Source organism: Osmia lignaria, chromosome 10, assembly GCF_051020975.1.
Source record: "Osmia lignaria lignaria isolate PbOS001 chromosome 10, iyOsmLign1, whole genome shotgun sequence".
Lineage (NCBI taxonomy): Eukaryota > Metazoa > Arthropoda > Insecta > Hymenoptera > Megachilidae > Osmia > Osmia lignaria.
The window spans coordinates 14,735,768-14,978,755 of NC_135041.1; the positions used below are offsets into that span (position 1 = coordinate 14,735,768).

A 242,988-nucleotide genomic window follows, 5' to 3' on the forward strand; every position below is an offset into this window, starting at 1 on the left:
GAGCATTTTTGGAATCTATCGATCTACGCGGATAAAGAAGGATTCGATTATTATATAGGTGTCACTTCAGTCGGAATGCTTATGGCGGTTCGAAAAGTGCGGTGTTTCGCGATTGTTTTTTCTTATAACGTTTTCGTTGTTCTCCTGTGTTTAATTATCGTCCTCCTAATTATCGTCACGTGTCACCTGGCTTCGCGGCTTCTTCACGGCTTCGATCGTAGGAGTATCATGTAAGTTTGAATCTAATTCTTCTTTTCATTCGATTAAAGGGTGCCACGCTAATAAAGATGGTGGCAATGTTTATTCCAATTTCCATGCTAACGATTACTCGATATTTCAAACACGATAGACCGTGTAACAAGAAATAAATTTAATAGGCCATTTTATTTGATGAGTTTGTTCTAACTTAATTACTTGCCAAGCGTTGTTGTGTTAACGGAAAGGAACATGGAGCGTAAGAGGTTAAAGAACACTCCCATTCCATTAAAGTATCATTAATATATGGCAAATAGCGTTCGCAAGAAGAAACTTTGCGATTTATACTAAAGAAACGAATAGTGCTTTGCTTCAAACGTCATTTATTCGTCGTTCGGGCGCGAACGTGATCGCGTTTAAAAATAACGTTCCAGCGATTGTTCGAAGCGAGTAGTCGATAAAGAAAGTACCTGCAGTTGTGCCACGTAAAAGGGGAGATTTATCATTTCTGATTCTGCGTTACCCTTCGCGTAGCCACGGTTACGATGAGAACCACCGTTTGCGATTCTGTGTGCGCCGTTACACGATATATCAGATTACATATCCGTTGCGTCATGTAAATTGATACTTGTACATGACTGAACACCACGAGCGAACATTTATTCGAGTGATAAATTATCGTAATGTCGAACAGTCACGCTTTCAATTCCAATTTCGCTAACTAGATCACCGGGCATCGTTCGAGTCTAGTGGATGGGAGCTTAACTCGAGTTAAGTAGCCGCTAAGAACATAGTATATTACATAACGAAATGCTCTTTTAGTGTTATTTCCGCGAGTAAATGAATCACTGAAAATGATCTATTTTTGACAAAACTAAATAAACACAAAATGGATCTCCGCCATGTTCATCGGTCCTTGAAAAAGAAGGGCGTTTTTGGACCGCCATACATTGTTGGCAAGTAAGCTACGCGCATCTACCTGTGCTCCGGTTTCGAGACAAAAGGGACAGAACCCTCGAACTCCCTTTTCTCTGGACGTCGATAGTCGGAGGCGAGAGGGGCGCAGCGCGGCGCGGCGCGGATTGAACGCGTATATATGTACGTGTATGCACTTTCGCAGCGGGATGACTAGTGAGAGAATTCAATTTTCATCGTCGTTATCGTGGCTGCATCTTCCACTCAGCTCTCGTCCCTCGTTTTTTCTCGGCCGGACATCGAATCTTGTGCCACGCGGTACGAAAGGGATGACGATGGCCTGTCGTTCCGTCGAGCACCCTTTTGTTCTTGAAATCTTTGCGTCGAACCTGAGAGCACGTTGGTTGGTTACTTTACGACAAAAAACTTAATGGAGCTGATCACACTGTTCGGGGAATCGATTACCCACGGCAAGTTACGCTGCACTTTATGAAACCTTGAAAAATTGCATCTCTACTTAATTACTTGTATGCTTACTTTGTGACTCTAATGAACGCTACGGTGCATTTTTATCTAGCAACTTTGAACAATCATCTCAAGTTCTTTCATAAGCATCCTGGCACAAGATACTACCTACGCTTAATACCCGCAACGTAATAAATTATCAAAATCGTTTAATAGAACAGAAGCACGCTGTTCGTTTCAAACTTATCGCATGTCATCCAGTTAAAAATCCGTCGCGATACAACCGAAAAACGTCAGAATCCTGATAACAGTTTGACAGTGACGTATCGAGACGAAAAAATCCGGAACGAGATTGGCCGCGACCTTTAAGCGTGCACATCGATTTTTCGGCCCCGTTTCTGCACCCGTCTTTACGATAACGCGGTTTCCCGCGCGATAAACACGCCTCGAGCGTAACGATTATATATTTTACCAGTCGAACAGTGTACGGACGGGCCCTCGTTACGCAATCGTGCCACGCTTCCCAGCTGTCCGATCAGTGGTTTCCGAAGGGAGCCAAGGGGTCATGGTATCGTAGGGCAAAGAAAAACAAGCCTACGTCAATCGTGTACATCGATTACTAGCTTGTTTGGGTTACACGATGATACACGTACGTCATCGTAACCGGGGGATTCTCGAAAAATTAGCCCCCTGTCGCTCTATCACTTAATAAGATAAAGCGAGCAGGATTACAATCGTTCTTTATGAAAACTCAATATAGCTACTAACCTAGGTATATGGACATAGTATAAGCATTCGGTCAAGAGCCGTCTGGGTATGATAGAAGCAAAGTCAGTAGCCAGTGATGCTATTCACAGAAAGGCGAACTCTCGAGCCCACGGCTTTCAATCTCGTGGACGATACCCAGAAGAGCAGTCTCACGCTTTGCGAGCTATGTACAGTCGGTTCTTGCGAGCAATCTAATTTCCAATTTCTACCCGAAGGACTCGGATCAAATTCCAACCTGCTACTACCTGCTAGATCCCGCGAACCTGGTGAAAGCTTGTAATTACCAAGCCGGTCAAAGCGAATGTCCGATGGTATGCCCGCCGATGAAGAAGAAGAATTTTCTGCGCGAACAGAGTCGATTCTGCGAGCGTTTCCTGGAGAACGAATCGCGAATGGGCGTGTGTCACCAGAGTCCGGGGACAGATCGAACCAATGGGAAGGTGGGAAGGCGTGGATCCGTGTGGCAGAGGACAGCAACCGGACGACACGGGAAAGAAGGGGACTCTCGAGCGACACGAGCCGTCCCTCCGTCCCTCTCGACTCCTCCGCCGCGTTTGTATTTGTGATCACGGTCACAGAATCGTCCGGTCGAGTAGTGGGGTAACGGCGTAAGGGGTCGAAGGGGAATGGAAAGCGTAGGGGGGACGACTAGGTCCGCCCATCGGACCGATGGTAGGGGACAAGCGTTGGGTGCGCGAACTACGGCGCATGTGGCACCCGCTCCTACGCGTACGAACGACGTGTAGCAGAAGCGAACTTCGAGACGAACGGATCTCGAACTGTTAGCTATTTTCGAGACTGAATCGAGAACCGAATAGAAAGGAATTTCTTTATTTGTTTGGTTTAGAGAGGTTCAAAGGGAAGACGGGTTCGAGCTTCTTGGATTAATATTTATGTTTTTGCGTTTAGTACTATACGGTGCACCGTTCGCCGGTAAGAGCTCTTCTTACTTACGTGTTGCTTACTGTGTCGTATTGGGTAGGTATACAGGGTTTTAGCGAAAATAATAAAATCAAATTCTTATTTTTCAATTAGAGTGAATTTGAATCTATGATAACTTGCGTGTTGCTATCGTAACAACACCTCCCTCGCAATCTATAGGCTTCTCGCAAACTTCTCTTCACAGAACATCGTAAGACTTTTACCTGGTACAAGATAAATGAGGAAAGTTACTCCTTTCTGCTTGAAAAGCGATTCAGTTAACAGGTCAAGCGTTGAATTTTAATCGTGCGCGTAGTAAAAGGAACGTAAACAAAATTTGATTCGACACGAACGATCGCAAAGGAATTTTCTCATTGCAATGGTAGAAAGAAAAAGCCGGTTGGCCGGCGATGCAAGGCGGTGGAAAGATCGTTGGACGATTAGGAGATTTTTCCAATGGAAACTGCGAGCGATTCGCAGTGATCTCCTTTCGTGCGTCAAAAGCAACATCGGCTTTGTAACGAGTGGGGCGAGCAGGTTACGGAATATCTGTCGGTGGGCACACACGTAGACCATATTCTACTCGGTAGCTCGAGTACCTACCTACCTCTCTGGCTATGCGCATAAATTTCCTTACGGGGCTTCTTCGTCATGGATCGTGACCACGGACGTCTGCTCGAACAAAATGACCGCTCGCTGAAAGAAAACTGCACGTTGAAATAAGAAAGAAGGAGTAACAACGAAACAGGCAGAAAGAGAGGGAGCGTTGAAATTGCCTTTTAAAAATGCACAGGTTCTCGTAAAACTTGGACTGGAAAAATTATGCATAGCTGCGCTTTTTTTATGCAAACCGAGAGTCGCCCGTTTCTTTTTCCTTTTTACTTGTCTTTGAAATTGCGAACATTCGATTCGTATAGACGGAAAATCAGCGTCCACGAGGGTTGTTGGTTTGACGAGGCTTAGACGGTTAACGTGTCTCGAACGATTGACGTCTCTTAATTGTGGCTTTTCTCTTATCTACTGTCACCCTATCCCCTTGTTCGCGTTAAGTCTTAGGATTAGTCTCTCTATCACTGACGGCCCACGTCGAGCTCCTAATCTTTCCCTCGATAGCCACTCGTATCGGGAGCTTATTGTATCGACCGTTTGGTTTAGCGCTCCATACATTCCTCTAAACTTTTCTATTTTCTCTCTATAACAATTAACGCTTTACCGGCAAAAAAGTCATATAATCGACGCGACGGTATTGCCGTCGAGTTTCTTTTGACACTTGACATTAAAAGTCACGGTATTCGTGCAACTACGTCTCCGTCACGTCAGGTTGACGGATCGGCGTGCGCACTCAGGAAATTAGGCAATTTCCGGGCCGTGCTCGCTCGTGTCTGCATTTAATAGCAGCAGCAGTTACCAGGTTCGGTGGAGGCAAGCCAAGACGACGAGCGGTATCGTTAGAAGCGAGTATAGGTACTCTTTCGTCTACCTACTTACTTACTTACACTCTTCTACGCCAGACGGTCGTCCTTTGCTGGATCGATCGCGCCTCTTGCCTTCTGCTCGTCGCAACTTTTTAGAAAACAGCCGCGAACATTTTCTTATTAAAATGAACTTGATAGTTGATGCGTAATCATCGCTATATCGCATAGTATGTGTACGTCCTCGTAAGTCGAGTAAATTATATAACGAACGTGACCAAAGTTAGTAGCTGTTAAACAAGCGTCTTCGACACGGCAAGAAGTTGAGCCTCGATACAGAGTGCAAGAAACAATTCTGCAGCAACATATCCTGCCATTAACCGTGCAACACGTGATAAAACGTAAGGGAAAGCTCGAACTACTCGCGTCCGAGGCGAGCAACTATAATCTGCGACAGTGTCGTGCAGGCAGGATCGTTAGAAAAGGCGTAATGGAGCCCTGTGCACACGGTGGTCGGTGTTGATAGCCCGGTATGGTGAGAGCGAATCCTGGGGTCACCCTCGGGGTCACTAATGACATACGCAGCTCCGTACACGCAGGCTCGCTCTCCTCACATACTTACTGTAGGTACGAGTCTTGAAGAAACCAGTCTCGTGGTTCGTCGATTCGCTACTTTTCCATCGGCTCTGTTATGAATCAGGATCGAATATCCCTCGTTATTATAATTTACTGCTCTTATCAAGAGTCTTCAAAATATTCTTGGAAGTTGACAAATTACCACGATCCGACACGAATGTTTAATCAACGATCCTGAAAGGGGGATAAAAACGTCTAGTCTGCCGTGGCGGATAGCGCTGACCGTCCCTTTTTCCGGGTCATTTAGCCTCGTTTAGACGAGCAACGCGAATGAAAACTGCGTTACACGATGCCAGCTAGAATTTCTGAACAATGGTATGGCGTCGGGACGCACACCGATATCCGGCATGGATAGGCGCGCAAATAAATGCCGTGGCAGAGGAATCATGCGCGCATCCCATACGAAACGCAAACGCAAAAGCGAAACGCGAATTGGCCTCATCAAAGCGAGCAAACAATGCTGGATGCCGCCGATGGCTCAACAACGTGTGGTTAGCCAAATCACCGTACGGCACGTAGCACACCGACGCACCTTCGATGCTGAACAATGCTCGATGCACCGACCAGGCACCGATCTGCCTCATTTCTCTCCATTTCTCTCCATTTCTCTCCATTTCTCTCCATTTCTTTCCATTTTTCTCGTTTTCCTCCTTCCTCTCACAGTCAGTCTCTTCGTCTCTACGCGTGCGTGTAAGACGATTACGTCCGTTTCAGAGATTTTCTAACGCCTCAATCCTTTCATATTATTTTCATCTTTTAAGCAACCGTAGAAAGGGCTTAACACTTGACGCGGATAATTATAATCCGAGGCGTGAAAGAGTATCGAGAAGATATTTCGATGAGATTCACATGTAGTCGAAGCCAGTGAACCGTGACTCTTCCGGAGTCGTAACACGTGTTTGCCTGGTGTTCGAGGCGCGAGCCGATAATCTTCCTTTTGTTTGTTTCGTTAAGCGTTTTATGGGATCCGATCGATAGTCAAACGCCGAGGGAAAGAAGATGCATTTGACCCTTTGCAGACTAGCCGTGCGAATCTTACTTTTCCAACGCGATTGCTCTTATCTAACTAGCATAATTTCCTTTCGTTGCAAGAGTTTTCGTTGTTCGACACACGATACATATCGATCATCGAAACGTACTCCAGATCATCCACATTTATCAAGCAACGAGCAAGTCTCGAACGATCTCATTAAGTCTGAGTTTCCATCGATCTAGGAAGCGGACGAGTATAATCCAGATTCTGCTCGTGGTTGAACGGGTCCGACGATACATATATAATCGAACGAAAGGATGGATTTGAAGAAAGCAAAAAACGAAGGATAAAAAGTACCTAAAGGCAAATACTCGCAGACTCCCCGCGAGGCGACCCCGGCTGACTTCTAGCAGACATTGCGGGGGGTCTTCTAACGAGCCGTGCAATTAACATTTTTATTAGACGGTTCTTCTGCGCTGATCTCGACCTGCTCCACATGCGAACGTCGATACTCTTCGACGACACGAAACGACTTCCTTCCATCTGCGAAATTAATTGAACACGTTCAAATTGTGCTTCCAAGAAGAATGACTAATATCTACAAGTCGTTAAAACCGAACGACTTGAAGAATTAGATCACTTTGACTAGTTAAAAGGATACCTTATTTTTGAGAATTTATTTGCAGCAACGTTAGCTTCGAAATCTTGAATATTTCCACAACGATCCGTGCTTAACAAACTACCCTTTTAAATCTACGAAGCTTCTCGAAAGCCAGATTATTCATTCAACACCTTTAGACGGGTACAAAGATGAAATATTCTGTACTCAAACACTTTTGCGCACTATCTCCGTGAAATTCGTTCTTCTCTGACTTCGAAAAACGGCTAGGAAAGCTGAAAGAGCAGACAAGCCGCTGATGTCGATTTTTAGAAAAAACGCCTCTTTTCCTGGCAAAAAAAGTTTCGTTTCGTTTCGTTTCGTTTCCTTCGAAGTTTTTCCCGAAATTTTTTTCCTCCAGTGGTTGCATCATGAAAACTCCGTAACTAGGTGTATCTCTGTACGCAGAAGAATCTGGTTTCTTCTTTTTGCCACACACGAAGAGTCAACGGAGCGGACGAAAGGATGGTCGGTGGTAGTGGTGGTTGTTCGATCGCGAGGGGTTGGCGAGAGGGTGTCTTTCAGACGAATCGACTCGGGCCGCCGGAAACGGGCATGGATGCAACTGTTACTTTTGTTTTTAAGCATTCAGAGGCCGACTTAGGCGGTGGTAACGGGTACTACACGCACGGGTTCGCGGCGAATTGAACGAAGAGGATACGAGACACGAGATACGAGATACGAGATACGAGATACGAGGCGTAGTAGGTAGGACGCGCGCGGGTTGAAACGTAAACGTAGAAAGAGGTCCATTCAGGCATTGAGGCAGTTGAACCCTCGAGCAGAGGCCCTTCCTTTTATACATGTTATATTCGTCGGGGGGTTTTAGGCAGAGAAAACTAAAAAGCTAATTTACTTTAAAAGTATCCGAGAGGAGCGAGCCGAGAGGAGCGGTTCATCAAACGGGGCTTGCCTTTTGAAAAGGCAAAACCCAACCCCCTGGGCTAATGCAGCCAGCGACAGATTGGCGGTGGCCGATTCTCTGCTACGTTTCCCTTCTCTATCTCGGACGCGATACACCGGCGAATGGTCATTTCGCTGATAGCTGAAACCGATAGCGAAAATGTCCAAACGTATCGGCCGTGCCGCACGCACGCATAAAGACGTTTCGCGTGTCTGTTCGTTCGCTGTGACCGGCTACGATGAGACACAACGGATATGCTCCCCCTCTGCTTGATTTTAAACCAAAGCCCTCTCTATCCCTGTCCGGCTCTGTTTCAACTTTGGGAATTCGTTAATTAATGGACTACCGGATTGGCTGAACTATGGTAGCCTGTATTTCGTGATAGATTCGTTGCTCTTTTAGGCGCTTTGTAATTTTCTAATTATTTTATGAGCTGTTTGACGTTGATTTTAAGGGCTATTAGGTAAATTATTAATTTCTGTCGAGGAGCTCTGACGAGAATTGCAGTTGCCCGTAGGATGACAAGACGGGACGGGACGGGACGGGACGGTATGGGACTGTTTCGGTCTCACTGTAGTCACGGCCGTTACATAGTCGACGCGTTAAACGCGCCATTATACTTGTAAATTCCGAACAATTAGCCGTAATCAAGCACAGGAAACCATCGCAACTGGGTACGCAATTATTTTTAAATAAGATTCCGCCGGACTGACTGTTTCGTAGGACTCGGAACGACCATGATTATTAATCCGAGCTGGAGAGAGATCGTTAGGTAGATTACACACCGGACGTTGCGCGGCTCGTCGCCTCGTCGCCTCGTCGCCTCGTCGCTTCGTCTTCCCTCTGCCGCACCGCGCCGGTTTCGCCTCGCAGCTGCATCTCTTTTGCTTTGACATCGCGATCATCCTCGATCCTGTTCCGTTTCCCGCTCGTTAACGTGCCCCTACTCCACGAATAATTCATGGATTCGCTTACTAAGAAAGTGCCAAGTAATTGCATCCTACAGAGATCACCTCGACGCCGCTGAAACGCTGAATTCGTTCACGAATATTGATGCTAATTACTATGTAATTCACCACCATCGACGCGATTTCGTCCGGTTCAATCCGTTCTGGACCGTTCGTGATTTTTACGACACTCGATTCCCCTCATTTTCGAACTTTTCTCCTTTTACAATCACTTGCTTTTCACTTTGAAGCAAAATGTCGCAAACGTGCCAAAGTAATTGGCAAAGTAAAGTGTTACAAGTACCATTTATCTTGTCGCGAAGAATCGTGAGAAGAAGTATTAGGTATCTCGATCTTAGAAGGATAGAAGAAATTGAATTCAGTGGCTAAAGTAATTCCACTATTGGCTTAGCGTAGAATTACGTAAAAAAGCGAAGAACAAGGGAAAAAGTCGCGAACGGATGTCTGTCACTGTTGTTTCCCAGGGTGGCCGATCAACCAGATCGTCGAAGGATTCGCGAAAGTTTTAATCGACGCCCGGCGCGGCGTCTCGGAGTCTTCTTTTCCCTTCGATGACGAAGTGGCCCCATCCGCTCCATGGCCGAACAACTTTGATCCTCCAATCGGCCCTAATTTAACAAAAACGCTGGCCGAGCTGACGGGCGTCGTTTCGTGAAATTGAAATCACCAAGGATGAGAGAGCTTTTTGATCTTTCTTCTTGAGGCTGAAAAGGGCAGAAAAGCAGCGTATAAGGCTGATTATCGAGGAATCGCTTACTCTAATTTCTATTCAACAGAAATATATTTTACGGAAATGAATCTATTGATATCAGAATATCGGTAATTTTTGCTTGATAGTCTCTTCTCTTTAACGTCGACAAACCCCATGGACCAGAATATCGATCCCACCGCAGAGTATACCCCACAGTTCTGAATTACCCCTACGTAGGAAAGCAGAATGACGTCACACCATGTACGTATCCCTTTTATAGGTCAGTATGTCGATTTTCCAAGCGTAATTTCTGTTATTCTCTTCATTTTTCAATGTTCCATGATTTGACGAAATTCGTGGCAAGCTATTGATCATCGATAACAACTATATCGTGCCGATGAATTCGGTACTGACGATGAAAAACATTCAACGCTATCTGTTTGTTGTATCAGCGATCGTAAGACGGGCTGTGTATTGAAAGGATAATCAGAAAATAGGGTCTGTCAGCGTGAAACAGTTGGCATTGTATCGTCAAATAATCGGAGTCCGATAGCCGGGAAAGGCTGGTCCGTGCTAGCAGACATTTCTTATCCCGGATATCGATTGCTCGCTTCCCAGCGGGAACCCTCTAGCGTCGAGCACTATAAGAAGGGCAAAGACGAGGGTGAAGGGTGAGAAGAAGGGTGTTCTTTAGCTGGGGCGGTGTGTATCGCGGGGCATTACTTTTATTCCGTGTCATTTGAGCCCACACTCGCCCTTCGACGAACACGAGCCACGGATGCAATAGATTTCTTTTCAAGTGCTTGTTGGCCCTCGAACCGCCACGACGACGCACCACCGAGCACCACCGTCTCGTCTCGTCTCTATCTTTTACTTCTCTCCATCGCGTCGTCCACTTCCTTTTGTCGTCGTAAATTCGAAATGGGTTGTTCCATGCTTTTCTTCCCTCGGATCTGTAATTAGTTGTCTGGGAAAAATGTATTGGAATTCAAGCCTGATGGTTGGAATCACATGGCAAGTTATCGCGATGCCGCTTGACAAACGGTAGGTATCCCATAAACAGTCGTTTTCCAGGCTCTGCTCTCGCCCGGCTGCGGTATAATCGTACATTGGAGCGTGTTGCATATTTGATGGTCTCGCATGCTCCACGATCGCCAGAATTTTCCCCGGTGGATCGTGGCGGGCTGGTCATAAGAGGCCTCAGTGATTGAGGGTTAGGGCAGAAGCCGATATGCTCGACTCCGAGCCGAGCCTCGACTCCCGTACCGCCATTAACTTTTCATCTTTATATAATTCCACGGTCATAGCGGCTCGGCAGCTCGTGCTCCTTGCAGCTTTTTCCGGAACGCGCGCCGGAACCGGCCGTAATTGCCGGCTATAAAGATCCGCCGAGATACGAGCCCTCGTTACGAGATTTGCCACCGCTGGGACCGATTCACGGGACGACCGTCTTGCTTCCTTCCCGTTTCCTCTTTCCTCTTTCCTCTTTCCGTGTCCTACCATTTGCGTATTCAACGTTGAAAACTTTTACGAGCGACGTCTCTGCGTAACGCTAAATTCTTCTGGTAAATCATTCGCCAAGCCATCGCGTCGATTAAACCTTCGTTTATTCGCACGACGTCTTTTCCGTCTATCACCTTCCTGTATGTATTCAGTAATATTATTAGGTAATAATATCGACATAAGGAGAGAGTTTGACACGTTTGTATCAAATTCAATTATGTCACGAATGCATGGCAGTCTCGTTAAAGGCAATCAGGTTCGATGTTTTCAGACCTTACCCATTTTGATGTCAATTTACAAAGAAAAAGAATCGAATAAATGATTACAGAAAAGCTGTAATCTTCTCTTCCAATAAGCCTTTCGGACAAGTATACTTTCATGCTGCAAAATGTCTCGTCCGCAAAGGGTTAATAAGACGCGTGACGGGCCAGAGTTCCAAGTACCAACCGCCACGACAGCTAACCTATCGGAGAGTTGAATAATAAATGCACGGGACACGGCTGGTCACGCTACCAAGGAACACTAGCTTGTCACTCGAAATGTCAGACGGAGACGTCCATTGGGCCTGCGGACTACGGAGCCTATTAATTAATGAACTATCCGCCATTGTTGCCAGATAGCAAACATCTGGCCGACGTGCACGACCAACGGACATTTTCTGCGAAGACGTACCGCACGGCGCGCCGTGCTACCGGTGGCATCCTTGCTAATTATTACCCGCGAGATTAGCCTTTCAACCCTTGGGAAGCGAAATCGCCGGGAAAATCATCGGTGATTTCAATTACCCGCTTGATTCGTTGGCATATGATTGCCACGATCCTTCTCTCCAATTCTCGAATCCTGGGTCAAAGGACTCGCTATCGCTAATATTTCTGCAACGATGTTGCCAACTCGAGGATGCAACGTACATAAACGGTTGAATGGAAAAAAAAAAAAAGGGAACGATAGATATAAAGGGAGGTCTGGAGGCGCAACAAAACGCTTCGCGATTTCAATTACCCTTTCGCGACTAGCGCGGTTGGTAGATCGCATCTAATGTCGACGGTGCAGGGTAAACGACACCGGAAACCGGATGGCCCCCGGTGCAATTCCTAGGGCGGTTTTGCGATACGTAGGATAGGTAACCACGAGGCCGATTCTTCGGTCGGCTTATTCAATGAGACCTTGGGACCGTCATGCGTCTCGAGTCAGCTTCCGTGAGAAACACCGAGGACAAAGTGTTTGCGCTACCTCTGTGCTGTGCGACTGATGTGTTGCGTGTACGTACACGGCTATAATGTATGCAGATTGCCAAAGCGGCATTGTGTGGCTGCGATACGCTGGTAATCACTTTAAATCGCTTCGAACGTACAGGCTGACTCACAGAAGAGATACGCATCGTGAAACACGTGAAGAATTTTTTCTATCAACTATCTAGCCCAAGATTCAAAGAGATGGCGAATTGTAGGACATCGTTCGTCGTTTAAACTGCAGGCAAGCCGTAATGTCTCGCGTTTGTCAGAGGTGAGGCCGAAGTAAGTAGAGGGTAGGGCTCGCCGTGGGCTAGTTAAACTTGGCAAGGGACTCGGATACCGTTGCGTTGAAGGAGTGCTGCGGCAAGTCGTGAGGCTGGTCGCCGCAGATTACTTAGGTAATTGGTAAATACGAGGGTTACCTTCTAGTTTTCACCAAGGGGTTGCCGTATGGTATACGGAGGCTGAAGTAAGATGCCTCGCGGCTTCCCTCTACCCCACATTTCTCTTTCTCTTTTCGTCTCTCCTCCGTACCTTCTCTCGCAGGATATTCGCTTTAAGGGGGGAAATGAGCCTTAAAATTGTTTAAAGCGGTCGGAAGAAGGGTCCTGCTGAATCCCCTTCGCCTCGCACAAGCCTTGGGGAAACCTCGACACTTGCCGCGACGCGACGCGGAGATCTTTCCGATCCAGCGTAGCATGCGCCGATAAAACTCATTCGACCGATCAACGCGATTCTGACCATCTCTTGCATTTGCAAGTATATTTTCGTGTATCACAAGTATCAGTTTCGTTCAGTATCAGTATAAAAATTGCACGGTAAATTAAATATCGGTTCATGCATTTTTACGAAGCATTTCGGTTACCAGAGTAGGTATAACCAGAGGGTAGCCATTTATCAACTATTATACATAGGTGCTATTTCGATCGATTGAATTATATTATAGTATGGAAATTTTTTGCATTAAAATTGATACCGTTGGGAAAGGGAAGAATTTCAAGACGTGTTCGCAGTTTTCATCGCGTCGCGAGGAACGTCAACACTTTGAAGCGTTATCGTCTCGGTGGAAACGGAAAGGATTACGAAGGAAGACGGCCGGCTTGTAATTTTGTTTTCCTCGTCGAGGCTTCCGGCTCGGCCTCTTAATGAATAGTGATTAATTGCCGGTGCTCTGAGACCGACTCGCTTCCATTAAGCCCGTCAGAGCCGATTCCGTCGAAATAATTACCGGCACTCGGCGTGCGCTCACGCACGCACGCGCTCGCTCGCGCCTTCTCGCACACAGCCGGACAAGAAATCGCGGCAACCACCATTCTTCCTATTCGTTCCCGAGCGTGGCTAATTTTTTAATTGCCCCACCGCACCGCGGCGGATAGAGGGAACACGCTCGTGTGAACACAGGTTCCGATCACTCGTCAACAATGTATCGCTCTTTAAGCACACGCGATCGTCATTGTACTCGCGCCATCTCCACGATTACTCTCAGTTCGCCCGCGATTACTTCCGCCTCTTTCCGTCTTAACTCGTTCGAGTGTCACACGAGCCATCGTTAGTTTGCCCAGCAATTCATTCGATAAGATGATCCTCTTAAAGCACAGCAGGCCGGATATTTCGGCGCACGAGAGGGTAGAACCGGAAGTAACTCTGGATAAGAGTGTCCCTCTGGCGTATATTTATACACGTTTCACTAGAACTTGGTGCCATAGTCAAGTGTAACATTATCCTAAGTTATTATATTCTACGCAATTAAATAGCAAGGCATGACTGTAACTGGCTAGTGTCAGGCAGTAGTAACAGCAGTAGTCGGTGGTCAGACTACTCGGTCATACTACTTGGAGAAAGAAAGGTATGTACGCGTGTCGATAGAGATAGAGGATCGAGAGCAAAGCAGAAACATGGAAAGCAGTATGGTAGAAGGTTGGTGGTGCACGATCGAACGGTATTTTATTTACGAGATGCAGCTACGGCTTGCAACGATGATGCAGCGGGCCCGTATGGGTCGTTTTCCAGTCGAGCGATCGGGCCGCGAGTAGGAACGCTCCCAAGGATCGGCTCTCTAAATAACGCGCACCGGTAATAAAAGGATAATGACCAAAGAGAGCGAGAGACCGGCACACGATCCTCTCTACCCACCAGCAGAGAGAAGGCACCGAGCAGAACCGATATCGCAACACGCCCGACAAATTTATATTACACTCGGACGGAGTTCGTGGCTTTCGGTAAAACTGCGCTGTTTTATGGCTGATCCTTGGAAGTCGTTACCCTCGCAGACGTGGAATTATTCTCGACGTCCTCGCCACTTTCTCATCCCTTGATTCTTCACGGAGTTCGTCGAGATGCCCTTCGTCGAAACTTGGATGCCTCCACTTATGACCCATCCTTTCGATCGACTCGATGAAATCGAACTTTCTCTAAGCTCGAAAGTAAAGTCTCGCCTGTACGAACGTGTTTCTGGGTGTACAATCTGTTCTGATCCCTTTTTTCGTTTGCGTATGCGCATACATACATGTCTATGTATCTTATAATCGGTATAACGCTCTTCAGCATTAATCTTGAAATAACTATTATTATGTCTTAACAAACAAGATAACGTTGTCAAATAGCAGTACGTTTAGGTGAATCCACGTGCGCTCCATAAGAGCAGAAATCGATGAAGTAAATAAAAGGATATCAGTCGTTTTTCTAGCTAGACCCGTATTAATTATTAGCCGTATCTGCCGCATGCTACGAATGCAATTTTCTCGTTAAAAATAATAAATACCTGTTGCGCAGCAGCAAAAAGCGCAGCTGTTAAGTGTGCGCTCTTCGTGGCCGGCTCTCCTTTAGAGGTTGCCACGGAAAAATAGTCATCGTCGACATGGATAACGGGATCCGCCGCGTTTTCTCATTATCGCCCGGTATTACGAGGCTATTCATTCAAATTTACTCCGATTCCGAGCGGGAATAAACTCGGGACACGCATACCAGTCTCGTGACTCATGAAATTATGGCGACTCAATTAACTTTAGCTCGCATAAATTTTCTACGACTCGGTAGGTGCAGGTGGATACGTTGTCTGGCAAGAATTTAATCCACTGTTCGATCTGAACCATAACAAAATAGGTAGTATCATTGATTAGGACGTGGAAAATCTAATAAGGTTACTAATACTCAGGCAATATCATTTTTCTTTTCACTCTTTGAAACGACATTTTTTCGCTTCAGACGTTATTGCTTCGGAAGCAATTATAAGTACGGTAGCCCCGAAGAGAATTGAATAGCTCGCGCACATCCCGTTCATCGGTTCGCTCTATAATTGTTTCGACGATTCGTTAGGGCTTGCAAGAGCCAAGCAATTGCACCTGCTTCGATTCTACTCGCTTTTTCTGGCCTTATTCCAATCAATCTCCGTGACCCGAAGCACGCAACCTCGAGCTTCGATTGATATGACCCACTCCCTTCTCCCCCTCGCCTCGGTTCAATCATTTCATCCTCGACCCTGAATCTTTCACGCCTAGCTAGCTTTTTTCGCGGCTCGAGATATTAGTCGACTGTAGCTGGTAGTTTGGTCGATCGTGGGTGGAGATCGTTCTATATGTATCTCGTTGAATTTTACGACGTGTGCTCTCATTAGGGATGAAATTACGTCGTGTAGATTGGAATCGAATTGATAGAGGTTGTTGAGGAAATAGAAACATCTTGTTAATTCGTTGTTACACATCCTGGTGAATTCTCATATGCAGAAACAGTTGATGCTTTATCTGTCGGAAAACTCCGAACTCAGCCTTACGCTTTTCTTTCGCTACTGTTTTCCTCGTCGATTTGTAAAGACCATTCCTCTCTCTTCCCACGCGTTCAGTCTCACAGTTTTTCACTTATTTTCACACGCATACATCAATTATCCATTTGTCACGCACTTCTCAAGTATCTGATAAACAAACGTAACAGTAGACTAAACTAAGGTTTGAATTACGTTCACGATGAGCCCTGTATTATATTAACCTTGTGCATGTTTTCAATTTCATAAGAGAGCATCACAGCCAAAGGGTAAATTCGCAATACCGCAATACCTTTTCTTGCTAATTTGAAATCGTATCCGAAGGAATAGCAATGTCCCACGCGGCAACATGTTTCTCCCTAGAATGACATCTCGTCCGCGCGGATACCACGATCGCGCTCGAAGCAATCACCATAGAATTGCCAGAAAAGAAGCAACGCGAGCGAAGAAACCGACCGCGTCCTTACAATGTAGCAGCAGGGTGCATCGTGTAGCGGTGCAATTACCTCAGGCCCGTTTGCTTTTATTCTCGCGATCGCTGGCGTTCGTCTCGTCTCGTCTCGTCTCGTCTCGTCTCGTCTCAGCTCAGCTCGATCGTGCAGCGTGCGAAAAAATCCAGGACGGTCGGCCGCTACCGATCTGAAAATCGTTCCTGTAATCGCAGGTTGCACGGCGATGGCCGTGCTTCAAGAGAAACGGACAGTTTGAGAGAGAGAAAGAGAAGGAAAGAGTGCGTGCTCTTCGAAGCACAGGCACAAGCGACAATCGCTGGTTCCCAGCGGGTCTGGACGACCTCTCGGCCTTTGGAGAACGGCCGCGCCCACCGCCTCGCCGACGATTGCACCGACCGTTGCATCCACTGCACCGACTGCACCGACTACACCGACTACACCGACCGCACCGCCACCGTACGCTTCTCCACCGACTCCGCTCGTCCAGCCACCGAGACCAGATCGCGGCCTTCCTTTAACGTCCTGCCCGTGACCTCTGCTTGCCTTCCAACACGGCCGTACACTTTCGGCCAATGCTTTACGAGCTATGGTGTCGATACGTTGTTGGGAATGCATGGATCGTGTCGAACGGCTATTCTTTCTGCGGATCAGCGGCACTAGAGTATCGGCATTGAACCGAGTTCGTCTGTTTTACAATTATTAGGTATTTTAATAGTATCGATGAATAATTCATCGTTTTCAGGCAATTTTAAAATCATTTTGGGAGGCTGGAGTATGGTATACACGTTTAAACACAACGCGGTAATAAAATCATAGGTGGTCAAATAATTATCAACACGGAAGCTTTTAATTTTATCGATGTTCAAGGATATGTTATGTGCAACCTTCTTAGTTACACTGTTGTTGTAACAACGATGCAGCGATCGATTCTAAGCATCTACGCGATGCAATTTTCCAGATCTCCGTGGACTTGTCGAACAAGGTACCCGCGATTCATTATCGATACTTGCTCGTCCTTTTTCTCTGTTTCGCTGCTAATGATCGTAACTTGAGATTAAGTATGGGAAAATATATGTTTCTTTGGAAACGATGCAATTTCGATCGCGAAAAATTTCTATGAATCACTGGCCAAGCGTTCGCTGATGTAGTTCCACAAAACATTGTAATCTTATAGAAATTACAATTATTTAACGAAGCATCAGTGATCATTAAAGGCAACTCTTTGAATTACTTTGTTCGTTTTCACTGAAGATGTTTTAATTTTAATTGAAAACATAGGGGTGGTAATCGTAATGGAATGGTTGAAAAATTCCATGACTATTATGGTATTGAAAAAAATGTAACGAAACTCGTTTCTGTGGGAACATTGTCTTTCTCCCGGCGAAACGTACCGAACAATTCAGCGATTGAAATTACAATTTCGAAATCCCGACGATTCTGATCGATTGATGCTTTGCTACAGCGCCGCGAGAAATAAAGCAATTTTAAAACCATATTTATTGAACGTTCCTTGCAACAATCGTTTACAAATTGCGTAGAAACGATCGTCGGAATTGCTATGCATTTGGTGGGTCTCTATTTCGCAATCTCTCGACAATTTTCGCAACGTGATTGACACTCATCGGAAAGGCAGTCTTTGGAGCAACCAAAACACTAGCTCGCACTATTGATGCAAATATACACTTTAGGTACTAATATATTTACAACAGGTTGTCATGCGTATACGTTAGGAGGAAACTAGGATGAAAAATTCTAATCTAACAATCGCGATTACCTTTATAAATCGCGTGTACTCGGTATCAATCAATCCCTAGGATAGTATAAATCATATTCCTCGAAACAGCCAACTTAATCAACCATTATTGGCAAACTGTTGGAACAATGCAATATGAATTTGTTCGCTTCATTGATATCAGAAACAGGATACTAAATAGAAAATTAATAGTCATCGATGTTACAAAGTACCTTTCGTTTTGATCAGCGACACGTAATGGTTACAAATGGCTCGTTGCTTGAGAAAACGTAGAAGGACCAGTTTTCCAAGAGCGTTGCTCGCTGACTAACGACGGACGTTTGGTCATTTCAACTTTATTGCAAGGGCGTTCTCCGGCGCGGCGAGACGAGGGAGACCGCACGGTACTAATGCATCGTCAAGTGCTAATTACAGACTGCGTTGTGTTTCCTGGTAGTAGCGGGGAATTTTATGAAGGCTGCAACGCGTATCGTTCCGTCGTCCTCCCTTCGACGGCTTCCCTCCCCTTCGAATCCTGCACGGTCTTCTGCTTGGTTACGTGGTCAAACATCTTTCTACGGTTACATCATTGCTACTTTGTATCTTCGATGCAGAGAAGCAACATTCGTGCCAATAAAATGTTAAAGTTTACCGGTTCCAAGCAAAGATCCCAAGAGACTGGTTTCATTTATAGAAAAAGGCAAAGTTGCTTAACAGATTTAAGTAATAAAATTTTCCAGCTAATTCTTCGTGGGTAATGCAGAAGCGAACATCCCCTGTATTAGTGCAAAGTGACGGGTGTCCAAGACGGGGTGTAAATCCGAGTGTAGGTCGTCCGAGGGGAACGCGTTCTAAGAGATGCCTGGCATTCGGCAAAGGGCCAGCCGTACTGACCGTACTTCATTACCCAGGAGGGCCGACCAGCCTCCATGGGTCATCCGTTATCATTTTTACAACTGCCGCCATTCAACAATGTCGAATAAACTCCGCTAGGTATTGCAAGCCGAGCCTGGTCCGCAAGGGATCCAGAAGAGGAGTGCTTTTAAACCTATCGATCCCATCGCGTTCTCGTGCGATAGCCAGTTGACGTTTACCTTATTTCGAATTTGAATCGAACCGAATTTTCGATCGTTTCGCATAGGTACTTGAAGTTTATAAAATAGGTATCTGCAAAGACGGATTCTTCTCGAACAAAGAAGAAGATCCGATCCTGGCATGCGTATGTATGTACGTACACCACTGTAACGAGAACAACGAACTCGGCTCGTCTTACTCTCTCGTTCGTCTGTTCGTCCCCGGGTGTTCCTCCCTGTTTCTGCTGGCATGGCAGTTTCGAGAGGCTGCCGTCGAGTCATTCGTTACGAGGCCGCGAACAAGAGCAATAAACGTGTCGGAGTGCAGTAACGGGTGATACGTACGACGTGAACCCCGACCCCCTTCGACCTTCGCTTTATAGGTCTACTTCGCCACGACCCCCCCGAGACTCGATTTGTCAACTCGTTAGTGGAACTCGTTTAACCCCGGGGCCACGTTCCGTGCCATACGCGCTGACCGTCTCTACCCTCTTTGTTCTTCCAATAAGATTGCTTCGAGTTTTCCGTCCCAGTCAAACGTTGGAATTTACCTCGTGTCGTGCGGTCACACTTATCTATGTAGCTTATTTATTCGAATCGGTGGCTGTTTCCAATGGCACCGCGTAAATCGTCGCCGGTGTAATTTCACGTGACATGTTTATGATTTTAGAGATGAAATAGAGACTATTGGATTTTAGTAAGAATGAACTAGGCTAAATGGGACATTGGTTATTCGGAATGCAGTTAGACACAGGTCTGTTTACGAGCGTGCAGGGAGGTCGGATCGAGATTTTTAGTTGACGTAATCATTTGGAAATCAATCAAAGATAAAAGTGAAAGTGCACCTGTCGGTAAAGCTACCTACTTTCTAGATAGGAATAGGAATGGGAATAGTTAGAGGATATCTTCGAATATCTTCGAATATCTTCGAATAAGAAAGGATACCCTCTGCCACTGTAAAATGGCTCGAGAATGGTAGTCGAGTGTATGGGACGGGGTGTTCCAGTTATAACGGCCCTGGGTGCCACGGTGACGGATGTCGGACCGTAAGCCATTACACGGAATAGAGAGCCATTGGTCACTCTGGCGGAACGTAGGTCAAATTGACGAATGGTAATGAGTTCGCCTTGTTAAAGCGACTACGGTTCCGTAGCTTTCGACCCCGACCCTCCGCGTACGGGGTCGTTTCTATTGGAATTAAAGCTCGATAGAAGCCGTGGCCGCACCTGCCGCGGATGCGCCCACCACCAAGGGTTGCACCGAAGATTCATTTGCCGATGCAGAGATTAACGGCTCGAGGAGAAAATAAAAACATTACGATTTTCGAAAAGTTACCAACTGCCTAGGGACGTTTTAATTGCAGTCGCAAGCTTTCTTTCTTCCTCGTGTTTTTATTTTCAAAGTATTATATATATATTTCTCTTCCTTGTTAAACTTGAAGTACGAATATACGAAAGCTATCCACTTGACTATTTTAGAGGAAATAAAAAAAGTTGAACGCGGCATGTTCTTAAGAGGTTGCAGAACCACGTCAAGCTGGTGACCAGGCGTTGGCGATAACCAACGTCCGCTCTCTCTCTCTTTGCCAAAAATATCCTACCAGCAGAGATAGGTAGTACTCGCTGAGCCCGAGCTGACGCGTTTCTCTGTATTAAAACCCTCGAACCAGTCTTGAACCAGTGGCGACACAACGAATAGATATCTATTTTTCACGAAATCTTGTTAACAACAATTTTACTTTGGCGTAAAAATTTCGTGCCGTTGATCGATTTTCTTATTTCTCGTTGACCTGATATTTCACGAAGGTAGTGGCATTCGAATAGGTCGGTATAGCCAAGGTACGTAGAGCAGGTAGCAGTACGGCGAGATCGTTGGAGCCGCAATCCAGTAGGACGTGCCTTGATGCGCCGTGGTGGCTCGAGATACGTGCGCGAAGATGCTACTTCTTCTGTGCAACTAGCCGGGGTAATGCTCGGGACCGGCTTGCCACCGCGGCAAGTGCATCGAGAGCAGGCTGCAACCGCCGCCACGCCGCGCCGCGCCACGGCCCCGAGATAATTTGCCCTCCAGAAAATAACAGGGTGGCGTACGGACGCCCGACGAGCGAACGACCTGCACCGTACCGACCCTCCACCGCGCTTACCTCTATCTACTTGTCCGAGGAAACAACAGCTAGAGTCTAGAGTCTAGAGTCTAGAGTCTAGAGTCTAGAGTCTAGAGTCTAGAGTCTAGAGCGAATGAAAGAGAAACACTCGATATCGCTATTATCTTGCACTTCTTCCCATTCAATCCATCTTTCATGATTATTCTCACTCCAGTCTACTTATTGTTAGTTGAAAAAATCTCTCGAAAATAGTAGACAAATCGAAGGAACTTGAGAGCAAAACGATTCACGATTCCCGATTCCCATGAGCCGTACAATTCACGCCCTACTGAAACAATTATGGACGAAAGGGTCAACTGTTGACACGTGGATTGGACCAGATCGCACAGCTGACCGGAGCAAGTGTCACGCGTCGCGATAGGGTTTCCATAGGAGAAAATCCCCCTGGGAAATTGTTGGGAAATAAAGGAAAACTCGGACAACTGGCCAGGCTCGAGTTTACCCCTAATATTAATTTAATAACGTGGAACGCGAACAATTGACAGGCAATAACAGGCTGGCAATCAGGCGACGTCCGCCCCACTAGTTAAGAACCCTTCCGGTTGGTAGATCTCGAAGAAGCTCGAAGAAGTAGGGTGGTTGGCAACCCTTTCACGGATGTCACTCGAGGCAGCGGCGAGTGCCTTTGCTGCCGCACAATGCTGCTGGTGGTTGTTGTTCTTGTTGATTTCATCGCACGTTCACGACCCTTCGGGAATCGAGAAGGGGTTGGAACGACGTAAGGATTTAAGGGGCGGCCTATTATTCCATGAGAAACCGATGGAATTTCCTTCCTCGAGGGCGACTCTCCCCGCGATGGTGATCACGTACTGCCCGTTGTAAACAGAAAAACGAGAGTCGCATTCGATTTTTAATATTCTCATTTCCTTGTCGGGCGTCGCCTGCTCGCCTTTCATGAAGTGGTCTGCTCCCCTCTGGATATATGGGATCGAGCAACGTTTCGTCCCGTCACTCGAGATTGACAGCCCTCGAGAAGACAGCGACCGAAAAGGGGGACCGAGACTGTTGATACGAGACGGAGAATAGCACGGTGAAGGCGTAAGCGACAAAGAGAAAAGAGATAGGAGAGGTCAGATAGCGAGGCAGAAGAGCGAACGGGCCGGTCTGATAGGAGCCAGAAGCCGGGCGGCCGCGCTTTACTTGGAACCGCTTTATCATCTCCTCTTAATTCGGGACTTGAAATATTTATACCGTCGCGCGTCGGCGGGCGGGGTGACCTCATGACACGCTCTCCGTCGATGCCTGGATATTTTTTCCATGGCCGGTTCCCGCCTGCACTTTTAACCCTCGTCTAGCGTTATAATTGAATAACAAACAACTGGTTATATTCCGCTCGACCTGCGAGCACAGTCGCGATTATTCCACGGGCACGGTGAACATCGCTCACGGCTAAGACAGGCGGCAAGGGGAGACACAGGAGGCTTCCGTTGTCAAACGCATTTAGTTACTACAAACGGGAACTTGAGAGGATACCCTCGGGCCGTGTCGTCGAGACTCGCGGAGCTTAATTACAGCGACGACAAGTCAGATGTAACGAGATGGAATCGAACGAAATAGGTACGTCGCTTCGTAATTCGCCATCTCCAAAGATACTCGCGAAGCTGGTAGAAGAGCAACACAAGGGTGTGAAGGGGAAAAAAGAGTTACTAATGTTGGTCACGAACGCAGAGCGGAATCTTTTCCAGCTGCCAGCCGTCTTTTAGGGACGTATCCACTCGCTCGTAAAATCTTTGTCCGTGAAATTAATAGCATCGCATTTTTCTCCTCGAGTCGAGAGACGCGATTTGTCCAGAAGAAAATTTCTTGGTAAACCTGTGCGAAGTAGTGACAAGTAATCGCTTCGAATCTCGTTAGAAGTTTGTGAAAATAAACGCGTTTAAGAAATTCCTTCCCTTTGAACTTTTGCTGTAGTTGCGAGTTTTTGGCAGACGAATGCCGCCGGAACGTTTAATTAGAAAGACGGGGCTAGCAGCGAGAGAAGAACGGAAAAGGATCAGCCTGGCAGAAAGTTCAAATGTAGGGACATCCAACGAAAGGAATTTACGAGGCAGCCGAGAGGTTCGCGCAATTCTAATAAAATATACCGGCAATTAACTCCCTAAATATTCTCGCTGCGAAACCTCGTGATCTATAGAGGCCCGCGAGCCCAGCTTAAATTACTTTGAATCGCCATTTTTCAGGGGGCCATACGATTGCCTCTGTGACCCCGTTGCCAATTATCGCGCAACTTGACGATTTCGCGTTCGATCTCGTTACCTTTTTTTTTCCTTTTGTCCAACCTTCGCGTTCATCGAAATCCCTGGATTTCGGACACAGTTTACAGTCTGGCAACTCTTCATTACGACCAATGAAATATTTTCTTTCCACGGGACGAGAAAATTCTTGCGTCTTCTGATGTTTGAAATTACATAGAACGTAGACCAGTATCGATCAGATGACTCGACGTATCTCTTCAAGATTCTCTGTTAAGGTCCGAAAGAAGAAGAAAAGGAAAAGGAAGAGCAAGCACAAGCAGGCTAAATTGCTTCCGCCGACTCGTGATCGTCGCGAGGAATTTTACCGAAGATCGCGGCTCTCGCATCGACTGCCTTAATTGCGCCTATTTATGCCCCTTTGCTTCCGCTCGGCTCCGAAAAGTGCTACGTGACGTGTTTGCAAAGAGAAAAGACAAGAGACCGGACGAAAGCGAGAAAGACAGATAGCCCGGCCCGCTAATGCCCTGTGCCCTCAATCAACCGTTCTATCGGCCTCTTCTCTTCTCTTCTCTTCTCTTCCGCGTTTCCTGCCTCTCTTTCTGCCATCCCGACCACCACCACCACCAGCCCCTCGACTCTCACGAGCGTATTGATCTTTGGGGGCGCTTTGATCTACCAAAGGGTCCTAACCCCTGGTCCCTCCGCCCTTTTTCGCAGACACACTCGTTCTCCGACGTTCGTCCACCAAAGTCCTCCTGCGATGCCAGCTTGGCACGTTCAACACCCAAGTTTAACCATCAAGAGTTTCCCAGCTCTTTCCTGTTTGCCATCGACGTCTTCGCCTTCGTCGCGACCAGAAGTGGCCGCGTAATTAGAAAAATGAGTTAGCGCCGTTCGAAGCGGTCTAGTTAGCAGCCCTCCGCTACTACTGCTTCTCTTCATTCTTCGAAACAGAGAAAAGATCTTTGAACTGGAAAGAGGAATTTTAGCTGAGGTGGCGGGTACGGTGAATTTTTTTATTTTTTTTATTTTACTAATTTTACTAATTTTACTAATTTTAGTAATTTTAGTAATTTTAGTAAGTGTAAATGTGAAAATTCATTGAAACATCAGATGATCAGCCTCGAGGAATTAGGTAAATCGTGTGCAAATGGGTAGCCGTGACGTTCTCCGAGACCGCACGGTCTTGGGTCACGCAAAATAGCGGCCAGATATTTGGTTAAATATTAATGACGTCGTTAAAACAACGCATTTGCGGTTCGTTAAGCGAAAGGGGCGCGTACAACGACTGCTCGTTCGAGGGCTAGCTTCCATAGCAATTCGGTTAAAGCACCCTCGCGATACCAACCGCCCGACACGTTCACCTTCTGGGATCCTATGCTTCTTTGCCGCACACCGCTTCCAATTTCACCTCAATTACTGCCTTATAATTACAACTTCCGACCATTACAACTCTTATAATAATAATAAGTTTTATCAATTACAAAATCCTTCTCAACCTTTTTTTCATTATCCTTAAGCTTCTTGAAAAAAGAAGCACCAACGGTCCTCGATAAAAGTAGAGGTTAAAAGTGACGGGAGTTAAGGGTTGAGCAACCCCCCGTAAGAGGCAATCGCGTTAAAAACAGCGGATCGACCCTCGAAAGCAACTGGTCCCGATCGAAGCCGCCACTAAATTCAAAAGCTAATCTCGAGCCGAGAGTCCGCTGGAAACGCCAGATCCCTGGAACAAGAGGGTTGTAGCCAGCGATAAAACTGTTCGCCTCTATGTAAATTCCCTCGTACTGGTGTTGCCTCCACGAGATTCGTCCTTCTGACAAGATTCTGCTTCTTTTACTTCTTTTGAAAAAAAAAAAAAAAAAAAAAAAAGGGACAATGATGGGCGTCCAAGTCCGATAAAGTTGAGCGGAAAGGTGATATTTCAAGGGTGGCCCGCCCCCGGACACGGGCAGCCGCAAGTTCCTTAGGTCGTGGTGAGTAAGTAAGCGAGTGGACTAGTTAGGACGGCGTAGGGACAAGCGGCATAAATTCTCGAAGAACACGAGGGATGACCGAGTTGCACGCAAAGTCCCACGATCCTTTCTCGACCCCCTTCAACCCCTGTCTCTCTTCGTCGATCGTGTCTCAACGTGGCTGCACTTTCTTGTTTTTATCCGACTTGATCGACCTAAGGGTGGTCGAGTCCGAGCCCCGAGTCCCGTTTTCAAAGAGATTCGGGTCTTGATTTACTTTTGTAAAAACTTTGTCATTACAATCCTCCTTGAGTTGTGTAATTAACGAGCGATCTTTTTCTGCAATTAATGTTCCAAGACGTTCGAAACAGTCGAGGAATGTCTCGAAGGGATACTCGAGCACGCAAAGGTCGACAAGGGTGACAGGGCGTTAGAACGTCACAGAGTGGACATTCTCGACACATACCGATCGCTTTCGAAATACCAAGCAGAATCACTCCAGACGTTGTCCTTACCGAATCCTTTGGACAAACATATTTCGAATACCAAGATGTCCTCGAGTTCCACTAAGTTCGTCCTTTCGGTCCTGAGATTGTTCCGTGATCGATCGCATCAGGAAATAGTTTTCTCAAGAAACGTAAATCGCTTCTTTAAAGGGGCTGAAAACGCCTCTAACGACACTTGGGTGTTAAGAACAGACGAGTCTTTAACGTCGCGGTGAATTACAACGATAAATTTGATTCGAGCCAGCCGGTCCGTGACTAGAAGTTATTACGAACAAAAGTAGAACTCGTTTCCACGCTGCCACGCCAGCAGGACTGTCATAGAATAATACGGGAATGCGATTGTAAACGTCAGTCGACGACGTGGCGGTGTTGATCGATGGCCACCCGTCAGTTGGCACCACTTTTAATTAAACCACCCTCAAGATTAGCTCCCCTCTTCTTTTCCTCCTCCTCCTTCTTCTTCTTCTTCCAGGCTCGACTCCTTGTAATTGTTTTAAATCTCACCCCCTGCCCGGACAGACGCTCCCTGCTGGCAGTTTAGCCAAGAAAAAAAACCGCAGCTTGTCAGGGTGACAGATTCGCCGGCTTCACCGGCTTCACCGGCTTCACTGACATTTATAAGCTCGTACAGGCAAACGCTTCAACTGATTTCTCTACTTTCTCTTCTTAATTTGCTAAACTCAGATTTTCCAACGACTCTTCAACACTTTATTTTATCCGTCGGTTCTAATTGAATAAAATAAACCCTCGTTTGTTAACGAGGAACAATTTATGCAACTTGATTAGTAGTCGCACTTATCTCAGTAATGTTTAACCTTTCCTTAATCTTCGCATCTTAGCTCGGCTACCGTTCGTCAAAACTACCATTTTCCCATTCTCCGTTCTGTTACCGTATCCGGTAGAAGTTAGATAACCGTCGGTACCTACCGGCGCGGCGTACCTATCCATAACGTTCGTCGAAACATTGTAACGGGAACGCGAGTCGAGATGTATGGTAATTGTACGTGGCTAACTTACAGACTCGAAATGGCCCCAGGGCGCGAAGTATCATCCAGCTTGTATCACTGGCGCAACATCCGGCCGCAGACACTGACAGCAAATTCGCTAGGTAAAATCATCCCCCTCTCGTTGCCTGCAACCAACACCAGAGACAGAGTTCGAAGTTGTTCGATCGCCTGCCTGCCTGCCTGCTTGCCTTCCAGGGAGAGTTCGTCTGACGCCGACGGTATACCCGTTGGTAAAGTTCATGGAATTTTTCTTACTCGTTAGTCGTTAGAGTGTCAAATGACGATGAGTACGATCGTTTTATTTTTAATTGAAACTTCTTTAGCTTTTGCCACACGATTTCGGCAAGCTTCTCTCAAGTGGTTGAGAAGCTCGCCCCAATCGAGAAACCGTCAATAGCAAAGGACGTTAATCGAAGCAATGCTTTGATCGTGACGCAGCAATGGAGCCAGAGGGATATCTGGTGGTGGTGGTGGTGGTGGTGGTGATCAAAGAAGCGTTAGATAGCAGGGTTTTTCGTGGACGAGGTTGGCTGGTCGAGTGGCGGTGTTTATCGGGTACGTCGAGGACGTTGGCCAGATGCCTGTCCAGTCTATTTTCGTCCGGTTCTCTCGGTTACCTGTCTCGTGTTCCCTCGCGTCCACCGCGCAGCTTCCCAGGGGCTGATCGCGAACAATAAACACGCCTCGTCCCGAATTCCGTGGAATTTCGCTCGGCAATTCGTTCGATACGGCATCGCATCGGCATGGCGGCATGGCACCGAGACGCGCCTGCTGCATGTGCAACGAGCACACTGCTCCCAAGACGCCACTTCCGTGGCCTGCACTCATCGTCAGCATCTTCTCGTTGCCGTTCCTCCAGAATTGTTCGCGGTTTATGCACGTCAAGAAACCGTGCCGCCAATTCGGTGCAGCTACCCAATAGTCTACATAGCGGCAGCAATTTACCCTCTGTAGCAATGTTAACCCAGGCCACCGATGGTCAGACTGGTATTTTTGGGGGAGAATGCGGTTTCCGAATGGTTCTTGTTGTCTAGAGCGATAATTGCTTCAACGTGTTTTCTGCTTAATAAAAATACGCAACATCACCTCGAATAATAAATTTTCAAATTTCATAGAAAAGAAATCTACACTTTAAATCTATAACACACTTTCTGTTCTTGATAACATATAATTAGTCGAACGATCTTCTCTTCAGCTGTTCGCGTTCACGCTGCTAGCCTTTAAAAATTTTAATCTTCTCTTCTCACGATCAATTGCCACGGATCATTTGAAAGGAGCACGCTAAAGCTTCGTTCGTGCAGCGTGAGATTCGAATCTGTCGTAAAAATTAATATTCGGTTGGTCAGTAGCCGGTATACAATGTATCAAACGAGCCAGGTAGCCAACAGGAAGACGGCACTAATAATTTACACGCATGTATCTCGCACGCAACGATCGTCCATTGTTCGCTATTAAATAACTGTAACATTGTTGATGATACGCTTGAATCTATAACCGACACGAAAGCACATCGCTGAATGTATCCAGATAATTGGTCGGTGAAATTATACGTGTCAAAACAACCTTTCGTTTCGTGACGCGAGATTCTGTTGTAGTTTCAAAATAATCCTGCATGTTCGCCTGAAGATTCATTTTATTATTCATTCTGGATATTCCAGATTACATTACATTCGAGGCGCTGGTCATTGGCGTTGACCGTCATCGCAGTAAACGCGTTAAATAACACCGGGCAAGAATGCGTTAAACAACTTTGTTTAAAACTTTCAAACATAAACGAGTAGTCTGTCCAAAGTGACTCACCCCAGGCGAGAAACAATAAACCACTCGCGACTTTCACAAGTTCGACCTAAACACGCTCGAAGAAATTTATATTTCCGTTTGAAAAATGATCGCGGAGAAACAGAAACTCGTGAAAATTGCCTTTAAACCAGAAGAGCTCTTTAACAGGTTCGCGTACGAGTATATCTTTTAAAGGACGAACAGAAGAATTTAGATTTATATAAACATAGCGAGAAGAGAAAGTCTGTGGCTGATGTTATCCAGCATCGGGACCCCTGTAATTTTCGCGTCTCACGTCTTGGCTCGTTTCGCAGCCGGAAATATTAAGTCGAACCGTTTTACTTTGTCATCTCCGGTTCATCCCGACTGTCAACGGGGCTGCATTATGAATGCGAGGCAATTTAAAATTCATTAGAAGGCGCGGGTACAGCGTCTGCACCCCCTATGGGCTGTCGCTTCGTCAGCCGACAAACTCTTCTTCCCCCCCCCCCCCCCCCCCCCCCCCCCGATGGAGGGGATAATTGTTCGTCACTGAACTGCTGCCTCGCGGAATAAGAGATGCCAGCCAATCTGCCCATCCCTGCTTAGTCTCTTGTTTATTTAAATAATGCACGGGGGTGAGCTTGGAAATGGATGACTACAAAGCCCTGAAATCCACTCGCGAGAACAGGGAGAAAGACAGAATCTCGTGACAACCGAGGGAATCCACCTGCCATCTTGAACAACATTTAGCTACCACTTTTCTGCTGCTCGTCGCGTGTTCCGCGCCATGAGGTTCCCTCTTTTTACATGGCTTGCTTTGAAGATCGGTTTCTTCTTTGAATTCTTATCTTCCTTTGAAGCGGTTCGAGCGGTACGTTATTGTGCTGTGGAGAATCAAAAATAGCTTACAGCCAGCGCGTAAATTTCTGTCAGGTTAAACGGGTAATTTATTTCCATTAATCAGGAGTCTATTAAATCGTGTCTCCATGGGGTTAATCGACTTGGACTACACGTTTCGATCCGTAGCGGCGTGAAATTCGAAGCGGAGAGCCGGGCCATCTTCTTGTCGAGCCATTTTACAAGTGTCGTCGTGGCGGCGGGCTAATTTGTCAGTTGTCGAGTTAGCGTCCTCCAGGGGATTCCCCTTTCCGTGGGCCTACCCCATCGGGACGGTAATCAACCGGTGAATATCTAAACTGCAGCTTCGAAACTCGTCTCATCCCTCGAACGTCCACCCCCTTCGTTCTCTCATTTATAAAGAAGAGGCTACCCGAAACGGGAGGTGCGATTGATCCACCCTTGAACCGTGTTTCGCGTCCTCCTCTACTCTATTCTTCGCTCCTACCATCGAGGCATACGAGGTCATGATACAATTTTTATTTCACTTTCTATTATAAAATCGGTCAAAATCAGAAACGACGTCTCGAATTCTCAAGGGTGGGTTTCGAAAAAAGGAGGGACCGAAACGGGTGATTTTAAAGCCAGAAAATTCCTCGCTGGCTTCTAAGTGAATTGAAAATAAAAAAGAAAAAGGTGGTTGGCCGTGTAAATAATGTCCAAGGTTCGAAGGAGGCCGTGGAGGGTGGCTGAGCCAATACTTTTCGCATCGGGATCGCGCAAGGGTTGGGGCAGGATTGTTATTCGTGCGGCGTAGAGGCTCGGTGTCGCTTTCACTAGAGTCGGTTACTGATAAACGAGCGGTTTCACCCCCACGCGCTACCCCCTAAATGTAAACTCACCCTTCTTCCTCGACACGCTTCGAACGGGTGGCAAAATCGTTTTCCAACTTGAACGATTGTCGACGACAGACCCGGGAATTAATCGTCGCGATTCTGATCTGCGGATCGACGACAATGGCCTGTTAATCGTTCTTAACTGGATCGAAATCTATACCTACTATACATATGTAGTTCTCGAGAATTTTATTTTTTATTTTTTAACCTTGTACGAGTTGGCTGCGAACCCCTGTCAGAAAATTCCTTCGAAAGGAAAACGTACGATTTACGAACTCCAGTCTGGAAAAGAAAAGGTCGTACGCGACGACGAATCGCAGGACAAAAGCAGTCGGTGGTACGTGAGCGGCTAAAGGTGGAACGTCACGTTTTCCCGTAGACCTCCGGGGAACGATGTCTCAAACGATCACGGGGGAACCACGGTGGTAACGCACCTGCACGAAATTCCTAGCAACGGAAATAGTATCGACCCCGTAGGACGTGTAGGGGACTTGTGCCGGATCGCGAGGCCTGTGTATAGCCGCATAGCAGCAGGACGATAAGTTTGTCATAGCCAATTTATACAATTGGCATGGCGGCTCCTCCGCTATTTGCCACTGGGGACTCACGAATTTATGGCTAATGTCCCACCCTTCGTTCCTCTTGGACCGGTGAAAAAAAATAACCGCACGGGTTCCGCGAAGGAACGATGGTACGTCGCGAACGCTACCCTCAACGATGCTTCAAGTAGAGAAAGATATTGAAAACGTCCTCCACCCTTCATTTCCGTCAACAACCCTTCACTCTGATTTCAATGTTTAATAAGAAACAACCGATAGGAGGTACTCATCGTCCTTAGAAAAACAAAGGTGACAAAAAATTAATCCCCCTGAAAGTCCGAAGTCAAGGGGGAGAAATAACCTGGATTGATATCAAACGGAAGAGGATGTTTGTTTTGATTGCGCGAAGGACACGTCCCCGAGCAGACGTTCACCCTTCTGTATGATCCCCTTGCGATTGGTATTCAAGCAAGGGTGGATCCCTTGGATTCGTGTAACAGCATCGAGGACATGTGTCACCGCGGACGATAGGTGCCAGTGGCCGGAAATAGCTGTTTAAAATTGCATCGACCGGGCTACCGTTAAAGGCACGTGCGCTTTTTTAATGTCCCGCCGAATGCTTACGATAATGTCCTTTAAGCTTTTATTAACGGTTAGCTGCGGTACGTGGGCCGAATCGCCATGGCCATTCGAATGCGACATCACGAACCGACCGGCGCGGCGCGGCGCGGCGCGGCGCGGCGCCCTCCTCGGATCTCCTCCTGGGAGATCTGATAACACGTAAGACATTTATTTTTCCTGGGAAACAGGAACCGATTCATTTTGCGTGTAATCTTTTTTCGCCAACACTTTTTCACGGCGAACATTTATCAGAAACGAATGTATAATACCTATTTCGATCAATTAAAATACTTCTATTGCTTCCAACTATTTTATTTGATAAAATAAAATTTCGTTACATATTAGGTACATTAGTTTGCACTTAGAATCTGCTGCTTTGAGTTCGACCGCGATAAGTGGGCTTCCATATTTCGTGAATTTCCGACGAAGCAGATGAGCCAGGTGAAGCGGTGTCTGTAGGATTCATTTCTTTCCCCTTAGTTGAGGGGGAATCTGTAAAATCAATTAGCTTCCACATATCAAGTAATAGAAAATAGGTAAGTGCAAGTTAAGTACTTACGTTTAGGTGCTTTACGAATTTTATTCTTCAATTGTCTCCACAGCTTTCTAAACGTCCAAGTATGCTGATAGTATGGATCTGTTATTACAGTCAAATTCATAATTGCTTGAAATAAACATTATTTCCAAGAAATAGTTACCCTAACCTTTCACTGCTACGCGATCTGCATTTTCGAGTAATTGAAAGTATCTCACGATATACCTTTGCCTCAGCATTACTTTATGAAGAATTTAAGGAAATTGGAGGGTTTGGATGATGAAAAATACAGGAATGTAGAGTTTCCTTTTACGGCACCATATTTAAAAATTTAGTAAAATTGCATCGATGTTTCATATGTTCTTTGTTTTTATTATATAGACAGGTTCATAATAGAAATTTTACCGTATTTCTTTTCCGGAAGATGCAGGAAGTTCGAAACTCAAAGATGAATAATTCTTTTACCCAGAAATAAGAGCAGAGTCTTAAAACCGTCAGTCATAGCACGATATATTATTGAATAGCTTCTAAGGAAAGCTTTTTATCGTTAATTATTTTAACGAAACTTGGCGCGGCAGCTGTATGCGCGCATCGCAAATGCAAAACTTGCTCGTTGCAGTGTACTCGTATTCAAGAAATTTTGCTTTACTTCTAAAAAATTCAAAGTTCTTTACTCAGTCGATCCAAGATATGTAGTACATATCTATGTATATAAACGCGTTCCCTGTTATTGAATTATGTAATTTTATGTTGTTGAAGCGAATCCGTAAGCAAGATGTTTGCGAGGCAACGCATACGAGTTTAGTGGTTTCGGATCAATAAGGAGGCAATCGAAAAGAGAAAGAAAACTGTCCATTATGGCATTAAGCTTCGCGGAAGGGTCCCTGGTCTCATGGGGAGAAAAGTTTTGGCAATGATTAACCGGAGTCCAGGCTGTGGCTTCGATGAGTCGATGGAACTCGCGTGGGTCGATTTGCTGGGAATAATTATGTCTCGATGCCAACTTCTTGATGCGAAAGTTACGTCTACCATCGCTTTTCCTAGCATTCTCTCATTATTTCAAGGCAACGTAGTTGCCACTTCTTTTTCTTCGCTGAACCAAGCGACAAAACGTATAGAAAAAGTAGAGAAGCGAGTTAGGAAAAGCAGACAGTCTGATGAACCTGTCAATGAAGATCATTGAGAGGTCAATCGAGACAGAAAATTCAGGAAACGTCGACGATAACAAAATTTACCTAGTGTCACTTGTAGCGTACGATTTTCGCAATTTTTTAATCATGCTAAGGGGACATTTTGGTTCCTTCGAATTGGTACGAGCCATTTTTAACCCTGCGTTTAGGAGAAATTTATCTGGAGGTAAGCCATTTGTCAATGGTATTGCTTAAAATTTCATACAAGGTGATTACAAACCGAGTGTCGTCGAATGGTATCTACTTATGTAAGAAATTTCATTCTTGCAGCGTCGATAAGATATGCAGAAGACAAAGACAAAAAGAAAGCTGACAATGTCTTCTCTTGGTTGAAAGACATCTTCAGATCTGGTGAGAAAATAAAGCCTCCTGTAACCAAATTTCGACTTTATCGCTTCAACCAAATAAATTACAATTTTTTTTTTTTTTTTTTTCTTTTTTTTTCAATAATGTTCAAATTGAACAACGCGTGCGTAAAATAATAACTGTGATCGTGTAGAGCAGTGCTAATGTAACGCTTTGTAGACGATGGAATGCAGGAAGCTCGAAAAGTGAGCATCAGTGGTGGTCCAGTGACAGTGCTCGATTATCCGGAAACCAACGAAGCGAGTTTAATAAACTTGAAATTCGATCAAGGTTCCATCGAGTACAGAAGAAACTTTTATGACCCAAAGAACAACAATATCGATTATGAAAAATCCCAGCGTTTTTCTCCTCGTCACCATCTTCTGGCTTTGTCTGAAAAAATAGACACTTCGATTCGAACAATAATGGGCTGCACTCCCAGGAATACTAAACCACCGATTCGAGAGCCAAACATGCCTGAAAAGCAAGAAAAGAAAGACGAAAAGAAAGAGAAGAAGAAAAAGAAGCCTGTAATACGCATGGAAGGTGGTCTCGGTGATACCGATCAAAACGATCCGACTCTGAAAGCGGAAGGTACCCTTCACGATAACTTGGACATAAACTTACGTCATCAGTGGGGTGTCAGACTTCCAGAAGAGGTTGCAAAGAGTGAAAATATGGAACTTCAGCAGTCAGTGGGTTCTGGTTATCAGGTTCCTGTTTACGACATGAAGAATTTACAATTGACCATGAGTTCTTCCAAGGATTCTGAAAGTATAGACGCGAAAACAGAGGGACAGATGGAAAGAAGAGAAACAACTCCTTTGAATAATGCTAAGCAGCTAGCAAAGAAATCTGAGTCCTCGAAGAACGTGTCTCCAGGTATGATGACCGAGGGAGGCGTTGTTGACGAAGACTACAACATTCCTCCAGGGACACACGTCGACGCGGAGGTGACAGCTTGGAAAGAGTTAGTTCTGAGATCGAAAGTGCCCGTGGATCCTTCGAAAGAACAGTTCATACCAGAGGATGGAAGACAAGCTGAGATGCTGTCTATAAGACCCGAAGCACCGCGACCAAAATTAGACGTGCAGGCTGTGCCTACGTCTTCTTCCAGCGACGAAACAATGAACGAAGAAGAGGATGAAGCAGAATTCTCCTCGGACGATCGCACCAGCTTCAAGCCGGACATTGCTCGTGCCGGAAGTGGTGCCGATGTTCAGAAGTTGGATAGCAAGAAATTGCACACTGGATCGACATGCTTTACGCGAAAAGGTTCTTCTCGAATTCTTGATACAATCGACAATAGTGTAGGTTTTGTCGCCTCGCAGAGGGCGTTAGGTAAGTGACACACGCCGATTTTTATACAACATTGCATGTGTCACTTATCAACCGTCTCTTTGTCAGATTTTTCCACCAGTACTGACAGTGGCTGGGAAAGGAGCGATCAGAGCACCGCGAAGGAGACGGAACCGGTACCCATCGCTGCAGAAGTACAAGCGGAAAGCAGATTTGATCAGAGGTCAAGCGACAACACGGAGCTCGCTGAGAATCCTTCTGACAATCAGGGAGTGAATGTCGAGGGTCGACAGGAGACAACGGCAAACTTTGATCAACAAAGACAGGCAGAGATGGACCAGGACTTCAGAGACAGTTTGAACAGCATTGCTGATAGGGAAATGGACATGGAGATGTCGATGAATAGTGCGCGTGACGAGGATCAAAGTATGCGGGAAAATAGTAGAATGGCGATCGATAGACAGGATCAAAGGCAGGCGGAAAATGAAGGACAATTAAGTTCTCTGTCCGAAGATTTTCAAGCCAGCTTCGATTACGCGAGTACTCCTTACGAGGATGACTTTTATCCTACGTACGAGTCCATGTCTTTGGAAGCTGTGCCAGGTAATGGGATTCTCTAAATCTACCGAGTGTCTTAACAACGTTTGTAGTACGATCACGTGTGCTTTCTTTTAGAAAAATCGATTGTCAAGAAAAGCAAAGAACCTCTACAAAGCACCGCTGCGTCGAGTGACGTTCAAAACGACCAAGGATACGTTAATCCTGCGGATGAAATGGAATACAGAGACGAAGAATACACTTCAGATGGAAACTATATAAGAATACCCGGCGATCCTTACCCATACAGCCCAGAACATTTTAACAAATGGAGCAACAATGAAACCACAAAACCCGGGGAAAAACTGGCCGAGATTCAACCATCGGTTAGAAAACTCCATAACGATGCTCATGTTTCAACGTTGGGTGGGGCACAGGGTAAAGAGGTGCCTAATTAAATTAATTAATTAATCAATATTTGTCAGCTTAATGGAACTTTGTAAATTCTTTGTAAATGAATATTGCTGAAATTTTGTGATGTATTACTTTATACGGATTTTGTATCAATTTTATATCGTTTTGATAGATAATAAAATGGAAATAAACAGTATTGAAAACGAATATCGACTCGAATGTTTGATATACATAAGAATATAATTTTATGAAAAACTGTGTTTCCAAGTGTGTTTTGATTGGAATGTATCTTTTCTGTTGATTATTAAAAACAGATATTCAGGATGCGAAGGAAAATGAGAATCGTGAAAATGATAGTTTGACGGAAATCATACAGCCAGATGATGGTTCAAAAAAGTCTGCTAAAACAAAGGATGATTCTGCGACGCACGGTGAAACCATTGAACCAGACATCGATCGTCCAAGTTTAGGGGTGAACAAAAGCATGGCGCAGCGTTATATTGTAGTTGGTAAGTATTATATTCGTATTTGATATCGAAAACAATGTTAAACATATTTTCTAGCTCCGGGCAGCCTAATTCAAACACCTAAAACCGCGTCAGACGAAAATGAAAAAGAAGATCATACATTGGAAGACATTCATGCCCTGAGAAATGAACAGTTGTCGTGTATGTGATTAATACGTAACAAAATTTCTTGATATTATGTACATATATCATTTTCAAAGCGTTGGCAACTACTTGAAAGGTTCTATCAAAACAATACTATCATATGATTTTTTATTCGAACGTTTCTTTGCAGCGGTAAGCAAAGACGAGATTGAAAAAATCTATGAATCGAAGAATTACGCGTATCTCCGAGCGGAAGAAATGAAAAATTTTCAGTTGAATTTAAAATCAAAATCGCGTACGAACGAGCAAGAAAATTTTGCCGAAGAAAATAACGAATAATGCAATGGAATGTAACAGAAAAAGGAAAACACAATTAAATTTCAGTATATTGTCTTTCTTTGAAAAATTTAAGGATGGTATTAACGTTACGTTGGTATTACGCAAATTGGTAGCACTGTTACCGTGAACCGCTTCAAGTTCAGGTTCGTGTCAAATCGTATCGAGATCGGACGTATCAGTATCAGTTCCATTTCGTGTCTCGTTCAGTGACAATATCATATCATATCATATCATATCGGTGTATCGCAAAGGACACAGAATACAGAATACAGGTTATTAAACTCACCGCCTCGATCAAGATCAACATCAACATCGTCAAGTGAACTTCACGATTCAGTCCGCGTTACCCTCGTTCGAGGTTAACATATCGCATAAACGTCGCGTCGGTCGCGTCTATTTGTTCGCGGTTTGTGAATCGCGTTCTAAATTCAATGTACGCATTTACGTGTGTGTGAATAAATCTGGACCCACCAATCGTGCCTGGATTAATTACGGTGAGTCTTCTTTATATGTATGTAGAAATGATGTGCCGCGAACGAGTTATTGTCACGATTCGCGGAGAATGCGCAGAGTGTATAATCCGAACGAAGGTTTAAGAGTTTCGCGTTCGTTGGAATGGCGCATTAATGGCGAAGCCGACACACCTGTCGGGAATCGTGGTATAAGACAAGGGTGTAGGGTTGGGATGATAAGGGAGAGGAAGCGGACACGTGTACTTAGGTAGGCATCATGGGATCGTGGAGAGCGGTAGTGTCGGTGTTATTCGTGCGAACTATCGACCTGTTGGCGAAGAGATGCGTGTCTACCGGTCACGAACGCGTCCGCGTCCGCCTGCTTTTGCCCGGAGGCTGTTATTTCACCGACGGCAAAAAGCATCTTCCGAATCGTCCACCCTATCTAATCATTCAAATCGTGGCCGTCCTAATCGCGGTATACGCAACGCTGTGCCACGGTTCATCGGTCTTCTTTGGTTCCAGCTCTCTCCACTTCCACACACGTCAATAACGCAATAATGCTAAATTACCCCCGTCTCTGATTGCTCTCGTGCCAGCGTAACTCGTCCTCTCCTGGATAGGTTCCGCCATTTTTCTTCCTTTCCTATATATATACCCGTGCTATCGTAACAATTTTACCCTTAATTAATTTGAAAACGCAATCAAGCACGAACGCTTCCGGGTTGATTCTTAAAGTTTATCGGTGAACATAAACCGCGATAATTGCTCGTATTCCATGTCGTTAAAAAAGGATTAGTTTCGAATGAAATGGCGTGCGAGTCAAGCTATTTTTCAGGGATTCTTACTTAAACACCGATGATATTACGAGAAGATAGATATACTCGGCGTGCTAGCAACCGAAACGAATAGGGTTAAAGATACTATTTTCACAAAATAACTCGTGTTAACGACTGCCGCTTGTCTATGGTCATCATTAACGATTAAAGCGCAGCTCGGAAGAGAAACCAGTTTTCTTACTGGAAAGATTCGGTATTTTTCATTAATCCTGTCCTCAATCGGTGAAACTCATCTGTAGGGAAAAACTCGATGCAGTGAATTATGTCGGATCGTTTTTCAAATGACTTAGAAGTTTCGTGACGCGAGGTATAGGCGGAAGGAATTTATAAAGCAACCGGATAGATGCGAGCGCAAAGGAAGTTAACGCGAATGAAATTGCGATTGGCGGTCTCGCCAACTATTTAGAACTGTCCAAGGTGGCGTGATTACGCGTGGAAATCAAGAGCAGTGACGTTATCGTTTCGCGATTCGCTCCTCGGGACGTCCAGGCCTCGATACAACTTGCTTTCTTTATTCGCGAGACTAACGGCTCCGCCGGAGTAACGAGTTTCGCACGATCGGCCAACGATGATTTCTGCTTCGAGAGCACTCGGTCCACTCGAGAACCCGTCCTTTTTTTACTCTACCGTTCTTGCAGATTTAATTAAACTTTTATTTTTCTCCGGATTTCAAAGTGTTGAAGATCGATCGGAATCGAACGGAATCGAACGGAATCGAACGGAATCGAACGGTACCGTTCGATTGGATTTTTAGGATTATTACCGCGATTACGTGCGCGAAAGTGGGACACGAACACGGTAATGAGTTTATTTGAAACAACTTATTAGGAAGGTCTGTTCCATTCGTGACAAAGATAGCAGTTCCGAGTGTTTTCTGTAATCGTTAATTAATTCGATTCGAAAGCGTTCGGTATCGTAATGTTCAAGTGCATACGAAACCCATAAAGGCTGAGGTTTAGCCGACAGTTAGCGGGCTTGGTCGAGGATTGGCATTGGTAGCAGACGTGGTTTTATTTACGACTAGAATCGCTGACTGCTCCGGGTTCGCTCCTCCTTGACCCCTCTTCTTCTCCGTTTTCTCTTCTCGTCTCGGGGTTAGAACGATCCTATCTGCGGACGTGGCCGCGGATCATTCCCTTCGCAGTCTCTGCACTATAAAAGATCGCCCTATGGTTGTATATTACTCACGCCAGCGTGTTTTCACTTGGCGCGGCGATCGGTCCCGATATCATAACTCCTTGTCGTACCGTCGTTCAACCAGCAAATCTACCCGACGACCAAGCCCTCCTCCTCGTTGCGATAGCAATTCCGATATACGTATGTAGGTACTCGGCTACCCTATAACGATTATTTCCTTCGTAGTTAAAAAATTATTTCGAAGGTCGCCGAGATATTGTATGTAGTAGCAACGTGTTAGACTGTTAGACCATCCTCGAGGCAGCCGATAATCCACGCCGGTGGCTGCGATTATTCCCGTCGACACACCGAAATAGATGGTTTACAGCCTCCCTTAAATACGTCAACGTTTATGCGTGAATTCCCGAAAGTAAATCGACGAAGAATGTTTTCATACGACGTCCGCCTCGTCGCGAACCGAAGCCAACTTAAACGTTGAAAGCGTTTTAGCCTTCCAGCCTCGTTATTAATAATAACGCGAACAGACCTTTTGTTTACGATGTCGTGGTGTCTTAAAAAGATTTCTCCTCGAAGGAAAGTGAAAAGAGTTTGATACTTGTTACAAGTAAAATCGAATGTTTCTTCTTCGATAAACCACGCTCACGTTGTTCCCTCTTATCAGCTTTAATTTCAAAGAAAAGTAAAGAAAAGAAAAGAAACAACAGCTCCAATCTACTTGGAGTCCCTTATCTACCAGATCGTGCTTTCGCCTCAGGTACGAGTTAAGGAACCCTCGATGCTTCTCGACAGCGACACCACGGTCCTCCCATAAATCGTTTTCCACCACCCTCGAGGAATCATGGGAAAAGACACCGGTTTGCTGTCACTCGTCTGGGAAAAGCTCGTTGTTTTCTTGTTTCTCTCGAATTAGTTTGAGTATTTAGCGATACAGAGGTTGTTTCATCGTTCGCACGTGTTATCGATGAAAATTAGTTAAGAAAAAGAGCCTTGTTATCGGCGTAAATTTAGGAATCGACGCGACACGACGCGACGCGTCAACAAGCGTCGGACGATTCTGCCCGCGGAGCTTGTGCGTTTCGTTTCGTATCGTATCGTGGCATGGTCTGCGGTTGACGTCGATTAATCACGCGGGTGGCTGGCTAAGTGTGTGCGTGCGTGCTGCGGGCAACGACGTGTCGGTGACTTGCAACTACGCCCGCCGCCTATCATATTAACGGGTAATTGAAAGATATCCGGCCGGAAAGCGGCACCGTGATTTTTTGTGATGTCACTACGAACAGCGTGTCGGTGAACGGAGGAACGGAGGAACGGAGGAACGGAGGAACTAAGGAACGGTGCGCCGAATGATCGCGGGGTGACTTGCACCCATTCGAGCCTCCGTCAGCTTGCCGAGACGCTTTCGACCCTTCTCCTTTCTCTCCTTTCTCTCCTTCCTCTCCAAAGATTCTTGCTTCTCCTTGATTTGTCTCTGAAGCGATCGCGATCCGAATCGACCCTTACTACTTCTTCTGTGTGCAGAGTAAAATCATTATTGAAAGAAGGACGATTGTATCGAGATTTTCCTGTTATTCGTCGGAATTGTTTTCTCGTTAACGGGAAGATGAACGAAACGACTCTGTTTTCATCTCCAGACATCGTGACGAACGTTCGCTAGTAATCGACTTTCCGAAGATCGAACGTCCCAACTTTTATTAAACTCTTACGGGTTATCCTCCCCAAAGAAGCAAAGAGTAATTATCGTTTCTCGTTTATCGTTGTTCGCGTAAGATTCTTTGATGGTTGGAAATTTCAAGTCGATGAATCAGTGGAGGAACAGTGCCAAGAGGCAAAGTCAAACAGACGTTTATCTAATGTGTAATGGCATAATTTGCGAAAGGGGCTTAATCGCATCAGTGTTACTTGGCCGTCCAGCAGAGTGGAATAAGCTGATCGTGTCTCAGACTTCCCTCTGCCTTGCTGCTTGCTTACCGTTCGTCCGTGGAACCAAATTACATTACACCGTAAAATCATTAGAGACTCGCGGAACCGTGATTAATCGCTCGACTGTCGCGATTTTAAACGACAATCCATGAATTCGATGTATTCTTTTTTTTTTTTTTTTTCATCCGGCTTGCTCATAAACGTAGTTTCTTTTATCTGATTGTGAGAAAACGAACGTGTAAACAAATTGTTCTGGAAACGGAGTAAAAGCCGTTCCTCGAACGAGATCGTTCTCCTCCCAGCATCCCTCCCGATGTCGTGACTATAAACAAGTCGTCGAAATAACGTGGCAGGCCTCGGCAGCTGTTGGCAGCGTGCCTCTGTTGATATAACTTTGACAAAGTCGTTGACAAAGTCTCGGTTGCAGGCATTTTTACGAGCCCCCCGGCCCATTAAGTCCTGATAAATCTCTCGGATCGTTAGGTACTATTTTGAACCGGCCGCGGCGTGAAAACGTGTCCTCCACCTTGTTCTTACTCATCGTTGTCGATTCGTTGTCTGTTTGTCAATCCGGTGGCCAGCAGGAGCAAACAAACGTTCCTTGCCACCCGTTACGCGACACACGACCGTCTTCAGCCAGCACGCGCCTTCTACGCGACGATTATTAATAGCCCCGCACCGACTAACTCTTTCCTACCGCCTCAGGGATGAATCGAGCCGGATCGTTGCTTCTGCCAGATCTTATCTCTAGGGCTGAATGCTTGTCGAGCTACTGTGAACAGGGACAAATTTTTAGGGTGCTAGGTTTCGGATCATCGCTGTCTTGTTCGAGGTTGCTACAACGTTTCATTGGAATTTAATCTATGCGAGGAATCTCCTGATGGTGGAAGAGTCTTTCCTTCTGTTCTCCATTAATGTATTATGGGAATTATGAATGGATTACCTATCTTACGATAACGGGAGTTAAATTTCAAGTTTCGAGGGTGGTGAGAAACGTTGCTCCGTCAGTGAAGTACGCCCCGAAAGTTAAAATTCCATATGCTTAGAGGGCCGAACCATAAGGTATGTCGGTAGGAAAAGTGAGTTTCGCTCGTACATCACACGAAAGTGGATGAGTGTTCGGCTTTCCGAAACCATATGCTATCATTGCTCTAAAATAAGGCGGAAACGCGTATGTACCTTCTTTTCACTCTCGTTCCATGAAACTAATTTACGAACGAACCGGGGCGACACTCGTGTCAAACACGATTAGGAAATTCTCAGAAAAAGCAACAGGAATATTAAATCCTCGCTACATTTCTCTTTTCAGATGATGCCCAACGATTCGCGACAAGATCGACGATGCAAAACCACGGAATGCTCTCCGAAAACTCTCGCTAGGAAAATCGAAAGCTGCATCGTAAGGTAAGCAGTAAAGAAAAAATATGATATAAACGTCGAAATCGATGGAATCGCGGGAGTTTAGTCGATTCTTCTGCGGCGAAGAGGGTTGAAGGGTCATGGATCGTTGACCATCCTCGTAGCCTAAAGGCATTCGTTGATTACCGGTCGTCGAGGAAAGCCAGGGGATTTTAATTAGCTGCGTTTGCTCTTCGCAAACACCGGTCAATCTGGCTTCCATCGCACGCGTACGCGCGCTCCGCTATCATCCCGATTTCAAAGTAAAAATTCTAACTGGATGCTTTGATTTCCCGCTACCGAGTCAACACGAGCTTCTCCGTTTCGGATTTGCTTCGTGAACTCGATGGAAATGAAAAAATTGACCGTTTTGATAAGTTTTCGAGTCGCGAATAGTTGTAGATAGAAAGATGAAACTATTCTTTCAAAGTATTGCGATACAGTCCTGTACATACATACATACACGTGTCCGTTACAAGCATTAAACGTTCGAATCTGAAAGGACTGGCAATGTCCATCGCTGCATGTGCATCGTTCAGCCGGAGGAAAAAGCAGTCACGCTTGGCGCATAACTCTGAAACACGAAGAAATCATAGAAAGGGTAAAAAGCGCGTTTCATACTTAAATAGAAGATTGCGATGGTAAGAAGCCGGACAATTGAAGGCTGCAAACTCACGATTGGTGGCTTAACGTAAGTACATTGTAGGTTGACAAAAAGCTTGGCGGTCGTTGGAAAAGGATGAACCGTTAGACGATCGCGTCGAGGCGTTTTTCGTAGCCGATTCTCGTCGCAGGAAACGGTTTAGAGGTGACGAGGGTAATATTTCAAAGCTCGTTGAGAGCCAGACGAGGAGCGTGCACGCGGAATGCTGGGAGTCGGGAGTCCGGGAGTCCGGGAGTCCGGGAGTCAGGAGTAATTTGAACAAACGCACGACAACGTCTCATTTGTCACGAGTGTGACGCGACCGACACTCGGGCCCTCTCTAACGCGCTGGAAATACATACCTGCGATGGACACTTTCTTTTTCATCTCTGCATGTTCGTTCGCGGAGGAATTCGATCGTAATGAGCTTCCTCGTGTCAAAGGGTTCTTGTCGCGCGACACCACGAATGATTGAACGACCGCCACGCCGCGCCGCGCCGCGCCGCGCCGCGTCGACTTTATTCCGAGAGACTTAAAAATATCGAAACAGGATTTTGTTGCTAACTCATTGCCTTCCAGCATCGAATGATCGAGGCTTCGTAGAGAAACGTTGCGTCCTGATGTTCTTCAATTTTATTCTTTCGCGTATTATTCTTTAAATCGAATAAAAAATATATAGTCAAAGGGTTAAGTAATTTGATGAGTAAAATGATAAAAGTAGAGGTGGCAACTTGATCCATCCATCCATCCATCCTATTCTCGGCGAAGCAAGAGAGAAAGATTCGAGGGGCGTATCGCGGAGAGATTCATCGAATAATTCCTGTCCGTCGACGGGACATGTACAGATCAGAGTGTGACGGTCGTGTTCCTCTTGTCGGCGACAAGTAATCCGGAATCAATTACTGGCTGGCTCACAGTCCTGAGCGACTGCTACGAGCATGGGCGGAAGAGAGACAACCCATGGGACGCGACGACCTTTTTAGAGACCGACGATCATTAATCACCCGCTTTTTAGCTCGAAATTCCCTCGCGCCTAGTTTACAAAACGAGGGTCGACGAAATCGCCCCGTCACCCACGACAAGGGTGCCGCTTTTTGTACTTGAACCGGTGAACAGCCGACCTGTCTTCCGTATCGGATCGCTCTTCCTTCGACTTACGTACGACTTTCCTACGATTACCCCTAGCATGCTTCACTTACAATTTCTTTAAGCGTGATACGCGCTATTATTTTTCTACTTATTTCGTACGATTACGTAATACCCCCTAATAAGAAAAAGAACGCGATTCATAAATACACAAGCAGTTTGACCTTGTTTTCGCATTACCGAGCAACGAACACGCAGCAGAGGTGAAAGAATTTTTCCTTCTCGACGAATCTCCGTCGATCAGTCACTGTAATTGATACCGTCCTCCTCCAGACGAATGTTAATACGAGTTCCAAGCGTAGAAAAACTGGAAAACAAATTGAATCACCGGGGCACCGTGTGCACATGGAGCGAAAGGTCGCTCTTCTCACGGGGAACTCGAGCTGTGTTCCCAGTACCATGAACCATACGACGATAATTAAGTCCTTCGAGCGAATCCTCCTTGTTTTTTTCTCTTGTCTCTCGAAAATTAGTTGCAACCATTCTCGTTAAACGTCCTTAGCCGGTTGATAGAATGCGCGCATACGGTTGACTGATAATCTTGAAAAGGTGAAAAACGACGTGTCGTCGATGAGATTTATCCCGTAGCTTTCTCAAGTACGAGCTTACAAGGCCGGATAAAGCCGCTTTACATAGCGGTAGACACGATTACAGTATCGATCGTGGCTCGCTATTTCGAGTATATTAATGTCGGTTTGATAAAAAAAAGAGGAAAAGATTCGAACGATTTGCGGTCGAACGGAGGTGGTTCCGCGGAAAACTCGATTTCAGACGTAATGTCGACCGCAAATCGTTTTCGTTCGTTCCTTCCTACGAGTTGCAACCTTCGAATCGATTCGATTCGATTCGATTCGTTCTCGGCTCGAGAACGCCGTTGCTTGTCTTCAGCTTTTCTCCTCAGGAACAAGTCGAAGCAACGACGGCGACGCCGACGCCGACGCCGACGCCGACGCCGACGACGAGCTGAAGAAGAGTCGACAGTTATGGTGAAATAACACGTTACGGTTGGACAGTTGGTCAGAAATTGTGTTGGAACACGCACGTTCCGACCCAGACATATGTTTCAGAGCAGTCTTCTTTCACTTGTAACGTCACGAAATCAGCTGCAACTACCGTTTACCTGTACGTGTCAATTATATGTAATTGCCACTTGCTTTGCACGCGGTTAGTGATTATTTCGTGACACGGTAATTAAATTCTTCAGCTGCGGAACTCACCTTTCGTCGAAGCTGTATCAGGGAATGGTCAAGTTCCAATTGTAGGGCCTTCGAAGAAAGGGGTGGGATAATAAAGAAAAGAACAAAGAATTGGATAGAGAAGAATCGCTTTATTTATCTTGCAAATTCCTGTAAAAGAAAAAAGAATGTCGCGATGATTTAAGATCGGTTTACACGAATCGAAAAAGTCGCCTGGCATCTCTAGCTGTCAGGGATAAGGACTGAAATAACAGAGACGCATTAGCAAAGTGGGAGGGAAACTAGCGGAGCGAGCGAGAGGTAAAGAAAAAGTAGTAAGAAAAAAAGACGAAAATAGGGAAGCCACCCAGGCTGTCGTTGACGGTGAGTTTAACGGGTACGTTAATGCCTGTCGGCCAGCCTGGACCTCGTCCTCTATAATTAGCCTGTATTGTGTTACTCGCGAGCGGATTATTGCGCTCATAAACCGTTTATAAAGCTTTTTCGTGCCTTCTATACCACGATCGCGTTTGTTGTTACTCCTTTCATGAGTATCTGGACCTAGCTTAGACTGGATAAATTGCTTCCGTTGGAAATAAGTTGGATCCGAAACATTTGCGTACAAGTAAAATTGTCGCGACATTAGAAAGAAAATTGTTTTCGTGCGAATCGACCGCAAGGACCTGAAGATCGGGTAAAGCGAAGTGATCACTTTGCGGACAGTGAAACAAGATCGCGGACACTTTTTGCCCCGATGCGATGGTTATGCACGAACGACCATGTGCGCCACGCGCCTTCCAACCAATTTAGAATCCTCTCGTTTGTCCTCCTTCTTCTCCCTATCACCAGGTGATTCTCTTTTATTTCGTTGGATAACGGTGAACGTTGCACCGACATCATCGACCGATCTACATTTGAACCCTTAACGGCTTAACGGTGTCCGATCCGTTTCTTTTATTCCGTCTGCCTTCGAACGAACGTCCGTGGGATCCGTGAAATCCATCGATAATATTATATACAGGGTGTAACGCAACACGTGGGAAACGCTTGGAAGAATGGAAACGTCGTTCGAAGACAATGAAGCTAATACCAGCGCACACGTTCGATTTTCCTTTGTATTCCAGTTGGCGAGTTCTGACTGATTCTATGATAAACGATACATCGTTCAGCCAATTATTCCCTCTACATATGTATGTACACCGTTCAGAGTTTCGAGTTGATTTCTCCTGCGAATCGATTAACCATTGCTCGAGATGAAACGAGGGCGCAGGTATTTACCTTTTCTTCGATTCTTATTTTCGCACCACGAAACGGTTTATTTCCTTATATCCGATAAATCGCTCAGAAACACCGTAAAAGGAATATTATACATAAATTAAGGCCTACTTATACAGCAATATAACGACTCGAATACAATTCTGATTACATAATTATCTTGCTGTCGACGTACCTCCGTGGTGGAAGTAGGTAGAATAGAGCAATAAATTTCGACGAGTACAACGGAAGTTCGTTTCCCTTCTTAACGCACTCCTGCTGCTTTCCTTCTTGATGCACCGCCCTGAGAATTCGCGAACCCTCTTCGTTAGAATCATCATATTGATCGCTCCCATTGCTCAATAAAATCCTTCGTGCTTTTCGATAAAATTCAGAATTTAACTGAAACTTCCATCGTCGAAAATGAATGGTACGTACAAGGGTTAATTTGGACGTTGAACTGTTTGCAGTAATTAAATTACGCGGAAAGCAAAGCTGTTGATTAACTACCTAAGCCGGTACCTTTAATGGATCCTTTATGAATGTTAAGTACCAGCAACGTTTTCTCATGACAAAAAGGAGGATTTATAGGAAGATTCAGATGATTAATCCTGAACCGGTAGGATGAAACGCTTGTTACGTAACTATGCGGCAGAATGAAATATTTGTTAAAAACAAGTGATAAGCTGTGCGAGCGTTCCTGCGCCATTAAAAGAAGCTACCAGCTTTCTCGCCAACGCGACGCACGGCTGATTAATATTGCGTGACTAATTAACGCGAATAGCAACAAGTTGAACGCACAATTATTAAGCAGCAAGAACAAGCGTACACGCGGGTCTTTCTAACTGCATATAGCGAAGCAATGGCTTGAACGGAACGAAGTAGAAATTACAGCGGTAGGTGATGTTGGCGTAACAAGTAACTAGAAGAATCCCGATAACGGTGAGCTCGTTAAGCTCGAAGAACGACAGTTCCGAGTGCCAGTGTGGGACCGATGCGATGTGTTCGCGGGTAATAAAGTCGCTGAACGTCCAGCCAGAAGTGGGTTTTGTCCTGTACCGATAATGGCGGCACTTCATCAAGCTTCCTCGACTCCGTAGCTGGTAGCCCCTCTTCCTGCGGGACACGCGCGTCTACTCGTTGCGCCTCTCGCGTCCTTCGTCCCGTAGCAGGCCATCTGTTTCCTCATTACCGGCCTGCCAGTAAACCACCCCACCGTTCTTCTTCCACCCCCTTCACGCCTCCTCGTCCCACGGGTGATACATCGTGTTTTCTTATTTGCCGGACGTGCTGCGGGAAAATCGTCCGAGAAAATCGAGTGATTTGTCCGGGAGGTGTTAATGGTCCAACCGTACGCTCTTGTTTCTTCTTCCTCTGCTCAAGATGTTGTCGCCCTCGTTCTTACGGTGTTTTCTTCCTTCCCTTCCCTTCCCTTCCCTTCCCTTCCCTTTCAGTCACGTACAATGCTCTATCGATTCTTTGCCATTCTTCAAGTACCTACTGTCTTACGATGATTTCTTTCTCTCTAAGGTATCATTTATTCTCATTCATCCGAGAAAAGCTTGGTCGATTTTACAAAAAATTCATTTATCTCGACGCTCAGAGAAACATTTCATCCAACTATTTCGAGGATGACGACAAGTTTGCCTAGCGAACGAGGGTGGTAGAGGTAGCAGAGCGAAGAAGCAACGAGAAAGAAAGAAAGGTATACGTGCCGCGTATACCATAGCAGAAGAATATCTTCGGGAGCCGTGAACCTGTCAATAAGGTGGATTCCCGAGCTGCTTGTTCGGTAGTGATGGCCTAAAAGAAGCGCCGCTTACGGAACGCTGCTGTAGAAAGAGGAACCGTGAGTTGATCTCTCGAAGCGAGAAGAAGACGAAGAGATAGAAGAGGTGAGTGGATATGGCTGGCCCCAGAGATCTCGGAAGCTCGTCTCACCCTTCTCGAGGCGGTGCGGCGCGGCGCGGCGCGGCGCGGCGTGACTTGCAGCTCGATTTCTGGCACACAGAACTGACGGATACCCGGTCCGATGCTTTTCTTCGAATGCCGTATCGGGACACGAAGATGGCCGCGCGCTAGTCATTAGGCGGTATCGCGCGAGAGATCGTTAAGAAGCAGCCTGTAAAAGGAACGCGTCGACGCGACCTCCTCTCCTCCTTCTTCATCTTCTCTTTCTTCTTTTTCTTCTTCGCCTCTGAGCTTCCTCCGCTTTCTATCCCGGTGACGTTATGTAATTACTGCCGATGAAATACGCGTCGATCGATGATACTCTTCGGATCAAGAAACTCTTGTCTGATCTGTCCGTTTAATATGTTCCTTCTGATACACCGAACATTCTTTACGTTTCTTCGGGAGGCCAATCAACTTCGGGGTAGTTACTATGTAACACAGCTTGGATATGAATGTTTTTCTAAAGGAAATTACTATTTTTAAACGGTCGTACAAGGGAAAGTAACAATCGTATATGAGAGTTTAGCGAGCAACCAGTATAATCGATGATCGTACCGAAAGGGTTAATGTCGTCGCGAAGGAATGCCAGGTAGTCATCCATCGTGTATCCATCACCTCGATACCATAGCTTACAGCATCCAGTGGTTGTATTAAAAAGAAAGAAAGAAAGAAAGAAAGAAAACTGGTTATATTTTTATTTGTCCGTTGTGTTGGTGAAGAGGGACGAAGCATAGGGCCGTGACAAGAGGCGTAATTACGCTAAACGATTTCCGAGCAGGCTCTCTCGCTCGGACTTGCTTAACGATGGTAACGATGGCGGTGGCAAGAAGGATAGTCCCTGTCGTGGCCAGCTTTCAAGAGGCCGTTCCACGTCCTTGCCTCGTGTGAATCGGAAGATTAGCCGATTCACGGCGAACCACGACGATTTCGTTCTTGTATCGGTCGCTCGAGTCCACCGGTTACGGTGACCGCCGCGCCGTGTAATGGAACGACCGTTTTTCGACACGCTTTTCTTCCTCATCGACTCGAACTTGTGCACTCATGCCGTTACACCCATACGAAGTTAACTTATCGTTAGAATTTTAACCCCTTCGCCGCGAGAGAAGATTTCTGGCAATGACACACATTGTTTCCGAAATTAACTTGAACTGCTAAAGCCGCCTACGGCACAGGGCAAGCTTTAAACGATAAATCGACCCGAAGAGTCGTGGCCTCGCGTGGGGAATATCGCGCACGACTTTTCATTCAACACGGTATAATACACCGAACATAATCGCGCGTTAATTCGTCGTTCTGCTACAATGATTCTGGAATATCTCGATGATCTTCTTTTGGATTTCTCTTTTAATTAATACTTGGACGAAATAAGAAGGTAACCGCGTCATTCGACGTCGCAATTAACCAGCATCGGCGATAAATAAGCAAAGGGCAACTCGGCACGATAATCGAAGTAACTGAAGGACGTATTAAAATCAGCAAAGTAAAACTCTGGATCGACGATCAGCCTCGCGGATGCTTCATTAGCCAACTTTAATTACAGAACGACCACAAGATCGTTGTCACGAGAACAGGATGGTGACCGGTTCAATAGACATCGTTCATCATCTCGATAGCAATTATCGTAATTAATATCGGCGTAGCAATCGTACGCGTGGGTATCGCGGATACGATGATTTTTCTTCCGGTATTACCGTTCACGATTAACACTTTAAGCTTAGCGATAGCGATAGGATGTAAAGGGTGAAATCAGAATCTTAGCAAGGTCGTAGTTAGAGGTGAACTGATGACAGTCGTTGGCTGTAAGAGTCGGCGAGGTCAAGCAGTCGAAGCGATAACATTAATCCGGAAGGGCGAGATGGCTGGTGGTCGAGGAAGAGCAATCCCGATCTCGGCTGGTCGAGTTGGTCGTGTATAAAGCAACAACCCCGTGGAATGGACTTGGAACTCCTCGCTTACCCTCCTGGACACGAGCTGTCGCGGTCTGTCCCTAGACGGGATGTGGTCGGCACCCAAACCCTCCACTCTGTTCCCTGTGTAATTTTAATAAGCCATATTACGAGCTCGTACCTACAAGGAAACAGCTTCCTTTTGCGCCGGACCAACGCGTCCTCCCCTCGTTGCACGTCTTTCGGATAATTCATACTTTGCTTAAATCAGCTGGTTTAATGCAACAAAGCATTATAGTTTGATAGGATTTCATTTTGATTATTTCTTCCTCTTGCCATGAATTTCAAATTTTCCTTTCCTTCTTCTGCGAGCCAGCGGAGAATGAAAAAGGAAAAAGGAAAAAGGAAAAAGGAAAAAGGAAAATGAAACAATTTGGAGGGGTGACGACGGATTGATTAGCGGATTACGCGGCTCTTATTTCATTTGGCCAGGACTCGAGGGTCGTTTGGAATAAATGGGATATCGCTTTAATGAATTTCCAGCGGAACGTCAGGAGGCGTCATCCCCAGCGCAGAAGGCGGTTGTACGAGGATTAAGTAGGGCAATCTGTGGCATTTTTTTTCTCGCAAACGACCAGATTTTTATGCCTAATTAATCGCCAGAGTTCCGAGGGTGGCCAACGAGGATTAGATACCCAGTGAAATTCGCGCGATACCGTCTTTCGGTTGGGCTGATTTACTGATTTCTGTACTCGATTAGAAAATTATTCTTTGCTCAATTCAATTTTATCTTTGTTTTATCATCGATTTTTAAAATTGATTAATTAAGTTTTCCAAAAAAAGAAAAGGGTTTCTTTCGAATTTATCAATGACGCGAAGTAAGCGTAGGACAAACGTTTGGTAGCCAAGAAGAAACTGCAGGAGCCCAAAGTTATCCGCGAAGTTTCGAGTGCAGAGCTAGTTGATTTATCGGGCTCATTACTGCCAGGAAAGAGGGAGGACTACAGGCAACAGCCACCCCAGCGGCGTGTTTTACAAGACGGCATTAATTGCTCGAATTAAATATGCACCTCTCTCCGTGGCGTAATTTATTTCGGTTTCCTTAAGCACTTTAAGTCGTCGGGAACTCGCCGCATCGCAGACGCTTTCCACGGACGTTAATAATGGCTTCTTAGGATATTAATTGACGTTGTTCTTTGTAAAAACCACCCCTCTACTATCCTTTAATCTTGACCGTTAACTCTGCGTTCTTTTCGAACGACTTCTGTCTATTGTGCTTAAAATGTTTGTCGTTCGTAGTATGTAAGAAGAAGTTTAACACGTTAAATATTGTTTCAGGAACGCGTTGGACGAGGAGCAGCGAGCACAGAAGGCTCTTTATCTATTGAAAGCGCGTGATCGTCGAATCGCCGTTTTGGAAAAACGCGTTGCAGAATTGCAAAACCTTGCTGACAATATACACGAGGTCAGTCTTCGAAAATCCTCGAGTATATTGAACCCTGAACGAGACAAAGAAGCTGTTTCCGACTTTAGAAGCGAAAGGTCCTTAAGAACTGACGACGAGACCGAAAAAAGTGATTCCAACTTGAGCAACACTGAAAATTTAAGTAAAACATTGGACGAAGATTGTGACACCGTTTCTGGAAGTCAGATAACGGTGCCAAGATTGAAATTATCGAAATCCTCTTTATCAAATTCGGAAAAGGACATCTTCTCCACTGCGACTAACTTTTTGGTTGAAGGAAGAAAGTGTTCTGCTTCAAGCATATGCGTTTCTGGCAAAGATCGAACTTTCGAAAATGCAGCTCTGCAGAAAGATAAATCTAGTAAAGAAATTGTAGATTCAAGAAAAAGGGAAACGAAAGTTGGAGGATTGAATGACCAAGGGAAGATCGATGGAGTTGAAAAGCTTCTTTCAGAAGAGAAGAAAGGTGGTTCAGTTATGTTTATGAAGAATATCGAAGGAAAGGTTCGAAAACGATGTAGCTTTCCAAGGAGCTCCGCGAGCGTTCCGTGGATTCGAGCGAGGCACGACTGTTTCCGGAGGAAGCTTCGAAATCTTGAACTGAGGAACGCAAAACGAGTGGAGAAGCTGCCTATGGGAGACGGACGTGCGACCTGTACAACGTACCGGTGAGTGAAACGTTCATTTTTATTATGTTTAGAATAAGGTTGGGAAACACTGATCGATCAGTTGCGGCAGGGAATAATCGAGAGTTCTCGCGCAGCAAAGGGTTGAATCTGATCGGTGTGCGTCACGTAGCGGCCGATTTTTCCATGCGCAGACATGAAAATGCATGTAATTAGCTGAAATTGATGTTGAGCGCGAGCACGGCCGCAATTTTAATCGGCTGTCGTATGATAATTACGCGTGGCGGGCAGCCCTCGACCCACGCCGGATAAATCATCTCTCACTCTCGTCGTCCGCTAGCTCGCTCGCGCCATCGAAAGCCCTGCAACGATTCCCAGGTATTCATTTACTTCGTATTAATCAATGCGTGAAATTGATTACGGCTAGCCGAGACCCGTAACGAGGGTTGCCCCCGATCGGGACGGGGAGAGGGCAAACGTTGCTTGCGTTGGATGGGAAAAGAGAACCACTCTCCTGAACTAGCCAAGATCTGCTCTACGTTTTGCTCCCGTTAGAAGAGCGAAAATTTTATTTTCACCCCCGATTTCGAACATTACCTACTAGTTGAACGTCTACTTGTTGTCGTTATTTTACGAATCGCATTTCCCGTTTGAATCTTTAGTAACGAAACGGTTAATATCTTATAGGTACTATATTTTTCATTGGTAACCTAATATCGACTACGATATCGAACGTGTAATTAATTTTCTCGTACGGTTTCCTCTGAACGTAATTAATTTCTGCATACGTAATTGCTGTTGATACCGTATATATTTCTAGCCGTAACAACGTGCTTCGTATATTAGTAGGTAACAAGAAATCGATGTAAAATCATAACCACCCCTTGCAACGATAAAAAGTACTTTCGTACTTGCCGTGGTTATTTCAGTAGTAATCTTCGAAATTCAGTGAATTTTCAAGTAGCTGAAATTTAAGATCCGGCCGGTTCAAATCCTGTCGGAGATATCGAAACACGGTCGAAGATCGTTAAGACTCGATTAACGGAACAAGCCGGTCGTATTTTTGCTTTCTCAACGGGTGTCGCAAGCAATGGGATCGAACCGATCGTCGTCACGACTCGACAAAGACTCTCCTTAAATCGTCGAACGACTCGCGATCCGTTCTACGATATCCCGGCATGGCAGCAGCTGGTAGGCACTTGAATCCGCTCGGTTAAATCGTCGCCGGTGACGAAATCGCGTCGTTTCGGACGCCTCGTGACAGCCAATAATTCGATGACCTATGACCTTGGTTGCGCGCGAGTCGAGTCTCGATCTAAGAGCAAGGGTTAAGTAATTGTCGGAGAAGATGGTAATGATGCAACAGACATTCTTCCTTCCTGCTCTGAATGGGATTCATAGCTACAACAATAGACCATTTCCTTCAAAATATTAACAGAATGCGCGCGACGATATGTCCATGTTCCCATCGAAGAAGCGTCTCGGGACGATATCAGGTTTCATGAATAATATCTTTATAGGTCGCATAATGTAACAATTAAATTACACGCGTGCTCGAGTCGCAAATTGCTCCTGGTCCCCTTATTTACATTATCACCTGGGGTATTTCGCGTTGTCCACGACGATGCCAACGATACATCTTGAACGAGTCTCTCGTAATTCGGCAGAGTCGCGGTATCTCTTTTCCTCTGGATAAGCGTGGTATCGGTAACGAGCGTTATCGTAAACGACTCACCACGTCAAAATTAATCCCCCGTCGTCGAAATTCGACTGGTCCGGTCGATGGAGTTTCAAACCGGACGCACGCACGCACGCACGCACGCACGCACGCACGCACGCACCGTTGGTTAATTGACGACGGTTCCGGGAGGAGGGAATATTATGAAAATGCTCGCGTACGCTCGAGCAACGGCGTACCGAGTCGTTTGCGTAATTCGTTATTGCATACGCGAAACCGTCGGTATATACGGAATTAACGAGCGGGCCCATTAAATTTAACGACCGTTGACTCGCTTGTCCACGTGGATGGTCGTCGTCGTTAATCCGATCGGCAGAACGCCATCGTCTCTTTCCTCTCCAGCACCGTACAGATTCTTCCTTTCTTTTCAACTTCTCACCGACAGTCGCTTTTCCTACTTTCAGTATCATGTTTCATTTTAGTTCGCTTAATTTGGAGGAGTAATTGTTCTTAAATAACAATACATTCGCCCCTTTACAGTGACGTCGTTTCACTGTACACTGTGTACAGAGTCCCATTCGCGTGTGTTTCTCTTCTACTTATACCGTCCAATTAGCAGAATCTCGGTGACACCGTGGCGGACATTAATGCGGAGTAGCATCGGATAGAGAGTCGGTGACAAAGGTAACGGCGCGACGCGACGTGTGTCCAGCAACGTTGATCGAGCCAGTCGAGAAAACCGAGTGGCATCTTCACTCCGTGCACGTTTCCCGTTTCTTTCAGCCTAGCTGCCGAACCTCCAATTAAAGTTGCCAGTCGTGGCCAAGCTGGCAGCGTGTTCCTTCCTTTCGTACGGTTCGATTCCGAGATTCGAGGAAACAGATAACGCGCCGCGAAGAGATCGGCCAATCACCCTGCACGGGACAGTAGTGTCTCGTTTCACCATAGAGTTCCTTCCATTCCTTTACTTCAGACTCTACAGTCTCTACAGTCTCTACAGGCTGTTTTACCAATGAAACCGGTCGAAATTGAAAAGATTATCCCGAACGCTATGCAGTAGAAATCAGTAGTAGAGGTCACCCGCAGTAGAAGCACAGTGAAACTAGTCATCCACGATAAAAGTTTAACTTTTAACTTTAATTAGACGATGAAAGAATTGAAATTCTTGCACGTCGCTTCATATACTAGATCCTTAAATTAACGATCACGAAGCGATGTCAGCAGACGGCGATCAACAGCCACTGATACGTACACGAAGAGACAGCCTTTATCTCCTTGTTCGGAGATTAGCGATCTCTTTCGGACGTCTCTTAACGAACGAAAATGACCGATGATCGGTGCTTTTATCACGTCCACAGGGGCAGTCAGACATCGATAAGCAACGATTTGCATAACCGCGTCCGCGAAGACGTTGATACGCGTCACGCATCTCGCATCTCGCATCTCGTATCTCGCGTATATGCAAACCGAAGTGTTCGAACTTATCCACAAGCTCGATCGTGATTCATCGATCGATCCTTCTCTTTCTATCTTCAAAGCTCGTTCACCGGTAGCCGGTGATCCTCTTACTTTCACGTTCTCTTTCTCCCCTTAATTCGCAATCGGTCAACTAACGAGAACGACGCCGCTGGCGCTCGACGAGTAAATTACGCTAGCGAGTATGTACCAGCCAGAGATCTGCCTCTTCAAGGTCCGCTAACGGTCCACCGTTACCAATGGCAATCTGCTTGGTAAGACGGAAGCTCGAAGGACGAACCGTTCTTCCGGATTTTTATTGTTTTCAATGCATTCCAATTTCAATGAAACGCAAGTCGCGTTGCGCACACGACTTTATCTTGAAGCGATTAGGCGGTAGAGAAATGGAATTCATTTCGTTGCTGCCGTATTAATTAAGCTTTGTTACTCAAGTACGCTGCACTGGATAATTATGGGGTCATCAAGTCAAACGACCTCATCACTCGCATAGCTGGTGCAATCTATAATTAACGAGATGTATCATCCGTTCCTAATATTTAGATCATTCTCCGATAGCCAGTGATCCTTTTTAATTGCTTCAATTTCTGTTGGTTAAACTTAAAATAAAAAAAAAAAAAAAAAAAAACACTTGGATCAGGAAGTTGGATCTATTTTAATTAAGTATTGCCGCTAGCAATGCAACGGGACCACTCTGGTTAGCATAGAACGAGGGAGGATCGGTAGGATCGTAAATCTCGAGGCCGTTTCACCTCTTCGCGGAGTCGTGCGAATGCAAAAACGACACGGGACGACATTGTAATTTTAAACGGCCGCGTACCTATGCTTAAAGGTTGTACAGTCATCAGAGTGTAGAAACGATGCAATCCAAAGGGTCTATAACCCTGGAAGAATCTCGTTTTCCTGTACCTGTCTCGAGCTCGTTTCGCATACTAAACGCGCGATTCTTAACCCATTTGCCTGAGAGAAGCGGATATATCCGTTCATTTTGCCTAGCCGTTATCACGGAAGCGGTTACATACATATGTATATCGGTGCGCGCAACTTGATCATAGGGATTTCTATCAATTTCAGAAGGCGATGCTAGCGATTTTCGAAAAATAAGATAAATTTTCAAGTTTATCATCTTGATGGTGTAAAATCAAGAATGATAGAACTAATTTGATCAAGTGTAGTTATCCGGGCAAGGACAATGGCCACGCTACCTTCACAGTGAAACGTTATACACGATTATTTCGAGCGATATATCGGCCCCGTGAGGCTGGCTCCTGGCAAGACGGTAAATGGACCTTTCGGGAGATCGAGATAGAGCTTATTGTCCCGGAACGACGCCAGGGCAGGTGTGTACTACGTTTAACAAATCGACCGTCGTTGAGGCCAGAGACTTTTCATTTCTCTTTTATACCTTGATCAATTCATTTAACTATCCTTTAATTCGTTTACATTCGTTTACAATGGTAACTTATTCTTTTTCTATAATAAATAAATTCCCTGGTTCAGGAAAATTAATGCGCGTTATCGTATAGCAATTATCTGCTGAAAAGAATTTCATCGCCTTCCCTTCGAACCAACCTGTGCATAGTAGATCGTCTTGATGAAAATTCATGAGGATATTATTAACGCGATGTATGAAATTTAATATTTGCTCAAGAACAGAGAGAACGGCTACGATACGCGAGCTAGAAGATGATCACGAGTGCCTGTTCCATTCTTCCAGCCGCCTTGTCACGGGAACCAATTAAAATCTGGATAAACTAAATCCCGTTTATTCGAGTCCATGGTGCACGATTAATTCGTCGCTGGCCAATTAAACCAACCGATACCGACCACAGCTAATTTGATCGCGATTTACCTCGAATCGGTATCAATTACCCGCTTCCCTCGCTAATTAGCAGCCACGCTCTTAATTGATTGGCAACGTGTTCACCTTCGGCAGCTAAGTAAATTCGTGTCTAATTACTTGGTGAAAACGTTCAATCCTTTCCCGCTTATTAGCTTTTTCACCCCATGATCGATGTGCTTTAAATCAATCAAATTCCCCCGTCACTCTACCATCTTTAAACCGTAAGAGATTGTTGGGTGAAATTTTTTCGAAATTGCCACTTTGCTGATCTATAAAGATATATCTGAGTTTTTATGGCGAGATAAACGCGAGATAAACGCGAGATAACGGGGTGAATACTGTAATAACCCGGAAAGTTTCTTGGCGGAACGGTTTCGGGCGATTTTGGACCACCAACGAATCGCTCTTTATCGTGATCGATTTATGGCTTGCGCACTTGCTCGGCCCAATGAAATTCGATCTTCAAAGATATCTGGATGGTATTCGAAAGCTCACGGGTGAGAAAATGAAATAACGAAGCAGCCGAGGAAGCTCGGTATTTTCTTTTCAACTCGTCAGAAATAAATAATCAGTCTATCTAATTGTAAGGAAAGTTTCTTCAAGACATCCTGAAAGTTCAACGTTTTTCAAACGTGAACGCGCAGCTAGTTGTCAGTGATCAATTACAGGGAGCGAACCTCGGTCACGCAGCGACGAACAAAAGACAATGCGAGGAAAATTAAAACTGTCCACAGCGATGGCAGGAATTGATTTCGCGGCGCAGCGCAGCGCAGGTGAGCATCCAGGGGGATCGGTTGTTGGAAAAGTACAAAGTAATCTAGCTCGGTATGCCGAACGCCGCGTTGCAAACCGATGCCGCTCGACTTCACTGCTTTCACGATAACGAGCCACCGTCTATAAATCATAGCCGAGGATCGTTTCCGTGTAGGCTGAAGCGAGTGGTTTCGCGCTCGGAATTTTCTGCCACGGTGATGGCTCGGTTTCTTCCAGCTGGTCGCTTCGAAATTCAACCACGTGGGTGTTACCCTACGATTAGTTAAGTAAAAGCTCGAAGAATAAGTAGAACTCGATGACGGAAAGTAACGTACAAGACAGGTGTATGTATGTACCTACCGAGCAGATGTACATATTTTGTAACTGGCGGCAAATCCATCAGCAATGTATTTAAACGATACACGGTTCGTAAGAGGGTGAAGTCGATAAAATTAGCCAAAGGAGGTTGTAGTTTGAAGCGAACGGTAACCAATTGAAAGCAGAAGACGCAGCGGCAACAAAGTGGCAAAGGATAGGATAATCCTGGAGGCAATTCGAAATGGAAAATGTCCGTCCAGTCTGGAGAAACTGGCAGGAGACGAGCGTGAAAGGTGATTGTCCAGCTGCATACACGGCTGAACGCTCGACTCTACCTATCTACTTTGGATAACGCGCGAGAAAGTTACAGAGCTCGGCCGTAGCAATTTCTGAACGATCGTTTCACCGCAGCAGAGAACAGCGTACCATGCGGCATCGTGTCAAATCGTGGAAACGCAGCCGCGATTTTCCAGGTTACATCGCGAATCGAACACGCAACTTAGGCAATTTATGCGGCGTTTTTTCAAGGTAGAAAAACGCATAAACGCAGTCCAGTGAAATTTCTTTTCGGACAAAATTCGTTGAGTTTGCTCGTTTTACGGGCGCGTATCGTAAGATAGTGGCGTATACGCGGAGCGATTTATCAACCGGAGACAGGGAACCAGCTAGGATGACTGGGACGTTGTTGCAAGGTCCGCGTGCAATGCACCTGAAACAAATCGAGACCACGGATGAAACTTATCTTGCGTGGAGGAAGCTTCGATCGCGATCGCATAAATCCAGGTCAAATCGAATGACCGAAGATAACGCGAATCGCTTATCGTGAACGAGCTGAAGGGAACGAATTACAGGTTTCTATAACGCGAAACAGATCGTTTCTTTTTACGATCGATCGAGAGTGTCAGTGAATTTCGACTGGTATCCGAATGGCTGGGCGTTCCTCGTGTCACGATGTGTCGGTAGGAAAATTTTTCAAGATGTTTCATGCGCAGATAACGAGCGCGAGTTCAACAAGTCGGACGGTAAACGTGTATGAGTTAATATCCAACAATTTACAACAGATAAGAAGTACCTACCATACATATACGAATTTATAGATAGCGGAAGGTGGAGTAGTTATGAAAAATCCGAATAGTTGCTCGTGCAGCCAAACAATTTTTCACAGCTACTTGGACTAAAAAGCAATCTAGTGGAACAGGAATTATCGAAAGAAATCAATTGGCCCCTTTCTTTTGCTGTCTCGTGGTTATCGGCGTGTCGCTGTTGTCGAGGATAAAACCTCAAACGTCTTTCTAACGTTTCATTAAATGCCATGTCATTACGTCTGCTCGATTAGTTTTCTTTCATCGACCACTTGTTCGTTCCTCCATTGTGCTAAATCATTCGAATGATCAACTCGGTCGATTAGTCTTTTTCTAAGCTGCATATTAAAAGCGAAACGTTTGAAACTGAAAAATTGACTAATGGCAAATCTAACACACTTTCGAACAACTCACCCCTAAAGATCGATCGTCCGATTTCTGTTCCTCTGTTATACAATAGAAAGGTCAGTTTCTCGAACAGATGTCCTTGGACGATCGCGGTGTTTCGTCGGCAAATTTATAAATTCCTGCCGGGACACAAAGAGTTTGTAGCAGGTCTGGCAGCGTGTTGTTGGTACGAGGTATGTACACGCGCGTCCTGAAAGCCGACAAGCGTGACGGATGAACAGCAACGCGGGTCAAGGAGACACCACCGCTGGTTCCAGGACGAATTTTCTGTCGCAAGTCGTCTAGATCGTAAACGTGAAATCACTGGCTACGGGGTGACAAGCTGACAATTTCCCATCGCGTTCGGTTACATACCGACGGACGGAGTACATACATAATTGATTCGGTCCGTTTAATTTCACGAGAATTATCGAGGACGAGGGGTGAAGGGGTAACGCAAGTGCCGCTAATGGTTATAATTTACGGAAACGGGACTGGTCGGCGCGGCGCGGCGCGGCGCGGCGCGGCGGAGCGCATAAAGCACCCGAGAACACGGTTCATTATTCAGAGAGTCTTGCTCCACTTTGTCGAGGATTTTCGCCGGGAGGTGTCTTCCTCCGCCAACTTGCTCCGGCCTCCATTAAAACTTCCGCTTTGCCGACTATCCCAAGAAATCCCTTCGTCTGACCCTCTATCGTTTTTCTACTTAACTCTTTCACGTAGAGTTACATCGTCGACAAGTTGTTAAAAACCAAAAAAAAAAAAAAAAAAAAGAAAAATTGCGCTATTATTTGAACCTTGAAACGTCAAATTTAATGGGAACACAAAAGAAGATTGCGCCATTGGTCAGGACAAAGAGGACGAAGCTGATGGACGATCTCTTGTAGCTCGTGATTGAACCAGCTTCGTAGGTACACGCTCGCGTGTCCTCCCTTTGTCACGGACGTATTATATATATTCGTACAAACTCAATCGCCATTATTTCCTGCCGCTCGCGGCCAGTGTAAACCGGTTATCTTGATTTAATAACCGTCGATGTCATCCGAGTCAATCATCGGCTACGATCACGGTTACAACGCCGATGCCACTCGTAAAGAAACAGGACGACAAGGCTCCGGTTTTCGTGTAACCATGTTTTGCCAGCTTGTCTACGACGCAAACGCGAACCTTGGCAAAACGAGACAGCAGTTTCTTTTTTTTCTCTCTCTCTCTCTTAAAAGGTCGTCTCTCGTAAATTTCGTACAAGGAGTACATATCTTTGGTATTTGACAGCGGTACGATTCGTTATGAACAGTGTTATTGTTGGAGGATGATGGAAATCAAGGAGTTTAGCTTTATTTCTTTTTATTAAAACAGATTATACAGATGGTTGGTATTTATTTTTGCAGAGAATAATACCGTTATCCACTTTTAAATAGAGAAATCTAACTCTGTGATGATACTTTTTTAACTAGACTCACCTGTACACCGTGTACCGTCGAATTAATCATAATCATAATCATCTTGTTGCATCGCAACGTAACAAGTTGACGCTAGAAAGGTATAACGTGTTCATTGTCGATTGAACAGGTTCGATCAAGCCAACTGGAAGATTCTCCTACCGCGTAGAAAATCTTTTCTCTGGTCGTTGGACGCGGACACGGACGCGGACGGACCGGTGTTGATCGAATCGAGATCTCTAATCGACGAACCGTGATCCACCGCACACGGTGACTTTTTTCTAGGAAACAATGTATCCGTTGTGAACAGTGGACCGTCTGATGATATCACGAATATCGGTAGGACCTGTTCCTTCCTCGTATCACGGTATTTCCATCTGAATTTTTATGTGTCCTTTCCTTACCTTCTGAATCGATTAACCTTCCTTGATGATCGATCGTCTCTTCCTCTATCTTGTCTCCATTTACTAGACTATATACGCCTCTTTAGTTCGAGTAGATTAACTCTGATGGTTAAAAAGCCGAGAATATTTGTCGATGATGGATTATCGCTTCGTTTACGAAAGTTGCGTTGAAGAAAACTGAGTGGGAAATTATAGTCGTACGAAGGTGATAGAGATTGATACAGGTAATCTATACCTAGATCATTTAAAAGTGTTGCTTTTTAGAGGACTCTTCTTACTTACTTACAATTAGATGGCAATTACAATTGGATGATTCCAAGAGCGTGGTTGGAAATTCTTGAAATTCTCTTACGCCAAGTTGGAAGCTTGGAGGTGAAGCGTATCCAGGCACAAAAAGCGTCGATTTTTCAACGTACCGGAAACACGTACGAAAATTGTGTACGGCGATGCATGAAATCGCAAGAGGTACGGGGTCGTGTAGCGTGTTTATCGACACGAACGTTATCGCGGTCGGATCTTCCGCGAAGAGCAGCAGTCGTTCGGGTGGTACCAATTTGTCGTTCCTTTATCAAGCGTCATCTGATGGCGATCCGACACCGCGCTCGACCGAATGCAACGTTACCTTGAAGTGACACCAGACCGGGCCACAATGGGAACAAAGCGGCATGGCGTCTTTGCCAACGGGTTTTGTTTCATTCCGCTGGTGGACAAGCCGCGTTATTTGTCATGCATTTTGACCCTCGCCGATTTCATCTCGGATATTTTTCTCTGCCTCAACCGCGAATTCTAAAGAGCTTGCACTCTCTCCACTGCCACTTCAATGTCCGCCAAACAAAAACCGTCTTCTTCGCTCGACGATAAAGACACCCAGTGGCGGCGTTTCACCTTGTCGATAATTTAATTTTCCTTTTCCCATATTTATTATATACCTATATATGTACATACCTGCATACGTCAGAAACGCGTCTGAAAAATAAAAAAAAAAATTGCCTGACGTTGTTTCCTTTCGAAGCTCGTTTTCAGTATTTTATCCAACGATTTCTTTATCACGAAACAATCTTGCTCGAATCACGCTCAAGTATTTAATTTTCAACAAGTTTTCAAACGCGATTCAACAATTTCTTGATCACGAAAGCGGTTGCAATTTGATCGGAATCGTGTCGCTGGGCTACCTAATCTTCGAAACAATTTTTAAGGAGTTAGCCAACGACTTCTCTCAGTCACGGAACTGTTTCATTTCCAATAGGGAATAATTTAGCCGACTGTTTCGCGAATACCATCCAACGATATCCCGATCGCAAAATACAGAGTAATTTGCAATCGGTTTTGAACACTCGATGTATGTATAAGCATTCAAGATGAAACTATATCAGCGTAAAGTAATTTCAATTTGTTATCAAACATATTGTATTATTGTAAATATAAAAAGGCATAAAAAAGAGGAAGGTAGGTAGGATGAGTAGGATATACAGGTGGTGTTTTTGTAAAGGAAGAGAGGGAAGGCGTGCTGGCGGCTCGAGCACGCGTGCTGCTCGCGGTTTCAGCCTGGAGGTAGCGGTTAATTGGCATATCAATCCCGGAGGAAACGGGAGATAACCGCGTCGGCGAAGCAGAGGCGATCGAGGTCCCGCAGGTTAATAAAGTTACACAGCGGCTCGCGGCCGGGCCGATTAAGCGTTTCGGCTGACGTCAATTAATCGAATATGAAAAATCGCGATCTCGAGCGTAAATGATAAAAGCCGCAACCGTCCTCTCCTGGCAACTGGATTCCAGCTTGCTTTATATAGGGTCTTCGATAATTGCTGCTCTAACCGACCACCAAATATGTAACAATATTCGTACGCATCGTTAGATTTTATTTAATTTTCCTCGTTTCATGGAAGAGAATTAACCTTTAGTCTGACAGTTAACCCCGACACTTTGGAATCGTTTGGAGACGCGTATTGAGACCACGAAGCGTGTTGGAGGCGTTTAGGGAGCATAAGCGGCCGAGTTTGAAAATGTAAGAGGTTGGGGGGTACGTTTACGCGCACGATACCACGTAACGAGCAATTGGCAAGGCGTTTTGTTGGCCGAGCTAAAGCGAGAACACCAGGGTTGGCCGGGTATTTTTCAGTAATTACCGGTATCACGCGACGCCGAAGGTGTTACTTGCTTGCAAACCTACCAACATACCCTCCTGGCCCGGCTTCCTTCCTCCTTGACCCGCCAAGCTATGCTGCTGCGTTCCGTCCGCCGCTCCCCTTTCATCGCAGACGGCAGTTAAGCAAAACTTGGAAACTGCTGCTTCGTCGTTCGCATGACTCCGATAAACGATTATGCTTTTACGGACTAACGCAGGGCTTCATTACTGTCTCATGGCACAGACAATTTTAACTACACCCTCGGCGACGTCGTTATGCTTCTCGAAAAGGTGTTAAGTTAATTGGCCGAGTTATTCGATCGAATAGTGGTTAGGTTATCGCAAAAAGCTCCTATTTACCGAGGATTTCGTTGGCCTGGAAGACGCGTGGAAAGTGAGCGTGGATCCTTGGATGGTGCGATCAATTTGCGGAGGCGCGGATATCACGGCTCGAGCGGATTTGCGGCGTGATCGACGATGCGTGACGCCGTGGAAGACCACAACACAGAGAGGCCGCCAATTGCGTACGCTCCACTTTGCCACCGGTGCACCGGTGCATCGGTAGGCAAGAGACGAAAAGCTTGCATGCCATCGGCCGTCCTCTAGCAAAGTATTTCGTTAACCCTTTCAGTGCCACGAATATTCTTCGGATCACCTAGAAAATTTCACTTGGTATATAAAAACTATCCACAAGCCGGGATAGTTAAGGATAGTTAAGGGAAAGTGCAAACGCGCCTTCGAACGAACCGACATTCTCCTTGCAAAGAATTTCATAAAAATCCAGAAGGAATATCTAGCATCGCGTTTATTTTATAACCACAGCTATGCTCGTCAACGTTTTTCCTTGACCAGGAATCGCGAATGAAATCGACCGAGCTCGATTAAGTTATTTCCTCGATGGATTATTCCTTAGATGGATGATGGCAAAAAAAAAAAAACGAAAATTGACCGATTTCAGGTAACCGAGCGACAACGTGTACGAATGGTGCACGTGCACCTCTTTAGTGGTTTTCGATTCGCCGTCTTCTTCGGTCTTTCATTCTTATCCTTCCTCGTCCATTCTTGTTCACCCTGTTACATCGATTCACCGATTCACCGATTTATCGTCTACATGAAATAACAGCCTGATCTAACAAGCAGGAATTGCGATCGGAACAGATGCTTTTTGAATGAAATTGGATTTAAGATATCCCGTTTCCGATCAGTTTTGCTGATTACATCGGAATATTGAAAATCGAGCCTCATCTCGAACCAGTCTCTCAAGCGATTAAACAAGAGCAACCGGGAAGATGCTAAAGAGCGATTGGAAAAGGAGGAAGAAAGCCCGGTAGAAAAGAGGAGCTGCTGCTAATGCATGCGTGGAAGCTGATACACGGCAGCATTGACAGTTTTTGTCCGGTGTCATTATGACTGGCGACGGCACAAAAGATTTTTGCTAGCGGCAACCAGCCATCCGTAACGAACGCTGCCGAAAGAAGAAGAGGGAGCAGGGAAAAAGAAGCAGGAGGAAGAACGATGATGAAGAGGAACAGGCGGAAGAAGGATCACCTGGAACCGCTTCGAGAACGAAAGAAAAGACGCCCGTGGGACTCTTATCATGGCCGAGCAATCGGTTCGAGGCGACACATACGCTTTGCTCGCTTTGTCTCGTGCACGCTCCAGCAAATTAATACGGAAGAGTAGCCGAGGATGATCGACCGTGCCAGAAGCGACCCGTACGTGTCTGCTTCGCTGGATGGAAGATCTCCTCGAGAGGAGACCACGTTGAAATACAAGTTTATTGCTCCGAATTTAGTCGTCGATTATTATTATTATTAAAATATCGGAGATCAACGACCACACTTATTTATCAAACTGAGTTACGATGTCCGGATAAATTACTTGGTAACGGGCAATTCTCCTTGTTTGCTCTATTCCCGGCTACCCCCTAATCAAGCCGACGATTGATGCTGCGGACACGAAGCTTTCTTAGACACCTACGAATGGAAGGAAATTTTCAAAAAGCGAGATTGATCGCGAACGAAGGATGAAAAGGACAAGATGGAACGACACTCGCGGCATCTGCTTGGCGATTTTGACAGTCGCGCTGTCCTGTCATGATGAATGAAGGACTCGCAGAAGGATCGACGTTATCGTAAATCTCTCTGAGTCGGGACTATTGTGAAGTCGCTCGTCATCCGTTTCGATCTTGTCGCGCCGATTGAGCGAAGTGAGGTCAGATCGCTATCAGACCGAACTCGATTCGATTCGATTCAATTCGATTCGATTCGAATTCCGATTAAGACCTTTTATAACGCTCGTAAATGTCGTGCAAGGCTGCGAAATCGACGGGAACGACGTCCCCGTGAACTTTCGCGTTTCTTTTTCCCGAAAGAACACGCGATCGCTGTGCGACGTTATTCCGAATTGAATAATAGACCGAGCTACTTGTTCATGTATGTAGTTGCAAGTCGAATCAGGGCCGTGAAGAATGGTCGATTTGTCGCCTCGCAGCAAGCTTCGAAGAGACTTCCGCTAGTCGCAGAATCTCCATTCGTTGCATCCTGCAAATGATAGATTCTTCTCAGCGGGAACTTGCATTTACCGTAGTCGTCGCGCTAATTCCGAGGAAATGCGGCTATCGAAGCACTTCTTTCCGTTCGTTCGTAGAATAAGGACGGAGGTTCGTTAACCACGCTCGCGAATCAAGAAGACCGAGAAACTTGGATGCACAAGTACGAACAGCAGGCGTTCTCGAGTAGCTAGTTTGCGTTCTCGTTATTTCTCTTCGCGATGAACGGCCACGCGAACAGCTTTATTATCATTTCTTATGCGACGCTTGCAATTTCGATAAATAGCTCGCGTACATGATAAACCACTTTCAACCGAAACACCCTTTAAGTAAAGGGTAAAAGTGTTCTAGTCTATCCTGTTCCATCTATTTGTAGCGACGTCGACATGGTTAGATTATCGTGGAACATGGAACGAACAGACACCAAGGTTAGAAGCTGCGATCGAGCTAAGTTCAGTCTGGTCTGCATATCGATTTAAAACAGCCGTGATACCCCTAATCGTAACTCTGACGAAATCCTGTTATATCCTCCCCTGCTCGCACATCATCCCTCCCTCTCTCTCTCTCTCTCTCTTTTCAAACTTTTCTTTTCTCGTTGCTTTTTTTCTAGCACCGCGATATTAACGACACCCGGTAGATCGTAATTTTGTCATCCAAAGGAAGGAAGGGGTTGCTCGAGCGTTTTCTAAGAAGCAGCATGCTTTTAAGGGTGGCTCGAACTAATTGCATGCATTTTTAACGGTGATACGTCGTAATCGCCGAACGGTATGATGGAAACGCGTGCATAAAGCTTTACGCTCGCGGCACCCCCGGGAAAACGATCGACCCACTCTCGTACTTTCTCCTCCCTTTTTTTCTTTTTCCTTTTTCCTTTTTTCTTTTTTCTTCCGCGTAACGGCACCCAGGCTGCTCTTTCTTCTTTTTATTTCACGGACAACCTCGTGGAAAGGGTGAAACGGTAACAAGTAACTGCGATACTTGTGACTGACTGAAGTTCGCCGAGGGTTTTTTTTTCATGGGGGTTTTGAGGGACTACTACGAGGTATCAATTGTTTTAAACCGGATTCGGAAGAACGGGGGATTTGTGCTTTTAATGAAAACTGTGGAATAGTAGCTTAAGGGATGAAATTAATAGCAAAGGGTGGGATGATTAAAGGGATCTTGAAATTTTTATGCTTTGCAGAGGGTAATCCTGTCGTTTTCTTAACGCAATTAAAAGGGTAGTATTTTATTGCTGTCCAAGTATAAACCTTCTTGTATCGTAGAATAAACAGTGAAGAAATATGTTGGATAAAAGTCGATGTCCTCGGTTTCACAGTTGAGCCGTATAAATCGTGGGCAGGGGGGATTTTAATGGACATTGATGTATCGGCGATTCGAAGACGGTCCGAGGATCGTCCCCACGTGGCGTAATTAACGCCGAGCTGTCCGCACAGCGACTTTTAGCCCTTCTCTTGCAGTCGCGAACCGGCCAGACTGACGTCTCACGGCTTTCTGGTGTCCTCGTATTGCGATACGCCCATCCAACCATCGTCCCTCGACGTCGGCTTCTTTTCTTACGACCCTTCTGCTCTCTCGGAAGCCTTATCGACCTTATTACGTCCCGAACACCTCCGGTTACTTGGATCACTTAACAAGTAAGGCTCTTGGCTTAAATCCGTTCTATCCAGATTGTTTCCTAGCAAATGTTACCAACTATCGTAGAAAGTCTACGCGATACGATATTGCGTATTATAATATTATATTATAATAAACGCAAGTCAGCGTGTTTGCGTTAACCGAATTCTCACTCGCGTTCGAAGGGAAGCGAACGGACGCGCATCCCTTGGAAAGATTCGACACGCAATGTGCTTTACGCAATTCATTACTATCTGGTCTCCGCGTCATTTGTCTCCGTGGAATAATCGACCAAGTGTGTTCGGGACGCGAACGAAACGAAGCGGACAGACAAGTGGTTGAGGAGGAAGAGCGAAAGATGGCGGACAGGAGTGGAGAGTAATGGGGACAGTTGGTGCACAGAGTCAACGAGAGGCTAGCAATTATGTAATCGCTGTGTCATTGCGTTAAAGTAATTCCATTAGCTAACGAAGGAGAGGCAAAGAGGAGCGAGTGAGGAAAAACGTCTGAGCTTCGAGAGGTGGGTGATCTGACCCTGAACGTTGGTCGCATTGTAGGATGGGGTCACGTTCACACCTTACGTCCATCTTCTTCCTTCTGTCTTCGATTACTTCTATCGAATCAATCGAATCGAGCGGTTTTAATGCACTGTCGAGACTGGCGCGAGTTGCACAGTCACCTCGTGCACTCGATTCGCTTTAAGAGGCGGATCTTGATCAGCCTTCTAATCTGTCAGATGGAGATAGGATAGATTTTTCTGCTCTATACGATAGGTTTTTTGCAAATCAAATAAATGAATTTGAATTGCGGAATGGGTAGACGGATGGGTAGGGCAAGGGACACGCACGCGTGTATAGGAATATGGGTAGAGGAACGTAAAGGACATGACGCCGTATAGCAGTCACTTGACAGCTGTCACCTTGGCCGAGGGGCGACAAGACACGGCGAGGCAACTCGCGGTGATTCATGCGCCACAGGGGGTCACCAGGATCCGGCGACCTCCTGTCAAGGATTCCTTCGTCGCATACCACGCGCCGGAGGTGACATCGCGGCCGACTGATTTAATCGCGGACACTATGTGTACTCGCATGGCTTTCGGGGCCGGACGATGCACACCATGGAATTCGAGTCGCCGATTTACAAACCCCTATCTCATTCTTTTTTACTTTCTTCCTCGCGTCGTTTGCGTCTGTCGAACAACGACGATTGCTTGTAACCCAAGTTCTGATGGATATTCCAAATTCCCTCTTGCGATTATGATCGAGAAGCTTAGCCTTTACACAGCAGCAGCAGCAACATATTAAAGAACTATCGTCTAGTACACTTTCGAGTTTATTCGTTCAATAACGTTCCTCTTATCTGAGGTATCTGAATCGTTTCCTCAAATCACTCCGGAATGCGATTCCCCCAATTCTTTTAAACGTTACACTTAATCTTTACAACTGTGCGTCTACGAGTGTTTCTGACATTCCATTCGTAAGGGTCATTCGTAAGAGTATACTCGAGTTCCCATGAGTGTATCTCGATGAGAAAAGCGACTATGCCTTTCCTTATCTGTGCATCGATTTGCGTAGCGAGCGATCACAAAGCGAAGCAAAAGGCTTACGCTCATGAAACTAGTTCTATAGAAGAAAAAGAAGAGGAAGAAAGAGGAGGAGCAGGAGAAAGGTGAAAAAGTTCCCAGGACTCGTTAAGATCCACCTGTGTTCTCGCGCCATTGCGTGTGTACATACATACATACATACATACATACATACATACACGGAAGAGTGTACACACGCGTGCACGTGGTCCTGCTTGCCTTGACCCGCGGGCTATTACTCGCTTCAGCTAGGGTTGTTCGTCGATCGCGCTACGATCCTAGCCCTGAATTAACTCGATCCAGAATATTTCTCGTGTCGAGAAGCAGGATGCTGAGCAACGCTCGGTGAAATGTCAAAAGCTTCCCGTTATCGCGATCGGTTCCAGGGAACAATGTACTATAAAATAAAGAGAGTGTACGAGGGGGCTAGTAGGACGGGTCAGGGTACGGAAAGCATCGGACACGTCCACGGATTGCGAGACAATCCGTTAGCTACATTGCCCTCTCGGAGAATCGTCCGTGATCCGAAACGTCGTTGCACCTTATTGTTAGTTGGCTGCGATCAAAGTAGCTCGTCTGTTTCAGAGTATGATTGTCTAAAATAGCCAATTCCTCGGGGCAATGTACGTACATATATATTGTAACCCAACCGTATCACATACGAGCTTTGAAAACTGATCATTAAAGGAATGCGAAGCGAACCATTTGTAACGGTAAATGGTCGCACTCGATGCAGTGACTCTAGTCACGAATAAAGGAGACAGGTCTCGAACTAATGTCACGAAATCACGTGAACGGAAGTGGCCGACGCGACGGTGACACGGAAAACACTTTGAACAAGGGGAGAGAGTCGCTTTCTACGGAGTGGCAGGGTCATCTCGGTGCAGAGACACGACAGCTGCCAATCGTGAACGGTCACCGCACGATTCCATTGTTCCGCTTCAATGAGAATTCTTCTGGAAGCTGCTGATCGAAACTGCTCGTTAAACGATCCTTCAAATTTTTCATGAAAGTTCTTTCATCGAAAGTAAATTTTTATGTATTAAAAAAAGAAGGGACGACGCGACGGTAAAGAAAAAGAGACGCTTCTGTCCACTCCTGAATTACCATACCAACCGGATTATCTTTTCGAGCTGGGAAACATCTCCATCGTCGAGGTTCGCGAATAATCCGATAAGCGAATTAAGATTAGCAGCTTCTGATGAGCCGCTAAGTGACTATCGACGTTTGTGTATCGACCTCGACTTTCGGTGACACGAAGCCGTGTGGACATCCCATGGAATTGATGGTCCCTCGCAAATCCCTTGACAGCTCCAGTCTATAATCGGGATCGCTTCCAGTGTTGCTCCTTCATTTACGTCGCGACATTCGATATTTCTCTTTTAAGAAAACAACAAGATGCAAGAATTTCTTCTCGAGTGCCTAATTAGCTATCAATAATTTTCAAGCGGAACAGTACGGAGCGAGATAAGAAGGTCGTCGACCAGGCCAGAGTATGGAAGATGCGGGTTTGATAGGAACGATCACACAGCCAAAGGGAGCGGTCGGTTCTCCTCTATTTCCGCTATCTTGCTACCATGTCGCCGCGTTCTTTCGGCCCATAAGTCTCTCTCGCGTACCGTCTCGCGAAATGACCGGTATTTATCTGCGCGTAAACGCGATCTCCCCGTTTAATTGCCGGATTTGATGCAGCCCAGTCGTAACGAGCCAGTCTCTAACGAGCGTGCTCGACCGATACCGGATCGCGATCTCGCGATTCCTTCGCTTTTCACCGACTTTGAACACCCGCTTTCTACTCGGGGGCCGTACAGATTCGAGTGTCACGCGATATGTACCACGTCGATCGCAATCCTCGATATGCCCGCGATTTAATTCAGAATGATACGATGGTCATCTGTAATGTTCATCGGATGATTTTCGAAAGTTCTGCGCAAACTTTTACTCTATTCGTTCCTGACCGATGTATAATAATCTTTTCTGAAACCACCTGTAGCTGGTACCCAAATAAATACCGGGTTCAACAAATTGTTCAATCGTCTTTGGAAGGGAAAACGTCTGACTTCCTCGTCGAACGGGTTAATTAATTCCCGGTATCGGCGGAATCGATAAAATCGCGCGGCACGGGAACAGTCGGGCACTCATTTGAATATCATGCCCATACGAATTCCTTCCGCGAGTCGGTTGACCGAGCCGCGAGCGTGGAAAAGCATTCGCCTGGCGAGTGACATCGCTCGATCACCGCTGGCTACCGGTCCAATTATTTCCGGACAATTAACCCGAGACGAATTAACGAGAAGGGGCGTGAACGAGCCAGCAGGAATTTCGTCGTCGTTATGGGAGGATTTAACGACGCCGCCAGATCTTTCCAGCCAATATCGAAATCAAACGTGATCATCCGACTTATCCACGCGCTTAATCGGCATCCTAGATTACCGAAATTAAGTACTCGAGTTTGGTCGAGTTCGACGGTCGAGGAAGTTAAGAAAGGCTTATATAGCAAGCCCCGTTAGAAGGTTATCAGAGCAAACTAAAACATTTAAATACTCTCGGGTGATTCGAGATTGGTCAGCGATGACACACCTGCATAACCGTATCTTGCCCTCGGGCTTACGCATGCATGAGCAGGGAAAATGCGACCTGATCGTGGAATCGTTGAAGCGAATGTTGCTCTTCTACTCGTGAGGAAAATTGTATTATATAAAATGTCGGTTTTTGATAGGTTGAAAGTGTGAAAAATGGAAATTTTCCTCGTCTATTGGTAATACGATATCGTCCGCTGTTTACGTAATGTCGCACACGTTGCGGAGGAAAATTATCTTGGACGTTAATCCTCGTTGCAGCGCACCCACGTCGCGTCAGGACATTTCCATATTCTATCGCGATAAGCCGGCCCTGAGTGGCCGAGGAAAAACGAGACACGGGAGGAGCTAAGCTGTTTGCCATTTTATGTCGTCGTCCCTTACTCTTTCTTTTTTTCTATACCCTGCCTTTTGTTACCAGTTACACGGATGCGTGCAATTTAGTCCCGACAATATTAAATCAAATTGGAATTTTATAATGTTCTAAATAAAGTAATAACAGAGGCGTAGCGAAGGAAGATCTAACTGATGAGCTGAAAACCGTGTCTGTCGTCTTTAATCGTGAAATCAGCTGGTTCTTCTTAAATTCCGAAATGCCAATCATGGCTTTTACAGAGAATCGAACCGGTTAATTATGCTTTCACGTTCGCTATAGCCTACTGATATTGAATAATAAAAAAGGGCAGAGACTTTCATTGGAATATTTGCTGGTAATGAAAATGGCAGGTGTCTACCGGTTAAAAGGGGTACCGTTACGATAGAACAAAGTCGACGCTTATTACGGACACACGCGTGTCGTGAAGGAAATTAAACTGGCAGTTCTCACTGATTAACACTTCGAGACTCGGTGTGGTACTTAATAAACGCTACGTGTCGACGCGGAACGGTGATTAATGAGTATGTACTCGGTCGAAAGTTACTCGACGACGACGCCTACCTTGCTTGACATCGTTCCAACAAAAAGCTGGATTCTTGTGAAATCGCTACAAATATCGACGCGTTTCAATTTTTATCTTGTGAATGTTATTACATCGTCTAGCTTCTTGCGTTTCGTCTTTAATTCTTGAATAATCCGTTACTTTGTTCGTTTCTTTGACGAGTATTTTTAATTACAATCCGTGGCTTTCATCGCCTAACAGAAACAAATACATATGTAACAAAGATTAATCTTCCAATGCAGATTAGGTTAACGTTTTACAACTGACCAAGGTTTCGTTCCATCTTTTTTACAATGTATCTATGGAGGCAAACGTACGAATTAAGATGGTCGATACGAAGGACGAAAAAGGTGTCGTACGATCGTAGAGTTTATCGTCTAAAAAGAAAAGAAGTAAACCTTCCATTACGTGTACGCTTCTGCGAGGATAATTAACTCGAAGAGACTGCCATCCTACGGTAATTATGACCAACTGCCATTATCGTAGATTATCCTCGCGTCCGGCTTCTTACATAATCTCACGGTTAGCACCGATAAACTCGATAATTGTCAGACAAAGCATCAGTTTTTGCCTACTTTAACGTACCGGGCATCAGTGATTTTCATTTTTCCGTTGCACTTCCTACTTCGCGAGTCTACTGTACTTCTTCTTCACATTTTACGTTTAAAAATGTACAGAAAAACGAGCCATCAATCTGAAACGCGACTCGGCAAAAGTCAGAATTTCATTTCATTCGACGCAAATATCCAAGTCTGTGAATCGGTGGTGCACAAGAGTGTAGCAAGCGAGAGGACAAATGGAATTCCAAGCGGTACCATCGATCAAACGAAAAGCCACGAGGGACAAATGTCTCCGGGCGACTAGGCTGCAAGAAAGGTTAAGGTCGTCGAATCCACCGCGGATAGTAGTTAGTTAGTTCCTCAAGGAACTAGCTGCAGACTGTGCGAAGCGTAAGCTCGATTGCCTTCGGTAGTTAATATCAAAATCTAGTACCAAAGTGTAGACATCATGAGCGTCGGTATCAAAGCGGTAGGCACGATCACTGTCAGTATCTCGAGAGTTAATTGCCCGGCAAGAGTCAGAGCAAGCTGTCATCCTCGTCACTTTGTGTCACAATGTCCGTTAACTTAATCGCTAATAAACGTGAGACGACGTGTGGAAGGTTGCAGGTGTGCGCACCTGTGCGACTCGCTTCTGCTCGACTTGTGCGATCGCTTCACGCTTAATAGGTGTCGTTCGTACGGTGACTCGAGGATCGAGGATCGATGCGAATCTAGCCGTGAGATTGATTTACGGGCACGACTAGATGGTTTTTCAAAGCCGCGCATAAGGATTGCTGCCGTCTGTTTTCTTGTATCTACAGTTTCGTTGCGCATCACCGTTTATTTAACGCGTTCCCTTGGTTGACGCTTCCGAGAATGATTAAATCGAGTCGAAAAGTGTATTGGTGTTGGAAAAGGAGGGCCGGAGCATTAAACGCGAATCAGCGACAATTGTCGACGAAACGAGGCGTAGTTACCGGGCCATCGAGGATATTAAGCGAGGCTCGATAAGAAGCGAGACGAATGGATTAGAGTTGCTGACTCGCCTCCCAAGAAGCGAGCCATTCAGCTACGGTGACATTCTGCCTGGCTACTTCCGCGCGTAATTCAGCACGACCAATGCGTAATGCGCGGTTGAAAGCGGGCTCATTTGTTACGTGGCAGCGTGGACACAAAGGGGCCCTTGACAATGAAAAAGAGCAGAGGAATCTGAGACGATTTCGATCCTTCCAGCCTCTTCTATCAGTTACTTGGAGAAAAATCTCATTGTCAGTAATAATTTGAAGCGACTGCTTCAGTTTTTCAAAGTACCTACTAACTACTACGCGTAGCTGGCAAGCGTTCATAGGTGTAGATAGTTGCACGTATCGTCTGCGCTCCAGGCACGACCGATGATTATCTCCACGCTCGGTTTCAACCACAAAGCACGCCAGTCCCACGCACGCCTTGTCGAGTTATTAATCGCCACATAATTTTACAATTACAAAGGTTAATCCGGCGTTTTCACGCTCTTCGAGCGTCGTCGTGGGTGCTGCGACAGAGGCCGAGAATGTCGCCTTCTCGCAACGAGTTACATACCTACTTCTGACGAGTGGACTTGATCCTATTGTCTAACGTTGAAAGCTCGTCGCGCGAATGATTAATTGACTCCAGGTATCGTTGTTTTATCTCGAATTTGCCATTTGCCAGCAGGCTCGATAACAAAAGGTGGTAAAAGGGTAGAATAGTTCCGTGCTCATTGTCTCTAGTTACGAACGATAGAAATTCCAGCGTTCGCGTGTTTGTCTCGATCGCTCCTTTCCCGATCTTGAGCACCGCAGCATTCCATCGAAAAGTCAGCCCCTGTTACGTGAGAATGCACAGATTTTTGTCACGTTTCACGGCTTATTCAGGAATAAATCATTATTCCATCGAGCGAGGAAACTAATTCTCGTCTAGTGCCTGTTCTAGTGCCTGTTCTAGTGCCTGTTCTAGTGCTTGGCTGATTGAGAATGCAACGCTGGAAACCGCTCAAGTTTTTCGACCTTTGAGCCAGTGAGATCGTTCGATCCACTGCTTTCTTCTACGGCACTGATTTCTTCTCGATTTATTATAAATGCACTTGGAAATATGGTGTTGCACAAGTTGCCACTTGTTATCTTTCGGATAACAAGAAGAGGTTAATTGTTGATGACAAAGTTTTAAATCCACGTAGTTGGTATAATTGTTAGGTCTTGAAGATTAGCCGTGTTCAGTTGATATCGTTCAGATCGATATCGTTACTGTTCGCTTCAGTTGTTCTAAGGGTCCGGGTAAAACCGGCAATTACTTTTTGCTGCGTCCAGTCACGCCCAATCGATCTGCTCGATAATATAGCAGGCAAGTGCGGTGTCTCATTAAAAGACAACGCGGTTTCGAGTGCTATCCGCGGGAAGCTGAAATTTCAGAGATTACCAATGCGGAATCAGAAAAACGAGCCGTATAATCGATACCTCGGCCCAACAGGGCTCTGATGATCGGATCATTAATTGGACCACCCTGTACAGGACACCGCATATAGGATGTTTAAAAACTCTTTACTGCGAAAAAAAGAAGAGAGATCAATTCCCCGGTTCAAGAGCCAATTAAAATTATGGAGCAAACTTTCAATGTAATTCGAAAGTCTTAAATAACGTCTTTATACCGCCGTTGAAAGCAACGGAATTGCTTCCATTAATTTGCGAGTAATTATATTGGGAATCACTGGTCAAACTGTGTTCTTCGTTTGGTAGGTTGTTAAAGATCTGATAAGTAATTATCGATACTACGCGAGTCAGAATAATTAAAAACGGGAATAAAGTAGCCGGTGGTACTCGTGAAAGAGCCTGTAGAAACGCGGAACATGCAACGGTCACAATTATGTACCCTGGCTAACGGTGGACACATGGAAGAGCAGGATGAATCAATGTCTCGGTAAGAGCGGTGGCAAGCGTGTCCTGGCGAGCTTCGAAACAAAACCATCACGGCTCGTATGTAACAGGTCGCAGAGAAGCGAAGCTGGTGCGTGTGTGCATCGGTGCATCGTTGCACCGCGCTGCACCGGGGGACGTTCTCGTGCTCCGAAGAGAAACTGCGAGAAAGAGCCGTGATTCTCGTCGCGACGACACGAGGGCCGCCGCTTCCGCGTTGATATCCTCTTTGCCAACCAACAAGACACACGTGCACCGAGCAGCAACCTTCAAGTTGCTCGAGACAAGTTGCTCGAGCAACCTTCTTCCCGTTGCTTTTCCGATGTGGCTCATTTTCTTTACGGGATACGGAAGGGGACCGATCGATTCTGCTGGGTCGGGTCTTCCCAGTCGATTTCGTTTAATCCTTAACTCGTGAAATCGAGACCGCGATAGGCGTAGAAGCAGTCTGTTGCGGCGCGGCGCGGCACGGCGATTCGAGCAACCGATCGGTATCGGGCAGCGTTATTTCTCTAAGGTATCTTGCTCCTCTATATCGTCCTCAATGTACTATTAATCGTCGAGTCTCTCGGGTAGACGTTCACCCACGCCGGGAGCCGAGCCGGCCTCATTAAAGGTAGTCCGACGCAGAGAAACGCGTGGCTCCGACCAGAAACACCAAGCTTGCTAGCTCGTTGTCCGCTTCGGGCTACTTTATGCATCGCGCGGAATTACCACGCAGAAAAGTGTGCACGGATAGTTAAGGCGTTCCAATATTGAGTTACCGTGCCGGTACACTCTCAAACGAACCAGCGAATTTACGTTCACCAAGTACTCTTGCTTTCTTCCCAGTCCCTTCTGTGACTCTACGCTCCTCCTGTTCTTTGCTACTTACATACATTGCTACACGACAGTGTCCCAACATATTATCTTACATATGTGTATTAACGAAGACAAAGTGTACCAGTTTTATTTTTTCCTTTCTTTTTTATTTTCATTCGACAGGAACAAATGGCGTTCTTTATTAAGGACACCGGCACTGAATGTCACTTTTTCTTATCCAATTCATTTGAAACTTTCGATACGTCAATTCTAACATGATAAATGTTCCATGTCTCAAGGCTCTTGTTTCATTGTTTCGACCTATTAAAACTCGCCTCTTTGTTTTTCCCTATTGTTACCACGAACGTGGTCGCATAACACCTCCGTTTCAGCGTGTAGATTCTTACAGGGTGTCTCAAAAAGATGTTGACGCAACATTCCAGATGAGAAAAAAAAAGAGCACCGTTTTTGAAGCAACCTCTACCTATATTTCTCTTGGTTTCTTCCTCCTATTCGTCGTGTCTCTCCCTCCACCTTTTCTCCGGCATCGTAACGACACAGGTGCTCGCAATTTCCCCGTTCAAGTACAAATAGTCGTCCTTTCTTCCCTTTATTTCCGTTTGCGCGGTGAAATAGCTCGCTGACAGAACAGTGGCGAACGTTGCATCCAATTGCAATAGTTTGCGCGGTGCCGTAGTAAGGACGAGCCGAGCCGAGCCGAGCCGAGATCCGATCGAAGAAACCGCAAATGGTCTGCAGAGAAACCACGGCGACAAAAGGATGCGGGCAGCAGCAGTTTTTAAGGGGTTGCGCGAGCACGAGCTGAGAAAAGGGGGTTAACACCGTGATCTCACTCGCTTTTCGATCGTTATCCCATTTAGGGGAGTCGGATCTACGCGCACCTGCGACGATTTATCCTGCACGCTTCAACGCGTTCCTCTACCTGAACTTTTCAACAAATTCTTCCTACCTATCATTTTACTTACCTTAAATTATGTCATTTCTTAAGAGACTTGTTCGATATCCTGTTTCAAAATCGATTCATAACGTACCTAACGTAATCACCAAAAATATCTCCGTTACCTTTGATGACGCAAAGAATTGTCGAACAAACAACCTTGTGGGTGTCTCGTTTACCAATCATTTTCTTTTTTGTCGAAACGTGTCTCTTACGATTAGAATCCGAAGGTGATCGATGCTTTTTATAATGCTTACGTTTTCAACATTGCAAATCGTAGAAGACTCTTCTCCGTCAATGCCGTCAATAGAATAGAGGAAAGTGATCACAGAAAGTGACGCGGTCCCTTTCTTACGATGGTTGGTGGTTGGTGTTGGTTCGCGTCATCGTTTCTCAGCTGCGAGCAGAGAGAATCGGTTTGGCTTTCGAAAGCGGTACTCGAGCTCGTGCCCGCGTTTCCTAGGCATCATCCACTTCATTATGCTTCTGAATGGCTCGTCAGGAGAAACCCGTCCGAGGCGGACGGCCATTTTTCAAGATCGCGGCAAAGAAGCGGCCGCATACATCACTCGGCATTGTCTCCGGTGGCCGGGAGCAAGCAGAAACTCTCGATCCTCCCGCTTTGTCGTCCCTCCTAATGGCCGGCCGGCCAGCCAGCCGGCTGTGATATATCGACGGGAAATTAGAACGCGGCGATCTTTCCTCGCGAACGAGTTAGCGAACCAGCTACAGTCGATCCCATAACTGCTCGTTCGCTTTTCTATACCAACAGAAATTGAAATATTTCAATTGTCGTGAACGATAAAATTCCTAGCTTTCACTTTATTTTCATTTAGAAACGTTTATGGTACCCCCGTCGAAATGAAATTTTTCATTTCTACGAAAACCTTAGCTAGATCAACGACAAAGAACCGAATACATATGTACTTGTTCTGAAAGCCACTGTAGCTAGCTAGCCGGTGAACAAGTCGAACTCTCCGGCACCGGTGAGTGTCTTTAAGGCCGGGTTACGTAACAGAACGATTGCGTTCGCACGGGGGACGCTTTGTGGGTGTTATGAAATAGATATCATGTTCCACGGGCATTTGTACGCGCCACCACGGCTCGACAACCATTTTACTGGCTATTTTATCGACCCTTTCTAACCGGCCAGCTATTTTCTTCGGTGTGCTGCTGTCGCGGTAATCGACACCGGGATTTTTCTTGAAAAACCTCGATTTATTGTCCGAAGATCATCGAATAAATTTGCTGACTCGTACGACCGAATGAAATTAATTAAAATTTAATTTCATTGGTATATACACTTCGTACCGACTATAATCAAGTGAAAAACATGGAATAGAGTTGACGTCAGCGACACGTTTTATTGATTTCGAATTTTTACCATTTTTCTTTCTACCTCGGCAAGACTTTTTACCGATATGTACTATGTTTGCGTCGAACAATTTGAAGGACAGGGTACAAATTAGTTCCGTACGATTGAATGCTTTAAACGAATCGTTTATCTGGATTTTATTACTTTAAGGCTTCATTTGCGGACGGTTTCGTTACGGTACGATTCTGATATGGTATTCAAAGATATCGGATAGTGTCCCAACGTCGATTAATAATTAGATTCAAGTTTGTGGAAGACCATTTAGATTATTCGAGAGATAACGCTCGGAACGTTTTCTGTTATTAAAAATCTCAGTCTGCCGATCGTCCTGTTGCATATAGGTACAGATGGTCAATCGTTACCTTTCTCACGCTCGAAGCGAACGGACAGCAGAGCGAGAAAGTGGCGAGCCGATGCGATTTCTTGTGCCCAACCACCACCAGTTACATCCTTGCGTCGCGTCGCATCGCGTCGCATCGCGTCGAGTCGCCTTCTCTTCTTATTTTACCGAACCAAGTGCATCTTGTACACGTTTTTTAACTATAGCGCATAAATTTTCTATGGGATTTAAATCTGGCTTGAGAGAGTTGGTCTACCGGTGGAAGACCCTTTGAACCGAAGCTTAACGAGCTCGTGATTCTACCATCAACGGCAGATCCTCGTGGAAAATGTCACGACAAACTTTAGTCGCATGACTGCACTCGTTCAACTATGATTTTAGATAGAAACGAAATTGAGACCAGTGAAATCTGGCCCGGTCACGTTTTAATATGTCGTTCTCAGATAGCCCTTTATGCAACGACAGGGGACACTGATGAGGAAAAAAGAAAGGCTCGACCAGATCGAACGAGTAGATGGAGGATTTGCGATCAATTGGTTGCACCGCGCGATACGGTGAGTCAGAGAAACGAGAAATGAAAAGGAGAGCTGGAAAACTTGAGCAGGTTACACCAGCGTCTCGATCCTCTCTCGATGCCATTAGACACTCGTAACATGCAACAATTTATATTAATCGTTCGAGTGTTAGTCACAACAGATCTGAACGGAATTTCACGGTTCTCTGCGGCCGTGGCTTTTCGCAAGAGATCTCGAAATACTTTCACGAGCAGCAATGGTCGCCCGTGCAGATCAATAAAATAAAAGAAAGACATACGATGTGACGTAGGAGAGAAGAGAAGGCTAGGGAAAAAGAAGGGAATTCTTTTTTTTTTTTCTCTCTCTCTCCCTCTCTGTTGGTTTAATTAATTGGATGTGGTCGACTAATTTTTCGCAATATCGTGCTATATCGCTGGTAAACGAATTTTACAGCCAAGCCTCGGGACTGGCTCGCCCATTCGCATTAATTAACAGCAAATTGTCGTTCGCGATTTGCGTCCCGCGCTGTCGAACGACCCCGACGATATATCACTCGGTAAATTAGACGGCTTACGGACGGTTTATGAATCGTAAATATTTGCTTCGACCAAGTGAAATCAGCCTGCGTACGTCTGCTAAGCGTTGATCTTTGCTTTTCAGACGAACGAGCGTGCGTCTCGATGCAACGCGCGATTAGGAATAATTCACTTGTTACTTGTACCATTAATTTTTTAATGTCTCACCACAATCACAATTAATTCCGTTGAAGACTTCCGATATTGCAGCTACGTTCATTAGAGTTTTGCGTCGGCGACCTTCCTAAGGGAAGCATATCGCGACGATCGAGTATACTTATTAGCTATGATTCAACTGATCAATGTTCAAGTTCCACGGTAGAAAAGGATCGGTCGGATGCAGCGCTTCTTCGAGTGAAACACGCGTTCCCGTGGGCGTACACGATTCTAACGTTGAACCCGAGGTGTTTCAGTTCGCCTCGCGGAAATTAGTTTTCGCGGTCCCGGTTGCTGGCGATGCAGACATATTCAGCCGACCGCCAGTCCTCTCCGTGGCTTGATGTATGGGCTACATATCGGCTCGAGTGCGTGACCGTGCGTGACCGTGCGTGACCGAGACTCGCGTGCACCATCTCGCCCTAAGCGAGTAAGTTGTTCCTCTCCCAGCACCGGGCACGAAAAATATGTTAACAAGAACCGTGGACGCGCGTAGAGACTTCTAATTCCGACGTTCTGCTCTACCTTTCTCTTTCTCTTTCTCTTTCTCTCTCCTTCCTTCTTTCTCTTGCTTCCCATTTCTCTCTCTCTTTCTCCTTCTCTGAAGCTGCAGTCCAGGTCACAGCGAGCATCGACTGCACAGCTTCGGATGAAGACGTTCGAGAAGACCAACAACACAACGGTTCTTCTTGCTCGATTCTCAATGGAACGCGTGTCTTCCGGATTGAATTAATCACCATGGAATCTTGATTATTTCTATTCCAAGTATACTTCGTCGACTGCTATAGGAGCGACGAATGTGGATTAGGAAGGAAATTAACGCGTTGACTAGCACAGTGAAAAGGAACGTTTATTATAAGGGAGCATTATAAAAACAATTGATAATTTGCAAATAATTAACCAAAACAATTAGGTACATCTTTAGAAAATAACATACTTTCGATAATTCAACCGTCTGTCCCTATAGATTGAATCACGCTCGAATGACTTGGCGTTCGCGTTCGCGTTCGCGTTCGCGTTCGTGTTCCACGTCCTCGTAGAAATCGTCGGGGTCACGATAAATTTGCGGAGATCCATCTGGCCACACCCAGCGGAGATCAGTCGCTTCGTACGTTCAGTAAAACGAGATAGAACGTTATTTTCGTTATTAACGCGAGTTAGTCACGCGCTCGAAGGGTCGATTCCTAAGGAAATTTCATCGATCAATCACATCGGCGTCCAAGAACCGGTAGCATCATGTATACCGCGTTCCACCGCTATTAAATCCTCTTCCTCATCCCTGCCTCGTGAATTTTCATGTTTAACTTTTTATACTCAACGTTGTTATTAACAGCATCGAGTAAAAAAAAAAAGAAACATTAGATTCTCCAATTTATAAAGATACTTTCCAAGAAACTTGGAAACCGAGTACATGTACATATCGGGATTATCCGTTCCGCTTGCCCGAGCCTCGAATTCGTTCCGCACGCGTCGAGCTTTTGCATCAGCTTCTGCGTGCACGAGGTCACGGGATCGACTTTCTCCAGCTTCGACCATACAGATCGATAATAATCGGCTGGATGTTTAATTGTCCGTCGCGAGACCGCGTCAAAGATTAGAGGTATTATTACGCTTCGCGGTGAGAGTTCTCAGCTGCTCGATTCGCTTCAATTTATGGAAACGTCAAGAAAATTCAAGAGTTACTGCTTTCACCCTTTCTTTTTCTTTTTTTCTAATCCCCGTTTGATAAGTGAGAAAACCTTTCCTTTAAGGTTTCCACATTGCAACAAATGCCAGAGAGAATACATTTGAGATATCGGGAAAGGTACAAAGCCGGTGTCACCGCGCCCAGATGAATATTTGCGCGGCGTGCCACGACACGATACACCTGTGGGAACGTGTCTTAAACCTTTTCTATTCAAACCTTATAGACAGCTCCTTTAAACTGTCTCTCAAACAGAATGGGTTACAGATGTTCCCAACGATGAGCTGGCAATTCTGAAATCGCGATCTTCCAGTCTTTTCCTTTCTCTAAACTCAATTTTTTTTTATTTTCTTGTATTCCGTAGTGCTTCCTGTAAATCTCCGCACAATGAACTGGCCAAGCTAACGTAAAAATAAGAAAATTTTAATACCACTGTTATAATTTATATGAATTCGAAAGAATTCTTCCTAGCACGAAAGGCAACGATTTGCTGATCTGTGAAAAGTGAGAGTCCATGATACTTTCGCAAATAGAGAGAGAGCGTGTTAAAGGCCACGCCTGTGGAAGGGAAGCAACTGTTTCCCTGTTCGAGAAGTCATGCTCCCATGTTCATACGTGGCCGCTATGTCGTTAGAATATCCCTTATCTCGTTGAGTCGCCGCAACACCGGCTACGCTATCCTTTTATGGGATCTACACTCCTCGAAGAAGGACGCGTTACACCTTGCGCGCTGATTTACATCGAGCATACAATTAGAGAATCTGCATCCGATCTGTATAGTACACGGGAAAGTGATTAAACGTTCAAGTACCAGAAACCTAAATCATATTTCTTGGACTTATTTTTCGTTTTTTAACCACATCCATGTGCGAGGAATGCAAAAAGACAAGCGTTGAGAGAATGAACGGTGAGGAAGGTTCAAGTTAATCGTACAACATCAACCGTGCAAGATCAGCAAGAACGGATCGAATCGATTCCCTGAAAGGTTTCAGGGCTTTGTAGAAGTTCCATTAATATGTATGATTGGCCAGGATCACGGTGCTCCTCGGGGCATCGAAGGATACGGTACGGCTCGAGCTCTGGCGTGGCGTGGCGTGGCACGGTATGCGGCGCGGCAGGGGCAGATGTTACGGGCCGTGTCACAGCATAAATCGCGAAACCTTGCCAATTAGTCGAACGCACAAATTACAATGCATGGAATTAGAAAGCAAGCCCAACCCTTCAAGGTATACAATGGGGTCTCGGTAAAAACACATCCTCCTTGTTAATTGCTGGTTCGAACGAAAACTATAAATGATGAAATTGATAAAGGACGACTCTGAATGTAACGTGGCACCGCAAGCCCACCAAAGACACATCAAAGCCCAACAAAGATCGCGTCGCGGTCATACGGAAGACAGGCGGCTGTGTTATGGAAACCGAAACGTTTGAAAGAGATCCGACAGAGGAAGCGAAGCTGAACGAAAGGAGAGAGAACGTCGACGAGGTGTGGTGGCAGACAGGTGAGCGCGGGCGTGCGCGTTTCACGTTGGCATTTGCTAATGGCAATCTCCCGCGAAAAGAGAGCGACAGCGAGAGAGAAAGAGAGTTTGAAGAAGAAAAAAAAAGTCATCGAGCCCGTTTATACCGGCATTACCCTTCTTTCTCTTAGCGCCAGGGGCGCGGGTGAGATGGCTGGGCCATTCGAGGAGAATACGGGACGAGCACACCCACCTACGATGGGCTGAGCAACGATATATTACTCGCACGCCTCGTGACACCTCACCTGCCGCTCTCTCTCCTTCTACTTTCTACCTTACTCTCTTCCTGGCTTCCTCGCCAACTATCCTGTCTTTCGCTTCATCTTTTCATACAGGGTGTCAGCGATTGGTGTTGCTACGTGATGCAACTACGTATACAAGGTACAAAAGGGTAAACTTAAAATTTCAACGCATGGGTGTCACAAAATGGCGCTGTACGATGAATGAATTGCCCACTATCCATCAAATTTTGACCAACTTGAAAACATCAGCTACCTTTTCCATACCTCTTCGGAATGAGTAACGAATTCCAAAAAGATAGAAAATAAGTAAAGCAATATGGAAGCAATTTTATCTACCACGACACCCTATAGAACAGTCCGTATGTTGTTTCTCGCGATCTTCCTCGAGGTGGCTTCCACCCGCGTCCAAGCTATCTTTCCCTCTCCGCTTTCTTTGAGTCGGCGCTTCCTCGTGGGTGGATCGGAGCCCTGGGGATACGTTGGCAACCGCGGAACAAAGTGCGTCCCTTCCGCCACGGAGCGAACGGTGTGCACGGGGCTCCATAAAACGCCGCTTATCCCAGCGTAAATTGCGCTCATGAAAACGTAGCGTGACAAGAGGCGAACGTTGCTCCTTGTCGATGCTGACGCGTACATACACCTTTTGATTCCGAATTAACGAGATCCGTACTTGAAAGCAATTAAAAGGATAGTCATAGAAGGAATTTATGCGGCCGATGCATAAATGATTTCTTCATGCTCTCGCTTTTCTAATCCAAGTCCGCAAGGCCGCAAGGTTTATGCAAACTGGCTCGATTGCGACACGGCTGGAAAAAGCGTTTGCGTCTCGCCGCACAGCCGCCGTTCTTAATCGCTAGATAATGCCTAATTAAATAAGTCATGCCGGATCGTTAGAAAAGCACGCAGTTGTCGTAATCGAAAAAATCATAGGATCTTAATCAAATTAAACGTTTGATTTACTTTGCACTTGAACATTTACGACGACCTAATAATTTCAATTGACCGAGCTATAACACCTCTAAACACGCGTCGTGCCATCTTATAAATTATGATACACGTATACGTGGTGTCGGTCGCAGCTTGAAGATCCGCTTGTTCGCGGTTCTGTAGACGAGAAGGTTCGCTACCTCTCGACGATACCGATCGATCTGCTGATCGATAGATCGATCGATCGGCCGGTAAACTGGCTGTACCGGGGGCAACTCCTTTTTCTTGCGTTGCCCGTCTCTCACTGAAAACGTCGGCCATCCGTCACCGATCATTACGCGTCGCTCGTTCGCGACCGGATTTCAATGTCCTTGTTAAAACGGATAGCTCGCGAGGTGACCTACGACACGCCACTAGCTGACGAGAAGATAGATGGCTCGACGATCTAGCCAAGCTTTTCAGCATCCTGGCTCGTTACGATTTGTTGCGATCCGTTGTCGACAACGCTCGTGGAAACCGATCGAACAGCGGGTATCCACAGACGTCTTTATTCGATTCTGTCCGATCGCTTTCTTCCGCTTTCGATGAGAGAGAGAGAGGCTGCAGAGTTGAAACGCTTTCAACGCGTCCGGTGATTGTTATTGATGTTCGTCCTCCAAGTTATATATTAATTTTCTTCACTTCTAAAGATAGACTTTTCATTTACGAAAGGCAAGAAAAAAAAGGAAACGTTGACCAATTTCTGGCAGAGTACGTATTTCTTTCGAGCAAGTCACTCGGTCGTTGGTGCAGCGTCCTCTCTGTGGAGGCTCGATTCGCGGCCGTTACCGATGTTAAATGGCTGCCGCGGTGCACCAGGACGCAAACTAATGTCCACGTCGAGCTCGTATATAGCAGTCGGCACGACTGCTACCGCGATGCGAGTGCCGGATTCCGCGGGCCACCGTAACCGTAATGAATCCACTTTGCACGGTGCCGCGCGCGTTTCTTTCAACTTTTTCGCCTCGTCTCACCTTCTCTGTTCGCGCGAGTTACCAACCAAGTGTCTCCGCGGTAAGCGCGACCGCCTTGCCGCTTAATGAAATGTCACAGGTGTCCTACCGATTGCCGAGCTAAATGTCGCCGGCTTCCCATACCCCGCCTCGGCCCGCTTCGGCCAGCCTCGCCAGCGATTTCGACTTTGCTTTTCGCGGAATGCCGCGAAGATGATGCCGCAGATATCGCCTGACCGTCCTTCTTTATTTCGAACCGCTGATCCTGGAATCTTATCTGGATACCGCGACCAAGTCCACGGACCGCATGTTTCTTCTTCTTCTTCTTCTTCTTCTTCTTCTTCTTCCTCCTCTTTTCTCTTCATGTTTCTTCGTTGCGTTGCGTTGCGTTGCGTTGCGTTGCGTTGCGTTGCGTTCTGTGCATGTCAAATTTTGCGCCAACCAATCGGTATGAACAGCTGCTTGATTGGATAGAAAGGGGATATACGATAATGGTCAGTCGTCAATAATATGTTAATGCTTCCACTCTAACTAACGATAAGATGTGTAAAAAATTGTTTACATGGAAGGTGGTAGCGACATGTTTCTCACGAACGTGACTTTGATACGATTCAGAGAAATCGAAATCGTCCGACATGAATAATTTATGATTTCAAGTTCTGAAACGGTGTGAAAAAGTGTCGAAAGATTGATGATAAAAGAAATATCAGAATTAATAGCGGAGTTTCCTTCCATTATCGCGATATTATTCATCGTTGCAACAATCAACGAGTGACTCACGACGCGCGTCGTAGAAAAACTAGCCAAGTCTTTTTTCTACACGACCATTACGATTTCATCTGTCACGGGTTCCGCTTTAATCTCATTATCTTGTCGCGCGATTTTTGCGTCGAAATTAATTGACGTGTAAAGTCGACAAAACATTTTCGCATTGCGAAATCCGCTGCTATTATTAGTGCGGTTAACGATGTATTATTTTACGTGGGATCGATGCTAAACAGGCTTTGTCAATTCTTTCCAATGAATTAATTAATTACCAACAATATCCAAGTTTTAGTATAAATCACGATGGGACAGTTGATTAAAATTTTTCAGAGGTTACTGTAAAAAAACTCATGGATGACCCAAGTATGGTTGACACGGTAATCGAAGTGTTAAATAGCCGTAAGAAAATTTATCTATACGGAACCGTTAGACGAACGAATAATATAAATCGGTTTTATTTCGAGCGAATAATCACGGATAGAAAGGTATGCGACTCTAGAGAGCAGGGAAAAAGTGGCCATTGCGTATTTTCCATACGGCGCGTTCTCTCGGGTAACATCATAAATTTCCATGGTTGCCTTGTAATTACCATTATTAAGTTCCCGCACGGATCGCGGTGCGCTTTATCGGCAAACTTTTGCCAAGCAATGCTCGGCTGTGTCGCTGAGCCAAGATGCTACCCGGATACCGATCTCCAGGTGCTGCTAATTGAAAGCAATACCGGGCGTGTCTTTCGGACGTTGAACGAGTGGAGGATCGCGAGGCCATACTCGAGCTGCTGCTGCTGCGATTTGCAAGAGGAAATGTCCACGATTTCCCAGCTTTGAAATCATGATGCTATAAAAAAATATTAAATACCAGGCGATGATAATTTTTGTATCATCGGAAGAAATAGCTCGTAAATCAACAACTCCGCTATACGAGTCTGTCGAAAAATGTTGGTAACACGGGTTCATCGAACCAACGAGGCACCCCAATCGAACAACGATCGGTGACGTTTGGATCGACACGTTTCTGTCATTGGTTGGGACCGGGTTAAGGGCCGTTCGAGGTGGCGGTAATTAAAGATATTATCAGCGGTGCGTGTCGAGAACGCTTGCCTTCCTATCGTTGGAAAATATACTCGCACGGTACTCGCGATACGAGGACACAGCCAATTTATAATATTATAAGGCAGAAGGATCGCAGAGCAGAAATCGTAGAGAAGAAGATTTCCAAGATGAAAAGGGAAGGGTTGCGGGTCACCAAGTGCACGGCAAAAGGACCATCGACTTGCAAGTTGCAAGTACGTTCCGGTAGGTGCATCGCGAAGGATAGGAGAAAAAGGAAGATAGAACGGAAGGGAGGGTCGAGTAGCGAGACGAGGGGAGAGAAAGAGACGGATCGAAGGTGCACAGCCGTAGCAACCGTAAAATAAACAAGCTGGTAATAAACCGGCAGCGATGTCCAGCGTTGTAAATTACCCCGGCACGAAGAGAGGCCTAACGCGGCACGGAGCCGCGTTTTATGGACCGCCCCGCGCAATTCCCGGATCTGCGATGATGGCTCAATACGGCTGGACACGTACGTGTTCCTTGCACCGGTTCTCAGAACCTCTATTGCGAGACAATGTTCGAGAAGCATTGTATGCGATCGCATTCGGAAAAGTTTTGAGCATCGCAAACGATACCATAGTATCGTTATGAGATTTTTATGGAAACGATGCGATAGGTAGAGCTGGTTGAACAAGTTAATGATCGTGTCGACATCGAATCGTCCGCAAAGACAGACGCGAGACGCGAGTCGGCGCGACGCAACTCGTGTCGAGGAACGTTGAATTGCATACATACTAGGTAAAGCGAAGCGAATGGAGGTAGGTACCTATATGTATACGTAAAGGCAGTCGCGGCCAGAGGCGATTAAAGAAAGCGACACGCCGCATATGTCACAGCGTTCACACGCCCCGGCATTGCACCGACACCGACACCCACCGCGCCTGCCTATGAGTCGAATAGCAGCAGCAGCAGCAGCACCAGCACCAGCACCAGCTAACTTTTCACGTGCTCGTGAACGGCCAGGTTGGCTCGTGACTACGCTCAGCAGAGATGCAGGTAGCTCTCTCGCGTACCTGACCCCGTGAATGCGATCGCGAACGCGCGTCCGTTCCGCTTGGACTGCGTCCGCACGTAGCACACTCGGCTCCACGCTTCCTTATTGATTGGCTAGTTATCGAGACGTTGCCTATGTACAGCGACCGGGTAATTGATTGCGAGGAATCGCGGTCCTTCTCTTCTCGTGCTCGATGATCCTTCTACACGCTTGTTGGACTCGTGTTCCCTACGGTTTTGTTTCCGACCAAACGCTCTGACGGATGATTCTCGATGGAACGAATCGTTTGACACGAAATTTATCGATGCCCGATGATTTCACTCCTTCTATCACCGTTTATTTCCCAGCTACGATGAAGATACGCCATTTCATGCTCCGCCATGTGAACAGATTCGATAACGGTCTCCGCTATACCTGACAACTATGAGTCTTGCTTTTCCGCTAAATAAATTACACTCGTTAGATTGAAATTCTAAATTTTATCTACTAGAAAAGTTAACTTTTCCTGCTAAGAAAATTTTCCTGCTAAAATAAAAGACCAATTGTTTATATGTTTGCCGTGTTCGTTACCCACGCAAAGTAATCGAGCCTCGAAAGCAGCGACTTAATCGCGGCGCGTACCTACCAAAGGACGAATCTGCCCCGCGGACTCGCGTGGTACAAGCGTCGAGAAGCTCGCGTAAATCCGTTGTCGTCGATCTCCTCCAGCCGATGCTCCTCGGCTCGGCTCGGCCCGGCTCGGCCAGCAGATTAATAACGCGATAAATTCAACGCTTATCCAGGTGGGCGTGCGAGCGCGTAGGAACAGGTAGATAGAGGTACGCCAGTAACGCGTTTCACCGACACGCTCCTCCTTTTTATTTCGCCGCAGCTCGATATCATACCGATGCCGTTAATGCCCAATTAATGTAGAGCCTGGAACGCGCAAGTTAACACCTCCACGTTCACTTTACAATCTCGCGAGAAATATTTTGATACCTCGTAAATTTTGTAAAATTTTGTAAAATTTTGTAAAATTTTGTAAAATTTTATTTTTTTTATCATTTTTATCTTCTCTACACCTTTGTCGCGACAGAAAATAAAAGAGCAGTCCGACAGGAGTACGTCCCTCGTAAAAGTACCGTTTCATTTTAAGTCTCAGAGCATCTGCAAGAAGAGTCGTAAAGAGGCCACTGTCGTGGACGATCTAGATCCTGATGCACCTTACTTCCGGGCTTCTTGCCCGGCTCATCGCCACGATTTTCAACGATTTTTCTCCTTTCTTGCGATTTGCCTCTGTAAAGCCTACATTTATTAATAGACCAAAAAGGCTTTATTTATAAATGAAAACGTTGCTTGATTAGAAGACGCGGAATAATAACAGCAAGATCGTTGCTGAAAGTGAGAAGGAGAAGCTCCATTCTCGCCGCTAATAGCCGACACATTATGTCAACCGTTGCCTGGACAACCGTTTATTACGGGGGTTGTGGAGCGATAAAAAACGCATTTTGCATAATGCAAGATAATCAAGCAGGACAGGTTTGGGACAGGTGTGCCGTTGTCCTACCACAGCCACCATACTCTCTTCCTTCTACACTGCCTCGACGTGTAAATTAATAATCTATTAGGAAGGACATCCTCTCTTCCGACTTTTCTTTTTCTTCTCTTTTACCTTTCGTCTCGTTCTTCCTTTCTTGCCGTGCGTTGCTTGTCTTCGCTGTCATTTAATTTTTGCTTCTCTCTTTCACTGTAATGTATCTTTTGGTCTTGTCTTGTATACTTTTTGCACACTGTGCTACGCGTTTCTCTAGAGAATGCTACCAGCTTTGGTTTTCGATGTATTTAGGTTAACCTTCGCAGAGTACGAAATTGGATCGAGAAACGTAAACACACGCCAGTTCGGCGCGGCGACGAGGCTTGATGTATTCAATCGCGCGCCCTCGAAGCCGATTTAATCTCGCGGCCAGCATTAACCCTGCCGAGTGGCAGAATCGATCAGATTAAATCGACGCCCGGGAGATTTACGTAAATCATCGGGCTCGATCGAATCGATCTTACCAGGACCGATCGGTCCCTTTGATTTGTCGTTCGAGGACACTCCCGTTTTAACCAAAGTCTTCGGGTGACCAAGTGAGAATCGTCGATTTTATTTCTCTAATATCCGATCCTATTTGTATGGAGCGAGCGTAGAGGTAAACGAAACAGGGAGCCGGATAATCATCGGTTCGTAGCAATCGAGTTTCAGCGTTTATCGAGGAGTAGATCGTAGCAGGGCCGCGGTCGCGGATCTATCCGGTCGTTGAAACGATTTGCTCGAAGGGGACACGGAACGATTCGTTCGATCGATCGATCGATCGATCGAGACCGAGTGTAATCGACGAGGAACGCAGAGCTCTTAATGAGCGTACACTGAAATGTCACCGACGACGCTGCGGCGGTGAAAGCTGAAATTGAAATTCTTCCGGTGACATTTCGCAATCTACCGTAGCCAAGTGATGTGTCACGATTTGCGTTCGTTAGAAACTTTACCAAGTTGCCGGCAGCAAACACTTGCTGTACGGATTATTCGCCATATTTTCTCCAAACGTTAAAAACGTTAAAATTCCATCAGCGGAAAGGCATGTTCAACAGGAATCTACTACGTAGCACAACGTGCGTCAATCGCCACTTTTGCAATTGCCACTTTCGTAATCTCTTCTACACTTTCAATTTATTATCATAACAGAACGATCATTCTTTGTGCTTTATTCCGCAATTAATCCCAACTTTTGTTCCTATTCGTACAACAAGATCTTGTACCTATCGGTACCTATAAGCATTTTTCTGATACACGCCGAGAATGAATCACCTATATGGTAATCTTGTAAGCGGATCATAATGCACTCGCGGCGACAATATTTCAGCTCACGAGAAGACGTGGAGTATTAGATACGAGCGTGAGCTGCTTGCTGATACTGATTTAGACACCCCTATATCTGCAGATTTCAAATAAAAAAAGTGAAAGTTAAGAAGACCGAATGACCAATCTTGTCTGAATCGTCAAGAACGGAGACTCGAAAATTTCAGGATCTCTCGGCACGATCGACACGACGGCGAAATGAGAAAATCTTCTCGAAGCTCTGACGATATGCAACCGGAACGGAATGATCGTACGCGAGTAAGCAAGCAAGCGTTCACGATTTTACGCCCGCGAGATCGCTGGCACGATGGCAATTAGCCGATAGGCCGGCCACTCGACGAGAAGGCGGAGAGGATGATCAATGATAATGATTCCTTCGAACGTGATCGACACGCTCGCTGGATATCGGCCACGTGTGCCCGTCGACGTGGACGCGAACTCCACCTCGATTCTGTCCCACCTGCTGCACCGACCGGATCGTTTCGACCTCCTCACGATCGATAATACCAATTCTGCCAGCTCCAGCCTCCTATTCGATCCTTTGCATGCTGATCCAGTCTATCGAACGTCCTACAATTCTTTCATTTTTTATCCATTATCTACCAACAACTGTAAGCATAACATACGTGGATATATTCAGGTACAAGGGATCGCTGGTTTTACCGATTAAAGTATAACCAACCTTTTGTTCGAACGCAAACGATAGACACAGGTAAATGCATAATTACTTGGTACACGACGCGACGGTGGCGTTGTTCGAGATTGGATTAACGGTACGATGATTGATGCTCGTCGCAATTAAACAACTTTAAGCATGATGCTCGAAGCGATACCTTCTTCCTGTTTTACAAGATTCTCCGCTTGAAAGATGATCCCATGATTCGGAAGTAAAAAGTGAAATAGAATAAAAAAGGGAGGACAAGAAAATTTAGAATGGTATCGGTGTTCACGCTTGTCCAGAGGATGTATCGTTATTAGTTATTAGGAAATTAACACGTTCGACGGCGTGCGAACTCGAGGCTTTTCAGAACCTCGAAACCGGGTCGAAAGGTTACGTTGCTGTACTTAATTATAGAGAAGTGGCGATTATGATGAATGCCTCGCAATCTTCTCTTCTTTCGCCTTCATTTCATCGCAACATTGAACTTGAATATTATTGCGCATCGATCGAACATCGAAGCTCGACGTGTAACTTTCTTTTTTTTTTTATTATCATTAGGATAGATTTTAAAATCGTGCACAGTGATGACGTCAATTATCCTGGTAACTCGGCTAACGTCGAGTTTACCGAAGCTTAGGAAATTTCAATCGGTCGAGAGCGTGCAAGGTATCGCGAGGCTCGATCGAGTAATCGAGAGTTCCCGCTGTTTGAATACGCTATTGTGAATGCGACGCGGGCAAAAAAAGGCGGACACCGTGCCGTTACGTGAAGTCGTGGCTATTAACTTCTCGACGAAATTGAACGAGATCCGATCTCGCACTCCCACGCGGAATACGCGCGAGCGGAAATATCAACGGCGAGGAATATAATCTGACCAAGGCAAGGCAAGGCAAGGCAAGGCAAGCCAAGCCAAGCCGTCTTGGCCGGTTATCAGAGGGGTACCGCGAAAAATGTCGCTCGTAAATTTCGCGCCGCATTATCCCTTTTCACAATAGCAACGGGCAACGATCTATCTATCGAGCGAGGATAACGAGAGTTCGTAAAAGCTTACATCGATTATCTTGAGAAAAATCATCGAAATTGTTATGCGTGCTTTTCATTCGTAGAAAAGAAGGATGTCTTCCAATAATTATTTCGCGTCCTCCTTCCTCGTAAACACGTTCAATGCACGTCTACGACTGGTTCTCTCCGCTCTCTTCTCGATCGTCACGACTCTCTCACCGCGTTCCTGCCAGCTTATCTCTGCAACCAGAACGGAGTGACTCACGCTCGGTGAGCGGTGCGAGCACTTGTCGCGAGTAGCCGTAGCCACCGCGACGCGGATGCCGATTCTCGTACAAGTTGCGTAAAATGATCTTACGTCCACCTCCTGCGTGCCACCCTCCCACCGTGAGAACCCACAGGTCGCGCCGGATCTCTCGTAACACTTCCTTCGCGGAGAAAGCTGATTGATTACCCCTTTATTTGCATATGAATTTTTCGCTTCATTTCGCTTCATTTCGCTTCTTTCAAAGCAAAAATGACAAAGAGAAAGAACAAGTTTAGCCGGCAAAGAAGTAACAAGAACGATCTTGCAATGAAACGAAAGCAAAGCGACGCGACGACGCGACGACGCGACGACGCGACGACGCGAAGAAAGAGAGGTACGGATAGAAGAAGTAGAAGGCGGCAGAGAGAGAGGGGATCGTTGCGTACGGTCACCGGTAGATCGGCAGAGGTAGAGTTGGCGGTGCAGCAGCAAAGTGCATTCGGTGCATTGCGGAACGAGGCGAGAGCGAGTGGCCGAGCAAGCAGTCAGGCAGGCGTGCCCGATGGTTACGGCAATCGCCGCACATTGACGCAAATCCAAAAATTTACTTTATTTATTCGTATTATCGTTTTTTCAAATTTCACCCCCTCCCCCTAACACCTGGTAGCAACTGGCAACTAAAAATTGTCAAGAGTTTCGACTTAAAAGAAGGTGAAAAAATGGAAATTCTCTAAATTCCAAAAGAATGGCGGTACGATTGTGGAACGAGGGACTGAGAAACGGTGGATGCGTGTGCGATCAACGCCGTAGGGCAAGCATCCACCTGCCTGAGCCAAACGCCCACGCTTACAACCGCTTGGGCTCGCGCGGCGCAGCATTCTGACGAGAGTGGCCCGCGGCCCTAACTCCGTTACAATGAGAGCTGCTCGTGGCATTCCGCGAAACACGTCATCGCGAGAGAATAACGACGAACGACGACCTATGCGCCTACACCCGCTTACTGAGACGCGCGGGAACAGAAAGGTAAAACAAATTTCATAGGAGGGCTTTGTAAAAAGAAAAACATTCGATCGAAATCAGATTGCTGGGCCACTTTTAATTAGTTTATTGATAACAGTGATCTTACGATCCACGCAGTGTCATCCTCGCGATCCAATTAATTCAATATGAAAACGCATATCCGCGACACACGTGCCTCGAGAGATCAGGATTTCGTGGATCCGGGGATCCGGTACCGCGCGTCACGTCTGCATTCCGCTCCGGATCTCCCCGAAGGGACAGCCTGTTCGTCCTGTTGTCGGCGATTCCACGAATTCATCGTTGCGTTCGCGTAGAATGTGAGTCGGACGCAGAATAGCGTGGCAATTCTGAAATCATGACACCGCCATACCCTTCTATCGCAATCCCTACCTGTCCATCTCATCCTTGAATCTCATCAATTAAATCTTTTTCGATGAATTTGAAACTCGAATAGAAATGTCGAAACAACATTTCCACGTTGAGAACAGCCAGCAGTAGATTCAGGATTTTTTTACAAGCACGGTTCACTCGATTTAAAGGCAAGAGCCGTAAAACGTCCCTTTCCTCAGGCTGCCGGATCAGATAGAGAAGCGAGGAGCACGGACGACTCCCCCGGAACGATCCTTTCGCCAGCTTTTTCACCGGGCAAATCCTAATTGTATCTCGGTTTACCTGGCACCGATTTACGCGGCGGACCCAAGCTCCGTGCTTTCGTTCGGCTTTCGTTCGGCTTGCGTGCGCAAATCTCCAGGGTGGTCGAAGATTATTCTCTGATTACAAACTCGAGTGCCGCTTTTATTCCCTATTCATTTCAAAAGTCTCGTCTGGATTTTTTTTAAATAATATTAATAATAAGTTGTGATATTAGAAAAGAAAAAAGAAGGTCTTTAACCGGACCAGTTCTTCGACCGTGTCTAGGTATCGCTAAATTGACGCTGATTCGCAGTAAATTACACGCTCGGTTGCTCGCCGGTGTCTCCGAAATCGTGACCGTAGCCGCGGAGACGAAGGTGCGATAAGAAGCAGGCCCGAGACTAATGGCGAGATCCTCGCTGCGTGTTGTATCGGGTTATTAATCGTTGGCACTTTCAGCTCGGCTGCTTCGAGCAACCATCCGTACGGACAAAAGGAACAACGTAACGAGGGTAAGGCGAGACTCGAAGCCTACTTCTTCTACGCTCGCCACTCTTCTCTCTTATTTTCCATTTAATTAAGATCAACTAATCTGCGCTCTGCTTTCAATTTCGTACCTCATTGACTACGTCGATGAATTGCTCGTCATGGCGTTTGTTTGATTTTCATTTAAAAAAATCTAAATAATAATAGGAACGTCGAGGAAATATTGTAAATTCTCGCCGGAATAAATGTAGATCGCATTATATTGTAAGATTGAAATAATGGACGATAAGAAACGTAGAGACACGTACGAAATTACCATTTTCTGTCCGACGGAATGTGGGCCCGTTACCGGGTCGTAAAATTAACCGTCGCGTTTCAAGCAGCGATTGAAGCAAAGCTTCCAGCTTCGCTTTCTCGATGACTCGTTTACAGGGGAATGCGAGTTCATTGCCTGGAACGTCCAGAAGAGTCTAGCGATGCGAACATGACCGTCCTTCTTTTTTCTTTTTTCTTTTTTCTTTTTTCTTTTTCCTTTTCTTTGCATTTTCCAGCTGTTTAGCAAGTAATGAGTAGATTCGAATCGCTTCGAGTGGTGCTTGAACAGAGAGAATCATCGTCCGACGATGAGAACCTGATGCTTTCAGAAAGAACAGAAGGCGAATGATATATCGAATGCCTTCTCGATGAATCTTATCGTTATGCGTTAGTTAGATAGATAATCAAACTTTCTAATTCCTCTTCTTTCTCTTCATTTTACTCGTCTTTTATCCTGTAGTCAGATATGTATACCGAATAAAGTACCCTAAAAGTACCCTAGGAAATCAATTTAACGGCAGCTCCAAAGAAATCTTTGTAAAAAGAAAAAATTAAGAAATATAATGAAACGATCACTTACGGCTGACGAATCCAATTACCTACTTCGAAGCCATGCTGTGAAATGAAGCAACACTTGTAATTGTCATAATAAGGACGATATTGTTGCGGCATGCCAATTACGCTGGAACATGCGTAACGCGTGTACGGGTTCGATGAGATGTAATCGTTTGCTGTCATGCAATGTTGATGGCACACGTAACCCGTTAACCATCCTCTTCGAACCTTTATATTTCGCCATCTCTAACTTTACGTGCAAAAGAGCGAATAAGTTAGGCGGTGCGGTGGCGAGTAGGTCAGGCGCCAGCAAACCGGAAGGTTCAGAGTTCGAAGGGTAAATTACGCGTTTACAGCACGCGTTGTACGTTGAAAAGAAATTCTTTCGGTGCAACAGCTTCCGTGCGAGGATTGTAAAATTCTACCGACTTATCCGCGTGGTTGCAAGCGGACGCGTACGCGTACGCGTTACACCGCCATGCCATCTTAATAAACCGTAGATATACGGTAATCTTTCGAGTTATACGCCAGCAGGAAACAAACATTAAAGCGTATGGTAGCTCGCTAGCCTGGGTCCCTTCGATTTACGACCAACGCCGCTTTTATCGAATCTGACGTTAATAAGTTTCACCAGGATAATAACGTTCCGAGGATTCCGACAAGAGATTAAGACCGAACCCCGTTGATCCGTGATCAATCCGCGATCAATCCGCGATCAATCCGCGATAAAACGTGCCCTTTTTGACCCCTAGCCAAAGAATGCGCGCTTTGTTCTACCTTTTTCATCGCAAGAGGACTCGTATCCGCAAATGTTGACCACTTTAAAAAATAAGACAAATTTTTCGATTTGCTTTAGCGTGGGAAAATTATACACTTATCACGGTATATACTCATTTCGAAAGTCCTGTATGTATTATCAGTTAACAGAGCAACACACTAAAGCCGTTATCGAGTCGTCCTTTTACCATCACCTACCAGTGTAACGTTTATCGAATGCGATCTTAGCTAATGATGCATCAAATCGTTTTACGAGTTTGAAATTTATCTTACTGGTTCTGGCCGCAAATTACCATAGGTACTTTCCAAACTTTGAAATCGCGTATCATCGGGAACGTTATAAATTTAATCGAGCATACAAAGCAGAGTTAGAGGAAGAGAGTTTAAAGAAGTTCGTAACTCACATATCATACCGTCCAGTTGTCCAATTTCCTACGGCATTTTCACACGGTCCGCTGCTTGTGCTGACCGTGATCGAGATGTAATCGATAAGAATCCTCTGATCGAGTATTCCTCGGTAGACCGATCGACTACGCCTCTGTCATTAACCCCGTTCGTTTGACCTGGAATCCCGTTCTCCAAAAAGAACCAGCTCAGGGTTCTGATCACCACAGTGACTATCATATTTCAATGCAACTATCTTTTTTTCTAATTTCTTTATAATAATTTCTGGAAAAAAGTCTAAGGGTAATTGCGAAAAAATTAACACCGAAGGTTATGATAATAATATATTCCCAGGGAATCGGAGATAAGATGACGATCCACTTCTGGGAGCCACTGTAGCTAACCAACGCAAACGGTCGTTTAGATATCGAGAAATCCTTAGTAAGTAAAAACCGGCCGAGGGAGAGACACGGACACGGACACGGACACGGACACGGACACGGACACGGACACGAACACGAACACGGACCGTTCGATGGAACGCGCAAGAAAATCACGTTCGTTACAGGTGTTCGAGCGTGTTCCGCCGCGTAATCCGCTCGTACGATCTTATCTCGGGGAAATTAACCTTCCGCGAGACCTGAAGGCAAAGTCACTGCTCGTGACATCCCCGCATACTTTGGGTGCATTCATCGTGACGCGAGAGGACATCGAATAACCGTGCCTTTTCAAACAGGTCGACCGAGGCCACTCCTCCTCGATAATTGCTGACTTTGTAACGGCCGCTTAGCTTAGCTTAGCTTAGCTTAGCTTAGCTTAGCTTAGCTTAGCTTAGCCACCATATCTATGCCCCCTTCTATTATCTGCAACAAACTCTCACCGAGCTAAGGCAATCGCTTTCGGTCGCTTACCGAAGGAAATGATTGATTTCCGAGTAGGTGATTTATTGGATTTTCTGAACGATGCCAAAGGCAATACTTTTCATAGTCTGAATCTATCAGTTTTAATTCTTTAATTTGAAATTATACTTATTGACCATCTCGGACGGAGTTGAACAGAGATTTTCCCAAGGAGTCTCACGACTGATAAGTACTGGTAGAAGTCGATGTAGCATCGAGTTGGCTGGTCAAGTAGACGATTAATTTGTCATACTCGAGCATGTAACATGCGTGTTCTTCTGCTAGCTTGGCACGGCCGAGTGATATTATACGCGCGCGCCAACGATTCCTCATATTACGCGCTCGAACCGTCCTCCATTAATATCCGAACGATTCTCGAAGCGGCGAAACGGAGGGGTGCCATGGACCCCACGTAGGGAAACGCTGTGATTAAATGGCCATTTTTTTCGCGATGATAAAAGATGCCCGGCTCGATTACATTAAAACCAATAGGAGCCAGCTCTCTCAGCGGTGTGCTACTCTTCGATCGAACGGTTTCTTTTTTCTTTTTTCTTTTTTCTTTTTTCTTCTTTTCATTCGTTTATCTCCTGCTAACCTCTCGATATTTCCTCGGTTCGCACGATGACGGCTGATGAACGACGTGTACCAGCCGCGAATGCCTCGTTAGTCAATTAGCCACTCGCTCGTTTTCCGGACACCTGTTTTCTTCGAAGCTCATGGAGATCTAGAAGATATACAGAGCACTATCTTTCGCAACCATCCGAACCGGTAAAAATTTCTTCAACACACAGAACCACTGGTTTCCCGATAATCGTAACAAATAAACGTATCGCCGCGTCGTTGGGAAAAATCAAGCAAGTTTCCGCGCAAGTCAGCCGCGATTCATGGTGAGCGAAGCAGTCCTCCGCGAGCATACATCTTCCGCAGGGATATTACGGGAACGTCCGAAGGAAATCGTCGACGAGGAATCCCGTCCACTGACATTCCGGGCCGTGCGTGCAGCCACGCTCGGCATTTCGCATTCGCATACCGTCGCCTGTAAACTCGTACATGCTCGATCCGTGGCTACCCTCCCTCGTTTTTTCCATTCGAATGCAAATTGCCACCTGTTTGGTTGCACAGAACCGCCTCGATTCTTGATCGACCTCCATCTTGTCCATCTTGCTTAGACGCTGTGAAATCAAACGAGAAGCGTAAATTTCTCGTCGTGAAAATCCACGGCAAGTCGTGACAAGTCGAAAACTGCTGAATGTAGGAACCTTCCTAGGCGATTTTATACGGTTGGTGGTCCCTTCGCGAAAGGGCAAAGACCGAGCGGTTATTAGCGGAATGGTTATTACCCACTCCGTCTATTACGATCCGTGCTGAAGTGTCGCGGTGATCCTCGAGGCCGTGAGAGATCGTTCCATCCCGTCGACCATTCCTTCGATCTTGGCCAGAACAGGAGGGAAACGCTCGCTTGCAACTGCAAACTATCAATCCACACGCGGCTCGAGCCGTGATCCCAGTGATTACCGCTCGATGACGACATTCCGGTATCGAATGAACCGAGACTAAATTGGTGAACGAGTGTATAGCAACTTCTTTTACGCGGCATTCTCTTCCTCTGCTTCGTAGCTCTCTGTAAAGTTACTAATTTCCAAGTTATAAGATTTTCAAACAGCCTCTATATTCTCTATTTACCGTTGTCACAGCCACGTACGATACTTAAGTTAAAGCTGCATAGGTGGACCGGACCGGTGCCATTCCGAGATAATCCTCTCGCTGGTGGTCCAACTGAACACGGAAACGGTTCTCTACGCTCCAAGCACCGACGCGACGCGACGCGACTATTCGCTGGAAGGACGTTGTAGATCCAGTCGTAACACCACCTGGTAATAGCTTCAACCCTCTGCCTTAAGATATTTCATTTTTACTTTCCCATAGAAATAACGTAGAAAATGCTGTTAAAGAAATCCAGAATTACGATAGATACATCGCGTTTGCCAATTTCTTGATCGCGAATGAAACATGGCAAGAACAAGCGGTTCGGCAAATGAATCTCGACCACGCACTTAGCCGAGGACAGAACAAGCTGAAACAAGCTCGCTCCACCCCCGCGCTCTTCCAAGATTTATATTCCATTAGACTAGACCGTTCCCTTTTCTACGTTTCTCCTCGCTGCTTCTCCTCCTCCTCTATCGCTCTCTAACACTTTATTTATCCACTCTCCTCGTTCACCGTCCCGCTATACCTCATTACCTGTTAATTACCCGAGTAAGTTTCCCTGCCTGACAGCGGCGAGATGCTGCGCGACTAAGTTGTTGTAATTGCTAGATATTGCAAATATGTAATAAGCTTCTATTATTTGTAATAATAGAGTGAACAAGTTAAATATGATACAGATGGTATCTAGATGAAATGCCACGGCGTAAACCCTTAATTTTTCTTTCTATTTCTTCTTCATTCGTACATCCACGAAACTCTATACATATTTCGAGCTGTGCAGATCTTCTTGACTGCAGTTCGAAGCGTAATTCGCGGTTTCCTCTATCATTAAAGTAGCTAGATTCGTTCGAAACCCTGGCTTCGTATTCTTCTGTTTCTCGGAACGCTTATTGCTCCATGGAAACGATTCTTGGAAGTGTAAGGGAAGGTGCGATCGAGTAGTCAGACATCCATCAGCAATTACGGTCTAAAAGAATCGAGCAACAATGAAAGCTACTTTGTTACAATTTTGAATTTTCCAATTTCCTTTCGCTCGTTCAAGCATACTCCGGATAAATGAGATTCTACGATAATAATAGAACGCGAGAAGAAAGAGATCAGCAGGACGACTAAAAAAATTTAATTATCAGCTTGTCTGTGTACTTTGCTTAATTCCCATTAACGAGATTCTACTCATTATCTTGGCTCCTCCATATCGCGGCCCATTTTCTAACCCTTTTTCTAATTATTCGAAAATCTCTTCAAAATTATCTCCTTCCTATTATATTACTCGCACCAAGTAATTGGAGGAAATACTTATTAATCTTTTTTCGAACGTAATATACAGAAAATGTAGATTACCCCATTATACCATAAACCCACCTCTTTCTATACCAAATTTTTCATTAGTTTCCTGTAAATCTAAAAATGTCGGTGTTAACGAAAGGATCGTGGCGAGGAGAGCGATATCGTCCGTTCGAAGTCAGCCAGACTGCTTTGAAATATAACGTCCGGGTAATGAATCGCAACATTCAATTACGCATTAATAACAGGGCGGCAGAGACGTGGCTGGGGCCGATTATCTCGCGGCGGACAATGTGCGAAAGCCAGCGGCTTGTTTTATAACAAACAAACTGACGGTTATGGCCGGTACCACCGACAGATACCATAAATACAACCCCGTTCGAGCAGCAACCTTCCTTCCCCCCCTCTCCATATCACGTGTTTCCGCATGCAGCCGCGAGGATTTCCTTTAATCGATCGGCCATCGACTTTGCGCGTCTGACAATCTTATCAATGGAGCATCGGCGTCGCCCGTTTGTCCGTGTCGCTTCTATGATCCACGTTATCTGTTGGTCACCCACGCGTTACCTTCGCTCGTTTCGTCCGCGAAGGCAAAGCCAGCCTCGTGAAATATTCGCCGGTTCCGCGTCGCTGGCTCAAATAATTAAACGATTCTGACCGACGTCTAACGGCTGAGACAGCGCGGAACCGTACGACTGTAGGCGTGAACCACTGAAATAGGATGAAATAATGCTCGCGGCTAGATAACTTCGGAACTAACCCCCCTCTTGGATCATCGAAACTTTTTATCAATTTCTTCTGAAGGAAATTAAATTCGATGTCAACGACCAAATGACACGCAAACATACGAATGCATAAACGAGTCTAGGAAGAGGGTCGTGAAGCGTGGGTGATCCGCATTTAACTGGGTAGCATGGCGATCGTAATATTAGCACGTAGCCATTTCCACGCGGACTTATCGAGCCCCCATACATGCGAGTAGCTCGTAAACTCGCGGATATTCTCGTCGTCGTAGCCTGGCACAGAGAATATTCTTTTAATTACAAGCCGACCGATAGAGAAACGAGGCGACAGCTCACGCGCGACCTTTCCAACGCGACGTCGCTTAGGCTCGTAAAGAAAAAGAGAGTCGGCGCGGCGCGGCGCGGCGATGGGAACCAGACTCGACTCCGACTCGCGAGAACCTGTCTACTCTACCTAGAAGATCGTAGCTTTTAGATACCTAGTGGTACTTACGCGTTTCCCTCTTGACAATACCGAAAGATTATCTTACACATCGGATTAACTTTACTCGAATGATTGTAAGCTGATTTTTCAACGAATCAAGGTTCCTACGCAAACGTTCTTTATCCGAGGATTCAGAGTATTCAGAAACCCACCTGTTTCTAACGAAACTGATTCATTGCTTTCTTAACTGTTTTAACTTCTTTGTTCCGTCGTACCGAATAACAGGAAATTAATTCTTGTTACCAACGGAATAAGAATAATAAAGAGCTGCTGGTTCCAATTACTGCGCGAGCAACGAAAGAAACAGCGAGACGTCAATTCGTCTCGGGCAAGTAATTAAGTGTTAAATCATTGCTTAATTGAATTCACAGGCTCTGATGCGTAGGCTGATCTCGCTTCCGTATCAATTAGGACATCCTAGTACGTTCGTGTATCCGTTGATTAAACGATCCAAAGTTTCTTTTTTATTTATTAATAAATGCATCTTCTTTTATAGAAAATTTCAGGTATTGATCGAAGGGCTTTTGAATCTGCCCCTGGTTTAAATTCGAACGAGAAGAATCTATATTCCTGTGAAAAGCTCGCGTTTCTAGAATTATTATTACGTTTCGTTATTTAGATTTTCAAGCAGACTTTTCCTCCGCAAATGACCAGAGTATGTAATTGCGAGAGGACTTAATGAAACTCACTGGAGCCTCGCGTAAGATTTGCGAACGACGCTCCGTAATAAATAATTACCGAAGCAAGACGCCCACCGTGTGGAAAGGTGGGGTAGTGTGGATGAGCGGCGAGGAAAGGAGGGGTCAAAATAATCACAGTGCGCTGCGCGTAATGATTCACGGTAAATTCTTTGACCTAGCTTATTACTTTAATTAGAAACGCCAGAATAAGAGAGAAAGAGAGACGCGTGACAAGCACGGAATAAAACTTTAATCACGTTTATTATTAACGTTAATAAATTGGATCGTGTTAGGTTGGCGGACGTAATCCTTAGGTCTTCTGTTTCCGGCGTACAGTAACTCGAAGAACGGTACCACGTTTTTATAATCTTCCAGTTTAATTTCTCTTTTATATTAACCCCAAGGCAAAATGGAAATTTATTCATAATAGAATAAATGTTGCATTTCGTTAGCTCGTTGTGACGTCGAAATAACGATTCAAAAATTTATCTTATAATTTTCTGCCACTTTTTGCAAATATAGAAAATTTTGATCATAGCGTGTTCGTATTCGATAGAAGGAGGTGGGTAATAAAGTCGCGTCTCGTTATACGATGATACGGCTACCTGACGGGCCGGGCCGGGCAGGGCGCCGTGCAATTACCAAGTTGCATAATTGCACCATAGTAACAAAGTAAAAGAAAAAAGAGTAAATCAACGTGTGCGCGCGCGAGTGATGCCCGAGTAATATTACTTTATTAACGAAATGGGATAATGCCACGGTGTGTGACAAATTGGGAGCAACGCACGCTCGCGTACCAGGCGACGCGACGGCCGGAAAAGCGATGAATATTCATGAAGAGGAGTATCGGTGGGACCGCTAGAAGCGTACACGCGCGTAACCAAGACGTGTCGTTCACACGTCATGCGATAACTCGGATAACTCGGATAACTCGGATAACTCGGAATATCCTCGAGATTAGGATGTGATCAGAAAATCACAAAATAAGGAAATAGACGGCACTGGATAGTGAGAACGATTTAATAAAGCCAGTAACGAAGGAATATGATTAATTCGCGCGTTTTTATGGTGTTGCAGGAAGATGGAAACGGCCTCGCCGAATCGACGACAGCCAGGGGAAGAGGGGATCGTCGACGATGCCAAGGTGAGTTCTTGATCGTCGATCTCGATCGACTTTATCTTGTATCGCGTCGCTCCGCTTCTCTACTCTTGCTTATTGAGACTAAACCCCTTAGCATGATTATACGTTTCGCCTTCTTTTCTTGTCTTGTCTTGTCTTCTTAACGTGTTCAACGGACTTAAAAATATTTCGATAACAAGAAACTGTCGGCAATAATGTAACGAGTTGCCAGGTTAATTACACCTTTTTATGCCTTGCTACTACCCTTTTGCATTTTTCCCCCCTTTCTCGTGAGATCTTTGCTTTGTGCCTCGTTCTATTACCGTTTAACCTTCTTCAGGGACGAGTTTATTCGAGTTATTAAGGAAATTACAATATTTTCACACGTTCATTGGTTCGGTAAAAATAGCAACAATTACCGCATTACACTTTGATGGTGTAACGAACACGGATCGATTTTCCTGAAAACTAGCATTAAATCCTCCAACGCCTTGTAATTCCTACGGTTAATGAAATTAACTGAAACACAACTTGGTATTTTTCAAACACGTTCGATTTGATGATCGTACAAGCAGCCAGGGGACTTTATTGCGTAAAGTCCTTTCTGAACGTCTTTGATATTTACGGAGTGAAACGGGGAATCTCGTCGGCCCGGTAATTAGAGTTTTTTCTCCGGACGTCAAAGATCGGTTGCTCGATGCCGATAGTCAGCGATGCCGAGAAATCGCGTGGTCGTGTCACGAACCGGTGTGTCGAATCGAGAAAAAAGTCTGCAACAACATCGAGTGCGTGTCGTGCGATTCCGAGGACACCGATTTCACAGCAGATACATTAATGCGGGCCCCGCTCGTGTACTTTATAAGCCGTCGAATAAATTTCCACGTGGACACGCCTCTCTAGCTCTTCGATAATAATTTACTCGACGCGCTCTAAGAGCACATGGGAAAATTGTCATCGTTCAATGTTTTTATTACTACCCGCTAACGTATCCGTTAGCCATTGAATTGGTGCACGAAAAGTGTTGAGGGATATCCGAAAGAAAGAAAGTTTAAGAAATCTCGAGCATTTTCGAAAGCAAGTTGGACGAAAGGGAATAAGGTTCGAGTGGCGATCGATCGAATGCAGCGTGCTGCGAGTCTTCTTCCAGTAAAAGATGCTCCTTTGCCCCGAAGGGCATTTAATCTTATCGTAGCAGGGCTTTTGTCGGCCCGTTGATGCTTTTCTCGAAGCTTTCTTATCGGTTCGAACGGGGTGCACGACTCTCTGCTCGCTTCCGCTTAGCTGGTATCGTCTGGTATCGGCTCGTTTCCACTTTTGTCGTAGCCCGACAGTGCAAACCCGGTAGAAAATGCATGCACTCACGCTTTTACACGAACGATACGCGATATCCAAGCACAATATTCCCCCCGATATCACCCGGTCGGTCGCGTCGCTATTAACGACGCGATCGCTCGACCTGCACTCTGTTCCTTCTGATTACACACCACCGCGTCCTGTTTCCTGGTAATTCCATTGAAATGAATTTACCTCGACGCGACAGAAATTGGTCCATAGTGTGGTCGGAAGTTGAGCAGAGTGGACGCAATTCCGGTCGTGCACTCGATCCCCTGGTGCATCGAGCACAGTCACAGTCACAGAGAGCTGCATTACGTATGGCGATTGCGTCAGGGTGATATCGTCATCGGACAGGGCGAACACGACTTTAGCCTTCTCGGCGTAGGACACGAGAGAGGAGAGGTGCGTGTCCCGACACGGCTTGCCCATTAGGTGGACCCGCCGCGCCATCAGATTAGATTCCGTTTCGTTCTCCGTTCGTCCGCCACAATGCGGCTGAACCGCGATGCATCGCCGCGCCGCGCCGCGCCGCAACGACGACGTTCCGGCTAACACGCTTCCTGGATTCGTGAATCGCAGCACGACTTGTACACCTTGCTATTCGGTTCATAATTTTGTTACTTTTTAAACAAATCTTTCAGTACCTAGATACACCTGGAAGAAATGTAAATGTAAATGGCAAGATTGTTCGCGCGATTGCAATTCTGTTGAAAGACAAATGTAAAGCAAATGCGAGCGGTAACGTTGTCATTGTTGTTTCCGAACACTTTCCACACCTTAACGGAATTCTCTCGTTGGTTGCTACACGACGTCGTCGGCGAGATGCGCCATTTGTCCTGGCCATAGCCGGCTCCGGGGAATCTACACTCGTTAGGCGAATAAATTCAATTGGAAAGCCGGCCTTTTTGCCGATAGCAGAACGCGCAATGCGTCTTGGCGACACACTGCACGCCAAGCCGTGTCGTGGCCGACGCCGACGCCGACATCGACTACGTACTTACATGGCACCGATGCTGACGAGAGAAGAAAAAAAAGATTGTCTCATGCCGTAACGGTTCGACGGTAAATGAAATTTTCGCGTTAATTTTCAAATCGAAACTTTTCAACCTTTAACAGATGGAATTCAGATGGATCTGAAATGGGGAAATGGGGAAATGGGGTTTCGCTGGTTTATGGGAAAGAGGTAATTCGAGGCGAGTAGAGAGAAGATCCAGGTAAGAAAATAAATCGCAATGATCTCCGTAGCCTTGTACATAATTGGCTCCGTGAGAGAGCGCATCCACGCGGCGATGATTGTCGCCAACCAACCGCTCGATATACATCACCCGAAAGACACGGATGCGCAAGGGGATGTTACCTCGAACGCGAAAGAAAAGGAGAAGGAGAAGGAGAAGGAGAAGGAGAGTTGAAAACGTGCGCGAAGGGAAGCGAAGATAGCGCTGACAAGCGGCCACCAGGAGCCCTCGCGTGCACCCAAGTTTCTCTTCTTCCCCTTTCCACTATGTTTCCATCTTTAGAAGGAAACGATACCTTCTTTCCTGACACATACGCGAATCTCAGTCTATACCTTTCCTCTCTGACATGAGATACAACATTAATTTTTATTTAGCTGCAAATCATCAGGATGTTACATTAGGTGTAATAACAGTTAGAAAATATTGCTAATTAATTCATAGCAAGTATTAAAGGAGAAACGAGCGTGAAGGAAGCAACGACTTTATCGAGTTTGCAATCCTGACGCAAACGCCTGGTGAAATTCCAAGTCCTGGACAAAGTTGCAATAAAATCACGGTCTGATTAGAAGGAAGAACATATAGAGTGTCAGTAACAGCGTTGGTCTCTCGTTCCCATTTACGGGAAAAACATTTCTCTCATCGCGTGACCCGTCTGTTCTGGTCGCCTGCAATGCTCGTTGCACATTCACGTGTTGTTACGCGTACGCGTACGCTTCTTTTTACACCGCTTGCCCTGCCTGAAATTTCATATCATGACAACGATGTTGTCATTCCGACAGGATTATATAAAAATAGGTAATAGAGAAATATTAACGAAGCCTGATTTCACGACACTCGAACGGAGAAACTCAAACTGATTCCCGCTCGAACGTGGAAACAGGCGTTCGCGTGGTAAATTGTCCGTGGAGCGATTAAATGAATAATTCATTTGTAAATTTCATCAGTTACACCAGCTTCGTCGTGGTCTTTCACGGAACGAGCTACCAGCGAAGCAGATGGAAAGCCTCGCGTTATTTCACGTCGTTTCGCCATCGCGAATCATTTATGCACCAACGTTCAAAAACGGCACACGCGGCTTTTTCCGCGATGCAAGAAATTTTCTCTAAGAGAAGTCTGTTCCATATCAAATAACCAATTACCCCGTGCCATTTAATTAATTTTTTTCTAATTGTCCCGAGAGTTGAGTTAACCACCCTGTGTAGTTACTCGAGTTCGTAGGGGATTAGGTATCCCATCTAGAGTTAGAATCGCGTCTGTCTAACTGTCTCTGCTTCGTGTGCTTACTCGCTGCTTACTGCCAGCGTACCAACTACGTCTGGCTTCGAGGTATTTGATATTGACTTGCCTAGCCACTACTTTGAACTGGCGGACCAACGCAACGGATAGAGAAACAGAGAGCGAGAACGAGAGAGAAAGGCACCTGACCCACCCATCTCCGCCTTCTGACCGTCGCGTTTAATTAAAAAGCTTTCTGCACCCCCGAGCCGAGTTCTTGTATCCTTGTAGCCCGATATAGTCGACACATCGCTGATACCGGAAGCTAGTCCGTGTTAAGTACACACCGGTGGACCACTCACAAAGGAAATGGAATCCTTTACTTTTCTCGATGAAATTAACTCGAATACTCGACGGTACGTACGTTACGCTTGATTATTTTCAAGCTGGTCCACGCTGGAAATTTCGACGTTCTTCCTTGACTTTGCCGACCGATTCTCGTTGCGGCAGCTCGAAAAAGCTATATTTCATTGGACAACTCGCACCAGTTCCGGGACGGCATTTCTCCATTTGCGTTCAGATGATTTTCCACGACTAAGTCGCGATTCGCGTGAGCCGAGGTTCGCAGGTGTATTCGTGAATCACCTGACGCGCGATCAAGGGACACACGGTGGCTCTCTCACGGGCAGAGACGTTGATCGTGTCCTGTACAAAAAGCAATTTCCGCGGTGCCGTTAAGGAAAGAAACTGCTGCATCCGTCCCAGAAGGATGATGGATACGCGCACGTGTGATCTCTACCTATCATCCCGACGATTACGTCGACTACGTCGATTTTAACTTTGTTCAAATTCGAGTAAAGAAATCGAAAGAAGCGTCTGTGAGCAGAACACGAACGCGTCCACGGTCCGTTTTAAGAAAGCCAAGCCAACAAATATTCGAGCGTGTAGATATGTATCCTACCGTGCTTTATGTCCAGCTACCGGTGTGTATGAGTTCGAGAGAGCGTTGTTATATTCAAATTCAGTCGCTTGGCTAGTCCATGATTGTGCGTCAGCGAATATTCCAATATCCCTCGTGCTGGGACCATATTGCAATTCTATTACCGCGGAATTCCACGACCGGCATAAGTAGCGGCCTGAGAATTCTCTCAGCTTAGCCGATTCCCCTCTTCTTACTACTGGATCGCTCGACAAATTGTTTAGGATTATTGCGATATGATTTTATGCCTGAACATGGAACAGCGTATCGCGGTCCCTTCTTGCTTCCTGAATACTGATTTTCCTTCCACCGATATCTACCCGAGTTGCTTTACAATTTACAAATGTTTATTGTTGCCGAGGGTATAATCAAAAGAGGTGCGTTTCGTTTTGATGAAAACACGCTTGTAGGTAATATAGTTCTTTATGTTTATAACTTTTTAGACACGATCGTTTCCCGATAAGCAAAACGCGAGTCCATCAATAATATTCAAGATAGAAGAAGAAGAATAAAGGTTGCGCGAATAGCTTGTTATTCTTCGTTGAAGAACAATGCAAATTGGCAGAGCAATTCGGATCTCGGTCGGTCGGTCGGTCGGTCGGTCGGTCGGTCGGTCGCGCTTCATCGAGCCCATTATTAATACAGCTAATATTTACCGAGCGGCTCAAACGATCTTCGATACCAAGAAAGTAATACCTCCCTTTACCGTCAGCTGCTCTTCTTCTTCTTCTTCTTCTTCTTCTTCTTCTTCTTCTTCTTCTTCTTATGCTATACTAGTAGATCAGCTTCTCTGTTTCGCGATTCAAAGGAGGAGCAGCCCTCGAGCGCAATATGACATTTAATTAAGAAACTTGGGCGAGCTCGCCGAGTGATATTTGAGGTAATTAAAAATGTATCCGTCGCGGTTCTTTGAGACAAGCCATTTTCATTGCTGTACAAAGCAGCCTCCCGAGGCTAATCTCTCCGATCCCTCACTTCTCTTTCTCTTTACTCGCTCGTCCTCCCACGCCGTTCGTTTGTTCCTTCTTCGCACGAAATTGCCCGCGAGCTGACCTACGATGGGCCAGAGAAGAAAGAGGTTCAAAGAACGAAGCTCAAGAATGTAGAGAAAACGAAGAAATAAACGTTGACGAAAAATCAACCCTATTTCGTTGGGGGTTCATCGAGATCGGTTCAAGATTTGTGGCGCTTGGACTCGAATTCAACTGTTAAACCAATTACAAAAGTAAATATACTCTGGTGAGTATAGCCACTCGATCGGGAAGGATTAAAAGGAGAGGAAAAAAGTTAGAAAAACGGGAAATTGGAAGAAAAGAACCGTAGAGAAGGGAATGGCGTGGAAATTCTTTTAATCGTTTGATAATCTCGTTCAAAGCTGTCGTCTCTGTATCTGTGCTTCACAGTCGCTTTATTTGCACGGATTATGAACAGTCTGCGAAAGAAAGAGGAGAAGAACTGACGGCTCGAAGGGAGGCTCCTGCAAAATTAAGCGATCCACCGGCTGTTGGATGCCTTCGTGGAACAGCAAAGCTTCCTTCGAACGTCCTGCATCGTCGCCTTTCGCATCGTTAAAACACTAGCGTGTTTCGTAAAGCGAATGAAAAGAAAAAGGGTTGATACAGCGATTCTAAAGATTTCGACAACTCGTGGCATCGAACACGTTAACAGTTAATTATTCCCATCGCGGAGTAAATTATTCAGCGTGGAGACAGCGGACACGACACCTAGTCTCGACCAGCCTCGAACGGGAATTCTATCCAGGGCAGGGACAAACGTGCGCGAGTCGCTATGTTCGATGGTAGATAGAAAGATGAGCGAGCGCGACTTCCGTGGAGTTCTTCGAGGACGACGTTGGCGACCATAATACACTCTTGCACGTAGCTGCACTCATCTGCATAACACCGACCAACGCAGCCTCGACATGAATATTTACCGGTCATTTATAAGTGTTGCCACGCCGTTTATCGCGATTCGTCGTACCCCTGCCCTGCCCTGGTGCGATCGTATTGGGAAAACGACGCGATCGTTCCGTGGATCTCTGCGTTCTGATACCGGAAGCGGTGTCCCGTTCGCGTTACGTTGCGTTGCCACCAACTTCTCCGGACGTAACTCTTCTATGTCGCTGATTGCGATGGCCAGTCGAGTTTACGATATACAGCCCGTTACTTTATTGCGCCGGCGAATCGTTACTTTCGAACGTTCCGGGAAATTTCGCAGATTTCTCGTACCGATTCCTTCGATCGGCTTCCGATGTCCTTTAGACTCGCGTAAAACGACAAACACGAGGGATCTCGAACGAACCTTATACCTTACAATTAACGTCAAATATACCTATATGGTAAAAATTTTGGTTACAGAAGGTTAATAAAATTCTATACAATTTAAACGCGAAAATTGAAGGGAAAGGTGAAAGAGAGAGGAAGAGTATAAAAGCAGAGGGAACGGCGAGGACGAGAAAGGGGAGAATTTTTCATATGCTTACTTGCACAGAAATAATGAGCTTGTCCATAAATAAAGAACAGAGCCTGCTCGCGGCGAATGGGTAATGAAGTCTTTCGTGGATAATTGTTATCGTTGGAAAAGCGTTGCCTGCGTTGCGTTTTCCAACGACCAAACGGACGTGTACACCAACGAAATAACAACAACAACAACAACAACAACCACCACCACCACCACCACCCTTTCTTTTTCTCTGGTATTTTTTCCTGCTTTTCTGGAACGAGCGCAAACGAATCAACGTGTATACTCGGCTACGACTGACTCGACTCCCTGTAAACGCGTCGAATGCGTTTAATTCGTATTTTAACGAAAGAATTTTCCACGATCGTTGCTGATTTTCATCCCTCGTTACGGAACTATTTTCATTTGGTTTCTCGCCGCTTCACTGGATTGGCCAAATAGTTTCGCGATTCGAACTTTCAGCAATTCGAATCGGAATACCGATTCAAACACTTTCGGTGTTTCCGTTGGAAAAAGCGTGGAAAGCTCAGACGAGAAGCAGTCGATGTTTCGAACTTATCCAACTGCTTAACGAGTTTCGTTATTCCAAAAATTTGTCGACTTATTTTTAACGATTTGCAATATTAAATTTGCAATACAACGATTCGCGTCGACGTACCTTGGGAACAATGCTGGAACGAGCAATTGTTTAGCTAACAATTATTTAGGTTATCGAATCTACGATTTTCAACGTTGTAGCCGTTTATCATGAGCCCATGTTTCTAGCAACTAGATATTGTTCGAAATACTAGTATACCAGAATATCGGTAGAATAATTTTCAACGTGTAATCCACCCTCTGTAGGTCGAATACTTGATTCGATGTTGCAACGTTAAACCAGTGCAAGCGAAATTTTGCAATATTACATCGCGCGTGTTTGCAATCTATGTTACCTATATCGTTAGAAACGTTTGCATTTACCTTACATTTCAATGTAATTTTTCTTATTTCTTTCTATAATCCAAGCTAACTGAACTTTCCAAAACTGAACTGTTCAAAACGAAATTCCCTTCCGTTAGGCGAAACGAAACGAGAAGCAGACTGCGGTATCAAAGCGACCACGGAAAGCCAAAGTTATTCGAAGGGAGCATTCTTACGGACCGCGAATCAAATATGTCAAATATCTCGCGGCGATGCGAAGGAAAAATTAAGGGGTTTCAGAGGGTTGCTTCTGCCTGGTATACTTTGATTAAAGTATGTCGCGTGGTTTTACGCTTTCCTCTGTAATCATGTTTTTCGACTTGTGCGGTTCGTGTCCCAGTTCGTTCCTTTCTTGTCGACAACACCGGATTTACCCCGGAATTTTAGGGTGGTAGATGCCACTCGCAATATCACTAACAAATATGCACTGATACATAGAAGAGGAACGCGTTACCTTTAGCCATAAGTCACGAACGTACATGTATGTATGTACGTCAGGAACAATGACTCTGGCGTTAGGTATTGCGTAAACGGAGTTTCACCGAGTTTTCACGAGACGCAGGCCCGCGTTCGAGACGGAAAATAATGAGGAAAGTGTAATTATATTCCTTGATTGCGTTAGCCTTTGTCGCGACCGGTTGCACGGTATTCCCACGTATCTCATGATGTCAACGAGTTGATTTAATAGCCGACTAGAAATTTTCTTTACGCGCTACCATGTTGTGTTACATATTGTGTTATGTATAATAGTATTATCGAGGCGTGAAAAGAATGGAGACTTTTGTCGTCTGGTATTAAAAGCGTGGGAAGAATATTTCAAGGCGACGCGACGCGACGCGACGCGACGCGACGCGACGCAAATATTTTTCGTTATTATAGTTATTCGTCGAAGAAAGTGGTAAGGGATTAAGAAAGTAAGGAAAGGGTTAATCGTTTCCCAGAGTATATTCGAGATATTATCGATAGCAAAAGGTGTCCAACCGTAACGGATTGTTTTCATTATCTCTGTTCTCCCCCCGTTCGCCTAAATACTGAATCGCATCGATCAAACACGATTCATGCTACGACTGCGACTGCGACTGCGACTGCGACACGTCGTACTGACAAAGAATGATCGCGCTTCGTACGAGACGCGCCACGTGTTCTATTCTTCTGTCAAGCATGATAACAGATTCCGTGTCACTAGGAAATTTAGAATTTACGGCAAATGTTTAAGAAAAAATAACTTCCCAACACAATACAGGCGCAAGTTGTCCGAGGTTCATTTTTAGAGAGCAGTAACTTCAAAATCGATCAAGTACTAGTTGATTCCGTACACGAAGAGGAAGAAGAGCGGGAAACGCGGTTCGCGTGCTGTTTGCACTTCTCGCTGCATTTCTCCCGTGGATACAGCCGGCTCTTAGCTTTATATAATTGCGAGCTTTCATATTTGATATTGCCAAGCCGTTCGTAGCTTCAACCAGTTTGCACTGGCTTACACACGGCCCATTTCTAGTATTTTCGAGCGGACTGCACGCTAGCTATGCGGCGACCTGCAAACACCCGTGCCTTGTTTGAAGCCAGCATTTACCGTGCGTTATTTCTGCATTTGTGGAAACCAGGATGTTAGATTCACCTTCTGTTTCCTGTTCTAGCCTCCAGTGGAATTTTTGAACATGCCTACAGCCTGCTCCCTTTGTTCTTTTCACAAGGTAATCTCCCAACCTTTGTCTCTGTAAACCGTTTCTTCTTCTTCTTTTTTTACTTTTTTCATTTTTACGTCGTTAATTGTACAAATATTTTTTATTAAAAAGTTTCCTGGTAATTGGAAATATCATAAAACTTGCATACACGTGTGAATATCCTTAAAGAAGTTAAGCATCGCCGTGATTGAAAGATAAACACAGAGAGAAGGAGCACCCTCCCTTTAGGACATTCCATCCGTGGCGGATTATAAATTATTTAATCAAGCCCGAAGTAAGCGGAAAGAAAATATTTGAGCCATTAGTGGAAGCGAGAGGATTGGAGCAGGCAAGGATCAAGGGGGTGATTCGAGGAAGAGAAAACAGGGGTGGCTAGGTCAGGGTGGCTCGAGGCAGTAATAAGAACGACGGCATAGTTTTAACTTCTCTTTTATGCCGGCATTTTCCACGGCGCCCGAGCTTTGTGCGAATGAAGGCACAAATTGCTCGAGCTACGTCTTCTGGGAGACATTGAGACAACCTCGACTCTTCTTATTCTTCGTTTCGTTTCGCTTCTCTTTCTCTCCCTTATCCTTTCGCTCGAACCCCGTAAAAGCTTCTGGCGTTGCCTAAGTTTCGCCCGCTGTTCGTTGTAAATTCTTATATACAGTCGGCAGGCGCTGTTTGCTCTTCCTGCTGAAAGAGCTAGATGTTAATAGCTACTCGAGATCCGATTGCAACGCGTTCAAAAGAGTATAATCGTTTACATTTTTCTACGCCTCGGGCATTGTTTGGAAGCAAAATTTCTGGAATAAGCGATAAAAAGAAATGCAATAGGGAAAGAAGGAATGTCACAAGATGATGGAAAAGGGCCAGGACTGGCGACGAGTAATGGATTGCAGCAGCAGCAGCAGCAGCAGCAGCGTGTGTACGTACGGTATAGCTCCGAGATGCACTATCGAATGTTTTATTCATAAGCGTAGAACAAAGGCTGCCTGTTTATCCTGAGGACATCTCGGTGTGTACGCAACGCTGCAACGCTTCCCAGAGCCACGGAGTTGCACTTACGCGTCCTCTAAAGTGCACCGTTGCATCGAACGATCGTGCACGCGTGCAACCTGCTTGCGATTCACTTTCAAAACTCACTTTTTTTTTATCTTTCGCAACATTTTTTGGATCGCGTTTATACAATACATATTATACATATTATACATATAATAATAAGATTCGTTCGCGAGGCCGAGGTTGGATAACGTCGAAATTTCAAGAAACGCAAGGATCACCGGTGCAGCGGCAACAACCACTTGTGGGTCTCGTTGAATTGCCCTAATAAAAATGTTACGCCGCCTCCGCATTTTTTCGCGTGGGAGTCGGCCAACTGCCCTGTCGGCCGAAAAAAGGAGCCCCTAGTAGCCCGACGATTGTACTCGCTGATAACCGCGAACGCGGTAGCCCGACCAGGGCCGTATCTTTGTCATTTGTATCTCGACGGGTGCACCCTGCCACCGGACTCGGATGACAATCAAAGGACCGAGACTCGCTTTCCGTCCGACCAACAACAGCGATGTCCCCTTTCTGAAACGGAGATTGTACGTTTCAAAGCGTCTTCTTAGAATCCTCGCGTTCGTTGCGACCGACCTTTTGCGTGTACAATATTTTCGTTTGGCCAAGAAACTTTTGAAACAGTACTTAAACTCTTGAAGCTGGTTCAAATTTCCAATCGCAAATAAATTCAAACGATCGTGCAAAGGATTGATAACGAAAATCGGTGAGGCATTCCGTGAGTAAACTTGGTCCTCCCTTTTGACCTCGTTAATTGTCATATCGCATCTCGAAGCTGAAGCTCGAGCTGAAGAGCGGGTACGAGCGTGGGTGGATCGCAATGATTTACGAGGAGCGCCGTTCCGGGGCTGAAGCCGGACTCTAGAGACGCTTCGCTGATAGCGTCAGAGCCACATAAGTCATCGAGACTATACCTAGGGGTCTTTCCTTCTCTCTCTCTCTCTCTCTCTCTCTCTCTCTCTCTCTCTCTAACTCCCGCCTGCCCCCTATCCCTTCACATTTTCAGCTTTCGTCCTCCTATTCTTACGTTAATCTTCTTTGGCCCTCCATTATCGGCAAGCCGACGCTCCAATTATAACGGCGACCATGCGAACGAAGAATTATAATTGCTTTCCCTTAATTCTGTCCTGCGACGGAAGCGGTTTCTCGCGTGTCTCCTAGATGAAACTCTCGCACGATCGAGGGTCCGTACGATTCCAGATAATTGACAAATATTAATGTTTCTTCGTTCGATGATAGCGGATGAAAAACTGCGAGCTTGATTGGAGACGATAGCGGAAAAATTTCTGGAACGGTAACGGATCGATTTCTTCTGATTCGGGACACTTTGTTAATTTTCGTTCTTTCGAAAATTAATAAATGCTTCTGGATTCATAAATTCACGTATACACACACAAACACACACAGAGGCACGCACGAAGATGCACGATATACCGGGTGAGAGAAACGGAGCCGAAACAATTAATAATAACGGACGCGGTAGAACGATCGAATAAGAGTCAGGTGGCGTTCATAGCGGCTGAATAAAAGCTAAAAGTCGTCGTTTCCAGTGTGTGTCCCAATTAAGACTGATTTTCTCCGTTTCCTTTCCGGTATTAGTGTCACGGTTAGCGCGCAATCTCGGAATCTACGGTATTGTGTGGCCGGCCGTTCGTCCACTTACAATCCACGCCATGAATATTACATGGCTTCTTACCCAGCGGAAAGATAATTGTCAAGAGTTCTAAATACGGTCTGAAACGGGTGGACAGAAAATGCATAATACATAACGCGACGAGAAAACGAAAATTTACGATGCGCATGACCATCGTTCTACGCGGAACCAACCTGCTAATCTACTCGGTGACTCGCAACCGACTGAATTAATTGGCGAAAAAAAAAAAAAAAAAAAAAAAAAAAATGCGTTGTACGGTTATGTGCACTATCGTTAATAAGTAGACTATGAATCATCGTACAGAAGGATGTTCGAACGGAAAATTTCTTACACCGGGAAGAAATTTTCCCAGAGCTATCTGGTCCCAAAACACGGTTCTATCCTAGCGTTAATTACCCACCGATCGAACGGTTAAGCAGAAAATTCCTACGCGTCGCGAGTGTAAATCCAGGAACTAATTTCGCTTGGTAAACGGGTGGGGAGAAATCTGACAGCGGGAATAGGGTAATTCGCGAAGGTGTCGTGAGATGCCAGCCAGAGGTCGAGCATACTTTCACGCCTATCATATCAGTCTAGCCTGGCCGGTGCGGTGGTTCTCGTTTCGCAATCTCGCGTCAGAAATTCGTGCGAAAGCTGTACACGAACGAATGATAATACGGTGGCACAACGAAAAGCTTTTCCTAGCTGTTTCGCTGCGTTCTGATCTTTCACGATCGCGTCACGAAGAATCGTTTGAAAACCTGCTGATACACTGTATAATAATATAATCGAAAAGGTAGCAGGTTGCAACGGTTGATAGAAGAAATCGTTCGGACGTAAATCTAGACGAGGAAGCCCGTTAAGAGCGCGTTAGAGTGCATAAGAGTGCATTAGAGTCGGCTCTCAGGATCTACGTAAACGATACGATCTTCGTGCCCGGCCAGATACGGCTATCCAAGTAGGGCTTTTTGCATCCTTGCCGCACACGCGCATCCGTTACACCCTATGACAGGTATATACCGGTGATTTATAAACAGTTTACGATGTCTGACCGTGCCACGAGGCGAGCCCTTCTCTACTTTCCGCTACCAACGGAATCGACCCCTTCTTCCTTTTATTTTTTTCTCTTTTTTTTTTTTAAATAGGGTCCCAGCCGTTTTCTGATGAAACAGCCACGACGAGACGGCTCTTCTCTTAGCCTTCCAGGCAAGACCCATTTCCCGGACATAAATCAACACTGACTGACACATGCTTGGGACCAGGCCACGCGTTTGTCGTTACTGCGTTTTCGTACCTGCCTATTATCGAATGGTTCGACTGATCTGTAATTAAGCGTCGGATACTTTAGTTCGATCAGCATCCCTTGATGAGAATCGATTGTATAATTTGTACTAATAAGGACATTAAGTGGGCGCTGTGGTTTAACCATTTTAAAATCAGCAATTTTCAGGAAGCACATGGTAAAAGGTTTGGTAATGAAATATGGTAAGATCTCGTGATAGAACAAAGAAAGAAATGTACTAGTTTCTGTTTTCCTTTTCGCATGTTCTTCATGTCCTGGAGTTGAAACTTTTTCATCGTATCGTAATCAGATTACACAGGTGACCACCCTTCGGAGTTGAATTATAATTCTATGATAATTTAGAGACGCACTGCAGGTGAACACGTTGTGACCGGGAGCGTCCTCTTTAAACGGGGATAGACTGGAGCGGAACAACCCCTGGCAAAGCAGGTGCAGGAATTGAAATGTGCCTGAAACGGGATTTTTCAAAAATTTCTTTCAAGTATTTACATTATAAGAAGCATCATTTAATAAATAGTATTTAAAAAGAAAAATTGATATTTCGGGTTTGAAAGATGAAGATACCCTGTTAAATAGAAAAACCACATCCAATAAACGGGATTTCATCTCTCCCCGTTGGAAGAAAGGTTCTCGCGTGAAACGGGAATGTAAATTTCAGCAGGATAAACTTTTCAATCCGGCAGACCTCCAGAGAGCTGACGAATTGCGAACGCCCTCGCTGTGACAGATGGATCTCAGGGTTACCTGGGTCCTCGTTTCGCGTCCGCCCCTTCGCGAGCGATTCCAAGGGAACCGCTAATTTTCTCGGACAACCAGAAAACCGCAAGAATAATAACACCCCCCAGTTTGAACGGGCGCATTAAAATGCACCAATAACAATCCTTAACCCGGCAAACCCTGTGATTACTCACGGATAAATCTCGCCGCGGTAGTGGAAGCCACGCTTCTCTGATCTAGGATCCTTCTAGCTTGAATACCTCGATACCTTTCATACATTTTTAATCGACCACCTTTTTTACGGTCGGTTCCATCGACGAACATCGATCAAGAACTCGTGTGCGACCCTTTCTAAGGATGGAATTAAAAAATCATTTCATTGCTTGTTTTGCTAAACTACTTTTAACCCTTTAAAGAAAAATAATTGAAAACGATTCACTCAACGAGAGACGATTAGTCGGCGATTTCTTTTTCAGAAAATTGCATCCGCATCGTCGTTTATTACTTGAAAATTTATGCAGCTATTACGCGATGCCAGGTGTCCGTAAACCGCGTGGCCCTCGAAGCCTCATCTGACCCTCGCGTTCTTCTCTCTCCTTTTTATCGAACCTTCCTTCACGGTTCACTCTATCTTCCTGCTACCTACGGATATTACAACGTTCTTGTCGCCGCGCCGGAAGAACGCATCATAACCAACGCAGAAAAATATAGAAAACGAACAGCGAGCATTCACCTTCCTACCTTTTTACAATTATCAAATTTCTTTCGCTCTTCTCTTCCACCTAAAATAAGTGAAAAATAGGTGCAGAAAGGCAGAGACAAGAAAAATCTTCGGTTAATAACCCGTCATTAATCAATCATCTGTTAATAACAGTATGGCGAGGCGTAAAGGGAAAGTTAAGAGGGGTAGAAAACGGAGAACGGTTGTTCGTGGAAAGGATACGTTTTCCTTGGCTACTCTGGTATCGATGGGAAAATCGATCGAAAGGCAAGGTAATATGAAGAAAAAAAAAAAAAAAAAAAAAAAAAAAAAAAAACTTGCTCTCGATACTTTGCTGGCTAAACTATAATATCTTGGCAGGGAAGAACGAAGAAAGGAAGAAGATCGAAGAGAAGAGAAGAGAAGAGAAGAGAAGAGAACAGGTTCGCTAACGGACAGCTCAGCTGCCAATTTACCGGGCGCACGCAACTAGCCAGTCATATTTTATTTACGATATAATTGAGATATATTGAAACGTGAGATACAGACGTCCAGCTGTGCCTTCCTGCGGAAGAATGAATCGAGCTCGCGCCTCTATGGACGAGCTGTAATTTAGAGTCTTCTTACAAGAAGAAGAACAAGAAGAAACTCTAACGCGCATCTTATTAGGCTGCTGAAATAGACACCAACGTTGTGACCGCGTTAATAACACACATCCGTTGTTTATTCGGATTAATTTATCGTGCGAAAAACAAATTTGAAACACAGTCAGCTTATGAAACGTCGGAAATATTTTCCTATTTGACACGGCTTTCGGTGTACAATTTAACGTAGAATCGTACGGTGCGATTGTTGCAGGTTAGTGCAAGCATCAGTTTAAAGGAGCGCTGGTGGTTGCTCAGTTGAAATAAAAGCAGCGTTAAAACGATCCCACACGGTCAGTGGAAAGCCTTCCGGGGTGGTCCATTTGCATCTGAGAGAAGGAAAATCGTAGAAAGAGCGTTCCATGGATTTCCATAGTTTAATTCCGAGTATTTTGGGCCGCGGTTTCTATTCAAGCGTCGAGAGTACCGTGGCTGATGGATAAAAAGAGCGAAGCAAAAGGGCGGACGGGGCTGCGTCGACGGCTGTATTATTCCGTGAATATTACATTTGTGACTTGGCGCCTGTGTACACCCAGACTAACCACCGCGATACCGGAATACCAGCACTGCTGTTCCACGCCAGGTTCCACGTTTCCTAATTTCCTTCGGGAAACGCCACGAATAATGTCGCTGGTAGCTGCATCCACCTGCCTGCATTATTCATCGGGAACGGAATCGTCTTGCCTTTTTCTCCTTTCTTTTTTGCCAGCCTCGAATGAGTGGATGGCTTATTCGGTGGAATCTGAATGCGTTGAAACATTGATGGTGAGACAAGTGCGAAAGAAAGAAATTAACTTTTAACTCGTTTACAAATTGTTTACAATGATCTGTTTTAAAAACACCAGGAACAATTTCCTCGAGCAATCTGTTGCATCGGTAGACGAAGGAAAAAAAAAAAAAAGAGAAGGGAAGTAAATTTTCGCGAAGATTTCCTCGCAAACCCGTGCAACTCGTCGGAAAGTTAAATTTTAAAAGCGTTTAACGTCCATCGTCCCTCGGCAACTCGTTTCTGTCTGCCAGCTCCAACGAGGGGGTATAAAACTATGGCGGCCTAGGGGGGTGCGAACGATATAACCCACTTCCGAGCGGTCGTCAAATTTTAATATCCCGAAGAATCGATTTCCCATCTTGACGTAACCGGTCTTCTAAACGAGGACAAACGTCCGGTTCTCTCGTTTTGAGAAGGTAGCATTTTCCTGGCAGAAGAGCTGGAGGCAGTGGTGCCGGAGGGTTAAGGTTATAAATAGTCGGCCTTCGGGAGGCAGTAAAGAAGCGACGAGAAGGGAAGTTGCTCGGAAGTAAACGGGGGTGGGAGAGTTTGTCAGCGAGAGCCAAATGAAATTGTATTAAAGTTTCACCTCGTAGCTAGCGTGAGAGAGAGAGGTAGGCGACTCGGGGGTGAGAAAGGAAGTGGAACGAGTAAAACGAGCGGGCCAGGATATTAAAGCTTGTCGCTTTAGGACAAAATGAAGGCAACAGTTCGGTCCTGCTACGAACAACACTCCCTCGACACGAAATATGAAATCCTTCGAAAGATACGCGCCGTAAACTGTTTTTATACCTTAATACTTATTTATGCGCTGGCAACGAGCAGCCCCTAGTGAAACTCTCTTCCCTCTACATACCTGTATCTGTCGGTGATTTTTATTAACGCCTTTTTTCTCCTTCCTTAATGTCGGATGCAGTTTCGAATTTGAACAGGAAATTCATAAAAGATTGATCGATTCGAGGCTGACGATACATGTAGGGAAAAGCAATTTGTCGTTGCTGGCAAACGCGATAGAGATCTATGTACGAGTGCGTGCGAATAGCGTACACAATCGTAGGAAGGATGTACATATACGCACACCGGTGACTCGTTAATACTCGAAGGGATACGGGTCTGATTACGCGTAAGCTCAAGCCAGTCCTATCTCCCCGGATCGGTCGGCAGAAAACCTGATACGACCACGGGCAGTTATGTATATCCGTGCAGAAGTTCACAAAGACGCGAACCGACGTCTCAATTTTTTTTCGCGGAAGATAAGATTGTCCTGGGTCGCCGGGACGACGTGTGCTCCTCCTGGAAGTCGATCCACCTACCAACATCGTTCATCCTCCTACGTGACAACCTTGCGAAAATGCTCGGAGATCCGGTAACGAAAGCACGACTGCAGCAGGTTCTTTTTATAGCCGTTCTTGAAAACAGCCTCATACATACATACTCGTATTTTGAAAAAGAAGAATGTTAACTTTCTTGAAAGTTACGCGAACGCTGCGAATCTGATAGAAAGACGATTAGCGATCTCAGCTGAGAGAGAGCGATGTTCAGTTACCGTCATCGAACAATTGCCGGGCAATTTATTTTTTGCTCGCAAATCATTTTGCCCATTAGCCCGCGTAGGACGATGTATGGCGGAGGGCGGAGGGCGGAGGGCGGAGGGCGGAGGGCAAGAGGGACAGGTCTCGGAACGAGCAGGCTAGGCGGCAGCAAAGGTGGCCAGGAGACGCTTCGAAGGAAGGGTAATCCTTCTGCTGATGTGTGTTACGAGGTCCACCCGCCCGCGCACTCATCATCACCGAGATAATGGAGTGGGCGGTACACGGGGCAGAGATGTTGGACGGTTCGGGGCCCAGCAACAAAAACCGCCACTCAACGACCCTGCCCTCGACTTGCACGACCATAAAATCATCCTAGTTCTCTACCACCCCGCCTCTTCTCTCTTTCTCCAACCTCTTTCCACTTGGTCCTGCGAACCTAACGAACGACCAGACAGGCGATCGCGTGCAAAACCTTCTCTTGCCTCCTGATCTCTCCCGATGACAAGCTCCACCGGACTCCTCCTCTTTTCTTTCTTTCTTTCTTTCTTTCTTTCTTTCTTTCTTTCTTTCTTTCTTTCATTTATTTATTTCTTTCTCTCCTTCTATTCTTCCTTTCAGTTTCATCTTTTATTTCTAGTCCTTATCTCTACGTTCGATAATAGACCTCCTGTCACTGTTGCTTCAAGGGCTTATAGGGTATGTATCAGAAAAGAGGAACGCGTCTCCCTATCTGTTCGCGAAGAGTGTCTCCTCGGAGCGGAGGGTGCAACCCTCGACGTTCGATTCTCGAATGTTCATTGGCTCGAAAATTTTAATAACCCGAGCAACGATAGGTCGAAAGAGTACGCATGTCCAGTAGAGTGTCACCAGAGAGGCGACACATACCCACGATGACACACTATTCCTCTTTCCCTCTCTCGTGCTACACCCTGTGAGTGAACTCCCGATTCATCGTGTCCCCGAGCAGGGAGGACCTAGCCTGGATCCTGTCGAGGGTTTCGCGCAAGCGCTTTTCCTCTTGAAGCTTCAACAGCTTCTCTATACTCTTTACTCCTTCGAAATACACCCCGATCCCTCTCTCCAACAACTTGGAGAACGTCTATGACCTGGCCAACTCTTGTCCTTCCACCCACGGACCAAGTGACGTTAGAAAGCGTTAAGAGAAATAGGAAGATTGTTCGCTTTCTTTTTTTCTAACATCAAGTACCTAACCTGCATTACACTTTGTCGGGTGGTTGTTAGCTTAAAGAGCATAATTTATTAAAATCGCGAATTTAATTGTCAGCCTAATACAGAAAGAATATTTAAGGGAAAAAGGTTGGTTAAAAAAATAGAAATACAAAAGGATGGTAAAGGAGAAGTGGTAAAGAAATTGAAGATAAAGAAGAGAATAAAGTAACGCGAGGAGTCTGTAAGGGTAGAAAAGGTGGGAGGAAGATGAAGATGAGGCGGAGGACGGATGAGGTGACCCGGGAGAGAGGTACTCGACCAAGTCCAACGTAGTCTCTTGGATCGATACGAACGGCGCGGGCTGTGTCCCCGTCTGCCATTGGTCATAGCAAAACCTAGACGTGCCCGGTTTTCTCCTTTCCTCTCTTCTACCCTCTTGTCCTCTTCGCCCTCTTCCGGCCAGCCACCCCTTCGACTCTATCTATGTATATACCAGTCGACCTAGCCAACCTCGTTTCACCCTCTTCTCCCTTTAACTCCAGTCAGCTTTATCCTTTCTCTTCCTTCCGCCGTTCCTTCCTTTCTCTTTTTCTATTTTCCTTTTTCCTACCTCCTCTCTACCCTCTACCCTCTTCTACCCTCATCTCGATTTTACTATCTTTTTTTCTTCTTCCCTTTTTGCGCGCCACGTCTCCGCGTCGCTGGTGCCGAACTAGTATCGACTGTGGCTGCAATCGTTGATACCGATCAGATATTTTCTCCTTCCTATCCTTAAAGAAGGAATATCATACGCGATAGCCTAGTTACCAAGAGGAATCACGTTCAGTCGCGTTCACCGGTTTCTTCGCGATACCATGAACGTCGTGCCGGTCGACTCGCAGCCTGACGATGAACAAAAGAAAAGCAGCGCGACTTAACATATTAGCGTTAATTAAGGCAATTATGTCTCCGCGTAGCGAGCATGAGACTGTGTCCGCTCTCTTGTGCTCGACTCATCCATATTCAAAAGTCGTTTCCGACCGGAGCTGCACGCCCCGTCTTCGTAACCAACAACCTGCTAGTCTGTTCGCCTTTCCACTTATTCTACTCGTTGACAGTCATCGTGGGACTGTCCTCTCTTCGTCGTTAAGCATCGAGGTCTTTTCGTTACTTTAATTACCGTTTAGAAGGAAGTCGTCGAGTTTGATCTCGATTTCGATGGTAGATTGTACCTAAATGAAATTTTAATGAAATAATTTTGTAGAGTTGGTAATAAATCCATAAGCAAACGTCGAGCTCTCATCCGGCTGATTCGAATCCGCGCCGCGATGCACCGCGACGACATCGTTCGAGGGTACCGAGGCGTGGCAAAGGGTAAAGGAAGCGACTAGCCCATACCGAGGACGATTCTTCTTCTTCTTTTGCTGCTGCTTCTTCTTCGGGGTGCTTCGAACCGCGTTCGAGAATGCAGATACATAAATTCATGAGCGGAGTAACAACCGGTGACGCCAGGCTAGCTTCCGTGCCGCGGCAATCGTATTCATGAACCGACACGGTAATTAGGGACACTAGCTCGCCTCGCAGCCGGAAGTCGCCTCGAGGATCCTCCCTGCCTGCGCCGCGTGGAACACCACCACCGCCGGAAATACTTATGCATTCCGTTCGTTTCGTAAGAAAACGCGAGCACTCGGAATCGGCCAACGACTACGACTTTGCGACCGTCTCACTCGGAAGAGAGTTCGATAAACTCTCCTGATGTCGCGAACGCGAGAACGCGAGAACGCGAGAACGCGAGAACGCGAGAACGCGAGAACACCAGAACACGAGAACACGAACCTGCCAACACCGGAACCTATGGGAATATAAAAAGTTGATTCGATGATAAATTCGACGATCCTTCTCTCTGTTATAATCCTTTGATACCGCTCTGTCAGAAAATAAAGCATCGAAAGGACGATAATCAAGACTTTTGCTGCACTTCCATTTTCAACAGTAGGTAGGTAGGTAGGTAGGTAGGTAGGAATGCTTTCGCGATTACATCGAGTCAATCTTCGTGGAAAGGTTCCCCGGAGATATGGTAGCTGGTTGAAACAACGCGAATATCCAATTTAATCCGACGAATCGTTTCTGTCCCGTTACCCAGTCTCGGGTAAGAGGTTTTTAATTCGATAACGGAGGCGCGTCGCGTCGCGTCCGTTCGTTTAGAAGGCGAATAATCGTGGGACGCGAGCTTTGCCACGGAACAAGACGGGCACAAGTACGATGGGATATTATAAATACATATAGGTGGAAGCCAATTATTCGTGCGGCTGACCCTGAAGGCAATGATAACTGCGGGCGGCGCATCATTTTCACCACCGCGCGCCACTACGTAACTTTGCCAGCCTTATAATGAAGATACATATAACCGACTTGACTGCCGAGACATCTTTACGTTCGAGAATGCGCGCCTTGTTACTTGCTTCTGATGCCGAAACACCATGGATACGTGTATACGCTTACCATCGCGTCGTCGTCCTTCTTCTTAGCATTTCGATGTCTTTCTATGATGTTCAAACAGCTTCGTTTAAACGTTTCGAAAACTCGAGTCCTCTTCGAACAATGATCACCATTCATTCATTCATTCATTCATTCCTTCTTCTTCTTTCGCTCTTGTTTAAACAAAAAAGTCCTCGGTTTTTCGAATGAAATTGACGGTATAATTTACTATTCGTTTCAACAAACGACGCGACGGACAAATATTGAACTTGATCTTTTTTCCGTTTTATTTATAATACAGCAAGACGCGTAATTATTATAGGATCGTGTGCAACGACTGGCCAGCGAGAGTTACGCGGGATCAGTTTTCCAAAGACAATTATTTAACTCGTCAATATTGAACAGCGTTCAATTAGAAGCGAATGGAAATGAACACCACGAATCGTTTCGTGTCTCCCCAATGCTGATACAGCGATACCACCCGTTCGCTTTTATACACTGTACCTACATATATCCCCATACGCCATACAACGCGGCTGCAATCCGTAAATGAAAATCTGTCGGCTCGACCTCGTCGAACAACGGTGCACCCATGAGATATCGAATAACATTTATTCGTCCAAGGGATCCACCCTGAAACGGTGGTTTTTTCTTTCTTTTTTCATCTCTGCGTCGGCATTTTATTTCGCTGGAATTCGTTCGCGTCGCGACAGTACACATATTGGATAACTGTCGAAATTCCAGCGATGTGCAATTTTTCAGAGTTCTTCTTTTGCTTCGTTCCCGGTGTTCTTACACCGGCCAACAACCTGGCCTGACGGCTGCGCGTAAAATTGGCCGGAACGCATTTTTCCATTAGGCCGGTACCCGAGCCACGTTACAAATTATAGGTGTACCTACTCTTATTGGAGAGTCCGATGAAACGAGGGAACCGATATGTGCACTTGGCGTTATCCTCCCTCCGTTGCGGCTCCAGCGACGCTCGAGAACATCCTGTTTCCTTTAGCGCGGGGGAAATCGCGACGAAATGAAATTCGTGACAATCCGTTTCCGTTTGAGAAAATCGTAAATTACATCTCGCATTACGCGCTCCCATACGAAAGAGGAACGCGATTGAATTAGACGGCGCGCAATCTGTCACGGATGCAATGAAATCACTTAGAGCCGACGTAAATGTCGCTGTTAAATTACATTTAATGCCGTACACCGTCGTCCACGAGCTGTGTAATCGATGACCGAGCAAGAGCCGAGAATCACCTCGTGGTGATTCCGTGGAAAAGCGGCAAATGCGATTTTAATGTCAAGCGAGTCGCGGCTTTAGGCAACGTATTTTCCACGGGCGTGTCTTTAACGACCCGTCTCGATGCCCCACGGCTACCTTTACCATTTTCTAACGTTATATTCGCTCGTTGCTCGTGCTTTCCTCTGTTCACCGCTACTCTACGGCACATCTATTATAAATATCAGGTGACCCAGGCCAACAGCCGAGTCGCAGAACGCGAGGTCCACTTTCAGACAGAATTCTACAGTTCCGTTCTCTTGCTATCCCTTCAAAGTGGCTTAACTACCGCCTCGTTCAACGTATTACTCGCAACGTGGAATCAACTGCGAGTTTAGAAAGAGAATAATTCGAATATACAAGATGAACGAAATCATTTTCACAGAATAATCAAGATTCAAATTTCATTTCTATCCTAATTAAAAGAGAGTTGGTCTTCTGCCCATCATTCCCCATCGTAACATCATTAATCCATTGACCAACCACCCTAGGAAACATAAAAAGAGCAGGAGGGTTTTCGATGTAGATTGCAACTCCATCGACCCACGCCTAATTTCGTGGCTCACCGTTGTTTATTGTCGAATCCTTTTAGCCGAGAACAAGGTACATTGCTCGTAAGAAGTTCCATCGGGAAAGCAGCCGCGCCGCGCCGAGGCGTCCAAGAAAAAAAAAAGAGACGAAAAGAATCTCGTCGTTAACGCGACCGAGAACCCCCTTAACGACGATGCTCGTATTTTCTTCCTAGGATCGTTATCGTTTTAATGCGTCGACTACCCTTAAATCAGAGTCGCGGTTTAACACGACTCGGCTTCTCGCTTACCGCGTCTTACAAGGAAATCATATTTTCATTTCGTGTCATTAACGGATTACGCGTTGTAAAAAGGAAAGTCTCGTTATTTTAGGGGTGGTTTATTAATCGTAAAAAAAAGAATCTCGTTGTGTGTTACAGAAGGTTCAGAGAAACACAGTGGCCGATGAACAGGACGGTCAGGGAACAGCACGCCTTATCGCAGGTAAGTGTATCTAATTACCTGTGCCGTTTACGTCAACGATTTGCAGTGATTTACGGCGAAATTGTACCGGCGCGGCGCGGCGCGGCGACCTTCGTCCGGAGAGCACAGGTTCCGGGAGTGGTTCTGGCACGGGCGAGCAGACGGCTGAACAGGGAGAAAAGAGAGAAGGAGAACGAATCAGCTAAGCGATCCGCGGCTAAAAAACACTAAAGGATTCGGTCATTTATCACGGCACCGCTGGCCCTGGGGCAACACGGCAATGAAATGGGGAGAAGTATAATCCGTTGGACAGACTAATCGCGAACTAACTATCCACATATTATCTACAATAATTCCATGCCAAAGAGTGAGGGCAAACTACACGGGTACGGTCAAAGTTTGAAAATTCCTCCAGACCACCCTAGGAATCAAACTCTAACCGAGTCGAGAAAAAATATTTTTCTCCTTTGAAAAAGAAAAAAGAGAAATATCCGCTGCAACACAAAACAAACGATAAATTCAATTTTTTTTTTTTTTTCCTATTTTTTTACTTATTGTTAGTCCAATTTCATAATTCCTGACACGCGTGTACATCGGTGTGCGCGCCATTTTTTTGGTATTTTTTTCTTTTTGTTCTTTTTTTTTTTTGGATAAAGAAAGGCTGGAATATTCCAACGGCTATCAATTCGAGCTGGGATCAATTTACAGAATGTACACGTTGTGTTTTGGTCAGCGAGATATTTTTGCAGGCTGTGGTTTGCGCTAGCTGGCCGCGTAAATATACCGCGCCGGTCTGCTGCAATTTTGAGGCCTGTCGCGCGTAAATAAAGTGAACTCGAGCGTGGAAATTAATTAGTGTACCGACGGGGTAAAGTATAGGGAAAATTCACCGGCATCGCCATTTAATTGACAAACAAATTTCATTGGCAGTTCCACGAATACCGTGTGTAGTAATCCCTTCTCTCTAATTACTACTCGATTATTCGATCGTAAACGGGTTTGCTTGGTCGTTGCAACCAATCACTCTTTCTCTACTAATTTTTTCATTAACCTCTTTTTTTCTCTTTAATCTGATGGAGTTACTTTTCGTGTAAAGAGGACAATCGGGGACATATGGAGGACCATTACAGGACTACGCGTTAGGGTACACATATAACGCCTTCAAATTACAGTGTGGCCAACGTCCATCCATCACGAGTGGGCCCATGAGAGACCCACGGTCCCTGTGTAACGCCCCAACGTTTAAGTCATTAGCAATTTCCTGCGCCACGACTATTTTCAGGCCCAAATTCCATATGGTCCGATAATGTCCGATAATACGACCGAGCAACAGATTGGAGAAAGGAGAAATCTTTCTCTTGTTTCCTCGACATTAAAAATATCCAATTTAATTTTCATTTCAAAGTAGTCTATGCAGTGTCATAGGATTAACATCTTACAATAATTACTCTAATATTCTGGAATTCTAGCTAAGCTTTTATTCCATCAAATACTTACTACCCCTCTTATCTTATTTTCTTTTTTCATTTTAGTACTTTCTTTTGTCTAATTGTTCAACGGAAATATTTACACTGCACAAATTGTCAAAAATTTCAATAACTTACATATTCATTTAACGCGAATTTATCGACGCGACAGGTGAAACGGTTTGAAAAAGGAGGTGATAGTTGCACCAGGTGGCAGTAGCGCACGGAACACCTGTGCATTATCGGTCACTACAGATCCAACAAACTGAACGTACCCTTGTAATACTCGAGGGGTCATGATTTTGAGAGGTCCCAGGCACCCCCAGGTGAGGGTATAAAAAAACATTTTAATATAAATTATCATTATACGCTTCAGGTGAGAGAACGAATACCCAGACGAAAATAGCTTCCACACAAACGTCTATTGACTTCGCGCAGACAAATGAGAAAAACTTGCAAATAACCGAAGCAATAAGCAACGTGTATCGATCTTCGTCATGCGTTTGTTTCGAACGAAAAAGATCTACTGAATTTCGTGGTGTCGATGAAGAACCTGCGCCTCAATGGCTAATCGAAGAAGCTCTTAACAGGGGATCAGTAAATAAATTTATTCTGACGCTTCGAAAATAGAAATAAATTGCACGACTAATATAAATTTTCCATTTTTTTTTTCTTTTTTCCCTCTTTTTTTTTTTTTTTTTTTTTTTTGTTCGTCACGAAACATCGACCGCGGAATCGAATCAGCGCAGCGAACGATGGACAAAGGGGAAAATATCGTCGAGCAAGGAGATCGAGTGAGTTTGTAGAGAATAAAAGCCATGGCAGGCGTTTTTTAATCGAAAAAAGCTTTGGTGATTTTTTTCCATCCTGTCAGAAATCCTACAGGAAAATTTGCTCGTGAAAATATGCCTGAAATTAATGTAGCTGGATTAATGAAATTTCTGACAGGAACGTAGATGTATTATAACTGTGGTACAAAATAAAATCGATTTCTTCGAATGGAATTTATCAAGCTATTCGATATAAAATTCTTGACACACGTAATCGTAACAGTATCGCCCGAAGCGCGACGAAAATTTCATTCAACGAGTTTTAAATTCGTAACAAATATAACATTTCCCGCGTCAAATGTGATATTGACACGATACTTTTTTTAGTTAAATTTTTTATTTTTTATTAACGAAATATAATATTTCAGGTACCAGAAAATCATTTCGAAGCTTGAATCACGGCTTGCTCAAATAAAAGAGGATCTTGAAGAAGCTTTACAATCGAAATCTCTCGTGAAAGAGAAGTATAAAAGGTCAGAAAAGTTCACGAAAGCTTAAATTCAAATAAATTTTGTTATAAATTATATTCATTGGATAGATCATTGGAGAATATAAAGATGAAAGCTCGAGAAGAAAGCGAAATGCTGCAAGAAAAAATCGTACAAATTTGTACGTCTGTCTTGGAAAAGTTTGGTCCGAGCACCATAGTTGACAAAAGAAAAAGTAATTATCAAATCAAGTGCCGTGGTCGTTTAAAATACCATGAGAAGATTTCGAGTAAATTACATAAAAAGGTATATGTATAGAAGTTTTTGTTCAGGAAATAACGTGATAACGAATTTTATGTTATGTTTATGTTATGTTATGTTATGTTATGTTATGTTATGTACCTATTATACGAAAAACTCGTTTCATTCGTTCGAATATTGTCAGCTGCGGATGGCAGTGGTGAGATCGAACAAATTGAAACGTGAATTGACAGCTGCGAGGAAAGCGTTGAAAAACAAATCAGAGATGTACGAATCGATCAGCAAATGCTTCGACGAATTGAAACGAGATATGGACACCACCGAGATGAATTTGAACAATCTGATATCGGAAAATCTTTCGTTAAGAAAGAAGATAGACGACACGAGGGATTGGTTGGCGGAACGTAACGCGGAAAAAGTACATCATGCTTCGAATCATCTTCGAGATGCTCAGAAAAATCGAGAATTGTCGAATTTGAAGAAGAAACTGGACGAAGACAAAGCGACGATCGATCAACTTCGAAACAGGTGATTGAAAGAAGGTTGTTTGATTGATCGAATGGCATTTATTTAATTATTATTGTGAAATTCCGACGATCCACATAGGTTAATGAGATCAGAATCAGCGAATACCAATAAGGGATTTTTATTAAACAGCTACAAAAGTCAACTAACTGATTTGAACCAAGAAAAGAATCGACTCGTTTCGAAGATAAACAGCTTGGAGAACGAGATCAGTGTTGTTCGAAACAATAATTCACAATTAAAAGCAAAAGTAAAAACTAATTTTCTTTTTTTTCCTAACTATCCCTTTTTATCGTCGCTTGATCGTCGTTTTTAGATTTCAATTTTAAATAATGAAAAGGTTAAGTTACATTCCGATAACAAGAAATCAAAGACTGACATTACTGAAAAGGTAAAAATATGAAAGATTAAAAATTTATTAAGTTTTAGCAATAGGAATTTATTTATAGATAAAAACGCAGACGGTACAGCAAGAAAGTGAAATTATTACAGCCAAGTACGAAGAAACCATTAATTCTATGAAAATAAAGATCACAGCTATTTCAAATGAAAATTTAGAGTACTCGAAAGCGATAAAAGTAAGTTACTTTTATTAACGTTAAATAAGACATAACATAATTGAGAGCTTCTTTTTCTTACAAGGAATTTTTAAGAAAAATTCACAATCGAAGAAAATACGAATCGCATAGAAATTCAAATGAAAACGAAAACGAAAGCGAGGCGAGTGAAAGGGAAGCTCACGAAACAGCTTGCAATATCTTAAATATGACACCGGAAGAACTATCTGGCCTTATTAATGGAAAAACGTTTAATTCGGTAATTTTTTGTTAATAATTGATATTCCAATGTTGTTAATATTCATTTTTCAAAAGTGCAGATCAATCCCTGGATAGTCGAATTGAATCGTATATTATCAGAAAATCATTTCTCTGGAAACCTGTCGAATTTTTTATTTAGAAAGGCAATGAAAAAACTGAGGACGTAACATATCGTTTATTCATGAACAAGATGTACAATACAATATCATCGTTACAAATATAATTGGAAAAATAAATAAAATTCATACTTGCTACAGAGTCAATGTATATCAAAATATGTAGTATAAAAATGATTGAAGAACCTTCACCAGCCCTTGAAATACTTTCTCTTGGCTTTCTGTCGTAAATGAAGTCTCAAAATCTTATCTAAATAGGAATGATTATTCCTATTGATAAAAAAAAATACTTCAACAAGCCCCAGTGAACGCATAAATCCTCAGGAAAGAAGAAAAGACATTCTAATTGATTCAATTGTCGCTCTGCAGTTCGCTGGACCCGGTGGCATCCGGTGCTTTTTGCAGCTGTGCGCTCTGATATCTCTCGTATCCATTACTTTCCCCAAAGATCTTCCTTCCAGGGATTCTCTCGTCATCCTTGACACTGACTTCAGTCCCTATCTGCACCACTGGCCAAGGTAATTTCCCATCGTTTCTCTGACTACCAATTTTTCTATCATTATTCTGATCCAACTGCTCGTTGTTACGCAGGTTCTCCAGGGTCACCTTTCGACGACTCTCCTCTTCAGGGTAAGGATAAGGTCTATCCGCTATACTGGATCGTTTCGAGTAAGAATCGTAACTATCGTATGGATGTCTGTAACGATATCTGGTTGGATCAACGTTCCCTGGGATGCGTTTATAACTTCCGTCCCTGGAGGTAGGTGTCCTGGTACCACCGTCATAAGGTCTGGGATAGTTCCTGAGGTCCACGGGCTTCCTGACGATTTCAGGTAACGTGGCGTAGTAAATGATCCTCTTAGGCTTCGGTGTGGGTCTGCTTCTGCCGTACAAGTCCAGCTCCTCGTCCCTGTACCGGTCGTAGTAGTACGAGTAGTCGTTGGGCAGACGAGTGTAGTAGTCTCTCTCCATCCTGTAACGATCGGGGTAGTAGTAACTGAAGCCACGACGATAGGTCATAGGGTCGTAGTCTCGTTCTCTGACGGCGTTGCGATACCAGGAGTAATCGTAATCGTCGTAATTCCTAGTGACCGGCATGTCTCGAGGTTCACGGTGCTCGTAGCTCCTTCTATGGTGGCTGGTCACAAAGTCTGCTCTCGGTATCGCATAGCCTCTGCTGTTTGCCAACTCTTCGTCGTCTACCGTTTGGATCATTTGATCCAAGCTACTGCGACGAGGAAATTCGATGGACAGAGGTTGAGTGGACCAAGAATCTGACGAACTGAGACGCGCCTCTCGTACATTCTTATTAGTGGAGATTTCTTCCAGATTGGTCTCGTTATCTGCGTCACGACGCATCCTGGACACGATTTTCTTCGTACCTTCTAGGATTTCCTTATTATTCGGTTGCAAAACAGTCATCATAATACCTGTGCGGATGATTTTCTCTTCGATCGCGTCGTCGGGGATGGCGTTTGGTTCGATTTCCTCGGGGTTCGAGCTTTTTCGAACGTTTTCGAAAGGGTTCAGGTGACCAAATCCACTGACAGTGCGAATTTCGAAGGCGGAGGAGTCTGATCTTGGCCAGGATGGATGGTTCCAATAGTCTTTCGCGTATGGGGAAACTTGCCATGCTTCACCGATTCCTGCTGCATCGATCTCCGTTAATAAGAACAGTAGCGAGTATAGTTCGAAGAGGATCAGCCGCATATTTGTCTGAAATCAAGTAGACATGGAATTAAATATTAATAATTTTGTTAACAGAGTAGGAGGGGAGTGAAAAAAAAATATTCAGCAAAACGTTTAATGACCGTTCCGTGCCGGTAAACGCGCGGTCAGATAAAATCGTCACCGTCTATAGAAGCAGCCAGTCCGATTCCCCATAACAAATATAATTTCCCACTCGTTTCCGCGGTATTATGTCTGGTTCCGGGCAACACATAGATCCGGTCGCGTGATTGTTCACTCGACTACATTTAACGTTGCATCCACCTATGAAATCGAACCAGAATTCAACTTGACCATACTTGAACAGAAAGTTCAACGACATTTCGAAAATATTCTTTCCGAGGAACGTCCTCAAATTACTTTAGAGATGTTAGAACGTCTCTGCGTAGCGGAACAAATCTTTAGCAGGAAGAAGATCTCCTCCTCCGTTAGCATCGCGCAGTTACGTTTGCTGTTTTACAGTTACCAACTGTTCACAAACCGCTTTGTTTTGCGACTGTACATATTTCGGTTCTTTCTTTCTTTCTTAATTGCTGACCTGGCGAACAGATCTACGAGATGAAAACAAGTAACGGACTACGCTACGATCTAGAGTACCATTGGCACATCGTGATCATGATACGCGTTATAATGATTTACCATCGGAATTATTAAATATTTATTGTTCGTATAAAAGAAAAATTCGTTAAAAATTACCGGCTATGAAAATCAATAAATCAGAAGAAAGAGCTATAAAACTGTAAATTAATTCAGTCCCATTTCTAATTTCAAAAGAAATGAAAAAGTGAGCGATGGCAAATGAGTTAAAATACCTGGATGCGGTGGAATTTGTAATCCTATGAAAATTTATGAGATAGTAAGGAGAAAATTATAGTTAAATTTAAAATATAATTAAGGATCTACCTGTATTTCCACAGTCTATCCACAGCTTTGAAGTGTCGTTGACTGTCCGGCGCTACTACGATTACTACGCTCCAAGAACTACGGCTTCCCGGTTTACCCCGGCTTCGTATCTGCATACCGTACTGTTGTCGCCAGCTAAAACACGCTTACCCCTCTACCTGCGGGCTTAACTTTCCTTCTCAATTGGTCGTCGTTTGTAACTGTAATTCTTCTAGCAAAAGAAGAATACTAAATGGCTTCCTTTAAGAGAATCGAACTTTTACAGAACCATACAATCTTTTTTTCAATTTGTCAAATCAATTATGAATCGATAAAGTAAATTCAACTTTTATGTTACCTTAGTTTAAACTACCTAGAAAAATTTTAAAATATATTCTAAATACGAAAGAATAAAATCACGAGATAAAGATCTCCTCCAAAAGGATTTTTGAAAATATATAAAGAGCAGACTTTGTTCTACACTAATGAACAATCGTTTTCACTTTGCACCTCTACACAGAAGTTTACAGAATACAATAAAAGCGGAATAGAGAGCATAGTCTAAAAATAGAACAGCGTTGAATAAATTGTGAACGACATAATACACGATGACACTGTCATGCACTGCGGTGCATAAATTAGGGTAGATTCAAACGTATGTACATAAAGTATAGAGTACCATCAAAATATTATAATCCTATTTTCGGGCCTCGCATCGACCACCCTCCCAAGTCATTTATTATTTTATCCCTCTTCATGGGCCTCGGCTCAACTTTCTCTGTTATTTATTATTCTTTTGTCTATAAGGGCCTCGCGAGGCCCAACCATTCGTCACTGCATCCCTTACATGTCTGCATCCTTAACATCCCTGTATCCCTTATATCACTACATTCCCTATATTCCTACATCTTGTATATGCCGGCATTCCTTATACCTCGGCATCCCTTACATCACTGCACCCTTTACATTTCTGTATCCCTTACACTCCTCAATTCTCCCCGCATCTCTTATATCCTTTCAACCCTTATAATAAATCCATAACAAATAAATAACAAGTAAAGTCTCGTGACAAATAATTTTAAATTTAAATTTAAATTTTTGTAACATTTAGTTCCTTTTTTTACCGCCAGAGGACGCTGATTCGACATCGAAATTTTAGTTCACATTTTTGCCGCCAGAGGGCCAGAAATTGGGCGCGATTTAGTTCCTTTTTTCGCCACCAGAGGGCGCTGATTCGACATCGACATTTTAGTTCACATTTTTGCCGCTAGGGGGCCAGAAATCGAGCGTGATTTAGTTCCTTTTTTCGCCACCAGAGGGCGCTGATTCGACATTGAAATTTTAGTCCACATTTTTGCCGCCAGAGGGCCAGAAATTGGGCGTGATTTGGTTCCTTTTTTCGCCACCAGAGTGCGCTGATTCGACATCGAAATTTTAGTTCACATTTTTGCCGCCAGGGGGCCAGAAATTGAGCGTGGTTTAGTTCCCTTTTTCGCCACCAGAGGGCGCTGATTCGACATCGCCGTTTTAGTTCACATTTTTGCCGCTAGGGGGCGCTGTTTTTCGAAATTTACTAACTTACCTTTACTTACCTTTACTTACCTTTACTCGAAGCAGTCTTTTTAATATATTTATTATAAGGGATGCAGAGATGTAAGGAATGTAGGAATGAAAGGAATATAGAAATGAAAAGAATGTAGGGATGTAAGGGATGAAGCGATGTAAGGAATGTAAGGATGAAAAGAATGTAGGGATGAAAAGAATGTGGGGATGATAAGAATGCAGGGATGTAAGGGATGCAAAGATGTAACGGAACGAGGATGTAAAGGAATTCCGTAGGGGTCCGGGGCTGGGGCCCCGGTCTCCACCGCACGCGGCCCAAGAAGTGCCGGCGTCGGGCGTGGCCCCCGATGTCGGTGGAGTTTGGCACATGGCGGAGAGTCAAAGGGCCCTCCCTGCCGCCCTAGTGCAGGCCACCGTGGTGGTTTTAGTGGGTAAAAATCCCACACTACCTCCGGCCTCTCCCCCAGGGGGCTGAAGGTGTCTTTCTGAAGATTTCCACCACGTTAAAAAAAAAAAAAAAAAAAAAAAAAAAAAGAGTTATTTAAGGGTTGCAGGAATGTAAGGAACGCTGGGACGGAAGGAATGCAAAGATGTAAGAGATACTGAGATGGTCTTGGCCTATAATGAGGGATAAAATTATATAAATAACTGGAAGAAGTAAAATAAATGGGGTCCTCGGCTGAGACACAGAAGAGGGATATAATCATAAATGTTATTCTCCTTCGATGAGCTTATTTAATAAGCAAAAAAAATAAACGAAGTAAATTAAATAAATTCTGGGAAAAAATTATACTGGTTGTGCCCTCTTCATACGGACCTGATATTATCCAGGGGGGTTAGGGACCCCTCTGCGCCAATGGCGCCCACTGCGTACGGACCTGATATCATATTGGGGTATTAAGGACCCCGAGACGCCGGTGATTATCTTTGCATACCAATAATATAGCATCCGGGGTGCCAGGGACCCCGAAGCACCAGTGACTATCCCTGCATACCGACATATCATCTTGGGGTGTCAGGAACCCCGAAGCACCGATGACGCTGTGTTCAATCAACATATTGGCATCCGGGGTGTCAGGGACCCCGAAGTACCGCTGACACTGTTTGCATACCGACATTTTGGCATCCGGGGTATCAGGGACCCCGAAGTACCGCTGACACTGCATACCGACATTTTGGCATCCGGGGTATCAGGGACCCCGAAGTACCGCTAACACTGTTTGCGCACCGACATTTCGTCTAACGGGGTATCAGGGACCCCGAAGTACCGGTGACACTGCATACCGGCATTTTGGCATCCGGGGTGTCAGGGACCCCGAAGCACCGATGATACTGCTTACCTACACTACGGCATTCGGGGTACCTGAGACCCCGAGGTACCGGTGACGCTGCATATCGATAAAATGTCACCGGGGTGTCAGGGACCCCGTAGCAAATAGCGAAATATAAGACCTAAAAACGAACAAATCGTTAAACTCACTTGTTCGGAATAGTGATGGGTTTGAGCGGATCTAGCGAAATATAAGAACGAAAAACGAACAAATCGTGAAACTCACTTGTTCGGGATAGTGATGGGTTCGAACGGATCTAGCGAAATATAAGACCTAAAAACGAACAAATCGTGAAATTCACTTGTTCGGAATAGTGATGGGTACGACAATTATTTATTATAAAACAAACTTGTAAATAATTAAGAAATCATTCACTCACAAACAATGAAAATGATATATTTATAAATCACAAAAATGATATATTTCCAATCAATTACAGTTATCAATTATCACAAAATCTGTTTATTATGAAACATTACTAAAAGGTTTCGGCTCGCATCATGATTGAAATAAAATTGTTAATTACAAAAGAACTAATTTGTCACAAACGTTAAAAATAGACTCACAATTTAGACTTACAGACGAAATACACTAAGAAAAATTAAAAATAATCATATTTGGTTATTCTAATCTCTTCGGGGTGTCTGGGACCCCGTAAATTATGATCCCTCGAAAGCAAAGACATGTCCAGCCTCGTTTAATGTGTAATCACTCGTATAGGTTAGTAACTCCGAGGTTATTAAGCATGTGAATTAATGTTGTTATAATATTTAAACAACTTACAAGCTAATCTAATCATGCTGTTGAATTGATGTATGTAAATATTCCAAGCGATTTATTATTTATATTCGTAAATATATAAAGCATCTCGATTGAGGATTGAATAGTAGAAAGATGGCAGAAGAGGGTAAGAAGATTTCTTTTGGTTTTGTAAAATCTATTAAGAAGCCTGTGTTAAAGAGTACTGTACCTCAAGAAGAAAAAAAGGTTGATTACATTGAATGTCTTGACGAGAAGGGTATTAAAGTAATAGGGTAAGTTAAAAAGAAATCTTTTAAACGAATGTATAAATTTAACCTAACCTATAAAGGCTACTAATATTTGTTTTCTATATTATAGAGAAGAGAAAAAGAAAGATGAACCCCTTGTTATTCCATTGCTAGGTTCAAAAACATGGCATGATAGAATTATTAATAAAATTGATGCTGATATTTTTGAACCTAAGACAAAGGAGGAACCAACAGATGATAGCGCCAAGCAGGAGGGAAAGGTTGATGTACCTAATGGCAGTTTATTGCCACAGATTTCAGTGAAAGAAGAAGTAATAGAGAATGATGAAAATAAAGCTGTTACTTTAGAAGAACAAGCAGCTAAAGAAATCATTGAAGATCTCAACTCTAAGGAAAAGGAACAACAAAGCGAAACAAAAACATTGACTTTATCTTTAACAGATGATCCATCATTAAGAGGCACAGAGCAGGTATTTTTTTTTTACTATTTCAGACATACATGTTTATACATTATATGTCTATGTGCTACTAATAAATATTCTATTATTGTTTTAGTCTACATTAGAAGACTATGATAAAATTCCTGTTGATGCTTTTGGATTAGCAATGTTAAGAGGAATGGGATGGCAACCTGGCAAGGGAATTGGTAAAAATGAGAAGTATGAATTTTATTTTCTGTGAGATTTAAGCATCGCTTACTATAATTACTTGATTTGATACATTGTTATTGTTAACATTCTAGAGTAGTATCAGCTGTTATACCTGAATTACGTCCGAAAGGTATGGGCCTAGGAGCAGACAAAGTGACATTACAAAAGAAAAATACAGATTCTAAGAAGCAGGAGGAAGAACTTAAAATTGAAAAAGGGACTTTCGTGAAAATCATAGCTGGGAAACAAAGCAATAACTATGGGCAAATAGAGGGATTTGACGAGGACGCTGGAAGGCTGATAATAAAACTAGCTCTTGGAGGGAATATTATTTCTGTAAATGAATTCATGGTGCAACCTGTAACTAAATCCGAATATTCAAAAAACTCGAAAGTTCTAAGTTAGTATAAATAATTAGTTTTTCATGAGGGGATTTTTAAAAACAAAAACGTCAACCATATCTCCTTAAGTTAAATAAAACTTAGAAATGTTAAGAGTGGTCTAATTGCTCTAAGTATCATTTTATACATGAGTTTTAAAAGTCCCTGTAATTTTTATAAAAATCACGGTAAATATAGAAATTTTAGCCCTTAGTATTTTATGGCGTTAATTTTAGATGTAAAGAAATACGAAGAATATAAGGATAAAGCATCCACGGAACTAAAGCATAAAACTGTTGAAAAGAAAAAATCAGCTTCTTCTGTATCCTCGGGAGGTTCCGAAGATGATGATAAAAGTAACGTGGGCGATAAGAAGAAGGAAGATATTTCGTGTAATAGAAATAAATATGACAAAAAATCAAAAAGGCGGAAAAGAAAATCAGAATCTGATAGCGGTGACGACGACAGTGATTATGGAAAACGGAGAAGAAGAGGAAGGAGTGCATCTAGTAATAGTGATTCTTACGAATCAAAAAAATCGAAGAAATCAAAGAAGCACAAAAGAAATTCGCCAGAAAGGTCAAGTAAAAAACATAAGAAAAAAGATAAAGAAAGAGAAAAGACGAAAGATAGAAAATCCAGAGATTTTACAGACAAACGGAAACACAAAAAACGAGGAAGATCAAGATCTCGATCATTTAGTAAGCGGTAACATTTCTTGGAAATGGATTCTGCTGTTTTACTTTTGCGACCGACTGTATAATTTTGTTTATATACATTTTGTAATAAAACATATTTTTGCAAAATCAGATTTGTTTCTTATCCTTAATCAAACTGTTCAACCAATAAAATGTTCATTATACTGTATCAAAATAAATAAATATTTAAATCTGACGCGACTTGCTTACGTAATTTTGATATAATACGTGCACCTAACCTTAAAATACATTATGGTCATCGTGAATATCGCTAAACAAGTGCGAACAATGTCCAGTAAGTAATTTATTCGTAATATTAAGATAAAATATGAAAAAAAATGCATTTAATCGTTTTTAACATTCTTTTTAGCATTTCGTTTGGCATTAGTGCAACTTCAGGTTGATGAAATTAAAGTTAAGAATATAGATCGAACAGTTTCGTTCATCTCGGATGCAAAAAAACAAAACGCAGACATTATCGCACTTCCCGAGTGTTTTAATTCACCCTATGGAATACGTAATATTTTTTCTATTTATTTTAATAGCAATTCTCTAAAAAAAGGGCTTTTTATTATATACAAAACATGATAATGAAACAAGCATAACTCGCTATTTATTAATAATTTAACAATTAAAACTTTACTTCCACAGTAAATTACTTATCTTGTTCGCGCTTCAAATAATACTACTGAAGTCATCGAACGCGCCGGAAGTTGTGCTTTGAAAATTCAAATTACTCAGATTTGAAAGCACAATAATGATAATTCAATTTTATGTTTCCATTTCTATAAGTTAACTTATTCGCAAGTGAAAAATAATAATCATTTTTGCGTTTAATAAAGAATTTAAGTCATATTTAAATATACATACATTTATACAGAACATTTTCCAAAGTATGCTGAAAGCATTCCTGATGGCGAAACAAGTGTCGCATTGTCGGAAGCTGCCAAAGAAAATAGCATTTATATAATTGGTGGTACAATACCAGAAAGAGATGGGAATAAACTGTATAATACCTGTACTATATGGGGACCTAATGGAACTTTGATAACGAAGCACAGAAAAGTAAAGTTTCCTTTTAATCTGTAATGACCTCAACATACTATTATAACCACTTCTTTTATTACGATAGGTGCATTTATTTGATATTGACATTCCTAACAAAATTACGTTTCGTGAAAGTGATTCACTCAGTGCTGGTAATTCGTTAACGATGTTCGAAGTGAAGGGCTGCAAAATAGGGATTGGAATTTGCTATGATATTAGATTCGAGGAAATGGCACGCATTTATCGAAATAAAGGTACAGTAGTTGGTGAAACTCGATAAAATAATCTATATGGGATGCGGTACATACACTTATAATTGATATTCGAATTCCATCATATTTCCTGTCTCTCTGGGTCAGGTTGCCAGATGCTAATATATCCAGCGGCATTCAATATGACCACTGGACCAATGCACTGGTCGTTGCTTCAGCGTTCCAGATCAAATGACAATCAATTATACGTCGCTTGTATATCACCGGCTCGTGTACCTTCAGCTGGTTACGTCGCATATGGCCATACGCAATTAACCAACCCTTGGGGGGAGGTTCTTCACGATCTGGAAACTCAAGAGAGCATGGTAGTCGCTGATATAGGTAATTGCCTTAATCCTTTGATAACGAGAGCAATTCCAAATATGCAATTAAGCTAAATAGTGATTAAACAATATTGGGTGCTCGATTTCTGGGATACTTAATTTTCTTAATGTTTCTTTTACAGATTTGAAAGTCGTGAACGAAGTCAGAGCGCAGATTCCTACATTCTTTCAACGACGCACAGATTTGTACGATACTATCTGGAAAAAAGATTGATGCAATTGAAAATTTAATACACTAATTTTATAATTTTACATCGCGCGCGCTTTGAAAAGCATCACTAATGCCATACAGCGGTGGGTATCGAAACTATCGAAACAGAAAATTGTTTTTTTTTTTTATAATATTCTGCAATCCCAACTTAACCCAAATAATAATAATAATAATAATAATAATAATAATATTACAACTTATTTAGTCCATAAAGAGAAGTAGGATAATAAATAAATAGTTAGGAAGCGTGGATCTTGACCCATAAAGAAGGATAAAGTAATTAATAACTGAAAGGGGTGGCCTTGGCCTACAATATACATAACTGGAAAAAGTGAACTAAAAGGGGTCCCCAGAATGGGGATACAATCATAAATGTTATTCCCCTTCGATGAGCTTATTTAATAATGCTTCCGGAAAGAAATTAGAGGACGAGTATCATACTGGTTGTACTTACCCTCTTCATTCGTGTCAGAGATCCCGTTGCGCCAACGACGCCCTCTGGATACCGAGCTGATATCATATGGGGGTGTTAGGGACCCCGCAGCACCGATGACACTCTTTACATACCGACATTATAGCATCTGGGGTGTCGACGTAGTTCAGAGACTTGTTAATAGATGACGCAGAGCATCTTTCTGAGGCGGTTCTTTCGAAAGAGCGCTTTGAAAATAGTCAATAACAATATTATAGATAAGAGTAAGGGTACATAAAATAAAAAAACGTTCACCATGGTCTTGAATATTTTTAATATCGATCAGATAAATTATTACAATTCATATTGGGTTATCATAGAACAATTACTCATACATAAAAGGCCCCTCAATGATCAAACGACGTAATCACATAATCAAAGGTAGTTTACGTATCATAGTAAGTAATATTAAATCTATCGTCTAAATATATTTACATTCAGACAGATTCATAATAATCCAATTTTTATACACGTAAATCTTAGCTCATGGTAGAAGCTTAAGAGAAATTGGTCGATTGATATACACGGTGTCTTGAATGTGAGGTCAAACAGCAAGTATGCAAACGCGCTAAAAACTTGATGAAGAATAGTGTTTCGATTGTTCACCAACCGGAAAGTTTTATCTACTCTCCCTCGAGAAGTATCAGAGAATTCTCTCTTGGTGTTTGTTTTAACGAATTGGGTCAGAAACGACCGGTTCGCCAGCTCGACGTCAAACCTGTCTACTAAACTTTGATAAAGTACACTTTTTTCTGCCTTTGTCTCAATTCTGCCAAAAAGGTTGAAATAAGTAAATGAAAGGAACGAAACGTGTTTGAAAAATGAAGATGTAGTTATTCTTTAACATTCTTGCAGTGGAATAAATAACAATCTCGATTTAAACAATTCTGATTTACATCGTTGATGAAAAGTTAGCTGAAATATCGAGATGCAACGATATTTCAGCTTTACAAATGATGAAAACTGAACACTGTGACCGTGTCGCTGGCACGAAATTGTTTTTCTTCCTTGAAACCTCATGCATATCCTGCCTCTTCCTCGATGCTTTTACATGAAAACTGCAACGGTTTTATTTACAATTGAAATTTGCCTCGGGCCATCGACAATCCTTTATCAAAAATATCCTAATAAATGCGAAACGTGTCTCTGTGGGGTTTAACAATTTTGAAATTGAAAATCTCTTCAAGACGTCGACGATTTAATGAAGAAATGTTGATCAGGAAGGGTAGAATAAAAGAAAAAAGAAAAAAGAAAAAAGAAAAAAGAAAAAACCGAATGAATTAGCCTAAGTGCTCGTCGTTTGAAACCGTTTCGAAACTTTCGCTTAATAACGCTACCAATTAAAAAGTTTCGATGATGTTCATTATACATATAATTAATATATTAAAATTCGATTGAAGTTGTATCGTTAAAACCTTATCGTAGCTAGACAAAATTCGAATATACGTGAAGTTTTCAATAGAACAGGATCAATGAGTAAGAAAATCGTGGAAACGTTGATATTATTTTTATTTTTTTTTTTTTTTTTTTTTACGATCAAGATTATAGTGTCTGTTCCTCGAATCTGTATATACATGTATATAAAAATCAGTATAAGATAAAAAATAACAAGAAGCGGATTTATTTTCGATAAATTTAACAGTACAGCAATTTACGTCAATCGTTCGCCTGTAGAACCTTTTTGGGTAAAAATAATACCTCTTCCCTTTTTCGTAGCACTAATTTTGATAAATGTTAACCCTTATACCGAGTAAGGTGTAAATTTAAGTCGTCTAAAGGAAATTTCTGCTAATTGGATGAATTGAGAATCCATTGAATTATTAATGGTAGAATACTGGTATTATTCTAGCTCGTAGAACATGACTGAATTGGTACAACCCCATAGAAATGATTCAAAGCTCCCGGTAATCTAGATTAATAATCTGATTACCGTTTTCAAGTAGAATTTATGAAATACATACATATTTGAAGGAAGAAAAGGAACTATGTTACGATTAAATAGAATGCGCGGGTGGCTGACAATGAGAATAGAACCGGGAGCACAGAGGGTTAATAGAAAATAAAAAATCCACGACCTACAACCATAAGTGCGAAAACATTGAACTTGACACCAGCCGCCGCCTACGAAATTACTATGCACCGAATAGAAGAGTACTCGACGAGCGTAAAAGCAGCGAAATCTTTATGAAGGAGGGAAAAAAGTGAAAAAAGTGAAAAAAGTGAAAAAAGTGAAAAAAAAATTGAGAAATACTCGGACCGTGAAGAAGAGAAAAATGTAAATTGTGTTACGCGTTCTTTGCTCGAATTATTTCTGCCATATATTTTTAACCGTACTGAATTGTTCCCTGAAGAGAGAAGAAGATACTTTTAATTAAAATTTCTAAGTCTACCGTTAAAATCGCCAGATTTTATTAATAGTTCAGTCACGATGCGATACTAATTAGCAAATTACATGACTTATCATTGATCATGATTGCTTTGTTTTTTCTTGCAATTGTTTTTTAAAGAAGCTCTATGAAATTGACACGTCGATTGCGATTTAATATTAAATTATAAAATGAAATAAAGGAAAGATTAATTAGTGTGTATTCGGTATTCGAGGTACAATTTATAATATATTTAAAATTTAAAATTTAAAATTTAAAATTTAAAATTGAGTCCGCTGCAACCCTCTCTCGTTAGTTAAAACTCTACATGTATATTCGATGGAGATATTACTACGATAAATTTAATTGAGCACGTGTCTATACTCAATCGATATATCTTTACTTGATAAAAGATGCTTGCTCGATATCACGTCTATCGATCGAATACTTTACATACATTACATAAATATGGAGGGTAAAATGGTAAAATCTACTGTTCTGATTTTCTTCTTAATATCTATAATTAAATATTCCTCTTCGATCGCGAAGAACTCTTTCTCTCTTCTACGTTTCTCCGTATCCGACAAAGTATATACATGCGATAATATACACCTTTGTATGTACATACATACATACATACATACATACATACATACATACATACATACATACATACACGTAGAAAATACAGTATTGTTAGTTTTATCGTGTGGTTCACCGTGCCAGCACAGGTATCGATAACTCGACGAATGTTTTACATTTACAATTGAAATATTAAATCGTTAAACTGACAATTTGCGGTAGATGTCTGTTACATTCGCTTATTTTGAACTTGTTTATGCTGCCGAAACAGTGTTTAAAATTCCTTTTAGAATTCGTAATAGCCATATACATATGTACTTACGCGTTTCAATTGATGAAAAGGAAAAGTTTGTTATCTTTTTAATGATTTACGCGTTTAAAAGAGAATTAATTGTACGGTAGCGTGAAAATAAATGAGCAATGCTTGTATTTCCAATTTTTCCATTAAACTTTCACGCGTAGTTGGTTAAAATTTCATTTACTCTTAAAATTATCCGTGTTTTCATTGAATAAAATTCTCTTGGTTCCAACAGATTTATTGTTACCGTTTCGATTAATTGTTCGTTTTCGTTCCATCGCGTTTTCCCGACCGGAAGTGATATGTTTGGTCATAGGAAACGCGTAGGCCGTCGAACGAATGGATGGATTGATCGAAATTAATTAAGTGATTCTAGTTTCGCAGCATTTTATTTCTTTCTTTTTTCTTTCTTTTTTCTTTCGAATAATTCGCACGCCTCGAGAGGCGCGAGAAACTCGAGAAGTTTCGCAATTTCGACGGAACGAGAGAATAAAAGCACTACGAAAGTCAGGGACGGTCTTTAAGCTCCGAAGGATTTCTTAAACGAACTCGATTCTCTCAGATTCTTCGGAAAATTCCTAAGAAAGCGACGCGGTAATAATCAATTTCTTAAATAAAAGAGAAACGATACGTATCGTGTTATATGTAGGTATACATAGGTAAATTATAAAATTGAAATACAACGAACGTTAAAATGTCAGTGTCAAGCGAGATTGTACCGCGACGCGTTCGAGATTAAAACGTTTCATTCGCTCGTAGTAGGTAAAGCGAGGATTAACGCGATGCATTTATGGTGCATTTATCTCAGCTAGCCAACGTGTTAATGGATATACCGTATATGTATGTATTAATCCTCGAACAGCAAACCCGTGGATTCTCTCTTTAATTTGTGCTCAGAATTCTCGTAAATAAAGTGTACAGCCTGATGAGCTTCGTTTTTGCAAAATAGAATTTTATTGTAAACAGATTGTTAATCGAGGTATTTCGTACACTTATCTTTTAGTCCTTTTTTTCATGATCGCCATAAATAGGAAATGGTACTAGAAAAAAAAAGAAAATATTTCTGTCTTTTCTAAATCCTACCTTACTCGTTATTTATCGATGAAGATTCTTTTATTATTTCGTTTTATAAATGTGCAATAATTCCAGCGTGGTTCAGTTTCTTTTAATGAAAGCAATTTTTGATATCGTAAAGTACGTAAAAGAAAAAAAAAAAGTCATGGTTTCATATAAAGGACAGAAGGCATACGCGATTGTATACGCGAAGCTGATATAAAAATGGGTTAACAAGCTTCGTGTAATCCTTCAATTGAATTTTTTCAATTCCACATAGCTAACATTCAAGGTTCTTCATTCTCCTTCATTCGATCAGTGAATAAAACGAATTTCCATATCATCGATCACGGCGTTCAAGCACGGTTACAAAAGTATTAATCTTACTACTTTGGAAAGTAATAAAATAGTTTAGAACGATTCCATGAAACGAAATTAATCCTAGAACCGCGTCACTAGGTTCCTCTGATTGTGAGAGGTAAACTCTGACACGTCGTACCTTTACCCCTATCCCTGATGAGCCGTTTTTCGATCCTCGTCGACGATCCTCTTCCTTGTAAGAAACTAGAGCACCTTCAGAAGAGCGATCAAACCGAACAGCCATACGGTCCCTTGCTCCTTGATCCTGGATGATCCTGCGGCGATAATCAAATCTGGCCCGGTCCAGTTGGCGTCCGTGTCGTCGAGACACTCAAACTCGCAGCAACGTTCACCCACTCGAAACTTCTTGCATTTCTGTGGCAGAAGATCGATCACTGATCAATTGCTATTCAATCGTGCTTGAACGTTCGGTATCCAGGTCATGTAAAGTCGAATAGAATGGAGGAAATAGGGGTGAGAGGTGTTAAGGGTGTACCTACATACGTACTTTACCTACCTACCTACCTACCGAAGAATTGAATAAACGAACGAACGAATGAATGAGGTGTTAAGGACAACCGATTTTCCTTCTACCGTTACTGTTTATACATAGGTATATTCGAAAAAAAACCATCAGAAACGTTGCGAAAGTGTCTGACTCTATCAACTATAAAAGATCTCCAGTGCAACGTTGAAATCGTTGACTTCCGTTTAAGGTTCTGGTAAAATCACGTAGCGCGATATTCAGGCCACCGGGTGTTTGCATGCGACTAGTTTTATGCTAATCCCGTGCAATTACAATATCTTTCTCTCGTTTACAAGCAACGATGTGACTGGCAGTTGCGTGCTTTCCGACGCATAATGCGCGACACCCTGTTGGCCGATTTTTTCCATTCCCTATTTCCCTATTTCTTCGCGCTACTTTCGCGGTAGAAATAGAACGCGAAGACTGAACAATTTCCACGATACTCAAATTACACGATTTAAACTCGAAAGTTCTTCGTCGCGTGTCAACGTGAAAAATAGAAGCATTCTGCTGACTGTCACGCTACCTTTGTTAACCTCGATAAAATTATGGACAACAAAAGGTGCAGATTCCCTATCAGATATGGAGTCGAAAAGTCCTTTACCGTTTTTGGTAATATAACGCTTCGTTTTCGAATACTCGACTTCCGGAAGGCTGAACTCGATCGTTCAATCGCTTGTATTCACGAGGAATCTATTGTTTTCGCACTGTATAATATCCTTTTCAGGATATCGAATTTTAATATCGAACGCGTTGAATACCTAAATACCTTGATAATTGGAAGTAAAAGTAAAAGTAAAAGTAAAAGTAAAAGTAAGGATCGTTTTGCAAACAATTTCACGCGATTGTACTTGATTAAATGGAACAGTAAGAAGATACGAGGCCACTGCGGACGAATTGTGCGGACTGCAGCATCGAGATCGAGAGGAATTCCTTGCTGTTAGTCTTTTTTATAAACGAAAATGCATGGCACGTTGGCCGTCCTACACTTTTCTTTCTTATTTTGGCATCCGAAGCGACGCGACGCGTCGTTCCGTTCGAGTACAGTGTTAAAATAAAAGAATCGTAGGCTTCGTGCCAAATACAGTAACCTTCGTCGTCCTCTCAAATACTGACTACTTATCAATGAAAAATAAACTTTCGAAAGCTTTCCAACTACCCTGTAAATCCGTGGAAGTTGCTTAAAACAATGGAACAACATAAGAAACATCAAACGAAGGATGTAAGAAAGATTTTGTGTAAACAAAGCTGACAGTGTTTTTCTTCGTAATTGAAAGCTCAGAAACTACGGAAGCACGATCCCGAGAGGAGAAAAAAATCTCGTTAAGGGGCTTGACGATGTCACATCAAGTGAAAATTCAATAAAGCGATTACTAACGGTATTACCAGCGACAATCGTGTTATGGCAATTCGCAGATACAGCTAGTTTTCTATTTTCGTTTAATTGCTCCCCGAAGAAACAGTTCTTTAACGAGACAAATTCGACTTGTGCTGTTACCTTTTTATTAAATAACTTCACGATTGCTATTCGTTATTAACGACTTGTTTCAATTCAACTTCTTCGTTACGTTTAAGAATTTTTCTTTTCTCAAAGGAAAAAAATTCTTTCTAAATATTTCTTCTTTAAATTTCTTCTATCAAAAGTTTCTAGTATCATAAAATTACTTTCAACTAGTATGACGTGTGATTATAAGAAAAGGTTTGCAGTCACGTACCTCGCATGCAAATTAATTCTAATTCTTAGAAACAAAGTATTGTAGAAAATGGAGCAGTTAAATTATAACATGATTTTCGAGATAATGATTAAACTGCTAAAATTTTTTTAACGTTAAATCCCACGGCTTTAGTTTTTCATTGAAAAATTGATAGGTATATGTATAGGGTATTCAAATCTCGTAACCTAAAAGCCAAACTAAAAATTAATTAATTGAATTTCCATTAACAACGTGCTCGTTAGCGAAATGTTAGAATCTTAAAATTTCGCGTACGCGATATTCAACGATGAAACCAATCAATACAGAAAGTTACATTGGAACTTTCAAGCGACATTGGAACAGTTTACAAGCTATCAAGTTCTCTTTCCCTCCCTTTCATCTTTATACCAGAACTCGAAAGAGACCGCTTAATAACGTTACAGCTGAAATGCGAACACGCGTCAGAGGGTAAACGGAACGCCTTGAAAGAACACGAGGTGGTTAAAAAAAAAATTTTTTTAAAACCGTCCGGTAAAACGGCGGATACGGTTGCTCGTGACATCTCCGAGATTACTACCGCTTGAAAATTACACGGAAAAACCATTGAAGGAATTTTGTTGAAACTTTTTTTTTTTTTTTTTTTTTTGTTTTTTTTTTTTGTTTTGTTTTTGGATTCGTTAGACCGACTCGATTCAATGTGTTAAGATAAACTTTTAATATTTTCTAAGGACATTTACAGGAACCACGTGTTTGTACCATTAGAAGGTTGCGCCGAACGATTACGTGGGATTCGATTGGTGGAAACGGAAGCGGCCAAGAATAATCGGGAACGTAATTCGAAGACGTTCAAACGATAACGCAATTTCCTGCGAGGCGTAATTGATTCCTGGAACAAACTCTGCCCTCTCTGTTTTACGAGCTATAAACTCACGTCAGGAAGAAGATAAAATGCTCCTCTTCGATCTTTCTGTCTTTAGCAACGAGTAATTGACCCGTTAATTCGAGGATATATTTATGACTATTCAGAGAGACGTTGGGGAAAAACGGAGGTGAACAATTCGGGATTTCGTAAGGAGAAAACGTGCTCATTAAAATCATTTACACCGGTCGCATCCGTGTCGAGTAATCGATTTCACACACGGTTCGTTGCAGCGCGCTTCGTTTTTCTCCGCCTTGATACCAATACAGACAGCTGCTGTGTATTTATTGTTCACGACTTACACGGACGAATTATTAAACGAGAGATTTATTACTTATTACGAAAAAGCAATACATACGTAGGGTGGCGTACAGAAAATCGCTTGACACCACATTGGTTCGGAATGGTAACACACGCAGAGACTGCAGACCGCAGGTCCTGGCACATAAAGCAGGCCGTGACGAACAATGGCACCTTGGAAATCCGTGCAGTTCTCCTCCAACGCGGCTGAAACGATATTCAAGAAATTTTCCCCCAGTTTTATACAGATAGGTAGCAATACATCGAATGTTATTTTCGTTTGGTTCAAGAAAGAAGGAAGTTTAAATCAGCTCGAAACGTCAAAGACGTCAGAATAATTAAATTACTTCCACTATTCGTACACCTTTTCATTTCTTCTTCCATGAACCCCTCAATTATTCACATACGAATTACCGGTCTGCGTTTGCGTTTGCGTTTACCAATTATTCGCGTAGATTCGATTCTATGATATGCATGATTGGTTACTGCCGTGACCTGATGAGAATCGAACCAACAGAATATGTTTAAAATGTGAAATAACTAACGATAAGTACAAACCCGCGGAGATTTCTATCAAAATCCACGGTAGAATATCTACAGGTTCTTCAATTTCACTTACCCGTCCTCGATGGTAAGAAAAAGAGAAGAACGACAATAAGACAGACGGTCCAGCCGAGGATCTTCGAGTAAAGACTCAAAGATCTCTTCATGGTCCTCGATTATCGTTGTCGAAAGACGAAGGTAGTGAATGCTTCACGGCTATGTGCCAGGGGAATCGAAGAGATCCAACTATTCCAGCAACCACCATCCACGCACTGCGGCCAGGAGCGTGTTATCTACGCCAGAAATCAGAACACACGTTTTCACATAGTTTGGATCAATTTCGCGTGGGACTATCGTGATTGATCCTAACGCGAGATAATTGCACGTATGACGCGTACGACCTTAACCAACCACGCATGATTGTCCGTAAATGGTTGAAATTGATGTTGAGATGTTCTTTCATCATTTTAAGCTTCTTCGTTCTAACAATAAAAATTGTTATTAAACACCGACAATAACGACACTAACTTCTTTTACACTGTAATAAAAATGAAAATAGAACATCTATTATAACATCCAGTATCGATTAACTCGAAAGATTAATTAAAAATAGTAATATCGTTGAAATCGTTGAAATCGTTGAAATCGTTGAAATCGTTGAAATCGTTGAAATCATTGAAAATATTCCAACGACAAAGTGAATAATCAAGTAGAAATATTTAAATAACCAGGCAAACACACCGTATCAGCTGTTCCGATTATTTTTAGAAATAGATGACCTGGTTACGATTAAGGTTAAACAACCGCTGTTAGTCCTTTCTTATTCAATGTTGTAATTTCAGAGCAATCGATCATGATTACACGAAAGAAGCATACTCTTTGCGTTTGTCGACTGTATTTACAGACTAAATATCAATTTCAGGAGTGTACCGCAATTGATAGCATCATAAAAAATCCGTTCAATTTTCTTTTATCAATTTTCAATTTTTCCTGTATCTATGATCGTTTCGTTTGTCCCAGTTTCACCTATGTATGTGTGACAAAAAATCTCGTTAAAAAACTTTGCGCGTACCTTTCCAATAAATCACCATTAAAACAATTAATAACAGCGGTCAAGCAAAGCAGCAGATTTTAACATTTTAAAATCCGCATGATCCAATAATAAGCGTTTCATAAAATCCCCTAATTATTTGAATCGCAAATTACTATAATAGGTTGGGAACATCTAGATAACGTTTACTGAAATTTCTTTAACTTGTTAGATGACGTGTAAATGCGACTGCAATCCGCTTGTACGATTTATAGAAGTCGCAGATGTTACGTTACAAAAGTTACATAATACAGCTAATCCTCCGATGTTGTTTGGAATCTTTTATAAAATAATGATTGAAAGACGGTAACACCCTGACATGAAATCGTGTCCGACAGTTTCAAATTGCAAATTGCAAATTGCAAATTGCAAATAAATTGAAAAACAAAATTAGTCCCTTCGCTCCGACGACGCTCGCGACGCGACGTACTTACGTTAGTTAGATACATATGACAACTTTGCATACAATTCATCGCTAATACATTTGCACTCGGTGTACCAATCTCAAGTTCCTTAATTATTTCATGTTTAATTGTTATTGTTAACATCACTCGTTTCCCTCTCGGCGATATTACGTTCGAAGGTAGCTTCCATTGTACCGCATAAGAATCCACAACTTTCTATTTGAAGCTTTTAATTAAAACGTCGATGATAAATTCCTTTACTTTTCCAATTAAATCCAACACGATGTACAATATCGTTTTCTACTATAAGTGTTTATTAGAATCGATGGCTTTCAATGTTGTTATCGATTAAAAAGAAATCGACACCGTTATTACACAGTTAATAAAACGTTTCTTTTAATATCGACATGATATATTAAGCTTGCTGGTCGATCAGCAACCTCAACATATTTTTACATCGTATAAAATAAAGTCGACTAAAAAGATTTTAGAAGAAATGTTCATTTTTGCAGAAACTTTCAAGGCAATCATTTTTATTAAATTGATCGAATAAATATTAGTGCGATCGATCGATCGATCGATGTGACCAGTTTTATTAATCAGATTTATGCAACACCAACGTTATACGATTGAAGAAGGAACGGCAATTCTTTGAACTTACAAGGCTGCTGGTTACAGTTTATGCACTCTGGCTTAATATTACGTCGAACTACATACATATTATGTACATATAGGTGGGTTCGCGTGATTGCCTCCATCTCGTCTATTATTCACGCGTTACACATTCGAACGCGTGCACACCCGTTTGACATTGTTACTCTACATATCTACATACATATGTACTACCTTTGAACGCAATTACATCGACTGAAGTAATAATAACTTCTCTTTCATCCGAAGAAACTTTGTTGGAAAGCTTTTTTACCAAGTTCGATCAAGGAAAAAAATATAGTACATATTAGCAAACGAAATGTTTGCACAAAATCGATAGCTATGCAGAACTTTCCTTCAAAATAAATAATGATAATAAACTCTGATCCCTGTTCAGTTTCGTAGATGTATGCAATTTAGAAATACCTTTTTCACTTTTGGAGATGATATTACAATCACGGTACAAGTACATACTACTTTCTGTGACATATTGCAAAATTTATTAGCTGACAATGAGATGGAAGACAAATTTTTCTCTTTTCATTTCGCTTTAATCGAACAAAGTGTATTCACGTGGTTTGTTAAAACAACGTTTTCACTAGTGATTTAAAAAGCAGTAGAATGTAAAGAGAGACGTATCGAAAATTTGGTATATTTGCTGTTCGGTTTCCACGTATTTGCAGAACCTTGAAAATAAATTCTTAACCCAAATAAGTCGACCCAATGCTGGCAGAGAAATTTTCAGAAGCTGACGTCAATACTCTGTCATCGCTGTATCGTTTCGTTAGGCAATGTTCCGGTAATTGTAGATATCCGACTTTAATGAAATTAATTGCAAAAAAAAAAAAAAAAAGAACTTGCAAATTTAATTATTTCTACTACATATCAAGATGAGCCTGTTTTAACATCGAACGATGAATAGTACATACAAAGCATAACAGTAGCCACTCTGGACAATAATTAATCCTAACCATTATTAATTAATTAATTAAGCAGCTCGCGTGTTATGTTAATTCACGATTTCAAAGGACAAAGTTCAATATATGTATGTATTCCAACAACAGTTGGAAATGATCAACAATTTTTTAGATCTTCATGCTTATAATACGTATATTTAATTAAATATCCTATCAACCGTATTTAATATCGAGACTGAAATTTCTTTATCTGATATGTAAATTGAATGCTGACACCGGAAAGCTTGCAATTTCGAGTCTTCTGCAAACGCTTAAAGCGTCCGACTTATGAAAGACTGTATCACTGAATCGTGCCTGTCACTAAGTGATTAAGGTCAATCATTTAGCGGGCGTAATCTGGCACGACGACGCGACGCGACGCGACGCGACGCGACGCGACGCGACGCGACGCGACGGGACCGAAGAGAATTTCGTTGCAATTAGATTACTTTCGTGTGATAAAGACGAAACATAAGAATATTTCTTAAATGACGAATGCATAATTAATTAGAATAGGTATATCTGAATAATAAATAATAAAAAAATACTCGAACAATACAATTGACAAATTTCTGAAACTTTTTAAAGATTAAATTGTCACTGCATCGATCGATATTTTTAATTAATTTATCGAGAAGCTCAGATTTCAATTTTATCGCGGTACCTGTACCTAATAGGAAGAAGATATATCGTACTCGTATCTCTCATAAAAAAAGATGGATTTATTCATGTTTATACGTCATTTTGTTACAGGTACGAAAAAAATACACCATTCTTTACTAATTGAAATGTTAACTAATAAACAAATTAATGTATACCTAATTTCAAATAGATTAAAAACACATTGAAAAAGTAAGAAAAAATTAATAATTGTGATGATTAAAGTCATTCTCTCGTGTTATCTATTATACATCAGTCTTAATTTGCTGCTTCAAAACGTACGCGTTGTCGACGGCAACAAAACTATGTACATCAAACAACTCACCCCCAACTTTCTTAAGAGATTAACCTTAATATTTCGAATCTGTCGTTCAAACAAATTTCAAAACAATAATAAAGATTAAATTGCAAACTTAAAAAAATGAAACTCTTCATGAAAAACATAGAAAACCACCCCCTCAAACATGACACGTTCTAAATTCACCGATTCAAAGAAAGTTTGGAAGGAAAAAGACTTTTTATAAAAGTTACCTCGAAAATGCATCACGCTGATGCATCATTCATCCCTCGTGCCTCACGACCCATGTGTCCAAAATCGCCACCTTCGAACAATTGAATCGGTTCCCTCCAAAAATGTTATTTAAAAAAGTACAAGCGTTCGATTTGCCGGGAATTCTATAAGAAAGAAAAGAAAAGAAAAGAAAAGAAAAGAAAAGAAAAGAAAAGGAAAGGATCGATTGCAGATAAGATTAAAGGATAAATTGATAGGCCGGCTGTCGCGATAAGATCATTCACGAGGGAGCAATGAAGAATAACGCGGAGCGACGCGAGTTGTCGCGGTCGACGGTCAGACAGCAACTGACTGAAGTGAACTCTGTCGCAGTGTGAGCACGGGCTGCATACCACGGGTCGATCGAACACGTTCTGCGCCTCTCCTCGGCACCGCCGTCAAAGCCACCACCGACGCAACGGTGCAATCGGTGCAATCGGTGCAATCGGTGCAATCGCTAACCTTCTTCTTCTGTTACACCGCTGAAACGCCCAATATGTCTCCCTATTGTCATCGTACACTTTCGAAACTCTCATCGTCGCACCATATTTTCTAACACGAAATGAATAAAGATAAATTGAACAATAATTTGTCACTCTCTGGATACTTGATAAAATAAAAAATGACATGCTTTAGATGGAAGGTGCTGCAGATGTTGTTTTACATTCCAGTCTAGATGGAAGTTTGCCAATTCTCTGTAAGATCACTGAAAACTTTTACGATACTGTACGAATGATACTCGATTTTATAATAAGATACTCTCTGTTGTTGATGTTCTTTTTTCCGGAACATGAAACGACGTGTTTTCGTGGAATTCAGAAAACCCTAAAGGAAACACAGAGATACACGTAAAATCGGGGTAGCGAAGAGTATCCTGAGGGTTAGTTTCCCTTTTTTTCCGGGGGAAAATGAAAGACTTAGACTTTCGAGAAACAATCGTGACACAGGGAATTCGTTAACTTTGTTGTATGAGCAAGTAGAAGCGGAAGATACGATAAAAACCAGTCGGAAGAGAATTGTTAGCAGAGAAAATACGATACTAGAACGATTCTCGTCTCTTTGGTTTATAAATCCAAACATAAATAATTGATTCTGCTTTTAAATTAATATATTAATAAGTGTTATTTTGCAATACTCTCAGATCAATATCGTTTTCTAAAGTTCATGTTCCGGAAAATATTTAAAAAACGATAATGATTACCAGGTCACACCCTGTGGAGGTGATTACGATCGTGACCCACCCTAACAGCTAGTTCCAATTTTATACGATAAATACAGCCTACCATATAAACGTCCCAATGTTTGTCTCTTTTGTCTGAAACGCTCACAATACCCCCCTCGCTGACATTGCCATGGCAACAAATCGTTTGTCTAAACTGTTTTCAACTGTTTTAAAGACGAAAGGGAAAGACGTTGGCCGTGAATGTTTATATTACGTTGATTATGTACATAAATACATAAATACAAGAACATTATCCGAATTGTCTTTTGTTGAAGAGCACGGTTTTATTCTTCCAAATACCATGAATCTTGGTTTGTCCATGGACGGAAGTCTGAATCAGATCAACCATAAATTACGCGAGAAGGTAAGCAAATTATAGTTGATCAACAAACAAATATTTTATCATCGATTTTGAAAAATCGAAAATTCTCTTAATAACTAAACTAAAAAATTATTAACTGTTATTTTATATGTTTAATGTTTTATGGTTAAATTTCAAATTAGGAGAAGAAGCGTACGGAGGAACGTCGTCGAAGCATTCCGTACCTTATAGCTCAATATCTGAAGCAACATGGGTAAGTAATCGCGTAAATAATTTAACGGTAATTAATAAAAATCAAACAAATACTATACTATAATATGCGAAATCTTTCGATAAATAAGAGATTATTAATTGCAATATAAAATTATAAATAAAATATAAAAAGTTCATAATGAAATTTATTTTTCCAGATTAACAGACTCTTATGGCACATTGTTCTCTGAGGCCCAGTTACCTACCGACATTCAAATAGCCGACAATATCGATCTGGAAATGATACTCATGGAATACGATAGTTATTATCATCTAAAATTCAACAAGTACCCAATACTATACAAAACGGTTGAATCAACATCTTCCACAAATCCAATGTAAGAAAATATTCATGAATTAAAAAGATATAACTGTAAGTGGTTCGGTTCATTCGATCAATGAAAATACATTTCTTCTGCAATTTTAACTTTAGATATGAAAATTATTCCTACTTTTCTGATAACATTCAGTGAACATTATTCTCGGAAAATATAAAATATTCATCTGTAAATAAAATTAATATCGAGATACTAATATGTAATTTTATGTACCAAGTAAAAAAATTAAAACGGTCATCAAATCGAATAAAAACGACACAGCTAAAGAAGATGTCGCACACCAGACTAATTTCACTCCAGAGAATGATATCAGTTTTGGGTTAACAGTGTCACCCCTTTTTCCCAAAGAAAATGTCAATGAAAATAACAATTTGACAAAAGATGTACCAAACAACCGGCCTACGAAATCAAAGATATTAAGCTGTATCGAAAAACTTTATCCATCTGACTCTGAACTTCGGAAAATAGCCGAGGATATTTCGACGGTAAGTAGAAAAAATGTAATTTTTTCAAACTTACGCGCATTCGTATTCCCATTGAATCGTATTCCTATTTTTTGGTACAGGAAATAGTGTTGGGCAATTTGAACGTTTCTTGGGATGATGTGGTAGGACTCGATAAATGTAAGGCAGCTATAAAGGAAGCCATCGTTTATCCGCTTAAGTATCCCATTTTCTTCAGTGACAAATTTTCCCCGTGGAAAGGCATTTTACTGTATGGGCCACCTGGTACAGGTAAGCTATATCTATGTACGCTTGTTTCCCTTTCTTCTTTCCGAAACTTTCACGAAAATTTCTGAAACAGGGAAAACTATGTTGGCCAAGGCAGCTGCGACGGAATGTAATTGCACGTTCATCAATGTAACCGCTAGTTTATTGGTCAGTAAATGGCGAGGCGATTCCGAAAAGTATATCCGTGTAAGTTGTCGATTTCATTTCAATTTATAAATCTATACACGATTAAAAGTTATATACTTCATTTAAGAAAAAACATTATTGAAAAATAAAACGAATACAATATTAAAAATCATTGTTAAATTAAACAGGTTCTGTTTGATCTCGCTTACAATCAATCACCAGCGATTATTTTTATTGATGAAATTGATTGGATATCTACAAATAACACAAACGATTCGTTATCCGAACCTGCAAAACGATTTAGAGCAGAACTTCTCACTAGATTAGATGGATTATTATCACCTGAGGGTTCAAATGTCATGCTTTTGGCTGCTACTAATGCTCCTTGGTAAGTACAATAAGCAACTATGATTCACTGCTGAAGGTAAAGTAGTAATGAGTCAACATAAAATTCTAAAAAAGAAAGATATATAAAAATTTACGAATATATATATATATATATATATATATATATATATCTTTTTTTTATTATTATTATTATTATTAACATTTTGAACGTATAAAAATTGTTTTATAATCTACATTACTAGGAACATCGACGCAGCTTTACTCAGACGTTTAGAAAAGCAAATCTATGTTACGTTACCCGATGAACACTCTCGTCTTAATCTATTCAGCTCATACGTTTCACCTAATATAATGGAGGCAAAAAGAAATTATTTAGTCGAGGTAACTAACTACTACTCTGCTGCAGAAATAAAATTAATTTGCAAAGAAGCATGGATAATCCAATCAGCTCCAACATGGAACCGTCTAGAGAATAATGAAATAACTGTAACAAATTTACAATTCAATATTACCAGCTTATCGAGTTTAGTTCACGCGATAAAAAACATACAAGGAACGGATAAAAATATCCCTAAATACGATGATTGGATAAAAAGTTAATTTCTGTTATGTTAATAAAGGGAGCGCATGTATTGTATTTTATGAAAAATTATTATAAAATATCAATTGAAAGTGATGAAATAAATATATAATGATCGTGTATTATCGTTATGTAATTCTGTAAAAATTATATTTCATGTGAAAGAGATATATACAATCAGCAATTCTTTCTTTTTTCTTGATTATTTTTGGCTTGTTTCAAACCATGATAGTAACCTACAATAAAAAACGATATACTTTACTAACAATTGAATACAAAACAGAAAATATGAAGCACATACCTGTATGAAAACCACTAATATACCATGACATTAACATACTTGAAAGTGCATCTGCATCATTATCTGGCAACCTAAAATATTTCTTAATTAGATCTAATATTAAAAATCTTCATCTACTATCTTTAAAGATACAATTGTATAAAATTTATATTGTGTTTACTTGGCCATTAATTGAGGTGGTAGAGGTGGGGCAGGTGGCATCATATCAGCTGTAGAATTGAAAGAACGGCCAGACATAAAATGATGCTTATATGTTTTTGTATCTTCAGATTCACAGTCCATTTTTTCTCCATTATACTTTTTAGAATTTGCATTTGTACAAAAATTAATTTCGTCAGTTTCAGTATTTCCTCCGCTAAATTTTTCTGCTATAGCATTCTTTTGTTGCGCTATTTGACTTTGCAAACCTTCTGATTCTAAGAGAGAACTTAACGATACCTTCTCTGTATTACCATAACCTGAAGTTAACATAATTTTATTTCAGTGCTTAATAGTTTGTAAAATTCATATATTATATGCATAATTTACATTTAAATTAATTTTCTTTCATCAATTATGTTACAAAAGATCATTTCAAAAGCATTACCTACAAATTTCACGGTACAAATCCCACTATTTTCATGAATTTTTGATATTATAGCTTCATAAACTTCTCCATCCTCTGAATATACCGCACGACAAGGAGCTCCAACAATCCATTTCTACATAGAGAAAAGTATGATTAGTAAAGTAATAAAAGTTTGCTTTTCATATGCTTAATAAATCATAACCTTAAGTGGTTTATTTGTGTGTCGAGGTTGTTTGACATTCTGTGATTTTTGTTTAGACTGAGAATTTTGAACATCCATGCCCATTCTCTTAACAACCTCTTCCTTTGCTAAATTCACCGCTTTATCGTATGCTTTTATTAATGCGCTATCGTCCCACACATCTTCACTACCTGCATTTGTGCCCTTTTAAAGTAAAAACATAATTATATAAATGAAAATTATGAAATAAGTTTATTATTCTATTTATATAACTTAACATTAAATACAGACGTACATTTCCATTTCCTCGAACAAATAGAACATTATCATCTGCCATTTTATTCAAATAATTCTATCTGTATAAATATTACAATTAGTTTTGAAAAGTTAATTTATTACATCTTTTTTTCAACGATAGCAAACTGTAAACAAAGACTTGTCAAACCAAAATATTACAACTTCTTACAATTAGTCCCCTAAACCGATCTTTCTTATAGGGGAAAATCATTCTTCAAGATCCTAAAGGTAGTTCTCCATTTCAAAAACTTTCGCAATCACATGTGAATTAAGGCTTTCTGCGTGGCATAGCAGTCAGCTTAATATTGGAATGGCGTTAGTAAATAATTTTCAAAGATTTTCGAGGTCTATTCTCGGTGTTGTTTCAAATTATTCAAAATGTACAAGCAACACAACATTGCCATTTCTACAGGCAATAAGAAAGACCTCCACTACTCAACCGCTTTCGGAAAAAGCAGAGTAAGTAACATAACCAACCTCTCATCTTAAATGTATAAATCTAATGAATAAAATGAATAAGTTTTCTGTTACAAGAGCATGAAAATATATTGATATTTCTTATTGTAGGAACATATAAAAAAATAGCAAAAACTGAAATATGTTTGCATTCTATAGAAGACTTGTTGCAAGAATATTAATATATAGAACCAGCATTGAAAATGAAAACTTATAAATATAACACTGTGAGAAATAATAAATTAAATGTAACAAAATTTAATATTATCTTGAAAAAGGGAAGAAGAAAATAGTTCTTCTAATATTTTAAGCATAACAAAAACAAAACTATATAAAAAATATTTCTCATTTTATTTTCAGAGTGAGTATAACATTTGTGAAAGCTGATGGAGAAAAAATCAAAGCAAAAGGAAAGATTGGAGATACTATTTTGGATATTGTAGTAAACAATGAAATTGATTTGGATGGCTTTGGTATGTTTATACATACAGTATTTTCAAATGAACTTATAGTTTCTTTATTTCTATGGAATCAATATCATTGTTAAAAAGTTACTGTAACCTTCTGTAATATGTAATATATGCATCTAAATGTTTGTAGTGTTATGTTAAGTTATGTCTGTTATATTGTTAAACCATATTCTTTAAGTAGGATTATCTACAATTAAATGGAATTTATATAGGTGCTTGCGAAGGAACATTAACTTGTAGCACATGCCATTTAATATTTCCTAAAGAAGTTTATGATGCACTTCCTGACAAACCAACGGATGAAGAATTAGATATGTTGGATTTAGCATATGAATTAACAGATACGTAAGTTGACAATTTTTTACATCTGGTGGTTTCCTCACTGAAGAGTTTCATCTTAAAATTCAGTATCTCCAACCTTGTGTCCCTATATAGAATTTAAATTTCTCTTTTCAATTCTATGAAAGTAAAATTAAGACGAATGAATTTGAATAGTTCTTCATTCATGATCTTGTCTATTTTGTTCTTTACCTTTGGTATTGGCCTATTTATTAAATAGTAGTTCATAGTTTTCAAAATCTTCTTCATCATTTCTTTCCAAAATACAATAGTTTTAAAAATATTTTGATAATTAACAATTATAAAATTATAAATTTCAGGTCGCGTCTGGGCTGTCAAATAGTAATGACTAAAAGCTTAGATGGAATTGAAGTAAGAGTACCATCTACAATAAATGATGCAAGAGCATAACTAAAATTAATCATAGCTCTCTCAAAATTCATATAACTGTTTTAATTATAACTAACGAAATGTTAAAATTAAAGTACATAATAAACAATTTTGTTCTCTGATGTAACAGTAATATATATACATACATACACATTGTAGTATGCCTGCAATATTTTATACATAGTAGTAAGATACATGTAAAGTTGTTAAATACAGTTTTAATACTTGTATATTTCCATTGTACAGAATTTGTATAAATACCGAAAGAATAAATTGTTTCTTTTAAGTACACATTAATGATTCAAGTCAAAATGCATATTTTTATGTATAATCCCCTCTTTTCCACCCTGAGACTTTCCCGAATTTCGAAATTGAGGATTCTTTGCCTTCCCTAATAAGACTGATTTAGGTTTGACCCCTCTCCAGGTCGCTCTTGTACCGGCGCCCGCAATCAAGCATGACGTTCCGCGGCTAGTTACATTTAACTATTTCTATAATTATTATTTTATACTTTACAATTGTTTATTAATGAAATTATTGTTACATCTGTTTAAATTGTTTATTTCTTTACATTTCCGCGTGGGTATATTGCAAAATTTCCAATGTACAACGTCTCTGCTTGAAATATCTTTGCCAGGGTTGATTTCTTTCTACCATTGCGTATCAAACAGCTTCGTTCTTTCTAAATTCCATATTTTGTGATTTTCTTTTTATTTTATTTTTTATTTTTAACCGACTTCGAAAAGAAGGAGGTAATTAGTCAAAAATCATACAAGTTCCTTTTTCAGGAACTATAAAATTACTATAGTTATACGTTCTATAAAGCACATGCAGGTATGTACATGGGGTACCACACCACACAGCACACTAATGCACTTGTATAAAAATGTCAGAACACATGGGTGACCACACCATAAGTCGCACTAATATATCCGTATAAATATTCCAAAACACGGGGAACACTATAGGAAACACCATGGGGGTAACACACTAGTAAATCCATGCACGAATATCCATAGTGTCAACCCGTACCGGTATATGTTTGACAGCTCGATCCGTATCCTTCGGCGGTCGCGATAAGACTGATTAGATTTGACCTCTCCACAGGTCGCGCGTGTACCGGCGCGCGGCGCGCGCAATCAAGCATGACGTTCCGTTTCACCGGTTCCGTAGATTTAACTATTTCTATCTGATATTTGTTAATATTTGTTTAATTATTATTTTATATTTTACAATTGTTTATTAATCAAATTATTGTTATATCTATTTAAATTGTTTATTTCTTTATATTTCCGCGTGGGTATGTTGCAAAATTTTGTTTAATTATTCTATTCAAAATTATTTAATTATTATTTTTAATTTTACAATTGTTTATTAATCAAACGAACGAACTGCGCCCTACAGAATGAACGAGAAACTAAATTTCTGGTCTGTTTTACCTTGTTGACGTCTTTCGCGAGTGAACAATCAACGAAATCGTAGTTTTCAAATTACTTCTACCTGGAGACTTGTACATCATCCCTTGGGTGCTCGTTTTATTCTATCCGACCCAAAGAATATTAGTCTGGTACCTATTTGGACATACGATTCACAGAAATGTTTATATTACGAATAAATCAATGCAGATGAGTCCGATCCGCCATTTTCTTGACCGTTGACAGACAGTAATTTCAATATTTTATAAGTTTTTGACGATTTCGATAATATAAGGACCAGACTAATATTCTTTAGAGCCTCCTGAACACATCTCTCAAATTTTTTTGCATTCTGTTTAGAAATGACGACGTAATTTGAGAACTCGCATCTAGGGATTTTTCTATTTTTCGCAATATATGACGTGTAATCCATATAATATAATTACTAGAAATGCATCCACGTGCCGGCCTATAGCACCTATAGTATTACTTGGGAACAATGTCTTCATTATGTATAGACTGTAATGATAAAACAGAAGAAAAATATTAATTTCATGAACCTAGTATTAACATTTAATGATTCATTTTGGATTTTATTATTTCATAAGACACATCATACTTTAATAATGTATGTAGTAAATATATGTACATATGTATGTTGTACATACATACATACATATATCTGATACATACATATTTCAATGTATGATGTGTATATACATATACGTATGTAAATACCAATGTATACGTGTGTGATAGTGTTTTAAAGTTAGGGTAGTGGCAACGCGACATAACCTCTTACTGCAACAATTTGTAATTTTTTATAAATAATCCTAAACATTTCTAGAATAAGATTGCTATTTCATCATTTGCATATTCTATTATAGATTACCTAGTAAACTATCGACGTTCAAACAAACTATACACAGGTGTTTGACATGCCGTGTATGTACTTTTCATCATTTTGTGCATTATGACTCAGTATAGAATAGTTGCTCCAGTTGACCCTTCTATGTGATCTTTATAGTTCTTTGGAGTAGCTTGTTAACAAAATTCAGCGTAGTTTCTTCGGAAACAAGTTCGTAAACGAAATTCTTACAGTGCCAAAAGTGTTAAGAATATTCAAGAAGAGTGGTGCGCAATTGGCCCTCAACGAGGGAGAATCGAAAGCGTCGAAAGTAACGAGTCATCTACCGATTCAAGATGGCAGAAGGCGAGGATACTCGAAAGAAAATTACTGTTAATGTTCAAACGTCAAAAGAAAAACAAAGCGTCGAAATTGAAGAAGATGCAAGTATTAAAGACGTAAGTTTTTTCATCATATACTCGTAATTTTCATAAAAGATAAGAAACATAACTAAATAAAATACTTGTCATTGTTGGGTTAAGTCTAATAATTGTTTTTTTCTTTAATTTGTAGTTTAAAGAGGCAGTTTCTAAAAAGTTTAACGCCCAAACGGAGCAGTTATGCCTCATCTTTGCTGGAAAGATTATGAAAGATCATGAAACTTTGAGTACACATAATGTCAAGGATGGTTTGACGGTACACCTGGTTATTAAAGCACCACGTACCCCGTCTAATCAAAGTCAAGATTCATCTCTATCTCAAAGATTACAAGGTATAAAAATATGCTATTTGATGCATAATTTCAATTCTTTTACTATTTTATTATCTTTTACTATCGTTTAGCCGATATAAGTGCAAGTCCTTTTGGATTAGGAAGTCTGGGAGGACTACCAGGTTTGGAAAATCTTGGGTTAGGATCTGCTAACTTTATAGATATGCACCAACGTATGCAACGTGAATTACTGTCAAATCCAGAAACAATGCGTCAAGTACTTGATAATCCATTAGTACAAAGTTTGATGAATGATCCAGAAAATATGCGTAATTTGGTTACTGCTAATCCTCAAATGCAAGAATTGATGCAACGTAATCCAGAAATTAGTCATATGTTGAACAATCCTGAGTTATTAAGGTACAAGTGAAATTTAAAAGAGATACGTTTTACAATATACAATGCAAATTATATATATAAATATAAATATAAATATAAATATAAATATATATAATTTTTTAGACAAACAATGGAATTGGCACGTAATCCAGCGATGCTTCAAGAATTAATGCGTTCCCATGACAGAGCCTTATCTAATTTAGAAAGCATTCCTGGTGGTCATAGTGCACTTCGTCGCATGTATCGCGACATTCAAGAACCGATGTTTGCAGCAGCAGCCAACGAACGCAATCCTTTTGCAGCATTAGTAGATAATAGCAATAATCAAGATGGTCAGGCTAATCCACAACAGGGCCAAGAAAACAGAGATCCATTGCCAAATCCTTGGGCTCAAAATCAGAGTGATTCTACCGCTCAACCACAAGGAAGAGGTCTATTGGATTCACCAGGAATGCAAAGTCTTGCAGCTCAAATGATGGAAAACCCTCAGCTGATGAGAAACATGTTAAACGCTCCATACACAAGGTCCATGTTAGAAGCCATGGCTGCAGATCCAAATATGGCTAGTAGAATGATTTCTACCAATCCATTCTTTCGGGCAAATCCACAAATGCAAGAGCAGTTGCGAACAATGATGCCTGCATTTATTCAACAAATGCAGAATCCTCAAATCCAGAATGTTGTCACTAATCCTGATGCTTTAGCTGCTATTATGCAGGTCCAACAGGGTATAGAACAATTACGTACTATTGCCCCCGAATTTGTTGAAAAGTAAGTTGCTATAAAGATATGTATAGTTATTTTGTATCTTACGTTTTATATTATACTATTGGAATATTTTTATAGAATTGCCTTTATTAATGTAAAATTTTTAGTATGGGACTGTCTATGCCAGCTGCAACAACGACAACAACTCCACCAAATGCAAGCGCAACAAATACAAGTACACCAACTACACAGTCAACCGACACGAACCAGCAGGATGCGTTTTCTCAATTTATGGCACGCATGGTAAGAAGGTCGTTTAGTTTATAAATAATGAATAATGAAAGAATTATTAAATTCATTTTTGTCAGGTATCGGCAATGGCATTAAATCAAGGTGTAGATGGTCAATCTGCTGCCCTTCCACCTGAAGAACGTTACAGAGTACAGTTAGAACAGCTTACAGCAATGGGTTTTGTTAACAGAGACGCTAATTTACAAGGTAATTGCATCCGTATATTAAATATCGACGTTAACACGTGGAAAATTTAGAATGGTGATAGTATAATATAGAATATAAATAATATATGCATTGATATTTTCAGCTTTAATTGCTACATTTGGAGATATAAATGCTGCTATTGAACGGCTACTATCTAACGGACAAGTGTCTATGAGCTAACCACCAATATGCAATACTGTTATTCCATTACTATTTCTAATTATTTCCTTATTTACCTCTTACAACAGGCGTGGTGAGAGATATCTGAGGTAACTGACTGTCAGCAAATTATAAACTTCTACCCCAACTCTTGACAGAATACACGCTACTAATTCGTTTAATATGCATTTTTATTTTGGTTTGGTACTTTATCTTATTCGATAACACAAGTACTGATATCTAAATGTTTATAACTTGTTCACGTATTGTCCACTATTGAAATTTCTAGTTTAATTCTGTATTCTGTATTTCTCGATGTGCTCTAAGTACTAGATAGCTCTGTTAATGTATTTCGTCGGTGTAAATTTGTTTATCACATATTCAAAGAGAGTTACATTAGATCATAATGCGAAGGGCATATCCTTCTTCTTTGTTATTGTACATTTATGGTGTTTCTTAGAAACAGTGGAACCTGCATGGAAAATAGATTACCGTTAATAAACATGCTTCTGGCTTGGTCAGTTGATTGTAAATTTCATGGAAGGTCATTTTTTGCTTACATATACGTAATGATACTAGTAAATGTATTGCATGAAACGTTGATATGTTTACAGCAGAAATGGGTATGGGGTAATTATCAATTAATTAAGTAACATTTGGTGTATAGAAATAAATGAGTTTGTCAAGATACAAACTGAAGGTTTTCAACTAACAAAGAGAAATCATAATTCAGTTGTTCTTTCTGATTGATGAAAAAAAAGTGTTCGGTGATCCATTAGTGTTTTCCATGTAAGTTTTGTATGTACGGCGATGAGAAGTGAATTTTTCTCTTTTTTTTTCCCCCCCTTTATGCCGACGCATATTGTTTTCATTTATTTCATTTCCCTTCCTGTTTTTTATCGTACGCGTATAAAAATAATACTATGCACTATATGTCTTAAAATACAAATTTAGAGATTTGTAGCGTGATGATCGAGAATTTTATGGTGTAGGTTGTTTATAGAGAAACGCGCGAAAAGATCGATTTAACGAAATATCACATGTAAATGTGTTAAACTGGAAATGTAATCGTCGGTTAGGTAATAAGATATATTGAAACAAAAAAAGGTAAATGTTGTAAATTATCTTAATTGGAAAGAAAAAAAAAAACAGTTATAATTTTAATACTTTTGATTGATGTACGATTACATAAATACCCATGCGCATTATAATAAAGTTTTATGTGTATTCAGTATACTTTATTAAACAAGGCATTCTGTACAAGCGATTATATTACGAAATAAAATTGTTTGATTCATATTGATGAATTTTTAAGTACGAAGTATTTGTAAGGTATCTGTAAGGTATTATTCAATTTAGCTACACACGTGAATGGATGGTATGCGAATATAGAAAAAAAAAAAAAAAAGAAGAAAAAAAAAAAAAAAATTTAGAAATAATATAGACTGGAACTTATGTAAAATATACATTTTAAATTGAATTATTAGATCTTTTATGATCCTTACTCATGATAAATTTGAATATGAGGAAAACGTTTATTTTTATGCAGTGATTACAGATCGAAGTTGGACATGCTGAACTACTCAAGAACTTATCGATTATCGGAGGGTCGATCGATAAGTTGACAATTAGTTTTCACCGTTTCCTGATAGACAGCGTTAGTGTTTCTTCGTTTAAAAGCGAAATTAGTCAAAGAATTATTTCAATAATTTTCCAATCTTTTGCTAAGACTCCTCGAGAACAAAGGCATGTCCAGTCTTTTTTGTATTTGTAATTACGGTTTTGTGTTTTTCCGGCTGCAGCGCATATCGCCAGATGACACTAACGATATCGGTTTCATGGTCAGGAAATAATTATGCAAGTAAGTAGATAGTAGAATAATGTATTAATTCTTAATAATCTACGATAAAAATGAATGTTGATTTTGATTCAGAAGGAAACTAAACGGATGATGTACGGTTCCCCTTCCCCTTTACCATCAACGAACTGCAGGCAGGGTACTACGATCAGTCGGTTGGCGCGACGGTTTAGTCTGTGTTGATCGTTTGCACGGTGTAGGTCGTGTGCGTCTGTTCGTTGCTGAAGCATATAACCGGCGGCTTCCTAGCAATTGCTTATCGAGAACGAGAGTCGTCGATTGACGTTTCTTGTGTGTGAGAAACTCGTTGGAGTCTGCGCGAACGGGGCGGACGAATCGCGTCGCGTGTACGCGAGCCCGCTGAACTCTCACGTGTGCATTTGAATTTTCGAAAAGAGCAAGTGCCGGGTGGTGCAGGTGTGTTGTTCAGTGCAAAAGGTGGTGCTCGGGCCTGTTCGGTGCATTCTCGTCTTCGAAAACGTTGGCAGAGCCAGCGGAATGTGGCACGAGGTGAGTTAGCAGCCCGCCCGGTTTCGCCGAGACCAGGGACGGATCTGAGTGGACCCTTTTATATCTCTTACGTTTTGCGACTTACTCTAACTCTCCATCTTGCTAGAAAATTTGACGTAATGATTTCTGAATAAAATAATTTGAGCAGTTATTGGATTGTTTGAGAAAGTTGTTTGGTAGTCATGGTGTAGCTACCGCAACGACATTTCGTTTTAGGAGAGTTAGCTGTAATGATATAATTATAATTATCCGTGTGACATGAGAGTGAATTGAAACGAAGAAACTATTTTATTACTCTTGTAATGTTTTTCGACGATACAGGTTTTTCAAACGAGTAATCGTTATAGAGATCACGTGATCACGTGAACATATCGATAGTTAACATTCCTGTTTATCGAATTTATAACCTAAATGTCAGTGCGTTTATTATTCACTTGTGCAGTTTAATATCTGTAGTGCCTAGCTTTTAGACAAGTTTTATTTGAAAGGTAACGTAACGATTTCATTCGTGGAGATACGATCGATAAATACGTTACGCGCCAACTGTTTGGTGAAAAAGTTTGAAAGATAGTATACGTTCGAACGATACATTGTCGTTTCCAACAGCGATATAATGGAAGTGTAGTACGTGTGATGCGGTATGTATCTTAAAATTACGATAATATTTAGACAGTAGTAATTATTTATGTTTTAATTAGAAAGTAATTGTTCAGATTATGGTTAGAGTCGATGAATGAAAAGTTTATACATATATCTTTGGTTGGTATGCGTGAAAGAATACATAATTGATTGAAAGAATAATCAAGATAAAAGGATTCCAGTTGAAAAGGGTCAAAGAATTCCAGTTATGTGACTGACTGGCAGATGTTATTCCAGCCAAATGGTTCACAGTTGGCATAATAATGGGGTCACGTACGAGATTAGCCTGCTTGTTACGTCATTGCCATAACTTTATCCTCTTTGTTTTGTATTTCATATCTATGTGAAACTTTGCTCGAATGACCTAATTATTCATTTAACGTATAATTTTGTCTAAATATATGGCGGTAGCTGGATCAATCGTGATTTAGATCTCTGAATATGCTATTTTCGCGCGTAATTAAGCCGATCTATCCGGTCGAAGCAAATACATCGGCAAGTGAAGAAAAGATGTCAGAAAAATGGCGATTGATGGTCCCCCCGATGATCGGTGGTTTTCGAAGACTTACGTCGTCCCTGAACGAGGAGTAAGGAGAGGCGGTCTCGCGATTCGTGTATGTACGCAGGATATTTTGTACCCGTTACTCCCTCGAACGCATTCCATCTCACGCTGTTCACGTTGAATCGCGCAGCGAAGATTAATTTGTCTTTCGGACGTTCTAACGTTAGATCGTAGTACATAGTACACGTCTTTCTTCCGTTTCCGTTGGAACGCGATTCATCTTTCGTTTCGTAACCGGCCGTCAATCGGCAACCCGTTCGAAGAATTGAACGCAATCTCGTTTTACGATTACGACGCATGCTGTTATATTTCTTGTTTGTAAACACACCGGATCCTGATTGAAGGTGACACCGGAGATACATATGTGCAGTTGTCAGGCAATTACGATAATCCGTTTTAGGGATTGGAACATTCTTACGATTACATAGATACATATATGTCTTGTAATCAGTCGTGTAATCTGAAAGTTTTGAGAATCGCTCGAAAAACGAAAGCGAGAGAATTAATTTCTCGATTCAATTAACGTAGAACGGAAGAAAGAAAAAATCGATTCTGTCAGTCGTAGGTTGAGCCCTGCCGATGAAGGTATACATATACGAAGGTTATGCTGTAGCAAAGGCACTCCTTAGTTCTGGCTCAAGGTCGGACTATTAAGAGGCCAAAGCACACCGACGGGTTTACGTCTCGTCGTTACGAAGAACGGCATATGTACCGCGACAGAAGAGACTTTCAGTTAGGAAATATGTATGTACAAGTGAAAACGGCGAAAAGCCAGGCCACTGCGCTGCGTGTCTTTGTCGCGCAGTTTACTCCCTTCTACGTAGTATTATGGTTTCGGGTTTATGAGGTTAGCGCGCGCATCTCGTGTTTCCACAATAAAAGCATTGAAAAATCGAGGAAGCAGGAATCTGGCCTTGCCAGATTCGGACAACTGGCCCGACCTTGAATCCTTCCAGGTTACGTTATCCCGTGAACGATGACGAATTTGTTAATTAAAGTGAGAAAAAAAAGGGAGGAAAGCGAGCGAGAGAAAGAGAAACGGTAGCAGAATGAAAAGTGATCGCATTAAGGGGGGCGCAAATGCCATCAAAACGCCGCGCCGGGTTACAGAGTCAAGCGATACTCGCGCGGCGTGTCGTCGACTTGTGCGGTCGTTCCACGGCAATTTTGTAATTTTCCTTTTCCCTTTTCCCTTTTCCCTTTTCCCTTTTTACCCACTTTTGTTCTACCATGGATCGAGTCGTTTCACTTTCCCATCTTTGATTCGTCGCGTATGAAATTCCCTGATACTACGACGTTCGAGATAAGTAAGTACATATCTGACAGTGTATGTAGTCGGTCGGTTGGAGCACAATGTTGACTTCTTCTGCGGAATCGTAAGGATGGAAGGCCACTCACTCGGTAGAAAAAGAACTATGGCTCTCTCTGTAAATGATCAGGAGCACGACGCTGGACAGTTGTTGCCTTTTGAAGCGGCCGGCGACGAGTGAGTTGCGAAACCGGCGCGGCGCGGCGTCCGCCAGTTATGTACATACACCGGTCCCGCCGCTATTCTTCTTTAACCCTTTCGCTACGAAGGGCGTATATTTATATTCTCGTTCTTAAAAAATAGTCATTTACCATTGAAAACGCGATCGAAACTGGTTAGCGTCGTTCTCCAACAATGAAAATGCATTTGTTTAGCAAAAAGTTACATATACCGAAATGTTTTGAAGTTGGGAATACACCGTTGGGAAACGCTGGCATAGACAGGCAGATAGGGAAGGAAGAAAAAGACGAAGAAAAACGAAGAGTAAGGAGAGAAGATAGAGAGAGGTTAAACGAAGAACCGGAGCCCGAATGTCCATTCAGCAGGCACCTGCCACGTTAAATTCAACCGGGCCAGAGCTGGCTGGATATCGGTGCTTCTTTCGAACGGAGTATACCTACATACATAGATACATACATACATACATACATACATACATACATACATACATACATACATACACGTGAATGAAAGAGAAAGAAGGCAACGAGTAAAAAGGAAGGAATAAGGAGGATGAGGATTAGCTCGTTTAATAAGATGGAAAAGGATGAAAAGGAGCGGCAACAGGGAAGGAAGAAGTACATCTCTCTTACATCACTCTGGCCTGCTCGTCCTTCCCGAGCATGGAGCCAGACCAAAGAAAATAAGCAGAGATATCACGCCGATAATGTAATACGGCGATCTCTATCTGATTCTCTTCGTTTTACCGACTGAAATTTTCGACTTCTTATCTTTCCTTTCTCTCGGTATTTCGGTGAAATTTCAATTTTCAATTTTCAATCATCATCGTTTTCAACGATACGTAGTCGGTAGCTAAAGGAAGGAACCCCATGTTATTAAGGATCTAAAATTAAACGGTTTAGCAATTATACATATGTACCTATATGTCCATTCCTATTATCTCTTTAGAGGATCTCTAGTGTATTATATCATACACAACGAAATGATTAACACCCTTTAGAATGTGAAGAGGAGAGTGTGAACGGAGATTTGAATGAAATATTCGTTGTCTCGTCTCTGCTATTAACTGGCCGTTTAAGACGCGGGATCCGTGTACATACATATACTGTTATAACGGACGAGCAATCGCAGCAGTCATACGTAATGCTTCTTTCAATGCCGGCTAGTCCGCAAAATTACATTGAAACCGGCTACCAATGCGTATAAGAGAGGATATCCCTCGTCGCTACCTGCTGCTTCTTACAGAGCGTCAAAGCATGTCGCGGAATCGCTCGGAGCGTATATCTCCGACGAATTCGCACAGTCATTCCAACAATGTGGTTACTTGCATCAATAATCCTTTTCTTCCTGTGTTTTTGCCAACGTTTACGCTCATTATACTCGTTCGCGAAGGCAGTTATACCCGAGCCATAATAAATGATACCCTTCGCCCGCGCCCGCGCTCGCGCCGTTTCGCACACGGCTTTTCCTCTTCCTCTTTCTCCTGCGTTTGTTTTCCAATACGATGATTTCGTTTTATTCATTGTCAGTATTAGAATTATTATATGTATATTTTAACAAATTTCCATATCGACGTAATTGTCGAAACCTTTTAAGGTAGACGGTGTGTCCATCATCGTCCTTTCCATCGTACATACCAGGGACATGGTTAACCGCGCGGACGACACTCGCGTGGGCGGATTAACACGTAATATCCTGTTACCCAACGGTACAACCCATGGACGAGTTATCAACCGTGTTTTTCCCTTCAGCATCCTTCTTACTTACTTAGTTAGAGAGCAACTTTTCTCGAAGCTCTTTTTTTTTTTTTTTTTTTTTTATGTAAAAGTGATCCGCACGTGGCCGGTTGAATTGAACCAATACCGGACCATGACCGGATCGGGCTTAACTTATTATACATATCTACATATGTATATCGTGCAGGAACTCTCTCAGGACCCTTTCCCTTCTTCTGTGATCCTGTCTTCTGGTCGCATAGTTTCAAGCATGCGAGCCAACTGTACCTTGCAACTGTTATCTAGGCAACGACCTTGCCTCTTCTCTTTCTTTTTCTCATTCTTTCTCTTTCTTCCTCTCTCACGATGGTTGTTCTGTTGGTGCACGATGGTGCGAGCGAGGCGCAAGTTCATCGGTCTGCTCGGAAAATCATTGACCTTCCCGTTGATCTAGCGTCGTTGGTGGATACCTTCAGGTGTCCTATTCCTTTTCTCCCGAAGAATCTGCAAAGTTAACGAAACGTCAGGGCGCTATTCGTAAACGACAGAGCGAAACACCCGGAAGCATGGAGTGGTAGTAAATCCTGGCCGTGAAAGTCTCGAGCATCTTATTGAGAGTCATATGGTGACAGGATAGATAGACGTATTGGAATGTTATCGGTACCGTTATCAAGTGAATCTTACGAAGATGATGATGATGATTAGATATTTCCGATCAAAAGACCGAACGGTTGCGAGTTTACGATATTATGGTAATCCACTGCGGTATCGCTATATGTATGATATCGTTTCTTAATCGAGAGGCAGGTGCTGATCGAATGATAAATGATCCACAAAATGACGATTCAAACGAATCGTTCTCAGGACGTTCTCAGGACGTTCTCAGGACGTTCTCAGGACGTTCTCAGGACGTTCTCAGGGTTCTACATATCTATAAAAGGGATTTGTCTTCCTTTAACTCGTTTCACTTCCTTGATATCTTGATTTTCTTTCTTCGTTCCGATGTCGAAACGCGTTGCCGGCTCTGTTTTTAACGAATTTGGCCAAAATTCGTAGCTATTACGGAATCGGAGTATCCTATGCTCGGATCGAATCTCATCTTACAAACAGTGAATTCCCCACGTTACCAAAGACTTTTTTCAACTCACCATACACTTCGGGATACCATAGTGCCACGACCTTGAAACGAAACGTGTTATTACCATCTTTGAAACGTCTACTACTTCCCTCGGGCGAAACGAAACGATTTGAACAGCATAAGCTATTTAAGACATTCGAGATAAAAAATTTCACTATCTAGTTGTTTCGTAACGACTTGTTCCTTGTATCTTTCTTACCGTTTATTTTTTTCTACATATACAAACACCCTTACCCTAATACAGTTTATATTTTTCTGTCCCGACGGGATGGTAAAAAGAAATGAAGAAAAAGCAGCTCGAATTACGCTAGAGCAGCTTTTCTGGATACACAGACGGTCGTTAAAATTATTACGAGATTATTGTGGGTGAAGGGTTTCTCCGATGACGGGTGAAGTCCTATCCGAGCGAGTCTCATCCAATTTTACAAATTCACCTTATCTTCTCCCATGCGGGTACTACACATCATAGAGGAGAGGAAAAAGAAAGTTGTGTTATTATTTTCCAAGTCAAATCCCTTTCGACAGTTGGCAAGATTACTACAGGTTCATTATTTTATAATTGGCTGAGTAGAAGAATCGCTTTACGGAAAAGATTAATTACCTATTTGGCCGAAAGAATATTTCCGTGTTATAATTTTGGGAAGATGATTGGGAACGTCTCGTTCAATTACCTCCTACCATTAATTAATTATTCTTAATTGTTGCTCTCAAGATCAGAACGAATAGGGTCATCAGACCTCTCGGCATTGTCCAACTGGTGGCTTAATGAAACGGACGTCCGGTACATATTGTTAATAATAAGATTACGCCTGTTAAAAGATCGCATCGATTTCACAAAGGCAGATGCCCCATCCTCCCACACCCCACGTGAAAGTAATTTAATTCCAAGCGGTGGATGTGTGGCCAGGAACCGGCATAAATCACGCGGCGTGCACACTCGCCTGAATACGATGCATTGTTCACTGGTGAACTTTTCAACGAACCGAGCCGAACCGAGCCGAACCGAGCCGAACCGAGCCGAACCGAGCCGAACCTACCAACATCGTGTTAATGATAAATTAATTTCAATGGTTATTGGAAATTATTCCATTAGGATACACTTGATTGTACACTTGAATTCCCTGTTAGGAATACCTCTACTTTTCCCCTAAAATCGTTTTAATGTAAATCGAAAGAATGTAGGGAAGTAAGTGAACAGGGAAGTTCATTGGAAGTCGATCGGTAAATTCTAGTTCTTCGAATTATACGAGCCGGTGCGGTGTGCCGTTTCTCTCCTTTTCTCTTCCTGCTTTCGAACGAATTAGCAAACGTTCGAATCGTCTTCGACGTGCGTGTTCCCGAAATTACTTTATCATCACTTAACCCGAAAGCGGGGTTAATCGAAAGCGACCCTTGTTGAATCCCTTTATCTTGTCCTCGTCAGCTTGTATCCGTCTGTAAATCCGCGCCAGTTGCTGCGCACAGGTGTTCTCCATACGCCTATCGAATGAAAGAAGCAGCTGAAAGCGTACGTCCATTGCGTCGTATGCATATGTACCTATATAAATAAATAGAATAAATATGGTGAGCTTGAACGAAGGCGTCGTGACCAGCAGGCTGCACCGTGGATGTCCGGAATGCGAGCGGAACCCGTTTCTATGAGTCAAGTCTGGCTATTGACAACAGCCTCTCCTCGTTGTAGATTTTCTTTTCTCCTCTTCCTTCTGCTTGCCTCGACGATCCTGCGGTTCAGGATCCTGCCACGTGATCTGGAACATCGTCCAGAGGAGAAGCGGAGGGATCTCGATCAAGTTACCCCGTGAAAATTCAAAACCAACATTGGCCTCGATCAGATGGCATGCCTCTGCTTAACGAAGAATCGCGTTAACGAACCAACGTCCACTATTTATATCCAATTAGCTACCACCGCTAGGGACTTGAGTAACAGAAATGATAACTCTGAAAACTAATAACAATGTTATCACAGAAAATTATTATTTTAGTTGTGAACCTGTAAAATAATGTCAATTGGAAAACTTTAGATGTGCAATTTCATTGATATTTATTAAGGTGGTGTCTGTTTAAAAACGAGGAACAGTAGCTTCGAAGACATAGGATACCGTTGTAGGTCGAACGTTAATATTTCATTCGTATTTGCCTGTCTTCCGTGCAGCCTTCCCATTGATCGATCTTAGAGGAGAAAATAACGTCGATCTTCCGACTTGTGCGACCGAGACGCGTCTCAACTCGAGCGTTGCGAGCTTCGAAGCGAGCAAGCGTAACGGTATCGCAGCGAACAGCTCCGAGACGGATTATGTACGTATTTGGAACAATTGGAAAATAGGAAAATAGGAAAACAGGAAAAATTTCCTTGAATTTCATAAATTTCCGTGTTATTTGCAAATTCTCAAGACATTTTTAATATAAAAATATTAAAAACACATATATAAGTGAGGGACTTTGTATCGATGAAACGGTATCGCGCAGAAAACTCAGTTATTGCTAAATCAATATTGCTCACTGCTGTGACTGACCCATATAGGGATAGAAAGAAATACGATACGATTTCCCCGTGTAGGTAAATAATCTTCGCTGGATAATTTCATAATAAATGGTTGAAAAAATTGCAACGTTGTGTCGGTGCTGTTTAATATCCCATTATGTAGAAGGTAACGACCGGAAAATATAGCAGTTGAAGACTACTCGAGGAAGTTAACCTGCAAACGAGTCACTGTATTCCGGTGATACTACACGTCATTCGAACGAGTAACTTTGCCGTAACTCTATCTATCGTCGGCTATCTAACCGTGTAATTTGCTTAGCCGTTACGTGTAAACCTTAAGCTGTTGAAATTCGTAGAGTATACATATATAAATAAAAGTATCGTTTCCGTTTAAATCGGCACACACTGTATATGTGTATATGTATGTAGAATCTATTCTTCTCGGCTCGGCTTTAACCGGTAGTAGTCTATCGATTCTAATTCACCGGATAGACGGGGACAAGAAGTCTCCTTAAGAAGAATCCTCAGTCACCAGTGAACCGGGAGGGAAGGAATAGATAGATACCTCGGGCGTTTATCGTTCTTTTTTACGATTCAGCCTCTAGCCGCTAGATGAATCGACGCGAGCACACGACGACGGTGTCCATTAATTATTTCCTTCGACCTGTTCCAGAGGGAGCATCTCGGAAGCCATGCCGGCTGACGAGTTAGCTGGAAATCGACAGAGAAGCAGACCAAGGCTGCAACCGCCTTAACGAACCGCTATTCTCATTGGCAAGGTCATCGAGCGAACCGGATCTAATCACAATGTTTCCTGCGCTTCTTCTTTTCTCGCGATTTTCCTCGAGCAACGTGACCGGTGAACAGGTCCTGTTTAATTCAGCAGTGACCACCTGCTGAAGCGAATTGCAGCGAATGGGTCCCAATGCTTTGACAAAAAGCATTTACAAAAAAAGGGAGATTCAATTGTTGATCTTGCTACCCCATGGTATTTCCTCTGGAATTCGAAAGCAAACGGTGCTATAGAAACTTGAAGGAAGCATCTAGACACTGGCTGGTAATTATCCGCGTACCGATATGCCACTTCCTACCCGATCACTCTGATGAGAGTGGTCGTCGTGTTTTTGCTAAGCACAAGGTGCTATTCAACGGGACGGAAGTTGTAGACCTGTTGGGAAGAAGATAGTACCTCGTCGAAGGACGAAATGTACCTATGGTACTTTTCGATGCAGTTGCCTATCTATGATTAGAATCCAGTTTAATCATGCCTGGGTCGATGATGTTTATTATGTTCAAGCTGCCTCGAAGAGAATTACAGTTAAAAACCTCGCAGCCAGTGTAAGTAGAAAGAGGAGGTGGTGGCTATGTAGGCTACCGGACGAGCGGCGTCGCCATGGTGGAGCTGGCGTGCAGCAACTCCCTAAGCCCAGGAACGTGATCCTACCGCTAAGACGTTCCTCGAAATCAGGTGGACCAGCTGATGACAAATCATTGTGAGCTAGCAATTTTAGTGAGGAAAGGAAAGAAGGAGGCCATGTAGAGGAGAAGGAAGAAGCCCAGTCTTCCTCCCGGCAACCCATCGTCGAGTAATGCTGAAGCATATCCTGACGGGGCAACCGTCGTCAGCGGGCTCCAGGCATCACCACAATGAATATCAGGCGAGCTCGGGCTCGTTGCACGGCGGACACCACCACCATCATCACCATCATCAACAGGACCAGCAGCACCAGCATCATCACTACAACCAAAGCAGCAACGTGCGCCCATCGGGGAACGGTGGACGCAGCGTCGATTTATACGACTCGGTGGTTCATCCGTCGTCGCAACAGAGGGCTAACGTCCATCAGGCCGCGACGACACCCTCGTCGACGCACAGGCATCCCCTCAATCATTCTCAACTGAGCGTAAACAATCTCTCCCAACGGTTGAACCATTCGCACGCTCTCAACCTGTCCACGTTGTCCACGTCGAAACACTCGGTGAACAGCGTCAGTCCTGTGGCTGGTGGAAACAACAACAACAACAACAACAACAATAACAACAACAATCACCTGTCGAACGCTTTAGGACATACGGTAGTGCCTGCTGCACCGGTGCACCAGGACAACAGACCCAAGGTGAACGGTGGCTTCGATATCTCTAGACTGTCCAGGCTACCCAGCCAAACGACACCCTCGCCAGCTCCTGTTCTTCAAGCCACGGTCCTGGGTGGACAGTTGACCGGAGGAGGTGGTTCCATCGCGTTACCCTTGAACGCCTCTTGGTCCTCGTCCTTGTCCAGAAATCACAAGGACCACGAGGCTGGTGCGAAAGAGACCCTCACTAGCCTTGGTTTGCTGTGTCTAGTGTCCCTCTTACTGGCGTTACTCTCGTTGATCTTTCTGCTAAAGATCTCCCCGTTAACGGTCACGCCGAGTAGTCTGATCAGCCCGGAAGAGTACACGATCGTATACGAGGTGACTTTGGCGCTGTGCGCCCTAGCTCTATCTCTCAACTTGTGCTGTCTCCTCGTCTGCGCTATACAGTTCCTCTTCACCGTGAAGCTCGTCAAGACTTCGTACCAGGGACACTGGTGAGTAGCTACTTAATTTTCATTTTTTTTTTTTTTTTTTTTTTTTAACCCTCGAGTGGTGGTCGGGCGGATGACATTAGTCATCAATGGGTGTCGTAGATATTATATATTATATGTATATCAATATTTATTGAATCTTTTCGACACTTGGTTTGGTCCGTCCGTCTTTGGACCAAGGGGACTGGTATCGGGTTCGTCGACTCAAGTTTGACACGCTGGAATCCAGTTCAATTATTTTTCACTTCTAATGGAACCGCCGGCAACTAAGATCCGTAATTAATTAGCGCAATAAGAGAAGCGTCGCACGATAATGTTGACCGCGACCTCTCGATCCCCGTGCGTCGAGTCGTTACAAAATCTCTTAACCGGGTCGTTAGCTTTTTTATCGAAGTCATTTCATCGGAGTGCGCTTGCGCGTTCCGCGTTGCATTTAAAAGAAACCCGCCTGCGCGTACCTGTGTGCGCAGCGGATCTCGCAAGCGGATCTCCACTCGACTCGTTTCAGTTTGAAATGAAAAGAAAAATGAAAAAGTGAAGAACGTATGTATGTAAGTAGAAGAATCGCGTAAGGTGGCAGCAACGTTTTTCACTTGGATACCCGTAAAAAGGGAAAAGGATATTCGAGAGAGCGATTACCATTAATTTATATATGTAATCTCACATCGTTGCCGACGTCCTCAATCAAGATTATCCTTGTGCCGGAATAAGTTCCCAGTCATCCATGCGTGCCCTATCCGTATGCCTCGAAACACACCGGTGTCCTGTATCCCCGTGCGATATATCAGCGAACGTTGTCTAGTGTTTCTTCTCACGCGGCGAGAAGACGAAACGGAAAAATTCACGTCCTGTGTAGGTACACACATCGCCGCGTGTCCCGTTTTTACCAATGTAGCACGCCATCATAACACAATACGCACGTTTCGTGACTCGTCTTAAAGAGAAGACTCGTCTTTTCGTTTCCTTATCGGTTCGTGATCGCTTTTTCGTGTCCCTTCGTGAACAAAGTAACCATCCGAGGACGGTAATTACGAGGATCTGCATTATGTATGCAGATTACGATGTTTGCTTTCATTTTTCTCTCCGGCACTTCAATTTTCTTTCTCTTTCTCATTGTTCAATTCGCCTAAGAAACTTCCACTCTCCTTCTTTTTCTATATCTTAGCGTTAATATAATAGATATCCAGAACGCGGTTTTCTCGATGGAATTCGTCTCGAAATTCTAACCAAGTCACTGGTGAATATTTCGAAATGCGATGCAGAGCAATTACAATTTGAATGTATAAAGAGGCTGGTAACCCATTTCAAAAGCAAATAACAGAGAAAGGAAGAAAGTGAAGGTGTCTTTCGAACATTAAACTCGTACACTATGATTTCAGATAATAAAATTAGCATAGAATACGATCTTGAATCCGTATGGAAATATGGACTCCGCTCGGAAATATGTCAATTCAAGTTCAATTTATTCAAAAGTATCTTCGGAACAATAAGAAACTTATCTCTGTTGCAACATTAGCGATTTACTAATGAAAAAAATTTTTTTTAAATTCCATCATACTTAACATTCTTGAAGGTTTCATTTCGGTCCATGGAGATTTTCATGGTGTCTTTAGGGTCTCCGTTTATCTCTTTTTTACATCGAAGGTTACAGTTTTCCAATAGCTTGCTACACGATTTTCATTTTCTTCGTCTATCTAAAGAATTCAATGGTTTCGAGGAAAAAAATCGTTGCATAGTGATACTGGACCCCTTGAAACCGCACCCTCCTTGAATTCCTCTTCACTCTTCACGAATATCTCCCAAAGACTTGAAAAAATTTCGTTCTAAAGTATTCCTCATTGGCGTAACCATTTTATTATTTTATAAAATTATATAATAATAATAAATAGAATCAATAATTTCACGAGTTTGTTCATCTAAAATATTACAACCGTTCAGTAGAGTTTTAGCGATTCAAAGATCTAGCATCAGAATGTCGGATTGTCTAGAAAGCCGGGAGCTAGAGGAGAATAACCATCGCGATCGTAGAGAAAGAATCGCGACGGTGAGGCTGCAATTTTAATCGTCCACCGTATCTGTTGGGTACACGAGCGTTTTGTAGACACAGTTTTCAAACCTAGAGGCGCCGTGATAACGACGCGTTAAAAATGTCGCCGTGTGATCGATACAGTCGGCTATCAACACGCGTCGACCTATTGTTCGCAAACAAAGAGGTTGAAATTATTCTTGAAATTATGTATGTATGTACAGCTGTGAATACCCTCGGTTAAATGAAATTTCCCAATTTCGCGTCAGAAAAAGAAAAAAAAAAAAAAAAAAAAAAAGAAATGAGTTAGAAGCTAGATCATAAGACGTCTAGGCCCAAAGACGAAGATGGTCCAGCTGAAAGTAACTCCAGTCTGCAAAGTGGCATTGTTAGCTGGGGAAAAGAGCTCTCAGGTGTGCTAGACGTGCTTGGAAAGAAAGCACCGAGCTTAATGGTAGGCCTGGTCCGGTCATTGTCACTAGACGACTGGGCGTTTCGCTAGGAACCAAAGGAAAAAAGTAAGCATCTTTGAAGAGATAGGAGATGCGGAGAATGAAAGACAAGCGGCGCTGCTAAGTGCCGGCTCATTACTTAAATGGTCCGTGATAAGGCATCTCCGCACGCCGCGGCCGTCGCGAACTTGGTGTGAACGCACTTTTCCAATGGATCATTTCCACTTTGGGTAGCGAACGAAATTTCCTCCCGGTTGATTAATCTGAATTTTTTCGAGCGGAATAGAGGGCTCGGATTAGGTGGATCCGTAACTCGACGATTTTATCTGTGATTAAAAAACTCCATCGCGTTGTAAGTCGCATCGTTCGATTTTTTCTTTCTTTCTTCCTTTCTTCCTTTTTTATGTCTTTTTCCATCGATGGCCCGGTTTAACGTTACACGCGTGTCTGGTTTCTGTTCACGGTCGCTTCTCGTGCGTCAGACCGAGCTGCTGAACACGCGTGCTCGTTCGGTTTCGTGCTTTCTCGAGTACTACTTGGCATTCCACGCCTTCGAATCTGGCGTCTGCTGTTCCTTTTCTTCTTCTTCTTCTTCTTCTTCTTCTTCTTCTTCTTCTTCTTCTTCTTCTTCTTCTTTTTTTTTTTTTTTTTTTTTCTTTCTTCCTCTGGACAAGGGAAAGAGAATAAATTTTGGCAGGGAGCACAACTGCGCTTTCATACATTGGGTGTTCAGAAAGTTCTAGGAACTCTTTCCCTCTTCGAGCAGAAGAGATCTCTCAACCCTTAAGTAGGTAATATTTTATTTTTTAGTTCAACTCTTGAGTACCATTTTTAAGTACCACTTTGACGGGCTCAAATCCGATTTTCTAATTTCATTGAAAAGGCATATGGTTAATTTTTACTTTTATATACGTTATATTTTTAAACTATGACAGTTGAAGATAAAAGATGGTAAAAAAATGATTAAGTTCACTGTTAAAAACAGGTGTAGTATGCAGTGAGAAATCGTGAGCACTTTTTGGACACCCTGCGTACAATCGAGAGCACGAGGGCCATCGATCGTGTCCCGATGTTTGTAATTTATTTTCTCTTTCGATTAATTTCGATGAAACGACGATGCCTCTACTGTTTTACCCGCGATAAATTAGCGAAACGAGCAGACGAGTTCAATGGTAGCCTGCGGAAGTTTCTTTTTAACCCTTTATACAGCCGTGTAACTTTACGGTAAATTAACGTAAAATTTTTTGTCGCATATCAACCGTATTGTCACGAGTGCATTGCGAATTTATTGTTATTGTTTTAATGGTATTAGAAGGCGCGAGGCACCGTATGATTGCTCGATCGATCGATAATGCATCGATCACTGGATTACGTGGGTGTAATTAATAGGATAGCATTGTGAATTACTGATCCAGTAGGTGTCTATCTTAATATAAAATGAATGAAAGTCTTTCGTGCATGAGATAAGCCAATGAATTTTACGAGGAATACCAAAAACCACAAGATTTATGGTAGTTTGAGAAAAAGCAAAAAGAATTTGACGAAAGGACGGGTGTCGAGAAACGGTCAGGTTTGTCAAAGGCTCGTAAAGAGCACAATGCCTTCGGATGCACCGGCTTAGTCGAGGAACAGGTGTAAGTAACCGCCGGTAACGGTTGTCCCTTCCGTAGGGTCCACCCTTAATTTCGAAGTCATTAAACCTACCTTCCCTTGCTTCTTCTGGTCGGAACGAAAGAAATTTCGTTGAAAAGGTGTTTCAAAAGGTGTTTCAAAAGGTGTTGGCTACCCCCATCGTCTCTGAATGAATCGGAAAGCTGGAAATTTTCTACGTTTCTTGCTTCGGTGGATCGAAAATTGACCGTAGATTTTCGTTTTTATCGCGTGTAGTTGTTGATGTGCTCGTATATCATCAACTGCTGCCTACACGCGTGCGAGAGAATAACGCAAAACAAGTAATTGGAGTCGAGTTGTAAATCTTTCATTTTCAGCGCGGTGCAAATTTAATTCTACCTTCTGTTCGTTTCTTTTTTTCTTTTTTTCTTTTTTTCTTTTTTTCTTTTTTTTTGCCATTGTCGCAGATTTGATATTTAAAGGCTCCCACTATGATTTATAATTATGAGAAATTAAACCATGAAGGCCTTAAAAGATTGAAACAAGTGTCGTTGAAAAGTCTCCAGGATTGCGGCAGCTGTCTGGAAAGAATCCAGAGGAAAAGGATCGAAAGGAGGAACGTGTATGATCCATCATCCACGGTAGTCCGTACGATCCACGTGTATGATCCATCATCTGGGTAACCGTTTACGATGTTCACCGTGGAAATGCCGATCCGCGATGCTATTCCCGTACACTCTGTACGAGTTGTCTGGATCGTAAGTCAAAATGCTTCCATCGTTCGCAAATGTGCTTTGTTTCTCGGCACCTACCTCTTGCCCTCTTTGTTTAAACCGGAATAATACCTAATATGATGTGGAATAATGCGATGTTTCTGAATGATTGATTCGGCAAAAATCTCTATGGTTATTATTATTTCTTTAAAATATTCCGTGTTTAGATAAAACCACGAACAGGGGGATTCCGCAAAACGCGTTTCATTCGAACGGATAGTCTCGTGATTGTAGTTGTAGTTAGAGGAAATGCACGCAATCTGTTGCGAAACAGTTTGCCGCAGAGCGACAAGCCCACGAGCAACGCCCAATCGAAATCCAATGCAGAATCGTAGGAAACCTAGATCCCTATTATCCAGTCGAATCAATATTTATGGTCTCTTTCAAAAGTCCATAGTCATCAAATTGACAATAGGAAAAAAATCTGATTTCAATCTGATTTCAATCTGATTTGGATAATTTTTTATTATTTGCAAACTGTTAGTAACAGGTTGTAAATGAGAAACGAATGAACGAATAACTTTCAACAATGAATTAAAATGCGGTCTGCGTATTCGATTTCGTCCTCGTGATCCTTACGTGGTTCGTAACGCAATCTAGCCGCGTTTGCGTGGCTGCACTTCCGGTTTCAAGCCGCGCACTTCGATCCCGCTCTTTCAATTTCCGTATCGGAAGCGACGGTAGCTCGAAACCAGTCGCATCGACTTCCGAACGATTTACTTGTCAATTTAAAATAGAAACAGAATCCCCTTTATCTGTTACAAATTACTGAAAATTACTATCTTGTTACGCTGTACATACATACTCCGTGGAAACACGTGATTTTTCGCGTCGCGTCGCGTCGGTCAGTGACTCTCAGCCGCAAATGCAGTCGTTAGGGTCAATTAATGATACATCCTCCTGGCAAATATAGTCAGCTTGTAAAGGTATTTTCGTTTCTCGCCGACACGGTCGACGTTGGGTCGGATGTTTCCACGGATGCGATACTTACGATGTTCTCTTTGGATTTCTTCAATGTATCTGCTCTTCCGAGAAACCACCTTTAATAGCCTCGCTCTCATTGTGTTTCATGGTAAAATTACCGTGTATCTTTGCCTTAAAATGGCAACAAATTTTTTTGCAATTTCTCGCCGAAATACGGTACAATATATATGGTAAAAGTTAGTTGAAAATTTTGCTTCAATTTCAATTTGTTGCCGATAAAAGAGCTTCTTACGGAGATAGAATAGTAAGGTAACAGGGCAAGACAGGCACCATTCAAACGAGCTTCTCCTCCGTTGATCTCGCTGAAGCAAGAAAAAAGTTCCTTGCCCTTTGATTTCGTATACGACGAGGCTTCTCCATTCACTTTTACAAGGAAAAGGGTACGAGCGACGCTGACACACGCGGACCCTGACAAAACCGTCTGAGCCTATTCAACACCCTCCGTCAAATAGTTTCGCTCAGAAAGTTGAATGGAGATAAAGATCGACGACGGTGCAGCTCTAGCTTCTTGACAATGATATTTCTGTCTTCTACAGGGGACGAACAAGCTACTGACTGAGATCTGCCGAGGGAACCACGTGTGAAAACGCAAACGCAAACGAAACTATTAGGATTCTAAAATTTTTTAATTCTGGGCTAGTTACGCCAATTATATAGTGGCCAATAAACTCGAGTTTAAGCTATTACTGGTGGCAAATGGGTCGTTTCTAGTCCATGTTTCGCTGAATGACGTTGAAAGCGGAATACAGAAAGGCTTGAAGGTTAAATTTACTCGGTTGTACTCTTTCGAAGGCTATGGACGTAGAGAGGGAATTAGTCTAGGATATGATTTCATTGGTACGGTGCTCTTGAAACGTATCCAAAGAGGTCGATGACCTCGAAAGGGGATGCTAGCCTGGTTCGTGGGAATTTCTCATTGTGGCTGAGTTGGATGAGGCTTGTTTAAAATCAGCACGTAACCGAGAATTCGTCGGTTTTTACGCTACAATCGACTTCGACTCGATGAACATTGACTGGTTGATTCGCGTGCATGTGCGCGAAAGAAAGTTCGAGGTTCCTTTTAAATTATTCTTCGCTCGCTGGAATTCTTTCCAGTCTCTTTTTATCGTGCGCTGAAACTATTTAACAGGTTACCGTCCCCTTTTAAGTACATTGTTCGTTCGCAGCTATTCTTTTCGGCACGAAATCTTCGTTCATCCAGAAAAGCTAATTAGCGCGTTGTAAAATTAATATTCGACTAGCGAAATTTATCTAGTTGGTATGTGATAGAAAATCACGGGAAAGAATTTACGGATGAACAGAAGAGCATAGTAGTTCCAGGAAGCATTCGCTTCTCTCTCGTTTCCGGCTATGCTGTTCTTAGACGCGAAGATTAGTCGTTGGACTAGGAAACATCCATCGAGTCGTGTATCCATTGCGATCGTAAATCTACCCGCGACGTCCGAGCAGTTCGCTATCTAGCGATCTGACCACCAAGAAAACTCGATGGATGATGATTTCCTGAAAACGAAACGTATATTCAGAATACGAATGCGAGCTGACTGTTGTCTCGCATGTCGGAACGGTATCAATTGTGGTGAAATCGTTTGTGGTCTCGGCTCACAAATTATTATAATAGCACCGTTTGTGGTCGAATCAGCTAACAAACCGTAAGCGTCGAATAACATAGAATATCGAAAAAGGAAAAGGAAAAGGAAAAGGAAAAGGAAAAGAAAAAGGAAAAGAATGATTGAATTTAAAGAAATTTGTCGCAAATTGTATTCGTCAAGTGTTTCGTTTGTTTGATCGAACGCGGTTCTTGAAATTTCACGGATAACGTTCGAAGGATGTTCCAGTCTGTTTGACAGAGAAAACTTGTTCCTTTATAACTCATTCAATTATCGTGGAACCGCGAAACTCACTTTCCCTTCGATTTTTCTTTGTTTCAGGAGTAACAAGTACCTGCAAAAATCGTCCATCAGCCGTATATGCGCTGTCGGAGGCTTTTTCATTAGCATTCCCGTCTTTCTAACTGGTAAGGAATCGTCGTCGTCCTCGTCGTTGTCGCCGTCCTCGTCGTCGTCGTCGTCGTCGTCGTCGTCGTCGTCGTCACCTGAAAATTTTCGATCATTCGATACGTGTTTCCAAACAGGATTTATCCACGATGGATAAAAAGCTTTGTAAAAAGTTTTTAATCGTTACTTAATTTAAACCGACGACACGTGTAGGCGGTAGATTTACATTATCAATTTCGAAACGTTGAATTTCACGATGCTTTCAGGCATGATATTGTACACGTTCATCCAGTTCCACTCAACACCGGCTATCGTCACGTCGGTTTTCATAGGCCTCGGCATCGTGTTTTGTGGATGCGCAATGGTCCACAACGTCTTCGTGTGGCAGAGGGTAAGCATTTCCATATAAATCGTACAAAAACTGCAGGAATCTGAGAAACGATGTAAAAATGTATTTTATCGCGATCTGATCTTGTCTTTGCTCGTGAAACGAGTCGGAGATTACATTCAGCAACAGCTTTCTTCCATGAATCGGCCAAGACACATAGCTAATGTAATCAAATACAACTCTGATTACGCGAACGCACGCGATCAGCAAATGGCAGACAGTTAAAAGACCTCGATTAAGTCGTTTACTCGAATCGCCTGGTACGCTTGCGTGCAATGATGCCTTCCTTTGGCTAACAGAAACTGTACCATTCACCTGACTCCACTCTTGTTTCATAAGACCCAACTTGGCAGACTATAGTAGCCTAAGTATTTATGTAAAGACTCTTACCAAGGGAAACCATCATTGCGCATTGCGGTTCTACACTTTCGTCGATATCTTGTTTACCGTAATACAGCTTTTACATTCGTATCACGGCAGTCCAACGTGCCGTTACTCTCCTCAGCTGATGCGTGCTGTTCGCGTGCCAAACATAACAGGCAGACTTTAATCCTGTAATGGTGTTCGTTTGCAGGAGAAGACGAACGCCGTGAAGGCGCTAGCGCGCGAACAGTGCGAGGCTGCGGTGCAGCTCCAGCGGCAGCAGCAGCTGCAACACCATCAGAATCAACCGCAGCTGCATCACCAACAGCACCAGCACCACCAGCAGCAGCAACAACAACAACAACAACAACAACAACAACAACAGCAGCAGCAGCAGCAGCAGCAGCAGCAGCAGCAGCAGCAGCAACAACAACAACAACAACAACAGCTTCGAACACCGTTGACGATGCACCACCCTGGTTGCGCGACCAAGGTGGGCTCTCTGGCCAGTCAACCGAACGCCAGCCATACGACGCACGGCAGAGCGGCTCAATATCAGCATTATCATCACCATCATCATCATCGACACGTGTCGTCGATGTCTCCGCCTTTGTTGATCTCATCGCCAGCTCCAATGACAGCGTCACACAATCATCTGAACGTCAGCAGTCATAGGAACGTGATTACACCACCTGATACACCGGGAGACAGGTCGCCACCGAGTCCTGGGAACAAGCTAAACAGGTCGCAGCATCTGCCACGAGAAGCCAGCGGTAGCGTTAGTCCTGGATTACCAGCGGCCACATTGGATCTCAGCAGCGCTGCGACCACCAATAGCCCTCATGAACTGTCTACGTTGGTCTAGCTTGGTGCTGTCCACGAGAGACTTTAGGATACTTTTATAAAGTACAGTTCTCTCTCTTTCTCTCTCCACTCTTATAGACAGGCATCAGCAGGTAATACAACGCAGAGCTGGAGAGTTGGCGAGTTGGCGCACGGTAAGAATGCGACTCTGATTGGTTATACCATAATGGGTAATAATGGATAAAGTGTCTTTCAAAAGCATCAAAGGTGAGGACAGGTGGTATCCCCTGTACTATCCCTCGGGCCAACTTTCTAGCTCTGCAATGTAGTAAAGAGGGCACAGACCCTGGTTGGTACAGCGGTGGGTACTCCCTACTTTCAGTTTCTTGAGGTCGCACAGCCGAGTTATATCCGAACCCTGTTATCCCATCCTTAGACCTAGTTTATACTGGTAGAGTAAACGGCCAAGTAGTAGAGTTACTACTTTACCATAATGAAATCCTGACAGTAGTATTACCACTTACTCTACACCTGTAAAATAGGTCTTACAATCCTATCCAAAACTATTATACTTAGCAGAGTAGCCCAGAAACAATTACATGTTCGTCTCTGCCACAGACTCTACGAGATAATAGTATAAGTGCTCCATGAATCCATCAGTGTGCATTGTGTTAAGTATACCAAAGGAAGAGCCAAGCCTTCATGAATTCGTGAACAGCACTAATTCTAGCTCTGTGCTGTCTTTAGGAAACCCTTTAGGAAACTTCAAGGAGTCAGGCAGTCTCCCACTCGGTGCTCGCATGCACAGATTCCACCAGAGGAAAATCGAATGTGTATATTGTATATGTTTGTAGAAGATTAAGTGGGGAGAGCCGTATGGTTGCAGAATGGTTCACCTGTGTTACGGGAACCGAACGAAGATGGGAGTAGTAGTGGGGACCAAAGTGTGTAAGGAACCCCTCTCGTGGACAGCATTCGAGGTCTCTGCTCGAACATCCAAGGTGTGTAAATGATAAGTTATTTAGTTTACATTTGCTCGTCAACTGACACTGACCAGAGACGAAAAGCAATTCGATTCCTGAAAGATGTTCCAGGAACATCGTGACAAAGAAGCGACTAATTTATACCCGCGTGTTATCTTGCCATTTACATCTTATGATTATTATTTTTTTATCAACATCATTATTAATATTATCACGACAATATTATTATTATTAATCATGCGAAACCTCTAGTCCTTAGATTACTTTCGTTCTTACGGAAGAATAAGATTTCTGGATTTTGACTATCGCGCCGCGGCTATGCGATTACAAGTTCTCCTCATCTTAACAAGTTCATACAGTTCAAATCTCAAATTATAAACGGTATAGTTGCAAATTTACAAATGAATCAAAAATGTTATTCGTTGAAATTAATACGAATCCAACATTGAAACTTTTTTTCTTTTCACTTAATAAAAAGAACTATTGTAATTTCAGATTTGAACTTTGATCAGATTCTCAATTTTACTATTTAATATTTAAGCGTCGATACTTAACGTCTTTGTTCCTTTTCTTTCCCCGCAGAACTATAAGGTTTAATTATGTCATAACAAATAGTTGATGTTATCGAACTGGTCACTGACACGAATTTAGAATTAAACGTTTAGGATTATATTTAAACGAGTAATCGTGTGTAACGTAACAAAAGTATCGACGATAAAAGTATTTTCTTTATGGTGTACACGTAGAAGACGACCAATTTTTCTTTTTGTTTTATAAAACAAAATTTTTTTTTTTTTTTAACAATAATATGTATTTTTTTAATTATTAGAAGATGCTTATTTTCGAGTATTTTGATTTATTTTATATTATTTTTACGTGAACGTATTTATATTTCTTTTCCTAAGTAGTTGGAACATAGAGAGGAAAAATAAAAACAAGGTTTTAGTGCACGAATATACATATTATAGAGTACGAACGAATAGAAAATGTATTTTCTAGGGTTTCAATATTCTCGTTCGTTTACGTTGAAAATTCCTTTCGATTATGATTTAAGATTTGTTTTTTTACAATTGTTACCGAACAGGGTAAATATTTATCATAATATTACTACACTTGTCGAAACCGTATAAACGAATTTTGTATCATAATAGCAAGACGATAAAGAATATTCAATATTTTTTAAGTGCGATCACTCAATCATCCTTGAATTACTCCAAGATCGAAAGAACTTACGATTTTTTATCAAATACAAATCTAAAAATAAACACGAGTAATCGTGTGTGTAAATAATATGTTAAACGATACATAAATACCCTGAATTACATTCAAAATTGGATAGAATAAGCGGGTGAAGATATGTAAATTTCATAAATAACAGTATACATACACGATTTATATCAAGTTTGTAAGTAGTGTAGTAATAGAACATTTTACATTTAACAATATACGAGCGACAATATACAAGTTAAATTATTTGTTGGGTCCATGTATAACATGCATAGTACAAAAGTGTTTTAGCTTTATGTACTGATACTTATGAAATATCAGATTAATAGATGTATGCAGTATGTACCTAGTTAAGGATAAAAACAAATAAATTATTCTAAACAGGTAACGAGAACCTTGGTAAATTCAATAAAATGTTTGAGTAGTTTTTCAGGGAAATTTTGAGCAAAGGAGATATCAAAGAATGAATAAAAGAAATTTCAAATTTAAAGATATTTAACCTTTGTTTGATTATATGAAGTTAAAGATGTTAACTAAAAGAAATATGAAGAAATTTAAATAAACAAGAATCATCGGAACAACTAAATTTTCATTGTATGTACTCTCGCATAGCTTTTTTTTTTCCATGTAAACGCTTATACGCAATGATACGCAAGTGGTGAGGGAGCCACAGTTCTATATATACATATATGGGGCCTCTGCTACCTACAGATTCTCATTCTCCTCGGTGACACTGGGTGACACCCAATTCTTATCGCGACCGCCGAAGAACATGGATCGAGCTGTCAAACATATACCGGTACGGATTGACACTCCATGGATATTCGTGCATGGATTTATCAGTGTATTACCACAAGTGTTATTGCGTGTGCCTATGGTGTTTTGCTATGTGTTTTGGAATATTTATACGGATATATTAGTGCATTTTATGGTGTGGTACCCCCCCATGTATTTATATACCTGCATGTGCTTTATCGTGTTTTATATTGTGCTTTGGCATATATTTACGGATTTATTAATGGGTTTTATGGAGTGGTGCCCAATGTGTTTTACTATAATTTTGCAAATATTTTATGCTGTTCTATGGTTATTATTTGAATAATCATTATTTTTATGGTACATTTATTAATTATGCAGCAAATAATACGAGCGAATTGGCTACGATTTCTTTCTATTTAATCTGTCTTATATATTTTTCAGGAACTATGCCTTTCAGATTCTTCACGCTAGCATCGCCTTAAATTTATTATTCTGACAAACTGATAACACGATTTATTTTTATCTCAATAAAAATTAATTATAATTAAACAAACACATTTTTAACGCTACACACATTTAATTTATAGTTTCATTTGTTTTCCCATGGAATTCTTTCACATTTGAAAAAACTTGAATGACATTAGTTTTATTGAAAAAAATTTACCTAAAAATACAATTTTTTTTAAACATAAAAGACCATACGAGTAATTAAAAGAAAACCATTTTATTGTTAAGAATTCGTCCATGGAAAAAAATATTAATTCCACTGGCTGTATTGCAGGAGAACCGTCGATTTTCCTTTCTGGGTTTCCAGCCCTCTCTGACTCGCCCGCTCAGCTAATGCTGTAGCTCACCGTATTTGCAGCTCTCAAGAAGGGCCCAACTATTTTACCTTCACTTCAGTATGAGGAAGCAGCAGATGATCATCTTCATTAGCCAAATATGCTCAACCATGACTTTTACTCGATGCTTTCCACTTTGTATGAAATGACTCAATATATTCAATATTGACACCTATAATCAATTGATGATACAATCAATTATATTTCATTAATTATATGTAACTAAAGTAACTAAATTATGACATGAAAGAAATACCTGCACTTTTTGCCAATCCCTCAGGGCTGAAGGTAAGAACTTTTTTATCATCTGGATTGCAACCGGTTAATAATGTTACAACTGGTGTTTCTGCATCACTCGTCATACCAACTTTTGTTTGTTGAGTAAGGTAGTGACAGCATTCTATAATTTGAAAAAATAACCACGCTTCTTTATCCTTTGGTCTTGGTCCTTTTATAAATGGTAGAGCTAAACGCTCGTGAGGTCTTTGAGCTCGTAAAAATCTCGAACCCCGTTTTAATTGAGTTTCTAACCAGCGTGTTGCTTCTCTTGCCCGGCCACTGACGCGTTTTACTTCGTCCAATGCAGAAACAACTAAAAACAACCATTAATCAAATAACACGCATAAAACATATAAAATGTAAATCTTTGTAACTTCTATTCTACATATTTACCAACGCTAGGAATCACAACGATAAATTTCTTAGCATACACCAAACGTTTAAGAGCTGGTGTATGCTTGGATAAAGCCTCATGATCAGGTACAAGGTAAGGAGACATCAGTCGAGATCTTAAACGAGTCTCCAAAGCGCTAACTTCTGCTTTTAACCATAACTTTCCCATATGTCTCATTAATTTTCCTCGTGAATGGTCCATCTCCCAATCTTTGCCACTACCCTTTGCTGAATTAGAAGCATTTAAATCAATAGTTACAAATAACTGTTTTGTCTGTTCATATTTTACACCAGCATCTTCTACAGAGCTAAGAAAATGCCCAAATTCAATCAACTTTAGCACTCTTAATACAGTTTCTTCCCGTTTATTAATTTTATGTTTATGCAGCATTTTCCAATTAAGAGATTTGTGGGATTCTTCTAAAAGATTTAACCCTCTCAAATCAATGTTCTCCGGCAATGGAATTACTTTAACACATTCCATTAATTTATCAACACTTGATAAAATCATACTGTCATCCTTACAGTTTTTCAACAACGCATCCGCATTTATATTAATCAAATTTAATAAAATTGTAACGCGTTTCAATAAAGTACGCGAGCTTTTTCCACATATTCTAATAATATCTGGATTACTTCTTAACCAATCACAACATATTTTAATAGATGCGAGTATTTCTTTTCCAATTAAAATTTTCAATACTTCATCCGGTTTCAAATTTTGTTTTTTTAATTGAGCAACATACATGATTCTATCCGATGATTCACCATTTTCTTCCAATATATTGTTCGAACTAATTGTTACTGTACTGCCGGAATTAGTTACCGAATCTTTATCATTGACTTTTTTATCTACTTGATCATCGGGTATTTCCTCACCATTTTGTATACGATCATTAATTGTATCAGAAATTTCACTTTCTGTTTTTCTTTCTATATGTCCATTTAATTTCTTTGTTTCAAAATTTTCAGCAGTTTCTTCATTTCTTTCTACACACGTCCCTTCATCGTCCGTAACATCTTCAGACAGCGCATCATCCGATAAAACATTTTCTTCGCTCAATATATCATCTTCCGTTTCAGAAATATCAGAATTTATTTCGTCGCTAGAAATTGTATGATCAACGTCACTCGCATCTGATTCACTGCTATTTTTTCGTTTTCTTCGTCGAAGCTTCGTGAGTAAACTTTTAGGTTTGTCCCGAATTTTCCGTGTACCATTATGAACATCTCCGTTATCTTCTGCACTTCCTTTTTCACATGTTTTATTGTCATTTATAATTGTAGATTTATTATTATTTTCATTTGAATTCGATTGCTTTAGATTAATATTTTCTTCAACATTTATAGATTCGCTATTGCGTTCGTTATCCTTCAAGTTTATATCTAATTCTATGTTTGGCAATGGCAAGTCTATAAAAGACTCTTGTAATCTTGTTATTGTAAATTGCATTAGTTGAGATAATATTGCCAAAGTTATAGCTACTACACCCTGTACCTCACTTGATTCTTTCGCTTTTAATCTTGAAACAGACATTAAGCATATAGCTACAATTTTGAATATCATATCATCTGTTAAGTAATTTGTTTGTCCATTTTTGCAGTTCTGAAGATATACTTCAATGTTGCATTCCTTTTCATTGTATTTTGTATTGCCAGCTTCAGATTGTTCTACACTTAAGCAAGTTTCGATATTAGTCAGAAGATCCTGTAAAAATAAAACAGTATTGAATTTTATAAACGGGTGCATAAATAAGGTGCCAAAAAATTCAATTATTAACATATATTAATTCACATACCTGACATTCTTGATTTATTCTATCAGAATTTGGTACATCATAATCCCATAATTGTAGCAAAGAAAACAATCTGGATACACACATGTGTGTAGGACATTTTTCATCTGTACAAATGGAGTGTGTAACAATAGCTCTTTTTAAATTTCCTTCTGCGCCTTCAAATGGTTCAGTACATAAAACACTATAAAAAAAAAGTCATTATTAAGTACTGTAATGATATTTTCTAGTTACTGCAGAAAGTATGAAATATTATAAAATTATTCCAACCATCTCATGTAATGGTACACAGCATCAAGGCCATAATTTTTATTGCCTGCTACAGTACCCAATTGATTGTGCGGCATTCCAATATTTGGATCAATTGCTATAGCCATTTTATAATATCTGTTTGCTATCATTGAATCCCAATACGGATCTAATTCTAATTTGTATCTAGCCAAGTCCCCAAGGCATACCAAACTTCTATGAATTAAACGCATAACACACTGTTTCACATCTTCTGTGTGATGCTTAGATTGACTTGTTTTACTCTTTGCCTATATGAAATACAAAAAACAAAGAATAAAGTTAGCTTCATTAAATGTGGTATTCATTTTAATTGACATGTGATATAGTAAAGATGTTGGACTTACATTTGATCTAGTTTCATTTTGCATGAATGCAAAATCAATAGTACCAACTAGATCTAAATTATATTCTAATTGCACCTTCAATATTAAATGATGATAAAAACCGATCCCTACTGCCAAATGAACACATAACATTGCTTTTTCTGCCTCAGTCCACGTGTTGCCCTGTAATCAAATTTGAAAATACAACCTTTATGAAAATGACAATGGAACAGAAATTATAATCAATGTACAAAACTAATACCTTTCGCAATTTTTTAGATACATAGACAATATCATAAAATGCCTTCCGCCATAATAATTCTTCGGTTTTACGTGCATATCCAACAGGATCTTTGATTATCAATCTCACACAATAATCTTTCAACTTTCCACGTAACGTTTCCCCTGAAGGGGTAAATAAATCTGTTATTGTTAATGCACGACTTTTTTGTTCATCTAATCTTTTGGCAATATCTGTTACACCCCTATTAATCAAACATTTCTTATTAATTATACAATCTTTATAAAAAGTTTGCGTTTATTACAAAATTTCGTATAATTGTTTCTGATTCAAGCACATGTTATATAAATCGAAAATTATATATTTTCTATATAACATTTAATACATTATAAATTAGCATATTTCAATGTAAATTCATGACAAAAATATTTTCATAACAAATTACAAAAATATATTAATCCTGCAAATAACCATTAAAGTAAGAAATGTGGTTAAAATTACACTATGAAAATTCTCACATTTTCTGATATTATAATACATTATCCGTATGTATAAATCGCTTTCATATGTATGGTTTATTTAGTTTAACATTTAAATAAATTATTTATAATGTGTATATATAAACTGCCAATATTTTATCGGATAAATTTTTTCATTAGTACAGAAAGGCTTCGTATAAAAGCGCGCCAATGGAAGATTATGGTATGTAAATATAGGTTATGTTCGTAAGATGAATTCAGACGTTCTAGTAACATCGGAAAGAATTTTTCTAAATATTAATTCGTTTTAATATGTATGAGAGAAAACATCCTAAGGCGGCTGTAGCTAAATATTACTTGTGTAAACGTCTCGTTTGTTCGAGACAATCAGTGGTTCGGACATCTGCTGCAGTGTTGTACGTTCTCCTCATTTTGATTCGATCATTTTTTACTTCCTGGCCACTTCGTCATTATTCATTTTCCCGCGGTCTCCTGACACGCGCATCTTCGACCCACAGTAAGAAAATTCGACATTCGCCCTCACCTAACTCCAAAAACCTCCCACAAACTGCAAACGGAGTTTACTACAAGTTTATACATACGCACACGCACATATGGTTTAGTTATGATTGTCGTGTAGGTAGGAAAATCATCTGGAAATCCTACGCAACAGTGTTGCCAAATAAAACGCTTTGAATCCATGATGAAAATTGGGAAAATTTAATTTAGTAACTGAAAATAACAGGTTGTTTATTCGTGTTTCATTCATTTTTAATTTATTACAATATACCATGAGAAAACATGCTTAAATGCATATGCATTACATTTAATATCCACGAACCGTTGATTGTAAACAATATTTTAATTTATTTAATAATAAAATACATATATAAATAAATATAATTATCTTTTTATGATATTAGCATATGTATAATTTGCTGCTTAGGTTTTGTGTTTCCTGATGACATAGCAATGGATGTTCCTGCTCCAACTCCACAGGATCTTCAGAGAAAACTTTATTTTTTAGTAGAACAGCTTCAACATATGGCTGGTGAACTTCCTGCAAAATATCAAATGCGTCTTCCGTATGAATTATTATCTGGTTTAGCTAATTCTTTATTAAATGATACAATCTTTGAAATTGTTAAAGGACTAATGGAAATTCAACATGTTACGGAAAAACATCTTTTCCAACAGCGTCTTCAATTATTGAACCAACAAAAAATTGAAATGCAAGAATCCTTATCATCAATATCCACAGAAGAAGAAAGGACTGCAATGAAAACAGCATTATACAAAAAACACAAGGATGAATTAAAACAACTGGATATGAAACTGGTCTTACAATTAGATCAAAAAGTAGCAGACCAACAAAGTATTTTAGAAAAAGCTGGAGTACCTGGATTTTATGTCACAAATAATCCAATAGAAATCCAAGTACAAATGAGACTGTGCGACTTTATAATTAGACTAAGCAAAATGGAAGTTCCAAGTTAATATTAATTGTAACATAAAAAACTGTACAAAAACAATTTTCCAATATTTTCTTAGTTACATGTTTATAATTTAATTTTGAATTATGCTCTTTATTAACATATTCGAACTAAAAACTTATACAGCAGTTTAATAATGTGGTATTTGCGTTATTACAGGCACTTATTTCACAAAAATATTTATTTTCATATAATTAACATTTTTTTTAAATTGAGATATTTGTAAACACATAATCATATAAAACATTTTTTTATTAAACAGAAGTTTTTAAGACTATGAATTATGTACAATGTTTTTGTTTATATAGTAAATAGCACTGTGTAATACAGAACAACAGGTACCCTGTATATAAACAATAGATCATATTTACATATCACCATAAATATTAATTGCAACTACTGAATTATTACATTATATATGAAGATAACAAAAAATATTATATTGTATTTACAATGTCTTTCTTAGTAAAAGATTTATAAAATAAGCATTAATACATTCTGCAATATAGTTTAATTTATTAGTTTGATATAGATTAGTTCTATATATATACACACAGAGTATTCCAAAAAGATTGTATAATCTTTTCGGAATATCTCATATATTTGAGAAATACTATATATATATATATATAAAAAAAAAAAAAAAAAAAAAAAAACTTTGTGAAAATAAATTGTTTAATCGTTTTATGTATCCAGATGTTTCAAATGGGCTATAGATGTGTAAAATTGTAGGCTAATCAACTTTTAAAATATGTAAGTACTCAATCTTTGAACAATTCAGTCTTTTTTACTCAGAAGTGGTGCACTTTGTGCAGTTGAAATATTAACATTTAATTTCGGATATTGAAGTTGATCAGCTTGTTCTGTTTCAAAACATATACGGTATACATCTTCAAAAGTTGTAGCAAAGTGAACTTCAAGACCATCCGTGATATATTTAGCTAAGTCATTAAAATCTTTCTTATTTTCTTCAGGTAAAATTACACAGTTCACACCAACTCGTTTGGCCTTAAAAAGAAAAATGTATTTTAATTATTTTATATATTCTACATATTACATACAGTTTATAGTTGATGAAAAATTTTATGGTACTTACAGCAATTATTTTCTCTTTAATACCACCAACAGGAAGAACTCTACCCATGAGACTAAGTTCTCCCGTCATTGCAACGTTCTGCCTAATTGCTTTATTTTTAGCAAGTGAAATTAATGCTATCGCAATTGTAATACCTGCACTTGGACCATCTTTTGGAGTGGCACCTTCAGGTACGTGTAAGTGTAAATGAGAATCATACAAAAACGTATTAGATGGTTCTTTTAGTTTTAAAAAGTTTCTTGAAACTGTTAGCGCTATTTGGATAGACTCTTTCATTACATCACCTAAATGACCAGTAACTTCAAAACTGCCTTCTGATTTTCCAGATATCAATGGTTTTCTAATTGTTGTTTCAATAAATAAAGTAGAACCGCCCATGGCAGTCCATGCAAGACCCATGACCACACCAGGTGGTGTACTATCATACATTCTGTCATGTGTAAATACGGGTTTTCCTACAAACTCGTGTAAATTTTCTGCAGTCACATTAATTTTTTCTGATTCTTTCTTGACTACTTTGAATGCTACTTTCCGATGAACTTTTTCTATGTGTTTTTGAAGACTTCGTACCCCGGATTCACGGCAATAAGACTTAATTAACAAATGAAGTGCATTATCTCCAATTTCGATTTGATCCTTAGTAAGACCCGAATCGTTCATAGCCTGCGGCACTAAGTATTGCTTAGCGATCGCAAGTTTTTCTTCTGCTACATAACCTGACATATCTATCATCTCCATACGATCTCTCAAAGGTTCTGGAATAGTATCAATTACGTTTGCCGTACAAATGAAAAGAACTTTAGATAAATCAACGGGTACATCCAAATAATGATCCAGGAAATTTGCGTTCTGTTCTGGATCTAACATTTCAAGAAGAGCAGAAGCTGGATCTCCTTGATGACCTCTAACAAGAAAAACCAAAAATAATATTAAAAAATACTACAATACTTGACGATCATAGATTCAATTTATAAAGTTCTACAACTACATACTTTCCAATTTTATCAACTTCGTCTATAAGAATCAATGGATTCTCAGTCTTGGTTTTTTTTAAACATTGAATAACTTTGCCAGGCATAGCACCCACGTAAGTTCTTCTATGTCCTTTGATTTCTGCTACATCGGTCATACCACCAACGCTAAATCTAAAGTACTCTCTATTAAGCGCACGAGAAATTGATTTGGCTATTGACGTTTTCCCAACACCCGGTGGACCATGGAAACATAATATTTTTCCTTGCGTTGATCCTTTCAACTGGCTAACAGCAATAAACTCTGGATTTGAAAGAAAAAAAAATGAAAGGAATATATTTTTAGCATTAAACAAATATGTATTCACAAAGTATTTCACTACCTAAAATTCGCTTTTTTATATCCTCCATTCCATAATGATCTTTATCTAAAATTTCAATTGCTTGTTGAAGATTTAAGTTTTCAGCACTGGTTACACCCCACGGCATAGAAGTAAGCCAATCCAAATAATTTCTGGTCACACTGGAAACAAAATTATACTACCAAATTAAAAAAATTAATGAAATTGTTTAAATTGAAGATAAAATTTCTATTGTATACACTGAAATCTTATTATGAAATAATTATAAAATTCATACATACTTAAATTCACTACTATGACTTTCCAAGAAATTTAATTTATTTAATTCTTCTTCAAGTACATCCATTACTACTTTTGGAACTGTTTTCTCTCTTATTCGTTCTCGGTACTTTTCTGCTATTGCATCTTTATCATCTTTCTCTAATCCCAATTCTTTCTTAATAACTTTTAATTGTTCATGAAGAATATACTTTCGGTGCTGCTGTTTAACCTTTTCCTCAACTTCTCTACCAATCTTTTGTTGAAGTTTACTTAATTCATATTCTTTCTTTAGAAGTGCAAGTGATAATCTTAATCTTTTTAATATCTACAAGTAAAACTGTTGCATTAATTGTTCAAAGAGATTAGAATAGATTATTTTCATGATAAACGTAAAAAGCAAATCCTTACATCCATTTCTTCCAATACTTGTTGTAACTCTTGTGCATCTGCTCCTGTCAAAGCTGCACCCAAGTCACTTAGATAAACTGGATTATCTACAACTCTTTGACCTTGATGTAACATTTGTTGCAAGGATTCACGGTACAACGGATTCATACTTATTATATCTCGAATTGTTTTAATTAACTCCTGAGTTAGAGCCTATTAATTTTAAACGATCAATATGATATTCGTCAATAAATTACATTTATTTACTAAATATACAAAAAAATTACCTTAATTTCTTCAGTTTGCCGAAATTTCTCATGTGTAATATTTACAACCTCTACCATTAATAAAGGCTGAGGAGAATTAGAATTAGCTTGAGGTGGAGTTTCTACAGGACCAACTTTTTCCCCACTTTTTTCCGTTACTGCCTCTTTATTTTCAGGAACAGTATTTTTGTTTTCAGGAGTAATTATTTCTGCTTCAACTTTCTGTACTCTTTCTGGCTCTACCACCTTTTGTTCCATTTTTTTACGTAGAAGAGATCTACGACTTGGTTTAGCACTCGTAACTAATTCGTCTATGGAAACAGAAATGTTTGTATTTAATAAAGTATAGAAAAAACAAATTTTTTTTCTTTTAATTCTTGATTCTTTGAATCATCCCCTTATTAGCTACATAATTTTATTATACTTTGTCCAATATTTGATGCCAGTTTGAGCCGATCTATAGTATATACAGTATGTGTCTAGAAAAATTGTTCTGGAAGTTTCTAAAAAATTCTCTGGCCAAAGGTTAGCAATCCGACCGTATTAATCGCGTTAATAACGATTATTATAAGAACGAATATAACATAATATAGTGGTTTCGCTTAATGTTAAATTAAATTTTACTACTTACCAGAGGCAGGTTTTTCAAGGTCTTCTAAAATTTGACCAACAATTTTAATTCTTCTATGGGCCATTACAACTAATCTTAATCGATTGCCTAGATCTTGAACTTCATGTATTTGTGCAAATGTTCCAACAGAATAAACTTCATCTAAATTTTGTACAACTTCTGCTTCATTTCTATCAAAATTATATTTACAATCATATAAAAAATATTCATGTTCATCAATTAAATTGTATTTACATTACTCACTCTTCTGTTTTCTTTAAAAAGATTCCAACATAAGGTTGATTTAATTTGACTTTTCTACGAATTAAATCTATGAGAATTGGATTAGTCAGTTCAATAAGTTTTATAAATCTTGGAAATACTGGATTTCTATTAATTGCAATAACAGGTACATGAGGCCAAACTTCTGGTACAACAACGGTAGCTGGTAATGACGGTGGATCACTTAAATAATCTTCATTGTTTCCACTAAAAATCAGAATATGATATCATATGAGTAAAAACACGTTAAGACTATCAAATTATGAAATAATAATTATTTTAATTAAAAATGATTAAAGAGAACAAATTTGAAGAGGATGAAGAATTTACTTTGTTGCATCCTTGTCAGATCTTTTAGTTGCAAAGAATCTGACTGGAATAACAGCTGCATTTTGTCGACGACTGTGAATATTTCTGGCAAACATTCCATGAGATTCAATAATTTTTATTCTTCTAAATTGCGGTCGTAAATATACCGATAACTCGTCATGATCTACACGGTGATTTCTGGAGTAAGATCGAATATTCGTCATTCGATGTCGGAAAACAGGCAGAAGCTTGGAATTCATCGCTGTCGCCAAACGCATCGTTTCCAATTTTGATCACAACGCACAAAAATGTTATTTATTCGATAGAATTACTTATAACTTGTGAGAGGTTACAATTCACTTCTCCCGATCAGTCTGATGAAACACCGCTAACCTAGAAGAAATTCGTGTGCCGACTATATGAATATTGTATACATTATCATACTATAATCATTGAGTTGGTGCATATATGTTAACGCAGGCTGATATTTTGTGTTTGTATGGATAATATTACTAGATTTGAGCAAGCAAAACAGTAACACGGTTGATGAAAGATTGTGATATTCATTTGTTGTTTAATATACTTAATGATACTTTATTATGTATAATATATGTAACATTGTATAAAATAAAAGTGTATTTATATAAGTACAATTACAACTCAAATAATGGACTTAAAAAGCATTAGCTCAAGTACATACATACAGAACATTGTTGAATTTTAATATTGTTTATTAATAAGATTGAATAATTTTATTGTTATTCTTAATTACTTATAGGAATTATATTTTCTGATAATATTATCAGGCAGAGTTTGAATAAACAACCAATTGTTTCAGTTACATTAGATGATGATGATCAATTTTTTCAAAAGATAAAATCAGATATTGATAGAAATCTACCGTAAGAAAATTTTTATTAAATTATGTTAATTATGTTTTAATTATGGTTTTTAATTCATTATATAAATACAGACATACCAAAGAAAATTACAAACCAAATAATTACTATCAAGGTACATCATTGAAAAGGAAAAAATGTATATTTGATGAAGAAACTCAAAATATAATTAAGAGATTTAAAAAAGAGAGGAACCATAAAATACATACTCTACAAACATCAAGAGATATAAATATTCCACAATCTAATCATGTTGACAACAATATGAAACAAATACATGATATAATAACAAATATCAATACTAATAAAAATATTATACAAGAAACAAATATGTTTTCTTCCAATGTTTTAACTACAAACTTAAGGTATCTGTTAAACAAACGCATCAAACTTTCAATACATTTTTCTTGTATTATTCAAAAATCTTCATTCTGGTATATTTATGGGTTTAAAATATAATATACATATAGATGAAATATTAAGTGTACAATGTATTTTCAGAAATCCTAAAAACTATGTATTTCAAATGGCTTCAAAGTTACAAAAGAATGTTTTGCCATTCCCCACTGTTGAAACAACAATTCTTAAGGAAGAATATGAAGAATCTTTATTTTTTGCAATGTTTCTTACTCCTCCAGATAATAATTCAATTGAAGATAATGAAGGATTTGAAACTTGTAGTACAATATAAAAGTTATTATCAGAAAAAGATTAAACTAAAGATATATAAAGTTATCTTAATTTTAAATGTACATATTTATTTGATAAAACTCATGTTGAATACTTTGTGACATACTCATAATAAAATTATTAAAGTTATGAAATATTTAAGTAGTTACATTTTTATAATATTAATACTTATTATGTAAATATTATGCGTTTTATATTTTTAAATTAGTTGAAGCTTTTTATACGTTTTTAAAATCATAATGCTGTTATATTTTAAATAAATAAACGTGATTGGTTATTTGGTGTAAATGATCGTGGATAAACTTGCATGTATGCATCATAATTTTAAATTAATAATTGATATTTGCAACTAATGAACATAACTATTAAATTGAAATTTAATATTCCAAAAATATTTGATTTGAACCATGTATGTTTGTATGTATGTATGTATGTATGTATGTACATACATACATACATACATATTTAGGGCCTAGTAACATTTTAAATTTTAGGTTTTCTTACCCATAATCTAACCTATAATGTATTTTATCTATTATAACCAATAATACAATAGTTTTGAACGTAAATATACATTTCAAATGATAAGTGAAATAACATTTTTAAAACATATTTAAATATGCTGACAATTTTAGCAATTATGATCCCAATTAGAATGATATACACGTAATAAGTATTTCTTCAATGAATGTACTATATATATAAATACATATAATATATTTATTAATTTAAAATAATGAGTGAATTTAAATTACATCATTTAGTAGTTGAGTTAATTGGATTATTGGGGTAAGTATCAATAAAATTAGTTTCTTGCTAAAAAACGTATAAATAAATATATAAAACTTACTAAAGTTGTTGATTACAGTGTATTTATGTTATGATATAAAAGTAGAAGAAATATATTTCCTAATTAGTTATTTTCTATAATTAGATCATCTTCAGCACCAGAAAAACATGTAGAAAGACTTCAAAAAGAGGGGATACCAACAAGTGCAAGTGCTTTAACTGTTGTGGCATCACAAAGTTCTATTCGTAACTTAGCAAGAAATTCTCCTGTCCCTGAATTATTTCTTCAAAAATATGAAGAATTGAAAGCAAAAAAGTTAATATTTTTATATATTTGAATAATGAAGCAATAAAATCTAACTTATTAATAAGCAACATTTATTTTTTAGGGTTGATTTATTAGGCTTATTTATTCAGGTTTTAGAACTTATATCTCAAGATAAAGAATTAAAAAGTTATTTGGCTAAACAAGCATCAACATTAACATCAAGCTCTACAAAAAATTCTGCTATTACTACGGAGGACTTACCACAGGTATTTTTAATCTTTCAAGTGCAAATTTAAACATGATTGAATGAATCAGTATTAGTACATTCATTATTATTATTATTATATATAATACAGATTTGTAAGAATGTAATTAAAGCTGCAGTAGAGGGAGAGAAAAAGTTAAACAAGCAAGTAAACACAGTTGCAAAGAAATCAGAACCATCTGTGATAAAGCATAATTGGGTTCATGAGAGACCTAGAATAACCTGGGACTTTTATAATGAGCCAAATGTGACACCATGTCAAAGTAAAGATCATTATTTAATCAATATACACAATTATAATTAATTTAATAAAAAACAAAATATTTACAGAAGTTGTACCAGTGGTTTCTCAAGAATCTATATTATTGTGGGACATTTTATATTGCCTAAAAGGTATAGATGGATCTTATATTGTTTCTGAATCTTTAACGGGTCTATATGCGGTGAAAACATTTAATATATCTCCAGATGTTGGTAAGACGAAAAGGATATAAAATATACAGTGTGAAGTATTATACTAATGTACAATATTATCATTATCATTCTAACTTATAGGTATATCATATAAACAAATGACACAACAAATATTACCTCTTGCTTCTCATTATTCCATGACAGCTAGATTTGTTGAAGAAAAGGTTTTACCAGAAGATGGTCAAGTGAACCATGCTTTGAGGGGAGCTATAAAATGTTTATTAAAAGATTATTTAGTATGTATAATATGTGAATGCGTATTTTCATTTTAAGCACTTGTTATAAAATCATTTAATATATAACATTTTTCAGTTGTTTGTTGTCCAGTTGGAAATGGAACACGTACGTGGTAAATTAAATTTGCAAAAATTATGGTTTTATATTCAACCCACAATGATTGCAATGTCCATTCTTTTTCAAATTACATCTACTATATGTAAGGTCAGTTGTGATTTTTATCTCGTGTTCATCTTTTATGCAATTAATTGATATCTAATAGGATATCCGATTTTAGGCAAATGCAAAAGGTGGGAAAGTACTTAGTCTTTTGCATGAACAAGCAAATAATATCAGTGGAGAAGCAAAATTTAAAGAATTATGTTTGTTCCTTATACAAACGGCAAGCGTTCCATACATGCAAATATTGGAAAAATGGGTATATAAGGGTGTGATATGTGATCCATATGAAGAGGTAACAATATAATTTTAAATGCATATTTATGCAATTTATTAAACGTTGTTTTTGTGTTCTTTAGTTTTTTGTAGAAGACAATGAATTAATTCATAGAGAAGAATTACCTATTGATTATTCAGCGGATTACTGGGAGAAGAGATATACTATGAGACCAGAAAGAATTCCCACATTTTTAAACGAACATGCACAAACAATTTTAAGAACTGGAAAATATTTTAATGTAATTAGGCAGTGTGGTAAGTAACAGCATCTTTTATGTTCTTCGAATAAAAAATGCTGAAACATAATAAATAACTAAAAAAAAGTTGATTACAATTATTTATAGGTAAAACAGTTCAATGGGGAAAACAAGAACCTTTAATTTATCAACACCAGGGTCAAAAATACATAGCTGCCATCGATAGAGCATATTCTGAAGCTGCAAAAACTTTATTAGAAGTTCTTATTCACGAAAATGATTTAATGGGTCGACTTCGTAGTGTGAAAAGTTACTTTCTTCTTGCACAAGGAGATTTTGTAGTAAGTTTATATATAGTGGCATGCTTTATTGATGAGTTGTATAATATTCTTGTATAGTTACGTATGATATCGTTTAATTTTAGGTTCAATTTATGAATTTATGCGAGGCGGAATTGAATAAAAGTATGTATGATATTGTCATTCATCGATTAGCGTCTCTGCTAGAAGTAGCATTGCGTATGTCGACCGCAGATTCAGATCCATATAAAGATGATCTGAAACCTGAACTTTTACCATATGATCTTCAGTTTCAAATGTTTAGAATACTCTCCATTCAAACCAGAGATGAAAAAGGTATATTTCATTAATATATTTACGTTTAAGTTAAAATTTCTTGAAATTATTTTAAATTAAATTTTCTTGTAGAATATTGTTTCCAAACTGATAAAACTTTAACTGGTTTGGAAGCGTTTGTATTTAATTATGATGTTAAGTGGCCGGTTTCTTTGATACTTAACAGAAAAGCAATAGCTTGTTATCAAATGCTATTCAGGCATTTGTTTTACTGCAAGTATATTGAAAGACGTTTATGCAGGTTATTATATACTTATTTAGAATATGATTTGTTACACCTGTAAGTCAGTATTACTAATAAAGATGATACTACGTTTTAGGGTGTGGGTCAGTAATAAAATTGCAAAAACATTTACTCACAATGTAGCAATGTCATATAGACAAGCATTTTCTTTACGGCAACGAATGCTCGATTGCATTCAACATTTGGCGTATTATATGATGGTTGAAGTTATAGAACCAAATTGGCTTACATTTCTAAATAAAATGAGCAAGGTATGATCATATATTTAAATGTTTACATTTAAAATTTATTCTTTTAACTGCATTTTTGAAATTTTAACCCAGGTCAGTAACGTAGACGATGTTTTAAGTGTGCATCAAGACCTACAGGACAGTTACCTAAAAGAATGCATGTTAACAGATCCTGATCTTCTTGGTTGCATAACCGGCATTTGTGCTGCCTGTCTTGATTTTTGTAATTTTATGGAGGTAAGGAATATAATTTTAGTTTACAAATACAATGTATATCAATAAATATATACAGGTAATTTGAATACTTAAATGTGTATGTAATATACACATATAAAAGAATATTCTGTCTAAGTTGCATACTTTATTTTGACTCGGATTCTTTTAAATACTATTGTTTATCTGATATTATATATTAATACCCGTAAAACGTCATAAGATAGGTGGTATACATTTCTTTAATAAAATGATATATGTTGAACTAAAGTGTGAATATAATCGCGGTATTTCTCAATGGCATTTTATTTAATATTGCTACCCAATATACTCTTATATTCTACATGCAATAGAAGTGAAAATCATTGTCTCAGTGTTAAATGAAACATTGTCAAAAATATTAAGTAGGTTTGCATGATGTTTGTTACTGACATAACTATTGATACCTGATGATGGCTTTAGTATAACACGTTTTATGTTAATCTATGTCACAACAAGCATAAAAATTTGTTGTAAAACGAATTTTAATATTTTACTGATGTTAAGCGTATGAGCCCATACTACATTGACGCCGAATTGACTTCCATGATTGGCGCCTATCAGGATGATGTCTATGATTCTGAGGTATATTCCCCCAAGTTATAACTTTGCTACCATGCATTTGTATAGTATTAATAGTATCATGAAGCTTTCCTTTTTTAGTAAAATAAAAGTCGTTATAACAATCATTTTTGTATCGTGCATACAGAAATATGTATATTTTTAAATTCGCATGTTTTGTATATATAATACGAACACATTCAACTTTTTTTTTTTTATTCCAATTTTCTCCAATTAATAAAGAGAAAGAGGTAGATTTGATTTTGTATAAGTAATCGATTAAATTTGATGTCCTTTAGTCGTTAATAACATCACTGTTTTTTCATTTTACATACAATCGGCCACCTAATATAATGCACTGCCACAGTCATTACTACTAACATCTGTTTTTCAATTCATTAAATATTTCTTCAATGGATAAAAAAAAGTAACTTTTATTGATTGTAGATGAACATGTAAGTGTTCTTTTAACTTTTAACAATATGCTGTACTCTTCAAAATGTAGGTTGGTATAAGAGTTAACGTATCGTGTAACATTTATTGTGTACAATTTTTGTGTTGTTATTTTGATGCTGCGTATTCCATTTTGAATATAATATTTTAACGAATGGAAATATTGCATGCTGTTTTTATTAAATGATATAGTCATTTTACAATATGAGTTAAAGCACACATAATCTAAAGAATAATCTCTTTATAGAATATACTTTTAATATTCAAATGTCTTATACAAACTGCATGGGAATAGGAGTATAGGTTCCGGCAACGTTATGTAATATTCCTTTTTGTTTGTTTGTTTTTTTTTTTTTTTTTTTTTTTTTCTTTAGTGCAAATATATGTTGATTACTGTAGCTAATGAAAACCATTGAGATATAGCATGATACCTTACATGATAAAATATGAAGTGATTACAATGTTGTATGTATAATAATCAACAATTTTATTTTCAGGAGCAGGTATATTAAATGATAACATTGCGTTACACATTTTTAGCTTAGAATCATACATTCTAATACAGTATTACAAATATCATTATCTATCGGTTATATTCATTTTCAACAATGTATGCTTCTTAATCTTAGTTCTTCAAAGGGTCTTACAGATATATTAAATGAAATACAAGTGTATTAGTTTTGTTTTTGTATAATTTTTTAGGACGAAGAGGGTGATACGTCTAAAGAAAATGCTGCTAGTTTCGAGGAAATGATCGTATTGCTAGACGAGAAATTTACTCAAGTATTAATACGTCTTCTAGACAGAATCTGTGATTTGGGATGCGATAATAATAACGAGAAGCTTCTCAACGTTTTTTGTAGGTAAGTGATTCAAAGTTTATGAAGTATTAAAAGTAAAAGTACAAAACATTAATTACTTGATATTACTACTGTATTTGTGCAACTTTTGAATTAGGCTAGATTTCAATTTATTTTATACCGACATTTTGATACAACGTGGAAGAGAAAAGACAACACAAGAAGATGTTTCGGGTTAAATATCAATGATCCATATCCAGTAGAATATTGCATAATTATGGGTATATTATACAACCTCTCTACAAGTTTTCATATGGTATTTGTATATAACGTTAAAACGTCCACAAAAAATAAGGGTTGTACTGAAAGTTGTTCATTGATAAAAAAGGTTCAATTTAATCTTAAGTTATTAAAATTACCATCTTACCTTAACTGAAAATCACATTAATCTTTCATATTTACCACTTCGTGAAATTATAAAATTGTTAAAAACGACCATTTATTTTGTCATTTAAAAAATAAAATATATTTTATAAAGATACAACGTTTATGCTACAATACTCGTACTAAAAGTATTTTTATAAAATTTACATTCCAAATAAGAAATTCCTTTTTATATTACTTCAATTTAATAACAGTATTACTTCATTTAAAGCTATAATTGTTCAATCTTTTATTTCACGTGAATTCTTTAATTATTTCATCTTATTCTTAATTTATTGTAATCTGATAAACTATTTAATTGTTCACTTTTGAATTAATTGTATAATGTGACGAATTGTTTATTATACACATAGATATATATGTTGTATTTGAATAAAACCATATTTGTGTTCATTACAATTATTGTTGTACGATTCAGTCTTAATATCAGTCTTTTTAAAAGATTTGAAAAGTTGTATCATATGTATATGTAGATTGTTTAATTAACTTGATATACGAACCATTTTGCATACAATTAAATAGCTTATTAAATTTAATTTAAAAACAGTGCAAGTGTATTAAAATATAAATGATATATCGACAGAACCTAATAGCATGTAAAATTACCATCTCAGTTTTCTACTACAGGTACTAATTACGTATCAATAAATGTTACAACATTAATCAATTTTAATCATCTTCTCTGGCAACATTAAAATTATTATTTTCAATTCCCTGTTTTATGGTATTTAAAGTAATTTCCATTAAAGCTAATCTTTCCTTCATCATCTCCAGCTGTCTGATCACCCGGTCACTATCCGATTCCTGGCCTCTCTTTGACAGAATTTCTTTAGCTTGTTTAATAATATGAGGATCCATCTTGAAGGTAGGAAACACTTTACCCTTTGAGTTCTCATTTGAACGTACTTTATAATACCTCCTATTATTAAACGCCTCTAGACTGTCATACGGCTTAACACTTAGCTTGCCACTTTTCAAATACTTTGGAAAAAGAAGTACCTTTTCACGAAGGAACGCAAAGGGATTCCACTTCCAGCCATGCAGAATACCATAACAAATGCAACAATGTGGCCCGTGTATAAAAGGAACAGTAACAGCCACATTTTCAATGTAAGCCAGCACTCGTACCCTAGAAATCAACCCGACTAATTCTGCTTTGCCAAGAATATCCGCTGTATCACTCACAGCTAGACCATTCAATAAATTGAACAATACAATTGCGATGAGGAAAACAAACAGAACAAACACCAGATGACTCAAAACTGGATGCAATAGAAAGGGTATGTCATTGGCATCCAACTCTCCAGTGAGCATAATGATCGTCTTGAACAACGAGTGTCCAGGATCGGGGAAGTTATCATCGTCACCGTTTTTAAATAGAGTGAAGAAAGCCAAAGCGAAGGCGAATATGAGAAAGGCGTAGAGAAAGAGGAAACGCATGAAATTGAGTGATACTGTTTTGAACATCTCAATACCAGTAGACATTCGTGGATGCTGTCCGATCAGGATGATCATCTCCCAAGCGGATAATAGTATTGCTATAACGGCGAATTGCGTGCCTGCATCGCATAACGTAGCAAATCCAAGGAATATCAACGTCATTTCTAACCAGTACTCAAAGCTAGATACATAATGACAAGGAGATGAGATCAGCTGAAGGATCTTTCTAAGCGCTAAGAATATTAACAAAATTCCTGTGAGTATCTGTAAAACGTTGACAGATGTTGATCGAATTGATCCATCTAAGTCACTCGAGTTTGTTACCATTTTTGGATCCTTTATGTAAGTTACATGTAAAATATATGCATTTAAAGATAGATAAAAGAGAACGTAGAAGGCAAAATTTAGGTAAAGAAGATATCTAATCTTATGCCATTTTAGGTACAAGAATGAAGATAGAAGAGGATGCTTCAGCAAATGTTTCAAACCACTATTGTCAGCGATGTACCGGAAGATGTCCATCTCTCGTTTCCCCTGATTCATCGAATTCTTCTCTTGGTAAGACGTATATTCGTGAGGCATCAGACATTTGTAATCGAATTCGATCGTGTATTCGTTTGTTCGTTCTTTTCTAGCTTGAATACAATCGTCGAAGTATTGGGATAACATGGACACGGAAATATCTTCAACGGGCGGTACTCCAAAATTGTTCATCTGACCGATGTAACTTCCCTTTTCGAGTAATAGTGTTACTGCTTCGCGACAGTTTGCTCTGGCTGCGTAATGTAACGGAGTGTTTCCTTTACCTGAAAAATTACGTCAATACGATTATATTGTGCTACAATTTTAACCGGAGTGGAAAATGTCAATACTCACTGTCTGCGCACCGCACGTCTACGTCGTCGTCTCTCTCGAGTATTATCTTTAGACATTCCAGACGATTGGACATACTCTCTGATCCTTCGTTTCCTGGTATACCCAATTCCACGCAAGCATTTAAAAGTAACAAATTCTTATCGATCTCAGTGTCCATATTCAATATTTGCCGAAGAATATTCGGCAAACCTTGCTGTATCGCTATAATTGCAGATTTCTCCAAACTACAACCGTTCCCTTTGGTCCTTTCCAGCAACGTAGCAACTGTGTCTTTGAAATTCCTTTGGACAGCCATTTCAATCAAATCTTCTGCTACGTTGTTCACCACGTCGTCCTGGACGAGCTTCAAGGACTTGAGAAAATTAGCCTCGTCGTTTGCGTTCAGGTAATAGTTCAAATCATGAACATTTACACCTCTTTTCTGAACGGCAGGAAGCGGAATATCGGTGAAGTTTTTCTGTAGAACGTCTCTTGTCGTTTGATTATTGTAATCTTTATAATTATCCAAGTCCAGGCCGTGTTTTGATTTTTGCAGGATCAGATTCACCATATCTTTTTGACCCTTCATAGCCGCCATGTGGAGAGCCGTCAACCCTTTATTATTTGGAATATTCGGACTAGCGCCTTTCTCTATAAGCAGCTCTGCGCAATTCAAGTCGTTCTTCTTCACAGCCATATGCAGAGCAGTTTGTTGTCCCGCTTCCAAGTTGGGATTTAACGTTGGCTCGTCCAGGAGTACACCGAGAACTTGGACGTGTCCATTTTCCGTGGCAAAGTGAATTGGTCCACGATTGTGAGCTTCGTTAATCGTATTTACTTTAGCTCCTTTTTCCAGTAAAAATCTCACGAATTCTGGCAGGCCATTTTTACAGGCAATGTCCAAGCAAGTTTCGTCCGATCGACTTGGATAAGGATAGTTTATGTCGATACCGAATGGTTGTTTTTTCAAGCTTTGCTCGACCAAATTCTTGAATGATCCGATATCCTTTGAACGCAAACTATCCAGTAATAATTTATAAATAATCTGAGATCGCGTTGAAACGGCAGTGTAATTGTGCAAAAGGTGGGTTTGTACAGACTCGTCCTCAGGATCCATCTTTATATCTGAAAAATAAACAATTGTACAGCAAAAAATGAAGTTCTATCCTTAAAGTGTATATTTACAGAACGTCTGTTGCTAATGTGCGACGATTATTTTAGGTGTGAATGAAGAGTGTTTGGTGGAGGAGAATAGAAAGCGTGCTTTAGATTGAGAGGAAGTGAAAATGCAAAGATACATAATACAATGAGAGCTGGTGTGAAGAACAGCATAGCGAGCTTATGAAAATTTGGCAAAAAACGGACCAAAGAGAATCAAACTCCGAACCTAAAATATTGTATAGAGTATATAACGTGGGTGTATCGGTCATTATGATACAGTTTCAGCGAGTGATGTCACCGAAACATGTTTAATATTTTAAGCATTATCTTTTTACAGGTAATTCGTTCGAGGAATGTGTTATCCGAAACGATGTACAATATCGTGTTACTGCACATTGCAGTCACTTTACAATTGAAATATTTTATCATCGATAATTAATTAATATTCGAATATTTTCATATTCACGTAGTTTAGTTTTCGTTTGTTTTCTCCAAAACACAAGACAAATGTTTATCATGCACGGAAGCAGGGATATACTATCCGGATGCGTTTCCTGTCGTTAGCATTCATTTAAATTCAGACAAACGAGAAGCGTGAATACCATTGTTATCAGATTATTCTCGGATCATTTCAATGGTCTCTATTGCAATGGGCTCTTATCAAAGGTAAAATATCAAATTCGAAATTAACACCTGAAAGAAATGCTTTTGTTCGGGACATTAATTTTCTCGTGTTAAAACAATGGATGGAAAATTAACGTCAGTACGTATTGCTGATAATACGATCTAAGATATTATCAATTGAGATCGTTAAATAATGCATGCTGAATATGCAACTACAGTAATGAGACTTTAATCGTTTCATATTAAACGACACACCTTTGAGCGCAATTTATAGGATCACACCAGGAGAGTATATCAATCTATATACGTTTCTAAAAATGAAGAGTATAAATTGATGACGGCATCGTACGAGCAATTTTAATGACAAGAAGATTAATCTATAATACTATAGGTACATACCCCTGCGACGATGATAGAAAGGAAATGAAAATCCCACGACGTACACCGTCTGTCACCCAATGGACTGAACTACACTTGCTGACCAGTTCTCTGTATCGTGATGTCAGCAGAGAAAGAGAGGGGACCACCATGCGATCAAGTGTCAGACAGTGGTTGTAACAGTGCTGCTGCTTTAGACAGCGAATGCATGTTTCCCGTCGTGTTAATTATTCGACTTACAGTATTAATCCCTTTTAGCGCGCACATAAAGAATGATCATATTGTTCTATTCTTTTCTTTTATGAAAGTCTAGTCAACTTTATGAATTCTAAATGGGCAATCATTTGTATTTTTATATACATTTTATGTCCACTTTTATAAAAAATGTTCGATTGGACAGGAAACGCTGAAACAGGATTAAACGATTACGTCAACAATCTAACGAGGTATATTTTAGACGGCCAGTGCGTAGATCTTAATATTCACCTTTACATATTGTCATCGAAGAGGATAACGTGAGTTCCTAATTTTAGCTGACTTTTGCCCTGAGCACACAAGACAACAAGGTCAAGAGAACCAAGGATGGAGGTACCAAGAACGTTAGGGTGCGTGGGTTGCGAAATCAAGTACATATTATACATATATCCAATAAAGGAGTCAAGGAGATACTATTTTTTTTTTTTTTTATATGTCAGTGAACGACATTTCGAGTGTAACTTTCTAAAATACATCTTTGCTTTTTAGAAAATAATTTGCTTCGACTATGACAGGTTTTACCGATCAAAAACGAATTGTTTTGTAGAATGAATTAAGAAGAATATCTAAAAATGGAAATTACACAAGGATGGTGACGACACTTTAAATAGGCATATTATAGGAGACAAGTAAGCATGAAAAGAAAAGAAGAGAAATTTATAATTTAACTGGAAAGTGAATTTCTAAAAATTTCAAGGTCTCAAGGACTTGGTAATATTTATTATCAATTTATAATTGTTTATTAAATAATTATATTAAATTTTGAAAAATAAAACACGGAGGTGATTCATTTCAAAGGATAATTGCGGTTTGGCGGGCGCATGCGTCCGCGATCAAAGACGAAGCAGCAGCAGCAGCAGCGGTGGGGCAGAGGAGCACATGTTGCGATAGCGCGGCGTTTAATCTTCAGTCGCATTCAGTCGCTCAGGAACGCGCCTCAAGTGCAGATATTTTTATAACAGATTGGTGCTTACGCGTGTCTTCGATAAAACTCATCTGCATTTCGACGAGTCATCTTATTGCCCTTATTACCACATTCTTCGTGAAGTATTTTCTGAAACCAAGGTAAGTGATTAATTACTACTATAAATTTGTAATGCTTTTATTATAAAAAATACTTTTGACAAATATGTCATGCGCAATGCGTAAGATCTTTACAGTGTAATTGAATTAGATATATTATCGATGATGCAGGATAATTTATGTTTCAATTTTTCTTTAGAAAATTGCCAAGGATATTTCAGTTTCAATTACACCTGTACCATAAGAAACTGCGATGAGTAAGTCTGAGTAATCGAGCATGTAAACAAACATTATGTCACACCGTCTTGTATTAATGAATTCCTGTACTATACGACATTTCTAAGGCATACAAGGCGCAATGTATCCCGTAGTATTATTGTTTTGATAATTTCAATGATTCATTGAAAGAATTCGCGATAACTTCGAATGGGCAAACAGTGTTGAATATTTGACAAGAGATTGTTAATTGATAAGACAAACATAAAGATGATTGCCTTATCTAAAAATAATCTTTATGTCACGTTTGTGGAGATAATGAGAAAAACGCGATACCGTTTATGAGCACTTCATTTTCATTATAAATAAAAAAGAAAGATCTCTGAACGTAGAATTGTAATATTTATTGTAGTTTATTCATTTGAATTTAAATGGAATAATATCAATAGTACAAACAAAAATGGAATCATTCTGTTCTCCAGTCGCGTTAGATTTATCTCGACGTGGTGAATCATTAGTTTCGAAACTCGAGTCCTTTCGAGCTCGGAACAATAGCGAGTACGTCCAGGATGCAAATGAAATATCGTTTTGCATAAGTCTCTGCGTGTCCACACAAAATTAAAGCGTTTCAATATGTCCCCAATATATATGGACATGGAAGCGTTAATAGAAAACAAGAGCAACACAAATATTATGGCCTATCATACTAGAGACACAGCTGTTTTTTTTTATTGTACTACTTTTATCATAACTGAAGTTCATTTGAAAATCGTGAGATACAAACATGTTATACGAGGCAAAGTCCTATAAGTAGGTCATGTGAGTCATTCGTACGACCTGCATTTATTTGGCTTGTTTTAAACGCCATACAATTTGTGATATTCATGTTTTTATTATTCAGTCCCCAATGTCGAATGGTGGGCGATTCTGGATACCAACCATGGACATATTCTTATATGGTTGTTGGTGAGTTGTTTCTGTGGTCCGTATTTCGAGGCCGCGTTCGTTGCACAATTCCGAGGGAATCTTATCTTGCAGGAAAAAAGTATCAATTCTCGAAGGTACCTGTCGTGATGAAGTTGAAGTTAAATTAATTCATTAATATACTTAATTCCAAGCAATAAATTAGAATAATAAGAATTAGATTCGATGCAAATACGATACTCGTATGAGTTTTATATTTTACCACACCACATGGGAACCGTATATGTACGGCTGTAAATTTCACTTGGACAGTATATACATACGTAATAATACATTAATTCCTTTTTAAGGGAAAGTAAAAGTAAATCGGTAAAAAGATGGGTGGTATGACGCAAAGACCATGGACCCCGACGAAAAGGCGAGGTCCCATCGCTGCGGAGTACAGCAGTCCAGGACCTGCCTGTGTAACTTTGCCACCATTGATTGGTACAATATCATTTTTATGTTTTATATTAAACTGTTTATCTCTAGATTCTTTTATTAAAATTTCGAATACGGCGATCCACTGTTTAGGAAAAACTATCCCCGATTCTAAACGTGGCAGAGCACCAGCCTACTCTTTTGGAAGCAGGTAAAAATATTTGGCGTGTTAATTTCTAACATGAAGTAATTGACTTGATATTATGTATATGTTATATACAGACACTCGTCAAAGAATGATAGTCCTGGACCTGGACCGGGTCAATACAATGTATCTGGTCTTAGTGCGAAAGGTAAAATATTATTTATGAACTTATTGTAAAGTAACAAAAAATAATAAGTTGAATCATCAATTGTTCCGAATCAGAGATTGAAATTGAAACCGAAACAGAATGCTGCAGACATAGTGGTATTCCACGTTCGGATAAAGCGTATCGATCAAACTTGAAAGCAGTAATATTCCGCAAGAATTTATAATGTCCCTTGTTCACGAAAATGTCCCTTTGCTGTCTGTTCAGCAATTTATCGGTTGTTCTGAATAACTTCTTTTATCTTATTGGCAAAATAGGATTCTTGGAATTAATTAAGATTGACCTCTATTTTACTCTATATTTTAAGAACATTTCATTGTCAGCCTAGAAATTATAATAAATATAAGCGTTGAAAAAACATGAAATTATACTTAACAATTCGATATAGGAAAAGACGGAGCACCAGCATCGTCTTTACATGGTCGCACGAAATCCACAAAACCGGAAATAACTCCAGGACCTTGCGACTACAATCCGGAAAAGGCCGAGAAGGTCATTCTGGACAGTTCACCGAAATACTCATTCGGCATTAAAACTCAAACTGAGAAGATCGACTGTACACCTGGTGAGTATATTTTCAAACTGAAAAAGAAATTAATTGAAAAATTCGTGACTCTTAATCGTAGCACCAAGCGACTATTGCACCGAAAAGGTGAATCTCGACAATACCCCCAAGTACAGTTTCGGATTGAAACCTGTACTGGAGAAACCGAGCGATATTCCTGGTAATTAAATCATCATCATAATAGGATTATGCCTGTCCAATTACTAATCGATAAATTACTAATCATAACATAGTTAATAGGTTGAAAAACGAATAAATATAAATAACAACGCGTTAGAATTAAACGATAGAATTCTCTGTGACGAGAAAATGATTTCATAGGAAGATCGACGTCATGCTGAACGACTACTAATCGTTAGGTATTAGTGATCACCTAAAATGGAGAAGTTCGCGAACGCAGACGTAATTCTCCTTCGAGACATAAACTTTATTAAACCTTAGGTATTGCATTTTACTTTTTCAATTACTATACATATATGTATAACAATTCCTTCTTTTCGCTTCTTACTTCTTTTTATTATTTAGCATTTTTTGCTTGTTAATTATTCGTTGCTCGATTACCTTTTTCTATCTCTTTGTTATGTAGATTGTTATGTAAATAAATTGACGCGTAGCTGGATGACGCTTGCAACAAATCATTCTGTCACATTGTTATTACTTGCACTCGTGTTATTTGTTTTTGTACTATAAAAGGATAGAAGTAATTTACAAGATTTTTAACTCAGAATTGTAAAATAGAGTGTTTTGAAAGATTTTTTAAGAATTTTATTTAAGGAAAGAGTGCAAGTTTAAAATAAAATGTAGTAATTACATTTATTTTTTCAATTAATTTATTCGTTTTGATTACGACATTAGCACCCGGCACTTATTATCCGGAAAAGGTAAGATTGGACCACGCGCCGCAATTTACATTCGGACTTAGGCCTTCTATTGAAAAGCCGAGCGATACCCCAGGTAATTACTAAATAAATCTATGAAGTAATTGCTTTATCGTTCTTTCACAATAAAAATAGCATTCACCTAAACACATTACCATTGGTACGTGATATAATTACCTTTACATAGCACCTGGTACCTATAGCCCGGAAAAAGTAAATTTGGACAAAGGTCCTCAATATAGTCTAACAGGAAAGGGCCGTGAAGGGAAACCTGACGATACCCCTGGTATGAAAATTTCTTTTATCGTGGTAACATTTTGGCAAAAATATTGTTAGCACATAAAAATGATTCTTAGCACCAGGTACGTATTGCCCAGAGAAAGTGAAATTGGATAATACACCACAGTTTACTTTTGGATCGAGGACACCTCTTGAAAGAATAAATGACACCCCAGGTAATTAATCAGGGCAAATATTTTTTTTCTTTCATTATGGTCATTGTATACACATGAGTTATTCTTACAGCCCCTGGTACTTACAGTCCGGAAAAAGTTCATTTGGACAAAGGTCCGCAATTTAGTTTAAGTGGAAAAACTTTTTATGATAAATCAGATAATAATCCAGGTTTGTAACAGTTACTTGAAATTTGGAGAAATTGTGGGCTCTAAATTATCGGTGCTGGAATTCTATCGAAAAAACAATGAAGCATGGTATCTTATAATAATTAGTCATTCAATTCTATTTTACTTGATATGTCTAAATAGAGAAAATCAACTTCCAGCACCTGGAACATATTCTCCTGAGAAAGTAAATCTTGATAAATCACCCCAGTATAGTTTTGGATTAAGAGTACCACTTGATAAACCAAGTAATAATCCAGGTACAAAACATTTTTACAATTTAAAAAACTTTGTTCTATTGTTTAGTAAATCAGTCAAAAAATTTCTTTCTATTACTTTTTATAGGACCTGGAGAATATTGTCCAGAAAAGGTAAACTTAAATAAAGGTCCTGAATATAGCTTAAGTGGTAGGAGACCTTCTGAAAAACTAAGCGATACACCTGGTTAGTATATTTTGTTTTAGTTATTACATTATTTTAATGATTTATTTATTTATGTATTTTTTATCCTAGCACCAGGCACGTATAGTCCCGAAAAGGTAAACTTAAATAAAGGACCACAGTACAGTTTATATGGAAAAGGAATGTCAATAAAACCAGATGACAATCCAGGTGAATTCTTCGTCAATTTATTTTTTATCAGCATATCAGTATATTGCTTTTCTTATTTAAACTATCATTATTTTAGCACCTGGAACATATAGCCCTGAAAAAATAAATTTAAATAAAAGTCCTCAGTTCAGTATATCCGGAAAAGGAATAGTCGAAAAACCCAATGATAATCCAGGTGAATTTACATTGACCATTGTTGGAGCTTTTTATTTAGAAAATTCAGTTGGTATAGGTTTAACATTCTATAAGAGCAACTACTAATGTTTTGATTGCTTTGGTAGGCCCTGCCGATTACTATCCAGAGAAAATACTAAATTTGGAACATAAACCTTATTTCAGTTTTGGTAGTAGAAAATCCTTGGATAGTCCTAGAGATACACCAGGTAATGGTGCTGATTAACAGATTACTAATAACGGTTGCAGTGCAATTTTCAATAAAAATATTAATAAAAAGTTGGTATGCTTTTTATGTTTTGCCATAACTTTTAAGCATGCTGAAGCTTTTCATATTATCTTTATTTACCAATATAACATCACTACCATTTTCATTACTTATAATGAAAGACATCAGTAACATATATCCTGATTGCAGTACAAAGTATAATAACTGTATATGTATATATATATATATATATATATATATATATATCAGTAAATATACATTTGCCTCTATGTGTTTAATGAGTTATATTAGTATTTTTTTATTTTAATTTTATAGCTCCTGGTACTTATTCTCCAGAAAAAGTAAATTTAGATAAATCACCACAATATTCATTCGGTTTAAAGACATTTGTCGAGAAGCCCAATGATACACCTGGTGAGTAACACTTTGTTACAATTTGTAAGTTATTATTGTAAGAATATAAAACTGTACTTTGACGTATTCAAAATATAGCTCCTGGAAGTTATCATCCTGAGAAGGTAAATCTCAATAAATCTCCCCAGTACAGTTTTGGAATTAAGACAGAAGTACATGGAATAGATTCTGTACCAGGTACGTATACAGTAGAATTTCAAAATCTATTATGTTTTTTTATGCATTTGTTCATTAGATTAAATATATTCTTTAAAGGTCCAGGTACATACAGTCCAGAAAAAGCTATGCTTTTATTAGAAAAAGCATTGCAATTTACTTTTGGTTTAAGGACAAATGTAAGCAGACCAAATGATATTCCAGGTAAACTAAAAGAATTAAATTGAGTAACACCGTTTACTTCACATTTCACAGTGAATTATATTTAAATAATTACACTATTATCTACTATATACATATTTGGTATTTTTTTTTTGTTTCAGCTCCAAATCTTTACAATATTCCTTCTGCTCTTGGTGGAACAAAGGAAGGCAACAAGAAAGCCGCACCAGCTTATTCTATCTCGGGTAGACAGAAAGTATTTACAGATGATCGTGTCTTGGTTCCCGGACCTGGGACATATGAAGCTGTAAAACCAGATGCAATCAGAGTGAAAAGTCCCGCTTACAGCATGAGTGCTCGATATCAATTGCCTGACGATCATTCACAAATTCCAGGACCTGGGGCATACTGTCCAGAAAAAGTATTTTTAATTTCTAATTCAGTGTATTAAAAAGTTAATTTCTAGTTGTATTCATTAAACCCAAGAATTTTATTATTAGAAAATTTAATTTGAATAAGGAGTGTAGTTAATGGCGTATTTATAAAATTGTATAAAATTACTCCTTACAGGTAATTCTTGATATTCCTCCAGCACACTCATTTGGCATTAGACATTCACCATATATGTGCAATCTGAAGGACGTCGTTTATTAACATAACAAGTGGGTTTCATCATTGATTTACCTTGAAATCATAAATAATATATACAAATTGACATAATTGTAACAATATTTAATTATAAAATGATAATACGATGCATGACTAAATAATTTTTTAACGCTTTTCTAAAGTAATAGCGGAATCTTTTTTTATGATATAATTAAAAAGCTTGGCACTGCTGTTTAGATACGCTACAAAATAAAGTGATTAGGCATTTAATTATACTGCTTGTATGTATTACAAATTGTAATACTATGAGTACAAGCAATGACTTGTATGCTAATTGAGTAGCATATGCTATTATTTTATAGAAAGTTTACGAAAGTAACAAATGGCTTTTTTCATTTCGTTCTAAATATGTGCTAAGTTCTAAAAAGTAATGAAATAAACAACACTCCATGAATGAAATGTAGCTGTTGTATACAATTCGTGTTTTGTAGACTTAAAAGAAGATGCAGTATTAAAAACATGTGACAATTATTTTTTTTTATTCATCAACATTTATTTAATACTTTATGGTAATGTTACAAAGTGATTATTTATCATAATACAGCAATTCATATATATAAACCACATATAAAAACTTTGCTGATTTATACGTACTAATGCTGAAAGTACATAACATTTTTACATGTATAAAAATTTGTAAAACTTCTTATAAAAATGTTTGTACATAAAATATATAACAGTATGAATACGTAAATGGTCATTATTATGGCTAGAACGATATTCACAGCCATTTAAATACATATTATTTCGTAATGTTTATTTTACTTGCTTTCGACGTAATTGTACGTACTATAAACACATTCTCCCGATATCCACGTCGATAACAGTTTCAAATCTTTATCTAACATTACGAAATCAGCATCTGCCTCATAATCTAAAATTCCTTTGGTTTTTTCAATACCGAGAGTCTTTGCTGGATGAAGCGTTGCAGCTTCTAAAGCTTCTACTACCGAACAACCTATAAAAAATAAGTAATCGCTATTACATTAAATCATATATAATCCAATTATAGTAAATGAAGACATTATGAACTACCTGTTGCTTCCTTAAAATGACGAACACATTTCGACATTTCCGCTGTACTACCACATAAAGTGTCTGTCCCAGCAATATATGCACATCCTGATCGCATTTCGATCTTAAGTTGACCTAATTGATGAACACCTTCTTCTAATCCTAAGGCTGATAATGCATCAGTTACTAAAACAAGCCCTGAAAAATAAAGCCGAATAATGTGATTTGAAAAAAGAAAATATTTTGTAGTAACGTTAGAAAATATTTGAACCTTCAGGATGTGTTCTATGAGCTATACGTAATGCTGCTGGATGAGTATGAATTCCATCCGCAATTATGCCATAATGAACAATTCTTTCAGAAGGAATTTTATCAGATGTTAATAGACCAACTAGCCCTGGATCTCTATGATGAAACTATAAATAAAAATTAATTGTCTGTTTTATATTACTCATGCAAAGGACAATGAATTTTATATTTTGTATAATTACTGGTAACATAGCATTAAAAAGATGGGTGATAAAGGAAGCTCCACTTTTTACAGCTTCTTCTCCTTCATGTAAATTTGCTATGGAATGCCCTAAAATTATTAAATGAAAACAACTGTTTGCGGGGAATATAATGATGTAATTAAGATAATATATAGTTATGTCTTACCAAGAGAAACTTTAATGTTTCTTTTACATAATTCTTTAATTACAGTTTTACTATTAGGAAGCTCTGGTGCCAGTGTAACAAGGCATACATTTTCCAAAGTTCCATACATTTTAATTACCGATTGGAATCCCTAAAACACACATTAGAAAGACTTATTAAAAACAGCTAAGATACATAAACGATATTGTGTTAATAGATTATATATAAATAACATGTAATTACACATTCATGTATTTTAAATATTTACTTATATGTATAAGTTGACGTTTGTATACTACTAGTATATATATTCTGTGTGTGCATTGAAAACATTTAGAAGACTTGCTTTGTCAAACTGCTCGATATAATTTTCTGGATGTGCTCCCTTTTTGCTTGGACTAATAAAAGGTCCTTCTAAATGAATTCCTAATATAGATGCCCCATGTATTCCGCCACTTCTTTTTCTAATGTTTGGTAATATTTTATAATATGTCTCACTAGGTGACGTTACTAACGTTGGACAAAATGATGTTACACCAAATTCTATTAATTTTTTAGCTACTTTATTAATTCCTTCTTGTACATTATCAACATTATGTGTAAAATCTATACCAAAACCACCTGATAAATAAAACAAATAAACAATTATAATGTTCAATACACCTATAAAACAATCTGAAAAGAATGTTAAAATGTTTAGCAATGATGTTTATAAAATTAAACTGTATTTACGCTAGGTACCATTAATCTGAAGATCTATATAACCAGGTGATATTAATGCTCCGTTACAATCAACTCTAATATTCGGCTTAATTTTTTCATCGTAAAAGATTTTCTCAGGATTGACAATCTTCCCATCACGAACCCATAGATCCTCGTTTAGAATTTTACCACCACGCAAGATGCAGCAGTTGTAAAATTGTTTCAAAATTTGCGACATGATTCGACATCAATGTTTTACGTTAAAATACATTCGATTTCTTTGTTGAAAAAAAAAAGAAATAATCAGTGCAACTTAGTCTTTCACATTATCAATCGCAAGCAAAATTATCATTGACTACATACATAAGTACATATGTATATGTATAGTATTTGCCCAATCAAATCACTGTGTTAAAAAAAGACAAAGAAACTTATGGGACAGAGGTATAGTCGTCTATATATATATATATGTCTTGTATTTTTCACGAGAGAATAGTATCATTTCGCGCAGCTCGACTGAGCTCAGAAAGTTCCCCCACCAATAGCACTACACTACCATGATTTACTTCCCATTGCATCCGCCATATACACGGTGGGCAAAATATAGTAATATAGGAACGGTTTATTACAGGACAGGACAAAGATCACTACCTTAATCATAATTCACAAGTTTATGATCACCGGATATACTTTCTGCCCAGCGTGGCTCATGTCATACAGCCGTACTGCGCATGTGTATTACCGTGGTAGCGGAGCGTGGCAAAACCAATCAGAGCCAACAAGCGCAAACAAAACCAAAAATCGTTCATCCGATGGTACTATTCTCTCGTGAAAAATACAATATGTATGTATATATATGACGGTCCTGCCCGTCAAAGTTATAATACTTACCAAAAAGCGACAAAATGACTTATCTCTTGCTATCTTTCTTTGTTTAATATAGGCGATAGTTGGCGATATATGGATATAGTTTTTGTTGATAAATAATTAACAGTTTAAATTTCCAATTACAGGTTAAGAATATTTAGCAGTGAGTAAATGTTATTTACTACATTGTTTACTAAATGAACGTTCTATACTTATGATATACTGTATTCTTGACAACTAATACGTATTTTTATAGATGATGTCAACACGATACGTTTCTTTCATATCTGGAATGGTAATAGCCTCGTTAACGTGGGCTTTCAGTTTGTATCTCTATTCAAGGTTGTCACAAAACACCGATGCTGTCAACCCCACAATGTTAATATCAGAAAATACAAAATTGTTAGATGAATTTACATATGATCGTAAGAAGTACAATGCTAAATCGCAAAATAATTTAATGGTACATCGCGACAAAGAGTCTTGGATGGATAAAGGTGTTTACAATTTAAAAGGAAATAATTTTAAAAACAGTGACAAACTATTACAACAGCTACAACCTGTGCCAATAAAGTCTGCTGTTACCTTAGCAGGCCAAGGTATTTTGAAAACGCATCATTTATAACAAAGAACAAAGAAATGTTGCGTCCCTCGTTTAGTTAATTATACAATTTATTTGTAATATTCGCAGGATTAGACGAATTAGGAATGATAAGAAATTTCGATGATCAACGAAAACGAGAGGAAGGATATAAAAACTATTCCTTTAATATACTAGTATCGGATAATATTGGCTTACATAGAGAATTGCCAGATACAAGACATAAATTATGCGAATTGCAAAAATATTCCAATAAATTGCCAAATGCTAGCATTGTTATATGTTTTTATAACGAACATTACACGACACTTTTAAGATCTTTACATAGTATTATCGAAAGAACCTCTAAACATCTTTTACATGAAATTATCTTAGTAAACGATTGGAGCGACAGCAAAGAATTACACGGAAAGATGAAAGTGTACATTGATAATAATTTTGATGGGAAAGTAAAATTTTTCAAAACAGAGAAGAGAGAAGGATTAATTAGAGCAAGAATGTTTGGTGCAAGAAAGGCAACTGGAGAGGTTCTAATTTTCTTAGATAGTCACATAGAAGTGAACAAAATGTGGGTAGAACCTCTCCTCTCACGAATTGCTCGTTCAAAAACTGTCGTCGCCATGCCAGTTATCGATATAATTAATCCAGATACCTTTCAGTATACAGATAGTCCTTTAGTAAGAGGCGGTTTCAACTGGGGTTTGCATTTTAAATGGGATAATTTGCCAGTTGGAACACTGGTACACGATGAAGATTTTATAAAACCTATAAAGTAAGATTATAAGTACATTCACATACGGGTGGATATGTTTCAATAATATTGTATAACGTGTACATATGTGATATAGTATTTACTACCGAACAGATCACCCACAATGGCTGGAGGGTTATTCGCAATGGATAGAGAATATTTTATAAAACTTGGCGAATACGATGCTGGAATGGATGTTTGGGGTGGTGAAAATCTGGAAATATCATTTAGAGTAAGATATCGATTTGTTTAATTCCGTGTACTTTTATCATTTTACTAACAAGTTGCAATATTTATTAGATTTGGATGTGCGGTGGGAATATCGAATTAATACCTTGTTCAAGAGTTGGGCATGTATTTAGAAAACGAAGACCGTACGGTACAGATGATCAGCACGATACTATGTTGAAAAATTCGTTGCGAGTGGCATACGTTTGGTTAGACGAATATAAAGATTACTTCTTAAGAAACGTTAAAAGAATCGATTACGGTGACATTACAGACAGACTAAATTTACGAGAAAAATTGAAATGCAAAAATTTTTCATGGTACTTAAAAGTGGTATATCCTGAGTTAGCATTACCAGATGATAACAAGAGTAGATTAAAAGATAAATGGGCAAAAGTAGAACAAAAAGCAATGCAACCTTGGCATTCCAGAAAAAGAAATTATACCGATCAGTATCAAATCAGACTTTCTAATACAGCCTTATGCATTCAAAGTGAAAAAGATATCAAAACAAAAGGTGCGAAACTTATTTTAATGCCATGTTTAAGGATAAAATCACAGGTGACAAAACATAACTGTAATTTGTGTTTCGATGGTATTTAAGTTTGATTTGTTGTTAATTTTTTTTTTTTTTTTTTTTTTTTTTCGTATTTTAATTCGTCTAGATGTGGTACGAAACAGATAAGAAAGAATTAGTACTAGGTCAAATGCTATGCATGGAGGCAGCAGAGAAATATGCAAAACTTGGAAAATGTCACGAAATGGGTGGCAATCAAGAGTGGCGAAACAAAAGTGCCGTAAGTATTTAACGATTCAGTTATGTAAATATTAATTACTAAAATAAATTATTCTTTCTATCCAGAAAGGTACACCTGTATACAATATGGCAGCTGGTACGTGTTTAGGAGCGTCACAGGCAGCAAAGGGCGCTCAAGTAATAATGGATTTGTGTACTAAATCGGATACTAGTTTTATATCATGGGATTTAGTACGTTCCAAGATCCTTTCAAAAGAAATTAGATGACACGAAATAAAATCAGTTGTAAATGAGTAATTAAAAATGAAATTGTTCTAAAAATATATTATCTATACGTTTCGAGAAATTTGTGATACAAGTTAGGTTATTACAAGAATTTTTATATCTTTACTTTACTTTTGTAATATCTTGTATTTTATAAACTAAACCGAGCACAGTATAATATAAGAAGTTAGTTAATTGTATGATACGTAAAACATTACAGTTGTACCAGTGTATAATTTTTATACATGTTTTTTTTTGTATATGTTACTTAATAAATACGCGATACACTTTTTGTTATAAATCAATCACATAAAGATAGTACAGGAAATGTTTTATTATAATAACTTTATTGCCTTCTTACTCGATTATGTATGTATATATATGTATATGTCTGCAATAGGTAAGATTAAATTATCTTGGTGGGACATATGTTCGCCTAGCATGCTAGGACACATACTCCTAGCATACTAGGGAACATATAGCCCTAGCATGGTAGGGCACATACACACCTAGCATGCTAGGGTTAGGGTTAGGGTTAGGGGAAGGGGTTAGGGTTAGGGGGCTTAGGGTTAGGGTTAGGGTATCCCCTGTGGCTGGGGGTTTAGAATACAGCCACGGTAACCTCTGCCTGTCGTAGGAGGCGATTAAAAGGGGGCGTTGCTGCTGCTGATGTAGCTTCGATTTCGGGCCTGGGGCATAGACATAGGAAATATATTTACCTATTTTTCATTTTAGAGCAAGGTTTGTTATGTATATACCGACAATTTCACAAATTTGCGTATAGTTGCTACTCTATATTTAAATAAACTATTATTTCCTATGCCCTACTTTCTACATTCCAAGTTATCTTTTTAACTAACTGTTTTATTGTAGCATACGTTTGAGAATACGCGCAGCCATGATGGCGCTCACGGTCGATCGTTTTATCGATCGGGAGTCGTCCATCTACGTGAACGCGTGAGCAGTGGTCTTCTCGCCGGCTCGCGCGCAACGACGCCATTATCGAGCATCGATTCATCAAGTTCGGACTCGTGTTCACTGGATTGTTGAATATCGTTAGTTTAAGTGCAGTTCAGACGAAAAATATGGACCATCGAACGGTCGGTGAAACGCTCAAGATCCGCAGCAACAGTGCAAGCGACCGGAACAATTACAGGATTAATTCATTGTAAACGCGAGCCGCCAACCACGCGTCGATCACCCACATGTTCACGGCCACCATCAAAAGCAGCGGGCCGAATTTATATAATTAACGGCGCTTATTTGCTCGCTGCTAGCACTCTTGTAAATTCTCTATTCAATTTGTATATACCTTTGTCGAAATAAGATGCTATATTTATTGAATATATTTAATATTCCATGACTGAGCCTACTACTGTCATGGCTACCCGTTTCCTTTCCGACCGTTGTTACTTATTACCTATAAATATGTTATTTTTGCAATTATAGTGCGGTTGGAAGTATTCCAAGTCTCCGATCGACTATTTATATGTAAGTTTGATTGCTTGGTGTAATATTTTTACTTGTTTTATCTTATTTCCTTTGAGTGTCCTAACCCTAACCCCTTCCCTTCACCCTAACACCTTCGCCTAACCTCGTAACCCTAACCCCTTCGCCTAACCCCAACCCTAGCATGCTAGGTGTGTATGTGCCGTAGCATGCTAGGGTTAGGGGAAGGGGTTACTGTTAGGGTTAGGACGCGTAACCTAACCCTACCCCCTTCCCCTCACCCTAACCCCTTCGCCTAATACCCTAACCCTAACCCCTTCCCCTAACCCTAGCATGCTAGGACGTATGTTTGACTAACATGCTAGGGTTATGGGAAGGGGTTAGAGTTAGGGCACATACCCTAACCCTCACCCTTTCCACTAACCCCCTAACCCTAACCCTAGCATGCTAGGACATATGTATGCCTAACATGATAGGGTTATGGGAAGGGGTTAGAGTTAGGGCACATACCATAACGCTTACCCTTTCCACTAACCCCCTAACTCTAACCCCTAACCCTAACCCTAGCATGCTAGGAAATATGTATGCCTAACATGCTAGGGTTATGGGAAGGGGTTAGAGTTAGGGCACATACCCTAACCCTTACCCTTTCCACTAACCCCCGAACTCTAACCCCTAACCCTAACACTAGCATGCTAGGACATATGATTGCCTAACATGCTAGGATTATGGGAAGGGGTTGGAGTTAGGGCACATACCCTAACCCTAACCCTTTCCACTAACCCCCTAACTCTAACCCCTAACCCTAACCCTAGCATGCTAGGACATATGTATGCCTAACATGATAGGGTTATGGGAAGGGGTTAGAGTTAGGGCACATACCCTAACCCTAACCCTTTCCACTAACCCCCTAACTCGAACCCCTAACCCTAACCCTAGCATGTTTGGACATATGTTTGCCTAACATGTTAGGGTTATGGGAAGGGGTTAGAGTTAGGGCACATACCCTAACCCTAACCCTTTCCACTAACCCCCTAACTCTAACCCGTAACCGTAACCCTAGCATGGTAAGACATATGTACGCCTAACATGCTAGGGTTAGGTTGGGGTTAGGGTTAGGGTTAGGTTAGGTTAGGGTTAGGTTAGGGTTAGGGTTAGGTTAGGGTTAGGTTAGGTTAGGGTTAGGGTTAGGGTTAGGGTTAGGGTTAGGGTTAGGGTTAGGGTTAGGGTTAGGTTAGGGTTAGGGTTAGGGTTAGGGTTAGGGTTAGGTTAGGTTAGGGTTAGGGTTAGGGTTAGGTTAGGGTTAGGGTTAGGTTTATTTCACTGTTCAGGCATTCATTCTTTCATTCTCTCATTGTTTATTCGTGTTGACACATTCCTGCCTTTTGCTCTCACTCACGCCTTCTTACCTTCTTTATTTTCTTTATTTTCATTATCTTCTTTATCTACCTTCTTTATTTTCCTTAATCTTTAATTTCCTTAATCGTTCCATCCATTCATTCATTATTCATTATTCATTATTCATTCACTCATTCATTCTGATCAATTAAAGTTAATGGATATGATTTATACTACTTTATTTTACTTTATTTTAATTAAGTTTTGCTTTCTACAATGATAAGTGGTTTTGTCCATCCAAATGCTTTGATTGTGCGTGAATTTTATTATAATCTTATCATTCAAGTACTCTTATTTATTATTTACTTATTTATTTATTCTATTATTTTATTTTATTTCATTTTATTCTTCTTTCAGTTTATACACTGGTATAGTGTGTATTGAACTACGTACTTTATATTTGATTTCATTGTTGCTTTAGCTATTTTATTTTGATACATCATCCAATAATCAGTTCTATTTGCATTTGCATTGACATAATCATTTACCATTTATAATTTAGTTTATAATCTACTTTGGTGAGGAAGTAGAGTGTTGTAGCTAATAATCTTTACGGTTATATTTCATTGAATTCACTTCTTGTATTTTGTATTTTGTATTCAGTTTATTATTGCATTCTGTTTTACATTATATTGCATTACTTATATTACAGTGCATTACATTACATTATTTACATCAGGTTGGTTACGGCCTTCACTTTTACTTTATGCTTATTATTTATTATTTACCTCATTATGTACCTCATTCTTCTTTAACATCTTTAATTGATTATTTCACTGTTCAGTCGTTCATTTTGCATTCTCTCATTGTTTATTCATTGACACATTCCTGCTTTCTTGCTTTCACTTACGCCTTCTTACCTTCTTTATTTTCCTTAATCTTTAATTTCCTTAATCGTTCCATCCATTCATTCATTATTCATTATTCATTATTCATTCACTCATTCACTCATTCATTCTGATCAATTAAAGTTAATGGATATGATTTATACTACTTTATTTTAATTAAGTTTTGCTTTCTCTACAATGATAAGTGGTTTTGTCCATCCAAATGCTTTGATTGTGCGTGAATTTTATTATAATCTTATCATTCATCTACTCTTATTTATTATTTACTTATTTATTTATTCTATTTTATTTCATTTTATTCTTATTTCAGTTCATACACTGGTACAGTGTTTATTGAACTACGTACCTTATATTTCATTTCATCTATTTGTTGCTTTAGCTACTCTATTTTGATATGTCATTCATTAATTAGTTGTATTTGCAGTTGTATTGACATGACCATTTATCATCTACCATTTACCAGTTACAGTCTAACTTATAATCTACTCTGGTAAAGAAATAGAGTATTGTAGTTAATAATCTTTACAGTTATATCTATTGAATTCACTTCTTGTATTTTGTATTTTGTATTCAGTTTATTATTGCATTCTGTTTTGCATTATATTGCATTACTTATATTACAGTGCATTACATTACATTATTTACATTAGGTTGGTTACGGCCTTCACTTTTACTTTATGCTTATTATTTATTATTTACCTCATTATTTACCTCATTCTTCTTAATATCTTTAATTGATTATTTCATTGTTCAGTCGTTCATTTCATGCTGTCATTGTTCATTCATTCTGAATTAAATTGAATCAGGGTAACTGTTAAGATTTAGTTTATTTTGACTCACGATGGTACAAAGTTCTGTAAATGGCATTAATATTAATATAATTATGGTTTGTTTGCATACAATTATTCTATATATATTTTCTATATTTTAATTTATTTGTGCCACGTATCACTGTCTACCATCATTTATTTTATTTTATTTCTTGTCACCTCTATCCTTGGACATTCCTTGGACATTTTGACATTTTGATATTCTTCTCTGGTATTCTTTAATTCAATTTATTCAAGCCGTTTCTCTTCGATAATAGTATAGCTCTTTGATGACGGTGTGCTGTTCCTGTAGGAATTAATATTCATGTCATTAACTTGTGCTACTCTTGTTTAAATTTATTATGCGTTATTATATTCATTACCTTGTTTGTTTCTTTTCTCTTCTTTTCTTTTATATCTCCTTTCTGCTAGTTACCTGCTGCCTTGGTTGCTTTGATTCTACTTTGGTTACATTTATTTATTAACTGACTGGGTGTTACATGATTGGTCCTACGTGACTTTCCTGACTCCATGCGTTATCTGACGTTGTGAGATGGCTATATTTGATTTCGATTCTGTTTAGGTTGAATGTTTCATTCGTTTATTTATTCAGCCTTTCGTTCTGTGGTGGTTTCTTTGTTTCGTTGTTCTGCGTAGTTTGTTTCCTGCGGCGCGATAGGCAGTAACATGATGCGTCCTGCAATCTGCGGATCTTATTCGGGTTGATTTCATTTCGTTCATTTCATTCTATCTTCATCATTGTTTATACTTAACATTTACTTCATCCTACACTATTGCAAACGTATGATTTATATATTTATAAATAATAAATGATAGCCGTGGTATTGTTTTATTAATTGATTTATTCTTGATTTTAATCCGTCTGGGGTTCTATTTGTTGCCCGTTTGCTTTTATAATTACCTTTCCCGTGAGTCGTGGTAATGTTTTATTAATTGATTTATTCATGATTTTAATCCGTCTGGGGTCTTATTTGTCCGTTTATAATTACCTTTCCGTGAATAGTATTGGATATCGGACTTATCTTTTATGGTAAGTGTGATGGTAAGTATGGCTTCCTAGGATGGCGCGGTTGCGCGACGGATAGTTTAGCTGTCGGTAACTGAGATGTAGCAGATATCTGGCGCGCGGTGGGTAACTGCTGCGCGGCGGATAGCTGGTCGGTGGATAACCGTTACGGGATGAACGGCCGAGTATTGTATGGTAAATAAGTAGAATGCTTGTGGCCGATAATATTTGGCTGCCGGTGCTGCGGATGGTTACCAACTAAGGATAATTTGTAATTATTATCAACGGATAGTGTTGCGTACTTTACTTTATTTAGTGAGATACCGGAATGTCTTCCGCTATCGTTACCTTCCGTTGCATTCTATTCGTGTTTGGTTTCGTTCACTGTAATTTATTGAAAGTGTTTTATTGATGTATTTAGTCGCGGGCGCTTGTACGTCCCGTGTAATAATCAATTAATTAATTTGATAACTAATTTAATAGACAACAGACATAATGGGACGAACTGAAAATTTTACGAAATTCCTCGAAGGTTACGCATCTATATGGCGTATGGTTTATGGCTTAAGCTTCACGCGGTTTCTTATCTTTGGTTGACATGATCATCGGCGGCACTGGTTTACTCCATCTCCATGTGCCATGTACTCGGTTGTGACATGGAGGAGGATCGTGAATTAATTGAATCGTTAAATTGCTGAGTTCTGATTAGGCCATTAATATTGAATATTGAATATCGGTGCGTGTGAGTTTGTGATTTGTGCGTGTACCCATTGCAATGAGTGGTGACATGTGCTATTGTGCTCCGTTTTCTGATATATTATATATATGTATTTATTTATATTTATTTATATATTTGTATATTTATATTTACATATTCATTATTCTTATACTTATACATATTTTTATACTCATACTTATACCCAATTTGCATATTGCATATTATTTGCAATAAATTCAGTTAGTATTGTGTAATATTGTGTAATATTTTGCATCATTATCCTTCTACGGCTAATTAATGAATAAAGTTAATTGACAGTTATATCTGAAACACTTAGCTGCCTTGTCGAGTGCTGAGTGTATTCATTTTATCTTACCGTACCTTCGTACCTTCTACCTTCTTAATATTATGTCTGTTCAGGATAATATAATCTGCCTCATTGCATATCCAACGTAATGGATTCTGTAAATTTATTTGATTTAGCCTCATTGGATGACTGCGTCTATGTGAGATGTATGAATGAGTGTATGGATATGCTTGTTGGTGGAATGTACTTCAATGTATCTTGTTCTATTCTATTTTATTTTGTGTCAGTTACGTTCGTCTATATACTATACTTTACACTTTCTTTACTTTCCTTACTCTCTCTATCTGCCTTTATTTGCCTTAACTTGATTAACTTCTTTAATAGCTCTATTGCTCACTCACTCATTCATTCATTCGCTTATTACCTACAATTATTATTTAGAGTTATTTGGATTTAAGTACGGTTAATTTTCTTGATAGGGTAGATGATTTTGTCCATTCAAATGCTTGACAGCGCGTGGCTTCTGTTATAATCACACCATTTGAATTTCATTTCAAATACCCTACTTCTTTGCTTATTTATTTATTTATCTGTTATTCTTTATTTTATTCTCTTACTATATAATGGTGTGGTGTCTAATTGAACCACGCACCTTATATTTGATTTGTTTTTATTTGTCATTATATTTATTATTTACTATCTTTATACATCAGTCGGTTATGAATTTTTACCTTCTATTTGCATTTGCATGGACATAATCACCTACAATTTATAATCTATAATTTATAAAGTAGTGGGGATGGAGTCAATAATGTTTACGGTCATATTTAATTAGAATATAACTCACTTGTTGTATTTATCTTATTTTCTTTTACATTATTTTGCATTATATTACATTATGTCAGCTATGTCTGTTAAGCGTTACACACTTTCATTTTCTGTAGTTCCTCAGTTTGTGAATATCTTCAGCTGTTCCTCTCGCATTCAGTATTCATTCATTCATTTATTATTCATTTTTCATTTTGATGTTGTTTGATTATAGTTATACATTGATTTGAACTGATTTATTTTGATTTATTTTCTGATTCATATCTCCTTTCCGCCAGTTGCTTGTTGCCTTGCTGCCTTGACTTTATTCTGGTTTTATTTATTTTGTTAACTAATATTATTTGACTGGGTGTTGTTTGAATGGTTCCATGGGTTTTCCTGACTATATGCGTTTTATATTGATATTGCTTTGGTTTAGGGTCTTATTTTATTTATTTATTCGGCCTCTCATTCCTTGGCGGTTGTTTTCCTTTATCTTGATTGCCTTTTGTATAATTTGTTTCTTTGCGATGTTATCATGCAGTAACGCAGTGCGTCCTGCAATCTGCGCAATCTGCGGGACTTATTCGGGCTGATTCTATGATTTATTATTTTTATTATTTTTCTAATTATTTTATTGACTTATATCGTGTCAGGCTACTTTATGCGTTTTAACTATAATTATATTCTATCTTATTATTTTATCACAAACTTATACGATGTTTTATATAGGTAATGTATTTATAATCATAATATTGACTTATTTCTTTATATATTAATTAATTAATGCCTGATGTTGGCCCGTTTGAAGTTTATCTCTGATTCCATTGATTTAGCATAATTATCTTTTCGATTATAGTATTGTATACCAGACTTATCTTTGATGGTAAGTCTGATGGTAAGTACGGCTTCCCAGGATTGCGCGGCAGCACGATGGACGGTTCTGCAGTCGGTAACTGTGTAACTGGTAATTGGCGCGTGGTAGGTGACTACTACGCGGCAGATAATTTGCCTGTGGATAGCCGTTACGGAGTGAGCGGCCGAGTATCACTGTCTGATAAACGGATTATTTGTTGCTGGTAATATCCTTGGTACTGCGGTTGATTACCAACTAGGCATAGCTTGCGGCTTATGGTCATCTTTTGTAGGTACATTATCTTTGGTTTTGGACATTTTGATTCATTTTGATTTGTTTAAACTGTTTTGTTTATGCATTTTCGCTTTTCGCTTATGAGCACTTATATATACTCTATTATAATTACTTAATTACTTAATTTGATGGTTTGATGGATAATTGACGATTGATAACCATTATGGAGTGAACTAGGGAATTTTATGAACACTAGGTTCTATCTCCATATGTTTTATACTTTATGGTCTCGCTCTCGCTCTTTTACTCGGCCCGGTTTCAGTCTTAGGTAACATAGTTTTCGGTGACGCGTGTTTACTCTTCTCTTCTCCGGGCATTGTGCAAATTTGTGCATTATTTACTCGTCTGTGATCTGTGATGTGAAGTGATAACTAAATTAACTATTTAATTCTTCTATTTAAGTATAAATCAAAATTTAATTGGTGCGAAGGTGATTGTGGTGAAATGCGCGCTCCACCGCGATGCATTGTGTTCCATTGCAGTGTATGTGTTTCAAAGTGGTGCCATTTACTCCGTTCTGTGTAAATTATAATATATTATATTATATTATTTATTTTTATATTATAGTCATATTTATATTCATGTTTATTACATTCAATTACCTTCTATCTCCGTTCAATTCAATCTATGTATTGAATAAAGTATTGAATATGTTATATTACTATATTATTATCTCAGATTTTGGATTATATTCAGTCATTTCAGTTATTTCAGTTACATTAGGTTATACTTAGGCAGTATTTTGCGCTACACTGTAAACTGTACTGTATTGTATTATATAACTCCCTATCTCCTATTCTTTATATTACTATAATTGAGTGAATAAACAAATGGGGTGATTAGCGGTGACATATGGTATATTGAATAAATTAGGTTAAATTAATTAAATGACTTTATAAGTGCTTGTTTTATTTTATTTCACCGTACCTGCCGTATTTACATATTTACATTATTATGTGATGACATATGTCTATATGCCTTAGTGTAGTTTAATTGGCCTTATTGCATGCTGAACATAATGGATTCAATGGAATTCACTAGAATCTATTAGAATTTGGTAGAGTTTGGTTTATATGGATTTGTTGTTTGAATGCATATATTATGTACGTTTCATTGTGCTGCGTTACCTTCATATATATTTTAAGGACAGTTTGATCCTGCGTTTTCTGTTGCATTGTGTTATGAGATGACTTAGGTGTCACTATTATGCTGTGTCTTGACTATATTAATCCATATACAAATTATATATTACAAATTTACATCTACTTAGTTCGGCTTTGACAATACTGTATGTATAATTTTGCACTTTCTTCTACCCATTTTGATATGGCTCAGTTGTTAATAAAGTAAGTGAGCGCAGCAATGTTTGTTTATACTTTGATAAGAATTGTTATTGCTCAAGGCGCCCTAATGGAATACTCCTTTTTCCTTTTGACACTTTTGTTTGATTATCGGTTTACTTCATTGCTTATTTATTTAGTTATTACTCAATGCAGCAGAGCTCAACGCAGTGTTGTGTGGTTAATTTAGTTTGGGTGTTGATTGTGTGTGCTAACATTTACTATTATACTTCCCTAACTAACTTTTCTTTCTTTTCTACTCTTTCTGCTACAGCTGCCTGTTTTACCACTCTTGCCAACAGCAATTTTTACTTCTACATTATCTTACTCATGCGATAGGATTGGAGTCTGAGTCTGTTTCTTACACTTTCGTTCTACACCTGGGTAGGGAACGGCTACTCTATGTGCCTGTTTTCTTCATGGGTATTCTGCATGCCTCCTTTACTTGCTTGGGTTGCTCGGACTTCGATGCTATAATGTTTGGGAGCGGTGTGTGTGTGTCTGGAGTACGTATGGGACAAGTCATCGAGGGTCGCAGCGTACCAAGACATGGCGCGGTCAACCGGGGAAAGGATTTCCCGGTTCCTGACCGTGGTCGAAGAACAAGCCCTGTGCTCACATATATGCCAGGCGGAACACATGGCGCGATCACCCGATGAGTGGGAAAGTCCTCCGGTTCCTGATCGTGACCGAAGAGAAAGTCCTGGCCTCGCTAATGGCAGGCAGGTGAAGTAGGGGCGCGATCACCCGTTGAGCAGGAGCTCCGGTTCCTGGTCGTGGCCGAAAAAGAAGCCCTGTCTTCGCATTGCAAGCAGGTGAAGTAGGGGCGCGATCACCCGATGAGTGGGAAAGTCCTCCGGTTCCTGATCGTTGCCGAAGAGAAAGTTTCCTGGCCTCGCTAATGGCAGGCAGGTGAAGTAGGGGCGCGATCACCCGTTGAGCAGGAGCTCCGGTTCCTGGTCGTGGCCGAAGAGAAAGCTTCCTGACCTCGCTTATGGCAGGCTGGTGAAGACACGGCCCGATCACCCGATGAGTGGGAAAGTCCTCCGGTGCCGATCGTGGTTGAAGAAAAATGGCCTGTCCTCGTGGAAGGTCAGGTGGGCGTGATGACTTCAAGGATAAGCCACATCATCATTATCAACCTACCATGGTGGACGAAGATTGGTCGGTCACCCGCGTGATATGATATCCCGGTCCTGATTGCGACTGAAGAAGAAGCCCTGTCCTGGGTAGTGCCAGGCAGGTGAAATTTGGCGCGACCACCCGTTGAGTGGGAAAGTCCTCCGGTTCCTGGTCGTGGCCGAAGAGGAAGCTCCTGACCTCGCTAATGGCAGGCAGGTGAAGTAGGGGCGCGATCACCCGATGAGTGGGAAAGTCCTCCGGTTCCTGATCGTGGCCGAAGAGAAAGTTTCCTGGCCTCGCTAATGGCAGGCAGGTGAAGTAGGGGCGCGATCACCCGTTGAGCAGGAGCTCCGGTTCCTGGTCGTGGCCGAAGAAAAATCCTGCGCATAAACCGTGCAGGTTAAAATATCCTACCGCTTGATCGGAGGTGTTACGGCGTGGCTCCTCAATCCCCTGTGGTGCCTAGCGCATAGCGGATTGAGGGTAGACGAAAG

At 40.9% G+C, this 242,988-nt stretch overlaps 21 protein-coding genes and 4 long non-coding RNA genes across 42 annotated transcripts; 15 read left to right on the forward strand and 10 right to left on the reverse strand.

The window, feature by feature from the left end:
• Nucleotides 1–32,037: 32,037 nt before the first annotated feature.
• LOC143305721 (uncharacterized) lies at nucleotides 32,038–32,641 on the reverse strand. The gene is made up of 3 exons (XR_013062853.1): nucleotides 32,438–32,641; nucleotides 32,293–32,370; nucleotides 32,038–32,225 (listed from the first exon to the last, which is right to left on the reverse strand). It is a non-coding gene; the product is annotated as an uncharacterized LOC143305721 (long non-coding RNA).
• Nucleotides 32,642–33,380: 739 nt separating this feature from the next.
• On the forward strand, nucleotides 33,381–36,235 carry LOC117611560 (uncharacterized). Its single transcript, XM_034339524.2, has 5 exons — nucleotides 33,381–33,624; nucleotides 33,729–33,809; nucleotides 33,984–35,144; nucleotides 35,211–35,705; nucleotides 35,778–36,235. Exons 1-5 carry the CDS (start codon nucleotides 33,426–33,428, stop codon nucleotides 36,095–36,097), a joined length of 2,256 nt encoding a protein of 751 aa, XP_034195415.2. The 5' UTR covers nucleotides 33,381–33,425; the 3' UTR covers nucleotides 36,098–36,235.
• A 768-nt stretch (nucleotides 36,236–37,003) lies between these two features.
• Nucleotides 37,004–53,068, forward strand: LOC143305720 (uncharacterized). The gene is made up of 3 exons (XM_076690412.1): nucleotides 37,004–37,497; nucleotides 42,661–42,755; nucleotides 52,145–53,068. Exons 2-3 carry the CDS (start codon nucleotides 42,661–42,663, stop codon nucleotides 52,941–52,943), a joined length of 894 nt encoding a protein of 297 aa, XP_076546527.1. The 5' UTR covers nucleotides 37,004–37,497; the 3' UTR covers nucleotides 52,944–53,068.
• A 52,838-nt stretch (nucleotides 53,069–105,906) lies between these two features.
• Nucleotides 105,907–134,698, forward strand: LOC117611558 (uncharacterized). The gene is made up of 12 exons (XM_034339523.2): nucleotides 105,907–105,969; nucleotides 130,006–130,069; nucleotides 131,891–132,111; nucleotides 132,259–132,308; nucleotides 132,713–132,817; nucleotides 132,883–133,078; nucleotides 133,218–133,561; nucleotides 133,640–133,808; nucleotides 133,875–133,949; nucleotides 134,008–134,136; nucleotides 134,201–134,374; nucleotides 134,436–134,698. The coding sequence occupies exons 1-12, from the start codon at nucleotides 105,907–105,909 to the stop codon at nucleotides 134,541–134,543; spliced, it is 1,698 nt and encodes a 565-aa protein (XP_034195414.2). The 3' UTR covers nucleotides 134,544–134,698.
• LOC117611561 (uncharacterized) lies at nucleotides 134,604–137,624 on the reverse strand. Its single transcript, XM_034339525.2, has 2 exons — nucleotides 137,124–137,624; nucleotides 134,604–136,208 (listed from the first exon to the last, which is right to left on the reverse strand). Exon 2 carries the CDS (start codon nucleotides 136,200–136,202, stop codon nucleotides 134,844–134,846), a length of 1,359 nt encoding a protein of 452 aa, XP_034195416.2. The 5' UTR covers nucleotides 136,203–136,208; nucleotides 137,124–137,624; the 3' UTR covers nucleotides 134,604–134,843.
• A 3,062-nt stretch (nucleotides 137,625–140,686) lies between these two features.
• LOC143305789 (G-patch domain and KOW motifs-containing protein-like) lies at nucleotides 140,687–142,748 on the forward strand. 2 transcript variants are annotated; one of them, XM_076690708.1, is made up of 5 exons: nucleotides 140,687–141,030; nucleotides 141,116–141,476; nucleotides 141,562–141,665; nucleotides 141,749–142,056; nucleotides 142,273–142,748. In XM_076690708.1, exons 1-5 carry the CDS (start codon nucleotides 140,891–140,893, stop codon nucleotides 142,746–142,748), a joined length of 1,389 nt encoding a protein of 462 aa, XP_076546823.1. In that variant the 5' UTR covers nucleotides 140,687–140,890. The 2 variants fall into 2 exon arrangements, with proteins under 2 accessions (XP_076546823.1, XP_076546824.1); XM_076690709.1 differs by having other exon boundaries at nucleotides 142,244–142,475.
• A 165-nt stretch (nucleotides 142,749–142,913) lies between these two features.
• Nucleotides 142,914–145,327, forward strand: LOC117610349 (omega-amidase NIT2-like). Its single transcript, XM_076690712.1, has 6 exons — nucleotides 142,914–143,029; nucleotides 143,105–143,251; nucleotides 143,615–143,799; nucleotides 143,867–144,035; nucleotides 144,141–144,374; nucleotides 144,499–145,327. The coding sequence occupies exons 1-6, from the start codon at nucleotides 142,987–142,989 to the stop codon at nucleotides 144,588–144,590; spliced, it is 870 nt and encodes a 289-aa protein (XP_076546827.1). The 5' UTR covers nucleotides 142,914–142,986; the 3' UTR covers nucleotides 144,591–145,327.
• LOC117610355 (uncharacterized) lies at nucleotides 143,538–145,089 on the reverse strand. Its single transcript, XR_004582860.2, has 4 exons — nucleotides 145,042–145,089; nucleotides 144,090–144,574; nucleotides 143,751–143,964; nucleotides 143,538–143,677 (listed from the first exon to the last, which is right to left on the reverse strand). It is a non-coding gene; the product is annotated as an uncharacterized LOC117610355 (long non-coding RNA).
• A 59-nt stretch (nucleotides 145,328–145,386) lies between the features above and the next one.
• LOC117610344 (uncharacterized) lies at nucleotides 145,387–160,683 on the reverse strand. 3 transcript variants are annotated; one of them, XR_013062934.1, is made up of 5 exons: nucleotides 157,993–158,169; nucleotides 153,777–153,993; nucleotides 153,216–153,364; nucleotides 149,858–150,093; nucleotides 145,387–146,117 (listed from the first exon to the last, which is right to left on the reverse strand). XR_013062934.1 is itself a non-coding variant. In XM_076690710.1 (5 exons), the coding sequence occupies exons 3-5, from the start codon at nucleotides 153,865–153,867 to the stop codon at nucleotides 149,923–149,925; spliced, it is 411 nt and encodes a 136-aa protein (XP_076546825.1). In that variant the 5' UTR covers nucleotides 153,868–153,993; nucleotides 157,993–158,136; nucleotides 160,665–160,683; the 3' UTR covers nucleotides 149,347–149,922. The 3 variants fall into 3 exon arrangements, 2 of the variants coding, with proteins under 2 accessions (XP_076546825.1, XP_034193497.1); XM_076690710.1 differs by lacking the exon at nucleotides 145,387–146,117 and adding an exon at nucleotides 160,665–160,683 and having other exon boundaries at nucleotides 149,347–150,093; nucleotides 157,993–158,136; XM_034337606.2 differs by lacking the exon at nucleotides 145,387–146,117 and having other exon boundaries at nucleotides 149,347–150,093.
• LOC117610314 (katanin p60 ATPase-containing subunit A-like 2) lies at nucleotides 159,464–161,950 on the forward strand. Its single transcript, XM_034337562.2, has 8 exons — nucleotides 159,464–159,597; nucleotides 159,738–159,808; nucleotides 159,966–160,145; nucleotides 160,363–160,630; nucleotides 160,711–160,879; nucleotides 160,950–161,062; nucleotides 161,191–161,390; nucleotides 161,593–161,950. The coding sequence occupies exons 1-8, from the start codon at nucleotides 159,535–159,537 to the stop codon at nucleotides 161,948–161,950; spliced, it is 1,422 nt and encodes a 473-aa protein (XP_034193453.2). The 5' UTR covers nucleotides 159,464–159,534.
• Nucleotides 161,951–162,012: 62 nt separating this feature from the next.
• Nucleotides 162,013–163,436, reverse strand: Smn (survival motor neuron). 2 transcript variants are annotated; one of them, XM_034337570.2, is made up of 6 exons: nucleotides 163,276–163,436; nucleotides 163,002–163,184; nucleotides 162,818–162,932; nucleotides 162,392–162,689; nucleotides 162,232–162,302; nucleotides 162,013–162,166 (listed from the first exon to the last, which is right to left on the reverse strand). In XM_034337570.2, the coding sequence occupies exons 1-6, from the start codon at nucleotides 163,315–163,317 to the stop codon at nucleotides 162,108–162,110; spliced, it is 768 nt and encodes a 255-aa protein (XP_034193461.2). In that variant the 5' UTR covers nucleotides 163,318–163,436; the 3' UTR covers nucleotides 162,013–162,107. The 2 variants fall into 2 exon arrangements, with proteins under 2 accessions (XP_034193461.2, XP_034193471.2); XM_034337580.2 differs by having other exon boundaries at nucleotides 162,029–162,166; nucleotides 162,232–162,313.
• Nucleotides 163,437–163,532: 96 nt separating this feature from the next.
• Nucleotides 163,533–165,099, forward strand: Fdx2 (Adrenodoxin-like protein 2, mitochondrial Ferredoxin 2). The gene is made up of 4 exons (XM_034337594.2): nucleotides 163,533–163,736; nucleotides 164,094–164,206; nucleotides 164,416–164,548; nucleotides 164,863–165,099. Exons 1-4 carry the CDS (start codon nucleotides 163,588–163,590, stop codon nucleotides 164,951–164,953), a joined length of 486 nt encoding a protein of 161 aa, XP_034193485.1. The 5' UTR covers nucleotides 163,533–163,587; the 3' UTR covers nucleotides 164,954–165,099.
• A 1,234-nt stretch (nucleotides 165,100–166,333) lies between these two features.
• On the forward strand, nucleotides 166,334–170,553 carry Ubqn (ubiquilin). 4 transcript variants are annotated; one of them, XM_076690707.1, is made up of 8 exons: nucleotides 166,334–166,458; nucleotides 167,449–167,652; nucleotides 167,768–167,966; nucleotides 168,038–168,326; nucleotides 168,429–169,076; nucleotides 169,181–169,316; nucleotides 169,382–169,511; nucleotides 169,615–170,553. In XM_076690707.1, the coding sequence occupies exons 2-8, from the start codon at nucleotides 167,551–167,553 to the stop codon at nucleotides 169,689–169,691; spliced, it is 1,581 nt and encodes a 526-aa protein (XP_076546822.1). In that variant the 5' UTR covers nucleotides 166,334–166,458; nucleotides 167,449–167,550; the 3' UTR covers nucleotides 169,692–170,553. The 4 variants fall into 4 exon arrangements, with proteins under 4 accessions (XP_076546822.1, XP_076546821.1, XP_034195843.1 ...); XM_076690706.1 differs by having other exon boundaries at nucleotides 166,351–166,458; nucleotides 167,235–167,652; XM_034339952.2 differs by lacking the exon at nucleotides 166,334–166,458 and having other exon boundaries at nucleotides 167,091–167,652; nucleotides 168,068–168,326.
• A 10,728-nt stretch (nucleotides 170,554–181,281) lies between these two features.
• On the forward strand, nucleotides 181,282–192,204 carry LOC117611749 (uncharacterized). The gene is made up of 4 exons (XM_076690648.1): nucleotides 181,282–182,635; nucleotides 190,407–190,492; nucleotides 190,739–190,863; nucleotides 191,435–192,204. Exons 1-4 carry the CDS (start codon nucleotides 181,653–181,655, stop codon nucleotides 192,086–192,088), a joined length of 1,848 nt encoding a protein of 615 aa, XP_076546763.1. The 5' UTR covers nucleotides 181,282–181,652; the 3' UTR covers nucleotides 192,089–192,204.
• A 3,197-nt stretch (nucleotides 192,205–195,401) lies between these two features.
• On the reverse strand, nucleotides 195,402–200,130 carry Smg5 (Smg5 nonsense mediated mRNA decay factor). 2 transcript variants are annotated; one of them, XM_034339930.2, is made up of 8 exons: nucleotides 199,998–200,130; nucleotides 199,183–199,405; nucleotides 198,942–199,103; nucleotides 198,577–198,845; nucleotides 198,310–198,490; nucleotides 196,511–198,218; nucleotides 196,095–196,430; nucleotides 195,402–196,010 (listed from the first exon to the last, which is right to left on the reverse strand). In XM_034339930.2, the coding sequence occupies exons 1-8, from the start codon at nucleotides 200,069–200,071 to the stop codon at nucleotides 195,943–195,945; spliced, it is 3,021 nt and encodes a 1,006-aa protein (XP_034195821.2). In that variant the 5' UTR covers nucleotides 200,072–200,130; the 3' UTR covers nucleotides 195,402–195,942. The 2 variants fall into 2 exon arrangements, with proteins under 2 accessions (XP_034195821.2, XP_034195822.2); XM_034339931.2 differs by lacking the exon at nucleotides 199,998–200,130 and adding an exon at nucleotides 199,680–199,815.
• Nucleotides 199,817–201,290, forward strand: gdl (gonadal protein gdl). Of its 5 annotated transcripts, XM_076690651.1 has the most exons (3): nucleotides 199,836–199,863; nucleotides 200,587–200,691; nucleotides 200,791–201,290. In XM_076690651.1, the coding sequence occupies exons 1-3, from the start codon at nucleotides 199,851–199,853 to the stop codon at nucleotides 201,135–201,137; spliced, it is 465 nt and encodes a 154-aa protein (XP_076546766.1). In that variant the 5' UTR covers nucleotides 199,836–199,850; the 3' UTR covers nucleotides 201,138–201,290. The 5 variants fall into 5 exon arrangements, with proteins under 5 accessions (XP_034195846.2, XP_076546766.1, XP_034195849.2 ...); XM_034339955.2 differs by having other exon boundaries at nucleotides 199,817–199,863; nucleotides 200,587–201,290; XM_034339958.2 differs by lacking the exon at nucleotides 199,836–199,863 and adding an exon at nucleotides 199,914–200,056 and having other exon boundaries at nucleotides 200,587–201,290.
• A 505-nt stretch (nucleotides 201,291–201,795) lies between these two features.
• Lon (lon protease homolog, mitochondrial) lies at nucleotides 201,796–206,231 on the reverse strand. Its single transcript, XM_034339933.2, has 10 exons — nucleotides 205,699–206,231; nucleotides 205,351–205,575; nucleotides 205,108–205,277; nucleotides 204,498–204,787; nucleotides 204,232–204,423; nucleotides 203,844–204,148; nucleotides 203,584–203,723; nucleotides 203,222–203,504; nucleotides 202,230–203,133; nucleotides 201,796–202,141 (listed from the first exon to the last, which is right to left on the reverse strand). The coding sequence occupies exons 1-10, from the start codon at nucleotides 205,953–205,955 to the stop codon at nucleotides 201,911–201,913; spliced, it is 2,997 nt and encodes a 998-aa protein (XP_034195824.2). The 5' UTR covers nucleotides 205,956–206,231; the 3' UTR covers nucleotides 201,796–201,910.
• Nucleotides 206,232–206,270: 39 nt separating this feature from the next.
• LOC117611752 (uncharacterized) lies at nucleotides 206,271–207,362 on the forward strand. The gene is made up of 4 exons (XM_034339954.2): nucleotides 206,271–206,369; nucleotides 206,456–206,579; nucleotides 206,651–206,941; nucleotides 207,078–207,362. Exons 1-4 carry the CDS (start codon nucleotides 206,345–206,347, stop codon nucleotides 207,265–207,267), a joined length of 630 nt encoding a protein of 209 aa, XP_034195845.2. The 5' UTR covers nucleotides 206,271–206,344; the 3' UTR covers nucleotides 207,268–207,362.
• A 465-nt stretch (nucleotides 207,363–207,827) lies between these two features.
• Nucleotides 207,828–213,395, forward strand: LOC117611746 (gamma-tubulin complex component 2). 2 transcript variants are annotated; one of them, XM_034339935.2, is made up of 17 exons: nucleotides 207,828–208,055; nucleotides 208,201–208,371; nucleotides 208,445–208,589; nucleotides 208,680–208,851; nucleotides 208,919–209,062; nucleotides 209,144–209,298; nucleotides 209,375–209,503; nucleotides 209,577–209,753; nucleotides 209,818–209,992; nucleotides 210,082–210,275; nucleotides 210,359–210,569; nucleotides 210,642–210,810; nucleotides 210,890–211,064; nucleotides 211,137–211,280; nucleotides 211,803–211,880; nucleotides 213,012–213,172; nucleotides 213,267–213,395. In XM_034339935.2, the coding sequence occupies exons 1-17, from the start codon at nucleotides 208,003–208,005 to the stop codon at nucleotides 213,346–213,348; spliced, it is 2,535 nt and encodes an 844-aa protein (XP_034195826.2). In that variant the 5' UTR covers nucleotides 207,828–208,002; the 3' UTR covers nucleotides 213,349–213,395. The 2 variants fall into 2 exon arrangements, with proteins under 2 accessions (XP_034195826.2, XP_034195827.2); XM_034339936.2 differs by lacking the exon at nucleotides 211,803–211,880 and having other exon boundaries at nucleotides 207,830–208,055.
• pain (transient receptor potential cation channel family member painless) lies at nucleotides 213,264–218,172 on the reverse strand. The gene is made up of 3 exons (XM_034339934.2): nucleotides 218,033–218,172; nucleotides 215,870–216,973; nucleotides 213,264–215,799 (listed from the first exon to the last, which is right to left on the reverse strand). The coding sequence occupies exons 2-3, from the start codon at nucleotides 216,963–216,965 to the stop codon at nucleotides 214,223–214,225; spliced, it is 2,673 nt and encodes an 890-aa protein (XP_034195825.2). The 5' UTR covers nucleotides 216,966–216,973; nucleotides 218,033–218,172; the 3' UTR covers nucleotides 213,264–214,222.
• On the forward strand, nucleotides 216,798–218,920 carry LOC117611754 (uncharacterized). The gene is made up of 4 exons (XR_004583233.2): nucleotides 216,798–216,932; nucleotides 217,070–218,457; nucleotides 218,545–218,616; nucleotides 218,756–218,920. It is a non-coding gene; the product is annotated as an uncharacterized LOC117611754 (long non-coding RNA).
• A 254-nt stretch (nucleotides 218,921–219,174) lies between these two features.
• LOC117611747 (uncharacterized) lies at nucleotides 219,175–226,216 on the forward strand. 3 transcript variants are annotated; one of them, XM_034339939.2, is made up of 19 exons: nucleotides 219,175–219,331; nucleotides 220,780–220,915; nucleotides 221,003–221,060; nucleotides 221,132–221,202; nucleotides 221,609–221,785; nucleotides 221,847–221,945; nucleotides 222,641–222,739; nucleotides 222,851–222,949; nucleotides 223,020–223,118; nucleotides 223,189–223,287; nucleotides 223,445–223,543; nucleotides 223,629–223,727; nucleotides 223,797–223,895; nucleotides 223,972–224,070; nucleotides 224,614–224,712; nucleotides 224,791–224,889; nucleotides 224,968–225,072; nucleotides 225,192–225,451; nucleotides 225,601–226,205. In XM_034339939.2, the coding sequence occupies exons 2-19, from the start codon at nucleotides 220,807–220,809 to the stop codon at nucleotides 225,682–225,684; spliced, it is 1,953 nt and encodes a 650-aa protein (XP_034195830.2). In that variant the 5' UTR covers nucleotides 219,175–219,331; nucleotides 220,780–220,806; the 3' UTR covers nucleotides 225,685–226,205. The 3 variants fall into 3 exon arrangements, with proteins under 3 accessions (XP_034195830.2, XP_076546761.1, XP_076546760.1); XM_076690646.1 differs by lacking the exon at nucleotides 223,972–224,070 and having other exon boundaries at nucleotides 225,601–226,216; XM_076690645.1 differs by lacking the exon at nucleotides 221,847–221,945 and having other exon boundaries at nucleotides 219,176–219,331; nucleotides 225,601–226,208.
• A 149-nt stretch (nucleotides 226,217–226,365) lies between these two features.
• On the reverse strand, nucleotides 226,366–228,368 carry LOC117611751 (N-acetylglucosamine-6-phosphate deacetylase). 2 transcript variants are annotated; one of them, XM_076690649.1, is made up of 7 exons: nucleotides 228,091–228,329; nucleotides 227,672–227,970; nucleotides 227,371–227,500; nucleotides 227,205–227,293; nucleotides 226,985–227,129; nucleotides 226,735–226,911; nucleotides 226,366–226,657 (listed from the first exon to the last, which is right to left on the reverse strand). In XM_076690649.1, exons 1-7 carry the CDS (start codon nucleotides 228,287–228,289, stop codon nucleotides 226,461–226,463), a joined length of 1,236 nt encoding a protein of 411 aa, XP_076546764.1. In that variant the 5' UTR covers nucleotides 228,290–228,329; the 3' UTR covers nucleotides 226,366–226,460. The 2 variants fall into 2 exon arrangements, with proteins under 2 accessions (XP_076546764.1, XP_034195844.2); XM_034339953.2 differs by having other exon boundaries at nucleotides 226,368–226,657; nucleotides 227,696–227,970; nucleotides 228,091–228,368.
• A 511-nt stretch (nucleotides 228,369–228,879) lies between these two features.
• Nucleotides 228,880–231,603, forward strand: Pgant35A (polypeptide N-acetylgalactosaminyltransferase 35A). Of its 2 annotated transcripts, XM_034339940.2 has the most exons (8): nucleotides 228,880–228,895; nucleotides 228,995–229,081; nucleotides 229,175–229,517; nucleotides 229,610–230,291; nucleotides 230,385–230,502; nucleotides 230,571–231,059; nucleotides 231,164–231,295; nucleotides 231,361–231,603. In XM_034339940.2, the coding sequence occupies exons 3-8, from the start codon at nucleotides 229,175–229,177 to the stop codon at nucleotides 231,520–231,522; spliced, it is 1,926 nt and encodes a 641-aa protein (XP_034195831.2). In that variant the 5' UTR covers nucleotides 228,880–228,895; nucleotides 228,995–229,081; the 3' UTR covers nucleotides 231,523–231,603. The 2 variants fall into 2 exon arrangements, with proteins under 2 accessions (XP_034195831.2, XP_076546762.1); XM_076690647.1 differs by lacking the exon at nucleotides 228,880–228,895 and having other exon boundaries at nucleotides 228,898–229,081.
• A 4,419-nt stretch (nucleotides 231,604–236,022) lies between these two features.
• LOC117604838 (uncharacterized) lies at nucleotides 236,023–237,061 on the reverse strand. Its single transcript, XR_004581513.2, has 2 exons — nucleotides 236,407–237,061; nucleotides 236,023–236,330 (listed from the first exon to the last, which is right to left on the reverse strand). It is a non-coding gene; the product is annotated as an uncharacterized LOC117604838 (long non-coding RNA).
• Between the last annotated feature and the right edge of the window lie 5,927 nt (nucleotides 237,062–242,988).

Bases quoted from the DNA above. Each gene is read 5' to 3' on its own strand.
- LOC117611560 (XM_034339524.2), top strand. From the start codon at position 33,426: ATGAACCTGTCAATGAAGATCATTGAGAGGTCAATCGAGACAGAAAAT. The intron at 35,145-35,210 runs GTAAGTGACACA...TCTCTTTGTCAG, and splicing joins CGCCTCGCAGAGGGCGTTAG to ATTTTTCCACCAGTACTGAC. The intron at 35,706-35,777 runs GTAATGGGATTC...GCTTTCTTTTAG, and splicing joins GTCTTTGGAAGCTGTGCCAG to AAAAATCGATTGTCAAGAAA.
- LOC143305720 (XM_076690412.1), top strand. From the start codon at position 42,661: ATGATGCCCAACGATTCGCGACAAGATCGACGATGCAAAACCACGGAA. The intron at 42,756-52,144 runs GTAAGCAGTAAA...ATATTGTTTCAG, and splicing joins ATCGAAAGCTGCATCGTAAG to GAACGCGTTGGACGAGGAGC.
- LOC117611558 (XM_034339523.2), top strand. From the start codon at position 105,907: ATGGAAACGGCCTCGCCGAATCGACGACAGCCAGGGGAAGAGGGGATC. The intron at 132,112-132,258 runs GTAAATAAATTT...GAATCGAATCAG, and splicing joins AAGCTCTTAACAGGGGATCA to CGCAGCGAACGATGGACAAA. The intron at 133,079-133,217 runs GTATATGTATAG...GAATATTGTCAG, and splicing joins CGAGTAAATTACATAAAAAG to CTGCGGATGGCAGTGGTGAG.
- LOC117611561 (XM_034339525.2), bottom strand. From the start codon at position 136,202: ATGCGGCTGATCCTCTTCGAACTATACTCGCTACTGTTCTTATTAACG.
- LOC143305789 (XM_076690708.1), top strand. From the start codon at position 140,891: ATGGCAGAAGAGGGTAAGAAGATTTCTTTTGGTTTTGTAAAATCTATT. The intron at 141,031-141,115 runs GTAAGTTAAAAA...TCTATATTATAG, and splicing joins AAGGGTATTAAAGTAATAGG to AGAAGAGAAAAAGAAAGATG. The intron at 141,666-141,748 runs GTATGAATTTTA...TTAACATTCTAG, and splicing joins GGAATTGGTAAAAATGAGAA to AGTAGTATCAGCTGTTATAC.
- LOC117610349 (XM_076690712.1), top strand. From the start codon at position 142,987: ATGGTCATCGTGAATATCGCTAAACAAGTGCGAACAATGTCCA. The intron at 143,030-143,104 runs GTAAGTAATTTA...CATTCTTTTTAG, and splicing joins ACAAGTGCGAACAATGTCCA to CATTTCGTTTGGCATTAGTG. The intron at 144,036-144,140 runs GTACAGTAGTTG...TCTCTGGGTCAG, and splicing joins ACGCATTTATCGAAATAAAG to GTTGCCAGATGCTAATATAT.
- LOC117610344 (XM_076690710.1), bottom strand. From the start codon at position 153,867: ATGAAGAGATCTTTGAGTCTTTACTCGAAGATCCTCGGCTGGACCGTC. The intron at 153,365-153,776 runs GTAAGTGAAATT...ATATCGTTTCAG, and splicing joins TTTCTTACCATCGAGGACGG to CCGCGTTGGAGGAGAACTGC. The intron at 150,094-153,215 runs GTATGTATTGCT...CTTCTGCCACAG, and splicing joins TTTTCTGTACGCCACCCTAC to AAATGCAAGAAGTTTCGAGT.
- LOC117610314 (XM_034337562.2), top strand. From the start codon at position 159,535: ATGAATCTTGGTTTGTCCATGGACGGAAGTCTGAATCAGATCAACCAT. The intron at 159,598-159,737 runs GTAAGCAAATTA...ATTTCAAATTAG, and splicing joins ACCATAAATTACGCGAGAAG to GAGAAGAAGCGTACGGAGGA. The intron at 159,809-159,965 runs GTAAGTAATCGC...TTATTTTTCCAG, and splicing joins CAATATCTGAAGCAACATGG to ATTAACAGACTCTTATGGCA.
- Smn (XM_034337570.2), bottom strand. From the start codon at position 163,317: ATGGCAGATGATAATGTTCTATTTGTTCGAGGAAATGGAAAT. The intron at 162,933-163,001 runs GTTATGATTTAT...TTCTCTATGTAG, and splicing joins ACACAAATAAACCACTTAAG to AAATGGATTGTTGGAGCTCC. The intron at 162,690-162,817 runs GTAATGCTTTTG...TGTTAACTTCAG, and splicing joins TTGTACCGTGAAATTTGTAG to GTTATGGTAATACAGAGAAG.
- Fdx2 (XM_034337594.2), top strand. From the start codon at position 163,588: ATGGCGTTAGTAAATAATTTTCAAAGATTTTCGAGGTCTATTCTCGGT. The intron at 163,737-164,093 runs GTAAGTAACATA...TTTTATTTTCAG, and splicing joins CCGCTTTCGGAAAAAGCAGA to AGTGAGTATAACATTTGTGA. The intron at 164,549-164,862 runs GTAAGTTGACAA...TATAAATTTCAG, and splicing joins GCATATGAATTAACAGATAC to GTCGCGTCTGGGCTGTCAAA.
- Ubqn (XM_076690707.1), top strand. From the start codon at position 167,551: ATGGCAGAAGGCGAGGATACTCGAAAGAAAATTACTGTTAATGTTCAA. The intron at 168,327-168,428 runs GTACAAGTGAAA...ATAATTTTTTAG, and splicing joins AACAATCCTGAGTTATTAAG to ACAAACAATGGAATTGGCAC. The intron at 169,317-169,381 runs GTAAGAAGGTCG...CATTTTTGTCAG, and splicing joins CTCAATTTATGGCACGCATG to GTATCGGCAATGGCATTAAA.
- LOC117611749 (XM_076690648.1), top strand. From the start codon at position 181,653: ATGCTGAAGCATATCCTGACGGGGCAACCGTCGTCAGCGGGCTCCAGG. The intron at 182,636-190,406 runs GTGAGTAGCTAC...TCTTTGTTTCAG, and splicing joins ACTTCGTACCAGGGACACTG to GAGTAACAAGTACCTGCAAA. The intron at 190,493-190,738 runs GTAAGGAATCGT...CGATGCTTTCAG, and splicing joins CATTCCCGTCTTTCTAACTG to GCATGATATTGTACACGTTC.
- Smg5 (XM_034339930.2), bottom strand. From the start codon at position 200,071: ATGAGGAGAACGTACAACACTGCAGCAGATGTCCGAACCACTGATTGT. The intron at 198,219-198,309 runs GTATGTGAATTA...TTATTTTTACAG, and splicing joins GAATAAATCAAGAATGTCAG to GATCTTCTGACTAATATCGA. The intron at 196,431-196,510 runs GTAAATATGTAG...GGTTGTTTTTAG, and splicing joins CGTTGTGATTCCTAGCGTTG to TTGTTTCTGCATTGGACGAA.
- Lon (XM_034339933.2), bottom strand. From the start codon at position 205,955: ATGCGTTTGGCGACAGCGATGAATTCCAAGCTTCTGCCTGTTTTCCGA. The intron at 205,278-205,350 runs GTGAGTAATGTA...TAATTTTGATAG, and splicing joins TTTTTAAAGAAAACAGAAGA to AAATGAAGCAGAAGTTGTAC. The intron at 202,142-202,229 runs GTAAGTACCATA...TTTCTTTTTAAG, and splicing joins TTAAAGAGAAAATAATTGCT to GCCAAACGAGTTGGTGTGAA.
- LOC117611752 (XM_034339954.2), top strand. From the start codon at position 206,345: ATGGACTTAAAAAGCATTAGCTCAA. The intron at 206,370-206,455 runs GTACATACATAC...AATTACTTATAG, and splicing joins CTTAAAAAGCATTAGCTCAA to GAATTATATTTTCTGATAAT. The intron at 206,942-207,077 runs GTATCTGTTAAA...ATGTATTTTCAG, and splicing joins GTTTTAACTACAAACTTAAG to AAATCCTAAAAACTATGTAT.
- LOC117611746 (XM_034339935.2), top strand. From the start codon at position 208,003: ATGAGTGAATTTAAATTACATCATTTAGTAGTTGAGTTAATTGGATTA. The intron at 211,281-211,802 runs GTAAGGAATATA...ACTGATGTTAAG, and splicing joins ATTTTTGTAATTTTATGGAG to CGTATGAGCCCATACTACAT. The intron at 213,173-213,266 runs GTAAGTGATTCA...CTTTTGAATTAG, and splicing joins CTTCTCAACGTTTTTTGTAG to GCTAGATTTCAATTTATTTT.
- pain (XM_034339934.2), bottom strand. From the start codon at position 216,965: ATGGATCCTGAGGACGAGTCTGTACAAACCCACCTTTTGCACAATTAC. The intron at 215,800-215,869 runs GTGAGTATTGAC...GTAATTTTTCAG, and splicing joins AGACGTGCGGTGCGCAGACA to GTAAAGGAAACACTCCGTTA.
- LOC117611747 (XM_034339939.2), top strand. From the start codon at position 220,807: ATGGGTGGTATGACGCAAAGACCATGGACCCCGACGAAAAGGCGAGGT. The intron at 225,073-225,191 runs GTAAACTAAAAG...TTTTTGTTTCAG, and splicing joins CAGACCAAATGATATTCCAG to CTCCAAATCTTTACAATATT. The intron at 225,452-225,600 runs GTATTTTTAATT...TACTCCTTACAG, and splicing joins GGGCATACTGTCCAGAAAAA to GTAATTCTTGATATTCCTCC.
- LOC117611751 (XM_076690649.1), bottom strand. From the start codon at position 228,289: ATGTCGCAAATTTTGAAACAATTTTACAACTGCTGCATCTTGCGTGGT. The intron at 227,501-227,671 runs GCACACACAGAA...TGTGTGTTTTAG, and splicing joins GTCTTCTAAATGTTTTCAAT to GGATTCCAATCGGTAATTAA. The intron at 226,912-226,984 runs GTTCAAATATTT...TTTATTTTTCAG, and splicing joins TCATAGAACACATCCTGAAG to GGCTTGTTTTAGTAACTGAT.
- Pgant35A (XM_034339940.2), top strand. From the start codon at position 229,175: ATGATGTCAACACGATACGTTTCTTTCATATCTGGAATGGTAATAGCC. The intron at 229,518-229,609 runs GTATTTTGAAAA...TAATATTCGCAG, and splicing joins TGTTACCTTAGCAGGCCAAG to GATTAGACGAATTAGGAATG. The intron at 230,503-230,570 runs GTAAGATATCGA...AATATTTATTAG, and splicing joins ATCTGGAAATATCATTTAGA to ATTTGGATGTGCGGTGGGAA.